The 288,358-nt window shown below is 44.4% G+C and overlaps 1 protein-coding gene and 1 long non-coding RNA gene across 2 annotated transcripts; one reads left to right on the top strand and one right to left on the bottom strand.

Moving 5' to 3' along the window:
- The first annotated feature begins 2,951 nt into the window (after nt 1-2,951).
- C9H3orf18 (chromosome 9 C3orf18 homolog) lies at nt 2,952-39,369 on the top strand. Its single transcript, XM_085625149.1, has 5 exons — nt 2,952-3,353; nt 12,469-12,853; nt 18,181-18,206; nt 25,175-25,310; nt 37,955-39,369. Exons 2-5 carry the CDS (start codon nt 12,641-12,643, stop codon nt 38,033-38,035), a joined length of 456 nt encoding a protein of 151 aa, XP_085481275.1. The 5' UTR covers nt 2,952-3,353; nt 12,469-12,640; the 3' UTR covers nt 38,036-39,369.
- An 8,311-nt stretch (nt 39,370-47,680) lies between these two features.
- LOC146797937 (uncharacterized) lies at nt 47,681-142,275 on the bottom strand. The gene is made up of 5 exons (XR_014968563.1): nt 142,191-142,275; nt 137,587-137,814; nt 91,452-91,535; nt 90,924-90,971; nt 47,681-50,387 (listed from the first exon to the last, which is right to left on the bottom strand). It is a non-coding gene; the product is annotated as an uncharacterized LOC146797937 (long non-coding RNA).
- Nucleotides 142,276-288,358: the final 146,083 nt, after the last annotated feature.

The raw sequence follows: 288,358 nt of genomic DNA on the forward strand, positions 1-288,358 counted from the left end.
AAAAAAATTAATCTTGTGCCAAATTACATTACAGAAGTGAGTAGTTTACCTAGACTCAACCCTGAGCCAATAATATAAAGAATGGCTATTTAACTGTATTGACACATTGGCTTGATCAAGTAACGCTGAAGTTTCACTTCTTTATATAGCATAGTCAGTGCATTATCAATTTTCACTACCTCTAACCAGGGGTTTAAGTGGTATGAAAAAACTAGAGGGTCTCTCAAAGGGGTGTGGTCGATATAATTAAGGGCGTGGCTTAAAAACACGTAAAATAACCATCTGTGCTTAGCATAGTGTGCCTCTAACTGGTATTTTGCAGCTTCTGTCATTGCATCCAGATATATAATACAACAGGTAACATTACAGTTACAACAAGCCAGGATTATTGGCTTTGTCAATGGTTGTCAGTTGCATAAGATATACAAGCAACAACTATGGCTTCGTTGTATATAATATGGAGCAAGCTTCAGCTCTGAAATGAGGAGAATGCAAGAACTATAATGAGTCTCTTTGAAGTTACATTACATGCAGTGAAGGGTGGTACTTTTGCTGAGTTAAGATTAATTTTGTTCACCCTGATGGTGAGGACAAAAAGGGAGAGCTCAATATAGACCCGTCTCAGCACCTGCCTTTTAGAACTGCCGGCGCTGAGCACCGGCAGGACCCGGTCCACTTAAAGCCCTGCCTCTAGAGCACTTATGTCATTATCAAAACTTGAATTAAGTATTATCCTCATAATCAGAGCTGTCTTGTTTGGTCTGAATAGCCTATTTCACAACAAACAGAAGGCCTTGTGTTTCTTCATAATTTCAGACAAATTCATTTTTTGGGGCTGCTCTGTACAATACCTGTGGCTTTATGCCATAATAAAATGGCTAAAGTGCCTGGAATTCCATGCTTTGAATATAAGGAAAGGGGCAGGGTAGATCAATCAGGCTGCAGCTACACTGCAGCTCAGCCAGGTTCTCCTTGGACAAGAGCTTGTGGAACTGCCTGAACATATACACATAGGGGCATCTTTACAAGCCCCTTGCGCTGCTGGTGCCCCACTGTTTTCCTATGTTAAAAGTGACACACTGGCCACGCAAGGGGCTTGTAAATAAGCCCATAGATTCAACACATACAAAGTCAGTGGGTTACTATTGTTGTTGTGGGGTCACTTGCACGATGCTCGGGCCCTCATTATGAGCGGACTGTAAAATTGACTGGTATTCCCACACCCACTGAGGTACCAATAATGTAGGTACTAATAATTCCAGGGGTGGGAAAGATCCATCCCATTATGAGTTGGACCCTGAAAGTTCAATAAGAAATTCGGAATTATATAGGAATCAGCAATTCCAAGTGAAATGTTCTGGTATTTCAACCTTTTCCCACTGGACTTTCACAGGGCAATTTCATTGATTAAAATCTCGGAGTTAGACAGATTTTTGATGTTCTGTAGATACGGTAATCCTGGTGGGTTTGGTAACAACTGTTCCTGGCCACATTGGAACTAAAAGGCCCCTCGTAACGAGGGTCTAGGTGGCGCAAAGTGATGAAAATGACAGCACTGTTCAAATTTGCAGTGCAAATGATACTTTACATGAAAAAGTTGAGGAGAATGCAGCATAAAATAGCTTTGTGTTGTGGAGTCCCGATTGCGGCTGTTATCTATGCAAATGAAGCCGTATTGAGTGGGAGCAGCATAAACATCTATATGTTTTCACATAACGTCTGACCTACGAAAATCGCACTACCTGGTTTTGTGTGAAATCCTAGTGAAACTGGGTGCAAGTCGAATATCATGTGATATTTCTGCCCATACGATATGTAATTCCTGTGACATTATACGTTTTACACAATTTACTCTTTGGATTGTAATTGTAATTGCATTTCTATAGCGCTTACTACCCGTGACGAGGCGTCAAAGTGCTTTATCGGCGAGTAGCACGCTACTTCGAAACCCAAACAGGATTAGTGGTGAATAGATGTAAGAAAACACGAAATTAATTTGAGCTGTGGACATGTTAGTCTGTTATTTGGATTGAAAAGGATAGTGGAGGGATAGAAGAGGAAAGGTTTTGCATTTATATAGCTCTTGCTACCCCTGATGAGGTGTTGAAGCGCTTTACATCAGGTTGCACGCTACTCCGGAACCATGCGTTGAAAATGGTACTGGAAGGTGTACCTGGAGTATAAATCTCCCACAAGGCATCACTGGGTCTCATAGCATTACAACGCAACATTTAGCGCAACTCTAAAAAGGCTGTTTTAGCACAAGCACGATCGATTACATCATGGGTGCATGACTCTTACTAAATATGGCACTGCACAACTTTTTCCCATTTACTGTTGAGTTGCTTGTAGTGATGCACTGAGAATGGTTTGACAAATCTGGGCCTAATAGGTAAAGCAATGAATAACACACCACAAAACTGAAGTTGTTATTTACTGTCCTATAGTTAAAAGACACACAAAGCATAACAAAGTCTAATTTATTTGAAAAATACCATACAATTAATGGTATCGTATCGATAGACCTCCAAAGAGAGGTTGAAATATTTTTTTGTACTTTACTAACCATGCATTACAAAACAAAAATGCTAATGCAAACCCTGGCATCATCTGACGGACAGCCCCTGCCCCCATGGAGGGTGCACAAATTGTTATGTTTGGAAATGTGTAAACAATGGGCCCGGGGTGCACTGAAGAAGGAGGGGGCTACTGTTTCACCAGTCAAACCCTTCCCCCTTTTATTCCATGATAACCTCACTGCTCCTTACCCCTCCTCTGACAGATGGAGCGGCAGCAGCAGGCTTGTAATTGCCAGCTCCAGCCGGCTGACCCCAGAGGCACTTGGAGAACGACAGGCCACGTGACCAACCGGTAGCCGGAACCTGTGCCCTTCTTAGCCAATGGCAGGGTGAGAGAAATCAGAAGCAATCGAGGGTAGCCTGCCTGGGGGCGGGCCTCTCGGAGCATCCTGGAAAATACAATGGAGGCACACACACAATGACAGCAGCAGAGGCGGCACCTCCCACCCAGGCAGCAGCCTCCAGTGCGCTGTCCCGGGCTGTTTTTTCACGGCAGCCCGCTCCCCTGGGATAAACCACCTTCACGGGCGGGGGGGCCGGCATCGATCCTGGGGCCGGCATCGATCCTGAGGCCCACGCAGGGAGGGGGCGTCCCGGGAAGAGGCTGGCAGCCGAAGCGCCAGAGGCAGCGTAATCCTGGGAGCTGTCAGGATGCGGTTCCTCTGCGGATTCCTCACGCCCTAGGAAGCTTCTCGGGCGCCGCCTACTTCATCCTTTCGCACATCAGAGGTTGGGGTCAGACAAGGGGATCCCCGGTGACGCATGCAGGAGGAGGTAAGGGATGTCCTCGCGGACGGCAGCACTGGTGTGGCCGCTGCACCTGTTGGCAGGGTGGGGGCTTCAGGGTACGTAGGCTGGAAAGAGGCGTGTTAGTCGACACGGTGCCAAGAAACTGGAATCTGTTTATTTAGATAAAGATGCTCACACTCTTGTCCAGCGAATAGAACCACTGTGGCATGGTAATGTGCAGTGTTAGAAATATTCGAGCTCCTCGTGAAAACACGGGAGAGCACACATTTATGTTGCTCAAAGCTGACTCGCTCCTGATAGCTGGTAATGTTAATTCATATCATTTAAATAGAATACACTGATAAACTTGCTTCCCCACTCCCAACTGCCATTGCGACTAAAGCCCCAAGAAAATATACCTCACCAGCTATTGAACCACCACACTGAGCAAAACACCCGTGGAATTTACCCCAAGAGCTGCCAGCTCCGATCTCCACCTCGCACCTTACAGTAGATACTAGAAGACCCGTGCAGTCTGCCTCGCCCACCCATACAAGGAGCAAAGGGCAGCCTAACATGTGTCGAGCAGCTCCACAATACGGAGCACCAATAGCTGCCATCCGGCTCAGCGAGCGTGGCTTCAGCCAGTCATGAACTCAAGAACGCTAAGCATGCTTGGAACTATATGCTAATACTGCTTTAAATGGGAAAAAGTAAGTGCAGGTATTCATTTGAATGGAGGTGTGGCAAGTGGGCGGGGATAGGGATGGGGCTGAGGGCAAGATATGATCATACATAATGACTTCTGTACCAGTTGCAGCACATATCAAAACACACGAGAAATGTGTTGAAGTCAATAAAACAGATTAACTCATTACATATATTGAAAGCCATGATGGCACTTTCACCCGAATGGTCGCTGTGCACCTGATTCACAGTTCAGGGTCTGTCTCGAGAGCCTGTCCTGTTAATCACAGCGTGACACAAGCCGTCTCACTCCCCTGCAGTTTAAGGACATTCAAATGGGCGCTGCTGGAATCTTCACCAGCAACTCTGCAAAAGGATACTTCACGGCTCGGATAATTACATGCTCCTCGGAAGCAGAGTGGAATCTGTCCTGCACTGGAGGAGAAACCTAACCTGCGTCTGCCGTGCTGTGGGTCAGGGTACCGGTACTCTCCCTGGCTACACAGAAGTGCCGGCACTGACTAAAAATATTAGTTAGAGCCGGTACTTAAAACCGGTGAGTAGCGACCTATTTAAAGCACTGTAAAGCAGTACTTATCACCGTAAGATGGGGGAAAAAAAACTGCTTCAAATTTGCCCTCATGACGTGAGTTCCGTTTACAGCTATGGTCTCATTACCCCCTGCACAAGTCTAGAGCAGGCCTGGGCATGAAATTCCGCTCTACTCATGGACTTTGCAGTGTTTTTCTGAACATTTTTCCCCAAAAACTCCACTCTGCATAGAGGAGTTTTTTCCTTGCTTGCTCTTGCTTACTAACGTTGGTGAGCGCAAGCAAAGAAAGTCGTACTCCAGACCACCTCTTGGCAAGATTTCTCAACACGGGCGGTTGCGGATGGTCGCTACTGTTTGCATTGAGGAAGCCGCCGCTCGAGGAGAACTTCTTCTCGAGCTGCAGGCAGAAGCAGCGCCCTCTTGTGCTGCTCATGGTGCTGTTTGCAGTGATTTTCCAGTGGGGGGGCAAACAGCTGGAACTAAAAATGAGCGCAAACAACGTAACCTAACACACTTCGCCGCTTGCGGAACTCCTCGTAGCGCAGTGCAGGTTTTTGGTCACTTCGTGGAGTTCTGCGGAGTGGAACTCCACCTAGGCCTAGTCTAGAGATCTGGTCACCCCTGGTATTTATCTCCTCATCCCCTGCACAAATACAGCGAACACAGCCCCTTAAACATCTGTGCTCCTACACTTCAAGAGAGAACAAAGCATCCCATAAATATACCTCTTTAGCCCGGTCTAATACAGAGAATTGAGAAGGCATACATTTTACCTCATCTGCCCTTGGCTTAAATCAATATGGAACTACGTCATACTCCACCTATGGAGAATATCTCACTAGATCATATGCTACAACAAAGACTAGAGTACACCTGAAGTATACCTCAAAAACAGCGGTGGCATTATAGAGAACAGAGTAACTAAGAGATGTCTCATCAGCTGGTGATGCATTTTAAGGAAGCAAACACCCATTTTTCCACCAGAGTAGATTCTGACTGAATACCGGTAACAGGCAGTTCTGCATTTGTAGAAGAGGAAGTGCAATGGCCCGAAGTTTTTTCGGAAGCCAGTACTATTGTATATCTTGTTGCCAAATACAATTTCTGTGTAGTCTTGATTCCACCTCACACCGCTGAAATCCACCACTAGACACTACCTGTCCACTTTAACTCACTCCTGCAGGTTCCTGCTTTCTCCAGTTGTCACATTTGTTTCACGGTTTCTCACTTTCCTTCTGTCACCCTTGTGTGCTTTTCACTCTCTTGCACTGGGTCAAAGTTTGATGAGGAAAAATAAGTGCTGGTGCCCAAAACTGTGTGCTGGCGGGTCTAATCTGCACACTGTATCAAATTAAGCACTGGAAAAGGGCAGGCTGGAACTTACTTTGGCCGCCCCTATGCCATTTTAGGCAACAAAGCAGCAGTTGCAGGTGATATGTGAAAGTGATGGGTTATAAATACCTGGCTCAAGTTGCACCAAGCTAGTCCAACTTCCAGCTAACCTGCTTCGGTAGGATTTTATCCCGTGAAAATCTTAAAAAATTGGTCTAAAGAATTCTTTTTAAATCACATATTCCACATCAATTAGCTGAAAGTCATAGGTTTTAAAAGGCCACTACTGAAATATTTCAGTAATTTCATCGAGTGTTAACCAAGCCTTACCCTCTTCAGGAGTGTTCGGGAATCACCATTTACAAGCAAATTTTGAGAAAATGGTGGCATCATACATCAAGCATCAGATGCCTACACAGCCAACATCATATGGCTACACATCCAAGTTTAAACACCTCCCCTCCCTATCTCATGCACACACACACAGACCGACACACAGACACACACACCCACACACCCACATACAGATGTCCAAAAGCCTACCATCATGCCTGCCTACTATCATACACCCACATACCCAACATCAGGCACCAACACACCCTCCACCATTCACCCCCCCCCCCTACAGCCATCTTATTTCTATACTTCCACCATCCTATACCAACCAACCATCAAGCAATTAGAATCACTATAAAGGAAAGTATGCTGGACTCAACCCCAGAAAAATGCCCTATCCTATCATACTGCAAAGGCCACATACCGCAAACCATTAATATGTTACCCCAGAATAATTTATTCAAAACAGCAGAGACCCGGATAGGGAAATTATTAATACATTTGCAAGCAATTTCCTGACCCACACACGATGTCCCCTCAATCTGACCATGAAAGCCATGACTCATTACTGCATAAATCCGAAACTATAACCTAGCACACTTCCCTTTCTTTCTTATTGTAAAGGGAAACTAAAACCTTGTCTCTCAATATTGAGAAAGCCAAGTTTTTTGATAGATCCTAAACCCCTAGTCCACAACACAGCAGACAATCTCACCTCTCATTCTTTTTATAAAAAACGATTAAGGTTTAACAAATCACTACAATGACCTTTCATCAGCAGCCCTTGCTAAAATAGCACCAATTGTACTCAATAGTAGAAAAGAAAAAAAACAAACATCATGGTTCATATACCTTTGCTCATTTGTGAGCAAACGCCCACCATGCAATGTCCACACACTTACCACCACACATCAATACATACTCACCACCAACATACGCCCAAACGCACACTATCATAGGCCAATACACTGCTACCATATTTCCACACAACCAACATAATACGCCCGCAAACCTACCTTTCACACATCCACAAACCCACCATCATATACGGCCACACACCACATCATAATGCCGCACAGCTACACATCCATCGTCATAGGACCATAAACTGAGCATCAAACAGCAACACAGTCTCTATCATACGCCTTCATCATCCTGGCCACAAAGCCATTATTAGCTAACACACCCGCTATCATACACCAACGCAGGCAATGTCATACACATCGTACGCCTGCATAGCCAACACAGCCACCATTGCATGCCCATATAGTTTATATGCAGATCCACTGTTCAAGTACCTTGTAAAACTGGAAGGGGTTTTAAGTCCCATACCTTTCAGGGCTGTCATTCAGGAGCTGACTGGCCAGTATGCCTGGAATTACACTTGCTGCCTCAATTTAGGATTGTTTACAGCAAGAGTCACCCATGGTATGCCACAGTTCTGCCTTAAATCTTTATATTTTCTACAATTTTATGAAATAATCTTCAGAGGAAATTTCTTTTCAAAGACCATCTCTTAATTCATCTGCATTCTATTCTAAGGGCAGACCCCTTTATCTTATTTATGGGAATTGGAAGGGAAGACCAATTTCTCCTGCTGTCTTGTGTTCTCACTGCAGGTAGCAACCTCACCTCTTCTGCAGGGGCATGGGCAAAGGGCTCATCTAGGGAGGTAAACGGGTCCAGTTATAAACTACTGGCAATTCTGTCCTGCTCAGGCCCTCTGGCAAGGCTGATGGTCAAACCCCTGTAAGATCCCCACCCCTGAGTCCTTCTTTACACCCCACTGGGTCTACTGAAAAAGATGCAAAAGCTTACACGCCTCCAATCTGAAATGAAGCAGTAGCTGATGGACGGACAAAGGTAAAGGGGCAGGTATTTTAGATGTAGGATGGGTTGGAGTGGCAGACTGGTCAATGGCCTCTCATGTTAGAGAGCTTGAGCGATGGCAGTTGTCACTCCAGCACAATGGTAGTAAACCGTAGAGACCTCAGAGGCACAACATCCGAGCCGCAGGACTTCTCCAAATCAAGCCCCCCTCAGATGAGCCCATAGCCCTATCAGCTGGTTGCTGATAGGTCCTCACATCTACAGGGTGACTGCAAGGTCTGTTGAGCCAGAAATGGAGGGGGAAGTAGACCTCCCACCAATAGACGTCATAGTCTCTCTAAAGTGGTCCACAACCCCTTGTGGTGACCATCTAACGCCATGTCATTAGACACACAGGTTCTAGTCATGGGCTTGTGTGTGCAGCATATTGAATTCTGGGCACTGTAGTCTTAGTTTGCTTCCACTGAATTGATTAGACTAAAACAGCTGACACCAATGATTTGTAGGTGAAAAGTTCAAGACTGGAAACGCTGTCTGCGATGGCATGGAGTGAAGTGGTCACCCTACATCCCTTCCTAGATTGTCACCTACAATATCTGACTCGGGAGTAATAGGTTAGTGTCTATTTTCTTTCTGTATATGTGAATTGGACCTGGGGTTACAAGTTACACCAAATGATTACTTCATACCTACCTCTGGCTCAAGTTGACCTTAGTCATGGACTAACTTATTGTGGCGGTCAGCCCATCAGCCTGCACTGGCGGTCTGCAGGGTTCCTTCTTCCCCCGGGCAGTTAAACTTCAACCTGGCATTTGCTGAATAAACACCACTATAAGGAGGTTTATCCCCTAGCCCTCCATGGCTTTGACCAGACCGTGGGAGGGGTACCTTACCTGCGCTGGGTTTGTCTGGGGACACAGACCCCGAAGGTAGCAAGCTTACTTCTTCTCTGTCCAGTCCTTGAATCCCTTAGATCAGTGATACTCAAAGTATGGCTTGGGCCGCATGCGGCCCTCCTGATCTTACATGCGCCCCCCCAGGGCCGTTTCTAGGTGTTTTGCCGCCCTAGGCAAGAATTGAAAAATGCCGCCCCCTCCCTTTTACTACCATCACTCTCTCCCCCTGTCATCCAGGCTAGAAGAAATTAATGCATTAGATATTCCCAAACTCATGTTTTTTGCCGCTCTCCCCTTTTTGCCGCCCTAGGCCGCCGCCTAGTCTTGCCTAATGGTAGGAGCGGCCCTGCGCCCCCCCTCGTTCAAAGAATCACTGGGATTCTGTTTACTCGACTCCACTAAACTTATAAAAGATGTTAAACAAACGGTCAAGCATTTCTTTAAATGTTAATTGAATCTTGCAGCAAACGTGTAAAATTTGATAATGTAAATTCAAAAAGTGTATTTCATTAACTTTCAGAACCGTTTCACCTTAGTACGTCAGGTTATATCGTGCCTTGAGAAGTATTTTTGAAAAGTGATAGTTTTCAAACATGAATTTAGAAACATTCATGCTTCACCCACTCTGACAACAATGCCAGTAGTGAACTAAGAGGCAAGTCAGTCATGTGACCCTTTGGGCAGCCTGGGCTGCTATTATACAGAAGCAATATTATAGTCTATTAAATCAAACACAGAAGGTTTTGTACAGCGCAAATCCTGAAGTCTTCTATTTGGAGTTCCTCTTATATGTTATAATGCAGTAAAAGGAGGGAAAATGAAAACAATTGCCTATGATAACACAGTTTGATAAGGTGGGGAAGCCGGGGCTGATCCGGTTTTTCATTGAGCAATTCAGCCACTAGATGTACGTGCTTCGCCTCCACTACATCCACCTTATCTCTTCTGCTCCCTCGGCAGCGACACTTCTGGATTCAATGCAGCCCTCGGACACATCACAGACCAAACTTTTTGGCCCCTGGAAAAATTTCTGTGAGTATCCATGCCTTGGAGTTTCGTCCTATCTCTCAAGAAGGACCTTGTTGGTCAGCATCCACCAGAAGGAATTTCAACTCTCGTTCTCTCTCCCCCTCCCAACCCCCCCTCCCCCCCCCAAACCCGCAATAGGGCAGGGATAAAGTTAAGGCAATAGAGTTTGCCCTAGACAGCAGCTTTGCTAATGTCCTTCCGTATTCTTACCCAGTTTCTGGATTTGTTTTTACAGTAGTCCTACATTAAGCTCACCACATCCTCTCCTGCCAGCATGCACACAAACCCCACTCCTGCAAACGTTATTAGCCATGCTCGGCTCTGTACATGCATAATGCAGATTCTCCTTGTTTCTCCATGAGGCAAAAATGTCACTTCCTTTTATGGCACATAAATTATGGAAGGCAGGGCTTGCAGAACATTACATTCTCATAGGCATACCCAGACTAGAGACCATGGCTCAACTTACACTCAGCTATTCTATTTTAGTGAATAGGTTCCTACAAAAGTTACACGTTTTACGGACAATTTTGCAAAGAAACTTAATTATTCCAATGTTTCAGGATCCTGTACAAAACAAGCCAACTGTATTTCTCCAGTGCAGCATGGCTTGGATGTAGCTGTAAGAAATGTGTGTAGTGGGCTGTAGGTGTTCAAGAGGCCCCAACTGAGTGAAAGCCGTCATGTGATTTGGTACCTCCACTGTACGCGGTGCTTGAATGCACTTACTAATCAAAACATTTAGTAAACCAATTATATTATTTTGAATGAAAATGAGTCTATAAGAAAATTGCGCGCTGCTCCTTTAGCCCTGCTTCTGGTCATGGAATAGTAGACGATCCCTGATGCTAAACAACCCTGAAAAAAGCCACATGTCTTCTTGAAACTTTCTAGTTGTCCTCTGTGGCTAGAACGACTGCAGAGCAACTTTTACATTTCTACATGTGTCAATGCCTCCACCGCTTTGTTAAGAGGTGGAATAGAATAATAGAATAATTCTTTATTGTTCGATTATTTAAAATCATTACAATAAAACCAATAGTTCATTCATACACATCCGCTACATAATGTAATTTACTGAGCCCATGGAGATCTGAGCCCTGGGCAGGGGGTAAAAGCTATTGTGATTTGTAGAACAATATAATCAAAATTGATCAATATGCCTAAAAATACATGTATCTAAAATTCGTGCCTTAAAGTGCAACTAAAGTGCGATTGTTGCCCCTTGATGGATTGTGGGCATACCCCAATGCCCCCCCCTCTAATAAGGCTTAAAGACGCACCGGTTAAAATACAATTGATAAAATGTTATTCAAAAGCTTGTCTTCAAACTAAAACAAGAGTCTTCCAGGGGTGTCGCCTCATGAGATTTCATGAGGTGGATTGATGCTGCAGAATATGCATGGCTGCATTACTGATCCAAAGAGCCCTTTGAAGGAGGTGTGGGAAGAGTTCCCAGGAGGGGCTTCTTAAATAGAAGTCGCCCAACTGAACCATTGTAAGAATGTATACAAAATAATGGTATGCACCTTGAACATCAAACCCATAATATTGGTGGCACAGAATATCTAGGAAAAAATATGGAAGAAAACAAAATATCAACGTGTAAGTCTAGATTTTCAGTACCTAACTCCTCATATATGTACCTGCGCGATACATGCAAGGTACCTAGATGTGAAGTTAGAAATAGAAAATCTGTACTTCCTACGTGCACTTACCTTTCAATATTTTATCTCCACATTCTGTCCTCGATATTCTTAAATCTCGATATTGTTGGTGTTGATATTCAGTAGTACAATAGAAAAAAAGTAATACAGAATGTGTAGCTCCACAAAAGGGTTCATACAATACTAATCCCATCAAGAAGCTTGTGAAGGCTCCCAACAACCAGACATGGACCATAAATTACAAGCAAACCTCAAATGGGACCGAGGGTGATTGGGTCCAGGGATGATACCTTAACTGGTTGTATCTTCCTATCATTCTCCATCACTCACTGGGAAGCAATTGATTTGTACGCTGCAATGAGAAATTTCTTGACTGTCTCAATCCAATATATTTCTCTCCCATCCAGTATTTTGAAAATACCCGTTTAGCTTAATCTAAATGATTGCTTTTGATTATTGGGGACAGCTGATGTTAATTACGTTTGGATTGCAAATGTTGGACCTTCTTTATCTGTCTTTTGCTGCTTTCAGTTGTGCTGTTTATTTCATAGTGGCATTTACACAAGGTAGAGAAGAGGTGCCCTAATATTGTTGCACTACTAAACCATTGATCTGAATTTACATTTTCCTTTGGTTCAGTCAGATATTGTGGGGCAGCTAACCTAGTCTTGTTAACCTTGCTGTAGGTTAGACCTCCAATTTTCTTAAGGCTCTCAAAAACACCACCTCCACTTTCCCAAGCTTCCTCTCTGGTACACTTGAGCAGTGTGTGTCTTGGAAGAAGGATTTTGTCTTTGTCACTCATTTCCTGTTTTTTGTCTGTCTTTCAGGAGCGATAACTTGACAACACTTTGCACCATTACCAATCGTGACAAGAATTGTGCTAAGGAAGAACCAAGATCGAGAAGATCATCTAACACATGTAGGTGGCCAGATCCACTGGTGACGCCTTCCAACAGAACAAAGAACTGATGCTAGGGCCAACAGCCGCATGCGTGAAGGATGAGTTCCAATACCACCTCCTCGGTGACGGATCTCAGCCGGAGTGCCAGCCCTTGGACTTCCACGGACAGGCCTGTGGGCACCACAGTGATGACCGACACAAACAATCATAACGCGACTAGCACTCCAGGCCCTGAAGGTGCTGGGCCGAGTATGGGGTCAGTGCTGCTGTCCGTTGGTAGCATCGCCCTGATTGTACTGGCAGTTGCTATGGTAAAAATGGGATTGCGTGAAAGATTTGGGTTTTTCAGATATATTAACTGCATAAAGCTTCACTCCTGCAACAAAGGGAGCAGACATCTAACTAGACTTGAGCTTACTCTATAGCAGGAACGGAGAACTAGCCAACACAATTCACAAACACTAAGCCAGCCTTGGGTCCAGGCACATAAAGCAAAGGGTACATTTACCATAAAACAATCACTCATTTTCCTATCATACTCGAGTTATTAATTTTCTCTCATTTTTTTTGACACGTTCTGATTTCAAAAACAGATATTTCTTTCCTTCTACCTCTACCTCTCTTTACCTTCATCACATACATTTTGCTAAATATTCTGTCTTCACCTCCAGTTCTCATGATCACCATCACAAAGACCTTAGATATTTCAATTTTATTTTTGTGTCTCTCTGTTTCAGCACCAGGGTCCTCTGTCTATACTTCTCGTGCTTTCATTATCCACATTACTCCCATCATACTTCTTTTCTTTTCTTTATCTAGATAGCATTTCTTTCACTTCTCTTCTTCCTGGTTTGGCTGTCTTGTAGTTCCTACATAATAGTTTTTAAAAAACACTATCAATGTAAATAGAGGGTAAATGCCGATTAAAACTTAAATAGTGGCATTTTGAAAGAGACTATTTATTGGTCCTTACTGGCACAACTATTTCATTGTGTGAAATTAAAAATAACTAAAATCAATAGTGGCAACAGGAACATTAAGAAGAATTATAATAATAATGTATGCTCCAGCTGTTGCATAGTGTGCGTGTGTGCTCCTTCCGTATTGTCTCGCTGAAGCTAGGTATTCCTTTCCCTTCATCTCCTACTCTCTCACACGTGTTTAAGCTAATTATTGCTTTTTCCCTCTTCTCTTTGTTTGCTTTCCAGACAGCATGTATGTAACCTGTTCTCTGTATACCAAAGAGACACAATGTTCCATCCCCTTTTCAAGCTATCTCTATGAGACTTGTCTCTCAAAAAGACACAGGGGGCCTGAATCACAAAGGGCGTCCACACTTGTGGCCTGGGCCCTGCAGTTGTGGCGGGAGCTCGGCATTGCAGATTCTCATTGCAGAGGTCCTGCTGTGAGCGCAGGCCCTACTCCATGTCTTCAGGGCCTCTGCCACTAGTGTGGGCCGTATGCCACATCTCCGGGGCCTCCACCATTAGTGTGGGCCCTATGCCACGACTCCCGGGCCTCCGCCACGAGTGCGGAGGCCCTTTGTGAATCAAGGCCTGGGTATCTCTCTCTATCCCTTTCCTCCTGTTTGTATTTCCATCCAAAGCAAAAAGGCCTTTCATTCCTAAATTCTTTTTCTATGTTCCTCATATTGGGCATAGACATACACAGTCTTTTTTCTATGTTTATTGGTGCAGCTCCCTGTGGGCCTCCGTGCCGGTTCTGGGCCGGCGCGGGGACTGTAAAACAGAGTGACCGCTCCACTCTCTGTTTTGTGGCATTTCAAGCAGCCTAAATGGTTGACGATTTGGTCTTTGGGTAAACATATGATAGAAAAGAGTTCCAGTGTATATGGTACCTGAGAATATAATGGCAATGACAAGCATGTGCCAGGGTAGATTGGTCTATCACATTGACATGCACGACTTTACTAAAAATTAAAGAATGGTATGGTATTTGTGGACAATATATGCACCTGCTTAAAACGGGAGCCAATATTTGTGAACAAATAGCTGATTTGTCAGAAAACCGGAGGCTAAATGTTTGTGTCAAATTGCTGTACTTGAAAGTAAGAAGGAGGTATTTGAGTGCCAAATCGAGTGTACGTAAGAAAAGCTAGCACTTGGGGGACAAAGGTGCATTTTTGGAAATGAGCAAGTAGAAGTTTTGACTGGAGCCAAAGTTAGTTTATTTAATGATGCCATGATATATATTTTTAGATAAATTTAGTGCATTTAAAGCACTTATCAAGATGATTGTTGAGTGATAACTGATGCTGATTTTGGCACACATTTGTTAAGTTACAGCTTTATTATATGGCTGCAGAGGGCATGTACTAACTGCTGGAGTTGTTATTTAAAGACACACATGGAAGCGTTTCATAGTTTTTAATAATATTTGTATGACCTTATTGCTATTGTCTCAGCCATGACCCTATATTATCAGAGAAACCTGGGGGGCAGTGCTGCTTTCAAAGCACTGAGATTGTGGAATCTGTATCATTTTTCATGGTTCTGTGTTTCACCTGAAAAGTAGAAGCCATATTATGTGAGTGACTAGTAATTAGATGTGCTTGGAAGAAGTGGGATTTAAAACCACTGACATTTTAGACAGTTTATTTGGGAAACTTGCTGTGAAGTTCACAATCTAGTCACTTTTCTCTGGGAGATAACTGTGCCAAACTCTATCTGGTTTGACTAAGTTTGCTTTACAAAATATCTAGTAACTAAATAACTTGTTGCCTCTGTTTGAGGGTTGGTGCCTTGCCTGCTAGTTCTCAGCAGTTTAAGCAAGGTATTTATGTCCCCCATGTTTACAAATGTACCAGCTATGGCTGTAGATTTTAGATGTGATGCAGCGCAAAATCCAGATTCACGGAGATGTACATAGCCTTTGTTAAGGTGGACATGCCAGAAAATGTACAGTCATCGGCAAGCTGAATCCGTATTTGGCATTGCCTCAAGTGCCAAAACACGAGCCGGGCAATCCGAAGGGAAACAGTGTTTACAACACAGACCAAACTACGCAGTGCCATTACAGCGCAGGCACTACAGCGAAGGCATCATTACCACTCGTTCCATTACAACACACGTCATTACAACGACTTGCTTTAGGGAACGCATTGGTGGATTTTAAATCCAACACCTTCCCTACTGTTGCACAGACTGGAGTTGGAATAGTAAATATGCTATTCCAAAGTCCAGCACTTCCCTAAGGCAAGTCGTTGTGCCGAACTCTGCAACATTTAAGGAGTTATAAGGAAACTCAGATATTCAGTTCTCTTTTTCATTAAAATTAAGTCCTGCTGACTGACCAGGAAGCTTTTGTGGCAATTGTGTTTTATGTTACACAGATAGATATCTGCATTCGGTTGCTATTATCTGTCTGCACTATCACAGTGCATATTTGGAACTGCATTTAAATTGGTTACTTTTGCTGTGGAGATTGCACATTTAGTCTGAAAACCTGGAACCAGAAACACTCCTTCACCAGAATTAGCAAATGCCACAGATTTGTGAGATATATAAGGGGAGGGGGATGTGACATCTATGTATTATAAGGAATAAAATACATCCTGACGTTCAATAAATTGATACTGCAAGTTACCTTTGAAATACATGACCTTAAAAAGGAACACAGCCTCTAGCCTCATTCTTCTATAGGACATTTTGCTGTTACTTGCAATATCCTACTAATATAAAAGGGAAGTTACTCTGTCCCATTTATCATAATAGGGGCAAAACAATAGTTTAATAAACTATTTATGATTGAGGGTTTTACTATATAGTGCATATTCTGAACTGAATGATTCTAGATGCTCCTACATATGGCAAATATGACACAGCTAAATGAAATGAATTGCTCAAAATCACACATTTTGGTTAGTTTGACCACGAGTGGAAGCTCAGATCTAGGCCAACATTCCGCAGGAACGTTGTCTACAATTCAGACTCCTAATGATTTTCCTTAACCCTATCACAATATAAGATTTGTTTTCTTGAAACAAATTAGGCAAGACAAGCGTAATTCAATACCAAAGGGGACAAGGGAAGAAAAGAAAATTAACATTTACAAAATGATTAAATTAGTGACCTTTAAAATTACCTGGATTAAAAATACACAAGTGTTGTTCTTCAGGAAATGTGTGGCAAGCGGAGAACTCTAGGTATATGCTAATGTCACTGACTCCTCTGACATGACATAAATATAAGTATTTCCTCACAAGTTCTAGACCTCAAGCCTCAAGGGAGCCAATACACCAGATTAACAAACAGGTTTGGCCATGGAGGTGGTCCAGTTAAGCCAGCTTTCCAGTTTCGGGCTGTCAGTGGGGCAGGTTTGTTAAGTTCAACTTGACTGCATCCATTAGAAATACAACTTATATTTTTTCATTCAAACTGCAACTCTTTAATTTATCATGAGTGCTTGTCTTGTTTTCTGCCCCAGACTGTAAAACTGATGGGGCGGAGGAGGTACAACTCTGGTTGGTTATGGCCTGTCTTTGAAAGGGGTTAGTCTGAGGTTGTGCCAGACACCTGGCTATAACCAGACCCAAGAGCTTAGATCAGATCAAGCCTCTTAGCTTTGTTTCCCGACAAATGTTGGACCAGTGTTGTTTTGTTTGAACATCATCCTTGCTATGCTTAAGTGTTTGGTTTTCTAACCTCTCCACTTTGATGCTGGTGGTAGTGGAGGTGAGAAAGTATCGCGTTTGTACAAAGGTGATGATACATAGAGACCACTGGAGACAAGAGACTTATAGTACCACAAGTTAGTACAGGAGCACATAATTTTGCACCAAATGGGTTCAAAGTGGCTCTGTTGCTGTGGAATGTGTGCAAACAGATGACAAACTGCCATTGTTTCCTTGCACAAAAATATGAATTTGGGGCAAATCCCAAATTCTGAAGTCCCTGGTATTGGGTCCACACTCCTACACATATATGGGACTGAATAGACCTCCAAGTTCCATGAGCCTGCCTCCATTTCCGAGCAAGGTTATTGATTGGTTGTAAATTCTGATATAGTCATGGACTCCATTTTGTATTCCCCTCACACAGGCAGCAGGTATTATGCCTTCTGTTTTCTATCCTCTTTTCTACACTACTCACAAACTCTCTATTTCTCTTCTATTTACCCTCCGGACAGGCACACCTAAGGGATTTTTCATCTTCTCTTCTTTCATCATCCAGACCCACATAAAAATACAGGGCATGTCTTTATTCCCCCCCCCTCTCCTCTGCCCTCCTACTTACCCCAAGGTTATGCTTTCTGCTTAATGCATTTACACATAGCAATTGCTGCATGGGCGTTGTCATCACTAGATCTACCTTATCAGAACTTTGTACTGCAAGAATAAACTGTAGGGTTACCTACTATTTGTAGGGGGGGGGGGGCAGAAAAAGCAGCGTATCCTCTCTCCATACAGTTTTCGTAGAGTACAGGCAATGCACGCTTCCCTTGAAATACAGCAGGTACAGGCAGGGTAGTATAAGCTCCCCACATTCACACAGCGCGTTCACTGGATACCCATTTCTGCCCTTTTGGTCATCCACCTGCAAAAAAGCTTTTTTTCTGTTTATAGAGGTGTCCAGGGATTTAACGCTTTCTTAACTTTTGTTTTTTCTTTCTTCACCAGGTACTTTACATCAGGAAGAGAAAGCGGTAAGTACTCGGTAGGATGTTCCTGAGTGGGTAAACATGTTTTGATTCTGGGGCACACTGACAGCAGACTTGCTGCTTCATGCTTACAGCTCTAGCTGAGCAGATTGTGGTGCCGCTTGGGTCTGTTCATGCTGTGATGGGGCTGCGGCAGTGATCGCTGCGAGGGCTAGAGGCCTCCATGATGTCAGACGGAGTTATTGTATTTCATCGTCCGATTTTGCTGAAGAGGAAGCAATTTCAGAAGGTGTAACCAATGAACCACATGACCCCTACAGTTACTTTGATCGGAGCATATATTTCGTATCTTGGTAGCCTGCTGCCCTCAAGTGGACAGAGTAGGAAACAGCGCCACCCTGGAATCAAGCTTTCGGGCTGCTTTGTATATTTTGAGATTTTTTTCTACCTTCCTCCTGCTGTTTAGGTTTCCACAAAAGCTGTAGCCTTTGTCATTTCATAAAGAGTCTAATGAGAACTGAAAAGAGGATGTGGGGTTTGGCTAGCCCCATTTCAGCCTTTGGTTTTCTTGTGCTTTTCGTGGTTTGCCTTTGCTTCCATGGGCTGTCCATGGCATTTCATAGAAGCTTAAATTGTCCCCTTCCTATTCATTCCCTGTTTTGATGACGTGCTTCAAGTAGTCCTGCACTTTTTCTTGTCTCCCATGCTTCTCATCCCTTCCTCCTACTGCAATCTCTCCCCACTGTATTGCTGACCCATGTTCTGTTCCACTGCCCTCTGTCTACCTTCCTCACTCCCCGGTCCCGACCCTGTGCTTCATGTGCACAAGAATGAGTACCAGGGCCCAGAGGTTTTCTCAGGAGCCCACAAAATAAGGTGTCTGTAGTTCAGTCATTGACTCATTTTGATTCCACTCATTCCTTTTTCATCCATTTCCTTACACTCTTTGCCCCCTTTTCTCATCCTAGCAGGGTTTCAACCTTTCTTTCTCCCTTTGTTAATTGTTAATACAGCTTACTATAGCGCACAAACCACCTCTGAAGAGGTATCTCAGGGCTAGCGTTAAAAGTCCACAGGCAAAAACCAAACACGTGATATTAAAATTATTGATTTACGCAATTTTCTGAATTTGATGTAATAAGGGCAGATGCAGGAATAATAAGGCAAACCATTCAATTGTATGGGGCCAAGTAAGAGAAAGACCTGCCCCGACATCGAGTCCGTCGGACACGAGGGATGGTAAGCATGGCCTTGTCTTTCGAGCACAGATCCTTATCTGGCTTTGTCCTTCTTTGTGCCTTTTCTGCCCTTCTCTCACTTGGACTGGGGTCAAAGTGTGATGATAAAAACTTGTCCCGGTCCACAAAAGTCAGTGCTATTCCTCCTCGCCCCTGCTACCACTGGCTCAAATTAAGCACTATCTCACCTCTTCTTCTCTGCCTCCATCGGTCACCACCGCCTCCACTTTTTCTCGCTTCCTCTCTTGCATCACATCATCCCCACCTCCCTCCCTCTCTCCCTGTCCCCACTTGCTCTCCCGTATATTTCTCCCCATCCGTCCTCACTTGCTCCAGCATCCGAAATGCTTTAAACATTCCACTGATGATTGGTCTACATACTACTATCAGCTCGGCTTGTATATGCCTTGCACGACTTTGTTTTGTAAAAAAAGATGTTTTTAGGATATTTGAAAGGCCTTTTACAGAATACCTAGAGTGGAGTACAACAACCTTGCCATATCAGAGCACGCGAGCAATTGACAGACGGCTGTACATCTAGATTAAAGCAGTCAGCCAGTCAAGGAAATGTTTATTTAGACCATAGGTCTTTAAAGAGCATACCAATTGCAGATATAATCCCATTATAAATATACATTCACATATCTACATACATCATTTAATTTGTTTAAAAAGTTCACCCCGTGCAATCCAGTTAAAACCGAAACATCTTAGAATATCCCCTGTTATATTAGCACCTAAACCTTATTACTGAGTATTAGCTCATGATCATAAATTACCTAAAACACTAATCTTATTTACACATAAATGACCTTTTTTACACATAAATGACCTTTTTAATTGGGATCATAAACGTTCCTATAGCACAGGCTATATCCAAAAAGCAATTTTCAACATGTGCAACTTTGAACAAGATCTATTTTTCATGCTACCATTTTGGAATTAAATCTGGAATTTATATATAGAAAATCAGAAAACAACCAAGTGATTCTAGGTGGAAATTGAACTATTTTAGTCAGAAACAATCATGACAATTATTAGCCACATTCACAAAAGTAAATTTGGCCATGAACACAAGTTTATGACTGAAATTACCTTTTTAAAAGCTACCATGAATTTAAAAAGGTACTCCTGACAGGCGTAAACCCATCAGTGGCAAAGCTAGACCTACTGCCACCCGGGGCAGACCCTAAGTTATCCACCCGGTGCAGGTAAACAGGGGTGGTGGGGGTGGCGGCCGACAGATGACTTGTCTGGGAGGGGAGATAGTCAACAGACACAACTTGCTCACTTCCGCTGCCCCAAAAACAGTGTCACCTAGGGCGGACCACTCCCCCCCCCCCCCCCCCAGCTACACCACTGAAACCCATTAATGGATGCAGAAATCTTTGTCACAAGTTGGGTGAGCTCCGCAGCCATAATTCCCACTGAATTGGTAGGAAAGTAGGTGTTAAAGCCTGGTTTGTAAACTCTCACCAAAACATGCCAGTTTCTTGGCATTCCTAGTCAGATTCTAACTTTAGCTGATGACGGTGCAACTCCTTTTCCAGGGTGTGAGAGAAAAAGGGTCCCACACAGATTTGGGGCGGGGGTTTAGTGGAAGGGGAAAACATTTTGCCTTCTAAGAAAAAAGTGTGCTTTTGCATAGGAGATCCACTTCCCTTTCTGTGATGTGCTTTTGTCCAGAGAGCCTCTCCCAGTGGGAACAGGATCCTGCTGTGAATGTCACAATTCTTCTCAGGACTATGTCTGGAAGCCTGTGCCTGACAGAGCTTTTCATGCATATGGCCTGAGAATGTTTGTGAATTCCAGAAAGTAGAAATCTGCAAGCATGTATGTGTGCGTGGGCCTGATTCGCAAAGGTAAATTTACATTTTCGTGTAAGTTTACGATTGTTTGCTGTTCCTATAGGGATGTACGAGTAGTATCTTCAAAAGGGCGGGCTCTCCGCACATAAAAAGATAGAAAAATGACCACTGATAATTTCATTTGTGAATAGCAAACAATCGTAATCTTACAGGAAAATGTAAGCTTATCTTTGTGAATCATGCACTATAGCTGTGGGTTCAGATTTATTACATTCTTTGGGAATCCGATTCATAACACCTACCTCCAAAAAGGAACATCTTTATTTAGGCCTATACAATAGACAATCCTCCAAATTGAGTAGATAGAGAAAGGAAAGCACAGAAATGTAAATCAATTCACCCCTGGTGGCCATGTGTGCATAGAGTTTATCTATATCCACTCTTCTCTCATGGAACCCTCCCTGCACTCCTGAGAACAGGGGCTGTTTTATGGTAAATGCGCATTTTCATTGTTTGCGCCGGGAACACCTGTAAAAAAGTGCGCCGGGCGCAAACAGTGAAAATGCACCCTATTACCAAGAATGCCCTGCCCACGGGGCAGCCGCAGACTCATGCTGCCCCGGGGGAAGCGTATTCCTGTGGAAACAGAGCGGCTGCTTTACAGCCGCTCTGTGTTTTCACAGTGCAGGCGGCAACCTGCCTGCACTTTTGAAGGGGATTAGTGATCCCCTTGTAGGCGAGTGTAGTCAGTGACTGCACCTACCTCCAAAGGGGTGTCTGGGTGCGTCCATGGGATCCCCTTTCCCTCCTCCAGAGGGCTGCCATCGGGGGGCGCACTGACAGTGCACCACCTTTTAGATGGCACACACTCAGTGTGCACCCACTTCTGTAATCCGACGCGGGCGCGGAGGCAAAGGAATTCTCTCATTTGCATGGGTCGCGCATTATGTGCGCCAGCGCTATCTGTATTCTAGAAGGGGCCACACAAGTGTCTGCAGCCTCTTCTGTAATACCAAAGTGCCCCAGGGATGCGCAAACGCCTGTTGCGCCCAGGGCCCTTTATGCAATACGTCCCCTGAATGACAGAAAAGACATACATTATGGTTGTTTAACAAATGCTCCTCCTACATGCTTTATGTGAAAAAGCAGCATGTTTCTTGCAAGACGTACGTTTTTTCCCACAGTTAATGATTTTCCAAGTCAGTAAGTTTTGATCCATACATAGGCTTGTGTCCTGATACAACAGTATACATCATATGACAAATGGGTCAGATCTTTAAGTCTTTCAAAAAAATATTCCCTCAGTTGTCAAAGGTTCTGTGCTTGCATGTTGACAGTTTCAAAAAAAGGTAAATCACAGTTTCCTCCCCTGCACAACCATCTCCTGGACACCTCGGTAACCGGATCAGATCACAAGATTTTGAAAACAACATGCAGGCTAATAGGCATAAATAGACATTCATGCTACATGTCGATGTTTGTGAGCCAAACTTCTGTCTCCCACCTTCTCCCATAACGCTACAGATTTTTCATCTGAAAAAGTGCCCAAAATTACCAGCTGCTCATAAGAAAACATTTTGTCTTTCGTTTTTTTGGACACTCTCGCAGAGTCCCTTTTTGCATCAGTTGCCATGGTGATAACAACAAGGCAAGAATAGAACTGCAGTGGTACCTGTGGCGAGGCCGCTTGGGGTTAGGTGAAGTGGTGGGGTGGGGGGAGTGTACGTGGAGAATCCCACAGTATGAATTTCCATAACATGTGCACAGCAAAGTATTAAGTGTAACAAGCATTAACAGACAGATAATCGCCTAAATATTTTACAGTACGATTCAGCAATTTGGACGAGAATGTCAGTGTGGCATAGAGTAGTCGCTGTTTTACCATTCTCTACACAAAGAACTCTTTAATTTCACCTCTTAGAGTTCTACAAACTACTGAAAAGTAGCTTCTGAAATCACTTTAGTGTGGGAAGTGTATGTAGGAGGAGTACAAAAGCCAAGAATGAATATGCACGTTGCAACAAATGCGATACGACACATTCCATTACAACGCGGTCGTTACAACGACCGCTTTGTTCCATCGCATACCATTACAACGCAAGTCGTAGGTTGCTGTAGGGGGCGCTGGATGTTGGAATAGAATAATTTATTTTCCCAACTATAGTCTGTGCAACAGGAGGGAAGGTGTTGGATTATAAATCCAACACCTTCTGCCCCCTACAGAAAGTCGTTGTAACGACTCCTACAGCAAGTTGTTGTAACGACTTGCGTTGTATGGGTTTGTGATGTAACAACGCGGTCGTTGTAATGACCGTGTTGTAATGGAATGCGTTGTATCGCATTCATTGTAAACGACGTCTCCCCCAAGGATAGCAAAATCATAGAACAGCTTTTATTATAGTTGCCATCCCTTCTAAGCGCAACTCTTGTTGTCAACATTGTTTGCAATTTTTTTCAAACTTTACCGTACTCTTCATTTCGGTACTTGTTCTCAAAACAATACTTTCAAAACTTTGGTGGAATCTTCTGTAATTTGTAGCGGGAGATTTTAAGTTGTCCTAGCTACCATTTTTTGACAAATACATCTGTTAAAAATTCTGTTCCAACCCAGGCGCAATCTGAAACAAGCTTGCTAGCAAAAGGACCGAGACAAGATTAGCTCACAGCATCTAAACGTCATCCATATACAAGGCTGTTTTAGCCTGCTTGGGAATTTTATGTGGTTTTACGACCCCGCCCAAAAAATTACCCCCATTCTATGGAGTGTCGTTCTAATTGAACGGATCTGGTGCCAACTGACCACACGGTCCATTAGTGTGCTACTTGGAGTCAGGGCCATAGTGTTAATCTAGAAGTAGGCGTAGCATGGCCCTTGAGAGGCAGTGTAAGTGAGAAACAGGCAAAATGTGAGCTGAGTGCTTTCAGATATAGAGGTCTAATCACAGCATTCCTGCAAAGTGACGATTAAAGAGCATCTGCTTTCATGATTTATTTATTGTTTAAAATATGTCTTCAGTCCTTAGGAACAGTTAAACCTCACAGACCCCAGGGATGGTAATTTTCTAAGATAAGTAGAGCGCCAGACTGGCAGCTTGAATATGGCTCTGGCCTTATTGGGAAGGCATTGTAGGCAGTGCTTAATTTGTGCAGGGTGTTTCCGGTGCTTGGCACTTAGCTGTCAACACCGGCACTTAGGGCTGTCTGCCACATGGAGGCGCTGTGTGTCTGATTTAGAGATGGGCACAGCAACAGTTGTTTATTAATTCAAAATACATTACAAACAATGAATACCTTGTGTCCAAGCTATTCTCATAGCTTTGGGGCCTGAAAGAGTCTGAACTGTCTCTCTTATACGAGTGTGATTGTTAGAAGTTGTGTTGGTACTGATGTTGACAGCACTGGCCGGGGCAATAGGTTGTGTGAGCTGCGGTTGCCTCCTGACGAGGGCCCTGGCACTTATTGTTTTACAAACTATGCACTGATTGTAGGGAGCTCAAGACTGGGATGATATAGTGGTCTAGGTGATGGCTTGTTCTATGCTAGAGCTCCGCTGTGTGACTTATAAATGATGTTCATGGATACATCTTTTAGGCTCTGTGAGGCCTGCTGTAGAGATGCTATTCATGGTTTATGCTTCTAAATTGCGACAGGACCAAGGATAACTTCTTTAATATGGGAACTTTTCATGGTAGGCTAGGCATCTTTATCTGCAAACTCTTGCCTAATCTTCTGCTTATCCCCGAAATAACTGAAAAAATGAACCTCATATCTGCATCTCAGCACCCCAATATATTCCAAGCATGTACCTCACTTGGCCCAGTTGCTGGTAATGGTATTGGTAGTCAAGTCTTAAAATGCACTGTTTTATCTTCCCTTAAATGAATTTTTCTTTTCCTTCTGAATGCTGGTCTCTTCTAGAGGATAAGTAACTTCCTCTTATGATTCTGTTCTTGTGTTTTCTGCTTAGGCTGGAGAAGCTCCGTCACCAGCTGATGCCCATGTATAACTTTGACCCCGCAGAAGAACAAGATGAGCTGGAGCAGGAACTCCTTGAGCATGGCCGGGATGCTGCGTCAGCTTCATCCCAGGCTTCTCAGAATACGGTAAGAGACAACAAGGAGTTACACATACATAGGCATCGTTTATATGTCTGCTTTTTTAGGTCTCGCCTGACCCAGCGCATGCGCTGGTCTGGCGAGACTTATTGAGAGGGCTCCAAAAAGTGCTACCAGGCCAGCCTAGAGCTACAGTGCATGTGCGTGGGCGCGCGCGCCGCGCTTGACCGCGATTACTTTCATTTTCGCGGCCGCAAGGCCACTTGGCATAGCCAATAGGTCTCGCTTTTGGGACCTTATAAATATTTGGTTATGCAACTGTTGCATGGCTAAACCCTTAGAAGGTCCTAAAGGCGAGACCTATTGGCTATGCCAATGCTTGTTTCATATGCCTTCCAGCAACCATATTTGCAGGCCAGCCCAGGCCAGGCCAGCTGGATGATGGTAAGAAACTGATGAGAGTATATGATTTGGGATAAAACTGGATTATAACAGGAAATTGGCTTGGAAAATGAGACCATCTTAAAAGGAGACACTCTTTGGTTGAGGCGAGCATGGAAGCATTGAAGGATAAAACCTGTAAGGATGAAAATATGATACCTAGATAAGAGACAAGCTGGTGGAAAAGACAGCCTTTGGCCCTGAGGGTATGGCAGTAGAAAAGCGTGGCGAAAAGGCAGGCTGGACAAGGAAACAAAAAGAGCAAGTTCAGATAAACAAGCTTGAAAGAGCACGTATGCTAGGCACTATGGCAACCATTGTGTGGAGCCAACCTGTTATGGGTGAAAAAAGATATGTTGTGAAATTGCTTGTGGCATGGAACACCATCTCTCGTGTCCTGTGTACTCTGTCTCTCCAGGCACAGCCTGTTTCTACCAACTTGTCTCTTCAGAATTGTCATCCATCTTGCCACTGAATTGTCTCCTTTTCAGTAACCTTCATGTGCCTTCACTGTTGAAGACGGCACAAAAGACACATTTCCACCAACATGTGTTGGGTAAGTTTTAGGGTTGGCAAAAACAGTTCTACCATGTCAAAAAGGTTATTATTGGGTTGGGCAGAAGCTGTTCTGCCCTGTCAAACCCTGTCAACAATTTCTATCTGGAAATCATTGGTTAGAGTTGCAAAGATACTTACAAAATTCATGAGTAGTGCAGCCATAGGCTATGGTACGCTATCGTAATAATCCTACTTGGTGTGGGCCTTAGTGGGCGACAACAGGGTTAAATTTGAGGTGTTTTGGGTGTGGTTCTTAGGCGCTGCATCCCTATTTCAGGTAGTTGGATGAGTAAATCCATTCTGAGCTATTAGGACTCGAATCACTGGCATATGGAAGGGAACACATGTTGGGAATAAGTTGCCTGTAGTGAATTAAACCTAATGACTTTTATACAAGTTTATAAACGTGCAGAAAAGTATATTATTCAAGAACACAAACCGGGCAATGCGTGGAGTAATAAAGAAATAATTAAAGGATATCTGCACCAATGTACTAGGAGATTTGGCGGAGTGAAAGTGGACATCCCTTAGGATGCTTGGATATTTCAGAAGAGCTGAGATGCGCATGGATAGCACAATTTACCATCTACTAAATTTCAGGGACTGCTGTTCAAATGAACACCTAAAAAAAACTCTACTTGTGCAGAGTGATGGAAGACTTTGTGAAGAATTGAATAGCAAATAGCATTGCAGTACCGTGTGGATGGATGAACTTTGGAGATGGATATGTGGCTGACAGAACAGGGTTGCTAAGACAAAATAATCTCAAATACAGGGCTTTATTTATTTGTTTTATTTAGCTCTAAAATGTCTACTTCAAATTCTTCAAAATAATGTATTTAGCTTGGAAGCCTTTTAAAAAGATAAACACATTGGAATATGTATCTTGGTTGCGAGGTCCCTACCCAGACGTCTAATGATGTAGGTCCACTGCCACTTAATGTTTGTTAAAGGCGTGTGAGAGCCGTAAGTTTCAAGTTTATTTTTATTTATGTTACGGAACTCTGAAGAGGTCCCCATAAAGTCTTAAAATAGATGTATACACTAAAATACAGATAGAATTATACAATATCCCAGTATACTACAAAGTAGTGCATTTAATGCTATTGCACTTAATGGCCAGTTGTGCAGAATACGAAAGAATTATAAAATAAATACATTATATAAAAAACACAATAGCAAGAGCAGAAAGAGGAATATTTATGAATAAGAACAAAATATTACCCTTTAAAGTTTGTGCTGTGGGCGCAAAATATGCAAACACTATATGGTGACTACATTATGTGAAATACATTAGAAGCTGCAAGAGCAGTATATAGATGTCTAAAAGAGGCAAAAACTAAAATAAAAAATTGTTGACAAGCACAATCTCCTTCAGAATAAAACCTCATTAATACAGCTTTAAAATCTTGGAATCCTTTCAAAAAGATAAAAACTTTAGGATAGTGGCTCTTGGTTGTGAGGTCCCTACCCAGATGTCTTGTGATGCAGGTCCATTGTAAGTAAGGGCTGATTAGGATGCAGTCGAAAACGGCTCCGACTGTCAGTTGGAGCCGTTCCAACCGCATCCTAATCAGGCGGTTGGATTCCTTTTCAATCGACCCATTAGGATGGAGTCAGTCGCAAAGGAATGCAACCAGACATTCCGACTGGCTCGTAGACCCCGTCCGCCAGTCGAAATGTTTATAGTAATCCCAAGAGTGGATTTTTCCGCCCCAGGGATTACGTTTTCAGATTCCGACAGCCTTTCTGTGCCAGCCTTTTCGACACAGAAAGGCTATCGGAAGTCGACTTTGCCCTTAGCAAGGCACCCATGGGTGAAAGGCCTCCGGATGGCTGCCGAGGGGGCACCTATGGTGCACCCCTGTTGATACCTGCACCCCAGACTGGCACCTTAATGTGCCTGCCACGGGGTGCAGGGATGAACTGCCCCTCGCATTTTTACAATGAGAGCATGCATTCCAGCTGGAATGCATGCTCCCATTGTAAAGTATAGAAGTGCGACCGAACAGTGTTCGGTCGCATCCTAATTACTGGTTTGGGGCCGCCGACAGGAAGTCGGTTGGTCCCAGAACCGAATTGATGTCAGATGGACTCCGGTCCGTCCAACATCGAAATCGGCCCCTTAATGTTTGTTAAAGGCATGCACGAACCATAACATTTTCAAAGGTATAGAATTCAGGTATGATGTAAAAAATGTGTGCATGGATGTGGGCATTCACTCCAATCTTCTGTCTCCTTTTATCTTTCGACTTTGTCATATTGTCAGTGATTGTCAGTGTGTTGCACAACCTCAGGTTCTAGTTTGATATATGGTGGACACCAGTTTCTGTAACAGTCCTTCAATGCTAATCCAGACGGCCTTTTACACTGTGTATAATATTCCAAACTTCATATTCAGCTGTAATTGGGACCAGTGGAGTGCTAAACTGAGGGTGTGCAATGATCATGTTTTAAAATGTTGAGGCAGAATCTTGCCATCTGTTTTTACCCTGTTTGAATCCTGTTGAAGACTGTTTTGGGATTTCTAGATAGATTAAAACCCAGTAGTGCAGGCATTCCTTAGGAATCTTGCTAGGACAGAGTTATGACAGGTTGACACCATGGCGAACGTAAATCTAAAAATTCTCAATAAATAATACGTTTCGATGTAAAGCCTCTATGGTGATTTATTTCACGGTTACCATAGCAAAAGAAGTTTGAAAAATGTATTTTAGTTATTGGGACAAACAACTAAACATTTAAAAAGAAGTCGCATGGGTTCTAAAAAGGTTAGGGGAAGAGTCAATTCCAGATAGTTAGCAGAAGTTTTAGGAAGTGCCCAACACCGTGACAGCCAACACAGTACTTTGTGTGTTTTATATGCATTTGCCCAGAATCATCTCTTGAAACACTTGTGGCGAACTGATTTAAACTTCTATCTTTTAGTACCCCTTTGCATGCCCCTGTTCTTCAGCTTCTCATGGGCAAGAAGGCAAGGCCTCCCTCCTTATGAAGGACAGCCTTGTGCTCACAGCTCTCAGTCACCAACCTAGGTGAATTTAAAGTGCGCATGTGTGGATGGGCGACAGTACTGCTTGCCCTGGTGTGGCCATTTGCACTTTAACTCCAACTTTAATTCCAGTTTTTCAATCTGTGCTCTGTTTGAAAGTTGGACACCAGGCCTCTGACGGAGTATAGCATCGCAACACAAAGAGGCCAGACAGCCAATTCCAAGGATTCTCCTATGTAAAGAGCTGTATTGGTATTGGTTGGCCCTGACATACAGGTTGCTCAGCATGGTTGTTTGAAAGAATATCAACCAAAAATAGTGTGATACAATAATATTGCGGAAATAATATCAAGGAACAAAATATCTACTGTGCACACTTATAATGTAAAGTGCATGTGTATTGACTATAAGAGTACCTTGGACTTAAGTATTTACATTGCTAGGTAAATATGTATTTAACATTATTGTAACTTTAAACAAAGTTAAATGACTTTGAAAAGAAAGTAATATGTATATTACATGTTCAAATCATGTGAACATTTATTTAATACCCTTAAAAAAATTACATTCATACAAATGCATGTAAATGTAAAATAATTTTAAAATTATTCAAGTATTAATTAAACTTAAGTTATTTATTAAAACACACGTATTAAGTATATGTTGCTTAAATAAATGTGCTAAAAAGAATTATTTATATTATATAGTAGAAAGCAAAAATTATAATGATTATTTCTTAATAAAAATGAACTATATAATTAGTAAACCACAAACATTTTTAAAAGGTTTAAAAATAAAACAATAAAAAAAAGAATAGTGGGGTCATAATTACTATTCTCACTCCAATCTAATAATCGCTGGGGGGGGCAGACTTGGTGGCAGATGTTCTAAGAGTTTGAGCTGATGCAAAGTCATGCAAACTTATGCAAAGTAGCACAATCTCTTGCAAGGGTGTTTGCTTTCCAACCAAAAGCTATTTTAAGCAGGAAAGGTGCCATTTTCTCAGCACAAATTGGGCATTCTGCTGCCTTGCTCCAATTTATGTCAAAGGGGCATTACATCGATGTAATTTGGGTGAATCAGCACAAGCACTCATACTTTTTTATAGGAATCCAAATTACTAAAATAGCCAGACTGGACTTTGTGTAAAAAAATAACAATCCTCGAAGCAGGGACAATGAAGGAGAAATGTTTTAATTTCTCCAAACGTTCCACCCATAGTATATGTGCTGAACTGTATAGCACTGATACAATCTATGGAATGGTTAGGAATTTGTAGAGGTCTAGAATTTTTGTACAGGAAGTGTATTCTTCCAACACACACACGCACACACACACCCTCTCTCTCTGCAGTACAGTCCAAAGTTTATGCATGGCGCGTGGTAGCCTTTACAGTGTGCAAGAGCACAGGGGATGAGAGTAGCAGCAGGCCATGTTCAATAAATATGGGTCTGTGCTGCTTTCTCCCCCTTGTGCAACACTGAACAGAGCAGCAACATTGGCTTAACAAAAATATGCTTCTGAAAATAGATTTGCCTTATCTTGTCAGATTGTAGATTTCATGTACATCTTCCTGTGAATGGTGACTTTCCTGATCTTGCAATGCCACCTTATTAATCACATCAGCCTCAGCACTGAACTACCTCTCAGGACAGCTCAGGTGTGAACTATTTTATATTAATTAAAAGTAAGAAGTCCCAGTGGAGTTTCTGTAACCTCTTGCTCTCTGCATCACTGTCTCTCCTGTCTCTCTTCTGTTACCGGCTAATTGCTCTCTTGTCAGGCATTGCTCTGACAACCAGTCAACCCAACAAAGAGTCTACATTTTGAAGAATCTATTCCCAGCATTCCTTGGCCTTGAAGCCTCAACCTGACTAGTTTCAGTGTTGATCCATTGGAACTAATGGATTTGAAACCTATGCCCTCAATTATTCATGTTGATCATACTTTTCAAATAATAATTACTCCTCAATTACTGTAGTATTCGTAATTGCACTCCAGTACTCATGTTCAGCAAGAAATACAGATTATATATAAAAAAAAACATTTTCAATCATTTAAAACATATAAAGTTGAAAAATGTTTTTAAATATAATCAACTACTGTACTGCCACAGTAGCTCACTTCATGATTTCTGGAATAAAACTGGTATAGTAAATAATTTTTTAAAGGCCTAGTGTACAGGTCATAAATATTTAGCCACAGACTACCCAAGGGAATGAGATTATCATGAAGTATTAAAAAAAGAGACTGCCTTTATTCTATCTAATTGTGTTGTAATCTCCTTCAGCGCATGACCCATTGCACTCAAAATGACATCAACTTTTCATTTCGCAAGGCAGATGCCTTCCTAGTTGAACTGCACCACGTCAGTACATTTGTTCTCACATGTGGACAATATGGGAAGAGAATGACAGTTTGTGTCTTACAGAAAAAGGGTACTCAACATACAGCCTCAATATAAAGACACTGTTTTGATTGCGACGTTTTGGTCCCCCTCACGTGATACATGGTGTGTTTAAAAAAAATATATATATATACCTTATTTTCTTCAGTCTCCAGAGTTAGCCCAGGGCGAGAAAGCGGCCAGCATAGTCCTGGTTAGTTTGAGACCTGCAACAGGGATGCCAAAGGCTTATCCCTGTTTGTTCTTTGCCATAATCAGACCTCAGGCTTCTTCAGCTTGTCTGATCGTTTTGGGGAGGCTGGGTCCACTAAATGCTGCTTCCTGGCAGATCGCTGGTAGAGGCTGATGACAGAATAGGTCCTCCCGTCGAATGTATGTCGATACTTTGCATACCATTACCTCGCATGCTTTTAGTGCAATGTTTTTACTTAGCATAAACCATTACTGCGCATGTATTTATAGCGCAAATGGTTATAAATGTACTATGGTTTATGCTAATTAAAAACATCACACTAAAATCATGCTTACACTAAACTACCTTACACTACTTAAACACCACTACAGTACCCTAAACCCTCATACACTACCCCCTACATGACATTCCCCCTTCCCGGACCTACATAACATTACACTTCACGACCCCCCCCGACACTACACTTAACCCTAAAACACTACCCTACACTACACAAACACCACACCACTGCCCTAAACCCTAAAACACTCCCCCCAACACGACCCTGCCCCTACCCCCCCAGGCCGGTCCCTACACTAAAACAGTACCCTACACTACACAAACACCACAACACTACCCTAAACCGATAAACACTACCCTACACTACACCAATTCCACATCACTACCCTAAAACCTAATACAATACCCTCTACACGACCTTCCCGCTTCCCCCTGCCTGGACCCTACACTCTAACACTACACTTCACGACCCTCCGACACTACCCTAAAACACTACACTACACAAACACCACAACACTGCCCTAAACCCTAAAACACTACCCCCAGCACGACCATGCCTCTACACCCAAGCCGGTCCCTACACTAAAACTCTACCCTACACTACACAAACACCACAACACTACCCTAAACCCTAAAACACTACCCTACACTGCACTAACACCACATCACTACATTAAAACCTAATACACAACCCCCTACACAACCTTCCCCCTTCCTGGACCCTACACTCTAACACTACACTTCATGACCCCCCCAACACTACTCTAAACCACTACCCTACACTACTCAAACACCACAGCACTACCCTAAAACACTACCCCCAGCACGACCCTGCCCCTACCCCAGTCCTGTCCCTACTCCCACCCACCCACCCGATACTACCCTAAACAAAAATACACTACTCTACACTACAAAAACAAAACTACACTATCCTAAAACCAAAAAGACTACCCTCTGCACGACCCTCCCCCTACCCGTAACCCTTAAATACTACACAGCCGCTCTTAGCTCTCCTTCCTCGGTTCCTCTCTTCTCCTTCAGCCGTGGTTCCTCTTCTCCGGGCTTCCAGCGTCAGTGGTGCACGTCGTTGTGTGGAAACGGAAGTGCATCCGTTTCCACACAACGATGTTGATAGCCTTTGCTTCGCAAGCGTTACAATGCATGCGATGTTACAACTTGCGTAGTAAAGGCTACGCGTTGTAACATCGCATGCGTTGTAATGCATGCGAAGTAATGGTATGCAGACTAACATCCGCGTACTAATGGCTGTTTACCCCTCCCGTCATAGGTGCTACCATAGAACCTTAGAAACCATAGAACAGGCTTCTCCAAAGAGAAGGTCATTAGCTACAGGTAGCTGTCCCGCACCCTGTAAGTAGCTCTCCTGTTTGCATCCCATCCTACTTAGTTAGAAGCCATTGCTTGGTTGAACTAATGTATTCATCCCAAAGTTGAAATACGTGTATTCAAGACAAAAATGTGTGTTTTTTCAACACTCATAGGCTGATGTTTAGAAGAAAATGGTTCGATTTCCAAAATATATTTAAAGTTGATATGCGAGTGATAATTTAAAAGAAGTTGGGGATGCTTATTCTCATGATTATTAACTTGCTGTCAGAGTCTTTGCAGTTGTAGCTGTCATGTAAATACAAAGTTGAGAAATTCCAAATTGATAGAGCCTTTTTCACAAAAATGCTGGCAACCCCATCTGATGAACTGAGGTGATCACTGATGGTAATCTTGCATGGAGAGATCATCTTTTCTGATGATGTCACTGTCTCCACACTGATATTATTAGTAGCTCAATATGATTTTCATTGAACATAAGTAGCTCTCATTACAGATAAGGTTGGAGACCCCTGCCATAGAAGCAGCAGGGCACGTGCTTCCTCATGAGGGTGGGAAATAGGTATCGGTATATGACTGCACAAGAAACACTTGTTGTCTTCAAATGGGGCTACTTTAAAAATATTCCTCTGCTAGATTTTCTTGTTGCACTGTCAAAGTTAATGATCCTGCCTCTGAAATCAAGATTTCCTGCTAAATCCATGAAGCGCATGTACCTGCGGTGCTAGATGCACAAACAATAATTACTAGAATAACAGGCCTTGACAAATAATAATATTTGACAGTACAGTACCTTCAAGTTCAAGTGGTACCACAAGAGCTAATATTCTAATTGCAACAACGGCGGACCTCTCTTGCCGCACCTCACACCAGTTCCAATAATAGTAATGGTCGTGCAATCAACCCCAAACGCCAGCCCTTGAAAGATGTCCCTGTGTTCCAGATCAACAAAGATTATGAATAGATGGGGGTGCACAGTTCAGAAAGTCCAAGAGGCAGGTAGTTATAAATAAATAACTTCTTTATTTCAACTTTAAAGAGTTCATCTGGTATAAAAGGTTCAGCCAACGCGTTTCATTCCCCCAAAGGGAACTTCATCAGGGTAAAGTGTATTGCACTTGCACCCATAATTCCCGTATTGCAGTCCAAGAGAACCTCGCTATAGCGGGTCTTGCCTCGACCCGCTATAGCGAGGTTCTCTTGGACTGCAATACGGGAATTATGGGTGCAAGTGCAATACACTTTACCCTATGAATGATTTGAAATTATACAAACAGAATATTGGGAAATATAAGCCCTGATGAAGTTCCATTTGGGGGAATGAACTGTGCACCCCCATCTATTCATAATCTTTTTTGATGTGGTACCACAAGAGTTGAAATTGATAGAAATCACTAAACAATTGTACCAGGGCAAGATGATATTTTCAGAGGGCCACCCAATCTTTTCTGTCAACAAGTTGTCATAGTTGCCTTCAATAACCCAGAAGAGATTTGCTAGTCTAACTTGTCAGTACTCAACAAAGGTGTTAATAAATTGATTTGCTTGCAAACATAGCCTGGTTTAAAATGTGACATGGATTTGCTTTCACTTGATAGAGTAAATCCTTTAGTGACGCCTATACAAGTGTGAGGATGTTTCACACAGACTCTTAACAATTGCCTTTTAAATGATAGTTGTAGCCAATTACTGTCAGAAAATGTGATGTATAATGTAATGATTTGCACCCTATTTTTAAAAATGATCTTATATTTTCGGGGGGAGGACTCCCATCTTTGACCCCCTTCTTAGAAAAGTTAAGCTCTCTTTCTTCCCTCACTAACTTGTGCTAATTCAGGCACTAGTGTTATGCTCCTCCGCTTTCAAATTTCAACAACTGTCACTGCGTGAAAGTATACAAAATATCATTCTCAGATGGCTGGCAACCACCATTGGTTGCAAACATCTGAGAAAGGCTTTTCACAAAGCCACAATAAGCTTTGTGAAAGGTGTCGTAGGTTAACAAGCACTGGTAAAGTCCACAGCGGCAAATAAAAAGTACTAACAAAAAGGAGACCGGTTGGCTTTGCGATGGCTTGTTAAACTCAGCGTTGAATTATCAGCTGAGACAGCAGATAAAGTAGCAGAGTGAGTGGAGAGCTCAAGCACTGTTAAAAAAAAATGCTATTTGAGCTCAGTGTGGGGCTGGGAAATATAGTTGCCATACAGAGATAAAAAAAAAAATACTTTTGGGATTGGTACTCATTAGGGACCTGACCCTGGCAGTTGTGGCCACAGATAATATTGTCACGACATTTTCAACCATTTGATAAGAATGTGGATTATTTAGAATGCATTTTCATTTTGTTTCAGGCATGCACTGGCGGTGGATTTGACTGTAACTGAAGAGGTTGCAGAGTTCAGCCCGCTAGAGTTGAAAGTTACGATATATCTCCTCTTACACAATAGATCTCGCGTATATATAAAACACTGTTGATCCACGCACCTGTTACAATTCAATTTCTTAGAATAAATTAGGTGGCCGCTATAGTCCCAATAGATGACACAGACTGACAAACAGCGCTGTCGGCCCCAAGAGAAATAGTGATTTTTATATGCTATTGCCTTATTCAGTTACCCTCATTATAGGTATTACACCAGAAAAAAGTTCTGGAGGATGGGTAGGGAGTCCTCACTTGCATGTCTAAAGAGCCCAAAGGGATCAGAGTGATTTTCTACTTTTGTTATGGGGATGGCAGACCCTACAGAAGGGTTCTCCAGAGTCGATCCTGGAGACCTGGATCCATGCCAGATTTTTAAGATAATTAAATTTATCTAAATGGGGATATGCAAAATATCTGGCATAGATACGGCCCTCCTAGACTGACTTTGGAGAACCCTGCCCTACAGGATTACTGGGGTAGGGTGATCAAAACCCATTCACGGATGATCCATATTAATATTGGTGTTACGGCTCTTATTGCCTTGCTGAACATCCTCGATCATCTATATACTGACAGATACACAAAACTCTTTGGGCCATATGTAGGTAGCCTAATACCGGTCGGTAACGGACGATTTTCGGTAAAAATCCCGTTACCGACCGGTATTTAGGCTTTTGCTATGTAGGGGGAACATTTCAGGATTCGGTAATTTACCGAATCGGTAAAATTACCGAATCGGTAATTTTACCGATTCGGTAAATACCGAATCCTGAAATGAGATGTAGGTGACACTCAAATGAGTGATGTGTAGGGAAAATAATTCTGTATTTAGCACCAAATATATGTTGGTGCTAAATACCGAATTCATTGCAAAAAGCAATATTTTGCTGGACTAACAGTGCCATGTGGCAGACATGCATGCCCTTAGGGCATGTATGTGTGCCACATGTGCACACATGCAGGAATCAGGGGTGCAACAGGGTGTCAATGTGACACCCTGCCACCCTTGAATGTGCTCCCCCCATTACCGAATCGGTATTTACCGATTCGGTAATGAGGCATACCTTCCCATTGATTCCTATGGGCCTCCAGGCCCATAGGAATCAATGGGAAGGTATGCCTCATTACCGAATCGGTAAATACCGATTCGGTAATTACCGAATTTCTCCGATTCGGTAATATTTACCAAATGATTACCTACATACGAGTTACCACTTCTTAAATACCGAATCGGTAAAGTTCGGTATTTAAGAAGTGGTAACTTGTATGCTACCTACATATGGCCCATAGTGAGGATGGCCTTGTTAATTACTGAAAAGGACATTTCACAGACCTGGAGAGTAGTAACAAGTCCCCCTGTGGATGGCCGGACGAGACAGTTGCCGTGTATTTGAAAAGCAGATTTATATGAGCCATTCCAAAAAGCATAATCAAGTTTGGTGCAGGGGGATAGGACATTGTGAGTCCAAAGGGTGCTCACCTCCTCAGAAAGGAACGAACAAACTGTTATTTACTGTTGAAATTAAGATGATGATGTTGTTGCTAATACCCAATGCATGTATATGAAACGTAGTGAGCTGCCCAGTTATTGTGTTTTACTGCATTTTTTAAATGCAAAAAAATTATCCATCCAACATGCAGTTTTTTGAAGAATGCTCATTTTAGTATAGTGGACATTTCTACAAGTAGTGGCATTTTGGCCGGACAGTTAGATCAGATTTGTAATTCATTGATGTATTTGCTTAAACTGTCAAGGTTTTTGTGGCAGTGAATGACTCATTTACCTGGCTGCATTTGAACGTGTGTTACTAAGGTATGCAGGAGACCAGGTATCTTTAGGCCTTTCTCAAGGAGCATGTCAGCTGTGGACTTGTAGATGAGCATTGTAGCTTGATGCTGTGCCTGTTTTCGTTGGTATGTGTTGCAACAGGTGTGATCACAAAAGTGAGGCTTCCTGAGGATGCACACACTTTGAGGACTTGAGCCTTCAGTCGATTTAATTTGATTAATTATTTATATGCATTCTCATGCTCTCAATTTACCTTTTTACAGATCCTGCTTACAAGCCAGGGGCCGCTACAGAGGCCCAGCCGCCTTGTCTTCACCGACGTTGCAAATGCCATCAATGCTTGAACAGATCTCCAGCCTTCATACTAAGACACTTTGCCCACCTACTGGAATTTTCAAAGTTCAATATTAGTAAGGAGACATCATTCCATAAAGAGTAGACTTACGTTATGATGTCTTGTTCAGAAATAGAGGTATGTGTACTGATAGCCGCGCAAGAGCCCATCACTCTGTCAGCACTACCAAGTTACTTTGAATTACACACATGCAACTATCACTGCGTCAACAACCAGTCTGATTCAATCATCGCAACATGGGCTTGTCATCGGGAGGCATCTGGCTGGAACTGTTTCTTGGATTGTGGACATGCCTTAGGGCTGATCTCTGTTTTGTTTGGCTGTAAACTAATTTCATGTAGGATAATGCAACCCATGTGTTCATGAATGGGTGCTCACAACACTCAATGACGGAACACTGCAGTGGTAATACCTCTGCCTGAAGATTTTCTTATACTCATACACTACTCCTCCTCAGTCTCAATTACATGCTTTGCTGTTGGTTTTGGTGAAAATTAAAGTTATTGTAATAGGTGGAAATCATATTCCAAGTTATAAACGTGGAAGTCAATTACACTCATATTTGCAGAGATATATCCTACGCTTTTCATAGTCATATATGCGACAGAGAATGACAAAATAGGCAAATGAGAACTTATGAACTATGCTTGACAAAAACAGAAAAATCATGATTTAGTGATTGCTAGAGAAATCACAATAAGAAAGATTTTTGTTGTGCTCATCAATGTGTAGTAAATTCAGACTTCCAACAGTGTCTCCTGGTAGGCAGTGGAATTTTCTAATGAATGGCAGCATCACCTCTTTATCCATGGACCTATCTCCAGACCAACAACAGCAGGGCTTCACCTCCAGGCACTTTTCTTGACACACAATGGCATCTCCTGGCATAATATAGTATTTCCTGACCAACAGCTACACCTCTTGATCTGTGTCAGACTTTACCATCTGCAGCTGCATCTTCTGAGTTACAGCAGCTTACCCCACCCATGACTGTATCTCCTGACAGAGGACACACAATAATAGATGTCTGCATCTCTTAAATACTAAAGCAACATTCCTAAATCTACAAGAGGTCACAGACAGATACAATGCAGCAGTATTTTGTTGGTCATTTTATTTGATGTCAGTCAATTGTGTTTTTCTATGTTTTACCTGTGCTTGTAAGCTCCCCTGCCATCTCATGAATCCAGATTTTTCTTGTCTGAAAATTGGTCACGAAGCCAGTGCTATACCTTTTGCTGTGCTTGTATCTGTTATTGCATACACCTGTGCTAATGTCACAAATTGCCATTTAACATTAACTTGCCAACCTTGGCCTCCTTCCAGGATGTTTCCCCGTGTACAATCAATCAATCAATCACTCAGGATTTCTAAAGTGTGGCTAATCAACTGATAGGGTATTCAGGTGCTTGTAGGTCTCGGAGGCTCATTCGAACAGCCAGGTCTTCAGGGCCATTCGTACATGGGGAGGGTTTTCCAGGTCTTTGCTGTGATGTGGGAGAAGGAGCGTCCTCCACTTCTGCTTCGGTAGATAGGGGGGAGTATGGGCTCGTGAAAGGGAGGCAGAGTGTAGTTTTCTAAACGGTTGGTGGAAGTTCAGGCGATGATTAATGTATGCGGGTCCTTGGTTGTGTAGAGCCTTGTGTGCATGGGTCAGCAGCTTGAATTGACATCTCTTCTGTACAGGGATCCAGTGGAGTTGCCTGAGGTGGGGTGTGATGTGGGTTAATTGGGGAATTCTGAATATGAGTCTGGCTGCGGTGTACTGTATGATCTGCAGTCTCTGTAGGAGGTGTGTGGTGATTCCTATGCAGAGGGTGTTGCCGTAGTCCAGTCGGCTGGTGATGAGGGCCTGTATCATGGGTACATCTCGTGTGTAGGGGTAGCCACTTCAAGATCTTATGTAGCATGCACAGAATGAGAAAGCAGGCAGAGGAGACGGCGTTGATCTGTGATCTCATGGTGAGCTTATTGTTCATGATGATTCTGAGGTTTCCAGTGTGGTCAGAAGGAGTGGGTATAAGTCCTAGGTCTGATGGCCACCAAGAGTCATTCCATGTGTTGCTGCTGTTGCCAAAGATCAGTACTTCCTATTATCTGTGTTCAGCTGCAGACAGTTGTTCTTCTTCCAGTATGCAACGTTTGTCATGCATCTGTGGAAGTTGGTTCTGGTGGTGATGGGGTCGTCGGTGAGTGAGAGGATCAGTTGGGTGTCGTCTGCGTAGGAAATTATGTTAAGACAATGGAATCTGACAATGTTGGCCAGCGGGGTCATATATGCGTTGAAGAGCCTGGAGCTGAGGGATGAGCCCTGGGGGACACCGCAGGTGAGGTCCTTGGGTTTAGGGGTGAAAAGTGGGAGGTAGGTCCTCTGGGTTCTTCTGGTGAGGAAGGAGGTGATCCATCTGAGCGTGTCCCCTTGGATGCCGATGTGATGTAGTTTTTCGATCAGGTGGTGGTGTGATATGGTGTCAAAGGCTGCTTAGAGTTTGAAGAGGATCAAAGCTGTTTCTCTTCAGTCAAGGAGGGTTTGGATGTCATCAATGGCTGCAATCAGGGAAGTTTCAGCGCTGTGCTTGCTGCGGAAGCCGGATTGGGAGGTGTCAAGTAACCGGTTCTGCTCAAGGTGTGTCAGGATTTGATAGTCTTTTCCAGTACTTTAGCAGGGAATGGAAGCAGGAGATGGTCTGGTAGTTTTTTTAGTTCACTGGGGTCTGCAGAGGGTTCTTTGAGTAGTGGTCTGACTTTGGTGTGTTTCCAAGCATCGGGAAATGTTTTGATGGTGATAGAGGTGCTGAGTAGGGTGGTGAGTTCCTAGTCGATTCTTTAATTTCCGAGGTTGAAGATTTGGTGCTGGCATGGGTCTTTGGTAGTTCCAGAGTGGATGGATTTCATGGTGGAGTTGGTGCCCTGGGCGGAGAGGATGTTCCAGGTGGCCATAGTGTGGGTCGTGTCAGTTATGGAAATCCGTAGGTGTGGGTTGGGGTTCGAAGCTTCAGTATATGGTTGCGATCTTGTTGTGGAAGAAGTGAGTGAGCTTGTCGCACAGGTCCTGTGAGGGTATTATGTTGTTTTCACTGGCAGTTAAGTTGGAGAATTCCTTAATGATGTTGAAAAGTTCCTTGGTGTTGTTGGTTACTGATTTCTAGGCGTGTGCCAAGGGCTGTATCATTTGTTACCCTCAGCAAGTGGTGGTAGAAGTTGAGGGAGGTCTTGAAGGCTGCCCTGTCGGAGGTGTCCTTGCTAGCATGCCATCTCCTCTCCAACTGTTTGCTGTCCCGTTCCGCTCTTCTGAGTTCTTGAGTGTACCAGCTGGCCTTTTTGGGGGATTTTCTCTGGATGTTGCTCTTGATAGGAATGATGCTTTCTGCACAATTGGTGATCCAGGCGTTGAAGTTTTTCACTCCCTGTTTGAGGTTGGTGGCAGCAGCAAGGTTTTTTGCACCTCGGGGGCAGGTAGGGGGCATTGGTAATCTTGTGTGTGGAGGTGCGAGGGCTGGAGATGCTGAAGTGGGTGATGGAGTGATCGGTCCATGTGGGTTCTGTGACATGGCTGTATTTAACGAAATTGCTGGAGGTCATCGATGAAGTAATTTAGGTAATCGAGGAAGATGTAGACCTTGAAGCCTAAGGCTAGGGGCGCAATGAAGTCTGCAATGGTTTACAGAAGCTGGAGCGAGCGCCTGGAGGGTGGGAATGCGAGGGTGCCTCTGATGGTTATCTTGTCATCTGTGCAGAGCTTAAAGTTGAGATGTTCCACGGGGGTGGTGGTGTTGTCGTTGGTGATGGTACATTGTATGGTCTCTTTGTGGACGATTGCTGTTCCTCCTCCCGGCATGTTGGTGCGGTCCTGATGAGTGATTTTAAATCCATTCAGGAATCACTGTGGTAATGTCTGGGGCAGACAGGTTGAGCCAGGTCACAGTGAGGAAGACCTTAGCAGCTGCTACTGGATGGGGGTGGTTGGGGGTGAAATTCTTTCTTTTTTTTAAAGGACTTAACTGGAACGGCCAGCCGCCTCTCCCCCGTCCTCTTCTTCCTGTCTCCAGTCCCAGCCGGCAGAAGGAAGCACCCGGGCACACAGGCTCCTCTGAGCCGATCACAAACCTGCAATGCAGAGTTGTGATTAGTCTGAGCACCGTGAGTTGGCACTCAGACGGGGACAGGGAGCCTGTGCATGCTCCTCACCAGGCTGTGCAATACAGTCTTGTGGGAAACGTGCAAAGTGTGCATGATTGTTTGGCTTTCCCAAGAGGGCTGGCCAAACACTCATGGGCACTTAGAGAGTATACACCACTCCTCCTCCTGTTCTGACCAGCTCCGCCCCACCACTGACTGCAATAGGAAAAATTAAATGATAAGAACAATACGTTATTATTATTTAATTTTTCCTTTTGAGAAGTGAGCTGCCACAGAGGAAGACCATGTCGGTAATGAGGTCCCATAATTCAGTGGCATGCTTGCATAGTCAGCGTGTGTTGAAAAGGGCGCATGCGAAATCAAGTAGTGTCTCTGGTGTGTTGGGTTTGGGCTGGTCAGTGGGATGGTATGTGGGATTTCATTTAGGCATTGTCGATTAGGCTGTTTGATTAATTTTAAAAGAACTCAGTCAGCTTTAAATTTGACCAAGAAAGTCTCAAGAAGGCTATCCTCTGCTCAACTACGAACTAGTTAGCATGTGGGTATCACTTTCTTAAGGGTATCAATGATGGCCATGTGTGGCAGTGTAGCAGTCTACAATGTAAGAACAGCTCCACAGTAGTCGAAAGGGTTATTTTTCTCCAATTTTCTTCCATGATGTAGGCATAGCTGGCTTTATATCTCAAGAGATGTGCATGCTTAATAATAGTGATACTTCCTCAATGGTACTCATTTTATTATCATGAGAAGAAGGAAGGGCTGTGATGGTCTTGCTATCTTTAAGTCTGTGTCAAAAATTCCCACAACAGGATTTGTTGCCACTCAACTATTTCACCACCCTACCATGGATGCAATCATGTGACCCTTTCCCACCTGTATCTACCCAAAGAAAGCTTGCACATGCATCAAAACTGCTACATAATTTTCATGCTATGGAAAGAAACAACAGTCTGTGACCTCTGCCTTTTGTTCTCAGCTGCAATCTATCACAAAAATATGCTATTTGAGCAGTCTAGCTTCAGGGCTCTTGAACACTGATTGTAGTGTACTTGCACCAAGGTGTGGATGGGTCACAATGAAAGTATCAATGACTGGGTTCACAAAGGTACTAGAAGTTCAAAACACAAAAAGTGAAAGAGTCGCAACACACATGCAGGTGCAGGAACAGAAACACTAGGAATGTGCAGTCACATTCAAGAGTCAGTAAGCAGCCAAACAGAAGTAATCAGATAGTACTGACACACAGGAACTCAGTGCTGCCACACACCTATTTATTTATGTATTTATTTATTTTATTTATATATCGCTTTACACCAAAGTACTGTATCTGTATAGAGATTAACAACAAAGTGTACGAAAAAATAGATAACATTAATCCGATGGAAGGAAGTTATGAATGAAGAATGTCATTATTTATTATGAAAGAGTGAAGAAAGACAATACCGTATTTAGAGTGAATAAATTACGTTATTTCTTGGAACTATGTAAAGCATTTTATAGTTTAAATTTATTTAGAGAAAGCTGGTAAATAGAATAATGCCTCCTAGGAAGGATGGATATAGTCAAAGAAGGGTTTGTGAGGATGACTGTGGTGTACACCATTGAAATATGATGCAATGAGAGAAGATCAAGACCATAGATGCATCTGGGTATCCCACTGAGAACACAAAAACTAAATAATGCAGAGAAAAATACATGAACTGCATGTCTTGTATATCCAGATATGGAGAAATGTCGTGTTATGTCAGGTTTTTGTAAAGCACCTGGTTACTCCATTCAGAGTGCCCCCGCACTGGATTCCAACTTACAGAGCCTCAATGAAATGAAAGGGATACACATGAATGGAATGTGCCTGGAAAATGACTTAAAATATGTTTTGCAGATTTCAGAATACTTTGTTAAGGTAGATAAAACAGATAAGAAGACTAATGAAAAGATAAGAATAAAATAAATGAAGCAAACTATAAGAGTTTGAGTAAGTGTCCAAAATATTATGATGGTTTGGATGTTTCAAATTTTGAGCGGCCAATGAGATTTGATTACAGAAAGGAATTAAAGGCAAAACCTAAATTGCAACCTGAATAGGTGCTAATAGTAAAAGTAGGGGAAAAGTGACAGAACGTAGGAAAGTTTATTTATTTTTTATTTTTTTAAACATAGTTTATTGAGGACCTTGACATCACATCCAATGCAAAGATTAATACAGAAGGTCTTTTGTTCTTGGGACAGTTTCTACAGAAGCATTGCATGAATCTACTATACAGTGATCGAATATCACTACGGAAAATGAACTACATATACTTCCGAATAATAGCTATGAGTTCTGCTAATCGTGAAATAGTGTCACATAAATATCAATAACATAAATCATATATATATATATTTTCAATTAACTAAACAAACCTAACTATGTCTTATCCCTCCCCATCCCACCCACCCCGTACTCCTGGTCTGTCTATGCTAATTATAATAGTAGCCGAAGGGGATTATTAGAGTATTTCTGGGGGGCCTACATTACCCATGGATTGTAGTAAATGCCCCAGGGTTTGGGAGGTTCGAGTCATTTGGTCCCAAAGCCGTATCGCGATTCATGGTGGTGGGGTACATTGTGGGGGTATTAAATCAAGTAGTTCAAAATCATGTAACATAATATCCCATTCCATTGAGATGGGTTGTTTTCGCAACCCTTTCTCTTTCTCCCTCCGAAGGGCTGCGCCTTCAGCCTTTCCCCATTTTTTCATGTCATCCTGCCAGCTGGGTAACGTCGGGCACCTGGGGGATTTCCACCACATGGTAAGGGCTCTTATTGCCGGAATGAGGGCCAAATCTAAGAATCTCAGTGGCACTTTCTGTGCACTTGTACGTCTACGAAGGCCCATGAGGCAATCCAGGACGCCATCTGAAACAGAAATGCGTGTAACCTCGCCTAGGGACAGACAAACGCCTCTCCAGTAGTCCTGGAGGCGGGGGCAGGACCATAGCATATGAAGGAAATCTACATCGTTCCCTTTACAACCGGGGCAGCAATGGTATACCTCAGGGGAACGTGTCGAAGGTAAAGGATTGTACGAGGGTGAATAGCAAAAAGATGGAGAATTCCCATTTTAGTCAGAAAAGAGTGAGAAAGCACCACAGGTGAAGATAACTCCAGCAAGCAGGCTTCTGTTCTTGAACAAATTGAACAGTTTTGGAAATATAGATTTGGCAACTTATCTACATAGGTCTGGGACTAGATTACCAAAATTGCAATTCCAGATGCCAAGGGCATGTTTATTTAGATTTAGGAAAAGAAGAGAACAATGGATAGTTACCCACGAGTGCAAAGCTAACAAGGCAGAGAAGAATAGTCTTCCAAAGATCTAGAATGCGAGACTTTGGATATGGGGTGGTGAAACAAGTAAGTTCAGTATTGGAGTTTGGGGTAGATTAGTGAACAGCGTGATGTAAGGTGGACAATGTCAGAAGCAGGTGATAGATCAAGTAGACCAAGAATTGAATATAGCTTAATGCTAATGTTGTGTCCCATGGAGACAAAATAAGGCACCCAAAAGATGATGGGAGGAATGCTCACAAATAATCTAACCACTGGCAAACAATTGAATTAGTATTCCATCCCGTCGTTTTTTTTGCCCACTATGCCACCTCAGATTATGCCCAGCTATATGCAAATCACCTTTGGTCCTGCTCCAATGGGAGCATTCCAGCCTGAACTGCCAAGCCAGGTCCTCTCTAAACTGGAACACAAATGACCCAAGGCCAGGTTCGACCTCCATGGGCCTCTTCAGTCTGATGCAGCTTGCACAGTGAACAATGGACCAACATCTGGACATAACCTTATTTGAAATGCTACTCAAGCGATTGCCCATGGTTAAACAACTTGCAAGAATTCCTCCCATCACTTTATGTGTGTTTGAGACAAAATTTGAAACATGAAGAAGACAGTCTTAGTCATATGGCTAAGAAAGAAAAACAACTGGTTAGCAGACATAAAAGAGCAGCATTCAAGATAACGAATAAGACAAAGTCACGTCATAAGCAAAGAGAAGACAACTTGTAAAAAAAATGCTAACGGGCACTCAGAAAATAGACACAATTATACTCTTGAAATAGACAAAAGAGGATCCATCAAAAACACACAAAATCACACAGCAACAACACGCAAATGATAATAACTCAGTGATCTAATAAAGTAATGTATGTTAGTAGTGTGGCATCTTATGAACTTATGAACAATAAATGAAGACTCTCAGTAAGCGTGGGGTGTTTTCTGAAAGGAAATGGCAGGTTTCCTACGGATCAGTCGGCTACCTATTGAACCAATCAAATAATCTTTATTTGGTCGAAAATACCATAAAAGCACAGGTTAAAACAAGTTACAAACAGATCTCACACGATAAAATAAGTAGATAAGGCTACCTATTATTTCCTTCTCCCTTCCCTTCTGCCCTCAGTTCATGATGGAATCGATGACTTGAGAGTCACTTCAGCTTCTTGGCACCTAATGTTCTGGTTGTCTGGAAGACACATCGATCTTCTGCTTAAGCGCCTTCGAAATCACAGCTACATTACATGTTGCTACCCAAGAATTTCCATTGCCCTCTTATGAATAGACGGTGTTTGGGTCCACATAAACACATCTGATAATACAATTTAAAAAAAACTATTAGATAATTGATAGTGACTCGATTGCCAAGACACCTGTATAGTCTTTCCTTAAACTGTGTCCCCTGTAAAGGACACTACCGTATCTGTACATGAGCTTGAGTCAGCTTAGGTCATACTCAATTTGTTGAGTAAGGAATCTATTGTTGATACCCATTTATTGCATTGTGTGGGAGGTAAATGCCTTATCACAGGTGACTTCATTCCATGGCTCTCATTCACTACGATTTTCCAAAGGTCATTTCACACTAAAGCGTTCTCAAAGGCCATTTTGCTACAAAGGTTAATTCTCATATTGTACAGAAACTCGCATACATTCAGCATTCAGGAAGAAAATACAATGCAAATGTGGCGAGTACTCACATTCATACATGGTGGGTATTCACAAACATTTGCAAAGCCTTTCCAAAACGTCTTTGTACTTTGCAGTTAACTGGCTGTGTTATTTTCAAGTGGGACAGAAGTGAGTAAAAGACCACAGAATACTCTAAAGAGTGTGTGTAGAAAAGAAACAAGACAGATGGAAAGATGTTCTAGACTTTAAGAAAAAAGAAAAAACACCCTTTCTGTGAAATTTCAGATAATTATTAATGCACAGCCAGTTTTTTCGAATGCAGAAACTCCAGATATCCTAAGTTAAAGAAAGAGACCTAAGCTGGGAACATTGTGAATATCTTAAACATATTTTACATTCACGTAGAACTATGCGAATTGGTGCAAAGTTGGAGGATTCCAGCAACGGGCGCAATACTTTTTTACCAAGAATCAGGACCCAATTTTTAAACCTGAATCCTTAATATATAGACTACATTTAAATAATCAGGGAACATTATTTTGCCACCATAGCCTTTATTGAATTTATTAGTGGTTAAGGTAATTTATTCACAAAACTCTATACTTTATTGGGAGATATAATCTGGGTGATGAGAATAAGTCTTCTTTGAGAAATAACCCTTCTTTCCTGAACAGAAACTACATGAGAAGAAAGCCATATATCGCTAGAGATGGATGAAAGCCCTTTATCACTGAGTCATTGTGCCATAGTACAAATTCCAAAATGTATGTAACAATGCCATGTCACAATAATATTTTCACACAGAGGTTTTATCAGTTTCCACAGATCTCATAAACCCGATGGGGCTATTAACTGCTGTTACTGGGCCCATCAGAATTAAGAGGCCACATATAAGGAGCACCCTGTGTTTCCACATATATTTGTTTTGCCTTTGTCTGTGATGCTACAGGTCCCGCTTGCTGCAAAATGGGCCCCATCTGTGGGAGGATGGTGCTCAAAATTTAGGGATCCTTAGTTCCTGGGCTATGTGTGGGGGGTTGCCTGTGACCAAAACCAAACATGAATTTTGTGGAATGGACTGATGCAAGAAAAGACCAGGAAAGAGGGTCACACTACAACAGTGTAATATCACCAGGGCATCATTAGTTTGAGTACCCATAGGTGGAGCTCAGAGCAAGGTTTGTAGCCAAGCTAGCGTGTGATGTGATGGCTAACAGGGAAATGAAGTCACGGATGTTTTTGGCATTGAGCCAAACACACCATTAGATGCTTTTTGAAGAAAGGTGGAGGCGGCACCAGGAATGAAGTCACAAATCCATAAATGTGATCTTATTCAAAACAATCCTTTATTCATCTTCATATAAAAATAGGAACACACAGGACAACAGCCAACGCGTTTCGTTCCTTTTAATGGAACTTCATCAGGGCTTGGGTTGTACGGTGCACATGACATTTCCAGACAACAAAAAAGCTTGAAGGCATGGCATAATTTGTGTTAACGTAAGAAGGGTGGTCCTTCTGATGCCATATCCACCAGGGTTCACGGTAACAAAGGAGTTTACCAACAGAATAGACAGTTGCAGTTCTGCCACTGGGAAAGTCAACATCCTTTGATATCCAAATGGGATGATGCAAGGGGATAAAACAAGTGGAAAGGCAGGGCATCCAGACATTTATGGCTGATGCCTCTTTAACACTCACCTCTAATTGTACCCAACAGCACTTTAACATCCTAGTTGTAGTGCTGTTTTAGGAGTGCCTGATGTTCATCAGGTTGTAACCTGTGTCAGGGGTGCATCTCGGCATGTAGTTGTACTGTGAAATACTTTGAAGGTCAAGGTACAGTCAACACTATCTGTGTGGACACTACATTAAGGGATCTTTATTGCATACCAGTGATGAAGGCTTCAATCTGGCTGTCAACATGGTCAGGACATGAGGCCCTGTCTGTAAAGAATGGTAGATAATCAACATCAGCTTTATCACATTTTATGACTGAAACAGGCATTCCTGGAGTTGAGAACATCAACTGTGTGATGAGGACAATATTTATAGAAAGAAATTCTGGCTTTTGAGCTCTTTCTATGGTTCGAGCCTGTAAAAGTGAGGCCCACGACAGGCTCCCAGGTGAGAAGACTGGCTGAAATGTCTGGCCATTGTATATAGAACTTATATGAAATATCTTTTGCTCAAATATGGACATCTTCTAAAATGATCTATGAGGAGAATTCTAACAATGTTAAGAGATAACAGATATGTCAGATATAATGCAACTAACTAATCAAGTGATACATACACAAGGGTAGTATTCATACTCTGTTTTCCGTTCATAGAAAAAGTGACCAGATGTTTAGAACATGATAGTTGGAAAGGATAAATGGATTAGGTGGGACGGAAGTATGACAGCTGCAATAGATCTCTTTTCTTACCTGGCCTTCCTTTTTGGTGTAAAGGACTTGGTTTCAGAAGCAACAAAGTTGTGTTAGCCAGTAAATTATGTATGTTTGTGTCCAACTGTTAACTGAACATCAGCAATGCCAAGTTGCATTATGAAATACTACTTATGCTTAAATCGTCGTGTGAGCAGAGAACAGTTTTACAAATCATGTGTTGATTTATGAAGTCAATAGACAATAATGCTGGATAATTCCAACACAAAATAAAGACAACTAGATATGGTTTCTGCCATTTATTTAAGCATAAAATTTGTCTTCTTGGCACATAAAAGCTTTCCGGTTTATTGAAAAGCTTATAGTGTGTTCAAGAATAAATTTTCTCTTCCAAGATGGCTGTAATATTGATATTGATATATGAGCTGAAGAGGTTTTGTGAACCTTATCCACCTTATATTTCTATGATATGGTCAATGACACTTAGGGCTAGGTAAATGTTAAACAGAGGAATGAAAGAGGTACCAATGAAGGGACAGAGCGCTCCTCATTACTTGGATGGTTGTCTTCCAATAACTACCGCTGTTGATTGCCCAAAGAAAGATGGTCTCTAAATGCCTTGCTTGGCCAAAAGAAAGTTGCATCCACTGTTGTGATAACATTAATTGAGGACAATTATTAAACAAACAGAATAGAAGGCTTGTTTCTTTCCATCTTTCTCTTGTTCATTGTTGGGTTGATGTTGCCAGCATTACTTGATGATGTGAGTCAGTGGAGGAGTACATAACATGGTGTCTCTAGTTTTCTCTCGAAGTCCCCTCTTCTGATTTATCACTAGGACCCTCTTGCTTTGCCTGATGAATTACAAAAATGAAGCAAGTATTAGAAATTCTGAGTTTTGGGGTAGATTTCAGTAAATGACACAGTGAGAGGACTGAACAGGTAACCTTGTTTCTGATGAACATAACTACAAGAAAATACTGAGATATATTAAAAGATTAAAATGTACACAATGAAGCATGCAAGTTGGCTGTTTACAAGGAAGCAATGGCATAAAGTGAAGCATAGATACAAATTTATGAGTAAAGCCATGTAAACCTACACCAAGAAATACTACTGTTAGAGATATATAGGCCTATACTGAGCAGGAAAGACTTAACCTTTTTCTTAGAAATGCTGATTTTTAAAAGACACAGACCTATATGTATAAAAATAATAGCTGAAAGTTTGCAATATCATCACAGAGAAACAACTGAATAGATACAGACCTATAATATTCATTTTTTTGCTCCTTAAAATGGTACCCGTCAAAGCATTTTTTTAAACGGATCCAATATTTATAAATATCTGGGCATCAGTGAGCATCATTCACCCCAGTAAACACCAAAATATAGGTTTATCAAGCATTAGTCTCTGGTAGCAATAACTACTGACTGCATCAAGACATTTGTCACCACAATTCAAGAAGATCTTTGATTATAAACATAGATAGTCGTACACTTAGGTTTGCACCTCAGCTGAACTACAAATGCCTTGGCCAATCACATATGACCAGGTCACTGGGACAGTGCACCCATCTCTCCTATATTCCAGCCCTATTTTCCAGGGGATCTAATAATATTAAACTGGGGTCTTTTCAAGATCACCCACATAAACTGTCAATATAATTGGTGCAATGACAAAACGTTACCAAATCCCATCTTTCACATGTGACCTCACATGAATAATGACAGTCCTTTCACATTCACTTTCTCATCCCATTGTACTGTACAGATCAGAAAAAAATATTTAGCAGCCACAGTGGTGCACTCAATTGCTGCTTTATCCAAAAGCACGGTCAGTTCACTACGTCCAAAGATCTGAAGAAGTCCACAAATGCACACAGTAGCGGGAACCTCACACCCTCCGTAGACAAAGCTACTGAGGACACCACCGCCACCACATCGAACATACTCAAGACAACTTGTGTGATTGCTTTTGTTATTGTCCTGTCTATCCAATTATCCAGATGTTCATGTAATTTCCTGGCAACATTATTTACAGGGTGAGAGCAGAGCTAATAACCTGTAATCCTGCAGATATGGGTCAGCTCTATGACTGAGTAAGCAGGCTCCTTTCCAGTCTGGGACTATCCTTTCCTCCAGTGAAGCAGGGACTATCTCACTAAACACCATGGTCCACCGTGAAGAATATTATTGGAAGGCTGCAGTACCATGATTAGAAGGGCTAATTCCTGTAGATTTCTTATTACAGGAGTGCCTCCTTCCATTGTATGTTAGAATATATTATCTAATATTAACATCATATCCTAAATATAATTCACAAAAATATTCCACCGTTGGGTGCAGCTTTTCGTTATTTTGTAAAAGATATTTAGGCAAAAATATGTATGCAAAATATATTCTGAGAGATATATTCTATATTTTACATAATCCTCAGCCACTTGTGTCCTCCTTCTAGTTGAAGGTAATACAATTGTGGATTCCTGAAGCTGAGTCATAGATAACAACTGTCTAACTGATCTCACACCCACCACCATCATTTTCATAATAGTCACCCGAACTGACATATTAATTGATGGCAAAGTTATAAAAACATAAGACATATGCCATGCTTCTCATGTGCTAGGGTGAATTCTTACTTATCTATCAATATTTTATTTGAATTGTAATTTGCATGTGTAGAATTTATTCAGCTTGACTTTAATGACTAAACCTCACCCAGGCTGTCTCTTCCTATGCCTTCCGGTAGTTTTCACTTGAAGCTTTACAGACTCAAACTACACCCGAGTGTCTTCCCAGAAGAGCACTCTATGGAAAAGCTTTAGACAGCCTAATACACCAGGGTCTTGAATATTCTTACTGAAACTGTAGGAAATGGGTTCCACCCATTTATTCCCCCTGGAGTTTGCACTTTTTGACTAACTGGTGTTGGACTTTTAGTGTGAGTGAGTCTCACCAACTGAGTCTCACTCACTGCTAAATTCTGTGGCTATGGAATGACAAGGCTAACAGCCAGTGTTCATCATTTAAGATAAGGAGCTCCTGCACAGCTAGAACAAGAATCTTTAGGCGAGTTACATGCATGTGCACACATGTGCGAGCTGACCGTGTGAGACTACCATCTCCTGCAGCCTGGTACTGGTACACAGGTAGCCTGTCGCAAAAGGGGCCCCCGTGAAAGTGAACTTTCTCTCCGTATGATCTGTACGTATTGTATTTCTCTAGTTAAACATCTGTCCCTCTTGGAGTACCTCTACTTGTGACTCTGTCTCTCTACCCAATGCCATCTGAAGGATTTATGGGGTCCCATGCAAGACATATTTTTGTGGTTTTTGTGTGACCCTGATGTATTGTTTGACTGTTTGTGGTTAAGACTGTAAGGCGGATGTGTGCTGAGACCTTCATGCACAACCCCTTAGTATCCAACCCTGGTCCATGAACCTCTCCTCTCCTCCCTGCATCTTCAACTTACCGCTGCACCGCAACCCTCATCTGTCCTTTTCAATTATCCTCTGCTGCTCTCCACTCTCTCTACATGCCTTCCAATTCCCATTTCCTTTTAAGAGCCTACTGCACTGCTGCTCACTATAGTTCCCTATCTCCCCAAGTCTCATTTGTACCTCATGAGGTAAATATTTGCTCTTTCTTCCCTTATCTCTGGTAAACCCTCCCCTGAGCCTCTCCTTTGTGGTTCACCTCTCCTTTACACCTCTCCCTTTTTTTGTTGTTGCAGATTTATATAGCGTGAACTCGACCCGAGGATATTGGAGCGCTTTACACGAGCACTGGTTATGTTACTCAAGAACACATTCAAATATATATATATTTTTTGCAGATTTATATAGCGTGAACTCGACCCGAGGGTATTGGAGCGCTTTACACAAGCACCGGTTATGTTACTCAAGGACACATTCAATTTTTTTTTTTTTTTGGTAGGCACGGGGAGATTAAGTGATTTGCCCACAATCACAGAATGTGGACGCCACCCGAGGCTCGAAGCTTGGTTTCCAGCACCAGAGTCGGCAGTCTAGCCGACGGACGACATCCTCTCCCTTGTAGCTCTACTATTCATTTCTCTAGTACACCCTGCCCTTCTACCTTTTCCCTTTACCCTTTAGCACCTTCTCTGCACAAGCTCTGCACCAGCAGGAAGTTGCATCATTTTGTTGTAAATACTTATGACCTTGACACCCTACGAGTTTCCCAGGGTGTGGAAGTCACACACTTTTTCTGTTAGGGACAGCCAGCCTTCCAATGCTGTCTGGAACAGACAAAAAATACATCAGACCCTAAGTAGGGCGGATGGTCTAATGTACTAACAACGATGCCCCCAATTTCATTGAGCCATTGGTGTAGGGTCTCCACGGCAGAACCAGTGGGGGAAACATGAAGGACTGCCCACCCCTAAATAGAGCAAGTGAACCATCAGTTTGGCGGGAAAGGTACTTCGCAACGCTTACAGCAGAGTACCCTGTCCACCAAATTCTAAGTTGGACCTAGAAGTTTTTAAATAAATATTTATAAAACACAAATAGTTTGAGCTTCTAAAAGTCAGCCTGAGAATCAAGCAGATGTGGAGCGACATGTCAAATTCAGAAACAGGGACTTAAAGATGACACGCTTTCACCAGAAAGCACTGGGGACCGATTCCTGTCACTGTTATCACTATGACAGTCATTATGAGTCTGCTCACCCTGTTTCTACATACTGGCTTTCAGGTTTCAGGTTTTGACACAAATTCAGTCACGAAAAGTTTAGTTTGGACGAGAAACTGAGTGGAAAAAAAGTTACATTTGATGTCAAAGAGAAACCACAAATGACCAAGCTGAAGTCTGAGATAAAGCACTCGACGTGAGCAGAAGTGAGAGAAGAGATATGCGGCGAATGACGCCCACAGGATGCAGGCCTCCTTAAGGGAGGAAGGTGCGTGCACTAGGAACCACCGCAGGGAGCCGTTGGGGATCCAACTTTAAAGAAACATTGTGCCATGTGATTATCCACTGACATTGCGGCCTCACATGAAGCACACATCACAGAACTACACGTGTGATCTATTACAATGTTAGAATAAGTGGATACACGTACAAGGCCCTTTAGCCTTGTTTGCACATTTAATGTCCAAATCCAATAGACCTGCTTGGATTTTGTTAAATTTATTGCAGAATTGTTAAGGCAACCAAAGGCTTGGGCTGTTAGAAAAGTGACATACCCCACTGAAACCTCTGTAGGGAAGTCCATCTACAAAATAGAGAATGAGGGGCTGATTCACAGAAGTAATCTGAGACAAAATCCTAAACGTACTACTTTTGGTATTCACAGAAAGCATTTAGCAGTAGTAAAGTTAGGATTTTGTCTTAAGTTTGATTTAAGACAGACTTAAGACAGACTTAAGACAGACTTAAGACAAACTTAAGACAGACTTAAGACAAAATCCTAACTTTACTACTACTAAATGCCTTCTGTGAATACCGAAAGTAGTAAGTTTAGGATTTTGTCTCAGATTACTTCTGTGATTTGGGCGTTGTGTGAATAAAATACACCACCTACGGCAGCCTTACTGTGCTTGGATCCATTTAGTGCATTTTTTCAGGTGTGGTACATTTTCTCTCAGCACTTAGGGAGAAATTAAAGAAAAGATAGCACCAGTGTAGTAGTGTAGCATTGTTAGGTCAGTTTCCAATGGAAAGGTATTTTTTGTTTTCTTAACTTTGGCACCATTAGTCAAATGTGCACAAAACTTTTTTTTTTTTTTAAAGTACATCCATGGTGGATGATCAAATTATGCAGCATGGGCGACTAGATTATGTGGCAAGAAAAGGCAAATTATGTGGCGCAATGCAGCACATTTTGTCATAGTGTTACTTCAATAGTTTGTCATTTTTACACTTGTTAATACTGCATGCGCATAGGTTTCACCTCGTTAGTGCCAGCTTTAAACCCAAAGATGGCAATAAGCATCTGAAATGTGACAAGTCAACCATTGTGAACAAGATGTGTTTCTACATTATTAATAACTTTTTTTTTATACATTTGACTTGGAAAATCTGCAGCTAGGTATATAGCAGATGGTGGATCATGTTAAAACGGAGCACATTCATAATTATGGGAGAGATAGCTGCAGCTGCAAAATTGCATCATTCCAGTGGCCCTTGCCAAGGGGGATGTGATCATCATACACCCATCAATGAGCGAGACTGTCGGGAGCCTGCCTGCATTAAGGAATGTGTGGTCATCATGCAGTTTCCAATTAAAAGGCCTATCAGGAGCCATCATGCACTATGATGAAGCTGGTCATCATGCACCCATCAATGAACAGCTTAATTAGGAGCATGCATGCACTAGAATAGATCTGCTCATCACGCTTTCCTCAATGACCCTGCATGCACCAAGGTGGATTCAATTATCATGAACCCCTATTAAGGAACTGGGTTTTCAGAAGCCAATGGGGAATGCATGGGGAGCCCAACACTCAGTGCAGAGGGATTTATTAGGAGCTCCTGTACTAACTGAGTCTACTAGAGACCTACAGCAACTAAATGCTGATTAAAACACAATGGACCTGATCCACAATGGGCCTCTGCACTCGTGACTGAGGCCCCTCTAGTGCTTAATTTGAGCCAGTGCTTTCCGGTGCTCAGCACCGACACTTAATTGGTTTCCGGTGCTCGGCATCTAATTGTTAACACCATACTTAGAGCAGTCTACCACATGGTGGCGCTGCTCATCTAATTTGGAGATGAGCAGAACAACAGTGGTTTATGAATAAAATATACATTAAAATAATGCTAATCCCTAGAGAGGATAGACGTTATCCACACTGCAACTTGTCCCACCGCTCCAACCTGACTAACTTACTCGATGCACCACACAATTGACACCACCATTATTTTATTTTATTTGTTGAAGGGGGGAGGGAGAGGGCTTTCTTTGTCTAGAGGTAGGTTACCCTCCACGTTGGAAGGGCTCAATTTGATACTGGTCACACGCGGAGAGGTGGATTGAGTCTTTAAGCTTACTCTATATGCTACACACTGTGCCTTTATACTATTTGAAACTATGCCTATACTATTACACTTCAAACAGGGAAAGGTGCTGAGTGTCGTGCTATAGGGCAATTCCACCTCATCTACGCCTTGTCGGATATACTCTGTCACTGTGTGAATCAACAAATGTTCTGTTGAAATGTTAAGGAGTGTGCTCTGAATACGCACATTATTCAATGTGACAAAGACCATGTACAGGTTTGCAGATAATACAAGAAGGTTGATTGTTACGAAGAAGATGATGGATTTCTTGAAAGACTGTAATCAATAACTAGCCACCTGTAAGCGATATCCGAAGGTCTCTGGAAAATGTATTATCATGCTTGTTTTTATTACTGTGCAAAAAAATCAATAAACACAAGTTTGACAAAAAAACATAATAATGCTAATATCTGCCTCCCCAGCCATTCATTTAGCTTTAGGGACCTGGAATAATCTGATCTGTCGCATTTACATGCGAGAGAGATGGTTAGTAGTTGTTTTGGCAGCGATGACAAGGGCGATGGGTGGTGCAAGCTGCAGTGGCCTCCTGGTCAGAGCCCTGGCACTTGATATTTTACAAATTAAGCACTGGGCCCCGCAGTCATGGGGGAGTCTCCATACTCTGGGAGGAATCTCCGCAGTGAGAATTCTCATTACGGAGATTCCGCCCTGAGTGCGAAGACTCCCCCACGACTGCAGGGCACTCGCCATGAGTGCGGAGGCCCTCTGTGAATCAGGCCCAATATATGGAGCAATGCGTACATATACTACAGGGAGATCTGATCAAAATGCACCAATCAAAAATATCTATTATGTATAAAGAAGGCATTACATATCAGTGATAGAGTCTTATCAGCATTCTATGAGAACTGGGGAGTGCTAAGCCCCGAGTATAGATCAATGAACATGTCTTATCAGGGATCCTCAGATAGCATGCAGGATATGATAATCCTGTATAGATGAATGAGCAGGCCTCATGATATGATTACAGGATCAAATTAAAGATTCAAATTAAGGATCCAATCACCCAGTATTGCTCAAAGATATGCCTTATCAAGGACACACTGACATTCAGGCGATCAAGCCTCCCTTTACAGGCAATTAATAGGGCTGGTATGATGGCCCGCAAGAACTTAGGTTAACTTAATATGGGATTTTGGGGCTGAAGATCTAAACATTCTGTTGAACCAATGGTAGCTTTTTGAAGATAACAAAAATCTAAATATTTCAGGTTTTGTACCCTCGATTGGACTAAATATAAATAAAATACCATGGCCAAAGTCACCCAGATCTGTCATTCAAATTACATTTAGTCATCTCGCAAGGTCTCTTCATAGCTGAAAAAAGAGATGCATCTCTTTCTGACACACCTAGATTATTTCTATCTGAATCAAAAATAGTTGAGAGGCACGCCATAAGTCAAACATGCACTCAGTTTTTAATTTGAAAATAAATGAGTGCCGGAGCCAAAAGCTCTGATCAGAAGCCCACAGCCGGTGCAACTAAATGCCAGCCCATAGAATACCAAATCTGCGTAGTCTTCCAGTCACCTTAGGCCTCTTTAATCCACTCCCTAGGCATTCCCTGACCCTTTCTCTCGTTCTTGCAGGTTCTTGCTTTCTCCCTTTCTTACTGTTTTCTCATCTGTCTCTCATCCGTATTTCTGCAGTGTTTGCTTTCCCCTTTCCTGTTGATGTCTGATGCAGTAGAATAAGTTAGTCCCTAAAATTACGTGCTGGTGGCCTCTACTATCAACCTCCGACTCAAATTGAGCACTGTTTGAATTCTTCTGAGTTTCAGTGTGTCTTCAAAATATTGCATTATTTTTAATGATCAGCCCTTCTAAGCTTTCCAGGTCCACGCTTAACTAGCTGCTCCTGCAGGTTTGCCTTTACATCCTAGGACTTGTAGTTTTGTCTTTTCAATTGCATAACCAGAACCACAAGTCACACAAAAACCTGATGTGAAGCAGCTGGTCATGCAAGGACCGTAAATCTTGGCAGCTATGGATAATGGCCCGAATATTTGCACATTCCATCCATTATTTACAATTATATGTGCAAGATTGCATTTTACTGACTATCAGCTTTGGCCATGGCAAGTTGCATGCAGATCCATCAAGCAAGGGCAAAACAAATGGGTTGCCCCAAAAGTGCCCTTTCCAGTTTGATTTCCTGTAGGGTTATTTGATCCTCAAGATGGAAACAATGCAGCTGAATGGGCATTAAAAAGTACATGACCTATGCAAACTTTTTCCTGGGTATATCTTTTTGCATCTTATCCAAATTTCCAAATATAAAATGAGTCAACAAGCCCACTGGTATGCAAAAATAGTTTAGTCATGAAAGCAAACTTTACTCAAGGAAGTCCCTTTGCTTGCTGTTGTGTAAATGCCTACTGTCATTTTCGAGAAATTAGCATTTATAAGGGTGCTTGGGTTGGGTATGAAACGATTACATTTTTTAGATATCTGGGCCGTTAATTATCAGAACCTCCATGGATTCACCAATCTACGGATGAATCATGACTGCATTTAAAAAACAGAAAGCCACCCTTTTGGGCTAGGGTTCATTTTCTCTAATTGTCCATCGCAGATTCACGTCTGCTACCATTATATATTTTATTTCTTCTTGGTTAAACTAATGCCAGTGTTTCCAGGACTAAGAAGAGAGCTTGCATGGCTGTTTCTTCACGCATTACTTTTCTGTGCGCCTTGAAACCACGTGCAGCAACTGACTTTGCTATGTTCCCGCTGTACCAGGAAAGCTGCACCTCTTTGATGTGAGTGTGAGTTTTAAAGTACGTCAGCACGCGCACGTTTTGCGCACGATAGAAAAAAGCTATCCTACCACAATATTTACGGTAACCTTGCCAGTAAATGCAAATAGTGGCCATTCCCCAGCTTTTTGGACAGACCACAGAACTCACAAGCTGAAAGTAGGAAATGTCCCCGGTGGTTTCTGGACACGCGGCGGCCTGGCTCGCGCTTGAAGGCTTGGCGGGAAGCCAGCGCAGTGTCAGACGGGGCCACTGCGGTCGGCCGTGTGTCATCAAACACTCGGTGGCAGGAAGTGAGATAAAGACACCGCGGAGGAGTGGGGCCGTCCGATGACTGCAGACATATCGGCATCAATCGGGTGAGCCTCCCGTTCCTGACTCGGGGTCTCTCGAGGAAACCGCATCTCGGTTTGGCAGTCCGACCACACGGCACTTCCTTCCCAAATCATGCCAAAATACTAACGGTATTTTGAGGAAAGGAGCACATCTGTTCCAACATAAGAGACTGCAAATAAAGGGATTTCAGTCAAACTGATGCTTCTGTACGACCCCCCAGGTGATGCTGTTTTAGGCTACCAGGTCTGCGAAGAAAGCCAAAACTCCTTTTACAGATCGAAATTGTAACTGCATTCATAATAATAATCCACATTTGTAAAGCGCGAACAATCACCCAAAAGTGTCTCTAGGCGCTGGGGGTCATTGGGAAGATTAAGCAAGCTATTGCCAGAGTCACATGGTGCTGGGCTAATCTGCCGCCGGTGCCAGGGATCGAACCGTGATCCCCTGATTCCGGAGTCAGTTGAAGCGCTTTACGCTGGGCAGCAGCTTCAGAACCCAACGTTAGTGATTAGTAGAGTGTTAAGATTGATTACAGGTTGCTAATATTTAGTATCTGAGTGTGCTAAGGGCAGGGCCACTGGAATTATGCGGCAGGGGAGGACCAAATTATGTGGCTGGTTTGCCCACATTATGCGGTAAGAAAAAACAATTTGTATGGCATAACGCAGCAGATTTTGTGATAGTATTTCTTCATTAGTTTGTCTTCTTTTTACACTTGTTAACACTTTCTGGGCATAGGTTTCAACTCATTACTACCAGTTTAACACCCAAAGATAGCAAAAAGCAAAAGAAATGTGACCAGTGAACCTTTGCGAAGGGCCTGCCACTGTGTGGCAAGACATGTTGCTGGACTTTTAGTAACTATTGATCTGTTAGATCTAGAAACTATTTTTTTTGTAAAAGTCTGCAGGTTTTGCAGCAGATGATGGAGTATGTGGACAATGCGTAAAATCCACAATTCTTTTGAAAACATAGCGGCAGCAAAATTTTATATTTCCAGTGGGCCTGGCTAAGGGGGATCCGATCCTCATGCATGCATCAATGAGTGGGTCTGTCGGGAGCCTGCATGCATTAAGTAATGTGTGATCATCACGCACCTTCCAATTAACAGGCCTGTCAGGAACCAGCATTCACTATGGTGGATCTGGTCAACATGCACCAATCAGTGAGTGGGTCTATCACGAACATGCATGTGTCAGGTGGACTTATTCATCATGAACCTATCAAGGAGCAAACCAATCTGAAGCCAATAGAGAATTAGCGGGGATCCAAGTTCCCAGTACAGAGGGAATTATTAGGCGCACATGTACTGAGGGAGGCTATGGTCACCAATTGTCAATCAATGACAGGGCCTATTAGATTTCCACTAGCTCTAAGGGGTTGAGCCTAGATGGCACTACAGATCAGTGCACAGGTTTACCGGGAACCAACGGTGACTAAATAAAGATCTAAACACGCTATGCAACCCCCACAGAGCAGCCACGGTCGCTACCCTCCCGACCTCCACACTGACAAGTCCCCCCACTTCTCCAAAAACACTTGTTTCCAACCAAACAAAGGTCCTGATGAGAGACCCATCAAATCATGGGTCTTGAAACGCGTAGACCTCTTTAAAAGACCACAAGAACGGCAAAAAATCTACGAATAAGAATTATTTATAGACTAATGTCTTGTTGAATTTTCTTTTCTCTGTGGTCCCAACAGAAAAGAGTGTAAAATACGTTTTTTTACGTGTTCATTTATTTTTGGATTGAACAGCCTGTGTGAATGTATGAGCTGGTAAGAATGTATGGTATGCGAGATTAGCATGAGAGTTGTGAGTGAATAATCGGTGTGGTGTGATTACTACGAACTTTTTCGTTTTTTGTGATAATCTGTTTTACAAAAATTGCTTCACTAATAGGAAGGTCTCAATTTCTAAAGAAACACTATTAAATATTGATTAATTCAAGTAAAAGAAAAATCTCTGACACTTTTTGTTTCATTTTCAAAATGTGTTCTCCTAAATAATATGGAGTCTAGTAGAGATGAAGGAGCAGGCCTCATGAGGAGAGCGCAGGATCAAATTAAAGATTTGAATTAAAGATCCAGTCATCCAACTTTGCTCAAATAATGCTTCTTATCAAGGGCACTCTGACATTCAGGCGATCCAGACGTCTTTTAAAGACAAATAAAAGGGCTATTATGCAGACGCGGCCGTCATGACTCGCGGATGGGTGGGCGGGGGTGTGATCGCATAGGGAGGGGGGGTCGCGCATGGGGGGGTTTAATTAAATAATAAAAAAAATTAAACGTACCTTCCTGCCGGCTGGGTCCCGGAACAGGAAGCACCCCTAAGCCAATCACAACATTGCAAGAAGCGTAGTGATTGGTCGGGATGCCACCCAGCCAGGGGCTAATGGCCCGGCCATGTTCTCCATGTAGGCTGCATTGCAGCCTGCATGGACAAGGGCAGAGTGCGCACACCACTCCTCCCCTGCCCTGCTCGCAGAGCAGCCCCGCCCACCCGCCCGCCCGCTATTAAAGCCCCTCTGCTTTCTCGCAGTGCGAGAAGCAGAAACATCAAATGGTAGTTATTACCATTTGATGTTTCTGCTTCTCGCACTGCGAGAAAGCTGTGCGCCGACGCTCCTTCGCCCCAGTGAATGAGCTGCCCCTGGTAATATGAGGACCCACAAAACCTTAGGTAGAACTAATATGAGACTCAGAGGGTGGAGATCTACACACTGTATTTGAACTAAACGTTGTTTTGTTTAACCAGGAACATCCATGAAGTGAGTAAATAATCCAAATGCTTCTTGGTTTGTACCCTTGATTGAACTAAATGAACATAAAATACCATGACCAAACTCACCAGATCTCTCATTCAGATTACATACAATGGTCTTTCAGGGTCTTTTAGCAACTGAATAAAAGAGCATCTTTCATTCACTGCTAAAATCTTTCCATCTGAACCAGTTATAATTGAGAGGCATGCCATAAACCTAAAAGTGCTAAACATGCAGTCTTCCATGAGATTCAATGTGTCTCTAAAATATATTGCATTATTTAAAAAAATCAGCCCTTCTAAGTTTTTCCAAACCTGGGCTTGACTAGCTGCTGCAAGGCAGGTTTTCTTTCTTTGCATTTTGGGACTTGTTGTTTTTTTCCAATTGCATAACCAGGACTACAATTCACAGAAAAAACTTGCTCTGGATTAGCTTGTTACGCCTGGACTTGTAAAAGTTAGCAACTATGAATAATGTCCTAAATATTTGCATATTCGACTCATTATCTGCAATTATGTGTGCTAGATTACATTTTGCCGTCTATCAGCCAAGGGAGCTATCGGTGGTTTGGAAGCGCTCAGTTTGTTTCTGGCTGGAAGCAGCTGTGTGGTCCCAGACTGTTGAGCATATTGGATAGTGAGCATTTCTGGGGTATCTTGCACGTTGCTCTAGATCTGACACAAAGAACACCTTCTTTCTCATACTTCTAATTTTACTTGAATACATTTTGTTGGACCTGTCAGCCCTAGGGTGGTCTCCCCCTACATTTTTCGCCCTTGTGCCTACCATTTTTACCGTACCTTTTTGTTGGACTTAGGCCTCTGGGTGCCTCACCACTGCTAAACAGTGCTGAGGTGCAGGTGCTCTCCCCTAAAACATTGTGACACTGGCATATCTGCCACAAGCCCCTGCTACTGCAGTGAGGCTTAACCCTCCATAGGCTATCATTGGGAACCCCCCTTCTGGGATAATTTCTGACTGGGTCCTCATAAGTCTGTCATGTTTGGTCTTGTTAGAATCGGGGTGGGGAACCTTTTCCAATGATATATGGGGTTTGGGCACTACTATTCTAGAATTCTCCCTTTTAGTAAGTAGATATTTCTGTGTCTACACTTAGTCTGGGCACTGCAGACTCCCCCCTCCCATCTGCATACCGATAGCCTGCCTGGGCTGTGAGGTGGGAGTGGCGATTCACACCTCCCCTTGAATGGGCTGTGACTGGCTGCCCACTGTAGCCTTAACGGCCCTGCCTTTTGTCACTGTGGCAGCCAGGTCAGGGAAGGCAGGGAACATCCCATAACTCCCTGGACTCTTCCAGAAACCCCTGCCCCCAGACCCTTCCAGAGACTTCTGCTCCCTTCTAGTAACTAGACTGCAGGGTATAAAAGGGAGGGTCCTGGCCACACTTCTTTGTTACACTGCTGGACCAGGAAGAATCTCTGCTGGAGTGAAGACTGCTGCACCAGAAGGATTGCCACACTGCTGAGGCTAACTGCTCCTAGGACCTGCTGCCCCAACTTGCTGAGCTGCCCGACTGCCTGCTGATCTTGCCCTGCCAGGGAGACTGAAGAAATTCCTCCAGAGTGTCTCCATAATCTGCTACTGACTGTCCCCCTGCCTGGTGGGGGATTCCTAAGGACAACGTTTTACTAACTGCCTCTTGGAACCACAACGCTTCCAGGACTTGCCTCTTGGAACCACAACGCTTCCAGGACTTGCCCTGTAGCGCTACATCTGCACCGCAGGCACAGTGATCTTCAGGACTGTCTGTTTTAAAGGGACTCTTTGGGGCCCACTCGTTCACCACGCGGCGTGCCTGGGGCTGCACTCAATGTGGGACTCACACTGTGACCAAAACTGCCCCTAGATCACCGCTGCCGCCCGGGACCTGACTTTACTGCGTAGCACTGTGGAGGAGAGAAAGCGCTGTGTGCCCTAGAATCTCCGTGCCACCACTAGCACTGGTACAAGCCTTTCTTTTCTGTTGAACTGCCCCCAAAATTACCGCCGCCGTCCCGGGCACTTAAACTGCTTTGGGTCTAGTGCACGCTGCCAAAGGATGCGCTGTTTGCTCCACCCCCGGGATCACCACCGCTGGCCGCGAGTCTGCAGCAGGACAGAATTTGGAATCCCAGGCGCGTCATCGGGAGAGCCGCGCTGGGATTGGTGCTGGCGTCGGGGGTTGCCCCGCAACAAGGGAGCATCCTAACGGGAGCCGCGCCAGGATTGGTGCGACGGGAAGCATCATCGGGGAAGCCGCCCGGAGACTGACGTGGCCGTACGGAAGGCAGGGGACGCCCATAGGGATGCCAGCGTCACTCCAGGAAGAAAGGCGGCGTTCAAGGCCGAAAAAGCCCCCGGGTTCCCTGTGAAGCACCGGGGACCGAAGGGACCTCGCACCGACACCACTGCACCTCCCCAGGTAACCCTAAGCAACGTATGCTCCACTGCTGCGGGTGGTGCTGCCTTGGGGGGGGGGGGTACAGGCTGCGGGTCACTGGGGCTAAATAACCGGACAGCGGGATCTTCCCCCTCCATCTTGGGACGTTCCCAAACCACACATGCCGCACTAGGACCTTGCCCTGACCGCGGGAGAACCTAACGAGCGCCTAAACAGCCCTTCCTGTGAGCGGGGGACCTCACATGCATAAGCGCTTGCCTGGGCATATCTCTCCACATTACGGGGCCCCCGCTGGTGACAGAGTCAGCGTTTTCTCTGACGAAACAACCAGAGACCCCCCCACAGGACAATTTAGTCTTAAAACACAGCGTATGAAGTTCTGTGTGCAGAAGACAGCCCCTGCACACGTTTCTTTTGTGCTCTGCTTGCCTGAGACTGAACTAGTGCCCATAAAGTGGGCCTAAAAGACTGAACTGGTGACTTTCTGAATATTACCCCACAAGACTCCCAGAACCTGTACGGCTAGTCCATGGTTATCTCGCAAGAGGAATACCCTTGGTATATGTGAATTGTTTTTATTATTGCCTCTTTCTAAGAACACTACAAACAGACTCATTGCCCCTGCAAGATTGCACCCCAAAGACACTGCCAGCAAAATAGTGCCAGTTCAGAGATCATGATTCCTGTGGAATGTTTTTTTTATTGTTGATTTTGCCTGAAATATAGATAAAGATTTTTATATTTTTTTATAAACACTGGTGTAGTGTCTATTTGTGGTGGTTTACTGTGTTACGGTGGGTGGGTGTTGCACAAATACTTTACACAGTGCCTCCTGAGCTAAGCCTACCTGCTCCGCGCCAAGCTACCAGAGGGTGATCTAGGGTACTTTGAGACCCACCCTGACGGAACCGGTGGTTCCTACTTGGACTAGGGTACATACCCCTGCCAACTAGAGACCCCGTTTCTTACACATTTTGTCTAAAATTCATTTAATAAATGTGTTCCTTTAGCTTTATCTCTTTTAATTAATACCAAAAAAAATGTTGAAAATGGAGACATCAATTTTCTTTTACTGAGAGTAGATATAGTCTTGTCACTAAGTTGGTACTGTTGAATAAAGGATCCTTATCTTCATCCCTGCTTTACCACCCCAGTTAAAGGGATGCAGCTTGTGGTGTTCGCGTGTCAATGTCAAAGCTGTCACCGACTCCATCATCAGAGTCACCTTTTCAGCTGATCTGGTGCTGATGAAAATGGTGATGGAGTGCCTACCCAATTAAGGCAATCAATCCAGTGTCATTTCTGCCAATCTTTGTAAATGTCCAAGCGTGCACAGGAAACACTGCCCAGCAAATGGATCCCAAGTCCATGACTTTATTAATATAAACATTAGTTAAGCGCAACTGCAACCCCACGAGCATCCGGGCACTGTGGGACACAAGCCAGACCATCTAGAGTGGAGACTACTGCCTATAGATCCACGTTTTCGGGAATTTCCTTAATGATAAATGGTCCTGATCGATCAAACGTGTTGGTACACTATTCCACTGTTTGGGTCCCTGAACTGAATAGGCTCTACCTCCCTGTCTTTTTTTTTTGGACCTAGGAATCTAGAGTTTAGGCACAGAGAGTGAGGAGGTTAATCTACCAGGTTGGTATGGAGTAAGCCTATCTGCCAGGATGAATGGTTCCTGCTGGTAGACGTCTTGTGCATCAATCACACTACTTTACAATAAATTCTCTTTTTCACTTGCAACCAGTGCAAGAAATCAAGGGCTGTAGAGGTGGAGGAACTCCATTTCTGTCCAGGTGCCAGTTTGACAGCTTCAGTTTGGATTCGTGAGAGACACTTTATTGTCTTCTCAAGTGCACGGATAAAAAGAGCATTACAATAATTCACTTATAATGATACTATGGACAATGCGGGAGCGCAAGCTGGTTGGAATAAATTGGAGCGTTTTTCTTTAAAGCTGTCATAAGATCAAACCATGTATTTGATGTCTTCTTTGCGTGGTCTATTAACAATAGGGTGGAGTCTAGTTGTTCCCCCAAATCTCGTACGGCGTCTGCCCATACAGAAATTGACCCATCCCCTGCCGGCCAGAAATCATTTAGATGACTGGCACCTGTTCTCCCCACCTGGCAGAGCATGGTCTTCGTCTTACTAGTATTAGACTGCAGAGAGTTGCTTCTAAGCCAGTTGGCTATTCCCATAATACACAGGTAAAAGTGTCTAAGGAACCCGAAGAACCTGGGTTGAATGAGACCGTCAATGGCGTGTCGTCTTCATAATTAATGCAGTTAAATCTCATCCCACGTATGAGTTTAATGAGAGTCTGGATGTATTAATTAAACATGGTAAGACTGAGAGAGGAGCCCTGCGGAATACCCCGCTTTACTGTAACGAAGCTTGAGTGAAAAGGAAAGTGTTGTACTGCCTGTTTGTGGTCAGATAGATACGGGTCACACCAGTTCAAGGCATTTCCTGCTGTACCAGATTCCTCCGATCTCTTGAGCAGGATGGAGGCATCCACAGTATCGAATGCTTTGGACAGGTCCAGACATTCCAGAATCCCTTGCTGACCCCTGTCCATAGCCATTCAGATATCTTCAGTGACCACAACTAGAGCTGTCTCAGTCCCTTGACAATACCTACGTTGGTCCATGTCGAGCCAGTTACTGGCCTCAATGTGGGTAGATATAATTTTCATTGATTTAACTTTCCAATACTTTTATCAGAAAAGGCAGCACAGAAATGGGCCTAAAATTAGCAAAGCCTTTATGGGTTGCGGATGGTTTCTTTAGTAAGGACGTTTCTTAAGGAAGTCTTTGTCCATTTTTGGAGGGATGATTTCCTTTCCACCCTTTTACATGGAAGCTTAGATATTGGTATTATGAAACATCAAATGCAGAGAATGACCCAGCCTATGTGTTGGACCCTGTACATGCTGATTAAGCCCTATTACTTCCATGAAGGTAAGTAATTCAGTCGCCTTTTTTTTGTCATCATTGTCTACTCTGAAATTAAAGTCTCCAAGCATGATCAAATTGGAACGTGTGTTAAGAAGAAGGCTGAGAAAGTTCACTAAGTTGTGATCAAAATTGGAATCAGGATCAGGGGGCTGATAGCATAATATCACTAGGATATTTTTATTAGCAGACAGCTGAATATTAAGGGCCATTAATTCACAGTTTGGCGGGAGAGGGACCATAAGAGGTGTTGCTTTTATAGTATGCCTGAAGGTCGCCGCTACCCCGGGTCCACCCTTTCCTTTCAGGGTACCTGTATGATGGTATATCCTTCAAGGCTAGCCTCTCCAAATTCTGTATTTGGATTAGGTGAGGCCAATGTTTCTGTTTTTAATATAATTTCTGTCCCTGTGTCCTCCAATAAAAAAGGAACTTCTTTGGTGTGTTTACGGAGGGATCTGGCGTTAATGAGCCTACAATGGAGGACACCCTTCCCTTTAACTATTGGCGCTCTCCCTGTTCTGTGGGGTGACCTCATGTGAGACCAGTTCCACCATGCTGTACTTACAAGATGCATCTGTTGCTTCAGTTTATGATTCCCATGAAGGAACCATCTCTGTGCATATGGCTGCCATTTGCGCATGCAAAAACCATCGTACATCTGGCCCCAAGTCTAGTAAGAGCTTAAATCTTATCCCAAATCAAGGCGCTTTATAGGAGCGTTATATTTACACTAAATGCAACATTTCGCCACTACCGAAAGTATCTCTAAGGTCTAGTCCAGAAATGAAGAATAAAGCAAAATACTGAAAATGGATTACCTACATATTATGTGAGAGGACAGTCAAGAGAAGGCCATCGTTAACAAACATTGTCAAAGTCAAAAGGTCTTGAGATTTTTAAAGCACAATCATTTACGTTTCCATGCTCTTCAAAAGTTCAAATTGGCACTTCCCTGCAGCAGACAGCAGCATTATAGGTTGTTACTAGAAGTCCATCAAGTTAAACGAAACAGTTTTCTGCAAAAGGCTGCAGTACCGTAAACCATTGGTAGAGATTCCATAAGCAGAACTTGCACCTTTTTAGGTTCGAGCATTCAAGACCTCTTGTATATACTTTAGTATATACTTATATGTGTATGTACTTTGTGGGCTCTGGAGATCAGCCCTATGACTTGTCTGCTTCCGCTTAGGGACTTTTTTTTCTGTTTAACTTCCTCTATTTTACTGTCTTAATAGAAAACGACCAGCAGAGGTCAGTAAAATACCATAATTAATTTCTGCTTAGGGACTTTCTTTTTTTAATTTTTCTGGCACCTGCCTCTATTTAACTTTCTTGATAGAATATGACCAGCAGAGGTCAGTAAAATACCAGAATCACTTTAGCATCCTCTAGATTCCAGTTCATAGATATTGTCTTCCATGAGCACCCGTAGACAATAATATTTTATTCAAATCTTGTATTTTCAGTGATATGACCACCGAAGACTCCGATTTTATATTAAAAACAGAGCTTTGGGCTATACCATTTCCCGCTGAAAGACAATATTTCTCTCCATGTGTTCCCATACCTGGCGTGTCACACAGTTTGGTACTTATTTTTCCTCTATGTTAAAAAACAGTAGATGTTTCAGCACCCTGGCTAATGTGCTGCATAGCTAAATACATATAAGGTCCCAAAGGCGAGACTGAATGCATTGCAAATGCTTGTTTCACAAAGGTGCCACCCCAGGGCAAGAGTGAGAGCAGAATTGGAGGTTGGTTATGTATGGTAGGTAAGGTATGGTTTCTATGGTAGCTTAGTTATAGTGGGTAGGTTAGTTTTGCAAAGTTTGTTGGGTATGCTAGAATAGGTATAAAGGTAAGTATGGTGGACAGTACGGAAGCTAAGTAAAGTAGGTGAGGTATGCTTTGTTAGGTATGGTATGTAAGTTATAATAATACGTTGGGTAGGGTATGTAAGTTATAGTAGGTGAGGTATTGTAGGTCTGATACTGAGTTAGGTAGGTATAGTAATTATGTGAGGTAGGTATGGTAGGTAGGTATAGTATTAGTAAGTTAGGTACTGTAGGCAAGTAAGTATGATATGCAGGGTTCATAAGTATGGTAGGTGGGAATGTTAGGTATGTATGGCTGGTTTGGTATGTTATGTCAGGCATGGTGAGTAGGTTAGCTATAGAAGTTTTGAAAGGTATTGCACGCTAGTTTTAGCAGGTGTCGTTGGTTACTTACTATAGGTTAAGTAAGGTAAGTAACTCTGGCAGGTAGATATGGTAGGTCAGATATTGTAGATAGATATGGTAGACAGGTGTGATAAACAAGTAGGTATGATAGATAAATAACTAAGGTAGATAGGCCTGGCAGGTCTGGAAAGAAATAATGAAAAGTTGGGTTAGGAATGGTAGGTTGGTTTGGTATAATAGGTTAGGTGACATACATTCAGAAGATATGGTAGTCTTTTTATGATAGATACAGTAGGTTAGGTTAAGAAGCTTTAGTATCGTAGGTCAGGTAGGTAGGTAACGTTGGTAGGTTCTGCAGGTATGGTAGGTAGGTATGATAGTGTAGGAATGGTAGTACAATATGGTAGATCGATTCTGTACTGTAGGATGGTGTGAGATGTTGGCATGGTAAATTAGATATGGTAGGTAGGAAGGTTTGATATAGTAGTTTACCTAAGGTAGGCAGTTACACTAGGTAAGCAAAGTAAGTAAGATATGGCAGATAACAGGAATAGGTATTATAGGGTGTGTATGGGGGTTAGATATAGTAGGTTAGGTATCATAGGACATAATATCATGTTTTAAGTTGAACTAGAACGTGGCAGGGCCACTTGCACAAACTTACTAAATTCCCCCACCGTAAATATCTATAATCACTACCTTTGATGCTCCTAGGGAGAGGACGGCCACTAACGCACCCGCGTAAGCTGAGAAAACCCAGTCTTGTACAGTTAAAAGATTGTCCCAAGCTACCAATTAATATATGAAAAAAAGTGTGTCCAAATCTTCTTGCTTTCAGGTCGATTTATTTTCATCAACACTTCAGAAGCCACAGCCTTTCACCAACATTCTTCAATAGCCACAACCAACACGTGTTTCGTCAGTTCGATGTGTATTCATCACTGACTTCATCAGGGCTTCTTGTCAAGTTTCATCATATTTCATCCGTCAAATTGTCATATCTCACAATTTCTCTTACTCTTCTTATCAATGTCCACTACTGTTCGTGCCAGTTCAGGTTCACCTGCAGTGCGTAGAGTGCTCCTCGGTCTATCCAATTCGGCGTGGTCATTGATAAGAAGAGTAAGAGAAATTGTGAGATATGAAACTTGATGAAAATAAATTGGAAATAAATCGACCTGAAAGCAAGAAGATTTGGACACACTTTTTTAAAATATATTTGTTGGTAGCTCGGGACAATCTTTTAATAATATCATGTTTGTCTGATATTTAAAAGTTAAAAGTTTCCAGATCCTAATCATAGCACTGTTTAAGATAAGCACAAACATACTGATTTTATAAACCACACATTTTACTTATAGGTGAGGGGTTTATATGTATAGGTGCTTTCCCTGAAAGTTATTATTATTAATGTAAGTCCTACTGTTATTATTATTATTATTATTATTAGTAGTAGTAGTAGTAGTAGTAGTATTGATAATTGATGGTGATGGTGATGATGATGATGATGATGATAATAGTAATAATAATAATAATGATAATACATTGATGATGATAGTGGAGATGGTGGTGATAATGATTGTTATTATTATTAATATAAGTCCTACTGTTATTATTATTATTATTAGTAGTAGTAGTAGTGGTATTGATAATGATGGCGATGATGATGATAATAGTAATAATAATAATGATAATACATTGATGATGATAGTGGAGATGGTGGTGATAATGATGATGATGATGATTGTTATTATTATTAATATAAGTCCTACTGTTATTATTAGTATTATTATTATTATTAGTAGTAGTAGTATTGATAATGATGGTGATGATGATGATGATGATGATAATAATAATAATAATGATAATATGTTGATGATGATATTGGAGATGGTGGTGATAATGATGATGATGATGATGATGATTGTTATTATTATTAATATAAGTCCTACTGTTATTATTATTCACTGAAAAAACCATAGGTTTCAGACATGTTATAGTTAGCAGAAATTTTACTGATAAAAAACCAATGAAATTCCCCCGTTATAGTTAGTGCAGGCAACTATAACTCACGCGACCGCAATCCTCTGCTGATGCTAATACTGTATTTAGACACTTATTTGCCCATGTCTTCTTCCATAAATTTTTAGCTATACATATATTAGAATTTTTTTTTTTTCATAAAGACACATATGTCATCAGCAGAAGATTGCGGTCGCGTGAGTTATAGTTGCCTGCACTAACTATAACGGGGGAATTTCATTGGTTTTTTATCAGTAAAATTTCCGCTAACTATAACATGTCTGAAACCTATGGTTTTTTCAGTGAATTTGCAAGGTTTTTTAAATGCTAATTCCTAACTATCACGTGTGTGAAACCTATGGTTTTTTCAGTGAATTTGTACGTTTTTTTAAATGCTAAGTTACTTTACGCCATTCGTGGCGTGCACGCCCACTTAACGCAGTTCGTTCCGTGCGCGCACGGTGCGCTTCACGCACCGTGCGCGCACGGTGAGCACGCGGTGCGCTTCGCGCACCGCGCGCCCACTTTACGCAGTTAGTGCCGTACACGCAAGGTGGGCACGCAGTGCGCTACGCGCACCGCGTGCCCACGTTACGCACCGTGCGCACATGGAGGACATATTATGCGCTTCCTTGTGATAGGTAATCTGTTAAATTTAATTTGTAAGTGATGACAATAATATGCCATGCACAGAGAGTTTTTTTTTTTTTATTAAAATTTTTAGCGTAAGCGCACCGTACGCGTACGGTAAGCGTAATCGGCGAAATTTTCAAAAAATAAAAATTTACCGTTTTTGGCCTTTGAGGACTCAACTAACATGGCTATGTGCATGGGCGCTGTCTAAACAGCCCCTTTATATGTTTTTTGCCTTTATTTACTGCCCCCCCCTCAGAGTGCGAGAGAGAAAATGGCGGCCGCCGCTTCCTGGTTTCGACCGATTCGAATGTTTACTTAGATGTAACAGCCAATCAGAATCGCGCTCGCGCACGCCACCGTACGCGTACGGTAAGCTTACGGTAAGCGTACCGTAAGCTGGCTCAGATATATATATTGATTTAAAGGCTATTTTCTCAGAATCTACTGAACAGATTTACACCAAACCTACAAAAGGCACTTCCTTGACCTGAGGACTACCTCTCTGCCAAATTTCTAGTAATTCTGTTCAGCCGTTCGGGCTGTAGCCCTGTCTAAAGGTCCTATAGAAAAATGCATGGGAAAAACGCGTTTTGGGACCCCCCTTTTATCTCAGCCCCCGCTTGACGAATCCCCCCGAGACTTTCAGGGTAGGAGCGGAGCGTAGCGCCCCACCTATTTTGAGAAATTCGCGAGGATTCGTCGACCGGCGCCAAAGTTATTCAAAATAGAATGTTGCGGATTTCCTATGGAAAAGGGGTCCTAACTATAACTACCTACTGGCGACCGCCAGTAGGTAATTATTATTAGTAGTAGTAGTATTGATAATGATGGCGATGATGATGATGATGATAATAGTAATAATAATAATAATGATAATACGTTGATGATGATAGTGGAGATGGTGGTGATAATGATGATGATGATGATTGTTATTATTATTATGTAAAAGGCTCCTTTCCTGAACAGATTGCAATAACAGAGTTTCACTCCACTCTCGCAGAACAGTGTCATGAAATTGAGACAGAAGATTAAGTTTGCGTTGGTTGTCATTGGGGCACTTAGAAGACACGAATAGAAAGAAATTGCATAGTAAATATTTTTGATAAATGGCTGGACACCTTTGTATTGTGAACAAAAAATATGTAAATCCAACATTTTGTCATGACAGCAAACTAAAATGACCACATAAGGGCAATTAGCGAATGGCACTGTGACTTTAGGCATCCAAAGAGCAGGGAGTACAGTCATAGATCAGCAGCTAAAACACAACTATGCCAGCAAAATGAATACCTCAAAGAAGACAGCAGGGGTAAAGCTAAACGCCATTTTGAATCTGCAATTTAACGAAAAGATTACACGATCTCATCATCAATATCTAATGGAAACAAAATGGAACAATTCAGCCTTCCTGAAAATGGCTTGGCCTCCCCCGCTCTGCCCATGGAAAGCCCATCCAGGCAAAGATAAACCATGAGAAACATATGAAAGCCAATGGCTAAAGATGGCCGACCCAAACTCACTCTTTCTCGGTACTTGCAATGCAGAGGGAGAAGATGTTTGCATTTGAAACATTTAATGTTGCAAGTGACACCAACCCCAAGGCCCTCATCTGATGATGTTCTGGGTTCTGACGGATGCGTTCATTATGTAAGAACCAACACAGAGTTTCAAGCCTCTCAAAACTGTAATACAGGTTTGAACTGGTCCATCCTTCTGCCTCTTCAACTCCAGACTCTCTTAAATGTCACCGTCAGGTGTGACATAGGATAATTTCCCCCAACTTTATCACTTCTCTATGTGCCTTTTCCCATGGATCCAGTCCAACAAATAAAAAGCATGTAGGAAATATGAAACACCTACACAATTTACACACAGATGTATGCATGCCCACACAAATGCTTAAACACAATCTAGTCTGTGTCTCCACAGGGGCAAATACAGGTTGTTATGAGTGGGGAGAAACGTCATTACCCAGATTTTAAGAAGGTATCTACCAGCGTGTCCCCCAAAACAATGCATACCATGGCTAAAAATTATTTTAGTATCCGGCATCACAAAACAGGACTATTTCACAGGTTACAGCTATCAAGCTATGGAGATAGCAAGCTGTAGAGATATCTCTCAGGCAGCAGAACTTACAGGCTGAGGTATCACACAGCCAAAAGGTTCCCTATCTGACCAAAAATTACTTTTTCACGCTTCAGATCCATTCAAAGGTTACACCAATTTTACATTGATTTGTTATTAAACACCAGAGCTTATATCATAGGTTTCGTTAAACATGCAAACTCAGGTTTCAGACAAGAGAGCTGTTGTTCAAATGACACAAACTTACCTCATTTGGATATAGACAGAATGAATGTCTATAAAGTTACACAGGTCTTAAAGTTGGCTTATAAACAGTCCCAGGTAAAGTTAAATTATAAAGGCATAATGTGCGTGATTTGGGGGAATTAAGCATTATGTGAAGTTCACGAAATTAAGCCTTAATGGAAGTCATGTAATTACGCAGCCGTTCACAATTAAATATTGGACATAGCAGTGCAGGCACAACACAAACGAGAACAAGAGTGGGCGGTTGTTGGCACCAATTGTGTTTTTCACACCTTTTTTAGTGCTAAATAACAGATGTGCATTTCACATAATTCTGCGTAATTTTGCATCATTTCCCGGCTATTTCATGAAATTAAACAAAAGCAAATTTGGCAAAATTTTCACACCTCTATTTTTAAGCACAAGAGCTATACCTTAGGCACTCTGCAACTGTTGCTTTCATCTCTCTTTTTTTTGTTGCTCTTTTTCACAGGTTTTGTTTTCTGTCACCCTAACTCTCTCTCTCATTGACTCCTTCTCAGTACCTCCTAGCTCCTGACGCCGTGATCACGCTCCCGTTGGTTGCAGGCTGTCCTCCTGAGTTAGGATCTGGATTATAGTTCCCCATGGGCAAGCGCAAGGCAACGGCAATGGAGAAGACTTCGCTGCCATAAAGCCCACAAGCATAGACACCATGCTTAGGGCCATAGGCGTAGTTTCTACCATGGAGGCAGGGAGAAGCATAGGGGGGCCACAGGAAAGCTGTGGGCAGGTACCGGCCTGTCGTAGCATGATGGAGGGCATTCTCCCTAAGATGGAGGTGGACTGTCCAGCAAGAGATATTGACGGGGCCGTTTCCCTTAGTTCTCCAGGAGCTGCAAACAAGGTTACTGTGGTAGGATTAATCCCTGCATTTGCTTGCCATCCCAGAGTCCAAACATTACCAATTTTTCCCTGGAACCCGCTGCCAAACATAAAAGGTCTAATGTTAAAGCGCCCCGACCAGCCCAACAGCTGAAACCAAGAGCTAGCAATAAGAAGACCAGGGCGGGGCTTTAAACCGTGATGGCATTTTTGGGAGATTTGCTGAAATTTTCCAAGAGCGTCTTGCCCCAATTAAGGAAAGCTTGGCTGCCGTGGAAGCCCAAATATTTAAACATGTTAGAGACCGAATGTGAGCAGAGTGCATTGCACTTTGTGGGTTAGCTGTGACAGAGTCAGGTGTGGTAGCCACCGTGCCAAAAAATGGAGAGGACAACTCCTGACACCCAGACAGGAAGGATAATTGGCAAAGGTGAGAGAGCTGTTGAGGTAGCACAGGGGGAGGGGTCCATGCCACAGGAAATTAGGCCTCGTTACAGTCTACAACAGGTACTTGGAGGAAGGTGGACACAGCGGTGAGAGTGATCGATGATGACGATGCAGCTCCCAGCACTACAACATTTGTCCCCCCCTCTCCCCATGCATGCCCATATGTGCTGGTTTTGGCGGGAGTCTCACTATTAAAGTCCACCAATCCAGAGTCGGGGGATCAGGCCCACAGTAAAGTCACACATTGCTAGGGGGTGCAAAAAAACTTTTACCCAGCAGAGATAATGAGATCCTAACTGTACGCGGGGTTGGCTGGATTGGTCCCTCACCAAAAACTATCCAAGGAGATTTCCTGGTAGTGAACTTTCGTCATCCATCAACCGTGAGAAGGCTGCTAAGGAATCATGATAAGAGGTTGTTAATCCCTACTAACATTTTTGCCCTGCCTCTGGGATATTTTTACAAGTCTCCCACACAACCTCCGGTTGCTTACCTCCCTCACTTCGGTCATAAGCTAAGAAAGTATATACCAGTCAATAACAGATTTGCACCTCTTTCTGGCATCAATGAAATTGATTGACTGTGTGTATCTAGGCCCCTGAGTGAGTAAATGCCCTGCAGCTGACAGGGAGGCTGACCCAGCTTAACCTAATTCTCACAAGGAGTCTGTTAAGTAGGTTAACATACCTATCCCAATGGTCTATCCAACCCTGCGGTCCTCAATTCTTGACAACGTAATGTATCGATCATGCCTACTGGTCTAGAAATTGCTGCTCATCCCGGCCCATCAGTGGCCCTTATTGGTCATGATATCAGGGGAGAATGTCCATTGGTGTCCTGGAATGTGTATTGGGCTTCGAAGTAAACTGAACTCCCCAGACTGGTGTCATATTACCCTAGATTATGATGTAATCTCTATCCAGGAAACTTGGTGCGTGCAACCCATACACCTTGAAGGGTTTAAATCTTTTTTACTGGGAGCTATACCATCTTTCACTGGGCGAGCCAAAGGGGGGTTGCAGAACCTAGTCTCCAACCTATCACCACCAGGAGGGTTGCAACTGTTCTATCCTATGCACAACTACTTTGGTTATTGTTTAAAAGCAGGACTGATTTGTTAGGGATTCATTTTTATGATAACATTTTTGATTCATCCTCAGTTGTGCATGCCCTAGATGCAGACCTGTAGGAGTTCCTGCGGATGAGCCACACTAAGTATACAATCCTTTGGCTGGGTGATTTTAATATTCAGAAATACTGCCTACCGGCAAGACGGGTTTGCTGCAAAATTAATGCCCTGGGGGCTGGAACCCCTCACTTTTACCACAGTGACTATCAGAAAGGTTACGATTTCCTGATGATTAAGCTTTACCTCATGTTGCTGGAAAGCAGTTTTGTGTGTACCAGTGTAACGATTCCTTCATTTATTAGCACAGGCTCTCATACCACCATTGATCACATATTGATATTCGCTATTGATCAGGATGTGATTCGCTCTATCAATATATCCAAAACACAGCACAACCCCCTAATAATTTCACTCTCAATCATGGCCCACTATACCAAAAGCAATGTGATTATTACCATTGTTATTCCGGTTAGGCCTAATGGAGTCCAGATTAAAGGGGTAGGGATCGACCCAAGTAAATTACTTTGAGAATTGTTAACCCTGAACTCAGATGGATTTAGTTATTGATTAAGAGAAGAGGTAGATCATGTTGGGGTATTGAATGCCTTTGGAAAGATCACTGGGATGTCAAAGTCATTGCTGACAAGACCAATTAAATGTGGTTGGGCAGGAAAATTATTCACGCACAGAGGCCTTGAATCTCCTTAGAGAGGCACTGCATGGATCTGCCATTAGAATCCTACACTAGAACTACAAGCAGGTTCTTGCAGCCAGGAAGAGAGTTCTGCAAGAGGAGGCCTAAATTAGTTTGGCCCCGGTCTCCGAAACTAAGGATTCAGCTTTATTTTGGCGCACAATTAATGCCCTTTTTTTAAAAGCATACACTTTGCCTGAATTGACCTCACTGGTATCTTGTCATATATGGGTGACCCACCTTATGGGCCTTTTTAATTCGCATTTGATAGATAACTCACAGATTGAGGACAAGAGACCACCAAACAAGTCTTAGGTCCCTCTGCACATTACTTTGGAGGAGGTTCTTCTTGCGTAAGTACGAGTGCCAGGGTGAAAACGCCTGGGTCGGAGGGGGTTCTAGTAGATGCTTTTAAAGCTGAGGGCTAACTATGGGGTCCCATTTTTACTAGGGTACACAATATAGCTGTAGAGGACCCGATTCCTCCCTCTTGGGCTATTTCAATGATAATTTCCTTTTTTTAAAAGGGTAATAAATATTACCCAAAATGTTATCAGCCTATTTCCCTCCTAGATTCTTCAGCCAAACTTATGGGTAAGATCCTCCTTCAAAGGCTAGAGACCTGGGCTGAAGATAATTCAATTATATCTGAAAAACAATACGGGTCCAGGAGAGGGCAGGGGACTGTAGAGCAATGTCTAAATCTCAAATAATTACCAGGAAAGTACACCAAAGCCAAAACAAGGTCTCTCTACTTTTGTTTTGCTGACCTAAGCAGCGCCTTTGAATTAGTGGACCATTCAATACTGTTGTCTACTCTGATTTCCCTAGGAGCCCTGTGGAACATTATTAGTTTCCTAGCTGTATGAAAATCTACTGATTATGGTGCAGTATGGCCCCAATGAGAAATGTTCTCCTCTTTTTAAGATCAAGAGTGGCATCAAATGGGTGCATACAGGCGCCATTCTTGTTTTCACTCTTTATGAATGGGGTGGACGACACCCTACAGTCTTTGCAGGTCGATGCACCCACTGTTAAGGGCCGTTCGGTGCCAATATTATTGTACTCCAAAGATGCCGTCCTGTTAATCCAGGACGCCGGTAAGTCTACAAAAATTAATGGACAACTTTGGGCATTTCATGGCATCTAGGAGAAAAAATAAACACAGAAAAAACATTCACGATGGCCTGTGGGAAAAAGGTGCACAAGTACAGATCCTTTTACATAGAAGGTTCACTGATTGCTAGTGTAAACTCCTTTTGTTATCTAGAGATCTTAATTTCTAACACTAGAGCATGGGTGCAACAAGATTCAAATACTCAGTTGACATTGAGTCGAATATACAAAGGAGTATTTAGGTTCTCACATAAAGTCGGTTGTCATTCGATTAAGGCGATGGTCAAAATATACAAAGTGAGAGGTGTATCAACTGATTCCTATGGGGTGGTCTGTGGAGTCACATCCCCAGTAAATCCCTCCACATACAAGAGACTCGTTTTCTCAAATGTTTGTTGTGTGTAACTAGATCTGCATCATCTTTTATAGTTCACAAGGAAACTGGCCTGTGTTACCTAGGGGGCATTTTAGCTTTAAAACCTTTACTTTTATGGTAGTCTATCTGGGCAAAATCTGAAACCAGTTTTACTTAGTCTGTTAGACTACCATGCCTTAGACTATGCTCTTAAGATTCGTGGTTGTCCTATATAAATGACTCTTTTTTTATTGTTTGATCGACCTGTTCTGAGTGACCTCGAAAGTAGTCTCTCCATTGAGAAGAGTGTAATGAAGGCCTCTTTATTGAATTATAGACTGGAGCGCAGGATGCCAGAAGAATTCAGGAAGCAAACAGTTATTGCATATTTATCGAGTTATCTGCCAGACGGGTGCCAATCATATCTTTTCTGGGTAACCAATGGGCAACACCGTTTTGTCCTAACCAGATTACGGTTGGGCTCTGTTCAGCACCTGGTTGCCTTTCCTGATATGAATAAATGTCCTTCGAGTATGACCCCCTGTCCCTGTGATGGTGTATCGACACAAAGCACGCAGCACTTTATCTTACTCTGGGTTTTTTTATGTAGGTTTGAGGAATCGTTACTTAACACCAATCTTTGAAGCACAAAATATCAGGGGTTTTAAAACTGCGGCACATCATATATTTGCACTTGAGTATCCTCTTGTATGTTTTAGTACAAAAATGTATATTTGGCGCGCTATACCACTTAGGAAAAGTATTCTATTGTAACATATATTTTTAGGAATGATTTGTCTTTTAATTTCCATTGCTTTGACATGTTATATTTATTGGTAGTATATTTTATGATTTTTTTTTTATGGTATCAGTATTTGTGCCAAATAAAGAATTTTGATGATGATGACTCCATCTCACAAATCCCAAAAATATACTGTGAAAGGGACATCTCATGCAACTAGACTCCTTTCCTTCTCCCTGGCCGTACACGCAGGTGGGCAGTGTTCTAAGACACGCCAGAGAAGGAAAGCAGAAGAACCTAATACGGATTTTCCAGCCTCTGGTGGTACCGCTGCTTGACCGTGGGTAGATGTTCTAATGTTCTGTAGTAAACTGGGGCATGGATATGGAAACAACAAGACGAACTACTGCTTCCTTCCTTGTCTTTCAAACCTGCCTGAAAAAGAGTGCCATTTGTGTGCCTTTTCTACTATTCCTGCCCGCTGCCTTTTTATTTTGTTTTGTTTTTTTGCTGCATATTTATATAGCGCGAACTCGACCCGAAGGTATTGGAGCGCTTTACATGAGCACCGTATTTACATTACACATTCAGGCACTGGGAGATTAAGTGATTTGCCCAGAATCACAGGATGTGGACGCGACCTCGAGGCTCGAACCCTGTTTTCCTGTCCCAAAGTTGGCAGTTTAAGCCGACGGACCACATCCTTTCTCCCACTGACCCTCGGCCCCGTCTAGTGAATTGTCTCCCAGTCAGGGACCACTGCAATGGGGCCCCAGGCCCTTCAGGGGCTTCTCAGCCCCTTGAGGGGGGCTCCCACTCAGACCAAGGCCAATGAATACAAGTGACATATCGGAGGCTCATGGGCCCCTCTTCACATTCTGCAGAGAGGCATCAATATTTTCCATTACGTCACAGCCCTCAGGCTGCAATGCTTTTTCACTTGCCCAGAATTCCTACAGTCTTTGGCGTAACTCACACATCTGCATTATCAATAATTTAAAGTTTCAGCTCCCAGCAACGCCGTCTCGAGCACTTGAAAGTTCCGTGTTATGTAATCGGAAAAATCATGGGTGGCGCTCTTTATATGAAAACATGTTATTTATGAATGAGTCTTATAGCTACGCAGGTCACCATGGGATTGATAGTACACGCCTCTTCTATTACAGTCTCAGCCTTGGCTGTGGTTAATGCATATTTCACTCAAAACCCTCGCCTAAGAAACAGGTCGGGCTTCCTCCTTCAGATTCCGTTTTGGTTTTAGAAGGCCAGAAATGTTTGCATTCTAATTAACCGGAGACTAAGCACTTTTAAAGGCAAGAGCTACTGATTACGTATCTTTTCCTCATGTGTAAAACATGAACTCGCGAGATGCGTTTTTGGTAGGTAGGTTGCAAAATAAACCATTTCCCAGGCAGGGTGCCTGAGTGAGATAAGTGCTTGCTGCTAACCTCTGTGTGCCACCCAGGTCATGATTTCGAATCCTTGCAGAACCAGCTGAGCCTTTCCTTCTACACATGTGGATAAATCGTTAAACTTGATACTAGTAATATGTTATTTACATGCTGCTGCTGAGCCTTACATAGCCTGATGTACCTCGGATGAGGATCCCGTGAGAGTGCCTTGCTTTAACGTTACATATTCATGGACGTCATTTGCAGGCAGTCAGGGGTCAGAGCTGTGACCTCTAGCTTGCTCCCTGCTACTCCTGGCGCTTCCTTTGCGACTCCTGGCCTCAGATGTTCCTTTGCAACCCCTGGCTGCAGATGTTCCTTTGTGACCCCTGGCCTCAGATGCTCCTTTGTGACCCCTGGCCTCAGATGCTCCTTTGTGACCCCTGGCCTCAGATGTTCCTTTGCGACCCCTGGCCTCAGATGTTCCTTTGCGACCCCTGGTCTCAGATGTTCCTTTGCGACCCCTGGCCGCAGATGTTCCTTTGTGACCCCTGGCCTCAAATGTTTCTTTGTGACCCCTGGCCTCAGAGGTTTCTTTGCGACTCCTGGCCTCAGATGTTCCTTTGCGACCCCTGGCCTCAGATGTTCATTTGTGACCCCTGGCCTCAGATGTTCCTTGCGACCCTTGGCCTCAGATGTTCCTTTGCTACCCCTGGCCTCAGATGTTCCTTTGCGACCCCTGGTCTCAGATGTTCCTTTGCGACCCCTGGCCGCAGATGTTCCTTTGTGACCCCTGGCCTCAGATGTTTCTTTGTGACCCCTGGCCTCAGAGGTTTCTTTGCGACCCCTGGCCTCAGATGTTCCTTTGCGACCCCTGGCCGCAGATGTTCATTTGTGACCCCTGGCCTCAGATGTTCCATGCGACCCTTGGCCTCAGATGTTCCTTTGTGATCCCTGGCCTCTGAGGGGGCAAAACCTTTTCCTCCTCTGAGGCCAGGGGTCGCAAAGGAAGTGGCAGGAGTAGCAGGGAGAAAGGTAGAGGTCACCTTGCCTCCTCTGACTACCTTCAGATGACGTCCATGTACATATTCGGTGTGTAACTGAACGTTGCACCTTCTGCTGGTTGGGTTTGTTGCACCAGTTCTGTGTGTTTGTTGGGAAGTTTGCACTGCTGATGAGCATACCCAATCCGTCCTCTGTTGTTAGTGACACTTGTGAGAAGCATCTTTCACAAGGCAAATACCAAAAGGTTTGGCTTTGACAATGCTTGTTGTAACGGTGTGTCCCCCTGCCCAAGACGTTGTTCGTCTCCATCCTTCCTGCAATACTGAACCAGCTCATATTTTCTCACAATCAATATGTAAAAAGACAAAAGTTGAGAACGCTTATTGCAAGGGCCATCATGGCGAGCTACTGTCCATTCCAAGAAATGGAGTTAAATCTGACTTTTCAATTTCTTATTCTAAATATGTGTAAATATTCTATATGGGGTTTCACAGGGTGTACCTTTTATTTTCTCACAATAAATCCAGTATGTGAAATTGAAAACATAGTGGGAGAGAACAGAGAGTGACATTTAATACACAGGTCGACTGGTGAAGCAGTGTCTTTCTAAACAGCTTTCTTACACACATTTGGTAGAACAGAAATATTTTTGCTGAGCCCAGAATATAGACTGCTTAATTTGCCACAGGAATAATGATGAAATTGAACGAAACATTTCTGCAAAAACAAGCATTGACAAAGCCAATGATTATGTTTTTTTGAAGTGTATGCTACTGCCTGGATGACTGGCTAAGTAGCACCGGCTAGTGGATGAATGAATGACGGAATAGGTAGATGAATGAGTAGTTTAAGTTTAGGGCTGAGTGAGTGCATTGATGGATGAATAGGTGAGTGACAGGATGATGGTGTGCATGAAAAGTTGACTTAGTTCGTAGAAGTTTGAATAGGTGGACGGCTAAGAAGATGAGAGAGTGGATAGATGCATATCTAGATGGTCATGTGCTATGATGGTTAAATGGTTGGAAAAGGTTTCTAGTGCGGATGGTGAGTGTTTTAAAGGTGCCTCAACATGCCACAGAACACAGTATGGCTTCTCTATTCTTTATAGTCTCAGCTCCCTACCCAAAATCCCTAGCGCAGGCTGCCCTTAACTGATAGGCGACATTAGCCTATCCAGCACTAGGGCTTGCTCAAGGGCAGCAAACACCCCCTTCAGTTGTTGGTCACAATGCATGGAAGATGGCGAAGTGCAGGCTATGGTCTGTCAAGTGTCATAGGTTTCCCTTCCTTTGCTGCCCCCCTACTCAGAGCCTGTCATGCTCCTATTGAAATGATCACAGCAGCACATATCAGCAGCTCATAAGCTGGTCTAAGCCAGACAAGTATCATCTTTTCCACAACACTGTGCTGCATCCTAGCCTCTCTACCACACTGCTGCTTAGCCCCTGAATGGGGTTGACATGGTATCTATGACATTGACCTATAGGCATCCTTGTGTTGCCTCCTGGCAGCTTACAGGCTGCTGGAGAGGCACCTGTTGTGCCCCAGTCAAACCAAAGCACATCCTCTCACTAGTTCATAGTTTGCTGCAGGCAGACTCTGGCCTCTACACCATTTGGCAGAGTGACTGACACCGCCTTGCAGCTCTCGTGTTGTTGTAGATGCACTCTTTACCCTCGTTGGGGAGAGGCTCGATCTGCCCCCCGCACCTCATGGAGTAGAGAATACCAGAATATCAGGTGTGGCTGTAGCGATGCGTTTCAGAAGATGACCATCTTTGCTGAGACCAAACCCTGCCTCCCCAAGCAGCCCTTTCATCACAGGTGGCACTGAGAAAAAGCAGTGGCGACCAGGGGAAGACCCTTAGGCCCAAGCCTTGAACCCACAGACAGAGTAGTGGCGGCTCCTCCGCTAAGGCGGAGAAACGTCGCCCCATTACTGCTGTGCAGCAGTAACGGAAAGGAAAAATTAAATGATAATAATGCGATGTTATTATCATTTCATTCTTCCCTGCTGCAGCAGCATGAAGGTGAGGATGCTCTGCTGACAGTGCAGGGGAGGAGTGGAGGACACATTAAAGTGTGCAGGATGCTTTGACCGGCTGGCTGCTTCCTGTTTGGTGGAGGACAGACGACGTGGGACAGAGCGGCGAATGAGGTAAGTGATTATTTTTTTTTTACATTTATGCCTCCTTATCCCCTCGCCCCCTGCTTCACCACTTCAGATCTGTGCTGGCCGCCACTGAGACAGAGATCGGCCTTTGCAATGAAACACAGGAAAAAGGGATATAGCCCGCCAAAAGTGATCAACTTTTCATGTGATTCCTGGCCAATGATGTGAAAAATTACAAATCTCTTACAAAATGTAGAAAAATATAATCCTTTAAAACATCTCCTCTCTTGTAATGTATGAGAATTCTGGCATCACCCAGAAGGTTTTCTCCTACGTATTAATTTTAAGGCCTGATTCAGTCGCCCAGAGGTAGGCACCACTGAGCTGCAAAACCATTAGTAAGTGAAGGCTGGACCGTATGACGCTTCACCTCTTCCGAAGTTGGTCTTTTATATGCAAAGTATTTAATGGAGACTCAAACTACAGCCACAAACAAATCAACGGTAGCCACACTGCAGTTTTCAAAGTTAAGTAAACTAGAACTGAAATTAAGTTACCTTGTGGTAAATGTACAGAGACTAAACAGATGCACATAGGGAAAAAAACTATTGCTGATACATGAAACATTCAAGTCGCAAGCTCTAAACATCAGACACTGCATTGTCATGTGGATAAATGAACATTTTAATCTTATATATGTAAAATGTATATTAACAGCAAAAGTATCACATAATGATAAAGAGCATCAGCTAACTAGTGCTTCTCCAACCAATCCAAAATCTTCATGCTTTCCCACCGCAGATAGAATGTTTCGTCCTATGTGATTGGTTGTGGATATCTTGGTCACACAAGCCTTGTCCCTACTATCTATACTTACAAAGATGAATGTTGGTCTCACATGGGGAACTGTCAAGGGAAATTGTGGACAGGTAGTAAGCTCACAATGTATTCCCAAGGAAAAAAAGCTGCTGCACTAATGAAACAGCCATATCTGGATGCTAATCAGTGGAACGCAAAAACTCTATGTGTAATGAATGCTAGTGAAAATGACTAATGCAAAAACAACAATTGATGGACAGAATGCAGAACAATGTCATACATTCTCCCCAGTACAAAGATCTGGGCCTAAATCCATCGTTTTTTTGCTCACCATGCCATTTCAGTTTGGACACAGCCATATGCAAATCAGTCTTGACTCTGTGCCTCAATGGGAACAGTCCAGCCCGATCTGCCAGGTCAGGTCCTCCGGAGACTGGAACCAAGCATCCTGGACCGATTTCGGGCTTTCAGCCCTCATCAGCCAGGATAGCTTGACTTCAGTGACATGGAGAGCACGGGACCCATGTCTGGGTATACCCATCCCACTCGGGGTGACAAATGCAAAAACAACAATTGATGGACAGAATGCAGAACAATGTCATACATTCACCCCAGTACAAAGATCTGGGCCGAAATCCATCGTTTTTTTGCTCAGCATGCCATTCCAGTTTGGACCCAGCCCTGTGCAAATCAGTCTTGACCCTTCGTCCAATGGGAACAGTCCAGGCCGAACTGCCAGGCCAGGTGCTCCCTTGACTGGAAACAAGCATCCTAGGACCGGTTTCGGGCTTTCAGTCCTCATCAGCCAGGATAGCTTGACTTCAGTGGCATGGAGAGCACGAGACCCACGTCTGGGCATACTCGTCCCACTCGGGATGACAAATGCAAAAAGAACAATTGATGGACAGAATGCAGAACAATGTCATATATTCACCCCAGTACAGAGACCTAGGAGTAAATCCATCGTTTTTTTGCTCACCATGCCATTTCAGTTTGGACCCAGCCATATGCAAATCAGTCTTGACCCTGCGCCCAATGGGAACAGTCCAGGCCGAACTGCCAGGCCAGGTCCTCCCTGGACTGGAAACAAGCATCCTAGGACCGGTTTAGGGCTTTCAGCCCTCATCAGCCAGGATAGCTTGACTCCAGTGGCATGGAGAGCACTGGACCCACATCTGGGCATACCCGTCCCACTCGGGGTGACAAATGCAAAAACAACAATTGATGGACAGAATGCAGAACAATGTCACACATTCACCCCAGTACAGAGATCTCGGCCTAAATCCATTGTTTTTTTGCTCACCATGCCATTCCAGTTTGGACCCAGCCATATGCAAAATAATGTCTAAAACTGAATGTGTGTCAGGATAGAAAATATTTTTCAAGAAACTACGAAGTTGTTTGTAAAAGAAAACTCAGTAGAAGTAAAGAGGAAACAATTTACCACTTTACAAACTAGGAGAGCGGTGGCAAACAACAACCATATCAAATCATGAAATGATGGCCCCCATTGACGTGAGGGAGGGAGGAGTCCAACAGAGACAAGGGCAGAAAATAGTCCCTGTAAAGCACTGCAATTCAAGGTCTGATGTCATCAGTAGGTGGACACCTCATCCTATCATAATGCTTTGAGGCCTAATTGCTCTCAGGTGGGACGAAAACACAAGGAGTGAGGAAAGTCATTGAGTCAGGAACAGCCAAGGTAGAGACAACAAAGCCATATAATCAAGAGCGAAGGGATGAAGAAAAGCCAACTCTAAGTGAATGTAATGTTTTGGAAACAATACGTCTGGCCACCAGCAGCTAAAGCTGTGTGCAGACGAGACCTTAAAACATAGGTAAATAATACAAGTTACCCAAGAAGGGCAGAGAAACTGTCAGAGATGCACTGCATCAGAAACTGTGGTGCGGGTTCGACACACTTGGAACCCAGTGTTACTATTGTGTGTAATCTCTCCCCAGCGAAAATTACATTAGCATCTGAAAACAGGTTTTTTTTGCACGAAAACTATCAAATTGACATTAAAATATGAGGAGTAAGGTGCTCCAAGGTTTTTTTGCCCATTTTGTGTGCCAACACACATTTGTTTACCGTTTCTGATGTCAGTAACCTTTGCATTAAAGGTGATGGTTAGTCCTGTTGCTAATGCATGCAAGCACAACTTGAACTTTATGATAGGTACTAGTGAAAAAACAAAAAACAGGCACACAAACTGTTTACTTTTGATCTACTGCTTGGGTCTGGAAGACCGTCCATATTTGTTTTAAATATAATTGCAGTCACTTATCACCACTTTTAGTTGTCTTTGCCAACAGACACAAATGCACACACATGCATTGAGTCTCTCTCCAAGGTGTATGCACAACACTTTTGATCAAGACCCGCTCTGCTCCAAAACCTCTTCTCTAGAATACCTTTTGGACATGGGAGTGGAAGTGTCTCACAATTCGCAGGCTTCCTTCCCATGCCAGCTCTCCCCAGCCCACTGCTGTCGGTTTAACCACAAGGCTGTCTGTGTCAGCAGGTGCCTCACTTGGCTCTACATCTGCCAAGGATCCGGTTATGGCATGCTTTGTGGTAAGCTGCCCCTACTGCCCCACTCCTCCTGCTTCCTCCTTTCACCCATGATTGTCAGGACATGGATGGTGTCTCCTACCACAGGAAGTTGTGCAGAGAGGCTCTGTGGTTCTTCACCCAGTGTTTACAGTTGAGTATGACTCTAACTTTAGAGAAATCTCTAATAGAACAACATGGGGCCTTAACACATAAAATGAGCAGAGGAGGGCTCAGTTAAGGTCCATTCTCCACCTCAGTTTTAGACTGCCTGGTGTCCTAAATAGTTAAAGAGCTGGGGGGTGCTTTCTTATCACCATAGACAGTGGTAAATGTTTGCTTGTCACTGGAACCTTACAGGCATGTGGTGCTTTTGGCTGGAAATATATTAGCATATTTTGCCACATGTAAAGTAAGCAACAGCGCATACCACTATGTTATACACAAATCAACATAATAGCACAATTACAACATAACATAGCTATCACTAAAATAGATCAAAACACAACAACCACAGCACAGTACAATATGCCATTGTGATAATGCAGGTCAAACACACAGCAGCTCAAAAAACAACAGCATATGTCACAACCATAACAATAGACTACACAACAAATGTGCACAAATGTTCTTCTCAAATACTACCTCCTCTAAAATCCAGTTGTTATAATGAGACAGTAAAACCTGATTGGAGTGAGAACTACCGTAGCTTACCATGAAGGACATGAAATAGGGCCAGTCATAAATGTTTTTCCAGATCTGAACCGAGATGTCACACAATGACTGATATGATCATTGAGGCCAGTAAATGTAACTGGGGCAAGACTTCCTAGCCAGAGAAGGCCTCAAGATATCTGAATATGACACACAATATCAGAGTTCTGGCTGAGAGGAATGATGAAAGTGTGATAACTATGGAACGATTAGCTCTAGTATGGGGTGTGTAACAGCGGCAGTGTATGGAATTAACTTACAGTACTTGATATGGCAAGAAATTGATAAGTATTGAACTGGTGTAAGAATGATTGTAAAAAAGCAACAGGCCCTTATCCTGGCTACTTATTTTTTACACTATGTCTGAACAATATCAGGCAAAGCATTTGATCACACTACAATGTCACACAATTTTTGAATCAATGAACACTCTTCAGAACAGGAGTTTACTAATTGTAGGGGATGATAACAATAAGATCCCGAAAACCTCTATGTAGGGCAATGTTATTGCAAAAATAGTGGCCTTGCATACGTTTAGGCTGGCATCAAGTCCTGAATTAATGTTGAGTTTCTTGCGTGAGTGTATGTATGGCAATTAGATTAAGTAAGAGACCCAAACAGATAGGTGGGACTTCTTACCCCCAACGCTGTCTCCCAAGAGGTTGAGTTACGATTTATATTGTAGCTTGGCTGCTTTAAGGCCACTACAATAATATAATGTCACTGCGATCTACTCGCCCTTGACATGGGTTATCTTCCCTCTTCAATATGCAGAGACCCTTACCACCTCTCCAGCAACCTCACCTCTCATCCAGAGGCATGGTGGTGAGGGAAAATATATATGCTTTGACCAATACGCAGAGGTCCAAATAGAATCTTTTGACATGATCTGCCTTCTTAATTCCTATCTTCAGCAAATCTCGCCTTCTGAATATTAGGGAATGTTGCTCTGATTGTGAGTTTATCAGGTAATTGCTTGGGATGTATCTCATTAGTACCTCCCTGTGTCCAGGTTGGGAGTTTTTTTGTTTTTCTAGAGGATGTGACTGGTCCACGAGGCCACATAGAAAAATTATTCTTTGCAAAGTTACTTGTCACCCTCTAGTCTTTCATGTTCGAGCAGCAACTGTGTGAATGATAGTGAGAGGGATTCTTGGGGCAGCCCCAGACTTCCAGAGAAGGGATAACTTACACGTAGGTGTTAAGAATTAGCTTTGGTTACACCAAGGGAAGTTTTACTTTAGAATTTAATGTTTTGCCTTAGCCAGAGTTCTTTGGGATAGATTGAAAGGGGATTTATTGCAGCAACAGCTGTGAACAAACATTGGAATGTTAGTACTCAGGGCTTCTATCGGCCATTAGAAGCCTGGAGCACTCCATTGTCTTCAATGGAGCTCCCAACATTCCAATGTTCTAATATAGCCTTAGCGGGTGATACCGGCCACTAAAGACCCGCTTTAACAAATAAAACAAAGGCCTCACAGAGCCCGAGGGGATTGAAATCCCCTTGGGCTCTGAGAGGCCTTTGTTCACAGCAGCAGCTGTGAATGAAAAAAAAAAACATTAGAATGTTTCTCTGCGGGCTTCTACCAGCCCGTAGAAGCCCAGAGCACTCCATTGTCTTCAATAGAGTGCTCATAATTCTAATGCTTCTTAATCTTATTCCTCAATTTTCTGTCCAATGCCTCCAAGTCTACACACTTCGCTCCTTACTCCTTCTCATCAAACTTAGAGCTAGAAAGACAAACAATGCAATCCTGCAATGGACTGCTCACAAACCATATGAGTGCGCCATCATTTATATGCCTCACTTATCACTGGAGGGGAAAGAGTGTGGAGCAGTGAGGAGTGTGAAGGAGAGGACTGTGGAGATAATGTCAGTAGCGTGAATGAGTAATGGTGCCTTTTAAAACTGCCGTCTGTATCATACATTTTAGTGTATCATCTTTGATCATCATTCATCACTCGACTAGACGTGAGGAGGAGGGGGACTGACCAGCAATGTAACTCACCCATTTCCGGGGCCTTCCTCTTGGCCTCTTCTGGGCTGGTGCATCTACCTGTTGAAGAAAAATTGAGTTTAAAACCTCTTCTGTTTCTGTACATCATGCTTAGTAGGGCCGGGTAAAAATTAAATCACGGCAGCGTAATTTGCATATTTTGGGGAAATTTCCTGACATTCCTGAAATTATAGCATTATTCCACATTGGGCAATTACACAGCCGTTCTTGGCAAATGTATAGGTCAGGAGCGTGGGAACAACGCGAACAACCAGAACAAGAGCCACTGCTGTTCATGGCAATGGCATTTTTCGAGCCTTTATTTTTAGCGCAAAATGCGTCATAGCATCAAAAATAGATGTGAGGGCACATTTCAAGCTAAAATATAGTGCTAAATGATAGATTTGCATTTCATGTAATTTAAAAGAAACCTGTACATACATTTCTTGTGCCCAGGTTAGTCCCAACAACCTATGTTGCTCACCACCCTCTCCCTTTGTTTACTGATGGAGTGAACACAAACAAACTGCTGACTCTTACCTCTGGTTTCTGTGAGTGGCTTTTCTTTGTACTGCCCTTGGGTCTGCCTCTGGGTCTCTTCTGAGTGGGAGGACTGGCAGGCTCCTGATTTAAAAAAAATAAAAGGGGGTATTCTTGTCAAATTGGCAATCATCAGTGCGACAGCAAATGAGGACCTGTTCCTGTTGGCAGTAAACTAGAGGAAAGTATGATGTCATGAGACATGCTTGGCCATGACATAACCACCGAAGGTGAACTCTATCTTCATCTATGTATCTCCAGCCATAGCTAGCATAGTCTTGCTTACGGTATAGTCAGAACTACTGTGCCAGGAGAAGACCAGTTGGAAGAAGAGCTCCTACAAAAGTAGCACGTAGAAGCCTTGATACTTGGAGCCAGAGGGCAGAGTCATATATGGAACAAGGTTTGTGGGTGTCTGGCGAGTCATTTGAGATTCTTTCAACCTCACTACAACGTCTAATAAAATACTCCCTCTTTTATTTTTTCCCCAGCTCTCTTCTTTCACTTTATTTCTATAATTTTATTAAGTCACATGTATGTTTTACTGCCTATTCTCAAGTGTTTCATTTTTCTGTCTTGATTCCATCCACTATACATACACGTTTCCATAAAATGCATCATTTCTTTTCTTAAAAGTAGTTAATTCGGATTGATTAAATCAAAAAGGGTTACAGGAAACTTCTAAAAGACAAGGTGCAGTTTCATTGATGCAGGTAGTCAGTAGACCTCGGCCTAATAAAGTGTGTCAGGTATCTACATCAACGACTTAAAGATATTGAGTGAGACACTGCAATAAAAGTGGTTGAGTGTCACCTACGGTCAGAGGAATGGTGAAGGAAAGACATAAGATTAGATAGCTGATGTAACAGTAGGATTTCCTGCACTACTTCATTGCGGTGTGTTTACCATGCTCAACATGCTGCAGAACTGCAGGTTTAGAGCTCCAGATGTTACAAACATGATAAAGGATGACAGACGATTAGTTTGTGATCCAGGAACTGTGTCTGTTTAGGCGCCTCATTCCACATACCTGTGAAGATGGTGAAGTTGAGTGTCGAGAGTGCCAGTTTGCATGCCCTGATTTAGGCTTTGATTCGATTGTTTGCATCACCGCTCAGTTCAACACCAATCGTATGGAACATGGGATAAGAAGATAAGCAGCTAATTCCAACAGACATTAAGGTACATTTGCTACCTGGAAGGATGCACTCAGAAGGGTTACTTACCCACAAACACACACAAATAGCACTTTGAGTGATTGGCAGCCTGTGAGTGTCATTGAACCCTTCTAGAGCCTACCTCTACTCTGCAGCCTTCCACAATTTTTGCCTGTGTGGTGATGTAAGTGCCTACCTGCCACTGCCAGGTGCAGGAGGTTGGAAGCCTCTTATGTCCCTGAGACTTCAGATCAGGAGGCCAGCCAACTAGCTCTTGGAGTTACTCTGGGTTCTGGGTTCAAGAGATGCAGGTCCAGTCTTTCTCACTCAGGGCAGCAGGTCATCACAGCAAAACAGGAGTCCAGCAGAGTACAGTCCTGTAGAGTGACAGTCCATCAGCAGCACAGCAGTCCTTCTTCCTGGCAGAGTATCCACAGGTCCAGAGATGTACTGAAGTGGTGATGTCTGATGTCCTTCTTTTATACACAGTTGGCCTTTGAAGTGGGAAAATGCTTCTGGAGGCATGTCTTTGAAGTGCACAGATGCCCTGCCTTCCCTGCCCTGGCTCCGGATTAATTAGAGGGGGTATGCAGCCATTTGTGTGGGGACAGGACACAACCTATTCAGGTGTAAGCGAGGCTGGGCCCAACTCCTCCCTCCCATCCTGCCAGTGATGGCCTGCTCAGTCACACCGAAGCTCCCATTGTGTTTGACTGTCTAGGAGGAATACATAAATCACAACTGACATCTGCACCCTGTCATGTGACCAGAGACAGACTGCAAGCACCAAATGGTTAAGGCAAGAAAATGCCAACTTACAAAAAGTCCTAGGATGCTTGTTTCCAGTCCAGGAAGGACCTAGCTTGGCAGTTCTGGCTGGACTGTTCCCATGAGGCACAGGGTCAAGAGTGATTTGAATATGGCTGGGTTCAAACTGGAAAGGCATGGTGAGCAAAAAACAATGGATGTAGGCCCAGATCTCTGTACTGGGGTGAATGTATGACATTGTTCTGCATTCTGTCCATCAACTGTTGTTTCTGCAACTTACAAAAAGTGGCATTTTCAGAATTAGAACTTAAAATCCAACATCACCATTAGTTAGGATTTTAAATTAGGAATCCAGAGACCCCAAACTTGAACAAGTTATATCCTCCCATATGGAAATTACACTTATAAAATGTAATAAGGTAACCCAATGTTTTCCTATGGGAGTGATAGACCTTGCAGTAGTGAAAAACGAATTTGTTCACTACCAGGGCACATAAAACTGAGAAGTACATGTCCTCCTTTTAAAATACATTGCACCCTGCCCTGTATGCAAATGCTGACTTATATGTACTGAAAAGCACAGTTTGGGCCTGACAAAAGGTTTAATTTGCCAAGTCGGAATGGCAGTTTAAACTGCACACACAGGCTCTGCAATGGCAGGCCTGAGACTACTGCAATGCTTTATATCTTAACATCTAGCAACAACATCTAAGTAAGCTGCAGGTTCTACAAAATGCTGCTGCCAAAATATTAACTGGGATTCCCAAACATCTATCGTTGACTTATGCCATCAAATGAAACACCAACATTCGTAAAGTGCACAGCTACCTCCGGAGAGGTGTCCCGGCGATGGGGGCCGTCGGGAAGATTAAGCGAGCTATTGCCCAGAGTCACATGGTGCTGGGCTAACCTGCTGCCGGCGCTGGGGATCGAAGCGTGTACCCCGTGGTCTGGAGTCAGGCACCCTGGCCGCTGCGCCACACCTCTTCTACAGACCAAATGTCTTCATTGGTTGCCTGTCGGGCAGCGCATTCAATTCAAAGCTCTCTGCCTTGCACACAAAGCCCTGCGAGGACTCGGGCCAGAGTTTTTCAAACATGCATCCAATGGTATGTTCCAAAAAGATGCACGAGATCTTCGGGGCACTCAAAAACTTGTTAATAGATTCAAAAGAACTAATCGGGGAGGCCGAGGCTTTGTTAACTCCACTGCCAAAGAATGGAACTCACTCCCTCTTTCCATTAGATCAATCCCAAATCTCCTTCTTTTAATTTTTTTTAAAACTTGGTTGTTCCCTATGTGACCCATCCTGCTATCGAGCTCTTACTTGGACTAGCGCCTTGATACCTTTGGGTACTTGTTCGCTCAACAAATCCCTCTAACATAACATAACATAACATAACATAACATCAAATAACACAACATATTTTAACATAACATAACATGTTCAAACGGCTACTTAATTGGGTGGTACAATCAGTGCTGCATGCCCACTGGTTGCATTTAATTTACAGGCCCTGGGCACTTATAGTACCACTTTACTAAGTACGTATAAGTAAATTAAGTATGCCAATTGGGTATGAGCCAATATTATCATGTTTAGAGGAGAGAGCACATGCATGTTAGCACTGGTTAGTAGTGGTAAAGTGCTGAACGTCCTCAGGCCAACAAAAACGAATTCAGCAAAAAGTAGGAGGAGGAGGGCAAAATGTTTGGGAGGTGACACTGTAGAAAGGGCCGGCTCCAACAGCTACTAATATTAAATTGCATGTTTAACATGGGACTATGCCGTGGAAAGAGGGCTTGTTCACTCATCAACCAAAAGCGTATTAAACAACTAAAGGTTCCTAAGAAGGAATACGGTGAAGCTTCTCTTCTGAATCAAAAAAGTAGGTTTTTCAAGAACAGGCATTAAACAGTTGTGTTGTACGTGCCTGCAGATACAAAATGTAAAGCACATGCTACAGAGATAAAAATGTAGGGAAGGCGCCAGACTAGGGGGCAGATTTACTAAAGTATCACCCAACGCAGCACAGCAGCCAAAAATGCTGTACTGCGCTGCTTTGCGTGACAGAGAGGGATCGGGAGAATACAATTTCTACAGAGATATGGCTCCCTACTCCCCTCTACCTAGCGCCGGCACAGAATCTTGCTGCCGTGTGCCATGCGCACAGCTTCGTACCATAGTGCAAGGGTGTGTGTGAGAGTCAAGCATAGATTTTGTAGTTGCATGGGAACGCCCATGTGACGTCCCCTTGATGCTAAGCAGTGCACAGCAGCGCTTTGCGTTGTTTTGCGTTACTTTTAGTTAATATCCAGCGCAAAACAAGTTTTGCTTTGGAAAGTAAAGTGAAAAAAACATTTTGTGCTTCTTTGTGTCACTTTTAAGATGCAGAGCTAGTGAAAAATATAAGTAAATCACCCCCTAAGGGACTTATTTTTTAAATAATGAACTAAATAAGGTATAAGTCAAACTACTGGAATTTACACATTTCAAAAAGGCTGTTAAATTAGGGAGGGTCAAACCTTTAAAGTAGCGGGGCAACCTTTGTGTCACTGGAAGCAGAAAAAGCCTTCAAAAAGCGAAATGGGACTAACATGATGGGGATCATGCGATATAAATCAGACATCTGTAATTGGGATTTATGAAGTTATCACAATTCCTCTGGCAAGAAAGTTGTCATTTAGCTTCTCAAACATTTCATGCCTTAATATAAACTTCAGCATATCTTGGGGAGAGGAGGTGGCCTAACAGCTGGGGCAGTCGACCTCGAATCTGGGGAACTGGGTTTGAGTCTCGGCAATGACGCTGAACATCCTGTGATACTGGGCAAATCACTTAATCTCCCCTTGCCTAACAAAAATAAAAGTGTCCTCATGTAATGCAACTGGTGCTATGTAAAGCACTCTGATACCCGATACCTTCAGGTCAAGTTCGCGCTATATAAAACTCTGTAAAAAACAATAATAAAAAATATATCTGAAACAGGAAATCAATGCATACTTATGTAAGTCTAACATTCCTCATTCCTTGTTGTTGGCATATTAAGTACATATATATTTGGGAGTAAATATTACTGATGATCAAACCAAGCTATATAAAATGAGCTAGCCTTTGTAATTTAAAAGTATTAGAAATTACCGAGTTCGATGACCAAACTTGACTTTGTAATTATTGGGTAGGTATAATGTGGCTAAAACTCTTTTGTGACTATAGACTTCACAGGCTGCCCAATGGTAGTCACTGAAGGTGATTGTTCAAACATGTTTGTAAGATTTACAAAATACAATTAAGCCTCTAAACCAGGAGTCTGCAACCTTTTCTGTGAAAAGAGCTATTAATGTGTCAAATGAAAATGATACCGAGCTACTAATGTGCTAGTAGTGAGCACGCCAGACAAGATTACATTAGTGGCCACCCCATGCAAGACTGACATCAGTAGTTACCTCAGTGCATCAGGCAAGGTTGTCATCAGTAATGTGAAAATGGCATTATCAATTTGGTATGCAAATATAGGGTTAATACATGACAGCTGTAGATTCATAGCCTCTCTCACCAAGGGAATAATTTTAGTTACATCTCCCCGAAGCCTCATGATTTATCACTCAAAAATCTGTTTTAGGTATAATTTTAAAAAATCATGCCGCTTGTCCCCAAGCATCAGCTAAGCAAATAAGTTCTAAAAATACACGCTTTTCAATTTTGGGATACACATATTAATTCAAACAAGCATTAGCTCCTACTTTAGTAGGCTGGGCTGCACACTGGTGAGTAGTTCACGAGCTACTGGTTGGAGAAGCCTGCTCTAAACTAAAAGGCAAGAATCTTAGCCATTCAAATTAGAGGGAAGTGTGTAAATGCCCATATGGTTCTTTTTACAGTAAGTCCACACAGTTCTAGATTCTCAATGAATAGTGTCCGAAGAGCTCACTGAAAGAATGTGGATAGGACACTTGTAGGTGGGTCTTTGATCAATTTAAATGCATTGAAAACATAGGATTTTGTTTGGCATGACAAACTCAATCACTTTTTCATATACAGCAATCCATACTTTCCACCAGCGATGTTGATATACATATTCTGAATTTTGAGGAAAACGACATGTCAAACTTGTTTGACTGTGATATCAGACAAACATTCGACAACTATTAGAGAGATCTAAGAGAAAGTTTGCAACGACGGAATGGAATACATTAGAAAGGTGCCATTAGACCACCAACACCATTCAAAAGAAGACTTTCAAGGGTGCCTTGGTTTACAAATTCTCATATGATCTCTGCACTATTTGTATTCGTAGAGGGGATAAAGTGATGCACAACAGATTGATGAAAATGTATTGGGAGGGAGCATTATGCAAGGCATATATATAATTTTAAATTAAAAGGCAAATTCATCTCAAATTGCTGTAGTGCTAGTATCTGACCCCGGTTTGGTTAACCTGCACTGATAGAAGTAGAGCTTGCACTACTGGAAAGAATATAGTAACATGGGAAGAGGCCTACATACAAATATAGTGGGACAGTTCCATTATTAGGGTGTTAATGGTGAGAAATACTATTAAGTTTAAAACAATGATCTGATTTAAACTCCGATTGGATCAGTGCATTGTGTTGTTAGACAGCTCAAGGTCTAGCTAGGGTACCAAAGTAAGGCTAAACTAATGATACCGCCATTATGGAGAGAATGGATCAGCCAGCCATTGATACTATCTAGTATAGCATACTTTGCCAATGGAGCTTCTAACTGCAAATATTGATGATCAATGTAAAGTAAAGCTTATCTTCCACTGAGTTACCTGTTTGTTTAGTTCAGTTCCATTGAGACATTTCTTTATTGAGGCAGTTGTTCATTAAACATAAAACAATAAATAGCACCGCATCACTAATTATACTGGGGCTGAGTCACAGAACTAATCTGAGACAAAATCCTAAACTTACTACTTATGGTATTCACAGAATGCACTTACGACTTCACTTACGACTACTAACTTTACGTCCGCACTCGGGCCGGAATTTCCACTCCCGGAGTGGAATTTCTGCACCTAGAGCGGAAATCCCGCACTTGTGCCAGAATCTTTGCTCCCGGGCCAGAATACCCGCATTCTGGCCGGTTGAGTATTTTCCTCAATGCTAATCACCAGTCCAAGTGCCTTCCATCCCCACCATGCATCAGATATAGTTAATTAACACCAAATTGTGGGTATACCGGCCTAGAAGCAGAGATTACGGCCCGAGTGTGGAAATTCCTGCACAATTGCGGTATTTCTACTCCGGGTGCGGAAATTCCAGCCCGAGTGCGGAAATTCCAGCCCGAGTGCAGCAGTAAAGTTAGTAGTCGTAAGTGCATTCTGTGAATACCATAAGTAGTAAGTTTAGGATTTTGTCTCAGATTAGTTCTGTGAATCGGCCCCACTGTTATTGCTGAATAAAATAATCTATATAATAGCACAATTCATAACCGCTAATAAAAAACATCCTATGGCATGAGCAGCATCTAAAACCTGCATTGAAAATAAAAAATGTATTTCTTTCAAGCGATTAGTCACTCCATGTTTCAATATGATCCATTTGAAAAACCTCTGCCTTTCCATCTCTAAAAATAAATATTCAAATAAGATATGAATATTAGAGCATTTCATTCTAATTCCACATTTATTTTCCACCTCCCCAGCCACTTTCATTTAACCACCTTGCGATCTCACGTCTGCATAAAATGTTTTAAAACTAATTTTAAATTATAAAATTGTATGCCCTATTTCAGAGTTTGGTAAAACTGAAATATAAGGAAAGACCATTTCACTCCTCCCTGAATCCACAACGGTATTGTAGACTGCTTCAATAATAAGTAAAAAAAATTCCTTTCTCTTGAAACTTCCTCAGTCCTTATTTCTAATTCTGTTTTAGAAAGCCTTTCTGGAGATGTTAAAATGGGAGAGTTTTGAGAGAGTTGTTCTACAACTATATCTAATTGCTTTCTTAACCTTGCAGCCTTTTTTAACTCTTCGGACTTCTTTTCTACAGTAGCATTGCAATGTTATTTTCTCCTGGGGATTATAGCTTATACCAGAATGCTAAAGTTGACCTCATGGAAATTCGATACCAATGTGTCAAACCTGTCTCTGAATGCTAAAGTTGACCTCATGGAAATTCGATACCAATGTGTCAAACCTGTCTCTCTGGTGCAGGGGACAAACCTGTCCCCTGCACCAGGTTTGGGCAAATTCAATACAGTTTTCAAAAACTGACTCTATACCTTCCCAATTCTGCATTCTAATCATAAATAAAATATCTGCCCAATTAGCAATTTTGTATGAACCATTGATTTAGATGCATTGTTATGTTATTAATTGCTTGGAAAGCTCTATAAAATATTTAGAACTAGAATGTATTCATAGATTGCAAATCCTCTAGGTAAAGTGCTTAGTTTGTAAAATATTAAGTGCCAGGGCTCTGACGAGGAGGCCACTGCAGCTTGCACCACCCATCGTCCCTGTCATCGCTGCCAAAACAACTACTAACCCTCTCTCTCGCATGTAAATGTGACAGTTCAGATTATTCCAGGTCCCCAAAGTTAAAGGAATGGCTGGGGAGGCAGGTATTCGTCACTGTTATACTGCTTATCTCCAAATTACACGAGCAGCGCCACCTTGTGGCAGACTGCTCTAAGTGTGGTGTTGACAATTAGGTGCCGGTGCCGAGCACCGGAAACAAATTAAGTGCCAGTGCTCAGCACCGGAAAGCTCCGGCTCAAATTAAGCTTATTGAAGTTAATTTTTATCGTGAGGTCTGTCAATTCAACCTAGAAGTTTGGGTTTGGTCGGTGTGCAAAGTAGATTGTGTAATAGATGATGTTGACGATGGACATATTTGTAGAGCAATAAACAACAATTCTGTTAGTGAGTTTTAAGGAGTCGGTTGTCCAAGTGTTTTTGTAATTTATAGAGATACAATCTGCTGATTTACCTACTTTTGTATCCACTCTATGCTAATAGGTTAAAGATAAGGGCAGAGAGTCAAATTTCCGTGATGAAAAATAATTTGATATTCTGGCTGCAGATATGACTTGCTTTTCTAAATGATTTATGCTTGCTGATCTGGTATTGACTAAGATACATTTTATTTTAGTGACTTTCGGAATTTCCTTACTGTATCTGGGATTTAAGAATTTTATGTGTCTTTATATAAATGTGTAGCATCCTCTGACCATGACTGTGCCATGCTTGCCACTGCTGTATTATAGGATCTGATGTAGAGGTAGGAGTTAATAAGAACTTGTGCCAACAATGGCATAAGTTCCCCTCACTCACCTTTGCATTTCCCTTACTTATTCCCGAGGCTAGAGAAGGTGTGGCGTAATGGCAAGAAATGTGTTAGAGTCTCGGCAGGAATGCTCAATATCCTGTGATTCTGGGCAGATCACTTAATCGCCCCGTGCCAAACAAAAAAAAAATGTGTCCATCTGTAACGCAACTGGTGCTCATGGAAAGCGCTCTGAAACCTTTGGGTCGAGTTTGCGCTATATAAAACAAAAACAAAAAACAGAAAAAAAGAAGGTGATCTTCCTGGCGCACAGCTACTGTCCTGTCAGGGTGCTTTCAGAAACTCTATACAGTGATTGTTGCATCCTGTATTATGTAAGCTTCTCTGTTTTGCTATGTAATCTGGGCTCACTGGAATATGGAACACAGTGTCTGCGTGGTACGGTTTGTGTTCCATGTTCCAGGGGTCGACAGTTGGTGTATTACCAGTAGCTTGATGTGCTGTGTCTCTTTTATTCTACATAAAAAAACGATCTTTATAACTACCTTGTTTCCTGGAGTTTGGATTTTACAATTGGCGACGAGGATGGGATGTTATGTATGTTGGATGGAGCATGTGTATTTTCCACTCTTGACCTTCGGTCAGCCTATCATCAAATTGAACTCACAGAGGATTCTAGACATTACACTGCATTCATAACACCACATGGTCTTTTTCAGTTCAAAAGAATGCCTTTTGGCCTGGCTTCGGCCGCTTCTGTTTTCCAGAGAGCTATGTATCACATTTTCAGAGACTTGTCTACTTTTGTGAAATGTTTTCAGGATGATATTTTGATTTTTTCAAAAAATGATGATGAGCATTATCTACATATTAAAGAAGTCTGTTCTAGGTTAAGTGAATATGGGCTAACACTCAAAGCCAGTAAATGCAAATTTTTCTGTAAATCTGTGGAATATCTTGGACACACACTTTCTGGGGAAGGTGTGGTACCGAAAAAGGTTTTGGTAGATGCTATCATTAATTCACCAGCTCCTGATAATAAGGATAAATTGTTGTCATTTGCTGGGTTATGTGAATACTATAGTAAGTTTATACGAAATTTTGCAACCAAAATGGAACCTCTCAGAGAGTTGATGAGAAAATCGTCTGAGTTTGTATGGACAGACAAACAGGATGCAGCGTTCAAGTGTATCAAAGAGGAGATTGTTAATGCCCCTACTTTAAGGTCGTTTTGTGTCAACAAAAGATGCATTATCACTGTTGATGCTAGTCTTTATGGACTAGGTGGGGTTCTTAGCCAATGTGCTGGTAAAGATGAATGGTGTGTAGCATTTGCTTCAAAGACCTTGTCTGAAACGGAAAGAAGATATGCTGTTATTGAGAGGGAACTTTTGGCATGTGTCTGGGCGATTGAGCATTTTCGCAACTATATTTGGGGAAGCAGATTCACACTGAGAACCGATCATAAACCCCTGGTTGGTATTTTGTCTCCTGGGGGTGGTTGGAACTCCACTGCCCGCATAGCTCGTCTTACATCCCGTTTACAGGAGTATGATTTTGAAGTTGCTTATGTTCCGGGTAGAAACAATGTAACTGCAGATTTTTTGTCTAGGTTACCGTGTGGTGATAGTTGTGTTTCTTCGATTGAACAGGATCTAGATATAGTTGCAACATTGAAAGACTTTGTATCTCAGGATTTTGTAAAATTGTCAGAAAGTGAATGGACATTAGAAATGGGTAAAGACCCGTTGTACCAGGAAATTTTGTGTTGTGTGAAAAATGGGTGGCCTAAGGAAAAGGAGGTTTCTGCTGATCTTGCTCCTTTTTGTCAGGTATCTGCTGACATTGAGGAAAGTGATGGTTTAATTTTCAAAGGGGGTAAGATCGTTCCTCCGAATGCCATGCAAAAGAGAATTTTATGCATTTCACACCAAACTCATTTGGGTATGTCTTCGATGAAGCGTTTGATTAGGGCTAACTTTTGGTGGCCGGGCCTTGACAAAATGGTGGATAGAACTGTTAGGGAGTGTCCAGAATGCATTAATAGCGATAGGATGCTTCACACTTCTTCTGCTCCGCTTAAGCCGGTGGTGTGGCCAGTGTTCCCTTGGCAGAAGGTGGCTTTTGACATTTCTGGTCCATTTAGCAATCTGCCTCCCAGAGCTCGCTTTGCTTTAGTCATGATCGACTACCATTCCAAATGGCCTGAGGTTAAGTTTGTGGCTAATATTTCAACTCAGACTATTGTGACTTTCTTTAGGGAGGTATTTGCTCGTGAAGGGTATCCTGAGATAATTGTAACGGATAATGGGGTACAACTTACATCTCATGAGATGCAGGAGTTTTTAGATATGTGTAACATCAAACATGTGACTACGTCTCTATATGAACCAAGGGAGAATGGTCAAGTGGAGCGGTTTAACAGAGTTCTCAAGGACAGTGTTCAGGTGGCACAAAGGTCAAGTGAACCTTGGTTAGACGTAGTCAGGAAGAAGCTGTGGATTTACCGGATCACTCCGCATTCAGTGACGGGCATTAGTCCTTTCAGGTTATTGAAAGGGAGGGAGCCTTCGTCTGAGATTTGTCCCTGGTGGATTAAAAAGTACAATAAAACAGATGATACAACTGATATTGATGATGTTGCTAGACAGGTAAAAAGTAAACAGGAGGTGATGAAAAGAAGGTTTGATGATAAAATGAACGTCAAGATTCCTGACTTTGTTGTTGGAGATTGGGTCAGGATCAGGAAGCCTGGGTTTTTGGTTAAAGGATATTCTAGATTTTACCATCCCATTAAGGTGGTGAAAGTTTGTAAGAACAGTGTGATTACTCAGGATGGGAGAGTCTGGAATGTAAGAAGGGTGGCAAGGTATAAAATGCCTGCGGTTGTTGAATCTTGTGCATCACATAATTTGTCTGACTTTTCAAAAAATGTTCCTCCTTCCACATCTTCTGTGGCATGTAGAGTTAAGAACAATCTTCGCGAAAGAAGGTTACCTGTACGGTTTTTAGATTAACATTTTTCTTTTGTTAAGGAGGGAAATGTGTTGCATCCTGTATTATGTAAGCTTCTCTGTTTTGCTATGTAATCTGGGCTCACTGGAATATGGAACACAGTGTCTGCGTGGTACGGTTTGTGTTCCATGTTCCAGGGGTCGACAGTTGGTGTATTACCAGTAGCTTGATGTGCTGTGTCTCTTTTATTCTACATAAAAAAACGATCTTTATAACTACCTTGTTTCCTGGAGTTTGGATTTTACAGTGATCCTAATAGATCTGGAAATAGCATCACGGATGCTGCCCAATTTAGGCATCCCTCTCCACACCCTTTTTTAGATGCACCATCTCCAACCAAGATCACTTTGTAAATCATACAGTTAAACAAAGTACCACCAAAAATGTCCTAGAGCTGCAGGGAGAAAATTGATCCTCAGCTCACCATGGGCATATGTGGATAATTCAGATGCAACACCAATTTGTAGATACATTCTCAAGACTAACAGTTGCTGGCCCTGCTGGGTGCAGTGAATCATGGACACTTTCTACAGAAAAATCACCTCAAGTATTTTCCATCTGTCGTGTTGGCAATTGGTTGGTGTCCAACTCACAGTCTTTTTCATGGAACATTCAGTCAAGGACTACAACGTACATCTGGATCTGCCAGCCTCAGGCAGGCATACACTGATAACTTGTGAATGCACCAATGTGCTCATGGATCTTCCAGCATCACCACCACAATAAAATGCCACACAACAAATGTTTACAGACATTCTTTTCACATATTACCACCTCCGAAATCTGCTTTTATAATACCGTGGCAAAAGGTGTTTGCACCACGCACTACCTAAACTGGCCTGATTGATTGATTGTTTAGGGCAGTGGTCCCCAACGTGTAACTTATGAGCAACATGTTGCTCACCAGATGATCCTTACAACTATGTTTTTTTGCCAGTGCTACACTAGGCAAACATTTTATTTATTTTAATTGTGGTACTGTAGAGGCTGTGCTGATTGTTTCTCTTCTCTCCGGCTAATCTGTTGACACTTATACCCTTGGAGATTGTCTTGAAAAAGCACAGAGGTTTTAAGATCCCAGAGTCTGAGGATAATCCTTAATGATGGGTTGCCGTCTCTAAAAGAAAACTATAAGGTGCATAAGTACAAGGACTGGCAAAAACTACCCCTAACGATAGTTAGCAGTAGTTTTCCTACCACTGAAAACAATCGCCTTGTTAGCGACGTATGTACAAGATGTCGCTACATGGCGATAGCTTCAGGGATCAGTGGTGAAAACTGCTGCTAACATTAGCGTGATGGTGATAGGAATTCCCGCGTTAGCGGGCGAAATCCAACGAAAGGCCCATTAGCGGAAAAAAAGCACGTTAGTCAGCCCAACGTGAGTTTTTTTTTGAATAAATAGCCTATCAGTCGACCTCCAATAGAAAATAGGCACAAAAACAATGAAATGCAGAATGGAGCAGCCAGGGCAAAGTGCAGCACACATCAACAACCCCCTCAAGCCACCCAACATCCAGGATGACCAGGATGAGAGCCTGGCTGCCTCGCTGGACCTGCACCTGGAGCATGGATGCCTCACTGGACCTGCGCCTGGAGCCTGGATGCCTCGCTGGACCTGCGCCTGGAGCCTCGATGCCTCGCTGTGCCTGCGTCTGGAGCCTGGATGCCTCGCTGGACCTGCGCCTGGAGCCTAGATGCCTCGCTGGACCTGCGTCTGGAGACTGGATGCCTCACTGGAGCTACGGCTGGAGCCTGGATGCCTTGCTGGACCTGCGTCTGGAGCCTGGATGTTTTGCTGTACCTGCGTCTGGAGCCAGGAGTGGGGTGCAGAGGAGCTGTGGAGTCGATGAGCCGTGGCAATAGACATTGAGGCGCCGCAATCGCCCGTACTCGGTGCTGAAGTCTGGCCGGTCGCATGGAGACACGTTGCTGACCGTGTGAGAAGACCGCCTTGCGTCCCTTGGATTTGTGAATGGTAGAGGTGCTCCTGCACACCAACGTAGGGAGGTCTGCATCACATACTACGATCCACCACTACACAGGGGAGCACAGAGAGGATTACCAACAGTGGGCGGCACCTCTCCTCATCACAGGCCAGATGAGGTTGTGCTGGACGGATTCTGTGGAGGTTGAGGCCCCTGAGCTGCGCCAAATTTGTGTTGCGGGAGCGCTGCAAGTTCACACCTAAGGGGGCCCTGCTGCACCAACTGCATCGGGAGGTTCACCAGTGGACTTGGCGGGGTTCATGCTGTAGCCACACTTGTGAAATCCCACCTGGCGGAGGCTCTTGCTGGCTGAGTCACAGATTTGAAGAGAGTTTAGCGGATTGCACCACGGTTTCAATGTCCAGGTAAGGAGTAGGTGGGACACGTAGCAGAGGAGGCCCGGGGGTCGAGTTGCCCAAGCCTAGCACTTGTAGATGACGCACCCCCAGTGTCGGCTCATCCAATATGGCGAAAGAGCGGCGCCCCACTGCTTCCAAGCAGTGCAAGTAGAGGAACAATCATCACATGATGATAACTTCCTCATGTTATCGTGCCATGTTTCCTTTGTGGATGGGAGGGTGGGTAGGGTTGCTCCTCTCACGGAGCAGGGCAGGGGTGGAGTGGCATGCCCACTCAAGGGCACAGTGACTGGTTTGTTGGCTCACTCAGGCTGCACAAAGCAGTCATGCGCACTGTCCTGTTCGCAATGCAGGCTGCATTACAGCCTGCATGGAGAACATGCCCACACCTCCAGCCCCTGACTGAATGCCTCATCCCGGCGCCAATGACCAATCCCAACGCCACATTGCAGCGTTGTGATTGGCTTAGGGGAGTGAGCCTGGCTGCCTACTTCCTGTTCCTGGAAGCAGACTCAGGAGAGCAGGAGCAACGAAGACACGGGACCCGACCTCGAGGTAAGATTTCTCTCATCTAAATATTTACAACACCCGCTCACACACACACCCCGCATCCACGCCCCATCCAGTTTTCTTTCCGGAGTTTCCCAGCTGCCCAGTCCCCCCTGCAGCACTCCTCAATGGCGGCCATGTGCAGCGGGCTTACCACTGGTGTGCCAAAGGTATATATGGAGTTATGACGCATAACATTATATCGCATTCCATTGCAATGCATACTAATACTAGGCATATTGCATCAGTGTTGGATAGCGGAGATGTAAACATTACTATTCCCACTTCAGTGAGTGCAACACTAAGACTAACCCTTGCACTCCAAAGCAAACCCTGAAGCTTAAAATTTATCTTTGAGCCCCCAAAACACACCCTAAAAATCATATTTGACCCAAATGCACACCCCAAATTTCATGATTGACCCCAAAACACACCCCAAATTTCTAATTTTACCCCATAATACACCCCACATTTCATCCCCGACACCCGAAACACATACCCACCCTAAAAATTAAAAATACCCCATTACTGACCTCACCATGCATTATAATGGAATGTGATGTAAAGGCACCTGCGTTGTTGGATTTGCGTTCTAAAAGCATTACGATGTAATGCCTGTGTTGTAATGGACGTCTCCGGTGCCAAAGGCAAGCCATGGGCAAGCCCGTCTGCGTCCGTCTGCCCCTGGACCGTGCTCAGCACCAAGGACCCTTCCTCTCGGATACTCCACCCCTATGGCGCCAGCCCCCTCCTCGCCATCAACCATGGACGCCACTTCCCCTCCTAGGACCAACATCTGCTACAGACTGGACATCACCATCGCCATCACTGATGGCTACTAAATCACCCACTGGGACCACCCCGAGCGTCCAGGAGGAGGCATTGCCATCACCTACAGAAGCACACTCTGACTGACCACGCACTCTCATGACCCACCGGTGACCATGGAACACCTCAACTTCCAGATCTGGATTAACCACAACCCCATCCTCTGCGGCACCCTTATCTGCAGGCCCCCCGGGCCATGGACCTTCATTCTCCGATACCATTGTAGACCTCATTGCACACCAGGCTCTCCCATCCACCGATGACATCCTACTCGGCATACTCAAGTTCCACCTGGACAACCCCAGTGACCAGAACACTACCCCCTCCTGGGGTAGCTCCCCAACATCAGACTCAAGCAAATAGTCACCGCAGCAAGCCACATAGCAGGACACACGGTCAAGCACATCTCCTCCACCATCAGGACCTTCAACTACAGCCACACTACCAGACTCTCCTGGACCAACCATCATTGTATACATCACGTCTTCACCATGCCCACCATACACAATCGCCATCATCGCCCCCCTCTAAGCTGGATCAAGGCCACCGAAGTACGTCTCGACAACTCCCTCACCACCACCACTCTGCCAACGCTTACAGACGGTGACACCGCAGCGCACAACCGCCACTGATGGGTCTTCAACTGCGCCGACACCCGGGCAACCCTCAAGAACGGCGCTGCATCAGTACCTTACGCCTGCATGATGGCAGGCGTAAGGGTGATGCAGTACCACAGGTATAGGCTGGCCCCATTCGTTGCTGGAGTTGCGTCATGGTTGTGACACGACTGCTGCAAAGGGTGACTTTAGCGCAGACAGATACGTCAGGATTCCAGGTGCATCTGTCAATACTTGTGTCATGGAGCGCTGTCCAGTAAATACAGCGCATCTGTGGTGTCGCAAGAAGGGGGTAGTGAAAAAGTGTTGCAACGCTATCTTGTCGCCGCGCTGCAACACTTTTCATGAGTGAGGCCCAGGAATACGCACTATCTTATTGATGGTGTGCAGTCCTGCCCTGCAGTTTTGTCAGAAGTGGCGATCTTCATAATGGACGTTTTCGCCGGAAAACTGCAGCTAACAGAGGTTAGCGGCAGCTCGTACATAAGGCGATTAAAATCTTGCCGCAAAACTGTCGGAAAAGTGCTGCTAATGCAGCGTTAACTCCTTGTGCATATGCCCCTAAGTTTTCTGCCGAAGTTCCCACTGAAGTCAAGAGTAGAAGCCATCAAGTGGATTCTCACGAGCACATCATCTTAGGAGAGGTTAGAACCAAGAAAGACAGAGCAAAAATGTTTCTGTTCCTCCTGCCTTCCAGGTTTTAGCATTGGACCTGCCATGTCTTCTCTGTTCTGCCAGTGCTGATGTCATCTCCTTTATGAGCAAGACCAGTCAGTGGAATGGAAGGTTGGATACACACCACAGCAAGTCTGACCTCAGTGAAATGACTGCACCTAGAGAGGCACAGTCCAGTATGCCTGAGGGTGAAAAGGGCTATGCTCTGTGCCTACAAAATCAGAAAGGTTTCTGAAGTGTGTATACTAGCAGCTTTATATGAAACAGTTAAATGTACTGGCTGCAGCACTATAAAATAATTTAACCCTGTAATTACTGGGATATTATGGAATTGCAGATTGTAACTACTGATGGCATTATGAAAGATTACAAAGTGAACTGACAGCAGGATTATGGAAAAATGTAAAGCGATAGCTTTGATTTTTTTTTTGATAGAAAAGAGTGCTAGAAGGGCATTGCCAAAAAAGACAATGTACTAGCTGGACAATTAGCGAAACTACAAGGTGTCCTAAATGGAGCATAATAGATGCCCTTAACTGAAACAGTGGGAAAATCCTATGGCATATTAATTATTTCCCTGTTTATTTTTTAATTTTGCACTTCGAGATTTCTCTCCTCTGCTGTGGGTGAAGGCCTGCTAAAAGAGCTCTGTCACGTGTGATCTTGTATAATGGAATGTCTTTATTCCCCAATAACAAACCTGCTTTTTTGGGATTGGCCTGTCCATCTGTGTGGGTCCTAGATGGTCACTAGGGAATAATTTCATATTAATATGTGGCCAATTTTAAGGTAACAGGGAAGTACAGCTCACCCTGCCCCTTTTATCTGAGTGAGTTATAGAATTGTGGAGCTAGATATTTCTCACTATAATCCAAGAGAAATGTCAGCTATTTTATGTTCCAATGTTCCTACCCAGAGGCAACCCTAAGATTGTTATTAAAAAATGGTCACACCCTATCAACATCCCTTTCTAAGTCGTAAATACAATCACGACATTTGATCTTTTTTCCTCAGCCATGAACAACCTCCTGTCTCTTCCACAAAATCTACTAAATCCAGAAACTAGTCACATTATGCATGCAAGAGCTATTTACAACTTGTAAAGAAGGCACATTGTTGGGCTGAGTCTAAATGGAGAAACATCAGCACCCGGCACAGTAACTACTCTACTGCTCACTTCTCAAACAACGCACAATTGTCATGATACTTATTGTGACTATAAACAATTGTATTGGTTTAAAGAAATTATGAGGGTAGAACATGATTCTAAAACATTAATCAACATCTTCATCTCTGCTACCCCCTCACCATCACTCTTTCTCTGTGACAGCCCATTTTACTCCGTTTTGTGACAACCTACACCAACTATTTATGAACTAAATCTGGGATTGGTCACAGCTGTTCAATGGCCATTCACAAGTTGTCAATGATTCTCACATCAGAGCTCTGCCTTCTCATTGCCCTCTAGCTCAGTCCTGCTGGTTCTCATCACTACCAACACAGCCAGGGACTCAGCTTCTACCTGGCTCCCTGGGAAACACGCCTTCCTGTTCACCTTATGTGTCTTCCAGATTAGGATCACCTCTTTCACTGAGGCCATAGTCTCAGTCTATCTAAAACAGACCTACTTTACTACCACTAAAATAAAAAACCAATCTGAATCCTACAAATTTTAGGATAGTCACCAATCTCTGTCTTAGATATGATAGCGATGTCATGGAGACAGTGGTTGTTTCACAACTCCAATTGCATGTAGGCATGTAACTGCCTATCACTCATGCAATTTAGTTTTTGTCAGAACCAGGACCAAAATCGCTCTCCTAGGTTTTTGCATGATGCCCTCAGACATGCAGATGATGGAGTTGACTGTTTACGGTTGGTTTTGGACGTGTTTGTAGTAGCTGACATTGTGGACCACTTCATTCTCTTTAACCAACAGCCGACTGTGGCAAATACTGATTCCAATGCCGTTTAATGACTCAGCTAATGTCTCATGGTGTCAAAAGGCTCCTAATACTGATTCTAATGCCATGAAATGGTTCAGCTCTTTACTATGTCAGCGTATCAAAAGGTTCTTCTTTTCATCCTAAGGAGTTGCACCTTCTTGCGGGTTTTCCAGGGCTCTCCATTGTCACCATTCCTCTTTAACATCTAACTTATCCCTCTATATTCCATTTTCTTTTTTTTTTTTTTTTTTTTTTTTTAAAAACCTTTATTTGTGCATAGTAAAAGAACAAATACGGGCCTACAACCATCAGGCCGGCCACAATACGGTTGAGCACAGAGACAAACGATACATCCCCTGTGCGTCAAGGTCAAGATTAGCAACGATTCAGGATTCATACACTGGAGGGAGCCTTGACACCGGGGGAAGGAGAAGTGAAGGTTAATTTTAAGGTTTTCAAAAAAAATTTTTTCGGGAAAAAAGTCAGTAAAGGATAGAAACAAGGAGATTCGAGTCCGCAAGTCGGCTTCATACACTGGAGAGCAGCAGCATCATTAAAACAGCCATAGAAAATCTCATACAGTAAGGCGATGCAATTAGATAACAGGATCATCACAGTAGTAAATACGCACCCCCTAAAAGCCGCCCCCACTCAATCCACCCCACACCCGGACCCCGAATCGAAACAAGTATAGCGCAGAGACATGAAAGAAAGAGGCCCATAGAACTAAAAAAGAAACAGTAAATTACCCCCCCACCCTACACCAATGCGGAGGCTATGGCCTACCCCCCCCCCAGCATAGTGCCTGTCGCCCAATGAACCCGAAATATAGACGAGAGAGAAAGTAGGAATAGAGTAAAGAAACTAAGAGAAGAAAGAAGAAAGGAGGCGGGGAGGAGCCCACGTATCCTCAGGAGCGCCCGACACCACCGGCCAACCAAGCCTCCACACACTGAAACCCCACTACACCCAAAGGCGGTCGTGGGAAGATAGCATGTAACACCACGGAAATGAAGGCAGACAGATCGCGACGAGTGCGCACAACATAAGTAGACAATTCCAGTCCCAGTCCAGCCCGGCCGTGAAGCCATGATGATAGAAAGTAATCTAGCCCTGGCCCGATCGCGGGCGTACGATTAGACCCGCCCCCTCGTGAATGCCCCGCATCCCGAACAGACAAAGACAATATGGCCACTTGGGAGAAGATGGAGAAGTAGAGTCACAAAATGGCCGCCGATCATCTAATGAGGTCCCCTTGCACACCATATAAAATCCAGACCTGGCTTGTAAAGTACATGAGTTCCACATAAAAGGAGTCGTAGGCCACCGTGAACAGTTCCTCGAGGTCGCCAGGTGTAGTTCAGCTGGAAACTCCTGCGGGCACGGTGAGGCAGGCAACAACAAAGCAGGCGGCAATGACCGGGGAAACAAAGTATCTGCCATTGAGCAGGAGAGCGATTGATCCTGAGCGCCGGGAAAGCCAAATGCAGACACCAGTGTAGCACCGTTATACCCAGTCGTTGCTTCCCCGCAGGAGGACCACAGCACTGGCAGACTCACGTCTTGTTGATCACAAACGGGGCGCTCACGGCCCGCAGCAGACAGTGTAGAGTCGAACCGCTCACTCAGCGTTTGCAAGCCGACACACAATTGCAGACGAAAGTCCCGCAGGGCAGCCAGAACGGAGCCGTATGTCAGCGGAAGCTGCGTCCCCCCAACGGCAGCAATCCGGGACGGCACTGGGGAGCTGGAGTCTGGTAGAGGGAGGGCGAAGCGGGCAGCGGGCGAGACCGGAGCATCACCCCCCAGCAGCGAGCAGGCAATCAGCGCCATGTTTTACCGTTGAACGGTACCGTGGCCAGGGGGGGGATCGTGACAAGGAGGCAATTCCCAACAGGTCTGCGCCGCAACAGGTGAAAGCCAGCAGTCTCTTCCCCTCCCTCAGGCTCTCTTTGCAGCCGACTAGACCATAGAAGAAGGGGGTCTGCAGCCTTCTACAGCGTGGTCCACAGAGCGGGGTAGGAGACCCGCCACACCGGGGCTTACCCTCTGGCTCCAGCCCATCAGATGCAGGGTACAGGAGGTGTCCGGGCGTCTCTCTCCCGGCTCTTCTGGCGACCGTGCGTGGCGTGAGGCGGGATCGGGACCTCGGGCTCAGATTTGCACCAGCGGGTCCGGTGACTGCAACGATTCCAGGGGGTCGGCCGAGGCCACAGTAGAGCAAGGGTCCAGGGCGGGGAACAAAGGCACCAAAAACTCCGGCATCCGGGCGGGCTAAGACTTCGGGAAAGCGGCGGCGCAGTCAGCGCGTCGTCGCACGCGTTGCACCTCGAAAATCGGCAAGGATAGGAATCAGGATGATAGTCCGAGGCCAAGGGCCGACGGAGCCGGGCGCTCAAGCGACTGCTCCGGTCGCCATCTTGGCTCCTCCCCCTATATTCCATTTTCAACAATATTCAGATTGGGGTGCAGCTGTAGGCAGATAAAACCCAAGCTTATATAAGGTTTTCGTATCACACCTCCCCTGTAGAGGAATTGCCAAATTATACCCACCTAAACAGCTCCAAAACTGAGGTCATTCTCAGGGCTAAAATAAGATCCAGCCTATTGGCTCTCCCCACTGCTGTTATCCTAGACCAAAATGTCAGGCTATGCCAAGTGTTAAGAAAATTAAGAGTAAACTTTGATTGACATGGTCATGAGCACCAAGGTAAGAACAGCAGTAGGCAGTTCTTTTGGCCAGTTGGCCATAATAAGGCCCTTCTTCCCCTTTTATCCTCCACACACTGACTATAGTGTTTAGTGCTGCTAACAACTCCAGATTAGATTATTGCAACTACCTGTTTGCTGGCTTACCAGCCAATCAGATTCACCTATTCAGAGAGCTCAAAATGCTGTAGTTAGGCTTAGTCGAAGCAGGAACCATTTGCCGCATGGCAGAACATCCCTGGGCCTGGTTGCCAGTTAGCGACAGAATCATTTTCAATGTAGGCTGTTGGATCTACACATTTTTCTACAATCTAGGCACTCAGTACCTGAGCACCTGCAGCTCTTTATACCTACTAATGGCATTGCGCCACTGTGAAAACAACAAACTCCTGTGCCACCCCTGAGTAAGATCTACATCTAAGGGTGGCAGAGGTTTTTCATTCCAAGGCCAAGATTCATGAAACTGCCTGTTAGAACACTTGATAGATGCAAGTCCAATTACATTGTGTTTAGGAACTCTCTTAAGCACCTGTATATTCTATTAAGAATAGTGCTAACTAGACCTTGAGTAGTGCATGTTGTATACCTTACAAAGGCGAGGGTGATGAATACACACATTTGTGATGGGAAATCCACCTTGTTATCCAGTGAAACTGCAGTCATGTTATTTTGCCGTGGTGGTGGCTCATGCCAGGCTGGTGAAACAGGAACAGAGGGAAAAACCCTCTGCCATGGAAGCTAATGGCAAATGTAGCAAATCTTCATAAACCTGCTAAAGTGTTTATTATACTACACCACACCGGCTACCAGGCAATACAGGCACCAGTCCCTACAGAAGACTTTCAGCCTGGACTGGTTCATTATGGTTTTGATATGGATTGGGGATAGATATGTTTCTGCAGGACAATCTTAGTCAACAATGCCTTGTATTTTTTAATGCACTAGAAAATCTCACCAGCCTCAAGCTTGCAGCAGTGGACTGTGTAACAATGGCAAGCTCATTCAAACACTTCAACTGCTCAGTACACTATCTGCTTGCAGGACATTGCAATGGAATTGTGCTTCATTTGAGTATTGGTGTTAGGATTGATGTGACAGCCTCCCATTGGTTCTTTTGAGAAAAAATCCACCCATGCGATAGATGGTATAACTTAGTGGCTGTTTCCTTCATAAAAAGATTTGAAGATTTACCTTTGCGTGTGATTGCTGAGAATATGGTCTAAATGTTCTGATACGATGAATAGTTTCCTTTCACAAATGGAAGAAAAACTTAATGCCAAAAGTGCATTTTGAAAAAAGTCTGTATATGTTTCATGGGGTCTTGTCTCAGCACTGCCTCCACATTGGTATTTTTCATAGGCCTCAGCATTAAAATTCCACTCCGCTTGTGGAGTTTGAGAAGTTTTTCCCACTCCGTCCTCCATGTAGAGTGTGGAGTTCTGAAAAACTCTGCTCCATTCACGTTGAGGAATCTGCCCCTCGAGAAAAAAGCAGCATCCTCTTGCGCTGCACATGGTGCCATTTGCTCTGATTTTCCAGTGCGGTACAAACACCCAGCGCTAAAAGTCAGCATGAATGGCATGACCCAATGCACTCCGCTGCTTGTGGAACTCTGCATAGCGTGGTAGCGGTTTTTGGTCACTTGGCAGAGTTCAGTGTAGCAGAACTCCGCGAAGTCCGGTCAGGCCTAATTTTTCACTCCTCGGGTAATAGGTCTTCTGTTATCAGAGCAACATCCTAGACATACTGGCATATGCCTCATTATAAAGACACAGGGTGACAAAGCTGAAAACCCTTTGGATGGTGAATCTCAAACCATAGCTGTATATAATAGTCTTTCTATATGAGGGAGAGGAGTTGAGTTATGTTCTCCATATTTAGTCCCGGAATCAATAACCCTTTCTATAGCATTATTTCAAACACTGATTCTGTACATCCGCCTTACTACTTTATTTGTCACAAATAACAATAGGTTCTGTTGGGTAAGACAATTCCTTTATAATTCATGATATTTATGAAAATTAATGAACCTGAAGACGACGCTAGAACACATATAGAGTGAAAACTTTTTTTGGTTAACACCACAAAACTTCAGAAGGTCTCACAGCTTTCAAATCATTAAGCTATCAATTCTTGACCCAGAGATACTTGTATTATATAGTTAAATTTGGACTTACCCTCAAATATCCTCCCCTATGTAAATGTATTACCAATGTATTTTTTCACTTACATGTATAATACACGTATTCTGTCACTTGGGCACTTTTTATTCACTATAAATAACTGTCACTTGCGACGTTTTATTCAATGAATTACTAGGCAGACTGTTTCATCTGGAGTTTTGTGGTGTTAACCAAAAAAGGTTTTCCAAAAAATCATTTAAAGAAAAAAGTAAAAACTCTTTTGGTACCACGAATCACATTGTCACTCTATATGTGTTCTAGCGTCGTCTTCAGATTTATTAATTTTCATAAGTGTCATGAATTATAAAGAAATTGTCTTACCCGACAGAACCTATTGTTATTTATGATATATATGCCCAGGTTCTGAGGGATACTGGGTTACGCCTTTGCTTTGTGTATTACTACTTTATTTGGGCATAACATTGGAACCCACTACACATAAATGAAAACATCACATAGATAATGTGAACAAGACAGCTGATGTATTTATTGCACATGATCACACATGAATCATCCTTCAGAGTATGTTAGAAAAGTACATGGGGTATGCTGGAAATCAGATCAAAAGAAACAGTAACCCAGAACTATATGAATATATCAGCAACTAGCCTTGCAGACATCACATTTGTAAGTAATTTGGAGGGGTAAATCAGTCCAGTTGCACTTAGAGAAATAGACTATGAAACAGGATAAATCAGTGTCTTAGTACCAATGATTATCTTTCTCTGTTCACAGGTCTAAGAGGCCTCCATTGAGCATCTTTGGTTTCCTCAACTACACATTTCCAAACACACTTGGAAGTCTGTGAATTTAATCATCTCATCAGTCTATTAGAAACCTACTCCTTTTCTTTTTGCTTTTTTTTACCGCCTGTAAATATCCTGGAAACAATCATTTACCTTCTGCTTGGAATGGATTATGCCTTGAATACTGTAACTTTTTCTTCTGCTGTTCAATAAAAAAAGTCTAACCTCCCCTTTCTTTCTAGTCTGAGCCTTTCCAAGTATTTCCACTGCAGGAGCAATCATACAACACCAGAAGTAGTATGATACAAGTGGGTGTTGCATTCTCTATTCGCCTTCCAAGTCTGCGTTGATCCAAGTTCTTGAAGACCCTCCTTCCCAGCATAGAGGATTTTATTCTGCAGTATACCATGGATCCACAAATAACTGATATTCCTGCAGTCTTTAATGGTGGCTCCTCCATTCCACCATTTACATATAAGAATACGAGATGAGCAGAGGCAAACCCATATAGCAAACAGATTAAAATACAAATCAGGTGAACACAACTATGAAAGATACAAATCATGCATCTGTATTAGTTAAAACATAATATTTAATGCAAAATATATGGAAACACTGACATACTGATAAACCCTATATTGCCAGATATACCCTCACATAAATAAGCCTATTATTTATTATAACATTCTGCCATAAATATGCAGATGTAAATAAATAATTTAGCATGGTGAATATAAGGTTTTGTTCAAGCAACCCTGCCTCTACTTCAGTATCAGATAAAACCAGTTTCTACGCTAACTTCTGTAAAGGTCACACCCAAGTGATGTTGTTTTCACATTTAAACCTAGAAAACATGTAGTTTATGCTAAAATCTTCGACTCCTTAACTTTTGCAGTAAGTTGAACGTGTCTCTTGGGACAGTGGGTGTTCTCTATATATAATTTTGGTTTAAATCATTAGATCTGCAATATACAGTTTCAAAGTGCAATAGGATAGGCACCGTGGGTTTTTAATGTATTAAAAAATAAGAATGACTGCCTTTTATTGGAGAAAATAAATGTTTTCCAGACTAATAAAATTACAGCTAGCTTTCAAACAAAAGAAATAGAAAAATAAAACAAAGTTTACTTTATTATCTGTATGTCGCAATATTTTCAGTGACTTCAGTTTAACATTTGCTTTAGCAGTTTTGCAGTTCGATCAGCATAGCTGCTCACAAAAACATCTTCCAGCTATTTAAGTAATGTTCTGGGACAGTAGATTATGAGCAGAAACTATCAATTTTCTTCTACAAGTAATTAGCATGGGGATGGATATGTATTTTGTGGAAGCAAAGAACTGTAGAATAATATTGGTGTAGGTTAATAGGGCAGGTGCTATTTGAGCTGTCAAGCCAGACTTAAAAATCCACGTAGGTTAAAGACTGCCCTCCTTTCATATGCTCTGCTACCAGAGAAAAACACCATAAATTGTCTAGTTATGGAAGACCTGTTAATAGCATTACAATGTCACATGTGTGCCCCTCAAAGTTCAAGCTCAAGCAGCTGGATAAATAAAATGATCACAGCTGTGTGGAGGGCAAGGAACTTTTTTCGTGGAAGCGCACAACTTCTGCCTGCCCAATCGAAGCATGTACTTCCAACGTGTGGGCGGAGCCAAAGACCCTCTTTAGTGATGCTGTTGAAAACTAAAACGGCGATATGATTAAGCATTTACTAAAGACATGAATTCTCCTTCCTTAGAACATGTCTCTTGTCTTATGTTGACTAATGTCTGGACTCCATTTTGTATTGTCATGTCTTCACGTGCCTTGCACGAGAAGAGTCCTTCCTTCTTGTTAGTTGCTCTTGTAATCTGCCTAGTAACAGTCTATAAATAGCTCCTTTGTCCGTCTGGCGCATGCCCAGACCTGACCACATCTGTTATCAGTTAGTCCTTGCTTGACCATGTTTTCGCGGGCTCAGAAAATTGCTGCCTCCGCCCACATATTGATTCTGTATCGAAAATGTCCATAAAAGGTAAAGAACCTTGCCTCATGTTGTATCCACCCACTTATGAGCCCCTCTGTTGTGTATAAAAGGGGACCGTGTACGCAAGTTCTTTGTGCTACTCTATGCAATACTGAAGAGTGTTGTATAGGTTGTAGGACCACCCTTAAGGGTTAATAAACTTTGTCTTTGTATTTGCAGTTTCCGTGCCAACTTCCTTCTAGTTTTCGTTACAGGAGAGTGAACCCTTGTATTCTGCGGGCCTAGCTGGGGCCTGTATTCTTCAATTGGCGCCCGTCAGGTGGGGCTCATCGGCGACTCGGATGCTCGAAGGACTGGTCGTGACGAAGGTGAGGAATTTGGCCGGGGATGTGATCACTGCCAGCGGCGTTTTTAGTCCTGGCATCCCGAGGTTTCTTCCTTCCCTTCCGAACTGACCTTCTGGGTGGCGCCGGTCCTCGACTGAGACCTCTTCTGTCGGTTTGCCGCGACAGCCGTTTGGGCGAATTTTGGAACTTGGCAGTTGGAATCTGGACACTCTTGATTGGTAAGAACCGTTGTACGGTACTTGCTCCGAGTTTTGAAGCCTGGGTTGGCTATTTAAGTTTGATTTGTGATGACCGGTCATATTTTGTATTGATTACTGTGAGAATATATGCGTTGCAACACATATAGGCAGGTAATGTGGAGATATTTCTCCGGAGTTGTGTAAATTTGAACAGCGCAAAGTTTAAGTGCCATTTTTGATAATACTGCATATTTTGCATTATTTTTGAGCATGCCTGCTTTTAGCGCACTCCGTAAGTGGTGCTGCTGTTTTGGAAACCGGTTAAATCTCGAGGAATCTGCTCCAGCCCTCCCAGAGGGGACTCCTAATAGGGATATGTATGTGAAGCATGGTCTTTCCTCTATAATGTACAGCACAGTGTGGAGGAAATACACCAAAAAGGATCCTGAGTTACGATGGCCTTTGTATGGATCGTTTGATATGCGTAAGATTGAGTATGTGGAACAGTGTATGTGTAAACGGCGTGCTCGGCAAGACATGTTTGAATGTGTACGGTTATGGGTGAAGGAAGTGCGTGAGCGAGAGAAACGTGAGAAAGCGCTGTTTGATAAAGAGCAACGGAAAAATTATCATGTGAGAGCTCAGGAAGCGAAGCGTCGGGAAGAAAGAGAACTGGCGGAGAGACAAGAGAAAGAGCGTAGGTTGCAAGTCTCGGGTCAATATGCTGTCCGCCAGCCACTTTATCCTGTCTTTACTAATCTTGAAGATGATTTTTATTTATTAGATCGCTCTCCGCCCCCTTATGTTGGCGCGTCCGCCCCGAGATCATAGGATTCTGGATCGGTATCGGATAAGGTAGACACGCGGTCCATGTTATCAGTTGAGCGTATGGGTGAGCTTCGGAAAATTTCTTTGCGTGCGCTTAAAGGCAAGCTACCCCTTGCTGAATTGTTGGAATCTTTGGGAAGTTGGCAGGATAGAGAGAAGCTGTATTTTGCGGCAGCTTTTTCTGATGAAGTGATTACTGCCTTTCGGAAATATTCTGATGTTTTCGAGCCTGATGCTGTAGTTTTAGATGCTAAAGCATTACGTAACGGTGTTTTTTCTCCCTCTAAGGTCCCCGATGCGGTCCGACGGCTGTTTGCATTGCGGGACGCGGCGTTTGAACTTAAAGAGAAAGCGCACCTAAAGGCAGGGGAGAAGGAGCAATCGAATTCACGTACCGGCGGCGACCAATCATCTACCTCCCATTCAGATAAGAGTGAACTAGTGCATGCTAAACCGATGCGAGAGGCGGCACCTTTGTATGTTCCTCCTAAAGGAGCAGGAAATAGTTCAGATATATCTTCCCCCGATGCTAGGGGATATTTTGTATATGATTGGGTTTATACTCCCTGGCACAGGGCTGATGTTATGGCATTAAAGAATGCATTGCCTGACCCCCGCAAGAATCCAGCGGCCTTTTACGAAGAGGTCGAAGGGGCTTTGAATTCTTGTACTATGACTTTAGCAGATATAGATTTGTTCTTTGGGCTTATTTTACCACCGGATATGTGGCGATCTGTGCGGAAGGTGGATGATCAAGCCGCTTTTAAGGCCAAATGGTCTGAAATTGAGGATGTGGATAGGGAGAGAAAACCCGCGCAAAAACCACCCCAGCTTATTTTAGATCTTCCCACTGCTATTTTGACTAAATTGAAAACAATTATCCCCCCTAAAAAGATTGATTGGAATATGTTAGCCTCGTGTAAACAGAAGGTTGATGAATCAGTTTCAGACTTCTTTACACGTTTTGAGGATACATTTCATGATTTCAGTGGTCAGTCACTTACGGATGATACGGGTCGACATCTTTTTGTCGATAAATATGTGGCGAATTTATTACCGGGAATAGCAGCTTGTTTAAAAGCGAGTGAAAGTTCTTGGTCTACCTCATCTCCAGCATCCCTCCTGACTATGGCTCAGTATTATGAGCGTCAGGAACAAGAAGCGAAGGGGCATGAGGAGAAGAAATCGAAAGATTTGAAAACTAAGGTGATGTTAGCACAAGTGTATGGTCCGCCTAGTCGGGGTGTCGACAGAGGTGGAGGAGGATTCTATGGTCCCCCTTCCGGTCGGTCAGATGTTAATAGAAACCAATGTGCGTATTGTAAACAGTCGGGTCATTGGGCTAGAGATTGTCCGGTATTATATGCATCTCGTCAGGGACGTGGTCAGGGACCACCGAGAGGTAGAGGGGGCTTTTCGAATTCCAGAGGGAATTCCAATGATCGTGCTCGCTTTGAGCCTAACGCGCAGCAACGAGATAGACCTAATGTATTTGATTGGCAAAATCAGTATCAAATGTCTGGGAATGATCGCCCTGGGTATCATGATTCGCAGCATGCATAGGATTGCGTTGGATGGGGGTTGGAATCAGTTGAAGTACCGATTGATCAGAGGGGTCCTTATGTTTCAGCAAATGTTTTGGGTTCTACTGATCGGTTCCTAGTTGATACAGGAGCTACTCGCAGTGCACTGTCCAAACAATTGGTTCCGAGGGCTCCCCCATCTGGCTTAATGGTTACATCGGTAGGGTTTGATGGTACACTCTCTCGAAGCCCTCTTTCCCGACCCCTCACATTTCATGTTGATCGTTTTTCTGTACCCTGTCCGTTTTTGCTAGCTCCGAACACGCCCGATAACATTATGGGTCTTGATCTGCTTAAGCATTTCAGAGCTACGATCCGCTGCTCCCCTGCTGGAGTACGTGTGATCTTAAACGATAATCACCCCCTGACAGACCGGATGTGTGTGGTTACGGAGGATACTGCATTAGCTTCCCTCCCTCATTCTTTGTGGGCCACTTCGGATACTGATGTGGGACGGATGGTGATTCCGCCTGTCCACATTAGTGTCCAGGAGGGTGCGGTGTTACCTTGCCTCCCTCAGTATCGTATTTCCCAGGAGGGGGAGGAGGCACTCATACAGATTGTGCAGGATTTGATTAAGGTGGGAGTAGTGGAGGAAGTTCCCTACAATGTTTGCAACAGCCCTATTTTACCCATTTTGAAAAAAGATACCGATACCAGGGTTTACCGTTTTATCATTGACTTAAGGGAAGTGAATAAGATAGTGATACCTCAGTATCCAGTGGTTTCTGATATCACGACGTTACTCACTTTGGTCCCGCCAACGGCGACCACGTTTTCAGTTATTGATTTGAAAAATGCTTTCTTTTCGATTCCTATTCATCCTGATAGTCGATACCTTTTCGGTTTTACTCTGAACAATAGGTCTTATAGATTTTGTAGAGTCCCTCAGGGTTATACAGAGAGCCCTAGTATTTACAGTCAAGCATTGAAAAGGCAATTGGATTCCTTTGTTCTGCCTGAGGGTGTCACCCTCATACAATATGTCGATGACATCTTGTTGGCGGCTGACACTCCTGAGCTGTGTGAGAAGACTACGTTATCTTTGCTTTCCTTTTTGGCATATCACAATCACAAAGTGTCGAGGAAGAAATTGCAATTCTGTAGACCAAAGGTGACTTACTTGGGTCACCTTTTGTCTAAGGAGGGGCGTGCACTCACACCAGATCGTATTCAAGCAATTTTGGACACGCCAGTACCTTCCACACAGAAGGATGTGCGTGCATTTTTGGGTCTTGCTTCTTTCTGTAGGCAATGGATATTGGGGTTTTCACACATAGCTAAGCCATTGTTAGCACTCTTGACAAAAGACACTCCGATTCCTCTTCCCTGGTCAAATGAGTGTGAAATTGCTTTCCAGCAACTACGACAAGCCCTTTGTTCAGCACCAGTGTTAGGTACCCCTGATTATACGAAGCCCTTTTCACTGTATGTGCATGAGAAAGATGGATGTGCATTATCAGTTTTAGATTTGGGAAAAAGGGGGTGGTGATGGACAGAGTTTCTGATTGATGCAGAATACTCTTACCAAGTCAAGAGATCATGGTTTTAATCCATCACCGTTTTTTAGTTCACTGCACCATCCCAGCTCAGAACCTGGCTACATGCAAATTAGTCTGTACCTGTCCCAGTGCATGATGGGAACAGGGCAAACCAAACTACCAAGCCAATTCTTATACTTGGAAGGAAACAAGCTTCCGGGGACCGGTTTCTGGCATCACAGCCTTCGTCGGCCCGGCTTGCCTGAATCCTGATGGTGCAATGAGCAAGGGACTCACGTCTGAGCATACCCTCCCACACTGAGTGTGGATAAAATCGATTTGGGAAAAAGGGGGTGGTGATGGACAGAGTTTCTGATTGATGCAGAATACTCTTACCAAGTCAAGAGATCATGGTTTTAATCCATCACCGTTTTTTAGCTCACTGCACCATCCCAGCTCAGAACCTGGCTACATGCAAATTAGTCTGTAACTGTCCCAGTGCATGATGGGAACAGGGCAAACCAAACTACCAAGCCAATTCTTATACTGGGAAGGAAACAAGCTTCCGGGGACCGGTTTCTGGCATCACAGCCTTCGTCGGCCCGGCTTGCCTGAATCCTGATGGTGCAATGAGCAAGGGACTCACGTCTGAGCATACCCTCCCACACTGAGTGTGCATAAAATCGATTTGGGAAAAAGGGGGTGGTGATGGACAGAGTTTCTGATTGATGCAGAATACTCTTACCAAGTCAAGAGATCATGGTTTTAATCCATCACCGTTTTTTAGCTCACTGCACCATCCCAGCTCAGAACCTGGCTACATGCAAATTAGTCTGTACCTGTCCCAGTGCATGATGGGAACAGGGCAAACCAAACTACCAAGCCAATTCTTATACTGGGAAGGAAACAAGCTTCCGGGGACCGGTTTCTGGCATCACAGCCTTCGTCGGCCCGGCTTGCCTGAATCCTGATGGTGCAATGAGCAAGGGACTCACGTCTGAGCATACCCTCCCACACTGAGTGTGGATAAAATCGATTTGGGAAAAAGGGGGTGGTGATGGACAGAGTTTCTGATTGATGCAGAATACTCTTACCAAGTCAAGAGATCATGGTTTTAATCCATCACCGTTTTTTAGCTCACTGCACCATCCCAGCTCAGAACCTGGCTACATGCAAATTAGTCTGTACCTGTCCCAGTGCATGATGGGAACAGGGAAAACCAAACTACCAAGCCAATTTTTATACTGGGAAGGAAACAAGCTTCCGGGGACCGGTTTCTGGCATCACAGCCTTCGTCGGCCCGGCTTGCCTGAATCCTGATGGTGCAATGAGCAAGGGACTCACGTCTGAGCATACCCTCCCACACTGAGTGTGGATAAAATCGATTTGGGAAAAAGGGGGTGGTGATGGACAGAGTTTCTGATTGATGCAGAATACTCTTACCAAGTCAAGAGATCATGGTTTTAATCCATCACCGTTTTTTAGCTCACTGCACCATCCCAGCTCAGAACCTGGCTACATGCAAATTAGTCTGTACCTGTCCCAGTGCATGATGGGAACAGGGAAAACCAAACTACCAAGCCAATTCTTATACTGGGAAGAAAACAAGGTTCCGGGGACCGGTTTCTGGCATCACAGCCTTCGTCGGCCCGGCTTGCCTGAATCCTGATGGTGCAATGAGCAAGGGACTCACGTCTGAGCATACCCTCCCACACTGAGTGTGGATAAAATCGATTTGGGAAAAAGGGGGTGGTGATGGACAGAGTTTCTGATTGATGCAGAATACTCTTACCAAGTCAAGAGATCATGGTTTTAATCCATCACCGTTTTTTAGCTCACTGCACCATCCCAGCTCAGAACCTGGCTACATGCAAATTAGTCTGTACCTGTCCCAGTGCATGATGGGAACAGGGCAAACCAAACTACCAAGCCAATTCTTATACTGGGAAGGAAACAAGCTTCCGGGGACCGGTTTCTGGCATCACAGCCTTCGTCGGCCCGGCTTGCCTGAATCCTGATGGTGCAATGAGCAAGGGACTCACGTCTGAGCATACCCTCCCACACTGAGTGTGGATAAAATCGATTTGGGAAAAAGGGGGTGGTGATGGACAGAGTTTCTGATTGATGCAGAATACTCTTACCAAGTCAAGAGATCATGGTTTTAATCCATCACCGTTTTTTAGCTCACTGCACCATCCCAGCTCAGAACCTGGCTACATGCAAATTAGTCTGTACCTGTCCCAGTGCATGATGGGAACAGGGCAAACCAAACTACCAAGCCAATTCTTATACTGGGAAGGAAACAAGCTTCCGGGGACCGGTTTCTGGCATCACAGCCTTCGTCGGCCCGGCTTGCCTGAATCCTGATGGTGCAATGAGCAAGGGACTCATGTCCGAGCATACCCTCCCACACTGAGTGTGGATAAAATCGATTTGGGAAAAAGGGGGTGGTGATGGACAGAGTTTCTGATTGATGCAGAATACTCTTACCAAGTCAAGAGATCATGGTTTTAATCCATCACCGTTTTTTAGCTCACTGCACCATCCCAGCTCAGAACCTGGCTACATGCAAATTAGTCTGTACCTGTCCCAGTGCATGATGGGAACAGGGCAAACCAAACTACCAAGCCAATTCTTATAACGGGAAGGAAACAAGCTTCCGGGGACCGGTTTCTGGCATCACAGCCTTCGTCGGCCCGGCTTGCCTGAATCCTGATGGTGCAATGAGCAAGGGACTCACGTCTGAGCATACCCTCCCACACTGAGTGTGGATAAAATCGATTTGGAAAAAGGGGGTGGTGATGGACAGAGTTTCTGATTGATGCAGAATACTCTTACCAAGTCAAGAGATCTTGGTTTTAATCCATCACGGTTTTTTGGCTCACTGCACCATCCCAGCTCAGAACCTGGCTACATGCAAATTAGTCTGTACCTGTCCCAGTGCATGATGGGAACAGGGCAAACCAAACTACCAAGCCAATTCTTATACTGGGAAGGAAACAAGCTTCCGGGGACTGGTTTCTGGCATCACAGCCTTCGTCGGCCCGGCTTGCCTGAATCCTGATGGTGCAATGAGCAAGGGACTCACGTCTGAGCATACCCTCCCACACTGAGTGTGGATAAAATCGATTTGGGAAAAAGGGGGTGGTGATGGACAGAGTTTCTGATTGATGCAGAATACTCTTACCAAGTCAAGAGATCATGGTTTTAATCCATCACCGTTTTTTAGCTCACTGCACCATCCCAGCTCAGAACCTGGCTACATGCAAATTAGTCTGTACCTGTCCCAGTGCATGATGGGAACAGGGCAAACCAAACTACCAAGCCAATTCTTATACTGGGAAGGAAACAAGCTTCCGGGGACCGGTTTCTGGCATCACAGCCTTCGTCGGCCCGGCTTGCCTGAATCCTGATGGTGCAATGAGCAAGGGACTCACGTCTGAGCATACCCTCCCACACTGAGTGTGGATAAAATCGATTTGGGAAAAAGGGGGTGGTGATGGACAGAGTTTCTGATTGATGCAGAATACTCTTACCAAGTCAAGAGATCATGGTTTTAATCCATCACCGTTTTTTAGCTCACTGCACCATCCCAGCTCAGAACCTGGCTACATGCAAATTAGTCTGTACCTGTCCCAGTGCATGATGGGAACAGGGCAAACCAAACTACCAAGACAATTCTTATACTGGGAAGGAAACAAGCTTCCGGGGACCGGTTTCTGGCATCACAGCCTTCGTCGGCCCGGCTTGCCTGAATCCTGATGGTGCAATGAGCAAGGGACTCACGTATGAGCATACCCTCCCACACTGAATGTGGATAAAATCGATTTGGGAAAAAGGGGGTGGTGATGGACAGAGTTTCTGATTGATGCAGAATACTCTTACCAAGTCAAGAGATCATGGTTTTAATCCATCACCGTTTTTTAGCTCACTGCACCATCCCAGCTCAGAACCTGGCTACATGCAAATTAGTCTGTACCTGTCCCAGTGCATGATGGGAACAGGGCAAACCAAACTACCAAGCCAATTCTTATACTGGGAAGGAAACAAGCTTCCGGGGACCCGTTTCTGGCATCACAGCCTTCGTCGGCCCGGCTTGCCTGAATCCTGATGGTGCAATGAGCAAGGGACTCACGTCTGAGCATACCCTCCCACACTGAGTGTGGATAAAATCGATTTGGGAAAAAGGGGGTGGTGATGGACAGAGTTTCTGATTGATGCAGAATACTCTTACCAAGTCAAGAGATCATGGTTTTAATCCATCGCCGTTTTTTAGCTCACTGCACCATCCCAGCTCAGAACCTGGCTACATGCAAATTAGTCTGTACCTGTCCCAGTGCATGATGGGAACAGGGCAAACCAAACTACCAAGCCAATTCTTATACTGGGAAGGAAACAAGCTTCCGGGGACCGGTTTCTGGCATCACAGCCTTCGTCGGCCCGGCTTGCCTGAATCCTGATGGTGCAATGAGCAAGGGACTCACGTCTGAGCATACCCTCCCACACTGAGTGTGGATAAAATCGATTTGGGAAAAAGGGGGTGGTGATGGACAGAGTTTCTGATTGATGCAGAATACTCTTACCAAGTCAAGAGATCATGGTTTTAATCCATCACCGTTTTTTAGCTCACTGCACCATCCCAGCTCAGAACCTGGCTACATGCAAATTAGTCTGTACCTGTCCCAGTGCATGATGGGAACAGGGAAAACCAAACTACCAAGCCAATTCTTATACTGGGAAGGAAACAAGCTTCCGGGGACCGGTTTCTGGCATCACAGCCTTCGTCGGCCCGGCTTGCCTGAATCCTGATGGTGCAATGAGCAAGGGACTCACGTCTGAGCATACCCTCCCACACTGAGTGTGGATAAAATCGATTTGGGAAAAAGGGGGTGGTGATGGACAGAGTTTCTGATTGATGCAGAATACTCTTACCAAGTCAAGAGATCATGGTTTTAATCCATCACCGTTTTTTAGCTCACTGCACCATCCCAGCTCAGAACCTGGCTACATGCAAATTAGTCTGTACCTGTCCCAGTGCATGATGGGAACAGGGCAAACCAAACTACCAAGCCAATTCTTATACTGGGAAGGAAACAAGGTTCCCGGGACCGGTTTCTGGCATCACAGCCTTCGTCGGCCCGGCTTGCCTGAATCCTGATGGTGCAATGAGCAAGGGACTCACGTCTGAGCATACCCTTCCACACTGAGTGTGGATAAAATCGATTTGGGAAAAAGGGGGTGGTGATGGACAGAGTTTCTGATTGATGCAGAATATTCTTACCAAGTCAAGAGATCATGGTTTTAATCCATCACCGTTTTTTAGCTCACTGCACCATCCCAGCTCAGAACCTGGCTACATGCAAATTAGTCTGTACCTGTCCCAGTGCATGATGGGAACAGGGCAAACCAAACTACCAAGCCAATTCTTATACTGGGAAGGAAACAAGCTTCCGGGGACCGGTTTCTGGCATCACAGCCTTCGTCAGCCCGGCTTGCCTGAATCCTGATGGTGCAATGAGCAAGGGACTCACGTCTGAGCATACCCTCCCACACTGAGTGTGGATAAAATCGATTTGGGAAAAAGGGGGTGGTGATGGACAGAGTTTCTGATTGATGCAGAATACTCTTACCAAGTCAAGAGATCATGGTTTTAATCCATCACCGTTTTTTAGCTCACTGCACCATCCCAGCTCAGAACCTGGCTACATGCAAATTAGTCTGTACCTGTCCCAGTGCATGATGGGAACAGGGCAAACCAAACTACCAAGCCAATTCTTATACTGGGAAGGAAACAAGCTTCCGGGGACCGGTTTCTGGCATCACAGCCTTCGTCGGCCCGGCTTGCCTGAATCCTGATGGTGCAATGAGCAAGGGACTCATGTCTGAGCATACCCTCCCACACTGAGTGTGGATAAAATCGATTTGGGAAAAAGGGGGTGGTGATGGACAGAGTTTCTGATTGATGCAGAATACTCTTACCAAGTCAAGAGATCATGGTTTTAATCCATCACCGTTTTTTAGCTCACTGCACCATCCCAGCTCAGAACCTGGCTACATGCAAATTAGTCTGTACCTGTCCCAGTGCATGATGGGAACAGGGCAAACCAAACTACCAAGCCAATTCTTATACTGGGAAGGAAACAAGCTTCCGGGGACCGGTTTCTGGCATCACAGCCTTCGTCGGCCCGGCTTGCCTGAATCCTGATGGTGCAATGAGCAAGGGACTCACGTCTGAGCATACCCTCCCACACTGAGTGTGGATAAAATCGATTTGGGAAAAAGGGGGTGGTGATGGACAGAGTTTCTGATTGATGCAGAATACTCTTACCAAGTCAAGAGATCATGGTTTTAATCCATCACCGTTTTTTAGCTCACTGCACCATCCCAGCTCAGAACCTGGCTACATGCAAATTAGTCTGTACCTGTCCCAGTGCATGATGGGAACAGGGCAAACCAAACTACCAAGCCAATTCTTATACTGGGAAGGAAACAAGCTTCCGGGGACCGGTTTCTGGCATCACAGCCTTCGTCGGCCCGGCTTGCCTGAATCCTGATGGTGCAATGAGCAAGGGACTCATGTCTGAGCATACCCTCCCACACTGAGTGTGGATAAAATCGATTTGGGAAAAAGGGGGTGGTGATGGACAGAGTTTCTGATTGATGCAGAATACTCTTACCAAGTCAAGAGATCATGGTTTTAATCCATCACGGTTTTTTGGCTCACTGCACCATCCCAGCTCAGAACCTGGCTACATGCAAATTAGTCTGTACCTGTCCCAGTGCATGATGGGAACAGGGCAAACCAAACTACCAAGCCAATTCTTATACTGGGAAGGAAACAAGCTTCCGGGGACCGGTTTCTGGCATCACAGCCTTCGTCGGCCCGGCTTGCCTGAATCCTGATGGTGCAATGAGCAAGGGACTCACGTCTGAGCATACCCTCCCACACTGAGTGTGGATAAAATCGATTTGGGAAAAAGGGGGTGGTGATGGACAGAGTTTCTGATTGATGCAGAATACTCTTACCAAGTCAAGAGATCATGGTTTTAATCCATCACGGTTTTTTAGCTCACTGCACCACCCCAGCTCAGAACCTGGCTACATGCAAATTAGTCTGTACCTGTCCCAGTGCATGATGGGAACAGGGCAAACCAAACTACAAGCCAATTCTTATACTGGGAAGGAAACAAGCTTCCGGGGACCGGTTTCTGGCATCACAGCCTTCGTCGGCCCGGCTTGCCTGAATCCTGATGGTGCAATGAGCAAGGGACTCACGTCTGAGCATACCCTCCCACACTGAGTGTGGATAAAATCGATTTGGGAAAAAGGGGGTGGTGATGGACAGAGTTTCTGATTGATGCAGAATACTCTTACCAAGTCAAGAGATCATGGTTTTAATCCATCACCGTTTTTTAGCTCACTGCACCATCCCAGCTCAGAACCTGGCTACATGCAAATTAGTCTGTACCTGTCCCAGTGCATGATGGGAACAGCGCAAACCAAACTACCAAGCCAATTCTTATACTGGGAAAGAAACAAGCTTCCGGGGACCGGTTTCTGGCATCACAGCCTTCGTCAGCCCGGCTTGCCTGAATCCTGATGGTGCAATGAGCAAGGGACTCACGTCTGAGCATACCCTCCCACACTGAGTGTGGATAAAATCGATTTGGGAAAAAGGGGGTGGTGATGGACAGAGTTTCTGATTGATGCAGAATACTCTTACCAAGTCAAGAGATCATGGTTTTAATCCATCACCGTTTTTTAGCTCACTGCACCATCCCAGCTCAGAACCTGGCTACATGCAAATTAGTCTGTACCTGTCCCAGTGCATGATGGGAACAGGGCAAACCAAACTACCAAGCCAATTCTTTTACTGGGAAGGAAACAAGCTTCCGGGGACCGGTTTCTGGCATCACAGCCTTCATCGGCCCGGCTTGCCTGAATCCTGATGGTGCAATGAGCAAGGGACTCACGTCTGAGCATACCCTCCCACACTGAGTGTGGATAAAATCGATTTGGGAAAAAGGGGGTGGTGATGGACAGAGTTTCTGATTGATGCAGAATACTCTTACCAAGTCAAGAGATCATGGTTTTAATCCATCACCGTTTTTTAGCTCACTGCACCATCCCAGCTCAGAACCTGGCTACATGCAAATTAGTCTGTACCTGTCCCAGTGCATGATGGGAACAGGGCAAACCAAACTACCAAGCCAATTCTTATACTGGGAAGGAAACAAGCTTCCGGGGACCGGTTTCTGGCAACACAGCCTTCGTCGGACCGGCTTGCCTGAATCCTGATGGTGCAATGAGCAAGGGACTCACGTCTGAGCATACCCTCCCACACTATCAGTTTTAGTGCAGATGCACGGCGACAAGCAGCGCCCTTGTGCATATTTTTCGGCTGTACTTGATCCTGTTGCCCGAGCATTACCAGGGTGTTTTCGCTCGGTTGCGGCGACAGCTGTGTCAATACGCCAAAGCGAGGGAATCGTGTTATCTCACAAACTGTTGGAATTAGTTCCCCATGCTGTGGATGCCCTGCTTAATCAGACAAAGACGCAGCATTTGACCAGTGCTCGTTTAACGGGATATGAGTTGACGCTTCTGGCTCCTCATATTACGTTAAAGAGGTGTGCAACGTTAAATCCAGCCACATTGTTGCCGTTCCCGGAAACTCAGTCTGAAGCACGGAAAACACATGACTGTATTCTTGTGACTGAGGAACAGACAAAGGGTCGTATTGATCTCCAGGATACGCCCTTTACAGATGTAGATGGAGAACTATGGGTGGACGGATCATGCCTGAAGCTACCAGATGGTACGACTTCAGCAGCGTATGCAATTACCACATTACAAACAATAGTGGAGACAGCACGCATACCGCAGAAATCAGCTCAAGCAGCGGAACTGATAGCATTAACACGAGCATGTGAGCTCAGTGCAGGATTGTGTGTGAATGTTTATACAGATAGCCGCTATGCCTTCGGAGTAGCGCACGATTTCGGCCTACTCTGGAAGGAGAGAGGGTTTCTAACGTCACATGGAGCACAGATAATGTATGGAGAGTTAGTTCACAACCTTTTGACTGCACTAACATATCCAAAGAAGATTGCTATAGTTAAATGTAGTGCCCATAAGAGGTGGTTGATAAAGTTGGAGAAGGGAATGCTTTAGCAGACCGGGTGGCGCGAGAGACTGCGATGCAGCCTGGTGCTACTGCAATGTATGTTGTGAAATCGCAGACAGAAAGATGGCACGATGCCAGGAGAGAAGTGTTGAAGATACAGAGGACCGCTTCCGATAAGGAACGGGAGCAATGGTCCAATGATGGAGAATTAGATGATGAAGGGTGTTGGAGAAGTAAGCAGATGGATAAATGGAAGTTACCCACAACCTTCGTACAACCTATGGTTCAGATGGCACATGGACTAGCGCATGTCGGAGCTTCCGCAATTGTCAAATTACTCACACGAGTTTGGGAGCATCCGGAGATCGCTAGTACGGCAAAGAGGGTAGTGCAGACCTGCATGATTTGCCTGAGGTACAACCCAGGAAAGGGTACACGAACTCCAGCAGGAGGATTTGCAACACCTACTGCCCCCTTTGAGGTTTTGCAGATGGATTACATTCAGCTTGAGTGCTGTAACAATCTGAAGAATGTTCTAGTAGTGGTTTGTGCCTTCAGTAAATGGGTTGAGGCATACCCTACGAAAGACAATACTGCAATGACTACAGCCAAGATGCTATTGAAGGAGTTTTTCCCTCGATATGGTGTTTGCAGATTGTTGTGGAGTGATAACGGACCTCATTTTATAGCAGACGTTATCAAGTATGTCCTGAAAGGCCTAGGCATTACTCAGAAGTTCCATGCAGTGTTTCACCCACAGTCTGCGGGATTGGTTGAGAAATATAACGGTACTTTGAAGCTTAAGATCGCGAAGATCCAAGCTTCAACTTCTTTGACTTGGCCAGATGCTTTACCGCTGGCATTATTGTCAATTAGGTCGATACCACATTCTCGGACCGGTCTCACACCTTACGAGATTGTGTTCGGACGCCCAATGAATATTTGGGGTCCACCAAAACCGCAGTTAGTGTATGATGTACCTTGTGTAATGATGAGTGATTATCTGGCACAGTTAACGGATAATTTGGTTTCTATTCATCAACAGGTTCGAGAAGCGCTCCCTGATCGGTCCACAGGTGAAGGTCATAACCTCCGACCTGGCGATCAGGTTATGATCAAGGTGTTCGAAAGGACGAACAGTCTGGAGCCGAGATGGGTTGGTCCTGAGCAAGTCTTGCTCGCAACGAGGACAGCTGTGCGAGTTTCCAATCGGAAGAACTGGATCCACTCCTTGCACTGTCGTAAAGTGCCGCCTGGATTGGTGGAGCCTGCTGTGTTGACCGACCATCGAGAAATCCTGACTGCGGAGAAAGGCCGTGCTGTGGAACCGAACGACACTGAGGAGCTCTTCCCGGACCAAGCGATCCCTGGAGGAGGAAGATATCGTCTTCGACCGAGGAAGTGATTTTTTTTTTCCCTGTACCCAGATACGTTGTCAGAACGGCCCTTAGGTTAGTGAAACGGAGAGCCAATGAGGCAAGGGGGGGGGGGGATCAGCCCTGCATTAGTGTAGTGACACCCGTCTTGGCCCGCTGGTGAAGAAATCAACGGCTGCCTAAGGGGAAGAGTTCTGACAACCTTTTAGTTTCAGGAAGATATTGACTTTTTACTACAAGATGGAAAAGAAGAAGATTCTTTGTGCGACAAGCTTTATTATCATTGTAGCTATTGTTGGTATAACCACATGGTTTGTTGAGGATGTGACTCCTGCCCGTGAGTTGCTTGTTTTGACCACTCCAGTGCCTGAGGAGCATTACTTTTATACCCTTCCGTATCAAGAATTGAAGCATCGTCAGTCTTATTTGAATAACACTTTCATCCAGATGTTGCATCATACCCATGTTGCTACGAATGCTACGAACTGTTGGATATGTGGTATGATGCCAGCTCATCAGAAGAAAGGAGGAACGCCGTTCATACCTCTTCCTTTCTCTCATAATGGCTCTTGTAGAGCATGGTATACTTTGCTTTTCGCCACACGGAAACCCACAGTGGGACGATTACTTTTCAGACTTAATAGGGAATGTCATCAAGATAAAGATGGCTACCCACAAGCGAATGGGACAATATGGGAATGGGAAGAATATCGAACAGACAATGAATCGATCCCCTACATTTTCACCAATACCAGAGACACTGTAGGGAAGGAACGATTCATGATTCAAGTGGCACAAGCTCAAGCGGACCTGTGTGTCCAAAGTGTGGGTTATATTCCTGTTGGTGTTAGTGACTGCATTATTGTACTGAACATCGATGGATTAAATAATAGTACTTTCTTAGCCTTCCATAACACTTACTTCGTATGTGGGAATAAGGGCTATTATCGCTTACCAGCTGGCTGGTCCGGAGTATGTTATGTAGCGTTTTTATTACCTCCTGTATTCTTAGCACCCGCATCCTATCATAAAGATTTGAAGTTGTTGAATAATGTGACTGTAAATAGGTATAAACGTACTCTATCCATTGATGATGTTGATCAAACTGATACTAGCTTACAGCAGTATATTGATTTTAACTTAGGATTGTTTTTCTTTGTTGGAGCTGCCCTAAATAGTAGGAAGGTTCGAAGGTTAACGAGAGTTGTAGAGGCTGTGACGAATCAGACCGCTGCTGCTCTTGGGAATCTTACGGAAGAATTACAAATTACTAGAATTGTTGCATTACAGAATCGTATGGTATTAGATGTTATGTTAGCTGATAGAGGTGGAGCATGTAAAATTATCGGAAGTAGTTGTTGTGTGTTCATTCCTGACCATACGCCATCAGTTTACAACGCTATTAATAAATTGCATAAAATCGCAGCTGAGATTCATACAGAAAATGGCACTTGGACCTTTTCTGGATGGTTTTGGGCATTGATCACTACATGGGGATGGAAGGTTTTAACTGGTCTCTGCATTATTGTAGCAGTTCTGTTTTCCTGTTGCATCTGTGTCCAGTGTGGTCCTTTACTCTGTTCTCTATGTGTGTCATTCTGTATTCCTGGTAAAAAGGCTATTGCCAATGTCACCTATCAGAAACATTTGAACAAAGAGGTGGAAGAGATGATGAAAATTGACATATATGATGATTATCCTAATAAGCCGAATGTCTTCAGTAAATGCTGAAAGGGTCGTCTGTTGAAAACTAAAACGGCGATATGATTAAGCATTTACTAAAGACATGAATTCTCCTTCCTTAGAACATGTCTCTTGTCTTATGTTGACTAATGTCTGGACTCCATTTTGTATTGTCATGTCTTCACGTGCCTTGCACGAGAAGAGTCCTTCCTTCTTGTTAGTTGCTCTTGTAATCTGCCTAGTAACAGTCTATAAATAGCTCCTTTGTCCGTCTGGCGCATGCCCAGACTTGACCACATCTGTTATCAGTTAGTCCTTGCTTGACCATGTTTTCGCGGGCTCAGGAAATTGCTGCCTCCGCCCACATATTGATTCTGTATCGAAAATGTCCATAAAAGGTAAAGAACCTTGCCTCATGTTGTATCCACCCACTTATGAGCCCCTCTGTTGTGTATAAAAGGGGACCGTGTACGCAAGTTCTTTGTGCTACTCTATGCAATACTGAAGAGTGTTGTATAGGTTGTAGGACCACCCTTAAGGGTTAATAAACTTTGTCTTTGTATTTGCAGTTTCCGTGCCAACTTCCTTCTAGTTTTCGTTACAGGAGAGCGAACCCTTGTATTCTGCGGGCCTAGCTGGGGCCTGTATTCTTCAATGCTAACATAATTGTCTGGTGACAGCTGTGCTGTCAAGCCAAATGATAAAAAGGGTGGCCGCACCTAGAAGAAATATGCAAGGCATTAAAGTACTCTCTTGCAGCTGCGTAAAGGCATAACATTACTGTCTTCCAGTTCTTCACAATTTCTTGTGGTAAGACACAATGCATGCACTCCAAAGTGGCCAAAGATGCTTAAATAATCCTGCATTCTCTTTTGATGCTCTGCTAGATCAGGAGAGGTTCTTGATATTCACTTTGTCTAACCTTTGTCCAAACAGTTCTCTTGGGCACTCTTGACATGTTTCAAAAGGCATGCTCAGGAACGCTCAATCAATCTTGATTTTAAAAAGTATACCCAGCTCAAAGGCCAATATGGAATTGAAGAGTCCGATGTAGTTTGGGAGATACACAATTAAAAGGAGAGATAGACTACCTTGAATGCTGGCTGATGGGAGTTGTTACATTTCCAATGGGATTATATATAATAGCATCTTTGTTAAAGGCCATAGATTGCCTCTATCTGCTTGACGGGATTCTTTGAAGGAACTTTTTGCTTGTTGTTCTGCACTGTTGTATGATAATATGCTTGGGAGAGAAGAGACTACAAAATAATCTAAAGTACTTGTCTATGATTGCGTGCATGCAGAGAGGTGTGGTGTCCCCATCCCCAGCATGTTGATGATGATATGCCTCAGTGGAACTTGCTGCTTGTGATCCTCGATCGCATGGCAGGCATGTCAATTGACCATTAAATTGATAGTCACACATTACAGATCTAAAAATTACAATATGTGGAGCACTGACACACACTATGCCAATCCACTGTCACGGACAGTTTGGCTTATCCCTAATTTGGACCAACAGTGTAATTTATGAAGTCTGTGGCAGCATGCTTTAAAATTTGTTATGTCAGCCATGAGACAGTGCTAGTTAGCTGTTTCTTACTCACCCACCCAGGCACATCTGGAAAAAATAATTTAGGTCCCATATTTACTATACATCAAAATAGTATGGAGAGAGGCGCAGGCTGTTGTACTTGTGAGTTTGCTTATTTATTGATGTCTTCTTATTTTTGAGGCCCTTTGCAACAATTAGCCACATTGAGACACGGGCCTGATTTTCGAAGGGCCTCCGCTGTCATGGCGGAGGCCCCACAGAACTGGCGGGGGCGTCATTCATGGCCGGACATCTGCAATAGGTAATTGCAGAACAGAGCTCCTACCATACCTACAGAGTGCGGAGGCCCACAGTGTTTTGATTGAAATTCACCTTCTTCTGGAGCAAGAAGGTGAATGAATGGCAGGATGGAACACAGCATCTGTTCTATCTAAACAAATTAATTTTGGGAACAGGCGGATGATTGAAACCCTGGATTAGCTATATTTTGATGAGTCTGTGCTTAATTTGTAAAAAAAATAGGGGTGGGTGATAAATTATGCTCTGCCAGCAGAATTTGTGGAGTTTTGCCGACTTCCCATTACACTTCTAATGCAGAGTTCCGGCAAACCTCCACAACTGCTGCATGGCAGAGCTTTATCTTGCACGCGGCTTACCAACGTTAAGTTGACAAGCGAGAATTGGTGTTCCCTAGCATGCTTTTCATGCGCTACGATGGCACCCAGTGATATTTTCTCAATGATGGCAGTTGCAACCGTTGAGAAAGCTATGGCTCGTCTAGAAAATCGACTTGAGCATCAGTAGAGAAGCAGCGCCCTCTGGGGTGCCACATGGTGCCGTTCACACTTATTTTGCACTGCGGAATCAGTGCAATATACTGATTACGCCTGCATCCAGAAATCCGCAGAGTGAAACACAATGAGTTCCACCCACCCATAGAAGAAACCGCTTCCTAGCGATCCATCCCTTGCATTTCCATTCTGCGAACGGACTTACTCCTGCCATTGACCCAAGAAAATCTAAGACTGTTTCAAGGATGAAAATGGACATAGGCAATGCTTGTGAACATCTGCAAACTCACAAGCATGTGGGTGTGTACAAACGTCTCTAGGCCTCTTCAGCATAGAAATCCTATTGCTAACCCTCACTCACTCACTGTACACTCACATATTGAAACAATATTAGGTTTAGGATTTTTGTACTCACCTGGGGTTGCTTCCTAGGTCTTCCTCTTCCCCTCTTCTGGGGCTCAGGTGGTGGAGAGACTCTCTCATTGTTGTTGCTCATGCCTGTCTCCCCTTGATGGCAGGTGATGGTCCACAAAATTGATTTAGGGAGATGTTTGTTTCCAGAGTCCCAGCGGCAGAAGTACAGTCGGCTCCACTTTCCCAAAACAAGGAAACTCCAACCTACGTGATTCAGGCAGATGTGAGGCTAATCCAATAAAAAGAAATACCTATTATTCTTGTGTGTGAGTTGGTCCTATCAGAACTCTATTGCACATCACTAACAGAGGTGATGTTCTTATCTCTATTTAAGATGCATCTCTTGGTTGCATTATGTGACTTATGCACTTATACATGGTGCCCGGATGAATGGTTGTTAATTCTTCACCCACAACATTCTGACTCCATCACATTTGTGTGTGTGTGTGTGCATGCATGTATGCGTGAAAGCGTGTGTGTGTGTGATTAACAGAGTTTACAGGATAAACATTGAGAACCCCCTTGGTAATGCAGAATAATCTGGAAAGTATGTAATTTTGGGTCCAATTCCCCTGAATGGTCCTCATACTCCACTGTTGTTCCCCCAGTTTTTGGCTGATTTAAGCAGATTGAATTTTAGGAGGAAACATGAGAGGTCTGCTTTAACTCCATGGCCTTCATAATTCCCTATGGTGCCAGTTATAGGTTTTCCAGTCCCAATGGGATTTACAGGCCTTTCGCAATTTGAGCCATAGAGATCGAGGGCCTGATTTATAGGTTAGCAAGCAGGATACTCTGTTGCAAATGGAATGGAGTACCCTGCCCACCAAACTCTCAGTGCGGTAAACAACCTTTACAACGCAACTTTTACGACGCGATGCCATTACATCGCGGTTTTTACAACGCAAGTCGTTACAACGACTTGCGCTAGATGGCGCTCTAGGACAAGGAATAGTATAATTTACTATCCAACACCTTCCCTACTGTACGTAGACTGGAGTTGGAATAGTAAATTATACTACTCCTAAGTCCAGCGCCCTCCAACGCAAGTCGTTGTAATGACTTGCGTTGTAAAAACCGCGATGTAATGTACCGCGATGTAAATGTATGCGTTGTAACGTCATACATCCTCTCAGTGCACCTGCCTTATTTAGCGATGGGCAGACCATAACATTTCCATCGACGAAACCCTCATTGGCTTCATTAATGGAAAGTAGTATACTGCCCACCCTATTTAAAGTGGACAATGTAATGTCTTTTATTCCCCCATTACCACCAGGAAAATCCCAACGGCGAGAAACAAAAAAATATTAAAATAGACCTACACGCCCTGTGGTGAAATTTCCCGCTTTGGGATTTTCTTTCAAAATAATATAAAATTAAAAGTATTTGGTGAGTGGCCCTCAAAATCAATGACATACTTCCACAAAAAGTTTCATACATTGAAAGGAACCATGGAAAGGGAAAATTGAATGGTGCACCCATAAAAAGCCAGAACCACAAATTTTCAATTCTGTTCGTCATAGAAATTCTTGCTTTATTCAAATCCAATGGTAAAATTATGAAATCCAAAAACTGAAACATCCAGCCAACACGTTTCGTTCAAGTTCCATTGAACTTCATCAGGGCTTATCCTTATGACTTATTCCACATCAATCTATAATATCCCTATATAGGCGATCGTAACTCATATTTGATCATTCAATCTGATATAGCTTTCCGCATCCAGTAAAACAACCTCTTGTGTAAGTTTCCAATCGGTGTAGGGGTATCAGTTTCCCCTATCCAATACCAGAATCTGTATTGTAAAAACAGCATCTAATCACACATATAGACACACACACACACACACACACATGTATTCAATTGTAATAATAAACTTGCATTCACATATTTATCACTACACTGCAACGGTCAAGTACTAGTTTATTACCACATTACCACATGACAGCAAAAATTAAAAAAGTTAAAAACTTTTTTTATTGCTGCACAGATTTCATGTAACAATTACTTTATATTCGGAAACAACATTCCAAAAAGTCAGATATCGCTTGAGTGTGATTTTACCTTGTTCACATTTAACCCCTTGCATTTCGTTTTTAGTTCAATGCATTTGTTAAGACAAAACACAAGAAAAAATCCCATGGCAGAAACCATATACGCAGATGTGCAGAGTGTAATATGCTTTTTATTAGCATTGCTGAGAGAGTGGAGGAGCATCATGTCTCACTCAAGGCACAGCCTCCTGTGAGCCATGGCCCCTCCCCACACACAACCTCCATAATAAATAGCATATTACCAGTGCTTAATTTGAGCCAGTGGTTGCAGGAGGAGTTCACCGGCACTCTTTTTTGGGGATCGCTACTTATTTCTCCACTTCAGCTATAGACCTGAGCAAGAGAGAGGAGAGCACACAAATGAGAGAGCAGGGGGAAGAGAAAGACGGGGAAACCGGTACAGAGGGAGAAAGCAGGACGTTGCAAGTGTGAGATAAAGGGGCAGGGAGTATCTGATAGTGGATTAAAGAGGCATGAGCATACCTGCCAACTCACGCGGTGCCACCGTGGGACACACAGTATCGATTTCCATCACACAGTCACCCGGTGAGGAGCCAACATCACACAGGGGCAGGAAAATAAGCTGAAAACCACTGTAAATGGTGGTTTTCCAGCTAGTTTTCCGAGGCTTTGAACTGTCGATGTCCATTATTGGGGGTGATAACACCCAAGGACATCAGCACCTGCCTCAGCGACCATTTTTTTTTTTTTGGAGGAGGGGGCTATGGGCGGGGTGGGGTTCAAAAGTGCCTTTAGGTACTTGCCGGCACAAAGCCCTGGCCCCTTCAAGGCCCGACCTCTCCTCACACGGTGAGATTGTTCTTCAAGTTGACAGCTATGCATGAGGTGGATTCAGCACCACACAACCTTGGTGTTCGGCTTCATAGCGCTGCGGAAGCAGAGCTTTGGACACCTGCCCTCACTCTCTTACAAATTAAGTACTGCGTCCATTACTTACTGATAATGGCATTACTCCTAGTCCACCTCCCTCGCCTTCCTTCTTAACCTGTCACCTGGAATGAAGACGAGGGAGGGACGGGAGGTAATGCACATTAAATACATTTAGCGCTGGCACACGCACACACACACACACACCATTTATGTATTAACACCTCGCTGTATGATTCTGCTAAAACATCGTGGGTTTGTCGGGATTTGTTAATGTTTTAAGTTAACGTGTTGAATACTACATGTTTTGCATCTCTCAGAAATGTTCATAAGTATTTGACAATGAACGTCGCAATGGAGAAATTGAAAAGTTGTTAATAATACTGCATTTCACAGAAAAACAGTTAGGGAAAAACTTAGAAGCACCCATATGAGAATGAAAAAATACAGCAGAAACGACAAGAATGTACGTTATGAGGTAAGTCGGTATATGAAAAGACGCCTTGCTAAACTGAGAGGAAAGTGTGACGGGGGAATAAATAGAAGGCTTTATAAAGCTAGTAACTCTTTAATCGCAGTATTTCTTGCCATGGAAGGAAAGTAAAAGTATGCATAGATATTCCGGCAAGGAGAAACACACACAGGGAGAAACAGAGAAGGGAGAAAATGAGAGAAGGAAGGGGTCCGACGTTAGACAGGTGCAAGGGATGGGGAAAAAGACGAAAAAGTAGAGCTATTTTGGAGAAGAGATGTGAAGCAGAGAGGAAAGAGACAAAGATGTATAAATCAGAACGGGAGATCAGAGGAGCGAGAGAGCAAAATAGAAGAAAAAGAGAAGCAAAAAGTACAGAGCAATAAAAGAGAGTGCACACTCCAGAGAGCTAAGAGACTGTGATAGAAATTGACTACAGGAAGACACTCAAAGTAGGAAAGTGGATGAAAAGAAGAAATAGACCTATGGCTAATTTGAAAAAATGTAAGTGTCGGCCCAAACTTTTTCTTATGCTTGCGGCTGGCGCTACCGAATTCCGGGGTGGTGGATACCATGCTGATGAGCCTGGTTCTCCTTCCAGGTCAAGCCTAGTTCTGATTCCAGGTCAAGCCTCGTTCATCCACCACCTTACTCGCCCTGCCCCTTCGTCTCACTCTTACAGGTTCTTTTTCATCCTTGCGTTCTCGCTTTGCCACCGTTTGCCTGTCTTTCTCTTCCTCCTTCTTTCCCCCTGTTCTGCCTTTGCCCCTCTTATTCTGGGTCAATGTCTGTTGATGAAAAATAAAGCCTGGTGGCAAAAAAAAAAGAATGCCGGTGCGCCACCCGAAACCACCGGCTCAAATTAAGCACTGGAAAAAGACCAAGGGAACGGACGGTGGAGTGCAGAAGAGAGAAAGACCAGAAACTGACGTACAGAGAAAAGAGGGTGACAGGAACGAAAAGATGGACAGGCAAATGTAGGAGGGAGGCGAGAGTGAAAGGAAAATCAAGACAAAGGTAAGTGGGAGAGAGATTCCACAAGAGCAGAACAGGTGGATGTGAGTCGAGCAGAATGTGACACCAACCCTGCTCCGCCGGAGGGTGAAGAGACTGAAGGAGGGACGGAAGAGCTCTGAGGTGTGAGGAGGCAGCAGAGAGGAGCGGGGAAAGGGCAGTGACACTTCTCACCTTGGACAGGAGACGCGCTGGCACTCTGGCTGAGCGCACACTCACGAGGCGCGGGTTTTTTAAAGAGCTCCCCAGTGATAATGAAAGTGCTTTCTCTGAGTAAGATGGGGGGAGGCCGGAAAGGAAGGAGGGGTGCGGGAAACAGAGAGGGTGGAGGGCCGGGCTGCAGAGAAAGTGAGAGAAGGCATGAAGTAGGGGAGATGCAAGGATGGGCTGAGTAAGAGTATGCAGGGAAGGGAAAGTAAAAGCCTGGGGAAGGAGCAAACGAGAGGAAAGATCAGATATCTGAAGGGGAAAGATTGCTGAGAGGGTTGAGCACCTGCTGCAACGATCTAGCTGTAACCCACAGATCGCTCGCACGATTCACAGTGACGTCCACCACTTTAATCATTCCAAGATCGATCCCGAATATAATTTGAGTGTCAAATTGGAGTTGGGTTAGTGGTGTGGGTTGTGTAAATGTCCCACAATAATGCTAGCACGGGTGAGGAGGATGCAATAAAGAGCAGGAGAAGATAAAGAAGTGGAGAACATGAGACATGAGGGAAGGATTCGAAGGGCAGCGTAAAAGAAGGGACGAAACAGATAGAAATGTGTAGAATGAGGAGGCAGAGAATGAGGAGATGCCAGAGGAAAAGGAGGAGCGGGTGATGAGGGAAAGCAGAAATTTGGAAGGAGTTGAGGGTTCAAACAAGAGGATTTGGCACTGCAGGCTGCTAAAGGTCTCTGCACTTGCTGGGCCTGATTAACCCACTGCCTGTTTGTTGTAACTTGCACTTTTGAATATGTTTACTAATTTTCAGTATTCACAAACTGTCCTTTTGTAGTAATTTACACTTTTGTGGTAACTTACACATTGAAGTTAGTCCCTGTCTCCATTGTTTTCTATGGGAGGGTGTTGCAATACCAGTGGCTGGCCATGTGAGGAGCTGGACTTACAACAAAAGTGCAGTTTGTGAATATCGAAAAGGTGTAAACGAATTCAAAAGTGTAAACGTACTCAAAAGAGTGTAAGTTACCTCTGTAAATCAAGCACATAGTGTAATGCGCACAGTTACTTGCTGTCCAACGCTTTAGTGTTATGCTATGCGATGTTACCACTTGTGTGTAGTGGTTTGGAAGTAAAATCAATAACTACGTCTGAAACTACGCCCTGAATTCTTGAGCTTACTGGTCCTTCAAGCTCTCGAAGGAACTATGCTGGTGTGTTATAAACACATCATAGCTTGGAATGGGCAGTGCTTTAACTGGGTCGGTACTATCCTTCAGAGTACCAGCACTTTTTTTATTTTGAGAGGGAGTGTACTGGCACTTCTCAAGAGAAATTTGGGGGCATATTATCAAGGACGGCGTTCAAATTATCACCGCTTTAGCGGCAGAAAACTGCCGCTAAAGCGGCGATAATGGGCTTGATAATATGCCGCAGAGAATTCCAAAAGAAGGCTATGTTCACACCAGAACATGGGCTTCTATGGGAATTCTCAAGGGCATATTATCAAGCCCATTATCGCCGCTTTAGCAGCATGCAGCTATAGATCTTATTTGTGGGTCTTTCTGGCTCTGCTATTACACCCCACGCTCCAGCAACGCGTTACTAGAGCAAAGGAGGAACAAACAGTACACGTTCGTAGGCGGAAAGAAAACACTGAAACGTCAGAGCAGGTGAAGTGAAGTAAACAAGCACCGCAGCTGGTGAGGTCTGTGCCACCGGAAATGCGTTGCCCTCTGTCTGAATGTCACACACTGTCTTTTTACCGCTGACAGCACCTAGCGAGCACTGTTTATTTACATCAACATATTTGACTTCAACCTGTGGCGTAGCAATGTTGCCATGGACCCTAATGCAAGCAAATAAGTTCCCACAGGCCCCCCTTCGCTGAGGAGGGACACATGACTCGATGTACAAAATCATTTTGTGGTCACAAGCCCAGAGATTCACAAATTGCAGTGCTTGTCATCACATCATAGTGCTATGAAATGTACAGAAACAGTATGGTGATTTGGAAGAGAGAGTCTGACTCGAAAAAGAGGTTCAGCAAGTCAAAACAAATTGCTGTTAGGAGGGGCATAAAAGGGTGTCCTCTGTTAAATGTATACGACTATAACAGCGAATATATATATTCACTTAAAAAAACAAAGGTTAATGGGACATTATAGAAAGCTTTAACCCCTTCGCCGCGGCACGAATTCCGCCGCGGCGCTGGGGGGGTTCGGGGTCAGCGCGGCGCCGCCATGCTCGTGAAGGAACCCCTCCGTCATGAGCCACGGGCGCGCTGTGCTCATGACGGAGTGGTTCCATCACGACTCCGCCCACTCGCATTATTCGCCCGCACAGGCGGGGAATCAGCGCCGCGTGGGTGGAGCGGCCGCAACGGCCGCAGCATGACGGAACCACTCCGTCATGAGCACACGGCACCCGTGGCTCATGACGGAGTGGTTCCGTCATGAGCACGCAAGGGGTTAAACGAACAAAACCTCGGAAATTCATCAGTTATAGTTATTTCAGGTAACTGCAGCTCAGCTCTAAAGGAACTATAACGTGCGCTGCTGCCATACACAGTGTTGTCATCAATTATGTAATTCCAGATGTTGCAGTGATGTTATCAATGATGTCATAGAACATGTCATGAGTGATGTAATATGCAAAGTAATTAGTAGTGCATGGCAAGGGATTGAGCTAAAGTTACTTTAGGGGACAAGTTATAGTTACTTGAGATAACCATAACTGGTGAATTTCAGTGGTTTTATTTGTTTAAAACTAACTATAGCATTCCTTTGACCTTTGTTTTTTTCAGTGAATTTCTGAGGTGTTTTTTTCTAATTTAAAGTAAGATATAATTACAGTTCCTAACTATGTCACTTTAATCTTTGTCTTTTTTATTGATTTTCAAGGTTTTTTTGAATGCCTACCTATAACTCTCAGTTCAACCTATATTTTTTCAGTGAATTTCTATAATTTTTGTTACTGTAAGTTACTATCAATATACAAAAGGCAAGCCTACTGGTTTTGTAAATAAACAATGAAGCATTAACAGTAAAAAAGCATTGAACACATGTCAGTTTTTTTTCACTCTTTTCAGGCCACTTGTTGCACCCATAGAACCAATTACAAGGAGTCTCTGCATTCCCAAACTGAAGAGCAAAAGCTCCAACTCTGGGACTGCCTAAAATGCTAATAAACTTTTCCGCAGTTGTATTCTATAGACCTCCAGGTTCATGTTTTTTAAGGATTGGTAGGGGACTGCTGCACTGAGTGCAGCCTTCCACAATGCTTAAAAAACATGCTAATGATGCCCCTGCCCAGATTGGTGTCACCACCAACAACAAAATAAATATATGTACATTTGTCCGTGAAGGGCATTATTATTGGGCAGCCCTTGCTAGGAGTAGTGAATAATAATAATGAGCTGCCCTGGTTGCCAATTTATTATGCACTTCTTGATGTTTTTATTTATTTTTGTGGGTGTCTTGGTCCCACCTGGCACACCCACAAACATATCTACGTTGGTAGGAGTGGGTGAGCCCCTGTGGCTCTGCTAGCTACTTGAAGCAGACCCATTGCACCAGACCACACAGGAACAGGCAAACACAATTATTTTATATATATTTAAATCTGGGGTTCCCCGGTGCCCACCGGGGTACACCATACCATTTTGTTTTTGATGTTGAGGGCTGCGATGGGAAGCCCAAGGCCCATGCGGACCTGCTGGCTCCCTACTCGATCAGAGCTGGCAAAACATAGTTTCTTTTTAAAGTGGGGTACCCCTCGGGCACCACACAGCATTTTTTTATGTTGGAGGCTCAGAGAGAGCCCGAAGGCCCCCTTAGTCCTGCCGGCTCTCCAGCCTGCACCTATCCTGGGTGTGCCAAAAGCTGGCATTGTGCTCACCCCTGGTGATCGCAATGCCAGCATTGAGAGCAGTTTTAATTTGCTATTGCCAGGCGGGAGCAATTCTGTGTTTTTCCCTCCCCACAAGAGTGCAAACAAGGAGAGACTTTTGTGATCCAACCCGGCAGGAGCAGCTTCCATTTCGTTGTTTGTTTTAAAGCCGTTTATGATCTCTCTGGGACCTCCCCACCAGGCCTAGTGGGGCATGGTATCACTACCCTGCCCCCTATATTTAGTTTACCTTATTTTCAGGACAGGGGACTAAGTCCCAGGTCCTAAAATGGCTGTCATCTCATTTTTGTTGCTGTGGTGGCAGCCAAGCAGATCATATCTTTTGATCTGTCAGCTCTATGGATCCTCCACAGTGTTAAATATACAAAGTTTGTGTATTTACATAAAACAAGAGGTGCACCACAGATAATTGGTAGACAAGGAAGTCCTTTGTCAATGATTAATTTTCTTCAACGGTCATACCTTATAAACATTTTATTTTTCAAATTAAATAATAATTTCAAAAGACATGAGCAGACAGTTCGTATGACTTTACAAAACAGACCAGCCGACGCGTTTCGTCCTGAAACAGGACTTCTTCAGGGCTGTCGAACAATAAACAGAAAAATATGTACATATAAATAACATACATGTAAAAGACATATACATATTATAAAAATACTTATACACAAATATAAACATCATAAATATAGACACCATAAAATCAATGACAAGACAGAACGACATTATTTCCTAATAGTTAGAAACACTGATTTCAATTACGAGGTACATTTAAACCTGATAATCATTTTGTTTCCACCTACAGACTTAACTTTAGGCATTTCAAATAATGTATCACATTACAGTCTAATCAAAGTACTGCCACATTTACAGGACCAGACCAAAGAGATATGCCTATTTTTGAACTAACAAACTTAAGACAGATAAAGAACAAACACAAGTAGGTGACAAAGATACCAATAGACATAGACCAAAAAGGAGGAACAAAGTGAGGGAAAACTAACCTACCACTAGAATCGTATCGTCAGATATAGAGGGACGAGTCCTCATGAATTTCTTCTAGTTCTTGAGTTGAGTATTGTTGGGAGCAAATTGTCATTTAATAAAATCTAAGATAGAAAAGAGAAAAAAAGGGGGGGGGCAAAGAAATGAAGTAGAACACCTAAGGTCAATCACGATGCTTAGGAAAGTAGAAAAAATCAAAACAGCAGTTAGCTCAGTCACTGGTATATACCATAGAAAAATGTAACTCACAAGAAAGCGCCAAAAAAGTCAGGTCAAATCCTCGTTTATTTTTTCAATCCTTAAGTAGAGTTTATTAAAAAGGCAATGTAGCATTCAGTTGACTCTAAAGGAAAGAGGGACAGAGAAATAGGGCACCTAAGGTAAATCATGAACCTTTGGGAATGATATTCATGACAAAAACTTATATAATGGTAAGTGTATTCTCAACAAAGTAAGAGATGACTTACAATTGGGCGCAAGGACAGCGTCAATAATGTAATCGCCAGAATTCAATAACTTGTAGTCCACAATCAATGTAACCATATGAGCTCTAGACGACGGGGATGTTTGTATATAACATCGTCCCAGAAGTCTAAAAGAAAAATGAAAAAGAATACAATTATAAAAAATATATATGCGAGGTTCTGAAATGAATCAATAGAAGGGGAGCATTATGTGCTTCACATAAATAGGGCTAATCCACGCGTGCCTAGTAATGCGTGGATATAGGAATTTATAAAACGAAAAAACAATACGTGTGTGCAAGAGCACCAAAAAAGAAAACGAAACTGATTAAGGTGCAACAAGAAAATTTCAAGCGGGCAGAGCGTGTTAGAGTTTCCGAATCTCGCCACAATACAATAATTACAGACTATCAGAGCACCGAGCAGTCTCCAACGGACAATGAGAGAACCAATGTACAAGTGAGTAGCCTGGCCCATTAGCACGTAGTTTTTAAATAGTGTATCAAGGTGCGGAAAAACGAACCACGTAGGTAGTGGTCATGGTGACAAAAGGACGCCATATGATAGGCGTAAACTCCAGCGGCCGTATTGCATTGGTCTATTAAACTGGTCTATGCTCTCATTAAAGGGCCTGAAATAGACGTAAACTACGGCGGCCATATTAAATTGGTCTATTGAACTCGTCTCTGCTCTCATTGAGGAGCCTGAAAAGACCAATAAGCCTTAAGTCTCGAAAACTCACGCTCCCCTTCTATTGATTCATTTCAGAACCTCGCATATATATTTTTTATAATTGTATTCTTTTTCATTTTTCTTTTAGACTTCTGGGACGATGTTATATACAAACATCCCCGTCGTCTAGAGCTCATATGGTTACATTGATTGTGGACTACAAGTTATTGAATTCTGGCGATTACATTATTGACGCTGTCCTTGCGCCCAATTGTAAGTCATCTCTTACTTTGTTGAGAATACACTTACCATTATATAAGTTTTTGTCATGAATGTCATTCCCAAAGGTTCATGATTTACCTTAGGTGCCCTATTTCTCTGTCCCTCTTTCCTTTAGAGTCAACTGAATGCTACATTGCCTTTTTAATAAACTCTACTTAAGGATTGAAAAAATAAACGAGGATTTGACCTGACTTTTTTGGCGCTTTCTTGTGAGTTACATTTTTCTATGGTATATACCAGTGACTGAGCTAACTGCTGTTTTGATTTTTTCTACTTTCCTAAGCATCGTGATTGACCTTAGGTGTTCTACTTCATTTCTTTGCCCCCCCCCTTTTTTTCTCTTTTTTTCTATCTTAGATTTTATTAAATGACAATTTGCTCCCAACAATACTCAACTCAAGAACTAGAAGAAATTCATGAGGACTCGTCCCTCTATATCTGACGATACGATTCTAGTGGTAGGTTAGTTTTCCCTCACTTTGTTCCTCCTTTTTGGTCTATGTCTATTGGTATCTTTGTCACCTACTTGTGTTTGTTCTTTATCTGTCTTAAGTTTGTTAGTTCAAAAATAGGCATATCTCTTTGGTCTGGTCCTGTAAATGTGGCAGTACTTTGATTAGACTGTAATGTGATACATTATTTGAAATGCCTAAAGTTAAGTCTGTAGGTGGAAACAAAATGATTATCAGGTTTAAATGTACCTCGTAATTGAAATCAGTGTTTCTAACTATTAGGAAATAATGTCGTTCTGTCTTGTCATTGATTTTATGGTGTCTATATTTATGATGTTTATATTTGTGTATAAGTATTTTTATAATATGTATATGTCTTTTACATGTATGTTATTTATATGTACATATTTTTCTGTTTATTGTTCGACAGCCCTGAAGAAGTCCTGTTTCAGGACGAAACGCGTCGGCTGGTCTGTTTTGTAAAGTCATACGAACTGTCTGCTCATGTCTTTTGAAATTATTATTTAATTTGAAAAATAAAATGTTTATAAGGTATGACCGTTGAAGAAAATTAATCATTGACAAAGGACTTCCTTGTCTACCAATTATCTGTGGTGCACCTCTTGTTTTATGTAAATACACTTGGATTCCTAAGGGAATAGGCATTTCAACAGTGGGTGCCACTGAGTGTGCACACGTTTCTCCCTTACATACAAGGTCATTACAGACAGAGTGATAGAAGGTTAGGTGCTGGTCAAGTGAAGGTTCCACTGTTAGTACTTTTTTCTCATATACAAAGTTTGTGTGCCTGAATTTCTCAAAAACTACTGAAAAGATTTACACCAAAGCAAGATATAGCTTTCTGCCAAATTTAGTGTAATTCAGTTGATCCATTTGGTTTGTAGCTACGTCTAATTTTCCTATGGAAAAATGAATGTCAAAGACGGTGTTTTGGGACCCACCTTTTTCTCCGCTCCCACCTTATGAATCACTCAATAACATTCCATGAAGGAGCTGAGGTGAAAGAACATTTTTGGGGAATTTTTTTTGAAGATTCGTCAAATTGCGCCAAAGTTATAAGAAAACCCCCAAAAATGCTTTTCCTATAGAAACATGGCTCTTCCTAGAAATACCCATTGGTGAGAAAAACATTTCTTGGCTATAACTTTGGCATCGTTTGACCAATCTTCATGACATTTTTGAAACAAAGAGTCATGGTAGGTTCTGTGTGTCATAGAAAGTTTGGGGGTGATCCGTGCAGTTGGGACTGAGAAATTGGAGTGCAAAATAAGGGTGCATGTATAATGTTAATTCCCATAGAAACCTTTCGCCACACCACACCTACAGCCCGAACCGTTGAACGGACTTACACCAAATTTGGCACGGAGGTAGATGTTGGTTCAAGGAAGTGCCTTTTGCTTATTTGGTCTAAATACATTCAGTAGTTGTTGAGAAATGTAAATTGAAAATAATAGTGAAATCTCTGATCGCGAACCCTTCTTGAAAAAAGGCAAGCTCATGCAGGGAAATGCACCACTGTGATAGGCTGACAACATCTCAACCAGGAAGTGTTGGTAGCCATCTTGGGACTCTGCTTCACCGAGTCCCCCCCCAAAAAAGTGAAAATAAAGAAAAAGGGGCAGGTTAGGAATACCTTGACCCCCAAGCTATGATTTTGGGGTCCCCCTGGAGCCCTGCCATGGCATAAAAGCATGTAAAAAAAACCTATTTGCTCCAAAATTGCGAAATTCCCAAATTTGTGGCAATATTTTTTTTAAAAGCACGCTGGGGCTCCCCCGCTTCCTTTACAATAATCCAGGTAGCCCCATGTCAGCAGCTCCCTGGATCTCAAAGCTATGACGGCTCCCGCAGGAGGCAGAAAGGAGGAAGCTGGCAGGGACCGCAGAGGGTATTCAGGCTCCCCCGCTGTCCCTAATGAAGTGGCCTGGCCCTGGGATGGGATCCCCAGGGTGAAATCGTCCTGGGGAGTGGGGTTGCATGGCTCCACTCCCCTTTTTAAAAAAATGTAAGGGCCTGGCCCCGGGAATGGGGTGAATGGGGCCAAAAATGTTCCAGGGAAGGGGGTCCATGTGTTCCCCCCTTCCTAATTTTTTTTGTTTCATTGTCAACATATCGCCGGAGACCCCACCCCCTTTCTCCACTACTTTGCAAACGCACCTCCTGGTGCGCTCCTCGTTGGGGGATGAAGTCCCCTTGGCTGCTGAGGGTCCTTAGGGTCCAACAAGACCTCCTGTTACCTCCAGTATGTCCCACACAGTGGGATTGCTGAGGTGGTCGGAGGCCATGCCCCATTTCTCCACTGCTCTGCAAATGTGCCTCTTGGCGTGCTGCGCGGGGGGGTGAGATCCCCTTTGCCTCCTGAGAGCCTCAGGACTAAAGTGGACTTCATCCCCAAAGCAGTCGTGCATCAGGAGCCACATTTGCAGAGTGGTGAAGTAAGGGAGCGTAGCCTTTCACGACCTCTCAGCGATGCAACTGCGTGGGTCGGACAGGATCCTCAAGAGCCCCTTCATCCCACAGCTAGTAGTGCACCAGGAGGCACGTTTGCAGAGTGTTGGAGAGAGGGGGTGTGGCCACCGAAAACCTCTCAGCAAACCTACTGTGTGGGACTTACCGGAGAAAACAGGAGGACTTGTTGGCCCCAATGGCCCTCTGGAGCCAAGGGAACTTCATCCCCCAACTAGTAGTGCACCAGGAGGCGTGTTTGCAGAGTTTTGGAGAAAGGGGGTGTGGCCTCTGATAACTTCTCAGCAATACTGCATTGTGGGACTTACTGGAGGTAACAGGAGAGGTAGTTGGCCCCCAAGGACATCCTTGGAGGCCAACAACCCCTCCTATTACCTCCTTTAAGTCCCACACAGTGGGATTACTAAGAGGACTTGTGAAGTCATGCCCCCTTTCTTCACCACTCTGCAAACGCAACTTTCAGTGCATTACTGGTTGGGGGATGAAGTCCACTTTACTCCTGAGGGACCTTGTGGTGAAGAAGCCCTCCTAGTACCTCCTGTAAGTCCAACACAGCAGAGTTCCTGAGAGCTGGTCAGAGGCCCCACCCCCTTTCTCTACCACTCTATAAATGTGACTATTACTTTACAAACCTTAGAAATTCACTGAATAAACCCAAGGTTAAAGGGATGTAATAGCTAGGAAATAGAATCTCAAAAAACCTTAGGAATAAACTGAGAAAACCAAAGGTTACAGGGACGTTATAGTTAGGCTGACATTTCACTACATTTCAAAACCATAGAAATTCAGCAGTTATTGTTAGTGGAGCTAACTATAATTCGGGCTCAGCAATGTGCTGCTTATGACCTCACATATTACATCACTCATGACATGGTCAGTGACATCACTCATGACCTCTCAAATGACACCACTGATGACATCACTGATGACATCATCCATAGAATCTCTGATGCAAGCACTCACAACCCAATATTATCTTTCATACACCCACTCCAACTTCCACAGTTCCATTCTCCAAATCATTGACCCACCCATACCAATACTCACACATCCACTCACTGATTCAAAGGTCTACAGACACATCCACTGAGTCACCCATACAGACACTCATACACCAACCCACTCACTAATACAGCCAACAATATATCCACTCATACACCCAAAAGGCCATTCACATACTGTCAGTCACTCATAGAGCTACTCACACACCTACTCACTCACCTATAGAGTTAATCACACAACCACTTACTCACCTATTGAATTATACACACACACACTCACTTATTCATACAGATACTACCACATACTCATTCACCGACCCAGCTATACACATGCTTAGTCACCTAACCAGCCCCTCACGTACGCAATCACTAACCCATTCAGCCACTGACTCACCCACTCACTCATCCATGCAGGCAGTCACACACCCTCTCACATACCCACACACACACTCATACACCCATACAGACAACTCAGACAACCAATCACCCATACAGTCACTCATTTACCCACTCACCAACCCACACAGCCACTTAGACACCAACAGCCACTTAGACACCAACTGACAGACTGATAAAGACATTCTTCAAAAGCTAGTCACTCACCCATGTATTCATTGACACACTTAATCACTCACTTAAACAGTCAGTCATGCCCCCACTGAATCATCCACGCAGGTACTCATACACCCACTGATTCACCAATACACCTTGGTGTATGTGTTTATATATATATATATATATTATCTACTGGCGGTCGCCAGTAGATAGTTATAGTTAGGACCGTGTTTCCATAGGAAATCCGCAACATTCTATTTGGAATAACTTTGGCGCAGATTGACGAATCCTCGCGAAATTTTCAAAATAGGTGGGGCGCTCCGCTCCGCTTGTACCCTGAAGGTCTCGGGGGGGTTCGTCAAGCGGGGGCTGAGAAAAAAGGGGGGTCCCAAAACGCGTTTTTCCCATGCAATTTTCCATAGGGACCTTTAGTCCAAGGTACAGCCCAAACGGCTGAACAGAATTACTTTAAATTTGGCAAAGAGGTAGTCCTCAGGTCAGGGATGTGCCTTTTGCATATCTGGTGTCAATCCGTGCAGTAGTTCCTGAGAAAATCAAAGGTAAAAGCATATATATATCTGGGCGGAGCCTAACCACACATCTCATCGTGAGATCTGATTGGCTGTCAGCACTTCATCCAAGAAGTGTTGGCAGCCATCTTGGGACCAATATACATGATAGCACCTCATTAAACAGCCTTGCAGTTAATAGAAGATTGTAAGACTTTAGTTACATTATAAATCATTTGTTGATGGTACCATACTCATTTTAGGAATTGTGGTGTGTTCTAAGGTGATTTTACCATGTGAAAAAGCCTTCTGCTGTGATATCATGAATCATGTTTGAGAGAAAACTATTTTCTCATGCTTTTCCCACAGAGGTTTGGAAGGTGATCAATAAGCTAAACTGAGAGCATATTTTCTGTAAATTCACATTATCTTTCTCAGTCATGGGAGAATGAAGTCTGACATTCTCAGTAAAACATGTACATCCAACAAGGGCAGAGACTGTCAGTTGATTCCTTTGTGTTCTACTGCAGCTTCCCAGAGTGTTCTAAAGAACAACTAGAGCGCTAACAGTCCTACTTATGACAAAAGTATGGCACACCTGAAGCCATCTTGGTTGGAATAAAGTGGTAACTCTTAAAACATTTAATTTAAAAAGGAACAAAATGAGGGGGTTCATTTTGCCATAGAAAGTATGATTAGTGCTGCAGAAAGAAAGGTTAGGGCACATTTTGAGTGACTTCTCAAATCCTCTTTTATTTCATTAAAACATTCTGACATGCAGACTGAAACATGCACTTTCAATACCAGCAACAGACTTCCCTGGTGAGCAGTAGCTTTACTACAGTTATCTAATAAGCAACTAGAGTGCTAACATTCTGAATTTATGGCAAATGTGTGACACATGTGAATGCCTTCTTGATGGAATCAAAGTAAAAAACTGAAAGTTTTTCCTACTGAGGAGACTGTAGTAAATGAGGAAATTAGGAAACATCATAACAAATAAGTCTCCCAAAATGGCCACCAGAGACAAAACGCCACCAGGAGTAGCTGCAGCCTCCACTCTGTGCATCAGGGAGACCACGTGAAGAGGGGGCAGCACAAGCACCGCGAACGAAGGATCGTGTGTGCGGCCGCCACCACAGTGCCACGGGGTATGGACACCCTTGTCACCAAATGTTATGTTTAATGCTGCACTCGGAGTCGATTGCAGAGTGCACTGTAATGATTATCGGCCGGTGAGGGAATTACAGGAAATGTAGCCCAAATATCACGAGATGTAGCCCAAGTATAGCCCAATGACAGAATGTCCCAGAGTGTTCTAACGAACAACTAGAGCGCTAACAGTCTTACTTATGACAAAAGTATGGCACACCTGAAGCCATCTTGATTGGAATAAAGTGGTAACAGTTAAAACATTTAATTTACAAAGGAACAAACTGAGGGGGTTCATTTTGCCACAGCAATTATGATTAGTGGTGCAGAAAGAAAAATTAGGGCACATTTTGACTTCTCAAATCCTCTTCTAATTCATAAAAAAATTCTGACATGCAGATTGAAATATGCACTTTGAATACCAGCAGCAGACTTCCCTGGTGAGCAGTAGCTTTACTACAGTGATCTAATGAGCAACTAGAGTGCTAACATTCAGAATTTATGGGAAATGTGTGACACATCTGAATGCCTTCTTGATGGAACCAAACTAAAAAACTGAAAGTATTTCCTACTGAGGAGACTGCAGTAAATGAGGAAATTTGTAAACTTCATAACAAATAAATCTCCCAAGATGGCCACCAGAGACAAAAGAGCCCAAATGTAGCCCAAATATCACCGAGATGTAGCCCAAGTATAGCCCAATGACAGAATGTCCCAGAGTGTTCTAACGAACAACTAGAGCGCTAACAGTCTTACTTATGACAAAAGTATGGCACACCTGAAGCCATCTTGATTGGAATAAAGTGGTAACAGTTAAAACATTTAATTTACAAAGGAACAAACTGAGGGGGTTCATTTTGCCACAGCAATTATGATTAGTGGTGCAGAAAGAAAAATTAGGGCACATTTTGACTTCTCAAATCCTCTTCTATTGCATAAAAATTTTTTTGACATGCAGATTGAAACATGCACTTTGAAGACCAGCAGCAGACTTCCCTGGTGAGCAGTAGCTTTACTACAGTGATCTAATGAGCAACTAGAGTGCTAACATTCAGAATTTATGGCAAATGTGTGACACATCTGAATGCCTTCTTGATGGAACCAAAATAAAAAACTGAAAGTATTTCCTACTGAGGAGACTGCAGTAAATGAGGAAATTTGTAAACTTCATAACAAATAAATCTCCCAAGATGGCCACCAGAGACAAAAGAGCCCAAATGTAGCCCAAATATCACCGAGATGTAGCCCAAGTATAGCCCAATGACAGAATGTCCCAGAGTGTTCTAACGAACAACTAGAGCGCTAACAGTCTTACTTATGACAAAAGTATGGCACACCTAAAGCCATCTTGATTGGAATAAAGTGGTAACACTTAAAACATTTAATTTACAATGGAACAAAATGAGGGGGTTCATTTTCCCATAGAAATTATGAATAGTTCTGCAGAAAGAAAAATTAGGGAACATTTTGACTTCTCAAATTCTCTTCTATTTCATAAAAATATTCTGACATGCAGACTGAAACATACACTTTTAATACCAGCAGCAGACTTCAGTGGTGAGCAGTAGCTTTACTGCAGTGATCTAATGAGCAACTGGAGTGCTAACATTCAGAGTTTATGGCAAATGTGTGACATATCTGAATACCTTCTTGATGGAATCAAAGTAAAAAACTGAAAGCATTTCCTACTGAGGAGACTGCAGTAAATGAGGAAATTAGGAAACTTCATAACAAATAAATCTCCCAAGATGGCCACCAGAGACAAAAGAGCCCAAATGCAGCACAAATATCACCCAGATGTAGCCAACATGTAGCCCAATGACAGAAGTGTGCAAAACACTTATTGTTTGTGTATTTGCAGTTTTATATAGTGCAGACTTGTCAGGTATTGGAGTGCTTTACATGAGCATTGGTTACATCACACAAGATCAAATTCATTCTGGTTGTAGACATGGGGAGATTAAGTGATTTGACCAGAATCACAGAATGTTGAGCTGAAGCGGAAACTCCAACCTGGTTCCCCAGTTGCAAAGTCTGCAGCTCTGGAAGTAACACCACATCCTCTCCCCTAGGTGCAACATTTAATCAAGTGGTCAACTGGATAAAAAAACATAAAGATTACAAATAATTTAAAAGTTCTTTGTCGCTATTTGAAAACTCAGAAAATATGTCCTCATTTTAGTTTTTTAGAGCACTAACCATAATTTTGATGCAAATAAGACCCTCTCATATATGTAATTTCTAAAGGAAATACTCTAGGTATTACAGTTTTGATAACATCAAGATGACGTCAGGCGTTCCACACTTTTGTAATAAATATAGAATGTTAGCAACCTAGTTGTTCATTGGGATACTGTTGAGAGGCAGAGGCCAGGGGCACGGACTCTGAAAATTGAAGGCAGGTAGGAGAGTGCAGAGGCAACAATTTGACCACACTGGGCAGGCAGGAAGGGCAGTGGCAGCACAACAGACTATGCAGGGCAGTGGAAAGGGGGGCAGGGGCAACAAACCAACAATACAGGACTGGCAAGAGAGGCTGTGGCAATATAATAGACCATTGTGGGCAGAAGGAAGAGGCAGTGGTAGTACAACCATACATGCCAACAGACCTGTTTCAGCCAGGAAACGTCCAATGTTTTTAAGCTCAAATGGGCTTTACTTGATCTGTCTCCTGTCTACAATCTCCTCTTTTTTAATGTAACTCAAAGGGGAAAATCAATACCCCAGTTTGTTTTCAAAATCTCCCTCTTACCAAGTTCAAAATGTTTGCAAGTATGGTACATTGGATCATGGTAGGCAGGAGGAATTGGGGTAGGGACATGGACTCGGATAACAGAGGACAGGAGGGACATGGAGAGGTGCACCAAACTGACCCTACAGGGCAGGCATCAGGGAGTGCAGCACAACAATCCATGGAAAGAAATAGGGAGGGACAGGACCATGCACATGGACAACAGAGAACAGAGGGGAAAGAGGCAATGGTAGCTAGCTGACCATAATGGACAGACAGGAGAGAAAGCTGCAGCATAACAGACCATAAAGGGCAGGAGGGACGGATCAGGGGCATTACAATGGAACAGGCAAGCCAGGAGGGAGGGAATAGGGGTCTGCACAAGGAAAAAGAGGGCTGGGGCAAGGGGGCAGGGCAGGAGCAGCAAGATGACCATGGAGGTCAGGCAGTATGGAAACTAGAAACAAGACACACCATGGAGAGCAACAATGAGACTATGATGTCATACACACAGACCATGGAGGGAAGGTGGGAGGGGGCAGGGGCAGCTAGCTGACCACACAGGGAAGGTAGGAGGGGCCATGGCAGCACAGAAGACCATGCATGGCAAGCAGGAGGGTTAGTGGCAGCACAATGGCTATGATGGGCAAGAAGGAGGGTGCAGGGGCATGCACAAAGGACCATGGAGGATAGAAGGGAGGGTCAGGACCTGGGCACAGACAAGAGAGTTCAGGGGAAGGGGCCTCACAACAGACCGCACGGGGCAGGCAGGAGGAGCAGTTGCAGCACAACAGACCAGGGAGGGCAGAAGGGTGTGGCAGTAAAATGGACCATGGAGGAGAGGAGGAAGGGGATAGGGGCATGGCATGTGGACAGGCAGGGTGGAGGTGGCAGGGACAGGTTACAGTCATCTGACAATGCTAGGCAGGTGGGAGGGAAGTGGCAGCTCAACAGAACATGCAGAGTAGATAGGAGTGGCAGGTCCATGGGATGGAGCAGGGGCATGCACAAAGACATCGGATGGCAGGGGGAAGGAGAATAGGGGCAGCAAGCTAAGCACAGAGGCTAAGCAGGAGGTCAATGATGGACCATAGAATTGGGCAATGGAGGGCAGGAGGAGTGGACTGGCACATCATGCTAAATGGAGGGCAGTGGCAGCACATCAGACCATGCATGGCAGGAGGGAGGAGGCTAGTCCATGGATTCAGACAGCAGATGATAGGGAGGAGGTGGATGGGGCAGCAAGCTAACTGTTCAGAGAAGGTGGGTACTAGGAACTTTATTGTTTTTAAAATGTGTGTCTGTGCGAACTACTTAAAATATGAACAAGTATGCAGCATAATCTCACTTTTATTCAGGAAGAAGAGGACGTTTGTGACTGTGACTCCGGGCTCACTTGGCAGAAACACCCCCTGACCCTCCACCCCCCATCGCAAAATGTAATGTCCGTGAAAAGGGTAGGTGGACGCAGTGTTATATAGAACATAGTCCTGAGAGCACGATTGTAAATGAAAACTAGATATAGTATATGGTATAAACTATGCACCAATAAGTGTGATATAAGATGAACCGGGGCGTGAAATATAATATGGAATACAATGTGCGCAATGACAGATTCATTGGAGAGCGCGAGATAGCACAGGCACTAGCTCGTGCTATGCGATATGCGCCTTGGAGTGTAATATGTACAGGGCAGTGTTGTCAGGGCAGGGGTAGGTCTATGAGCATACGCGTCAACCGACGCAGGACCCACGTTGGAGTCCTTTTTACCCGCCGGTCACTGCTGCAAGATTGCCTTGTCAGTAGCATAGGTTACTTCTGAGCACCTGTTAGGTATGTAGAATCCACACACCTTTGCTGTAGATAGTTCGTATCTTTGATCCTGAGGAATTGCCGTGACCATTTCTTGGCTACTTAGGCATGAAACATGTTGATCTTCTTGAGCGTAGGGCATACACAACTAGCTACATAACCACTAGTGGCTATACCCACCTCAATTTCCATTTGTTTTAATTAGGCTGTTCACCACTCTAATAAATATTCATCCGTGGACCAACAGTACCTATTTTAAATACTTCCACTACATCTACACACTCTAGGGCCCCTCACCCCCACAGCACCCTTCGGCAGGAACAAAAGATCCCCGCCAAAGAGCCCCATCATTGGGAGCCCGTCAGGAATTGCAGCGCCGACCTGACGAGGGGCAGGCTCAAATGATGAAGCATGACACCTAGCTTGCTGGGTGTGTGAGAGCCCTAGTTCCAACAAGGGTTTTCCCCCCTCCGTGACACATGACAGTTCTACTAGGAAACCCCCCCCCCCCCCTTATGTTTTTCTTCCACTAGAGGAACTTTGTACCCTTTTTTGTATTACTAGTTGTTAGGGTATGTACACTGGACCTCTTTAAACTTACCCTCCTGTCCCCTATTTTGTTGACGTGACCCGTCAATAGCTACCCATGTTTGTATAAATAAACGACAAGGGTGTCTACTTGGAGAGTACCCACCGGCGGGGGCGCCGGGATTAGGCACGGTAGGGCGTCAGACACGTCAGAGCTTCACTAGCAGTGTAAATACATTCCATGTGGATTCATTCTATGCATAGTTGCCTTTTAATGATTATCACGCAAATCGTCATGGTGATAGGTACATACGGTTTGTCCAGCATGTCCTAAGTGTTTCTATAAATATATATTTTTTTAAAATAATAAAAAACAAAGGCCGGCCCTGGGGGATGGGGTCCCCGGGGCCATAAGTGGCCTGAGGAGGGGGGCAACGCAGCCCCCTCCTAAAGAATAAAAAAAAAAAAGGCCTTGACCCGGGGGTTGGGGTCCCCGGGGCCGATTAAGGCCTTGGGAGGGCCAAATTATTTTTTTAAACAAAAAAATTAGGGTGCAGGCCCTGGGGGATGGGGTCCCCAGGTCCAGTAAATTAGAAAAAGAAGGGGGGCCACACAGCCCTCCTTCTTAAAAAAATAAATAAAAGACCGGCATCGCGCCGGAGGCCACGCCCCCTCCTAGAAGCACTCTGCAAATGCACCCCCTGGCCAGTTGTAAGTTGGGGAATTAATTCCCCTTCAATACTGAGGGTCCCTGAGGGCCAACTAGCCCAACAGGTATCTCCAGTATGCGCCAGGGAGCTGCGTGGCAGACAGGTGTTCTGAGGCCACGCCCCTTTTTACACCTCTATGCAACGCAGCTCTGTGGCGCTTACTGGAGGTACTTAGTGGGCTAGTTTGACCCTAGGGACCCTTAGGATTCAAGGGGACTTAATCTCTCAACTTAGAACGGCCACAGGGCGCGTTTACACAGTGGTGAAGGGAGGGGACGGGGCGTGAGGTGACATGTGCAAACACGCCCTGTGGCACGTTTTAAGTTGGGGAAATAATTTCCTTTCAGTCCTGAGGGACCCTGGGGGCCAACTAGCCCACCAGGGGCTTCCAGTAAGCGCCACTGCTCTGCGTTGCAGAGAGGTGGTGCAGGCCGTGCCCCTTTTTACACCTCTCTGCAATGCAGCTCTGTGGCGCTTACTGGAGGTACCTAGTTGTCTAGTTGGACCCTAGGGACCCTCAGGATTCAAGGGGACTTAATCTCCCAACTTAAAACGGCCACAGGGTGTGTTTACACAGTGGGGAAGTGAGGGGACGGGGCCTGAGATGACGTGTGCAAACACGCCCTGTGGTGCGTTTTAAGAGGTCGTTTTAATCACCTGCCCTATTATATACTAGGGGCTTACAGAGAGGTCATGCTGATCACAGGGGGACACCAACGCATAGTGTTACCTAGTGTATGTAGGTGTTTTCACTGTATTCTGAGTGTCTTTTAACATAGCACTGGCTCTAGGACTGGTTAGTCAGACTCAGTTAACACCAGTATCCGTCTGAAAAAGTTGAGGGTACAGGATGATTTTGCAACAAGGCTTCTTTCTGTTCTTCTGTTTGTTCTTTCTGCACGTTATCCTTCTTCTTTGAGGACTTCTGTTGCTTCTTTCTTCATTACTTTTTTTTCTTTCTGTGCGTTTTTTCTTCTTTCTTCACATGTCCTATCTCTGTAGCCATAGTTAGAAATTAGCATTTAAAAAACCTTTGAAATTCACTGAAAAAACCATAGGTTTCAGGCACGTTATAGTTAGGAATTAGCATTTAAAAAACCTTAGAAATTCACTGAAAAAACCATAGGTTTCAGGGGCGTTATAGTTAGCTGGACTTTTCACTCATACAAAACCATTGAAATTCCCCCGTTATAGTTAGTTCACCTAACTATAACTTGTGCGCCCGCAATGCACTGCTGATGACGTCACATATTACATCACTCATGACATGGTCAGTGACATCACTCATGACATCACTGATGACATCACTGATGACATCATCCAGTGAATGTGTGTTTTTCTGAAAATTACATATGTTTTATATATGTATATCTCAAGGTCGATGGAAGAATAAATGGGTATATAAGTGTCTAAATGGATGATTTGTTTTTGAAAAATAGATTGTATAACTGACTGATTAAGTGTATCTTAGTGAATACATGGCTTAGTGAGTAATGTTTAAATATGTAAATATCTGTATCAGTCTCTCACTTTGTGTATAAGTGGCTGCATGGGTTGGTGAGTAGCTACATGAGTGTCTATATAGGTTATTAGTTGGTTTTTTGAGTATCAGAATGAGTGTCTGAGTGTCTGTATGGTTCGGTGGGGGTATTACGTAGTGCATAAGTGCATGAATGAGTGATTCACTGTTTGTATGTGTTGAAGACAGCATGTGTGCAGGACTGTATTGGTGGATGAGTGTGTGCATGGGTGTGTTAGTGAGTGAATGACTGTCTCAATGGTGTCTTTATGAATAACTACATATGTTCTAAACTAGTATATGTGACTATTGGTGTATATAAGTGAGTATATGTGAGAGTGAGAGATTGAAAACGTTCCTGTATGAATAAGTATGTGTTTATATAAGTGATTGTTTAATAGACTAAGTATGTGTAAGTTTCTGTAGAAGTACGTGTGGTGGTGTGTGTATAACTGTATATGCAAGTAAATGGATGTTTGATTCTTTATTAGCATGAGTGACTATGTGTGTGAGTAACTCTATGGATGAGTGGCATTGTGTAACAGGATGTATAGGTGTATGAGTACATATGATGAGTGAGTACATGTATGAGTGACTGTATAGGACTGTTGGTGAATGAGTGGATGTGTATGTGGATCTTAGAATTACTGAATGGTTGTTGTAACTGATATTGGTATGTCCATTGTTTTGAAAATTTTAGTTTCTATTTTTGAATGTGTGTATCAAAGATTATATTAGGGGGAGAGGAGGTCTGCCACTCTATCACAAAGATGATGTCATCAGTGATGTCATTTGAGATGTCATCAGTGATGTCATGAGTGATGTCACTGACCATGTCATGAGTGATGTAATATGTGACGTCATCAGCAGTGCATTGCGGGCCCGCGAGTTATAGTTAGCTGAACTAACTATAACGGGGGAATTTCAATGGTTTTGTACGAGTGAAAAGTCCAGCTAACTATAACGCTCCTAAAACCTATGGTTTTTTCAGTGAATATTTATATATATATATATTTATATATATATATATATATATATATATATACCCCCGGGACACTGCTGTTTGCTATGACAGGGTGGGAGCCGTGTGGCTCCCGCCCTGTCATAGCAAACACTGGTTTGGATTTTAAAAGCGGGAGCAGGTTTCCTGCTCTCGCTTCCAAAATCCAAAGCAGATTGCTTTTCCACAGGGGGAGCTGCATGTTAGCAGCTCCCCTTGTGGAAAAGCAATGCCGGCTCCTGCAGGAGGCGGGGAGCTGGCGAGACCGTGGGGGAATTGGGGCTCCGCCCACAGTCCCCAACTGAGAGGCCAAGCCCTGGGGGATGGGGTCCCCGGGGCCAGAAGTGGCCTGGGAGGGTGGCACGCGGCACCCCTCACCAATATTAAATTTAAAAAAAGGAAAGGCCGGCCCCGGGGGATGGTCTGTTAAAAAAAAGCGTGGGGGGTCCCAGTCTCCCCCACTCTAAGCTGGGGACTGCCACCTCCCTGGGGCTCTTTTAATAATTAAAACCTGTGTGGGGGGGCATGAGCCCCCCACACACCCCGGGGACCACCACCTCCCTGGGCTTTGTAATGGTAGGGAGGGGGGTCACGCAGCCCCTGTCCTGGTGCCCCTCATGGCCCTGGGGACAGCCACCCCCCAGGGCCGGCTCCTGCAGTGTCCCAGGGTGCCCACCCCAGGACACTGCTGTTTGCTATGGCAGGGCGGGAGCCGTGTGGCTCCTGAAATGTCATAGGAAACACTGGTTTGGATTTTGGAAGCCAGAGCAGGATAGCTTCCAAAATCCAAAGCAGATTGCTTTTCCACAAGGGGAGCTGCATGTTAGCAGCGCCCCTTGTGGAAAAGCAATGCCAGCTCCTGCAGGAGGTGGGGAGGCGGTGGGATTGTGGTGGAAGTTGGGTTCCCCCTTGGTCTCCAACGGAGAGGCCAGGCCCTGGGGGATGGGGTTCCCAGGGCCAGAAGTGGCCTGGGGTGAGGGCCATGTGGCCCCCCTCCCCTGAGAAAATGTTTTTTAAAAAAAGGAAATGCCGGCCCCGGGGTATGGGGTCCCCAGGGCCATAATTGGCCTAAGGAGGGGGGCCATGAGGCCCCCTCCAAATAAAAAAAAGGAAATTCTGGCCATGCCCCTGGGGATGGGGTCCCCGGAGCCATAATTGGCCTTGGGAGGAGGGCCACGCAGCCCCCCTCCCTTTTTTTTTTTTTAAAAAAAGGGGTCAGGCCCTGGGGGATGGGGACTCAAGGGCCCTAAAAACAGTAAAAGAAGGGGGGCCAAACAGCCCCCTTCTGAAAAAAAAAAGAAGCTGGCATTGCGCCAGAGGCCCCGCCCCCTCCCTGCAGCACACTGCAAACGCACTCCCTGGCAAGTTGTAGATTGGGGAATTAATTCCCCTTGAATGCTGAGGGTCCCTGGGGGCCAAATAGCCCAACAAGTACCTCCAGTATGCGCCAGGGGGCTGTGTTGCAGAGAGGTGTTCCAAGGCCATGCCCCCTTTTTACACCACTCTGCAACGTAGCTCTGTGGTGCTTACCGAGGTACCTGGTGGGCTAGTTGGCCCTCAGGGACCCACAGGATTCAAGGGGACTTAATCCCTCAACTTAGAACGTGCCAGGGGGTGCGTTTGCACATTGGTGTATGGAGGGGGCAGGGCCTGATATATCAAGTGTGCAAACACAACCCCTGGCACATTGTAAATTGGGGGATTAAGTCCCCTTGAATCCTGAGGGTCCCTGGGGGCCAACTAGCCCACCAGGTACCTCCAGTAAGCACCACAGAGCTGTGTTGCAGCGAGATGGTCTTAAGCCTTGCCCCTTTTACACCTCTGTGCAATGCAGCTCAGTGGCGTTTAATGGAGGTACCTGGTGGCCTAGGTGGACCCCAGGGACCATCAGGATTCAAGGGGACCTAATCCTCCAACTTAGAACGTGCCAGGGGGCTTGTTTTCAGAGTGCTGCGGGGAGGGGGTGGGGCCTGATATAACAAGTTAGCAGTCCTGCTGTGTGAGACTTACTGGAGGTAATAAAAGGGGTAGTTGGCCCCCAAGGTTGACACTGGGGGTTAACAATCCCTCCTGTTACTTCCGCTAAATCCCACACAGTGGGATCGTTAAAATGTGTATGAAGGCCACGCTCACCTTTCTCCACCACTCTGCAAACGGGACTGCTATGTTATAGGTAGAAATTAGCATTTAAAAAACCTTTGAAATTCACAGAACAAACAATAGGTTTCAGGGACGTTATAGTTAAAAATTAGCATTCAAAAAAACATTGAAATTCACTCAAAAAACTATAGGTTTCAGGCATGTTATAGTTAGAAATTAGCATTTATAAAACCTTAGGAATTCACTGAAAAAACTATAGGTTTCAGTGACATTATAGTTAGTTGGACATTGCTCTCATACAAAACCATAGAAATTCCCCCGTTATAGTTAGTTCAGCTAACTATAACTCATGCACGCTCAATGCACTTCTGATGATGTCACATATTACATCATTTATGACATCCTCAGTGACATCACTGATGACATCATCCACGTGAAAATCTGATGCACTTCCTCACACTCTAATATAAGCTTTGATACACCCACTGTAAAATACAGACTACCATTTTCGAAACCATCGACACACCAATACCAGTTACTACATACGCACCCACTGATTCCTGGGTCTACACACACATCCACTTATTCACCCATACAATCACTCATACGTGCAGTCACTCATCAATACAACACTATCATAAGCACTCATACATCTATACAGACACTCACACACCACCACTCATCCATGGAGTTACTCACACACCTAGTCAGTCATGCAAAGAATCAATCACACTTCCATTTACTGACCTATACAGTTATACACACACCACATCACTTATTCAAACAGAAACAAATGCATTCTTACTCTCTTATACAATCACTGATACAAGTACACACTCATCCATACAGCCACTCTCACAATCACTGACTCACGTATCGTCATTTATTTACTTCAACTCTCACATACACTGCCTTTTACATATGTAGTTACTTGGACATGCACCACTGAGAAATCCATTCTCTCACCAACACACCCATTCACACACTCACCCACCCATACAGCTGTTTGCATATGCACTCTTGAACCCATACACCCAGTGAATCAACCACTCACACATCTATGCACAGAGTCACACATCTCCCACCCACCCACACACACACTCAGGCACCCATCAATCAATAGCCCATATAGACACTCATGTAGCTACTGACCAACCCATGCAGCAGCTTACACAACAACAGACAGACTGTTACAGACATTTGCACAGTTTAGTCACTAACTCATGCATTCAGTAAGACACGTTTAATCACTCACTTATACAATCTGTTACACACCTACAAAATCCTCCATCCACACACTTATACACCCACTCATTCATCAATACACCTTGGCATATAATTATAAAACATATTTAAACTTTACAGAAACACAGTCACTCAATGATGTCATCAGTGATGTCATCAGTGATGTCATTTGAGATGTCATCAGTGATGTCATCAGTGATGTCACTGACCATGTCATGAATGATGTAATATGTGACGTCATCCGAAGTGCATTGCGGGTGCGTGAGTTATAGTTAGCTGAACTAACGATAATGGGGGAATTTCTATGGTTTTGTACGAGAGAAATGTCGAACTAAGTATCTGTGATACTGGCGGTCGCCAGTAGGTAGTTATAGTTAGGACCAACTTTCCATAGGAAGAGCATTTTTTGTTTTGCTTATAACTTTGGCATCCTTTGATGAGTCTTCATGAAATTTCTATGTTGAAAGTTTGGGGGTGATTCGTCAAGTGGGGGCCGAGAAAAAAGGGGGGACCCAAAACATGTTTTCTCCATGCAATTTCCATAGGAAACTTTAGACAAGGCTACAGGTCGAACGGGTGAACGGAATTACCACATATTTGGCAGGGAGAAGGGTCTTGGTCTAGAAAGCACGCTTTTGTTTATTTGGTGTAAATCCGTTCAGTAGTTTTGGAGAAATATCGAGATTAACAGATATCGATATTTGGGAATTCTGCCATCTGATTGGCACAAGCTTGCTGCTTATTGGCTGCGAGCGGTACGAGCGGTTGCAAGTAGTAAGTGTTGGCAGCCATTTTGTGCTTCTGTCCAAGCAAGTAAGGGGAAAAAAGGGTGAAAAAGTAGGAAAGAGGAGGGTAGGAACACTGTAACCTTGTGGGGTGTTTAGGGTGTGCTATACAGGGGTGTGAAGCGAACTACTCATCCCTACCGGTCTGAAAGTGCTGGGCTACGGAAATTAAGTGAGGTATTGCCTAGAGTCTGATGCTGCTAAGGTGAGCTGCTGAGGGACTCGGGGATTAAAGTGTGAGCCCAAACTGTGTGTCATATGCTGTGAAGTCATGTGTTCTGGCCGCTGTGCCACATCTGTGTAAGTAGTGTCAGCATGTAGTTATACCTACTCAGAGGAACTTTTGTTTTGAACATTGTAACTTGTGTATGGTGCTTAGGTGGTGTTATACAGGGAGTGCAAAGGTAAATTCACACGTATCAAATCAATTTGGTATTTGTAAAGTGCAAACTACGCACTCGTACGGGTCTGATGGTGCTGGGTGTGTAAGCTAAGGTGTTGCCGGACTCGGGGATAAAGTCGCTGAACTACTGACCCCTACCGGTCTGAAAGTGCAGGGTACAGAAATTAAGTGAGGTATTGCCTAGAGTTTCATGCTGCTAAATTGAGCTGCTGCTGAACTCGGGGATGAAATCGTGAGCCCAAACTGTGTGTCCTATGCTGTGAAGTCATGTGCTCTGGGCACTGTGCCACACCTGTCCAAGTAGCGTCAGCAATATTTTATACGTAGTAGGAGGAAGTTTTGTTTGGAACACGGTAACTTGTATATGGTGCTGGTAAGTGATCCGCAGCACTGCCAAAGGCAGTGCACCCAGGACATGCAGCGAACGTGCAAGGTATAGGTGGACATGAATGGAGTCGACCATGTGTTTGGGCTTCCCTGCTATGCGTCAGTGGCTCTGCTTGTAGCTGCACTAGCTTGCTGTGTGCCAGTCTTGTGGATGAAATGGCACAGCTTGGTACAATGAGCCGGGTCTGTGTGCAATGGGTGCAAGGCAGGGTTGTGGTGGGAGAACGTATGAAGGCCATTTCACGGATGCTAACTACGATGAAGGACTTTTGAGTGTGGGATGTTCACTCGTTCTCAAATCGGGCAGTGCGTAGTGTGGGAGATGGATGCAAATATTATCGTATCTGTCAGTGGGGCTGGCCACTTGCAAGTTCCTGCTTGGAGCAGCAGATGTGTTAGCGCAAGATAGCTCAGACAAAGAACCTTTGATCCTTACAGTAACTTCTCCAGCTGCATTCATACAGGATGTGTGCAAAGGCTGGTCGTGGGTGTTGTGGGATGTCTGCGACCCTGGTCATCATGGATGAGATGCCAGCACGTGGCACATGGGTGGGTTCACTGTGTGTTACATTGCCAAACAGCTGCTCCACCCTCCCACGAGCCCCCACACTTTTGTGCGCTTCACTGTTGTATCCCATGCACTCCTACGGCACACCTTTGTAATGGCTATTCACGCATGTCCTGCGGGATTCCAATCACACCGTGACACTGCTGTTTGGAGGTGGTGCATGCCACTTTACAACATCGACTGCTGCGGCCCTTGTGGCGGCCACACCAGAACACAGAGACACACTTACCGCACTTCTTGCACACGGACATGTGTGAGACACCCCGTTCCCTTTGCCGCTTGTGCATGCAGGATGATGCATGCGTAGCTACATCTCCAGGCACACTGCCAATGCTGAGGTGACATGGTAACGTCTGCTGAAGACAGCACACTGATGTTGCAGGGCCCGTGCCTATCATGCTAACACAATGACCGCATGGACATACTTGCTCAGATGCGGGTTCGGGGGGTGTTGGCAGTCCTGGGGTTGTTGCGATGAGTGTTATGGCCCTCATGGGTATCCGTGTATCATGCTCATTGACTCTATGGCACCTGTGGGTGTTCAGGTGTGGCTCTTGGCTGTGTTCCCTTTCATGCTGCAGGTAGTGGTCCTGCTTAACACCAGCAGAAAGCAGGTGTAAAATCTCTGGTGCTAACTTGGCTGATCACCAGAATTTGTTTCACATCACAGTTTTTGCCTTTCGTTGTGAAAGTTGTGATGTGGTTTTTTTCATGTACTGAAAAATAAATGAACTGGGCAGTGTATCCCTTCAAGATCCAACACCTGACCCACTATTCACAATCAATATAAATACAATGAGATTTCTTCATTGAATTTGTGTGTACACTGTAAATGCACCCACTAGCACAGTGCAATTCAATACAGGATTTTAGTATTTAGAATAAATCGCAAAGGTGCACCTCGTGTGTTTTTGCACAGCAACGCCTACTCTGCATCTCATTATCAGCACTTTAATGCAACTACAGTTGAGATAAATCTAACACACTATTCAGAATCTGGTGCAAACTGCAGACATCACCAGTATTCCGGCGATAACTGCCCCAAAATTTAACACCATGGTGGACACCACCAAATAACAGTAATAAGAACGAGAAAGAGTCACACAGCAGTTAAGTAACAACACAAAACAACAAGGCGGAAGAGAAACGGAGCTAGAGAAAGAGAAGAGAAGGAAAGGAAGGAAGGGAGTGAGAGAGAGAGTGAAGAGAGGTAAGTGTGAGAGAGAGAGAGAGAGAGAGAGAGAGAGAGAGAGAGAGAGAGAGAGAGATACTGCCGCCCCTGCGCATCCATGACCAAATAATTACCTGCTGCCACCGGAGTGTGTACCAGTGGGCACTCCACGTGCCCATCAAAGCTCCACGGCCTGGAAGATCTCACAGATATCACTGAGTCCTGAGTCATGAATGGCGGAGACCACATCAGCTTCTCCGGGGCCCGGCAGATCCCACACATGTCGCTGAGTCCTGAGTCATCAATGGCGGAGACCACATCAGCTTTGGGTGCCGCTAACCCTGTGCAATGCAAGTTGGTGCCACGTGGTGGTAGGCCGCTGACGGCCATACAACTTAGGGTGTGACTAACCCTGTGTAACTCAAGAACGCACCACGTGGTGGTAGGCCCCTGACGGCCACATCAGTTTCGGGTGGCACTAATCCTGTGCAAGTCAAGTCTGCTCCACGTGGTAGTAGGCCCCTGACAGCCATACAGCTCAGGGTGCGACTAACCCTCTGAGCAACTTTTCATGGGCTCTTTATGATTGAGACCCGTGGAGCGTCCGCCATCCAGTCACCACCGGCAATAAAGGATGTGACATTGTCGATGCATTATATTTGCGTGGTCACATGGCCTGTGACGTATGTGCCGGATGGGTGTGGTGTGTGTGCAAACCTGCCCTCAGGGAGTGGCCGTGACATGTTGACAACTAGAGCACTGACCTGCACACCAACAGCGAGTACGCCTGCGTCAGGTAGCTATGTGGGGGGGTGAAAAAGTGTTTTCTCAATGGATTTTCCATAGGAAACTTTAGACAAGGCCAAGGTCAAACTGCTGAACGGAATTACGCCAAGTTTGGTAGGGAGAAAGGTTATGGTCCAGAAAGTGCGCTTTCTTGCATCGAGCAAAAATATAAAAGAAAGGTCCCGGGGGCAATTTAATATACCGGAGCTCTGTCTGTGCGAGATAATCCTTTCATGCTCCCTCTTCCCAACATCACCACTTCGCAGCTATAGCGTTAGAAGCCAGTCCGTCGGGTCGCAGCTCTCTACCTTTGCGAGCTAGTACGCTGCTGTGCCTGTACCTCCGCGAGCTACTATGCTGCTGTTCCTTTGGGAGCGGACGGCTCGTAGTACTGCGTCTGTGAGTCGACCGGACGGGCCACAGTTGTCCCTCTGCAAGCCTGGGTGCAAACTGTTCATAAGTCACACTACAAAAGCATTGAAAAGCCATTTTGTGATTCAGTCCGTCAGCTGGCATCTGTCCGAGGCATTTCTGAAAACATACCGGAGTTCTTTCTGTGAGAGATACCCCTTTCATGCTGCCTCTCCCCACATCAGCAGGTAACGCACCCTCTTCCCACATTACCAACATACCCCCAACAACCTTCTTGGGCCCAGAATTATCCCTTTGCAGTTGGACAAACAAGAATCTTAGTCATGTATAGATTTACATATAAAAAAATTTATTTCAACAAAACAACAACAAATAAAACTGAAGGGAGTCTGGTGCTGTGGTAGCTGCCACGAAATTGGGGTTACTGTCATTCAGGACTCAGGACACAGTTCCACATGTGGGATCGGCTTGTATTGAACAGGGTTAGTGGCACCACGTGTCACGCCTTGTGTTGTACAGGGTTAGTGGTACCACGTGTCGCCAGCCTTGCATATGGAAATATGCCTGACTGATCAAAGGGAGTCTGGTGCTGTGGTCGCTGCCACGAAGTTGGGGTCACTGCCATTCAGGACTAAGGACACAGTTCCACATGTGGGATCGGCTTGTGTTGAACAGGGTTAGTGGCACCACGTGTCGTGGCTTGTGTTGAACAGGGTTAGTGGCACCACGTGTCAAAAATTCGAATTGCGAGCTCTATTGCCCAAAGTGTAGACTGTTATTGAGTGTTTGTTGGCTGTTGATTGTACTAAAGCTATAACTGATATAAAAAAAGTTCTTGAAGCAAGGATACTAAAAGGAGATTATGTAGGTTTTAGGCCTGTGATAGTTACTTGCCTAGTGGACACTGTAATTAATGAATCAAGATTTTATTTTGATTGTGAGCCCTACTGACTGCAGTGTAGGCGTATCATGAAAAGATGAACTATGTATAGAATACACTGTCGAAGTGTATGAGCCTGTGATGCTGCTTGGTGCGGATGGGCCGCAGTGGGAGCTATGTCTGTTGCCTACTGCGTCATCTGCAATCGTGACTGTATCTGAATTGTGATCCCTGCTGACCGCAGTGAAGGCCAGAGGTATCGGTGAGCAAGGGCCCACAGCCACATGCATAGGTTGGTGGCCCCACCGGCCTACGTAGTTTAGGTTCAGTGGCACCACGTGTCGCCGGCCTTCCATATGCAAATATGCATCACTAATCGAAGGGAGTCTGGTGTTGTGGTCGCTGCCACGAAATTGGGGTCACTGCCATTCAGGACTCAGGTCACAGTTCCACATGTGGGCTAGGCTTGTGTTAAACAGGGTTAGTGGCACCATGTGTCGCCGGCCTTGCATATGGAAATATGCCTAACTAATCAAAGGGAGTATGCTGCTGTTGTCGCTGCCACGGACTTGGGGTCACTGCCATTCAGGACTCAGGACACAGTTCCACATGTGGGATTGGCTTGTGTTGAACAGGGTTAGTGGCACCACGCGTCGCCGGCCTTGCATATGGAAATATGCCTAACTGATCAAAGGGAGTCTGGAGCTGTGGTCGCTGCCACAGATTTGGGGTCACTGCCGTTCAGGACTCAGGACACAGTTCCAAAAGGGATCGTTCGGCTTGTGTTGAACAGGATTAGTGGCCCCACATTGCCGGCCTTGCATATGGAAATATGCCTAACTGATCAAAGGGAGTATGCTGCTGTGGTCGCTGCCATGGACTTGGGGTCACTGCCATTCAGGACTCAGGACACAGTTCCACATGTGAGATCGGCTTGTGTTGAACAGGGTTAGTGGCACCATGTGTCGCACCTTGTGTTATACAGGGTTAGTGGCACCACGTGTTGCCAGCCTTGCATATGGAAATATGCCTAACTGATGAAAGGGAGTCTTGTGCTGTGGTCGCTGCCACGGACTTTGGGTCACTGCCATTCAGGACTCAGGACACAGTTCCACATGTGGGATCGTTCAGCTTGTGTTGAACAGGGTTAGTGGCACCATGTGTTGCTGGCTTCTGTTGAACAGGGTTAGTGGCACCATGTGTTGCGGCTTGCGTTGGATTCTGCCTCAATAAGTCCACGTGGCGAGGACTTGTGGTGCAGTGAGTTAGTGGCACCTGAAGCACTCAGCGTGTGTGCACCCTGCGATGATGCGTGGTCCGGACGGGCCTCACTGGTAGTAATGTCTTTAAATGCTTTGAAAGACTCTTCATAGCAGTCAAAATCTCCAAGTAATTCCATTTCAGTCCCCCAAGGTTTGAAGAGTTGCAGAAGAGCTAAATAGAAAAACTCTCTCTTATCTGGAGTATCACAACTTAATTTCCTGTGATTAATCAAATTTCCTTTCGCGTTCTTTAGGGAAACATCCATCAGATCCAATTACAGCATATTTCCCTTCATTTATTTTTTCTGTAACATTTTTTCTAAAACTATAATGTTGCAGTATTTCATATAGACATATGTTTTCCAGGTATGGACTTCTATTTGGATAGTATGCGAGGAACAGTAATTGAGTTATCTGCAACATATTGTGTGTCCATATTTGCATTCCACATATTCCACATCTTCAAAATGACTGGATTGTAATCATTAATGTACTTCAATTCTTGTGTTCTTTTTATATTATAAGTATTTTTGGGTGATTTTCGAGTGATAGTATGCCTCACTTCTGTCATAAAACTGTTCACTCTTCCTTGCAATGACTTATGGTGCACTGAGTTAGTAGTACCTTTGGCGCTCAGCGAGTACGTACCCTGCGATGATGCGTGGTCCGGGAGGGCCGCACACGGATCAATGTCTTTTGTCTATTGAATACTGCCTCAATAAGGCCACGTGGCGATGACTTATGGTGAACTGAGTTAGTAGTACCTTTGGCGCTCAGCGTGTAAGTACCCTGCGATAATGCATGGTCCGGGGGGGCCGCACTCGGACCAATGTCTTTTGTCTATTAGATTCTGGCTCAATAAGGCCACGTGGCGATGACTTATGGTGCACTGAGTTAGTAGTACCTTTGGCGCTCAGCGTGTACGTATCCTGCGATGATGCGTGGTCCGTGAGGGCCGCACTCGGATCAATGTCTTTTGTCTATTCAATTCTGCCTCAATAAGAGCACGTGGCGATGACTTATGGTGCACTGAGTTAGTAGTACCTTTGGCGCTCAGTGTGTACGTACCCTGCGATGATGCGTGGTCCGGGGGGCCGCACTCGGAGCAATGTCTTTTGTCTATTGAATTCTGCCTCAGTAAGGCCACGTGTCGATGACTTATGGTGCACTGAGTTAGTGGTACCTTTGGCGCTCAGCATGTGCGCACCCTGGCATGATGCATGGTCAGAGAGGGCCGTACTGGGAGGAATGTATCTTCCATACTGGACTGCGTCATCTGCAATCGCTACTCCATATGAATTGTGATGCCTGCTGTCCGCAGTGTAGATCAAAGGCAGTAGTCTGTACTGACATAAGTCTGTGGTGCTGTGCCGCTGGGTTCCCAGGGGGCCTGTGTCGAGGAGACCCACGGTCATGGAGGCAGCCTTGTGGCAGGGTGAGGCCCGCTGCTCTTGCACAGTCGTTGGTCTTCACAGTTCACAAGTGAACCACACCCAGAACCCCGGCCTATTTATTCACACTCCTACGCTGAAGTGGCGTACGTCGGACCAGCCCACTCCAGTTACACTTATGCTTACAGGGGGGGACGATACAGCTACATCACTGAGATCGTCCCTAGTGTTTGACGTAACATGGTTGGGTCCACTGTCCACAACACTACAAGCACCAGTAGTATTTGTACACATGGAGAGGTGTGTGTTCTGCATACTGAGATGTGTACAGCACAACACCGCTACACTTTGCATTGTGTGCATTGTTATTCATGGGTGAACTGCTTCCTTCACATATAGTTTGTTCACACCTGTCTCAATATTCAGCTATTGTTTGGCTGAGGGGCCATGCCGTTTTCGGAATGTTCGCTGTCTTGTTCTGCGTTGCCTTGGTGGTGGTGGGGGGGGGGTCCTGGGGGTGGTGGTGGGTGTTGTGGCGTTCTTGGGTGTCGGAGCTGCTTGATCAGTAGGTCTATGACATGTGTTGGTCTTCAGATGTGGCTCAGGGCTGGGCTCCCTTTCATACTGTATGTAGTTGTTTAATATTTAAAAAACAAGAAGACACTAAATAATAAATAAGAAAAATACAAAAAAAATGTTTAGGATAATAAAGTTACAAAATATCTTTTTTTTTTCAAAATTACTGAGAAAAACAGGTTTTATGAACATTATAATTAGAAATTAGTATTTAAGTAACCTTTGAAATTCACAAAAAAACATAGGTCTCAAGAAGATTAAAGTTAGAAATTAGTATTAAAAGCAAATTCAAATTTACTGAACAAATGATTGCCACATTTCCCAACATTGAGCTATTATATTACATCACTCATGACATGGTCAGTGACATCACTCATGACATCACTCATGACATCATCCACGTAATAGTCTGACACACCTCCTCACACTCTAATATAACCTTTGATACACGTACTCTAAAATACAGACTACCATTTTCGAAACCATGGACACACCAATACCAGATACTAGATACCCATTCACTGATTCCTATCTATATATTGTGAGCTAGACATACACTCATACAGTCACTCATACATGCTGTCACTCATCATTACATCAGTATAATATACACTCATACACTTATACATACATTCACACAGTGCTACTGATCCATAGAGTTACTCACACATCTACTCAGTCATGCTAAAAATCAATCACACCCATGTACTCACCTATGCAGATATATACACACCACCTGACTTATTTATATACACACCACCTCCCTTATTTATATAGATGCTAACACATACTTACTCTCTTATACAATCACTAATACAAGTACACATTCATGTATGTAGATACTCTTGCAATCACTGTCTCTCACATATAGTCAATTATACACCCCAACACTCACATATACTGTCTAAAAACATATATAGTTACTCACATATATACAACTGAGAAATCAATTCACTAATCAATACACCTGTACACACAGTCAGCTACCCATACAGCCCTTCTGAGATGCATTTTTTTAATCTATACAACCAGTAAATCAGCCATTCAGACATGTATGCACAGTCAGACACTCCCCACCCACCTACATAGACACTCAGACACCCATACAGATACTCATACAATCAATCAATAACCCATATAGACACTGATGTAGCTTCTCACCAACCCATGCACCTGCTTACACACCACCTGAGAGACTATTATGGACATTCACACAGTTTAGTCACTAACCCATGCATTCAGTAACATACGTTCAATCAGTGACTTATACAGTCAATCATGCATCTACTAAATAATCCATTCAGGCACTTCTACATCCACTCATTCTTCAATAGACCTTGGCATAGATATATGTGAAAAATATTTAAACTTTACAGAAACACACATTCACTGGATGATGTCATGAGTGATGTCATCAGTGATGTCATTTGAGATGTCATCAGTGATGTCATGAGTGATGTCACTGACCATGTCATGAGTGATGTAATATGTGACATCATCACCAGTTCATTGCAGACGCGCAAGTTATAGTTAGCTTAACTAACTATAACGGGCGAATTTCTCTGGTTTTATATGAGTCAAATGTCCAAGTAACTATAACGTCCCTGAAACCTATGGTTTTTTTCAGTGAATATATATATATATATATATATATATATTAACTACTGGCTGTCGCCAGTAGGTAGTTATAGTTAGGACCCTGTTTCCATAGGAAAACCGCAACATTCTATTTGGAATAACTTTGGCGCCGGTCGACGAATCCTCGCGAAATTTTCAAAACTAATGGGGCGCTCCGCTCCGCTCCTACCCTGAAACTCTCGGGGGGATTCGTCAAGCAGGGGCTGAGAAAAAAGGGGGGTCCCAAAACGCGTTTTTCCCATGCATTTTTCCATAGGACCTTTAGACACAGCTACAGCCCGAACGGCTGAACAGAGTTACTTGAAATTTGGCAGAGAGGTAGTCTACAGGTCAAGGAAGTGCCTTTTTTTAGGTCTGGTGTAAATCTGTTCAGTAGTTCCTGAGAAAATAGCATTTAAATCAATATATATATCTGTGGCAGCTTACGGTGCGCTTACCGTGCGCTTACGGTAAGCTTACCGTACGCGTACGGTGCCGTGCGCGAGCGCGATTCTGATTGGCTGTTAGATCTTAGTAAACATTCGAATCGGTCGAAACCAGGAAGCGGCGGCCGCCATTTTCTCTCTCGCACTCTGAGGGGGGGAGGAAAAACAAAGGTTGAAAACATGTAAAGGGGCATGTTAGACAGCTCATAACCACCTAGTCTTGATTAAGGTGTCCCAAAAGAACCCCCAAGGCCAAAAATTCAATTTTAAATTTTTTCAAAAAAACGCCGATTACGCTTACCGTACGCGTACGGTAAAAATGTAATATAAAAAAAAAATTATCCACACATTCCCCCCCCGTGTGCAAAACGTGCCCGCATGGCACCTTTTGTGCATGGCATACTTAGTAATCGAACAATTAATAGATTACCTTTCACAACGAAGTGCATAATATGTCCTCCGTGTGCGGATGGTGCGCGAAGCGCATCGTGTGTACATGGCCCATCCAGTGTAACGTGGGCACGCGGTGCGCTACGCGCACCGCGTGCCCACCGTGCGTGCACGGCACTAACTGCGTAAAGTGTGCGCGCGGTGCGCGAAGCGCACCGTGCGCACATGGAACGAACTGCGTTAAGTGGGCGCGCACGCCACGAACGGCGTAAAGTAACTTAGCATTTAAAAAACCGTACAAATTCACTGAAAAAACCATAGGTTTCACACACGTTATAGTTAGGAATTAGCATTTAAAAAACCTTGCAAATTCACTGAAAAAAACATAAGTTTCACACATGTTAGAGTTAGCTGGACATTTTACTCGTAAAAAACCATTGAAATTCCCCCGTTATAGTTAGTGCAGGCAACTATAACTCACGCGACCGCAATCCTCTGCTGATGACATATGTGTCTTTATGAAAAAAAAATATTTGTAATATATGTATAGCTAAAATTTAATGGAAGAAGACATGGGCAAATAAGTGTCTAAATACAGTATTAGCATCAGCAGAGGATTGCGGTCGCGTGAGTTATAGTTGCCTGCACTAACTATAACGGGGGAATTTCAATGGTTTTTTACGAGTAAAATGTCCAGCTAACTCTAACATGTGTGAAACCTATGGTTTTTTCAGTGAATTTGCAAGGTTTTTGAAATGCTAATTCCTAACTATAACGTGTGTGAAACCTATGGTTTTTTCAGTGATATATATATATATATATATATATATATATATATATATATATATATATATATATATATAAGGCTCCAAACTCTCCCAAACTGTAAGGCTGAAAGCCTTTATTAAGGTATGAACAGCATGCAGTCCGTTGATTCCATTTGACAGCTGTTCCGCTGAATCTCGCCTAAGGCATTTCAGAGAGTTTCCTTCTTCTTCTGAGGCCTGCGGACGGAAAGGATTGCGTGCAAGCTGGTAGTCGTCCCTCTTAAATGATGCATAATGCCACGCCCCCAGATGGGCTTCTCAAATGAGTGCCATGTGGGGCATTATGGGTACTGAAGTCCCGGAAATTAATTGCTATCAATAGCTGCACTAATTCCTGTCGAATTTCAAACTTACAAACCCACAGAAGGGCCTCAACGGACAGAGGCTGTCCTACATCCTATGCAGGTGCTTCCAACAGTCCGGTTTGGTGAATATCAAACCAGGTGGCCCCCTGGTTTAAGGGGTGGTGCATGCTCAGCGGCGGGGACAGCCACCTAAAATGTCACGCTCCAAACTCTCCCAAGCTGTAAGCAGCACTCCAGCACCTGCCTGAGGCTGAATCCTTTATTAAGGTATGAACAGCATGCAGTCCGTCGATTCCATTTGACAGCTGTTCCGCCGAATCTCACCTAACGCGTTTCAAAAGGTTTCCTTCTTCTTCAGAGACCTGCGGACGGAAAGGATTGCGTGCAAGCCGGTCTTCATCCCTCTTAAAAGATGCATAATGCCACACCCCCAGATGGGCTCCTCAAATGAGTGTCACGTGGGGCATTATGGGTACTGAAGTCCCGGAAATTAATCGCTATCAATAGCTGCACTAATTCCTGTCGGATTTCAAACTTACGAGCCCACAGATGGGCCTCAACGGACAGAGGCTGTCCTCCATCTTTTGCAGGTGCTTCCAATAGTCTGGTTTGGTGAATATTAAACCAGGTGGCCCCCTGGTTCAAGGGGTGGTGTATGCTTGGCGGCGGGGACATATGTATAGGGCACTTGTTGCTCAAAACGCGTCATTAGAGGAGTGAGGAGGAATAAAGAAAACTTGCCACTATATCCCTGGGTGTCCGTTACTCTCTTTTTGTTTAGAGGAAGTTCTGAGAGTGTTGTGGATCGTAATATATATACACACCAATATCAATACGCCTTGGTGTATATATATATATATATAAATATATATATGTATATAAGTATATATATATAAACATATACCAAGGTGTATTGGCGAATCAGTGGGTGTATGAGTGCCTGTATAGATGACTCAGTGGGTCATCCACTGATTCACCAATTCATCTTGGTAGATATATATATATATATATATATATATATATATATTCACTGAAAAAACCATAGGTTTTACACATGTTATAGTTAGCTGGACATTTTACTGATAAAAAACCATTGAAATTCCCCCGTTATAGTTAGTGCAGGCAACTATAACTCACGAGACCGCAATCCTCTGCTGATGACATATGTGTCTTTATGAAAAAAAAATATTTGCAATATATGTATAGCTAAAATTTAATGGAAGAAGACATGGGCAAATAAGTGTCTAAATACAGTATTAGCATCAGCAGAGGATTGCGGTCGTGTGAGTTATAGTTGCCTGCACTAACTATAACGGGGAAATTTCAATGGTTTTTTATCAGTAAAATGTCCAGCTAACTATAACATGTGTAAAACCTATGGTTTTTTCAGTGAATTTGCAAGGTTTTTTAAATGCTAATTCCTAACTATAACGTGTGTGAAACCTATGGTTTTTTCAGTGAATTTGTACGTTTTTTTAAATGCTAAGTTACTTTACGCCGTTCGTGGCGTGTGCGCCCACTTAACGCAGTTCGTTCCGTTCGCGCACCGTGCGCGCACAGTGAGCACGCGGTGCGCTTCGCGCACCGCGCGCACACTTTACGCAGTTAGTGCCGTGCACGCACGGTGGGCACGCGGTGCGCTACGCGCACCGCGTGCCCACGTTACGCTTGATGGGCCATGTACGCACGATGGAGGACATATTATGCGCTTCGTTGCGAAAGGTAATAATTTAAATGTTTCTTTGCAGCTAATATGCCACGAACAAAAAGTGCCCTTCGGGCACCTTTTGCACACGGGGTGGGGAAAGTGTGGTTAGTTTTTTTTTTTTAAATTAATTTTTACCGTACGCGTACGGTAAGCGTAATCGGCGTTTTGTCGAAAAAATATATAATTGAATTTTTTACATTGGGGGTTCTTTTGGGAACCCTTAATCGAGGCTATGTGGTTAAGAGCTGTATAAACAGCCCCTTTACATGTTTTTGGCCTTTGTTTTTCCTCTCCCCCTCAGAGTGCGAGAGAGAAAATGGCGGCCGCCACTTCCTGGTTTCGACCGATTCGAATGTTTACTAAGATCTAACAGCCAATCAGAATCGCGCTCGCGCACGGCACCGTACGCGTACGGTAAGCTTACCGTAAGCGCACGGTAAGCGCACCGTAAGCTGGCTCAGATATATATATTGATTTAAATGCTATTTTCTCAGGATCTACTGAACAGATTTACACCAGACCTACAAAAGGCACTTCCTTGACCTGTAGACTACCTCTCTGCCAAATTTCAAGTAACTCTGTTCGGCCGTTCGGGCTGTAGCTGTGTCTAAAGGTCCTATGGAAAAATGCATGGGAAAAACGCGTTTTGGGACCCCCCTTTTTTCTCAGCCCCTGCTTGACGAATCCCCCCGAGACTTTCAGGGTAGGAGCGGAGCGTAGCGCCCCACCTATTTTGAAAATTTCGCGAGGATTCGTCGACCGGCGCCAAAGTTATTCCAAATAGAATGTTGCGGATTTCCTATGGAAACAGGGTCCTAACTATAACTACCTACTGGCGACCGCCAGTAGGTAATATATATATATGTGTTCAGTGACCAAGGCGGCGAGTCCGTCGAAATGCGTTTGGCCATTTTGCTGTAAATAAATATTTTTCTTTGACGAATTTCCCACGGAGTCAGCGCCTCTTCATAAACAGTTTGAACTGGATTGTCGAATATATATATATATATATATATATATATATATATATATATATATATATATATATATATATATTTATAAAAATATATATAAAAATATATATATATAAAAAAAAAATATATATATATATATATATGTATATATATATATATATGTATATATAAATATATGTGACATATAGGAATGCCTGTATGGATGATTCAGTGGGTGCAAATATATATATATTTTTAACACTGATGAACCTTTTAAAAAGACTCACAGTCACTGGATGATGTCAAAAGTGATGTCATCAGTAATTTCATGAGCGATTTCACTGACCATGTCATGGGTGATGTAATATGTGAGATCATAAGCAGTGCATTGCAGGGGCGCAAGTTATAGTTAGCTCAGCTTACTATAACTGCTGAATCTCTCTGGGTTTGTAAGAGTGAAATGTTAGCCTAACTACAATGTCCCTGTAACCTTAGTTTTTTCAGTGAAAAAAACAGAACTTATGTATATATATATATATATATATATATATACACACATATATATATATATATATCCAAATTTTTTATATATTATATATATATTATTTATAGATATTTATATATCCAACTCACCGCGCAACAATTTGCAACGTGCACGCCTTCCACGGAAATAAAGGCACACTTCCAATGTGCTTGGGATCAGTTTATTAACGGTACCAAGCCAGCTTTCAACTTGTTGCGCGGTGAGTTGGAATGAAGACAGGGTTTCCTCGGACCCTGATATATATATAGAAGGCTGTAAACGGAGCAGCAGGTATCCTGTATCATGAAAAGTGACTTTGTTTTATTTTATCTGCAGGGTAAAAATGTCATGCTGAGAAATCATGTGGACTGCATATCCCAGAAATACATGCAGCTAACACACCTGAGCTGTATTAGACATAAAAGAGGGGATGTTTCCTGCAATAGCTGTTTGTATCCCAGCGTGCCTGTGACAAACGGCGCAAAGCCCGAAACATGTCGGCACTGAATTCCTGCAAAAATCGATGAAATGGAATAAAGCGCTTTTTTAAAGGATTCTCCCTGCTGTGTGTGCGCTTCGCCTAGGGGCAACATTTTTCCTTCATATAATACGGCCGGCCTGGTCGTGAAGAGCACCACTGCAAAAAGTAAAGCGGGTCCATGGCTCACTCACTTGAGAGGGCTGTAAACGAACCAGCAGGTATCCTGTATCATGAAGAGTGACTTTGTTTTATTTTATCTGCAGGGTAACAACGTCATGCTGAGAAATCATGTGGACTGCATATCTCAGAAATACATGCGGCTAACTCACCTGAGCTGTATTAGACATAAAAGAGGGGATGTTTCCTGCAGTAGCTGTTTGTATCCCAGTGTGCCTGTGACAAAGGGTGCAAAGCCTGAAACGCATTGGCACTGAATTGCTGCACAGATCGATGAAATGGAATAAAGCGCTTTTTTAAAAGATTCACCCTGCTGTGTGCGCGCTTCGCCTAGGGGCAACCTTTTCCTTCACACACACACACACACACATATATATATATATATTTTTGTTTATTACTAACCTTGTCACCATCTGCCATACCCTGATGTTATACTCCTTTAGGCTACAGTGATGACTGAGATTGTTCAAAGATGTCTGCCGTTTTCATTTGACACGAGTTACAGTGGTTCTCTGTTTATGTTTATGTTCATTGCCCACCAGTACTTATTCAGTTTTCATTTGAGCACCCATATTCACGTGATCAAGACTCTTGCAGTTGAAACGTGTTGTGAATAAACACCCGTTTACCGCTGTTTCCTTGTGGATTCATTGTCACTGAGAGCGCACGATATTGGAACTTTGTGGACGATATATATATATATATATATATATATATATATTTACACACATATATATATATATGTATATATATATAGATAGATAGATAGATAGATAGATAGATAGATAGATAGATAGATAGATAGATAGATAGATAGATAGATAGATAGATAGATAGATAGATAGATAGATAGATAGATAGATAGATAGACACATACATATATCCAATGTCTGGCTCGTGAGCACAGAAAAATAGGGAGCGAAGTCTTGAGCAAGTTTTGTTTTTTACTTTATTAGCATTGTGAGTACACAAATATTCACCCCAACTCGTTTTGGTCTAACCTCAGACCTTGATCACAGGTTTTTTTTACCTTTGTTAACACCAAGATTTTTATTTCCTGTTGTGAAACATGTCAAAATTTACTGTTACTTCAAAGCATTCTGGTTATGGTAGTCCGCTTTGATCTGAGAACAGTGTAAATATAAAGTTCAACCGTGCTCACTTGCAAAATAAGCTCTTAATGTGCAAAATTGTGACTGTGCACATACGCTTGTAATAAAACGGATATACATAGTTTCTTTACAATATATATATATCTATATCTCCTACTGGTAATAGCCAGTAGGTAGTTATAGTTAGGACCAACTTTTCCTATAGACGAAGCATTTTTTGTTTTGCTAATTACATTAGCGTCATGTGGCAAATCTTCATAAAATGTTGTCTAGTTGTGCATGAAAAGTTTGAGGGTGATTTGTAAAGGCAGAGAAAAAGGGGGGTCCAAAAGCAATTTTTCTTCATGCAATGTCAATGGGGATATCGCAATTTGTAGACACTGCTACAGGCCGAACCACTGAACGGATTTACACCAAAGTTGGCAAAAAGCTAGCTCTTGGCCCTTAAAGAGCTGTTTTTGTAATTTTGTGTAAATCTGTTCAGTAGTATTGGAGTTATTAAAGAAATAAAACTTTGTATATCAGATGCGGATCCGCGGGTATCCGCGGATCCAATTATATATAACTTTACATTAAAAACACATACAAATTCACTGTAAAAACCAAAGGTTACATGCATGTTATAGTTAGATTCATGTTTTACCCACACAAAACCGGCATTCACAAAAGGGATTTAGTAGTAGTAAAGTTAGGATTCTTAACTTTACTACTACTAAATGTCTTTTGTGGAAACCAAAAGTCGCAAAGTTAGGATTTTGTCTCAGTTTAGTAGTAGTAAAGTTAGGAATCCTAACTTTACTACTACTAAATCTGTTTTGTGAATACCAAAAGTTGTAAGTTTAGGATTTTGTCTCAGATTACTTTTGTGAATCGGGCCCAGTGATCTCACTCTAAGTGATGGCCACCAAATGCCGAGGATTATCCCAGGTTCCAGATATGACCACCATATGAACAATAGGGGTACTATTTGACAGTGATATCAACCATATTTAGAGATTTTCCACCACAGGTGCAGGTATGATGATTTTGGCACATATACTCGAGTACGTAAACACAGATACACACAAGATATACACAGGTGTACACGAGGTCCCACATTACCAGACAAACCCTTTTTGTGCTCCCTCAAGGTGTGTAAGCTAATACAAGTTTGAGGCTGGGGTGGCCCTAATATCTGGGTTGGCTCATGGGACTGTCAAGCTGCTTCAGAGCTGAGCCCTGCCTGCCCAGCAGCCTGGACTCTGCCCACGCTCTCACTTCCCTAGAAAGTTTCAGAAAGAAAAAAAAATCGGTCCTAAACTGAAAGGAGGGAAGCTTGCAAGTATGTGAGCATGTATATAAACCTATACACACGTCAAGCAGGTAAAGCATATCAACAAGATTAAAGCTGTTTTTTTAGCACAGTTTTTCCGTTGCAAGATTGTAACCTTTGACCTCATTGTTTTTATTTTGCTGTTTAATTTACTTGTCTTTGTTATTGTTTTGGACTTTCCCTGAAATTATTTGTTTAACTCTGGGATGGAGATTAATGATAATATACAAGTAGACGCTCTGCCTGCTTGCAGTTAACTTTGTTTCATTGCAAACACAGATGGCTTTTCAATTTGTGTAGTTTGCTTTTTTACTGTGCACTTTCCCACTTTGAGACTGAATAGTAGTCAATTTAGCTAATTTCCATCTGGAAGAACATCTGACTGATTTAGTATGTGCTGTATCTAAGTTGCAAATCGGATTTAATACACACAACATACCGATTTAGGGGCATATCAGCAACGAGACGATAAAAAATTATCGCTGCTTTTGCGTCTGTTTTCGGGCGAAAAGCGGCGATGATTTTATCGCCTAATCAGCAAGGTCATGCTATCTCGTGAAACCTTGCATTAGCGCCTGAATTCTGAACGCCCAGCTTTGCATCTCTAATGAGATGCAAAAGTGGGCATTCCTGCCCTGACATGACTGGAGAAATGTCGCTAAGCGACATTTCTCCTATCATCAAGCCCCACGCTATGAAGCATAGCGGCAAGAAAAGTAGCGATAACCCCTGTTATCGCTACTTTCCTTACGCCTGCTTCAGGACTGACTTAGCCATGATATCCTATGGAAGGTGGATATCATGGCTAAGTTTACCTTGCCCAATCAACAAGCTAATGGCAACCTTCAAGAGATTATCGCTGGGTTTCCAGCGATAATCTCACGTTTGGCAGTTAGCGCTAGGATTTTTATCACTTTTGAGATAAGCGTTGCTAATAGCACGCTATCTCAGCGATAAAAATCCACGTTAGCCGGCGATAATTATCCTAGCGCTAAGTGCGCTTAGCGATAATTATCGCCGGTCCTTGATGATATGCCCCTTAGTTCTTTAAAGACAGTTATCCAATAACTTACATTTTGACTTGTGATCGCCAAACATTAGCTGAAATCCTAGTTGCCCAATTCAACAATGTCATTTTAGGAAATTCTGTTTCTTTCACTGCTCCATTTTCCTTTACTTCAAACATTGGGTGAACCCAGAAGAACATGGAATAAACACAACAACAAAAATCCCCACTCCTCTACTATAATGCCAATTCATATTTATATTAATATTGCCAAATTATATAGTGCACATCTCAACTAACATTTTATTTTTTCATTCATGGCATTGTCGTCATAATCTTCAGGATGTGATATTATTTGTTTAATCTTTTAAAGCTTTTATTAATAAATCTCACAACGAAGAAATTTTATCTAATGTACTAAACTGAAACATGTATAAATGTTAAAGAAATAGATTGTTACGCTACTTACATGACATTTCTTCCAGTGTCTAATTTGAGCCAGTGGTTTCCCGGACTAGGCACTAGCACTTAATTGTCAACTTCCATGCCTGTGACAGTCTGCCTCAAGGTTGCGCTGCCTGACTAATTTAGAGATGACCACAACAACAGCTAATTATTAATTCAATATACATTTAAAATGACTAGTTTTGGATTGTACTGTGACAGCACCGCCAGCAGCACCGGCAGCAAGGGGACTCCAGTACCCGTAGCGCATAGCCCCCGGAAGTGCCTACGTATCATTCTCACGCCGGGAGGCGCATAAAGGTTGTCGCGGGACCCCGCAATGCGGGAGCCCATTTTGGATTGTACTGTGACAGCACCGCCAGCAGCACCAGCAGCAAGGGGACTCCAGTACCCATAGTGCATAGCGCCCAGAGGCGCCAACGTATCATTCTCGCACTGGGAGGCGCATAAAGGTTGCCGCGGGCCCCCGCAGCGTGGGACGCGCACGGGTGGGCCCCGCTGTGCGGGACACGGGCGGGCCAGTCAGAGCCCGGAGGAGGCTGGGCTGGGCCCACCCTCTTTCATCTGAACCTGTCTGAGGTATTGTCGACTTCATTTATTTTCCTGCAGCACGCATTGCAAAAGTAAAGGGAATAAAAGAGAAGTTTGGAGGGGGGGGGGGGGGGTTGGGGCTACTCTTGACTCCTTCTTAGTAAGAGCAGCCAGCGTTCTCTCGCATGACATTGAGCTGACTGAAAGACGTCTTTCTATGGAACCGACCTCTTTAACAGATGGTCCGTCCTCAGGCCTTCTGATTGATATCCTTCCAGATATACAAGCGCCACTGCCCTTAATCTCATCAGTCTATGCACAAGATCAATGCGGGCCTTCCCTCCCCAATCCGAATACAGGGATCACAGCAAGAAGGGGTGCAGATCACTCCCCCTTGAATGTTACATCACTGGACCCTTCACCTATCCCACCGGCTAAGCGAACCAGAGCAGGGGATGTTGTTAATGGTGCAAAACCAAAACAAACTAAAAGAACTCGTGTCCCCAAAACTAAAACCTCCCAAACAAAGGTGCACACTACGAACCTTAAAACATCAGTATGTTCAGTGTCCCTTAATACTCCACCGCTTCAGGTACTGGAAGCCGATTCCTTTTGGACAGAAGTCTCTACAAGGTTAAACGATACAAGGCTCCCAGTTTATCCAAATTGTCTCGAATAGAAAATCGGGTGGCGAAGTTAGAATCGCAGAATCATACATTACTTGTCCGTATGCCCCCGCCGAACGATCCTTCTACGATAACACCTACAAACACAGAATAAGTACCACTGATAGAAGCGCGAGGGCCACTTTCTTCCTCGATAATGACACTGCCAACATCCATACTCCCGGGCGGTTCCACCAATGCTGTAGTACAGCTCTCAAATGTTTTTTCCAATACTAACGCAATAAGGGCTACTCAGATCCGCCAAGGGCTGAATGAAGGGGACTCAACTTGCCAGCCATTATTACCCAGGATGGAAACAAGAGGAGCTAAGCACCAGGTAGTAGTGCTACCTGAGAATCCCATTGAAGTGTATGAGTATCAGCCGCAACAAACTCTCCACCTTCCTTCTGCCGCTGCCCCACAATCCTGGCTCTGGCAAATGGCCCCCCCCTTCGAGAAGATCAAAGCGAATCTACAAGACAATTAATGGACAAATGTCTTCATTGGTTATTAAGTAACGTTCATATAACCGAGAGGGGGAGGAGGCAACAGGCCAACGAAATTATCATGGTCAGGAGAGTGGGACGGGTGGGGGGCTCAAGAAAATCGTATGGTGGTGATTGTGTGGTAATTAATTTTAACAATGCTTATACGAGTGCTTCTCTCCTAGCCAATCTCCATAGTTTCTCTCTAAGGAACTCGCAGATAATACCTTTACCCTTGGAGTTCTTTTACACTGGCCAGGGTGTTACCATGGGAAGGGAGTACAGGGGCAGAAAATTGATACCACTCACTGGTCTGAATGAGGGTCCCCTCTTAAATTCTGGGATTAGTTTACGTAATAGATTTGCTGCCCTGTCGAACTTGGAGGCATGTGACTGACTAATTCTCTCATCTCCCAAATTACCAACTAGGGCAACTACTGCGGCCCTTGCAGAGACTAGTCCATTGGGGATCCCACCTATTATACTATCCTCTGAGAAGGCCCCTGCAGTCGTAAATCTAGCACCCAGTGTTCAGGAACATGTGCAGACCTCGCCAACTTGTATGAATGACATCGAGGGACCTAATATGTTATCGTGGAACGTGGCAGGTTTAGCTTCCAAAATAGGTAACCCCCACTGGATAAATAAGTGGCAATCTATGGGGGTAGTATTATTTCAGGAGACTTGGGCTAAAGACCCAATCTTTTTTCCTGGGTTTCGCACCTTCCATTCCCCCCCAATTCCATCAGTCTCTGGAAGGGCGAAGGGGGACTTACTTACCTTAATCCCAAACACTATACCTCTCCAAATCAGGCAGGTTGGTCCCACACATACTCATTTTCAGATCTTCGAGATGGGCAGTAGGAAACAGGCCATTTGGACAATTGTTAACTTTTATAATAACGAGTTTGGGAGGAATTGGAGGCTAGTGGTAGACGCACTAGCACTGGAGATGGAGAAATTGTACAAGGGAAAAAAGGGGGGTATTGTAAACCTTTTATGGGTGGGGGATTTTAATGTTCACCTTTGCAAGTTTAATGGGACCAGGGTATGTGGAGTAGAAGACTCTTATAGTAATCTCCTCTCACACTTTATACACAACGAGTATGGTGAAATTCTGAATAGTTTGTTATATAAGTGGAATTTGTGCTTAATAAATGAAGTGAAAGAGGGAGGGCAAGGGACCACTTTCAGAAGGGGCACCCAAGAGTCTACTATAGACTTCATTTTCGCCTCGGCACATCTACATGGGAAAGTGGCCCATACGAGCGCCCGATTTTCCTCCCACAGCGACCACGCCATCTATTCACTTAAACATCCTATCCAAACCTAAAGAGCACAACAAGGTTGTAGAAGGTGTCAACTTGTCTAGGAAAAACGGTTATCAACTGAAGTGGTCACAGACACAAGAATTAAATGTAGGCCCCGAAATCCTAGTCCAAATAAAGGAGGAAATATTAGCCTGCCTGGCAGAGAACTCACCGCCTTTATTCCTGGTTACCCAGTTTATTGCCCATTTGGCGAAAGTAAAAGTAGCACTTACTTGGGTCAAGTTACCAAATGCTACCACTAATACTGGGTGGTTTGATACAACCTACGCCACAGCAAAAAAAAGCCCTTGTAAACGCCCCAAAAATCCATCCTAGAGACTCCTCTTTGATCCGTGAGTCATGCAAAGATTACAAACTAGCTAGGAGGGCGAGAGAGAAAGATCTTAGGGCGCAGGCATGAGCAGATCTCGAGCAAGCAGCTATCTCAGGCAGTATCAGATACTTCTGGAAAATTGTGAATGCCCCACATTTTAAAGACACCAGTGATCCTACATTAGACGTGCATGTAGATGAAGAGGCATGGGTGAGACATTTTGAAGGAATATTTGGTCTATCAACCTCCCCAGATCCAGAGACTTTACCTCGGGGAGGGCTAACTTTCTCTGTATCAGAAATCAGAATGGCGTTGGAATCCTGTACCCCTGGTAAGGTGCCGAGGCCAGATAGAGTCCCAATTGACCATTTTCAGCAGAATTACGATATGTGGGTCCATTTACTTACAAATATTTTTAATAGCATTCAGATAGTAGGCCCGCCTTTCTCTTGGAACCAGAGTTTAATCGTGCCTATTTATAAAAAAGGGGAGAGGGGGTCTCCAAAGAATTATCGCCCCATATCTTTCCTCGTCCAAAATTATGGGACGGGTTCTTTTGGCCAGATTGGAGGGTTGGGCCAAATCCCATAATATTTTTATGAAGGCGCAATATGGGTTCCGTAGAGGAATGGAGATGGTCGACCAGTGCTTAAACCTCTCGCTAACCATAGGGAAATATACTAAGGCAAAAGGTGGGAAGCTCTATATGGCCTTCATGGACCTAACTTCAGCCTTCGATTGTGTGTCGATTGTGTGTCACACTCGAGGCTGTGGTCCATGATGGAGGGTATGGGTATCGATCCGCCGATAATTGGATTTATTCATCAGCTGTACGCCAATGCCACTGCTTGTGTAAGGTATGGCAGGAAAGGGGAGTGCACTCGCCTCTGTAAAATCGAACAGGGAGTACGACAGGGGTGTGTGCTTGCCCCGTTCCTTTTTTCCATCTATGCAAACGGGGTAGAGTCCTCCCTGTCTGCTCTACCGGTGGATGTGCTTAAATACGATCATACCCCCCTTCCGATTTTGGCGTACGCCGATGATGCGGTATTGATGGCCAAATCGGGGTTAGCCCTACAAACGCTAATCACAGCCTACTCCGCCTTCATGGCCTCCCTTGATCTAAAAGTGAATTAATCCAAATCATTCATAATTGTGGCTGGAGTCGCAAGAGGTGAGAAACATCCACATTTCCAGTTGTCAGGAAAGAAAGTCGAGGTGGTTGACTCCTTTTCATATCTTGGAGTGCTTTTTGATATAGATCATTTATGGTGTAATTTAGTGGCGTCAAGAGCCCAGGGTATGCAAGGAGAGTCAACGCTGTTAAAAGATTTACAAGGAAGTTGGGAGGAAGCCCACTGGATGTAATCAAAAATATATATTCAGCCAAAACAAAGTCTGCTGCAACATATGGGGCAGGAGTTTGGGGTATGGCTAACGTTGCCCCGTTACAACAAATAGAAGACTCCTTTTTTAAAAATCGTGTGTCCTTACGTAATCAGCCCCAAACTATATCTTACATCTTGAATTGGGGCTCCCCTACCTGAGCGATAGCATAAGATTGGCTCCAGTCTTGCTGTGGCTCTCAATATGGCAGACGTCTACCATGGACTTGACCAAAACCATCATTAAGGAATGCTGCAAATTAGATTACTATAAAAGGACTTATTTTGATCATAGCAAACTATTTTAATTCTTATTTTCATTCTGTATATATGTTTATATATGGCGTCGAAACTTTAAGATGATTTGTGCTTTTATGATCCGTTTTAAAAAGATCGAATAAAGCTGTGTGACTTGACCTGACTATTACCTGCCGCGCAAGCCATTCTTATAGTTTTGGTGGCCTGGAATAGTGCGATTTGTTCCACTTATAGGAGTGTGATGGTTAGTAGTTGTGTTGTTACTATCATTGGCAGCATGGCAGGAGCAATGTGTGGTGCAAGCTGCAGTACCATCTGTCGAGAGTCCTGGCACTTATTGTTTTACAAATTAAGCACTGATTTCTTCTGAGGGCTGACTGGTATTTTGTCTGTGAGAGCCAAACAAAAATTTTGGCTCAGCTGATGCTTGGCTTGCTGACTTCTAAGGCTTCCACTTTCAATCCTATGCTTACCTGATTCACCAGTGGTTTATGTGGTCTTTGGGCTCTGGTCTTATGAAAACAAAGCTGTGGTCCTTAGGCCTCGTGATTGAGGATTGCTTGTGGTAAGAGTCACAAAGGACAAGATCAGATGGCAAGGTTTGGTGTCAGGAACTCCAACTCTGGAGGCCTCAGCCCAACTTCTCAGGAGCTCCAGCTCAGGTGGCCTAGGCCCAACCTTTCAGGGTCTTCAGCTCTGGAGGGACGGGCCCAGGCTCTCAGAAGCCTGGCCTCTGGAGGTCTGGCACCAACCAGCCTTTCAGGAGCTCGAACTTCTCAAGAGCTCCAGCTCTGGAGGGCTGGGCCCAGCCTCTCAGGAGCTCCAGCTCTGGAGGGCTGGGCCCAGCATCTCAGGAGCTCCAGCTCTGGAGGGCTGGGCCCAGCCTCTCAGGAGCCCGGCCTCTGGAGGTCTGGCACCAACCAGCCTTTCAGTAGCTCGAAATCTGAAGGTCCCAAGAGCCTGGTGGAGCCTGGTTGCAAGCACTGAAGCCAGACCTGACCTCAACTAATCAGAGAAATCTAGTAGATAGGAAGTCTTTGTCCTAGTGACAGTGACAAAGGTAGGCAGAGGCAAGCAGTATATGTGACCCTTCACCTCACTGGCCCAGTGGATATGTAACCCATGTCTGAGACCCACCCCCAGCTGGTTCCATCAATAGATGGGGGTGATATTGTCAGGAGGTCAGTTTGAGGCAAGTGGGCTGAGTTGGGGCAGGCTAAATAGGCAAGTGACTCCACCTCCACCTCCAAAGAACTGTGCTTTACTCAGATCTTATCTCTTCCCATTCCCCTGTTGCTTTTCCCTTTTTCCCCCCAGTACCATCTAAGCTATCTTAAAATGGATCCCAAACTTCCTCCTCAGATTTGCAGGCTAGGAAGAGGAAGTGAAGTCAGAGATAGCTCATGCCACCCCCAACTCACAGTAGAAAGCCATGGATTTTTGCTAGTCATTAAGCACAAGATTCAACCATGACAACCCCTAAGAAGAAGGACACTTAACCCCAATATCTTCCATCTGACACATAAGAACTGGAGATTTCTGACCCAGGAGAAAAACTGGGAATTCAGACCACTGGATTGACCAGCAAAATCAAGAGTTTTAAGGGTTTTTGAATGCCAAAGAGAGACATAATTTCACACACATGATCCAGCAGTTTGTGGATTACTGCTCCTTAATTATAAGCACATTTACTAACTCTAGTACCCTATCTCTGTACCACCCGGACTGTCTGGCATCCTGTTTTTCAGATGGCGCCCTGGAACACTCAAATTTGGAAACCCAAATGTACAATGCTTGAATTCTAACAAGTTTTGCTCATTCCTTTATCCACGACCACCTGTGAGGTACCACACCAACACTCTGTATAAGCCTCAGAAGTCATTTCTGTGTGTGGTGTTAACTATATGAATGGTAACTATAAGCAATGAATTGGGTGGGAAGGATGCGCAACTGAAAAATCATCCAGCCAAGATTCCGGGGGACAGCATGAATAGCTCCAGGATAGCTGATGAACCCTTTTTATACCCAGTGAGACTGCTTCATCGATAAATAACCTTCATTTGAGCTTTCTACTTAATTTACTATGTTGTTATATATTTAATGTACTTGGTCAAACGGTCAGAAATTCCTTATGAATAAAGAACCGGACACTCTTAATCTCATAGAAATGACTTTTACAAAGCAGTAGCCCAGAGTCACAAACCCACTACCATAAACAGGAATTCACATAGCAACTTGCAAGCAAACATTCATGGTCTGCAGAAGCACTGCTTATCACAAACACTAGTATCGTTAAGCACTTCCCCAGTCAAATGCACTGTCACAAAATGAGTAAGTATTGGTTATCCATAGGCAACCCCGACCATTGATAACTGTTGGATAACCAGTTTTTGCCCTTGCACATAAAACAGGGTATACAGCAATGGAGGAAGGTCAACTCTTTAAGTCAAAGGAGTAACCCAAAAAAAAACGCCTCTTGGAAGCATATCCTCCATGGCATAGATGATTAATCAAACCTAATATACCTTCCCTACCATAAACCTATTCAGAGGTCTTGGGGAGGGGACTGTCTCCCATGGAAAATTTGAGAAAATTGGTTCAAACGCATTTTTTTTAAGCACAATTTTCAAATAATTGTCTGACATAGTAATAATTTACAATGAAATAATAAAATATGTATTGCCAGCCTATTCACTTTACCAATGTCTATTTTTATATTTGTTTCTAAATTTTTATAACACAAAATAAAAAATTACCGCACATAGTAGAGCAAGTGTAGGCATGCAGAGTCAGACATTGTTGAAGGTTTCTGTAATAAAGATTTAATTAATGCCATCCAGGTGAGTGCACACTATGCCAGGGGAACTTTGAGGACCTTAAAAACTGAAAAAATGCACACAAATCAAAAAATTCAAATGTAAAACTTATAAAACAAGCATTGACCCTGATGCTCCTGGTACAGAAGCAGTGCTTAATTTGTAAAAAGGTAAGTGCCAGGGCCCTTCTCAGGAGGCCACTGCAGCCTACACCACCAATTGCCCCTACCAGTGCTGCCAATGACAGTACCAACACAACTACTAACCACTTCACTCCTATAAGTGATGCAATTCAGACTATTCTTATGTATTTTGGCTTATTAAACAAACTTGTTGTGCTCAACTCATAATTAAAAAGACAGCATCACTATGTGGTGGACTGTCACTAGAGCCGGTGCTGACAATTAAGTGCTGGTGCTGAGCACCGGAAACCACTGGCTCAAATTAAGCACTGTACAAAAGGGAACTATATTTTTAAGCCGTGTGCACAGTGTTCGCATGCATAGTTCCATAATTCAGAATGATTTAGGTAATGGCTGATATAGAGCCGTTGCTGTATGCAGTGTGGGTGGAAGAAAAGCATGATTGGCACAACAACAGAGCAATGGAAGCAGGTCACCGGCTGAAAGCCCTTAAAACTAACTATATTATCCATTAAAAAAAATCATAAAATCTAAATGTGCTGACGAACTCTACATCTAAAAATGAAGGACTGCATACTGAGGCTCACTCACTCACTAGTATTGACAAACCATTCTACCAATAAAATTGTGAAGGTTTTGTGGCAAATTGTGCATTTACATTACGGTTTTCAAATAAACTGACAAATAAAATCAGTCAGTAATGAACAGGTATTTCTGAAATATTCTTATTCCTTTATGATGTGCCTGACAAAACTGATCCTTCCCAGAGGCATTGGTGGGTTCACCCCACAAGAAAGCTGGGTAAGGAATTGTGGAAAAAATACACTTTTTTTCATGGCAAATTTCTCTGGTTCGCAGGTTCCACCAGTCTTACCAATAGTTTACATAGTTTTGGTGCTCATTTTGATGTGGCCTCTACCATGATGTATATACCGTCTTTCTGCACTTTTACGTTCCATTTCCATTCATAGTCCCATTCTGTCCAGAATTGTTTTTTTTTTTTTACTGAAAACCTATTTAGAGAGGATAAGGTGGGGAAAAGAAAAATTAGATAGTTGTCATACTGTCAGAATCTGCTACCTTGCTAAATGTCAGTTCTTTCTTAATGTAGTCCACCAGCATGTCAAGCAAATCCGATGGCAAATTTCAAAATGACGCACATGTGCGTCTCACTTTAACATTACAGCAGATCCAAATATCTGGTGATATATCTTTTAGAAGACATTTAGGGGCATATGTGCAAGGGGATTGCGCCACCACAACATCATTTTTTTCGATCTTCCGGTGTCATAGTGCCCTGCACCATATTTGCATGGCTTAACGCTGCTTTGTGAATATGTAACCCTTTCACGTGGGTATCAGTGAGAAAGGTGAGTGCAATGGATGTTGCTGTGGGCGTTCCACCTCAACACTCATTGCTTTTTGATGCTGGTACAGATTTACAAGGATCTGTAAAGCTGACGCAGCGCCAAAATCTAACGCCACTGAAAAGCAGGTGCTAGTTTAGGGCAACATAGAAAGAGCAAAACACCATTGATTATTATTTTTGAGCAGGAAGGTACACCTTCCTGCACAAGAACAATCATGCCTGCAATGCAGGTACCCTTGCACTATGGCTCTAGGGTGTCTGTGTTGGCACTAGGCAGCTCTTTGTAGCACCAGGGAAAACACAGGGGTGCACCGTATTCTTATAAATATGGCACATTCCTGCATTTTGGAAACAACACAATGCAGCTGCAAGATTTGCTGCAGAGTCACGCTGCTCCATGCCCTTGTACAAATGCCCCAAGTTTTTCTTTCCTCTTATAGTTCTTCATTTACTGTCTCCTCACATGCATCACAGTTTAAATGGAAAAGACAATACATCTAGAGCTGACAATCCAATCCCTATAAACTCATAGGGGCAGATTTACAATAAACTAATGCAGCGCAGTGCAGCAAGTCATTTTGCTGCGCCGCGCAGCGTTTGTTTGGAAGCACAGGGATGCAACATATTTACATCAGTATGTCGCATCTCTTTGCTTCCCCCTGCGCTGGCGCACAAACTGCTGCCATGCGCCAACGCAGGCACCCTTGCACCATGGTGCAAGGATGCCTGCATCACGGGGATGATTGTTCATGTGCAGGAAGGGTTCCCTTCCTCACATAAACAATCAGAAATGGCGTTTTCCAAATTCTATGTGTGCTGCATTAGCACACATAGAACTGGTGAAACGTCATTTATTTAAAGGATTGTTTATGTGCAGGAAGGGACACCTTCCTGTACATAAACAATCATTAGAGGTTATTTCCACGTTCTATGTGTGCTGCAGAATACAGCACGCATAGAAAGAGGAAAACAATGAAGAGAAATTAATACATTTCTCCTCGTTGTGCCTCCCCTGGGGAGATGTAGCATTCAGGCGCATTTTGAGATTCATATTTCTTGTAAATCTGGAAATGTGTCAGGTTCCATGGGTGTTGCGTGGGAACAACCAAAGCAACACCCATTGAACGCCCCTTACACGCAAAGTGCTGCATGTAATGGGCCGTATTTACAAGGACAGGAAAAGCCACACAGGGTGTATTTTCCTGTCCTTGTAAATGTGGTACAGAAAAATGCCCATAAATGCCCATTATGGATTTTTTGTCCGCAATCCTGCATGATTGCAGCAAAATCCAGCAATTTTCTTTATTATTTTTGTCTCTGACCCCTTATATCATTTTTTCTTTTACTTCAGAACAGGGGATAAAGTGCCTCCTCCAATATATAATTATTTTTTAACGTCAAGACAGGGGACTATGGGCCACATGTATTAACATTTGTAATAGAGATTACATAATTGCGATTGTCTGAGAATCGCAATTAGGTAATCGCTATTACAAATGTATGAAACTCCAAGAGTGTCATATAGCGATTCGTTGGTGGGACCACTGCCTGCTCTTAAAAAAAGTTTTTGCATACATTTAAAAAGGGGAAGGGGTCCCTTGGTACCTCTTTCCATTTGCGAATGGGTTACCACCTACTTGAAGTAGGTGGTAAAATGCAAAGGTTTTGCGACTACATTTGATACAAAATATTTCTTCATACCGATGCGATTCGGTATTAGGAAGGGACGCCCTAAACACGCCCCTTTGTAATAGCAAATCGGTAACCCACTTCGCGATTCAGCAATAGGTTACTGAATCGCAAAGTGGGGTTTGGTACATTGGGAAAGCCTTTTTCCGATGCGACCTTAAAAAAGGTACATATATGTGGCCCTATGTACTTGAATCTTGTAACGGCTGCCAATAACATTTTTCTCACTGGAGCAAGTTGGCCCAAGGGATTAAAAGCTCCCTGGGCCAATTAGAACACTCATTTTAAATTGGCGCTCTCACGAGACTCCTGTGGGAGTCCCTCAGACCCAATGGTCCAGATATACAAATAATTTTGTACTTCTATTTTTCAAAAACGACTGAACGGATTCTCACCAAATCACAAAAAGCAAATCTGCCAACCAAGATCTAGCTTCCTGCCAAATTTGGAGTAGTTCATTTCCGCAGTTTTTGTTGTAGCCCCGCCTAAAGAAGTCAATGGTAAATGCATTGGGAAATTTGTTTTTTTTTACTCCTTTTTTTTCTGCCCCACTTAACGGATCAGCCTGAAACTTTCCAGGAAGGAGCTGAAGTGAATTTGCTTTTTTTGTGGAAAGTTTCATGAAAATTCGCCAAACGGTGCAAAAGTTGTTAGCAAAACAAGAAATACCTTGTCTATGGAAAAGCTAACATAGCAATAGCCACACACGCACACATACATATAAACTTTGCATTGCACCAACAGTTTTACCTGTGGTCCAATGAGCGCCACCCCTAAAAATCACTTCTAGAGACGCTACTGGGAAAGATGACTTTATTTGAGCAATTTAATCAGTAACTCTTCTAACCCAAGCTACCGCTCGAAAGTTGTCCCCATGAAGACGAATAGCACAGAGATAAACAACTCATACGCACGCGTGCGAGAAATGAAAGAAAAGCAAAGAGTTTAGAAAGGGGAATTCCTGCCGAGGTTCGTAGACTCGTGGCGTGTCTGCCTGCACGGCGAGAGATGAGGGTTTTCTCACTGCTAAGAACGAGAGGGCAGACTCGCCGACAGTCACCTCACAGTTACGGCTTCCTTCTCACACGAGAGTAACGGCATCTCGGACACGCGCTGACTAACTGAACTCCTGATGCATCTTTTCTTAGTTTCTCGATTTAATTAAAAAAAAGTTAAACATTCCAGGAATATTCTAATATCATTTAAAAAAGCCAGACCATCGAAAAATTCTGTTACTCCGGCAATGAGTCACGTTCGAATTTTTGGTATTTCTTCAGAAACTAAAAACTTTTTTTACAGTGCGTGCTCGTTCGCAGCGTCTCGAAATTGCGAAAATATTTCGCTCATGTTTTTAGCTTGGTGCTCGTATTCTTGCACATCTGTAAAAGATGCAAACTCAGAAGATCGTATCTGCCTGTAGTCATGCCGATAATGCGCAGTGAGGGCTTAGCCTGGTGAAAGGGGTGATTTATTTAATCGGTGTTCGACGCACAGGTCCACGTCTGAACGTAACCTAAACGTGAGGTCATGTGAATGCGTCATGCTGAAAGGTCTCATCTCATCACCGCCACACACAGACCTTTGAAGGGGCTAGGGCTGAGGGTTTTTTTGGGTGACGGACAAGGGAGAGGAAGAGTGTGAGGAATGCCTTGTGACTCAGTGGCCTTGTCACCAAGTATATTTAGGCGTTCTAGGGATCCACTGGATAAATACTGGAACCTGAAGGGCATGCTCCCAGTGTGGCCTTCACAGCCCATCCCAAAATATTCCATTCGTTTATAAACAAGGCTCCCCGTTTTACTATTTTCTTCACAGTTTTACTGATTTTAAATCAGCATTTATTTTTAATTTTTAAAAACAGAAAAATACATACTTCTCACTTCTTTCTAATGACTCACCATGGTATCATTCAAGACTTTCAGGCTAATACCTGTGCAGATTAATAAGATAGAGATGTTATAATTAGTGATGCTAAACAACTTGAGAGCTCACAAATAAATATGTATCCCCTCTGGAACCAAGATAGCTCCTTTAGAAACAGCGAAAGATGGGGAATCCTCTGTACGCCAGGTAGCAGCACACCCACTATTGTGGGTGCGAAGGGAAATAAACTTTTCTTTATACAACCCTCCCTCACTCTAATAGTGGCATGCTTCATCATCGAGTTCACCCCAACTTCTAAAGGTGGGCTCAACCGTATTCCAGGGAGCACTTATGAAGTTTGGGTGTATGGGGGCATAACTTTAAAGATAAAATTCCTCACCCACTCCAAAGGTATCCTCTACTAGTTGGGTGGGAGGGAAGGTTAAAACATGTATAAAGGGCTAAAAGGATGTAATGGTCCTATGACCCTAAATCACCAACATGTTTCAGCCCTGTTCTATCTGCCTGTGCATGGTCCTCGGCTTTCGTCAGGGTGGGTAGCGAATAAGTCACTCCCCCGAAGACGTGATTGACGTGCGCATGCCATTTGCATGTGAGAAAATTAAAGAAAGGCATATACTTGCCGCAGCATTATTAGGGAATTACCCAGTTTCAAGGGGGGCATGAGCTCCCACATGGGCATGATAGGGAGTCCTTGTAGTCACAGCTTCGCCAAAGGTCCCATCCCTGCACAGAACCTAGTATCAGCTGCTTGCCCTATTTCATTCAGTACTTTCCACACTAGACCATACTAGGGCATTATATATCAATTTTGAGAAGCCACAGTGGAACTAAAAGCATCCAGTGCCATGGTATCACGCTGATGTTACTTCGTTCAATTAGATGTACCACTCAATCTAACACTGGGTCACCTCGGAGGTGCTAGGTGCAGGACACCCTCGAAAAGGTAGGTAACAAGAATTTATAATCTCATCTTCCCACCTCTAATGTTACAAACATGCTGTTATATACAGACTTAGCTGCCAAAAGCACAGCATTGACAGTGGGACCAGTGTCCAGGCATGTGAAGGTCTCTGTACCCATGGCTATTTATGTTGCTTAGGGATGCAATCAACAGCACTAAAGGGCAGGCAGTCAGACATCTGCATAACCAAAAGAGTAACGCTAATTTATGGTCTTCTATACTCAGCAGTAACCCCCACTGACCTCACGTTCTGTTTTCTTTACAAAATCTTAAAACGTTTGGTAATATTGTAGTTTGATACTTTGTTGTATTTTGGAGAGTTCCAAACAGGTATGTTCATAGAGATCGAGGCGGGGTCACTATCTTTTGACTCTGATACAATTCAACTCCAAGTTTTACAATATTTAATATATGTAGTTCTTCTTGCTCAGTTTATTAGGACATTCAGATTTACTTTTATGTCTTTTGTAGATAACACACATCTGGTGTTTCACCTGAAAGATACAAAAGGGCTTACTAAGGAGAGGTTTCAAGTATTTGACAATGCACTGAAGCTTAAATCAGATAAACCAGAAATCTTCATTGTAGGTGGAATGTCTCTGAGATTTGGACTTTTGACTAGTGGCCTTCACAACTTGGAAAATTACTTATGCTTATTAAGGAGGTGAACAACCTGGCAGTTATGTAGCTAATCAGTTTATATTAAATTTAATGACAATAGAGTCACTTCAACTTGCTTTTACTATCTGAGGCTGTGCCCTAAAATGTGTACACTCTTATTAGTAGCCTGTCTACACATTTCGAAACAGATGACCATTCTTGCAAGACTGGAATATTGAAATGCATTTTTTCTTGGACCCCCTAAGTTGTTGCCAAAATTACAGTTTCTACAAAAGTTTGTGGCATTGACTATTCCACCCTTGCCCAGAGGGACTCACATGTTCCTGGTTTTGAGGGAGCTACATTGGCTCCCTATCAACAAATGTATCAACTAATCTTCAAAAGCTTATGCATTATGCATAGAACTTGAATGCCTTTTCTGTCCAGCAAAAAGCTTTCACTTTTCTACTGCACACTTAGCCAGAATTTCCAGTTTAAAAAAGTACCGGGAATGAGGCCTATCTTTCCTCGTCCTTGAAGCAAAGATTGGAAAGGTAAAAAACTGAGGACTCTGGTGAGTCACTTCCAGAACCAGGAAAAAAAACACAGAAAAAGTAGTGGAGACCACTATGGTTAAAGCTTAACATAGATAAATGCGATGTTGCAGCACTTGTCTATGGTGAACTTAAGGATGCTGTGCTAATCCTTTAGTAATTATCAACACTTCCAGTGTTGCTTGGTATGGACAGTGGTGAAGGCTTTCCCGTTACAGAGACACATGGGTGGATATAGAGATAAAGATGTCTCAGTTGAACTGTCAAAGAACCTATACAGATTGCAGGCAAGCTTTAGTAATTATGGCACATGATACACCAAATAAGTGTCGGGGAGCGGGCTGCAGCCCCCCTCCTCCTAATATATATGTTTTTCCCCCAGGGGGTCCCTGGGGCTGGAGGCCAACCCTACGCTCCGCACACCAAAGACTGTGCAGTGTGTGGGGTTGGCAGGCTGCTGGGGGTTTATCCACAGGGCCTGGTGGCAAGTCTAGCCCTGTGGTCAATCCCCCACTGCGCCCGCTCAAAGGCTGTGTGCAGCGTGGGATTGGCTGCCTGTGGGGAGTTGGAAGCAGGGTTTGGCTACAAGACTGACCCTGCAGCTAACCCCCCACCAAGCATAACCAAAGACTGTGCACGGCTTGGGGTTGGCTGCCTACAGGTGATGCCTGTGCGGAGTTGGATGAAGGCCCTATGGCCAACCCACACTGTACATGATGAGCGCCCGTGCGCAATGTGGGGTTGCCTGCCTCTAGGGGTTGGCTGCCTCAGGGTGGGTTGTCCTGTTGCCACCCCCTTGCCTTGCACAGTCAAAGGTAGTGAACAGCATGGGATTGACAGCCAATGGGGGGATTTCCGCAGGGCCTGGCAGTGGCCTTGCACAGCAGAGGGTTGGCTTATGTATGGTAATAAAATATTACTTACGTAAAAAAGAACTAGTAATTCACTGAAAAAAACAAAGGTTAAAGTAACGTTGCAGTTATGTGTGATAAAAAGATCTGTTTAAAAAAAAGCCTTAGAAATTCACTGAAAAAAAACAAAGGTTAAAGTAACGTTATAGTTAGGTGAATATGTCAGTGACAACATTAACATTTTGAACCAAAAAATTCACAGAAATTCACCAGTCATAGTTAGCAAAGCTAACTATAACTTGCACCCTGCCTTGCACTGCTTATGACATCACATATAACATCACTCATGACATGTTCTATGACATTATTTATGACATCACTGATGACATCACAAATGTCATCACCGATGACATAATTCAAGCTTCTTTTGTACACATTACTCCATAAACTAATATGGCATTGGAGGCCAGAAAGTAAGTGCAAAATAGCTCAGAATAATACGAAGCATCATTAATGCCATCACAGATACAACTCCCTTAGGTTGACCAAGCATGTATTATCTGCAACATCGACCCTATACCATACAGTTCCCGGGTAGCCTAGTTCACATTAACAGTTAACCACAGATATGTGGGAAACCCTCATTGCACATGGTGTACAATATGTATACAACTGTTCAGAGAAAGCCAAGTTCCTCAAGATACTCAATGTCTGTTCCCAAATTAATGTCCTACTATGGACAGCATTTATCTGTATCAAACCCCTCACAGTCACCGACCCTACATTGAGAAATGAAGTTGATATGAGTTGAAACGTGAGTACTGTAAACAGTGTTTACTCTACGGAGAGAGTTTACTCTGTACCACACTATTTGCAGAGGGTGAAACTCTGTAGTAGTCTTTCTAAAGCATGTATTCTTTACTGTCTATTAATCTGTTCACTACAGTTTATGATGTCACTGTCATGGTGATAGAATGTGATGGTTTGAATACAAAGGGGCAGTTGTTAGTTGTCCCTGGAAGCTGTGGAGATGGACAGTCATTAAGCTATGTGTTCTCACACTTACCTGTCTCTCTGTGATCACTACAAACTTTCATTAAAAATACACAGCGAAAAAATAATATGGTAGCTACCCACCACTATGTAAACTATAAAACAAACTAACCTGCTCATCATCAGTTGTCATCGGTGATGTCATTTGAGATGTCGTCAGTGTAGGAAGGTGGAGTTTAATGTATTGGTGCTGGTTAGGCTTCAATATGCAATACTCTCAAAATACTCCAAAGATGGTCCTTGGATTAACAATATTAAATCTTAGCTCAGTCCTGGTAGAGTGGCAAAGAGCAGTCAAACTCTACTAGAGGGGCATGTGTTAAGTGTTTCAGCGTACCAACATGGACGATAAGTAATTGAAATGACTTGAAAGAAATCTGACATTAATTTATAAAAATAAAGCAGATTTTTATGTAAATTTAGGTAGCAAAACGAAGTCAATCAGATTAGTGTAACTGAAGTTATGGATTTTATAAGCAAAATGAACTCAGTGCAAATCAATACTGCAAAACGTTATCATTGCATCAATGGTAAAAAGCACTAGTGACAATCGGTCACTTACAGTTCGAGTTGCGTGGAACCCAAGGAGGGCTTTAACATATTTTTTTCATATAGGTTTGTAAGGACATATATCACATTGGCATGTAAATGTCGTTGCAGTTGCTCTTAGTCATGTGGCGTCATACAATTATTCAAAAATAGTTCCCCAACAACCCCACTCCACCTCCTTCTGATCTTGACAGTGATCACAAATGAAAATCAGACATTATATTCTCTAGCGTGCGGCCCCATCACAGCCCTAGTCCTCGTCCCCCTTCCACGTTAATTTCCTGTTGGTGTCTAGTGAGTGGGCGGTCCTCTCCAGGTGTGGATGGTGAGCTTTAGTTGGGCCCAAACCATCCAAGTTGACCCCACTGCCCTGTAGACTGGCAGCCACACTTGCACTGCTTCTGTACTCTTTACGACTGCCTTGCATTCAGAGCTTCCCTCAGATCAGCCAGCATGGCTGCCCACGCCTTCAAGTCATTGCCAGCTTTTTTGTCCCTTGTGACGTGCCTCCCCTGCCACTGCTAACTCAGACATGTCCCTGAGCCACTCCCCATTGCTCAGGAGCTCCGCCGGCAACCACTTTATAGCTATGTGGTGTATCGCCAACAGCAGGTCGAGTACTATACATTTCTTTCTTATTTTCCAGAGAGGGGAGCAGGCACAGCAGACCCTTCTTAAGTGAGAGCTGGACTGCCCATCTAGTGGCCCCATTGAGTTGCTCTATCACCTCCCACCAGTAGGGCGCCAGTGAAAGACAATACCAGATAGCGAGTAGGAAGTTTGCCTCTGGTTACCTACATCGGGTGCAGCAAGCCACCCGGGTGCCGTATATAGTGTGCAGTGTTTTTGGGGACCAAAGAAAGGTTAAAGTGATGTGGGTTCCAGGGCCAAGCCTCAACAGTCAGTTTTATTTTACTTGGCTCAAGAAGCCCTTTTGCAGAGTTGTTCTGGCTGTGCAACGTGCTGAAGCTAGAGTTGCTGAGGAGCTGGTTGGACCGCTTACACGGTGCTGGAGGAAACTGGTGTGAAAAAATGACAACGGAGCCATTGCTGACATTGGATGAAAGGTTTGCGGAGTTCCCTTGAGGCGCAGCGTTGCGTAAAGAAGGTGGTTACTGGACTGTTGACTAACAAGCCTTGGCAGCGGTAAGCTTAGCAGAAAGTTATTTTGACGTCCTGAGGTCTGAGGAAAAAGGTTAGCCACCTGAAATTTGGTTGAGGTCAGGACTACATTTCACACAATGCACTGGACCATCTACTTTTGGGTAATCACTCGGAGGGCCTGATGGCCAGCAATTCTTTGGTTCCAGTATGCTGTTTTTACCTGCAGTGTGCATGGTCTAGTGCCACTAGTCCAGGGGAGTCTAGAGATGCCATTGCCTCCCAAAGGGGGTCCCTCTGTTTCAGAGAAGCGGTCTTTGGTGCAGGATCAGTTGCAGCCGTGCAGTTCCGAAAAGGTTGCCAGAGGTGCCAAGTAAAACGCCTTTGCATTGTGCAGGTCCTGTTGTCACAGACATGGAGCTCTTCTTTGTCCTTTTGCAAGTCAGATTTGAACTGAGGTTCTGGTGTTAGGGGTAGCCCTTATATCCTAGATTGAGCGGTGTTAGGAGTGTGGGTGCAAGTGGCCAATGGGGTCCAAGCCCCAGCGGCTAATCCGCCACTGAGGTGAGCAAATCCAGGGTTGTGTGTCACCCAGAACCCTCTTTTTTACCACTTTAAAAAAATGGCAGGCACCTTCCTTAGCTGCATAGACTAAAGGTGTGGCTAGCCTTCTAGAGGTGTACAGATCTTGACTACCTAAATTTTCAAACTGCCCGGGTGCAATGTGCCTGGGGGCAGGGGTATGTCTGTTTCTTCTGTTGGGAGGCACCTTGGATGCATATGAGAGGCGATGAAAGCTTTGAAGCACACTGCTTTGATTTGCCACTTCAGTAGCCATCCTACCAGGGAGGGAGATGTGACCTCCTTCTGTCCAGGCCATTGTTAATGACTTCTGGGAGAGTTCACACCTGGCATGTTGTCAGAATCCTGTCTTAGTGGCAGAAACTGCGGACTGCCAGTCAGAGCACAGGAACGGCTGGAGCAATCCAGGTGGGCAACCTCTAAGTTAGCCAGCTGGGCGAATACCACTTCGCCCCCGACACAAGAATCCTGTCAGGGGTGATGAGGCACGTTGTTTGATACCAAATATGACATATTTCAGCAGTACCATAATGGAGCTGGCAAACTCGAGTTTATGTTATCCGGCCTATGCTATCCTATGGACCGCTGGCCACTTATAGTAGCCTTTAATTGAAAAGACCACTATAGCGACAACTATATGCCCACACCTTCAATATAATGCACCTTGCCTCCTGGGATCAGGAGGCTTTCCTTAGGGGTGACTGATATATTTTAAAAAACTGTGCTGTGACCTTGCCACTAATTACAGGGCAAAGTTGAATTTAGAGCAGTTTGTACTGCCCCTGCAGTCTGCAATGCTTTAGGCGCTGGTGATCTGTTGAACACCGCTGCGTACTAATGGAACCCAGGGCATCGGGGACCACAAACTCCCTGGGACTTTATTTAAATAATGAAGGAGGGGGACACACGGGGTCCCCCTCCTCAGGTTCTATTAGCCCCGGGGACCACCACCTGCCCACAGCAAGCAAACACTGTTGGGTGAGCCATGCGGAACCCCAATCCCCAGGGACCACCACCTCTCTGGGGCTAATTAGCACCAAATTGGGGTCTGTGGACCCCTGGGCCCTGGGGACCACCACCAACATGGGGCCAAATATGTTTTTAAAGAATGGGAAAGGGGTCATGTGGCCCATTTCCCAGGCCATTCTCGGCCTCTGGGACCACCACCTCCCCAGGCTGGCCCATGCACAAGAAAGAAGGGGGGCAGTGCTGTCCACCTCCTGGAGCCATACATGGCCCTGGGGACTGCCACCCCCCAGGACTGGCTCCTGCTATGTCCAGGGGTGCTGAACCCTTGGGACATAGCTGTTTGCCTTTCCTTGGCGGGAGCTTTGACAGTTCCCACCAAGCAAAAGCAAACACTCCGGTTCCAGACGGCTGGAGCTACCAAGGTCCTCGTGCCTGCTAGGAGTGGAGCTTTCATCCCTTTCTCTTGCACCAAAGTAGCTGTCTTTGCAGCAGCTCCCTTCGTGGAGCAGCAATGCAGGCTCCCACAGGAGGTGGGGAGCCGGCTCAGACGGCGGGGGCTTTGAGGCTCCCGCCTCGGTCTCGGGGAAAAAGAAAGAAAAGAAAGAGGCAAAATTAAGGTCAGAAATGAACAGAAAGAGGCAGAATAAAGGTCAGAAATGAGAAGAAAGATGCAGAATAATGGTCAGCAAAGAGCAGAAAGAGGCAAGATAAAGGTGAGAACTGAGCAGAAAGAGGCAGAATAAAAGTCAGTAGTGTGCAGAAAGAGGCAAAATAAAGGCCAGCAACAAGCAGAAAGAGGCAAAATACAGGTGAGCAATGAGTAGAAAGAGCAAATTAAAAGTGAGAAATTAGCAGAAAGAGGCAGAATAAAGGTCAGCAACAAGCAGAAAGAGGGAAAATAAAGGTGAGAAATGAGCAAAAAGAGGCAAAATAACGATCAGCAGCGAGCAGAGAGAGACAAAATAAAGGTGAGAAATGAGCAGAAAGAGGCAAAATAAAGGTGAGAAATGAGCAGAAAGTGGCAGAATAAAGGCCAGCAACGAGCAGAAAGAGGAAAAAGGATTGGTGAGAAACAAGCAGAAACAGGCAGAATAAACAAGCAGCAAGAGGCAAAATAAAGGTGAGAAATGAGCAGAAAGAGGCAAAACAGTGGTCAGAAACTAGGAGCAACAGGCAACATAAACATGAGAAACTAGCAGAAAGAGACACGCTAAAGGTAAGCTAGGAGCAAAAATAGGCAAAATAAAGGTGAGAAACTAGCAGAAAAAGGCACAAAAAAGTTAGCATTGTACAGAAAGAGGCAAAATAGAGATCTGCAATGAGCAGAAAGAGGCAACATATAGGTCAGAAATAAGAAGAAAGATGCAAAATAAAGGCTAGCATCGAGCAGAAAGAGGCAACATAGAGATCAAAATCAGGAGCTAGAGGCAAAATAAAGGTGGGAAATGAGCTGCAAGAGGCAAAATAAAGGCTATAAACAAGAAGAAAGAGGCAAAATAAAGGTCAGCAACAAGCAGAAAGAGGCAGAATAAAGGTCAGAAACGAGCAGAAAGAGGCAAAGAATTGTAAGAAGAGAGCAAAGAGGGGCAGAATTATGATCAGAAACAAGCAGAAAGAGGGAAAATAAAGGTGTGAAACTACCAGAAAAAGGCAGAATAATGGGCAGGAAATACAAAATAGCAGTCAAAAAAGGTAAAACAGAGCAGGAAAGGGCAAAACAGAGAACACCCAGACACTCACACACCCACTCACAGACCTACACAGACACTTTCAAACCGACTCACAGACCTATTCAGAAATTCTTACACCCACTCACAGACTTACTGAGACACTCATGCACTCACTCGCAAACTCGCTTTCAAAGGTTAGTGGTTAGGAAATAAAATTTTAAAAAACCTTAGAAATTCACTTAAAAAGCCAAAGGTTTAAAAGGTCTTTATATGTATAACTTTTTTGAAAATAATCACACTCACTGGATGATATCATCAGTGATGTCATTTGAGATGTCATCAGTGATGTCACTGGCGATGTCATGAGTGATGTAATATGTGAGGTCATAAACAGTGCATTGCAGGGGCATAAGTTATAGTTAGCTCAGGTACCTATAACTGCTGAATTTCACTGATTTTGTACGAGTGAAATCTGAATCTAACTATAACGTCCCTGTAACCTTTGTTTTTTTCAGTGAATTTCAAAGGTTTTTGTAATGCTATATCCTAACTATAATGTCTCTGTTTTTAAATTCTATATCCTAATTATAACTGCTCTGTGACCTTTGTTTTATTAGTGAATTTCTAAGGTTTTCTTTTAATTTTATTTGCTAATTGTAACCTGTGATCTTTGAGAGTATGTGTGTGAGTGGCTGTATAGGTCAATTATTGTGTGTGTGTGAGTGGGTGTGTGAGTAGTCATATGGCTCTGTAAGTGGGTGTGTAAGTGGTTTTGTGGGTGTGTGAGTGGTATATGGATCGGTCAGTGGATGTTAGTGACTGTATGGATCTGTGAGTGGATGTGAGAGTGGAAGACTGCATGTGTGAGAGGATGCGTAAGTGTCTGTGTCGGAATGTCAGTAGCTGTTTACTGTGTCAGAACGGAATCTCACCTGCCTCTTTATGCTACAAGAGAACATAGGACCTAATTTCCAATGAGGCTGTGACTCCAGAGCATCACTTTTTGTGACGCTTCGGTTACTGAGACGTCTGCTCCATATTTACCAGGCAGCACTAAGCAACTTTGAATGGCGTAATATAGCCTTGTAAATATTGTTCCCTTTAATGCAGTTTTCTGTTTTAAAGGGGCGTGCAATGGGTGTTGCTGTGGGTGTTCCCAGCAATATCCATGGCTTTTTGACACTGCCCCAGACTTACGAGGAACAGTAACGCTGAGGCTGCACCAAAAACATACGCCTCCGCAGGGGAGGCGCAACGCGGAGAAATATGTTTATTTCTCCTCATTTTTCTTTTTTCTATATGTGCTGAAGAAAGCCTCTTGTGATTGTTTTTGTGCAGGAAGGTTTCCTTTCCTGCACAAAAACAATCATCCCTGCAACGCAGGCACCATTGCACCATGGTGCAAAGGGACCTGCGTTGGCGCATGGCAGCTCAGTTTGTGCCAGTGCAGTGGAGATGGACAGTAATGCACCGTATCTGATAGATATGTCGCATTCCTGCCATTTTCTTTTGATATTCAGCAGCACAGCAGAAAGGTCTGTGTCCCTGTCCTACTGCAAAATCTTGTAAATAAGGCCCCCAGTTTAAAAAAAAATATCTATGATACTGGAGTACTTTCTTCTGATTAATTAGTAAGAAATTCCTCATTGGCTAAATATCCAGTGCAAATTATACATTACATCTTCGTAATGGACCACAAGCAAATGTCTCCAGTGACCTTCTGTGCATTTTGGCAATGTTATTGTTCATTGTGCATCTTTGTCCATATTTCTATGATAATATGAATTCTCCTATAGAGAAGAGAACAGCACTACAAAGAGGTAAATCTCCTCCAAACGAGGATACTTTCTCTTAACTATATGAAGTAGGTGTTTCTTTTTTTGGTTAAGATGTCCTCATATGCCACAGCATTAAGAATGCGCATCACCAGCACCCTGTTGGTTTTCACCTGCTGTCTTGTGAGGCCGTCCATCTCCTCTTTTATCGACCGCCCCTTGCCCCCGCGTAAGTGTCTCTCTCAGGTTAGTTTGACATGATGCGGTATGCGACGGAGCCTACTCGTGTGTACGTAAGTATATTGCAAAACAAATTTGCACGGTGCTACAGGTAGGGGGATAACCCTAAACCCCCAATACAGACCGAAGTCTACGATTTAAGCAATACAGATGACCTGTGCACACATGAGAATATTAACAGTATAAATTGCTGTCAGTAGACAAGGACACAATTATAACAGCAGTCAGATGGCGATTTCTTTCTTTTGTGGTTTTTAATTGGTGATCAATTGCCCAGCCAACACGTGTTTCGTCGGGGTTTTAGCCCACGACTTCTTCAGGGCTAATGGAAAGATTGCCAGAAAGAGTAAAATTCTCTCCGCCGGTTGTAATTCCGTCCCGGCTGACAATGTTAGTGTAGTGAGAAACTACGTCTAGTGTGGCAAGGATAATGTCATCTCGCCAGGTAAGGTCAGTTAAGAGGCTTAGAATGTGCTTGTTGTCCCTGATGTAAGTTGGAAGGTTCTGTACAATCGGTTGTAGGAACATATCCACGTATTCTGCAATTCTCTCAGTGGGTCCCCCTATTCTAGATACGATGGGTCTGCCAGGGGGGAAGGGAAGGTTGCTATGTATTTTAGGTAAAGTGTACAGTGCCGGGTATCTGGGTCTCTCTACCCTAAGGTACAGGAATTCTTCTTCGCTGAGGAAACCCTCTTCCCGCCATGACTTGAGGTGTTTATTGATAAGGATAGTAAGTGTACCTGTAGGATTATTGGTTAGTGTTTCATAACAGGTGTTGTCATTAAGCTGCCTCAAAATCTCCATATTGTAATCCTGCCAGTTGAAATCTAAATCCCTCAATCACCATTAGAGAGGCTGACAAGGGTGGCAACATTGTGTGGACCCATCGTATCTAGCATCGGGGGACCCACTGAGAGAATTGCAGAATACGTGGATATGTTCCTACAACCGATTGTACAGAACCTTCCCGCTTACATCAGGGACACCAAGCACATTCTAAGCCTCTTAACTGACCTTACCTGGCGAGATGACATTATCCTTGCCACACTAGACGTAGTTTCTCTCTACACTAACATTGTCAGCCGGGACGGAATTACAACCGGCGGAGAGAATTTTACTCTTTCTGACAGTCTGTCCATTAGCCCTGAAGAAGTCGTGGGTTAAAACCCAGACGAAACACGTGTTGGCTGGGCAATCGATCACCAATTAAAAACCACAAAAGAAAGAAAACGCCATGTGACTGCTGTTATAATTGTGTTCTTGTCTACTGACAGCAATTTATACTGTTAATATTCTCATGTGTGCACAGGTCATCTGTATGTCTCTCTCAGGTTACTTGCAGACCTGCACTATTGTGAGGACTGAGGGTATTATGGAGGGATCATGAGGAAGGTCCCCAGATTTCAACAGGGTATTGTACATGAGGTGCACTTTGTCTGCACAATTTCTTATCCCACCTCTCCTGGAATAGCCTTCCAGGAGAAGGAACAGGGTCAATAAGTTGAGGTGACACTTTGATGAACTGGCACATGTGGCATCCCTGGTCCACATTACATGAGAACTCACGGTCTGTCCTCTACTGAGCTTCCCAGATCAGAAGAGTACCTATAAGTAACTGTGGTGTAAATAAATATCAGAGAAATTGGACATCTGCCGCTAAAGCTTCAATTTTCCATTAATAGCTCTTAAATTTGTGGCCTCCTCTTCTGATTGACAGTGGATTACAGATGTGCTTTTAGCTCTGGAGTGATGGCTTCAACCCCTTGGGCTCCGTTCAGCATTCGCACCTCCTGGCACGTATCCTGGTGGGACAAGGGGTCCCCAAAAACAGGTGATGTCAAAAGGGGCTACTGACCCAATGTCCATGCAGTGATTTGTCACGCATGGCAGGATAGCAGAGGCGCTTTTAGCACTGAGGTGATGGCTTGCTCCCTTGTGCTCCATTCTGAAGTTGCTTATCCTGGTGGGAAATAGGGTCCCCAGACACAGGTGAGGTCAAAAAGGGCTAGCAACGGCAAGCCCAGGCAGTGTATTGTCCCATAAGGTGGGATAGCAGAGGCGCTTTTGGCACTGGGGTGACAGTCCTGCCCTCTTGAGCTTCGTTCTGCAGTTGCCCCTCCTGGCACATATTCTGGTGGAAAATGGGTTACCCAGGCACAGGTGAGATCATAAGGGGCTAGTGACCCTAAGTCCAGTTGATGTATTGTCACAGCGGGATGGCAGAGGCGCTTTGGGTGCAGGGGTAGTGGCCTGCTCCCTTGGACTCCTTTCTGCAGTCCCGCCTCATGACACATATTCTGGAGGGAAATGGAGACCCATAGCACAGATAAGGGCCAAAAGGGGCTTGTGACGCCAAGTCCAGAGAGTGTATTTTCCCGCACGGTTGGATAGCAGAGGCGATGTTAGCGCTGGGTTGATAGCTCCGCACCCTTGGGCTTCGTTTCAAAAGCAGTTTCAAATTGACTAGCGAGAATTGGAGGCTCTTCATGGATCCGTCTTTTAAAAATCGTACAAGTAGTAGTCAGGTTATCATCTGGAGGTGCAGGCACGCCCCTGGGTCCTGGCCCACCCGGGACCCATGTTTAAACTATGCCTGGGCGGTAAATTTTGTTCCGCTCGCCGAATTTGCGATATTTTTACATTTTCGCGTTCCGCGGAGAGCGCGAAAATGTCAAAACTTTCGCAACCTGCCGCGAAACGGAAGTATTTTTCTTGTTCGCGCTTTAAAAATGCATTTTCATGCGCAAGGTCGTGACTTACCGAGTCCCTGCGTTCGCCGATGAGTTTTCCTATCCGTTCGCGCGCCACAAGATGTTGGATTGTTGGTAGCCGATCGCGCTATCCCGCGAGAGTTTGCGATCGCGAACACGTCATTGCGATCGCGAACAGGAAATAAGCATCGCAAGCCAGATGGCCGCGCCCATTAGCGACCGCATGGGCAAGTTGGAGATATATTTCCCCGCAAGCACGCAAAAACAGATCGCGAACGAGCGGGAAAAACACTCTCCGCATCTTCGCAAAAGTTTCGCATGCTCGCGGAGATTTTGCGCAATTTCGCGATAATTTGCGAAAGTCAATTTCGCAAATTCCGCCCACCCTTAGTTTAAACAAGTGCAGGAGACTGCTCTTGTTTTATTTTTAAAAATGTTTGCTGTAAATTTGCAAATCTGTCACAATTGTCACCGCAAGTATTTTAAAAAGTGCCCCAGGACAAGGGTTGTATGGTCAGGATACTCCTCCTACCTTGCCCATTTTCTTTTTTCAACTTTTTTTGGAACCAATCTGAAGCAGAGTCAAAAGATGGTGGTTGACACTTCCTGGTTGAAGTGTTGGAAGCAGATCAGAGCTCTGCAGATCTCAGCATGAGGTCATTAATATTAATGAATTAGCCGCAATTGTAAATGTACAAATTTGGATTTCCTTTAATTTCTCAAAAACTACTGAAAGAATTTACACTAAATAACTGAAAACATGATCTGCGTAACCAAAGCTACCTTTCTATAAATGTTTGTGTAATTCCGTCCAGCGGTTCAGGCTGTAGTTGTGTTTAAATACCTATTAGAATTAACATGGAAATCACACTTTTTTTTTTACCTCCTCTTTTTCTCGGCCCCCACTTGACGGATCACCCCGAAGAAATAACATTCACAACAAGACTCACAATGACACTTAAAAAATAAATTGTGAAGATTCATCAAGCTCCGCTAAAGATATAGACAGGCCAAAAAAACCTTTTTCTACAGAAATATGGTCCTAACTGTAACTAGGGTGGGCGAAGTTTGTGGATTCCTACTACGCAGTCGCAAAAAAACTCCACCGCGCTATGAGGATTTTGCCGGTACACCTGTTTGCATTGCGTTAGAAATGTGGAGTGCGTCCACATGCTCCAAAATTGCACGGGAATGGCACTATGCGGTCCTGAAGTGTGCTCGCATTTTAAATCACTTGCGAACAGCACCAGGCGGTCCGCATGGGCACGGCCATCTTGTTTTTCTGCTCTCTGTTATGGTGCTGGGCCTAAATTTTAATCTCTTCTTAATCTTTGCTATCGTCTTTCTTTATGACTTTTCTACCCCGCGTTGTAATTTTTTTAAATAGTGTTTATCTTTGTGTTTGTGTATTTTATGTTATTCTGTAAATTGTAAATTGTTTTGTGTTTTTGTTACTTTTTTAACTAAGTTTATTTCTCCATCTTTCCTTATTTCTTTCTTCTGTACTTTCCTTTCCCTTCTAAGTTTATTATTTCCCCATCCAGCGCCATGGCACAGGGGCGACTTCCATACGAGCGGCGCCGCCGCCCAGGTGTGCAGCCCTGGGTGATCTTTGGAGAGAAGGAGGTGGTAGCACTAGTTTTTCCAGTGCAGCACCACCTCCCCTCTATGCTGGCAGCAGGTGGCAGGCCTGGTAGCAGCTACTCCCTGAAGGAGCATCAGCTGCGCTGGGGGACGGTGCGCCAGTGCATTCGGCCAGCAGGAATCTGCGCACTGCCGAGCAGCTGAGGCACTGCTGGGCTGACATTCTCAACCGGGAACAGGACCTGAGGCACTGCTGGGCTGAAATTCTCAACCGGGAACAGGACCTGCTTGACCTGCTAGGCGTCGAGATTCCGGGGCTCCCTGAGCATTCATAATTTGTTGTGTTTGTGTTCTACAATGCAAAATCAGAATAGCATGCTGTTCACACTGAGAGGTAAGTTATGTTTAGTAAAGTTTACACTGGTATATTATTGTATGATCCAGTTTCTATATTCTGCTAGGCAGGTGCCGCAACCTAATTGCATTCTTCAGGCGCTTGTTTTGGCTGATTAATTAAGAAGCCATTGCAGACTGTTTCTTCTGTCATTATAGTGATTCACTGAGCTGAGTAGCGTGTTCTCTCAGTGACTTTGTTTATGTAGCTCATACTGTTCCAGGGTATTTAATTGAATTCACAGTGATGATGTGAAGTATGCATCTATGAATTTCAAAAAAGGGAGACTGAGTTAGCTTATCAGGGGTGTTGAGAAATATGAATAGAATAAAATCATAGATCATTCACTGCAATTCATTAGTTCCAAATGTAGTTTTTGCTAAGGAGATTTGGAATATGGATTTAACAACAATCGATAGAATTGAGTCGAAACTGGTAGTACTATAGGTGATCTGCTTTAGCGACTGCATTTGCCTTTCATAAAATATTTGGTGCAGATTATTAACAGAATCACTAATCTATTTTTATTTTTATTCTTAATTTCTTTGGAGGGTCGGCGGCAAGCTGGTCAGCTGGCGCCGACCACCAGCGCCGCTGCCGAGGGCTCTGCTGATCCCAGTAAGTTCTTTTATGATTGTTTTGGACTTCTTAGGGTAGAACCATAGAATCTTGGGGTAGTAATTGGTCTACTGAAATGTTGGTGCTATCTATCATGATTTGTGACGATTCAGATAGCAGGCCTAAGTAAGCTTGTATTTTAAATAAAAATCACCATGTATGTTTGCCCAGAAGGCTTTCCTTTTCCTACTTCTGCGTAACTCTAACAGAGTTCAGTTCATGAGACAGTGGCCATGGTCATCATGGACCCCCCATGTGGTGTACTGCAGACCAGTTCATTTATAGGTACAGTATTCCAGCAGTTTTCAATGACAGTGCAGCAAGGCTGGAAAAAAGTATGAACTCCCACTCCCATTGCATTTGCCACCCAACACAATATGTTTTTCATTGACCATTATTCCACGCCTGGCTTGTCTAACTTTGTGAACCAACCAACAATATGCCCAGAGGGATATTTGGAAAATAGTGACATGCTAACTGAGCTGTAGTGCTGCATTGCTGCTGTATTTGGGTTTCGTATCTGGGATCTAAATTATGTGTAATGTTTTATTCTAGCCAGACAAACATCGGTGATGCCGGCTTCAGTGCTTCTGCAGGAGGAGACTGCGACAGGTTCGTTGCAAGGGGAGAAGCGGCAGCAGGGAGGGGCACTGGTAAGTCACATATTTCTTCCAATTATTATGCTTACTATCTACTACCATGGCTTTGCTTGTTGTCATAAAAAATTACTGTAAGGTGAACCTCCTCCCCCAGCTTTACCAACCACAGCAGTGGTTGAGTTATTAGCATGGACTCTTCTATCTTCAATGCAGCAAAATCTCACATATTGAGCTTTGATGACTTGAGGGAGACATGAAAGATCTGAAGGTAACTTAAAAAGAAAGGAAATGGTATATGAGTGAAAGGGTGTATGGGCCATTCTTGGCATGTGTCGCATTTAATCATGTGATACCCATGTGAAGTGATTCCAGAACATATATCATGGTTTCCCATAACAGATTAATTTACACTTGTTCAGATGTTTCCCTTTTTAATCTAATTGTCACTGAATAAACCAAAGATGATAAATCGATGATCAGTGTTTGGCTCCTCTATTAATATACAAAACTCAACCCTACCTGTCTAATCCCTCTACCCTATCCCCTGCAGTAAAATCAATTTTCCTTTCCTTGGTTACTGCCCAGCAAATGAATTTGCTGGAAATACGTGGTGGCGGGTGGGGCAACAGAGTAAATTGGGAGTGTCAGGTCTGCCGGGCAAGTGGGAGCCTAAAAACTACAAAAATGGCTGACTCCCGCATTTGATGCATGCGCGGGAGTCAGCCAGGAAAATAAAGACGTCCCGATCCCGGCCGCTGATGCTTCGCGTTCCAGCTTGGAATCAGGATACGTTGCTTCGCGTCACTCACCTGATACTTCCTGATTCTCCTCGCTGTGTCGGTGTAGGCTTTCCTCGTGTTTGTGGCGTCTTCATCGTCGGATCCTAATCCCTGAGTTCTCTCGCTCCTCTTTGGTCCTCATCATCGCTTTCCTGTTCTGCACGGCTAGATCTCCTGTAAAAACTATTAAGAAGGCAAGCAAAAGGTATGTTACTGTGACTTAAGTTAACAGCGCTGGAGCACTGTAAATTCGAATATTATATTGTTAAGAATGAATATACTTATCTGATTGGTGTCCTGCGTTGTGGAGATCGGCTCTCTCTTTTATTTTGATTTCTTCCTGAAATTAAGGAAAACACATGTTACTTTTGATTGTTAAGAAGATTATCTTTCCTGGAGACAATTACAAGGAAAAGACTATTCTGGGCACCAGATAAGTTAGGTGAGTTCTCTCATTGGTTCCATCAATCCTGATTTAGACTGGGGTTCGATGTGGGACCCTCTCCATTCCTTGTTTCCCTCCCTTCTTCCCCAAGTTGCTATTGATACATTGACATTGTTGGGTGAGATACGCACATTGGGGAAGTAGTGGACCATTCTTCATTACGTGACGTCCCTGCAGAAATGTGAGTACACAAGAGTTACTGTTAACCTTGACATAACGCGAAACCCAAAATATAAAATTGATTTCTGCCCGGACATTACAGAAATGAGTCAAGTAACACTTGCAGACCTAGCTCACATGGTGGGGAATTTACAAAAAGAAACCCAAGCCCTCTCAGCACGGGAGGACACTCTCCAAAGGGGCATGGGAACCGAATCTAGTTTGGGTAATAGGACAGGTACGCAGTATCCCACTTCTCAGCCTTCTAGTGCTAACGTTCCAGTCATGCAAGTAACAACAACACCACAGTCAATTCCCCTGGCTCCCTTTGAGCGTTTTATGGGGGATCCTACTAAGTTTGCGACATTCATTAGTCAATGTCAGCTTCACTTTATGTGTAAAGCTGCATGTTTCCCAACCGACCAAGCCAAAGTAGCTTTTGTCCTGTCCTATTTAGGGGGACCTGCAGCCACCTGGTCCATACCCCTCATAGAAAGGGATGACCCACTGCTGCGTAATTATATAGCTTTCAAAGGAGAACTCAAGAAGATGTTTGCTAGACATTCTTTTATGCAGTCTGTAGACTCTGAGCTATGAAATCTTAAACAGGGTACAAAGGACCTTCCAACCTATATCTCTACTTTTAACAGGCTAGTAGCAAAGGCTGGTTGGCCTTGAAAAAAATGTAGTGCCCTTTTTTATAGAGGATTGAAAGACGAGTTAAAAGATCTCCTTGCGCAAGTAGTTGATCCCCCTGAGTCTTGTACAGCCATTATAGATCTGGTAGTTAAGTTGGACCACAGAATTAGTGAGAGAATAAGAGAAAGGGGAAGGACAGAGGGACGTGCGTTTGTTTATAGAGAGAGAAAGCGAGAAGTTGAGAAACAACCAGAAGAACCAGAACCTATGCAAATAGGGAGCGTTAGAGGACCCCTTAGTGGAGAGGAAAGGCAGAGAAGGCGCGATAAAAGGTTGTGTTTATATTGTGGACATCCAGGTTATTTCTTAAGAGATTGTCCTGTTAGGCCAAAACAAAAGAGAATCTCAGAAAACTAACAAGCCCGGGGTCTCTTGAGACAAAGACTTCGGGTAGTTCAGGTTTCATTGTCTAACAAACTGAGCCTGTAATGTCATCTTCAAATCACTTCCTCCTCTGCTCTTGTCTTATATGGGGTGAACAGGTTGTAGATGCCCAAATAATGGTGGATTCTGGTGCCTCGGGTAACTTTATGGACCTTCAATGGGAGCATAGTAAGAAGATTCCTCTAGTGCCTAAGACCTCTTGGGAGGAGGTCACAACCATAGATGGTAGTAGCCTTAAATCTGGTCCTGTTACTCACGCTACCGTTGATTTGCTTCTGGTTATTGAAGAAAGACATCAAGAACGTATTGCATTTGATCTCATTCAATTCCCTCAATTCCCAGCAATAGTAGTGTTACCCTGGCTACGTCAACATAATCCCACTATAAATTGGACCGAAACGAGACTGGTCTTCAATCCTGAGTTCTGTCAGGAACATATTTTCTATAAGTTAAATGATTCAGAGAAAGTAGGAGCTCTCTCTAGACTTGATGTATCCGATTTACCTGTCCTATATCATGACTTGAAAGAGGTGTTTGATGAGGAAAAGGCAACTAGCCTTCCACCTCACAGACCTTATGATTGCAGAATTGACCTTTTGCGAGGTGCCCGCATTCCTTGTAGTAGGATATATGCTTTTACCGAAAAAGAGAACATCTATTTACGAGAGTATTTGGATGAGATGCTTAGAATTGGATTTATTCGCCCTTCTAGATCACCAGCCTCCTCAACTCTCTTCTTCATTCCTAAACGAGAAGGTGGATTAAGATGTTGTATAGACTATAGAATGCTTAATGATGTTACTATTAAGAACAGATACCTTCTTCCATTGATGCTAACATTTTTACCAAATTGGATTTACGGGGAGCCTATCATTTGGTGAGAATTGAAGAAGGCAATGAATGGAAAACGGCTTTTGGTACAAAGTTTGGGTTGTATGAATATTTGGTCATGCCATTCGTACTATGTAACCCCCCCTCAGCCTTTCAGTTTTTTATTAACAAAGTTCTAAGAGATATTCTGGACCTCTTTGTTATTGCTTATATTGACGATCTATTGATTTACTCTTCGTCCTTACAGGAACATGAAATTCATGTGAGGAAAGTTCTTGAGAGGTTAAAGAACAATCATTTGTTTTGCAAATTAGTAAAATGTCAATTCCATACCTTCCAAGTAGCCTTTCTTGGGTATATCGTGTCCCCTCAAGGAATCAGTATGGATCCACAGAAGGTAGAAGCTATCACCCGTTGGCAAGCGCCAAAAACTGTTAGAGATGTTCAGAGCTTTCTTGGCTTTGCCAATTTTTACAGACGTTTTATTGCTAACTTTTCCGAAATGGCCTCTCCCATCACCAAACTCCTTAAGAAGGGAGTTACATTCGTATGGACCCCCGCGGCTGAAGAAGCTTTTTGTAAATTAAAGGAAGCATTTACACAAGCACCCATTTTAAGACATCCTGACCCTTCCCGACCTTTTGTAGTTGAGTCCGATGCCTCTCAGTCAGCGGTAGGAGGAGTTCTTTCTCTGGCAGATCCAAACACAGGATCTCTTCACCCTGTAGCATATTATTCACGTAAATTGTTACCAGCTGAGATTAACTATGCTGTTGGGGACAAGGAACTGTTAGCTATAAAAAAGGCTTTTCAGGAGTGGAGGCAGTATCTTTTATCACAAGATAACTGTTCTCACAGACCATCGCATTTTCCATTTTCATAAATCTGCAAGGGCCTTATCTATGAGGCAGCTACGTTGGACACAGTTCTTTAGTGATTACGACTTCATTATACAATTTCAAGCTGGAAAGAAAAATGGGAAGGCGGATGCCCTATCTCAACTGGGTTATGAAATAGAAGAATTCCAAACCCCACCCATAATACAACAAGAGCGCATGATAGGAGTTCTTTGATCTGAGGAGGAATTCCTCAAAACAGTTAAGGAAGCACAAGAGTCTGTAGATCTTGAAAGGTTAGTGGGCCCAAATGAGCTTGTTAAAAAACAGGATTTCTTTTTTGTCCAAGGGGGTTTAGTTCTTCCTACACATAACTTGCAGTAGCAAGCGTTAGAGTGGAGCCACACCCATCCTCTCTCTGGACACCCAGGATATAAAAAAACTATGGAAATCCTGAAGAGACACTTTTGGTGGCCTGGCATGGGGAGGGACATCAACCACTACATTCACACATGTCAAGCGTCTGCACAGGGAAAAGCATCCCATCAGGCCCCTGCAGGGTTATTAGTACCATTACCCACTCCACCCAGCCCTTGGCACACAATTTCTCTTGACTTCATTGTTGAAGTACCAATGGCTGCTCATGGGAACACCACACTCCTTGTGTTGGTCGACTTATTAACTAAAATGGCCCACTTTATTCCGTTGAAAAGGTTACCCACTTCCAAAGTTTTGGCTTCCCTGTTCATACAACACATAATACGACTACATGGGCTCCCCTCTGTTCTAGTGTCTGATAGGGATGCTCAATTTGTATCCAAGTTCTGGAGCAAGGTGTGTGATTTATTACAGATTGATGTAAGACTATCCTCCAGCCACCACCCTCAAACTGATGGCCAAACTGAGAGGGTTAACCAATGTTTTCAACAATACATACAGTGTCAGTGTTTACATTCTTCCTCAGATTGGGACGAAATTTATGTGGATCGCTGAATTTTCCTACAATAACAGTTGTCATTCCTCTACGGCTTACTCTCCTTTCTATTGTTCTTACGGTCTTCACCCACGAACCATGTTAACACCTCTTTCTTCTTCCTGTCCTGTCCCCGCAGCATTAGATTTTGTAAAACACCTGCAGGGTATTCATGAAACAGCTAAGAGGAATCTGGACAAAGCTAAGGCAGGGTACAAAGAAAGAGCTGATCACCATAGACGCCAGAACCTAAGTATACGCAAGGAGATGAAGTGTGGCTGTCCACCAAAAACCTCACATTGAAAGGGTTTTGTAAATTCAAGCCTCGCTATATAGGTCCTTACAAGTTTTGTAAGATTATAAACCCTGTCGTTATGAAATTAAGCTTTACGGCTGCTCTAAAAGTACATCCAGTTTTCCATGTCTCTCTCTTAAAACCTGTTGTACCAGGTACACGTGTTACAGATACCCCAGCTCCATTGTTGATTAACGATGAACCAGAATATGAAGTTGAAGCTATCGTTGACTCACGGAGAGTCAGGCGCAAACTTCAATATTTAGTGCAATGGAAAGGCTATGGTATTGAGGAACGTACGTGGGAACCTGCTGGTCATATACACACTCCTCGTCTGTTGAGATCGTTCCGTCATCGGTATCCCAATAAACCTAGACTGATGGGAGGGCTTCTAGGGGGGTGTACTGTCAGGTCTGCCGGGCACGCGGGAGCATAAAAACGACAAAAATATCTGACTCCCGCATTTGACGCATGCACGGGAGTCAGCCAGGAAAATAAAGACGTCCCGATCCCGGCCGCTGACGCTTCGCGTTCCAGCTTGGAATCAGGCTCTGTTGCTTCGTGTCACTCACCTGATACTTCCGGATTCTCCACGCTGTGTCGGTGTCGACTTTCCTAGTGTTTGCGGCGTCTTCATTGTCGGATCCTAATCCCTGAGTTCTCTCGCTCCTCTTCGGTCCTCGTCATCGCTCTCCTGTTCTGCACGGCTAGCTCTCCTGTAAAAACTATTAAGAAGGCAAGCAAAAGCTATGTTACTGTGACTTGAGTTAACAGCGCTGGAGCGCTGTATATTTGAATATTATAGTGTTAAGAATGAATATACTTATCTGATTGGTGTCCTGCATTGTGGAGATCGGCTCTCTTTTATTTTGATTTCTTCCTGAAATTAAGGAAAACACATGTTACTTTTGATTGTTAAGAAGATTATCTTTCCTGGAGACAAATACAAGGAAAAGATATTTATAAGTTAGGTAAGTTCTCACATTACATTTATTTACACCACTGCTGCATTTCCCCACCACTGCTGCATTTCCCCAAGGCACACAGTTACTTACCTTACTGTTATTTCTCTCTAGATATTTACACTCTCTTCTTCACCCCAGTGAACATCGTACATGGAAGAAGGGAATTAACCAGGTAGACATACATGTCAAGGGAAAGAAATAGTGTTTCACAGAAGGAAGATATATACTCACCTCTCCTTTTATTTCTTTTTAACAGACTTTCGTTTCGATCCACCATCTCTGGTTCCATCAATCCTGATTTAGACTGGGGTGCGACGTGGGACCCTCTCCATTCCTTGTTTTCTTTCCCTTCTTCCCCTTCTTCCGTAAGTTGCTATTGATACTTTGACATTTTTGGGTGAGATACGCACATTGGGGAAGTAGTGGACCATTCTTCATTACGTGACGTCCCTGCAGAAATGTGAGTACACGAGAGTTACTGTTAACCTTGACAGGGAGTGAGTGCATGATTTGATTCAAGTTTGGCATATGGGATACATAGTGATGAATGTGCTAAATCATATCTATATATTCCATTCCTTTACCTGTAGTGTAAATGTCGGCTTCTGCTAGGGAGTGCTAGCAAGCCCCCTGACCTCCTTGTCAGAGACCCGTTCTCCCCCGCAGCTCTACTGTCAAGTGCCACCCTCCGGTATTGTGCTCTGGGCGCTGCTGCCCAGGTAGGTGTTGAGGCCCTCCTCCATCCACAGGCTCCTGACTGGTCCTCATCCATCGTGGTCCAGTGGGAGAGCCTTGCTCTTCTGCTGGCCGCTGTTCTCTCTGTTTGTCTTTGTGCCACTTTTCTGTTTTATTTCTCTGTTCCCCTGTCTGTCTTTGTGCCACTTTGCCGTTTTATTGTGTTTTTTCTGTCTCTCTTGCGCTTGTGTCTGTCTTTGTGCCCCTTTCTGTTTTTTCTGTCTCTCTTGTGCCTGTGGGTGCCTTGTGCCTTTTCCTGTTCTTCTGTCTCCCTTGTGCCCGTTTGCTGCCCCTGTGCCCCCTCCCCCCCTGCCGGTTCCCGCTTCCCGCTTCCCACCTCCCAGCTGTGCTTCCTTCCCTCCTCCCCTACTTAATCGTGCTGCCAGTGCGCCAAAGGCAAGCCTGTCTGGACCCGTCCGGGACCCGACCGCGGCCAGCGCCAGGAACCCTGGATCTACGACCCCTCACCACTACAACTCTGCCGTCCTCCTTGCACTCAACTCCGGAAGAAACAACAACGGCCAGTGATCGATGCTGAACACCACACACGGCCAGTTCTCCTGCCTACACTGCCGACAATCCTTGACCATCAACAGCCCCCTCATGAGCGCTGAACCAACACCGGACTCCCGCACCACTGAAGCCGTGACGTGCATCCTCCTCAACGTGCGCTCCTTCCACAGACACACCACGGAGATCTGGGACCTGCTCAACACCCTCTCGCCAGACGTCGCCTTCTTCACGGAAACATGGACCAACGCCACCAACGCCCCCAACATCACCACTGCCATCCCCGACGGATACAAGATCCAAAGAAAGGACCGCCCCCACTGCCCAGGAGGAAGACTCACCATCGGACACAAGAGCTCCCTCTGACTCTCCACCTCCAGCACGAACAACGCCCTCTCCAACACAGAGCACCTCCACTTCCAGATCCAAACCAGCCCCAGATCCAGGCTGTGTGGAACCCTCATCTACAGATCCCCCCAGCCCTCACGTCTCTTCTTCCACCACCATCGCCGACCTCTTCGTACCCCACGCCATCCGCCTCCACAGACTACATTCTCATTGGAGACTTGAACTTCCACCTCGACAAGCACAGCAACCCCGACTCCACCACCCTCCTTGACAACCTTGCCAACCTCGGACTGAAGCAGCTCGTCACCACCCCTACCCACAGAGCCGGACACATGCTTAACCCCATCTTCACAGGAGAGACTAACATACACTTCAGCCACACCACGCAGCCCCTCTGGCCAGAACACCACTGCATACACTTCACCTTCACCACCACCACCGAACCCAAATCCGCCCACGATCACCACAAAGGAACTGGAGCAAGATCACAGAGGAACACCTCAACACCACCCTCCTCCACGACCCCCCTCCGCCACAACCAACGCCAACTCCACAGCCAAAGAACTTCACCGCTGGATCTCCTGCTGTGCTGACAAGCTTGCACCCCTCCACCACTCCATCAAACAACGCACCATGAAGGCCACCTGGTTCACCAACGGCCTTCAAGAAGCCAGGCGCTCCTGCAGACGCCTCGAGAAACTCTGGCAGAACAGGAAAACCACCGAAGACCAGAACAACTACAGGAACACCATGAATGAATGCCACCAGTACATAAGAGCCACCAAGAGGACCTTTATCAAGAACAAAATCCACCCAACGCAAGTAATGCAAAAGAACTCTTCAGCGTCATACAGCAGTTCACCAAACCCCCCATCTCAGGACCTCTGCAACAAGCTCTGCTCCTACTTCCACCTGAAAATCAAGGCCCTCTATGACAACTTCAGCGAACAGACTCTGGACATCAACCCCCTCTCCACCACCGACAACCAGCCGACCATCACCACATGGAAACCTGCCACCACTGAAGACACTGCCACGACCATGAAGAATACCCACTCAGGAGCCCCCACTGACCTCTGCCCACCGCACATCTACCACAGAGCCGCCGCCGCCATAGCACCTGAACTAGGCTGGACCATCAACGCCTCCCTCAAATCCAGCATCTTGCCTGATGACTGGAAGCTGGCAGAGGTCAAGCCCCTCCTCAAGAAACCTTAGGCTGACCCGATGGACCTAAGAAACTACCGGCCCATTTGTCTCCCACCCTTCGCAGTCAAAGTCACCCCGAGAAATTCATCAACGCCCAGCTGACCACCTTCATCAAAGAAAATGCCATTCTTGACTCCTCCCAGTCGGGATTTTGCAGCAACCACAGCACCGAAACCGCCCTCCTCGCCGCCACCAATGACATCCGCATGCTACTCGACCGGAGTGTTCAACACCATCTCACTCCGCACTCTCGCAGCCAGACTTCATGATGCTGGCATACGAGGAACAGCCCTCGACTGAATCCGTTGCTTTCTCTCCGGCAGAACCCAAAGAATCAGACTCCCACCCTTCCTCTCCGAGCCTACAGAACTCTGGAGTACCCCAAGAATCCTCGCCCAGCCCCACGCTCTTCAACAACTACATGGCACCCCTCGCGCCATCGTCAGACAGCATGGGCTCAGAATAGTAGCTTATGTCGACGATTCCCAGGTCATCCTCTCTCTCACGAAGAACCCTGAAGACACCAGACTCAGCTTCCAAGAAGGAATGAAAAACGTTGCAGCCGGGATGAGCAACAGCTGCCTAAAACTGACCTCAGAGAAGACAGAGGTCCTCATCCTTGGTCCCTCCCCCAGGAGGGACCAAGGTGGCAAGGTGGCTCCTGGTGGCCCCCTGCCCTCGGAAACCCACCCACCCTGACAGACTACGCCCGGACCCTCGGTATCATTCTAGACTCCTCTCTCACCTTGACCTACCAGATCAACACCATTGCCTTCACCTGCTTCAACTCCCTTCGTATCCTCTGCAAGATCTTCAAGTGGATCCCCCCGAATGCAGAAAGAATGTCACTCACGCACTCATAACCAGCAGATTGGACTACGGCAATCCCCTCTACACCAGAATCAGCAAAACTCTGCTACACAAGCTCCAAACCATTCAGAACACCTCAGCCAGACTCATCCCTGAAACCCCCATGACACGAGTCCATGACACAGCACCTATGAGACCTCCACTTGCTCCCCATCGAGAAGAGAGTATCCTTCAAGCTACTCACCCATGCCTACAAATCCCTCCACAACATCAGACCCAAATACCTCAATGAAAGAGTCTACTTTCACTTACCCAAAAAGAACGTCTGCTCCACCGACCTCCCCCTGGAAGAGACCCCATGCATCCGCAGACCCAGAGCAGGTGGAAGAGCCTTCTCCTATGTCGCAGCAAAGACCTGGAACGAGCTCCAAGCCAACATCAGACGTTCCCCCACTCTGCACACGTTCAGGAAGAGCCTCAAGACCTGGCTCTTTGACTGATCCGGAGCTGCACCGCACCCCCAGCGCCATGAGACCCTCAAAGGTGAGTAGCGCGCTTTATAAACCCCTGATTGATTGATTGATTGAGTGCAGTCCATTAGATTGATTTTCCTCAACGTCCACTTACGACAGACAGGATAATATATTAATATCTGCATTTCATACATGAGGTGTGTAACTGACGTGCTATCTTCTTTATTATTCATAAACCTCTTTGGAGACAGGGTAGAAAGAGAAATCTATTTGGCGAAGAGCAGGGACATTGGAATTAAAAATAGATAATTGTCAACTTCAGCTGCAGACAGTAGCAAACTAGCAGAGGCTCTTGATAGCAATGAGTATGGCTTTATTATTTTAGCACCGCACACAACTTATGTTTCATAATAGTGCATAATGCTCTACTCATCAATGAGAAGTCATTTATTATTCAACTCAAAGTGTCTGACTCTGTTGATAGTTATTTGAAAAGCCTTTAGAAAGAAAAATTATTCAATGACTGTTTTATAATCCTGTGATGATATTCTCTGCCTGTTACTTTTTCTGCCACAAAGTCAGTGTTTTTTTATGTTTGGCAACATGTGTAGGTAAAAGAAAACATAAATTTGCGTTGTGATCCTCCTAATCATAATCCCATCAAATACATTCCGATGGCCCTAGGGGACCAGCAATGTACTGCTACTGTACCGCCCAGTTATTTAAAACAACTGTTTGCAGAGAGCATCATTTACAATTTGTCTATTTTTTTGTCTCAATATAGCTTCTCCTGCTGGTCCATTTGGACCACCCTACATACAGGAGAGAGCAGGCCACTTGCAGCAGCAGAGGCTGGAGCTTTTCCAGCAAGAATACTGCTTGCTGGTGGTCCTGGAAGAGGAGGAGGAAGAAATAAACACACAGCTGCCTGGCTTCAGTGCAGCCGGTCCCCCTTCAGCCTCGTGGCCAGCCCATCGCTGCGCTGCTGCCAGCCAATTGCTGCCAACCCCCACCAGAATGGCTACAGGCGATTGCTGAACCTCATCTTGCAGCGGCTGGACACTATCGAGGGCCGGCTCACCTCGACGAAGCAGAGCATGTCACCAGCTCCTGATCGTTGTCCATAATGCCATCTTTTAGCCCTTTTAAAAAATGTTTTTTTGGTGGGAGGAATTTATTTGTTGGGGCTGGGTGGAGAGGATGAAAAGGGAAGGGAGTTGGGAGTGGGACTGGAGAGACTTTCTTGAACATTTTGAGTTTTGGGGCTTGTGCCAATATTGTTTGGGAGAGGGGTGGGCATGTTGTTAGGGTGGAGAGGGTGGGTTGCTTTGTAAATAAAAAAAGGGGCAAACTATTTTTTATAATCTAAAGTTTACTTTGCACTGCTGCCTGCAAGTATTTTTATGCAGCCTGTTTATGTTCTTGTAACTTAAGAGAGCGTAGCACTTAGTTATAGAGTCTAGGCTGATACTTCTCTAACTAACTTGACCATTATAGGGAATGCTGCCATGATGAGATGACCTATATTGTGTCGCAGTTCTACTTAATTTATTTATAACTAAGTTAAATTACATCCATACTAATTGTCTTACATGAATATACGTGCAGCAGAAACAGGGTAGGCATCACATCTTCAGAAGTGAGGCCCCACTTCCAGTTCCACCCAGGTGAGCTCCAACTGTAGGATTCATCTGAATGATTGATTGATTATCCATAGGAGGCAACTAAATGGAAGTAGAAAGACTAAGGAAATGGGTTATATATTTATCAAAGAATTGACACCACCTGAGTAGTACTAAGTGATGACACAATGAGATTGTCTGATTGCACTAAAATAGAAAAAATAGCAATACTGGTAAGTTTTGGCTAATGTGGAGCTAGCAGTATTATTTGTGAAATCCTCAAGTTATCAAAAATGGACTCAAAGTCTGGAGTCGACAAGCTTAGGTTAAGCATTTACGGTTAGGCAACACAAAGCCTGAATGATGATGATGCTGACGACTGACCAGATCTCTTGACTGGGGGAGAATGTCTGCATTGTCAGCATTCCGTCCATCATTTGTTTGTTGTAACGCTTTTCGCCCTAAGTGGGATGGGTATTCCCAGACGTGGGACCCGTGCTCACTACGCCACTGGAGTCAAGCTATCCTGGCTGATGACGGCTGATAGCCAGAAACCGGTCCTAGGATGCTTGATTCCGGTCCAGGGAAGACATGGCTTGGCAGTTCGGGCTGGACTGTTCCCATGAGGCACAGGGTCAAGACTGATTTGCATATGGCCATGTCTAAACTGGGGTGGCGTAGTGGGCAAAAGAACGATGGATTTAACCCAGATCTCTTGACTGGGGGAGAATGTCTGCATTGTCAGCATTCCGTCCATCATTTGTTTGTTGTAACGCTTTTCGCCCTAAGTGGGATGGGTATTCCCAGACGTGGGACCCGTGCTCACTACGCCACTGGAGTCAAGCTATCCTGGCTGATGACGGCTGATAGCCAGAAACCAGTCCTAGGATGCTTGATTCCGGTCCAGGGAAGACATGGCTTGGCAGTTCGGGCTGGACTGTTCCCATGAGGCACAGGGTCAAGACTGATTTGCATATGGCCATGTCTAAACTGGGGTGGCGTAGTGGGCAAAAGAACGATGGATTTAACCCAGATCTCTTGACTGGGGGAGAATGTCTGCATTGTCAGCATTCCGTCCATCATTTGTTTGTTGTAACGCTTTTTGCCCTAAGTGGGATGGGTATTCCCAGACGTGGGACCCGTGCTCACTACGCCACTGGAGTCAAGCTATCCTGGCTGATGACGGCTGATAGCCAGAAACCGGTCCTAGGATGCTTGATTCCGGTCCAGGGAAGACATGGCTTGGCAGTTCGGGCTGGACTGTTCCCATGAGGCACAGGGTCAAGACTGATTTGCATATGGCCATGTCTAAACTGGGGTGGCGTAGTGGGCAAAAGAACGATGGATTTAACCCAGATCTCTTGACTGGGGGAGAATGTCTGCATTGTCAGCATTCCGTCCATCATTTGTTTTTGTAACGCTTTTCGCCCTAAGTGGGATGGGTATTCCCAGACGTGGGACCCGTGCTCACTACGCCACTGGAGTCAAGCTATCCTGTCTGATGACGGCTGATAGCCAGAAACCGGTCCTAGGATGCTTGATTCCGGTCCAGGGAAGACATGGCTTGGCAGTTCGGGCTGGACTGTTCCCATGAGGCACAGGGTCAAGACTGATTTGCATATGGCCATGTCTAAACTGGGGTGGCGTAGTGGGCAAAAGAACGATGGATTTAACCCAGATCTCTTGACTGGGGGAGAATGTCTGCATTGTCAGCGTTCCGTCCATCATTTGTTTGTTGTAACGCTTTTCGCCCTAAGTGGGATGGGTATTCCCAGACGTGGGACCCGTGCTCACTACGCCACTGGAGTCAAGCTATCCTGGCTGATGACGGCTGATAGCCAGAAACCGGTCCTAGGATGCTTGATTCCGGTCCAGGGAAGACATGGCTTGGCAGTTCGGGCTGGACTGTTCCCATGAGGCACAGGGTCAAGACTGATTTGCATATGGCCATGTCTAAACTGGGGTGGCGTAGTGGGCAAAAGAACGATGGATTTAACCCAGATCTCTTGACTGGGGGAGAATGTCTGCATTGTCAGCATTCCGTCCATCATTTGTTTGTTGTAACGCTTTTCGCCCTAAGTGGGATGGGTATTCCCAGACGTGGGACCCGTGCTCACTACGCCGCTGGAGTCAAGCTATCCTGGCTGATGACGGCTGATAGCCAGAAACCGGTCCTAGGATGCTTGATTCCGGTCCAGGGAAGACATGGCTTGGCAGTTCGGGCTGGACTGTTCCCATGAGGCACAGGGTCAAGACTGATTTGCATATGGCCATGTCTAAACTGGGGTGGCGTAGTGGGCAAAAGAACGATGGATTTAACCCAGATCTCTTGACTGGGGGAGAATGTCTGCATTGTCAGCATTCCGTCCATCATTTGTTTGTTGTAACGCTTTTCGCCCTAAGTGGGATGGGTATTCCCAGACGTGGGACCCGTGCTCACTACACCACTGGAGTCAAGCTATCCTGGCTGATGACGGCTGATAGCCAGAAACCGGTCCTAGGATGCTTGATTCCGGTCCAGGGAAGACATGGCTTGGCAGTTCGGGCTGGACTGTTCCCATGAGGCACAGGGTCAAGACTGATTTGCATATGGCCATGTCTAAACTGGGGTGGCGTAGTGGGCAAAAGAACGATGGATTTAACCCAGATCTCTTGACTGGCAGAGAATGTCTGCATTGTCAGCATTCCGTCCATCATTTGTTTGTTGTAACGCTTTTCGCCCTAAGTCGGATGGGTATTCCCAGACGTGGGACCCGTGCTCACTACGCCACTGGAGTCAAGCTATCCTGGCTGATGACGGCTGATAGCCAGAAACCGGTCCTAGGATGCTTGATTCCGGTCCAGGGAAGACATGGCTTGGCAGTTCGGGCTGGACTGTTCCCATGAGGCACAGGGTCAAGACTGATTTGCATATGGCCATGTCTAAACTGGGGTGGCGTAGTGGGCAAAAGAACGATGGATTTAACCCAGATCTCTTGACTGGGGGAGAATGTCTGCATTGTCAGCATTCCGTCCATCATTTGTTTGTTGTAACGCTTTTTGCCCTAAGTGGGATGGGTATTCCCAGACGTGGGAACCGTGCTCACTACGCCACTGGAGTCAAGCTATCCTGGCTGATGACGGCTGATAGCCAGAAACCGGTCCTAGGATGCTTGATTCCGGTCCAGGGAAGACATGGCTTGGCAGTTCGGGCTGGACTGTTCCCATGAGGCACAGGGTCAAGACTGATTTGCATATGGCCATGTCTAAACTGGGGTGGCGTAGTGGGCAAAAGAACGATGGATTTAACCCAGATCTCTTGACTGGGGGAGAATGTCTGCATTGTCAGCATTCCGTCCATCATTTGTTTGTTGTAACGCTTTTCGCCCTAAGTGGGATGGGTATTCCCAGACGTGGGACCCGTGCTCACTACGCCACTGGAGTCAAGCTATCCTGGCTGATGACGGCTGATAGCCAGAAACCGGTCCTAGGATGCTTGATTCCGGTCCAGGGAAGACATGGCTTGGCAGTTCGGGCTGGACTGTTCCCATGAGGCACAGGGTCAAGACTGATTTGCATATGGCCATGTCTAAACTGGGGTGGCGTAGTGGGCAAAAGAACGATGGATTTAACCCAGATCTCTTGACTGGGGAGAATGTCTGCATTGTCAGCATTCCGTCCATCATTTGTTTGTTGTAACGCTTTTTGCCCTAAGTGGGATGGGTATTCCCAGACGTGGGACCCGTGCTCACTACGCCACTGGAGTCAAGCTATCCTGGCTGATGACGGCTGATAGCCAGAAACCGGTCCTAGGATGCTTGATTCCGGTCCAGGGAAGACATGGCTTGGCAGTTCGGGCTGGACTGTTCCCATGAGGCACAGGGTCAAGACTGATTTGCAGATGGCCATGTCTAAACTGGGGTGGCGTAGTGGGCAAAAGAACGATGGATTTAACCCAGATCTCTTGACTGGGGGAGAATGTCTGCATTGTCAGCATTCCGTCCATCATTTGTTTGTTGTAACGCTTTTCGCCCTAAGTGGGATGGGTATTCCCAGACGTGGGACCCGTGCTCACTACGCCACTGGAGTCAAGCTATCCTGGCTGATGACGGCTGATAGCCAGAAACCGGTCCTAGGATGCTTGATTCCGGTCCAGGGAAGACATGGCTTGGCAGTTCGGGCTGGACTGTTCCCATGAGGCACAGGGTCAAGACTGATTTGCATATGGCCATGTCTAAACTGGGGTGGCGTAGTGGGCAAAAGAACGATGGATTTAACCCAGATCTCTTGACTGGGGGAGAATGTCTGCATTGTCAGCATTCCGTCCATCATTTGTTTGTTGTAACGCTTTTCGCCCTATGTCGGATGGGTATTCCCAGACGTGGGACCCGTGCTCACTACGCCACTGGAGTCAAGCTATCCTGGCTGATGACGGCTGATAGCCAGAAACCGGTCCTAGGATGCTTGATTCCGGTCCAGGGAAGACATGGCTTGGCAGTTCGGGCTGGACTGTTCCCATGAGGCACAGGGTCAAGACTGATTTGCATATGGCCATGTCTAAACTGGGGTGGCGTAGTGGGCAAAAGAACGATGGATTTAACCCAGATCTCTTGACTGGGGGAGAATGTCTGCATTGTCAGCATTCCGTCCATCATTTGTTTGTTGTAACGCTTTTCGCCCTAAGTGGGATGGGTATTCCCAGACGTGGGAACCGTGCTCACTACGCCACTGGAGTCAAGCTATCCTGGCTGATGACGGCTGATAGCCAGAAACCGGTCCTAGGATGCTTGATTCCGGTCCAGGGAAGACATGGCTTGGCAGTTCGGGCTGGACTGTTCCCATGAGGCACAGGGTCAAGACTGATTTGCATATGGCCATGTCTAAACTGGGGTGGCCTAGTGGGCAAAAGAACAATGGATTTAACCCAGATCTCTTGACTGGGGGAGAATGTCTGCATTGTCAGCATTCCGTCCATCATTTGTTTGTTGTAACGCTTTTCGCCCTAAGTGGGATGTGTATTCACAGACGTGGGACCCGTGCTCACTACGCCACTGGAGTCAACCTATCCTGGCTGATGACGGCTGATAGCCAGAAACCGGTCCTAGGATGCTTGATTCCGGTCCAGGGAAGACATGGCTTGGCAGTTCGGGCTGGACTGTTCCCATGAGGCACAGGGTCAAGACTGATTTGCATATGGCCATGTCTAAACTGGGGTGGCGTAGTGGGCAAAAGAACGATGGATTTAACCCAGATCTCTTGACTGGGGGAGAATGTCTGCATTGTCAGCATTCCGTCCATCATTTGTTTGTTGTAACGCTTTTCGCCCTAAGTGGGATGGGTATTCCCAGACGTGGGACCCGTGCTCACTACGCCACTGGAGTCAAGCTATCCTGGCTGATGACGGCTGATAGCCAGAAACCGGTCCTAGGATGCTTGATTCCGGTCCAGGGAAGACATGGCTTGGCAGTTCGGGCTGGACTGTTCCCATGAGGCACAGGGTCAAGACTGATTTGCATATGGCCATGTCTAAACTGGGGTGGCGTAGTGGGCAAAAGAACGATGGATTTAACCCAGATCTCTTGACTGGGGGAGAATGTCTGCATTGTCAGCATTCCGTCCATCATTTGTTTGTTGTAATGCTTTTCGCCCTAAGTGGGATGGGTATTCCCAGACGTGGGACCCGTGCTCACTACGCCACGGGAGTCAAGCTATCCTGGCTGATGACGGCTGATAGCCAGAAACCGGTCCTAGGATGCTTGATTCCGGTCCAGGGAAGACATGGCTTGGCAGTTCGGGCTGGACTGTTCCCATGAGGCACAGGGTCAAGACTGATTTGCATATGGCCATGTCTAAACTGGGGTGGCGTAGTGGGCAAAAGAACGATGGATTTAACCCAGATCTCTTGACTGGGGGAGAATGTCTGCATTGTCAGCATTCCGTCCATCATTTGTTTGTTGTAACGCTTTTCGCCCTAAGTGGGATGGGTATTCCCAGACGTGGGACCCGTGCTCACTACGCCACTGGAGTCAAGCTGTCCTGGCTGATGACGGCTGATAGCCAGAAACCGGTCCTAGGATGCTTGATTCCGGTCCAGGGAAGACATGGCTTGGCAGTTCGGGCTGGACTGTTCCCATGAGGCACAGGGTCAAGACTGATTTGCATAAGGCCATGTCTAAACTGGGGTGGCGTAGTGGGCAAAAGAACGATGGATTTAACCCAGATCTCTTGACTGGGGGAGAATGTCTGCATTGTCAGCATTCCGTCCATCATTTGTTTGTTGTAACGCTTTTCGCCCTAAGTGGGATGGGTATTCCCAGACGTGGGACCCGTGCTCACTACGCCACTGGAGTCAAGCTATCCTGGCTGATGACAGCTGATAGCCAGAAACCGGTCCTAGGATGCTTGATTCCGGTCCAGGGAAGACATGGCTTGGCAGTTCGGGCTGGACTGTTCCCATGAGGCACAGGGTCAAGACTGATTTGCATATGGCCATGTCTAAACTGGGGTGGCGTAGTGGGCAAAAGAATGATGGATTTAACCCAGATCTCTTGACTGGGGGTGAATGTCTGCATTGTCAGCATTCCGTCCATCATTTGTTTGTTGTAACGCTTTTCCCCCTAAGTGGGATGGGTATTCCCAGACGTGGGACCCGTGCTCAATACGCCACTGGAGTCAAGCTATCCTGGCTGATGACGGCTGATAGCCAGAAACCGGTCCTAGGATGCTTGATTCCGGTCCAGGGAAGACATGGCTTGGCAGTTCGGGCTGGACTGTTCCCATGAGGCACAGGGTCAAGACTGATTTGCATATGGCCATGTCTAAACTGGGGTGGCGTAGTGGGCAAAAGAACGATGGATTTAACCCAGATCTCTTGACTGGGGGAGAATGTCTGCATTGTCAGCATTCCGTCCATCATTTGTTTGTTGTAACGCTTTTCGCCCTAAGTGGGATGGGTATTCCCAGACGTGGGACCCGTGCTCACTACTCCACTGGAGTCAAGCTATCCTGGCTGATGACGGCTGATAGCCAGAAACCGGTCCTAGGATGCTTGATTCTGGTCCAGGGAAGACATGGCTTGGCAGTTCGGGCTGGACTGTTCCCATGAGGCACAGCGTCAAGACTGATTTGCATATGGCCATGTCTAAACTGGGGTGGCGTAGTGGGCAAAAGAACGATGGATTTAACCCAGATCTCTTGACTGGGGGAGAATGTCTGCATTGTCAGCATTCCGTCCATCATTTGTTTGTTGTAACGCTTTTCGCCCTAAGTGGGATGGGTATTCCCAGACGTGGGACCCGTGCTCACTACGCCACTGGAGTCAAGCTGTCCTGGCTGATGACGGCTGATAGCCAGAAACCGGTCCTAGGATGCTTGATTCCGGTCCAGGGAAGACATGGCTTGGCAGTTCGGGCTGGACTGTTCCCATGAGGCACAGGGTCAAGACTGATTTGCATATGGCCATGTCTAAACTGGGGTGGCGTAGTGGGCAAAAGAACGATGGATTTAACCCAGATCTCTTGACTGGGGGAGAATGTCTGCATTGTCAGCATTCCGTCCATCATTTGTTTGTTGTAACGCTTTTCGCCCTAAGTGGGATGGGTATTCCCAGACGTGGGACCCGTGCTCACTACGCCACTGGAGTCAAGCTATCCTGGCTGATGACGGCTGATAGCCAGAAACCGGTCCTAGGATGCTTGATTCCGGTCCAGGGAAGACATGGCTTGGCAGTTCGGGCTGAACTGTTCCCATGAGGCACAGGGTCAAGACTGATTTGCATATGGCCATGTCTAAACTGGGGTGGCGTAGTGGGCAAAAGAACGATGGATTTAACCCAGATCTCTTGACTGGGGGAGAATGTCTGCATTGTCAGCATTCCGTCCATCATTTGTTTGTTGTAACGCTTTTCGCCCTAAGTGGGATGGGTATTCCCAGACGTGGGACCCGTGCTCACTACGCCACTGGAGTCAAGCTATCCTGGCTGATGACGGCTGATAGCCAGAAACCGGTCCTAGGATGCTTGATTCCGGTCCAGGGAAGACATGGCTTGGCAGTTCGGGCTGGACTGTTCCCATGAGGCACAGGGTCAAGACTGATTTGCATATGGCCATGTCTAAACTGGGGTGGCGTAGTGGGCAAAAGAACGATGGATTTAACCCAGATCTCTTGACTGGGGGAGAATGTCTGCATTGTCAGCATTCCGTCCATCATTTGTTTGTTGTAACGCTTTTCGCCCTAAGTGGGATGGGTATTCCCAGACGTGGGACCCGTGCTCACTACGCCACTGGAGTCAAGCTGTCCTGGCTGATGACGGCTGATAGCCAGAAACCGGTCCTAGGATGCTTGATTCCGGTCCAGGGAAGACATGGCTTGGCAGTTCGGGCTGGACTGTTCCCATGAGGCACAGGGTCAAGACTGATTTGCATATGGCCATGTCTAAACTGGGGTGGCGTAGTGGGCAAAAGAACGATGGATTTAACCCAGATCTCTTGACTGGGGGAGAATGTCTGCATTGTCAGCATTCCGTCCATCATTTGTTTGTTGTAACGCTTTTCGCCCTAAGTGGGATTGGTATTCCCAGACGTGGGACCCGTGCTCACTACGCCACTGGAGTCAAGCTATCCTGGCTGATGACGGCTGATAGCCAGAAACCGGTCCTAGGATGCTTGATTCCGGTCCAGGGAAGACATGGCTTGGCAGTTCGGGCTGGACTGTTCCCATGAGGCACAGGGTCAAGACTGATTTGCATATGGCCATGTCTAAACTGGGGTGGCGTAGTGGGCAAAAGAATGATGGATTTAACCCAGATCTCTTGACTGGGGGTGAATGTCTGCATTGTCAGCATTCCGTCCATCATTTGTTTGTTGTAACGCTTTTCGCCCTAAGTGGGATGGGTATTCCCAGACGTGGGACCCGTGCTCACTACGCCACTGGAGTCAAGCTATCCTGGCTGATGACGGCTGATAGCCAGAAACCGGTCCTAGGATGCTTGATTCCGGTCCAGGGAAGACATGGCTTGGCAGTTCGGGCTGGACTGTTCCCATGAGGCACAGGGTCAAGACTGATTTGCATATGGCCATGTCTAAACTGGGGTGGCGTAGTGGGCAAAAGAACGATGGATTTAACCCAGATCTCTTGACTGGGGGAGAATGTCTGCATTGTCAGCATTCCGTCCATCATTTGTTTGTTGTAACGCTTTTCGCCCTAAGTGGGATGGGTATTCCCAGACGTGGGACCCGTGCTCACTACGCCACTGGAGTCAAGCTATCCTGGCTGATGACGGCTGATAGCCAGAAACCGGTCCTAGGATGCTTGATTCCGGTCCAGGGAAGACATGGCTTGGCAGTTCGGGCTGGACTGTTCCCATGAGGCACAGGGTCAAGACTGATTTGCATATGGCCATGTCTAAACTGGGGTGGCGTAGTGGGCAAAAGAACGATGGATTTAACCCAGATCTCTTGACTGGGGGAGAATGTCTGCATTGTCAGCATTCCGTCCATCATTTGTTTGTTGTAACGCTTTTCGCCCTAAGTGGGATGGGTATTCCCAGACGTGGGACCCGTGCTCACTACGCCACTGGAGTCAAGCTGTCCTGGCTGATGACGGCTGATAGCCAGAAACCGGTCCTAGGATGCTTGATTCCGGTCCAGGGAAGACATGGCTTGGCAGTTCGGGCTGGACTGTTCCCATGAGGCACAGGGTCAAGACTGATTTGCATATGGCCATGTCTAAACTGGGGTGGCGTAGTGGGCAAAAGAACGATGGATTTAACCCAGATCTCTTGACTGGGGGAGAATGTCTGCATTGTCAGCATTCCGTCCATCATTTGTTTGTTGTAACGCTTTTCGCCCTAAGTGGGATGGGTATTCCCAGACGTGGGACCCGTGCTCACTACGCCACTGGAGTCAAGCTATCCTGGCTGATGACGGCTGATAGCCAGAAACCGGTCCTAGGATGCTTGATTCCGGTCCAGGGAAGACATGGCTTGGCAGTTCGGGCTGGACTGTTCCCATGAGGCACAGGGTCAAGACTGATTTGCATATGGCCATGTCTAAACTGGGGTGGCGTAGTGGGCAAAAGAACGATGGATTTAACCCAGATCTCTTGACTGGGGGAGAATGTCTGCATTGTCAGCATTCCGTCCATCATTTGTTTGTTGTAACGCTTTTCGCCCTAAGTGGGATGGGTATTCCCAGACGTGGGACCCGTGCTCACTACGCCACTGGAGTCAAGCTATCCTGGCTGATGACGGCTGATAGCCAGAAACTGGTCCTAGGATGCTTGATTCCGGTCCAGGGAAGACATGGCTTGGCAGTTCGGGCTGGACTGTTCCCATGAGGCACAGCGTCAAGACTGATTTGCATATGGCCATGTCTAAACTGGGGTGGCGTAGTGGGCAAAAGAACGATGGATTTAACCCAGATCTCTTGACTGGGGGAGAATGTCTGCATTGTCAGCATTCCGTCCATCATTTGTTTGTTGTAACGCTTTTCGCCCTAAGTGGGATGGGTATTCCCAGACGTGGGACCCGTGCTCACTACGCCACTGGAGTCAAGCTATCCTGGCTGATGACGGCTGATAGCCAGAAACCGGTCCTAGGATGCTTGATTCCGGTCCAGGGAAGACATGGCTTGGCAGTTCGGGCTGGACTGTTCCCATGAGGCACAGGGTCAAGACTGATTTGCATATGGCCATGTCTGAACTGGGGTGGCGTGGTGGGCAAAAGAACGATGGATTTAACCCAGATCTCTTGACTGGGGGAGAATGTCTGCATTGTCAGCATTCCGTCCATCATTTGTTTGTTGTAACGCTTTTCGCCCTAAGTGGGATGGGTATTCCCAGACGTGGGACCCGTGCTCACTACGCCACTGGAGTCAAGCTATCCTGGCTGATGACGGCTGATAGCCAGAAACCGGTCCTAGGATGCTTGATTCCGGTCCAGGGAAGACATGGCTTGGCAGTTTGGGCTGAACTGTTCCCATGAGGCACAGGGTCAAGACTGATTTGCATATGGCCATGTCTAAACTGGGGTGGCGTAGTGGGCAAAAGAACGATGGATTTAACCCAGATCTCTTGACTGGGGGAGAATGTCTGCATTGTCAGCATTCCGTCCATCATTTGTTTGTTGTAACGCTTTTCGCCCTAAGTGGGATGGGTATTCCCAGACGTGGGACCCGTGCTCACTACGCCACTGGAGTCAAGCTATCCTGGCTGATGACGGCTGATAGCCAGAAACTGGTCCTAGGATGCTTGATTCCGGTCCAGGGAAGACATGGCTTGGCAGTTCGGGCTGGACTGTTCCCATGAGGCACAGGGTCAAGACTGATTTGCATATGGCCATGTCTAAACTGGGGTGGCGTAGTGGGCAAAAGAACGATGGATTTAACCCAGATCTCTTGACTGGGGGAGAATGTCTGCATTGTCAGCATTCCGTCCATCATTTGTTTGTTGTAACGCTTTTCGCCCTAAGTGGGATGGGTATTCCCAGACGTGGGACCCGTGCTCACTACGCCACTGGAGTCAAGCTGTCCTGGCTGATGACGGCTGATAGCCAGAAACCGGTCCTAGGATGCTTGATTCCGGTCCAGGGAAGACATGGCTTGGCAGTTCGGGCTGGACTGTTCCCATGAGGCACAGGGTCAAGACTGATTTGCATATGGCCATGTCTAAACTGGGGTGGCGTAGTGGGCAAAAGAACGATGGATTTAACCCAGATCTCTTGACTGGGGGAGAATGTCTGCATTGTCAGCATTCCGTCCATCATTTGTTTGTTGTAACGCTTTTCGCCCTAAGTGGGATGGGTATTCCCAGACGTGGGACCCGTGCTCACTACGCCACTGGAGTCAAGCTATCCTGGCTGATGACGGCTGATAGCCAGAAACCGGTCCTAGGATGCTTGATTCCGGTCCAGGGAAGACATGGCTTGGCAGTTCGGGCTGGACTGTTCCCATGAGGCACAGGGTCAAGACTGATTTGCATATGGCCATGTCTAAACTGGGGTGGCGTAGTGGGCAAAAGAACGATGGATTTAACCCAGATCTCTTGACTGGGGGAGAATGTCTGCATTGTCAGCATTCCGTCCATCATTTGTTTGTTGTAACGCTTTTCGCCCTAAGTGGGATGGGTATTCCCAGACGTGGGACCCGTGCTCACTACGCCACTGGAGTCAAGCTATCCTGGCTGATGACGGCTGATAGCCAGAAACCGGTCCTAGGATGCTTGATTCCGGTCCAGGGAAGACATGGCTTGGCAGTTCGGGCTGGACTGTTCCCATGAGGCACAGGGTCAAGACTGATTTGCATATGGCCATGTCTAAACTGGGGTGGCGTAGTGGGCAAAAGAATGATGGATTTAACCCAGATCTCTTGACTGGGGGTGAATGTCTGCATTGTCAGCATTCCGCCCATCATTTGTTTGTTGCAACGCTTTTCGCCCTAAGTGGGATGGGTATTCCCAGACGTGGGACCCGTGCTCACTACGCCACTGGAGTCAAGCTATCCTGGCTGATGACGGCTGATAGCCAGAAACCGGTCCTAGGATTCTTGATTCCGGTCCAGGGAAGACATGGCTTGGCAGTTCGGGCTGGACTGTTCCCATGAGGCACAGGGTCAAGACTGATTTGCATATGGCCATGTCTAAACTGGGGTGGCGTAGTGGGCAAAAGAACGATGGATTTAACCCAGATCTCTTGACTGGGGGAGAATGTCTGCATTGTCAGCATTCCGTCCATCATTTGTTTGTTGTAACGCTTTTTGCCCTAAGTGGGATGGGTATTCCCAGACGTGGGACCTGTGCTCACTACGCCACTGGAGTCAAGCTATCCTGGCTGATGACGGCTGATAGCCAGAAACCGGTCCTAGGATGCTTGATTCCGGTCCAGGGAAGACATGGCTTGGCAGTTCGGGCTGGACTGTTCCCATGAGGCACAGCGTCAAGACTGATTTGCATATGGCCATGTCTAAACTGGGGTGGCGTAGTGGGCAAAAGAACGATGGATTTAACCCAGATCTCTTGACTGGGGGAGAATGTCTGCATTGTCAGCATTCCGTCCATCATTTGTTTGTTGTAACGCTTCATTTTACATCCAAACAAATATGGATAATTTGTAAGGCGCAGGTTGGTAATGGGCTGGTGTGGGCTGCTGCTTAGAAAATTGTACAGTAAGTTGGTGTTGCTTTCACCACATATACCCCAGCAAGTGTGTGATCCATAGAGGGTGTGATTTAAGCCACATCTCTGTAAATCACACAGCTCAGGGGTAGAGGGTTAGGGGTTTGATGAATGGAGGTGTAAGGGGATTTGGGGAAAGGTTTGACAAAGACAAACACTACAACACAAGGCAATCATTAATCTGGGCAATAAGCAGCAGCACATCATTAACCATCAATCTGTTGTTAGAAAGAAATAAAGGAATTAGTGTGACAGAGTGCAGATATATGCATTGCAAACAGTCCTTCTGCGCCCTAGACTTAATTTACAGTATAACTAAATGTTCTTACTTCTAGGTTAGGGAGTGAACCCACCCACTTCTCTTAGTTAATATGTTAAAAGAAAAATGATACTGTATTGCTAAATTGGGGGTGGTGTGTCTGCATTCTCTTTGGTAATATCTACTCTTTGGGACCTGTCTTCACTGGTCCGGTAGCTAAGCAGGAGTTTTGTTGAGTTCAGCTAGCTTTCACCTTTCATTCGTGAAGGAAACTAGAAGAAGGCCTGCAGATTGTAAAAGAGAAACTGCATTTAGAGTCAAGGAGAAGGACAGAAGGAAGGTAAGCTTCATGAGGAGTATATCAAGAAGACTCAGAGGCAACACCCAATAAACAAAAGTAGGACTCAGAGCATCCCTTTTGCCACAAGTCCAACACACACACACACACACACACACACACAGAGCAGCATTTCACAAACACACCCCTCTCTCTTCTATACATTTGAGTACTATGCCTCAGACTCCTGGTTTACCTTTGAACTCAAGTCGATAATATACTCAATAACGTCTTGCTTCTAGCTATTGATGAGGTAGTTTTGCAGCAACCAGTCCCGCCCTGTCTTCTTCCATGATACTCCTCCAGACCTGACTCTGAGTAACCCTGTCCCAGACCAGTCATCATCATCATCATCATGAATCACGATTACCCTAGCAATATAGGCGTGGATTGCAGTGCACTGCTGTTGAAAAACAAGTAGAGAATTAAACAGATTTGCAGTATTTTTTTGCATAGTTTTTGTTTGATAACGAAAGGGACTGTTCTGGTGTCTGATGAACAAGAAAAAAGGAGAACACCCCTGCAATTAATTAAATCTGGCTAGGTGTGAAAGAGCTGCTCATCACCCAAAGGGAAAACAATGAGCCTATATCACTCAAGCCCCAAACAATGCAAATCAATAATCATCTCAAGAAAATTCCCAAATTACAGTTCAGCACACACCCTCCCTCAGTGTCTGCCACCACATGAATCATCAATCAACTGAATTCATCAGTCATGCAATCAGTCACTCATACTTGAAGTTACCTCATCCAATCCAAGCACGGATAGTTCAGATAGGTATTCAATCATCTTTGATGCAGGTAACACATTGGAATTTGGGCGTGTCAGGAAGTTTTGTAGGATAATAAATAATTGTATGGGGCAGTGCTTTTAGTGCTAAGGGATGCAAAAAGGAAATGCCATTTGGCAATAGGCATGTGAAGAACAAATGTCATAAAGGAATAGTGGAGGCTTCTTCAATGCACACGGGTCCAACTGCAAACAGGCAATATATATCTGTCTGATAAAAAAGATGGCACAACATAAATTTGACACAAAAATAATAATGTTCCTCTAGACCTTTTTATTTTTTTTTTGCAAAGAAAGAACTAAGTTCAATGAGAAAAATGTAAAAGTTTTATGGGGCACTGGCATACTTAGTCCGGGAAGTAGAGTTTGTCCTCAAACTCAGGTGGTTCACCCAGAAGTTGGTCAGCTAACACATCTGATTACATTTTGGACCAGCCACCCTCTTCCTCCTCCTGTACTGCTGTTTCAGGAACTGTGTAACTATGTTTTATAAAATGTTAGTTCGTTTTCATCATAGTCAATCTCTCCACAGTTTTAGGCGAGTGACTGGTCCCTTTCATTGTGACAACTGCACCAGCTGCACTGAATACACGTTTAGCAGACACACTGGAGAGAGGACAAGCCAGATACTTTATTGCCTGCCTTCTGAGCAATGGCCATTGGCTCATCTTCCCCTATCAATACATTAGTAGCTACTGACCACATAGTCCTCTTTTGGATCATCCATATACTCCTGGAACATCCTGTGGATGGTCATTGGTGCTGCCACTTGCTCTACCGGTTTTGCCATCACCTCTGCACTGGACTTGAGCTCTGCCAATTGAAACCAATACAATGCGGAGGTTGGTACCGGTCCTTCTTTTGCTGTTGTTGCTGGTATTCTGGTTGATGGTGTTGATTGTTGATGGCTGCTGTGAGACAAGACTGCCCTCTCTGAAAGTTGAAGGCTGCACCGGAGAACTGCGGGTTGGGACTTGAAGTTCCAGCCATTCTTCTTCCAAGTCTCCAGCTTGCTCTACAATCCACTTCTTGCATTTTAAAACATACCCTTCAGAAAAAGGGATGCCAGTGGGCAGAATTGTTTTGTACTGTGGATCAAGTAGTGTGGCACATATGTACTCTTTGGACTCAATGATGTCATGTTGTGGGAGCGTGGCCTGCTGAGCTGCAGAATGGCCGTTCTGTGAGTGAGCTCTGCCGGCTGAGAAGTAATCCAGCTGTTATCCTTACATTGGGGGAGCTAATTCCGAGTAATACATCCACCCACTAAAAGCAGAATACTTGAGGAATCGATCGCTGCGACTCACGTCTCTGTGCTTTGCTCCGGAGCCGAGTTGTGAGCTTCGAGGGAAGAGGGCCGGTGACGTGCGCACATCCTGCCGCTGCACAGGCGGGCAGACCTCAAAATCGAGCCCTTTTTTGATATGTACATTTCTCTGGATTTCAGTGACCTATGGATTTGCTGAGTAAGAGAAGTGGTGAGCGGTGTGAAACAGGAAAAGATCAGATAGGTAAACAAGAGAAGTGAAGGAAAGGGACAAGGGAATAAAGATGAGGTAGAGAGGTAGGCAAGGTAATGAAATATGTAAGTAAGGAGAGAAAAGTGAGGTAACCTAAATAAAGGTACAGAAGGGGGAAAAGAGGTAAGTAGAGGTAGGAAAGGTAGAGAGATAGGTAGGGTTTTATCAATCAATCAATCAATCAATCAATCAATCAATCAATCAATCAATCAATCATAATTTATAAAGCATGGCAAATCACCTGTGAGGGTCCCAAGGTGCTGGAGTTGCAAGCTGCTTCACAGTGCTCTGTTCATTCGAAAAACCATGTCTTGAGTCCATTTCTGAATTCCTGGAGAGATGTGGCATTCCTGAGGTGCAGGGGAGGTCTTTCCAGGCTTTGCCCACCAGATGAGAGAAGGAGCATCCACCGTTGTGGATCAGTGGATCCGGGTGGTATTTGCAGTGTAAAGAGAGGCGGAGCACAGGTTTCTGGTTGGTTGGAGGAAGTTCATTTGTTTGTTGATATTTGCTGGATCAATAGAGTTGAGCATGTGTCCTGCGATGTGGATGGAGTCTGTGAGAAGTTGTTGCTGATGTTTTTCAAGAGGTCGGTTGTGTTGGTGTCATCAGGGTCATCGAGGTGGGAGTTAAGGTCCCCTAGGAAGATGTATTGCTCAGAGTTGATGGCAATCGGGGCAATGAGGTCAGGGATGGCATTGAAGAAGCGGGGATGTGGGCAAGGTGGTCCGTATGCAAGGATGCCTCTGATAGTGCTGAAATTAAGATGCTCCATTGTCTGGGTTGGGTCATTTGAGGAGGTTGTGCAGTGGATAATGCCCTTGTAGATGATGGCAATTCCACCTCCGTCTTTGTTCATTCGTTCCCGGTGTGTTATCATGTAGCATTCAGGTGTAGTGATGGTGATGTATGGCGCAGAGGCGGGGTTCAGCCAGGTCTCTCTGAGGAAGATGATGTCTGGGTTGAGGAATACGATCGTATTCCAGATCTCCATGGCATGTTTGCTGAGCAATCGTTCATTGAATAGAATGCACTGGAGTTGTGCCATGGAGGTCTCGGTCGGCGTGGTGGGCTCAGTCATGCTGCGGTGTCTCCAGTGTTGTTCGTTGCTTCTGTGTTGCATGTGAAGTGGCTCTGGCAGGAGAACTGTCCTCTGGTGGTGTGTGAAGATGTGTGGCGGCAGTTGTTGTCTATGTGCCTGGGGTCAAGGGCTCAGAAGTCTGCGGCGGTGTAGCTGCACAGGGTGGTAGAACAAGGGTTCCAGGTGCTCGGCGCGTTCCAGGCACGAACAGGCACAGATGGGCTTGCCTTTTGCGCGACGGACCTAGAGTGAGATAGAAGGAAATATATAGATACGGAAATGAGGGAATACAATCAGGGGTGAGGTACAGAAAGGGAGAAACAAGGTAGAAAAATAGGTCTTTTAAAAAAAGTTACAGACAGAGAAAGGTAGAGGAAGACTGATTGAGAGGTCAGGTAGTGATTGAATGATTAAAAGAACAGTGAGCTAGAGCACGGGGAAACACCATACCGATACCTGGTGATTTGAAAACATCCTTTCGTAATAATTCTGACCTATTATGGCCATTTGTCCTTGTTAAATATCTCGGGACCCTCACACCAGGTTCCCTTAGTAAGCAACTTCCTTTTTTTTTGCACCTTGGATGATTTTTATTGATGTAAACTACGTGCAAGTTTGAAGGCTACATAATAAGGTGTCTCTATAATTGTTGGTCCTGATGAGACCCTATTTCCATAACAGGGTCGAAATGTCATTGACATTTAACACACAAACAAACCAACTTTGAAGCCTTAATTTAAAAAACATGCAAAAAGAACAATCCATGAACAGAATGCTGAACAATGTCAAACATTCACCGTTAGTCAGAGATATAGGCCTAAAGGCATCGTTTTTTTGCTCACTTTGTCAAACGAGTTTGGACCCAGCCACATGCAAATTGGTCCTACCCTGCAACCCATAGAAACAATCAAATCCGAAATATCATGCCAGGTCCTGCCTGGACCGGAAACAAGCATCTTAGGACTGGTTTCCAGGTATTACTGAACAATGTCAAATACTCAGCCCAAGTCAGCGATCTGGGCTTAAATCCATTGTTTTTTGCTCAGCACCCCAAACCAGTTTGGTCCTACCTTGACCGGAAACAAGCATCCTAGGACTGGTTTCGGGGTATCACCCCCTCATCAGCCAGCATAACTTGAATCCAGTAGCATGGTGAGCACAAGACTAGGTTTGGGCATACACATCCCACTGGGAAGACAAAGGCAAAAATAACTTTTGATGAACGGAATGCTGAACAATGTCAAACACTCACCCCCGGTCAGGGATCTGGGCCTAAATCCATTGGTTTTTTTCTCACCTCGCCAAACCAGTTTGGACCCAGCCATATGCAAATCAGACTTGACCCTGCTCCCTATGGAAACAACCTAGCCCGAACTGTCGGGTCAGATCCTCCCTGCACCAGAAACAAGCATTCTAGGACCAATTTTGGGGTATCACCCCTCATCAGCCAGGATAACTTGAATCCAGTAGCATGGCGAGCATGGGACCTGCATTTGGGCATATGCGTCCCACTCGGGGAGATAAATGCAAAAAGAACGATTAATGGACGAAATGCTAAACAATGTCGAACACTCATTCTCAGTCAGAGATCAATGCCTAAATCCATCGGTCATTTGCTCACCACACCAAACCAGTTTGGACCCAGATATATGCAATTCGGTCTTGACCCTGCTCCCCGTGGGAAGAGTCCAGACTTAGCGGCCAGGTCCTCCTTGAACCGCAGTGTATTCTAAAACACCACCTTACCTTTTGACTCCTGAGATAGGTGCAGGAATAACGCCTGCAATAGAAGATATGTTACAAAAAGGAATCTTGTGGGAGTTAATTGGAAGTCCATGTAATTCTCCACTTATAGGTTTACAGAAACCAAATGGAAATTATAGGATAGGGCAGGACCTTAGAACAATCAATGAAACCGTGGTCCCTTGTCCTGTGGTACCGAATCAAGCCACAATATTGTTTCAAGTTCCATGTATTGCAGAATGATTTATGTTGATTGACTTATGCCCGGCTTTCTTTTCTGTGCCATTGTATGAAGAAAGTCAGTTTCTATCTTTTTTTGTATTCCAGCAGAAAATATTAGCATGGTGTCATGTTCCACAAGGGTATTCAGAAAGTGTTTCCATTTTCAACAAAATTCTGAAAAGAAATTTGGAATCATACATAGATCATTTACTGGTGGCATCAGAGATACGAGAAGCTTGTAAGCAGGACACCATTGCCTTATTGAATCACCTGGCTGAGAAAGAACATAAAGTGTGTACAGGTAAACTGCAGCATTGCCAAAAAGAAGTTCAATATCTGGGACACATAATTGAGAAAGGAGCAAGGAAGGTGTCACCAGAGAGAGTGCAAGGCATTCTTCAAATGACCTTGCCTCTTTGGCCTCTCTAGTTGAACAATGGGGTGTAAAGGTTGTCTCCTATGCTGATGACACCCAGCTGGTGTTTTCTTTTATGGAACACACGGAGGCAGCCTTTTCTAATTTCAGGCAGTGTCTGCTCAATATTTCATCTTGTATGACAGACAGTTGAATGGAATTGAACACCGAAAAAACCGAGGTGCTATTTTTCAATCAGGAGCATCCCCCTAAGGGAGAACTCTGGTGGCCTATAAAGCTTAATCCCCCCTGTACCTGTAGAGTCTGCAAGAAACCTAGGTTTTAAATTTGACTCTGCACTTTCCGGTAAAGCTCAGGTCAGTCATGTCTCCTTCCAGTGTTTCTGGAAACTATAAACCCTACGTAGGTTTCTCCATTTTCTCCCGATGGACTGTAGGAAAATGGTGGTGCATGCACTGGCCACATCACAACTGGATTATGCCAATAGTTTGTATTTAGGCCTCCCCGCATATCTGATCAGAAAACTGCAGATCATCCAAAATTCGGCTGCAAGGTTGATCAAGAATGTTCTACTCCGTCACCATATCTCCCCCCATTTACGTAGTTTGCACTGGCTACCAGTAAGCAAAAGGATAGAATTCAAAGCTCTGACCCTAGTATATAGGGCATTGATGGAGAAAGGTCCAAAATATCTGAAAAAAAAGAATACAGAAATACTCCCAGACTAGGGTCCTAAGATCCAACCTTCAGGAACTGCTAGTAACCCCACGATTCAAAAAATCCAGAATCGGCGGATGCTTGTTCTCAGTAAAAATGGCTGCAATATGGAATATCATGCCGGTACACGTTAGGAAAGCCAAGACAGAAAGACTATTTAGGAAAACATTGAAAACGTGGATGTTTAGCCTTCCCTGAACCTCATATATGGCGTAATTCCTGCTGTTGTTGCTGTTACTAGTGCCAGGACACCCCCGTCGGAGGTAGCAGCGCGCTCTATAAATGGTAATAATAATAATAATAATAATAACCCACCTCGAGTCAAGATGTTTTTGGGAATGGTTGGCTACTGTAGACAGTGGATATCAAATTTTTTCACAGTGCCAAAGCCTTCACTGAGGCTGACATAGACTTGTGTCTGATCTGATTCCATGGGACATTGATTGTATGAGAGTCTTCCTAGAGCTGAAAGAAAAAGTGTGTCATGCCCCAGCACTAGGAATGCCAGATTATACAAAGGAGTTTTCTTTATTTTGCAGTGAGAGAGAGGTATTAGCTCTCTAAGTGCTGACTCAGATGCACGGTGATGCCAGAAAGCCAGTAGCTTATTTCTCTACCACCCTTGACCCTGTAGCAGCAGGTCTTCTCTGTTGCCTTAAAGCGGTTGCAGCAGTGAGCATCAGTTTGAAAAAGAGTGAGAACATAGTGATGGGGTACCCTTTAACTGTTATGGTCCCACACTCAGTAGACCTTCTATTGGCAAGAACAAAAGCACAATGCATGACTAATAATCGATTGAAAAGGTACGAACAGACCATAATGTTGTCAGATAATGTTTTTTAAAAAAGGCATCAGATGGGGGCGGAGCTTGCTAACGACCAAGATGGCCGCTTGAGCGTGAAGCTCCGTAAGCCTAACTGACTATCCGCCTCCTATCCGGCATCTAAGGCAAGCTTTCGGCCTTTCCAGGGCCGACATCGCTGCGGGCAGACCTATGGAGGGGAATGGGGAGTCCTTGATGACTTGAATCGCCTGGACGAAGTGGTGAGAGGCATTGATAGCAGTGAAAGGGGTGGGCCCTAATCCTCGGGCTGCCGTGCAGAGCTGAGGCGCCCTGGTCCTCTTGAGCGCGGTCGCGACCTAGGCTGCGATCCCAGCGGTGGAGCGCAGCTTGCCTTGGGAGTGCGGCGTGTTCAGCGCGGCTGCCCCTATGCACATAAAGTACGGCTGCTCCCGCGGATGCCATTGCGGGTGCAAAAGACGCAGCAAATAGTCTTGAGGAAATACAGCCTGCGCCGAGCCCTGCAACGCACCTGGAAATAGCAAAAGCAGCCTGGTGCTATACCTATTTGCTGTGTGCAACATTGGACGCGGATGACAAGGTGAGGCGCGCCTGTCATCTGAACCTGCAGGGGTGCTACATAGTCTTGCTGGGCGATTGGTCGACTGAGGCTGAGACAGGAACTGCAGCGATGTGGTGGATTGTGGGCCCCCGACGCCTCCGATTGGGCCTAAGGGCCCCAGGAATTGGGGACTTCGACTGGGTGCTTTGAATGCAGAAGGCGTACCTGCAGTGCATGGGATCCCTTTATGGTGCTGGGTGCTCCTGATAGGGCCTGGTGCCCGGTTCGGCTTGTGTCTTTGACCAGCGGAGGGTGCGACGCAGTTGACCCTGAACCTGTGTCGAGCTTCAAGCGTGGAGTGCTAAGCCCAAGGAAGTTGTGCGCAGTGAACGGTGCCTGCCTGCCATCGGAGGTCTCCAATCCTCCTACTGCGTTACTGGTGCGGTGGTAGTCCTGATCGGCAGTGCCGGGGATGTTGTTCAGCCATAATACCTTCTCGTCACCTTAGCAGCTGCTACTTGCGGAGAGCGACGCGTAACTGGAGTGAGGCCCGAGTTGGCGGTTTCATAGGCCTGGCTGAGCAGTAAAGCCACGTTGAAGATGGGCAAGGATGACCGTACGCAACCAAAACTCTTGTTTGAACAAAGAAAATCTAAGGGACGTGATGCTGCTACAGAAGAGGGTGACCACACTCCTGAATCACCTCCGGAGGATGCTGAAGGTGACATACGCTCTATGCTTGCCGCGATGGAGAAGGGTCTGCAAAGTAGCCTTGCAGTGCTTGGCTCTAAGATGGATTCTCTCTCCTATCGTATGGATAGGATGTCTGAGAGGTTAGATAAGCATGCACAGCGCTTAGATATGACGGAACGTTGAGTCACTGAAGTCGAAGAGGCACAGACATCGTTTGACATTGGTAACAAACAACTGGGGAAGGTAATGCAAGTCTTGCAGGATAAAATGGAGTACTTGGAAGCGCGCTCTCGGCGCTGTAATCTCAGGATCGTGGGCCTTCCGGAAGCGACACCGACTGGCAATATGGAACTATTCGTAGAAAAACTGCTGGTCGTGCTCCTTGGTAATGAGACCTTCTCGCACATGTTTGTTGTGGAAAGGGCGCATCACTCCCTGGGCCGGCGCCCGGCGCCGGGCACTCCACCGCGATCTATCATAGCGAGATTGATTAACTATCGGGACAGAGACTCAGCACTGAAGGTCGCAAGAGACAAGCAACCACTGCAATACGAGGGGTCAACTATATTACTGTTCCCGGATTTCACTATGAAGGTGCAAGAGGCACGACGTCAGTTTGCTCCTTTTAGAAAACAGCTCAGGGACAACAATATTGACTACTCCATGCTATACCCAGCTAGACTTCGGGTCAATCGTCAAGGTCAATCTCGCATCTTCACAGACCTGAAGGTCTTGCAAAAGGCCATGAAAGAATGGTCTAAAGACAAGCAGCCCAGAGAGATCTTCATCGGAAGGAGCAGAGGGTGGCAGACTGGATGAACAAGATTGATACTTGAACCACCCTTTCTGCAGATAAGACTTTCATTATTTTCTAGTTTGTTGATGTTCTACTTATTCCTCCATGGAAACCATACGCTTTGCATCGTCCTTTCTATGCACGATATTTTATGGTGATGTTCTGATTGTTTACTGTTGGTACAATATATCGATATTGTTGTTGTTGGGAGGGAATGGTTGCTCGGATCCACAGGACTGCTGTACATGGATGTTCTGATACATGCTATTGGAATGTACATTTGTGATTCCCTTTTAGCTTTAGATGCTGCATATTCTGTGGAAGAGTTGCGGGCGGAGGCCTGTCTTGAAATTTGTTGCAGGCTTTTAAGCGTAGAGCGTGCTACCTCTGCCCAAGCGTGTTGCGCACATTTGGGGGTTTGTGTATTGAGGGGGGAGGAGGGCTGGGATCACATTTTGACTTGATTGAGCCACACACGCTCGCTGTTGAGTTATATATATGTTGGTTCTGGAGGTCTCACCCCGTAATATACCCCGACAAGTTAGATTACCCTAGAGGTTTCCAATACATAGTGTTGGGAAGTGTGAAAGTTCATTTGTCCCTAGGATAAATTGTGTTTGAGACATCAATATTGACTTTCCATTGCTGTGTTAAGTGGTTGGCTAGTTATATAATTGTGATACGTTGTATTAATTGAATATGGTATTGTGCTACTCTGTAATGTACTCCTGTCAGTATTTTGTGTTTTGCTTTTTGCAACTACAATGCCATCTGTATGGGAAAGTGTCCTTTGTGTATTGTGTTGATATGGCACGCTGGTTTGAAACGAAAAATAAAGAAATAAAAAGAAAAAAAAGCATTAGGTACTCAATCCATCAACTTTATTACCTGTAGATGATGTTATTTGTGATTAAACGGCACCGTTAGATGTAACAGATTATGCACCAAACCAAGACCTTATATTTAGGCTGAACCCTTGATTGAGCCCGACCATGTCCTTTTTGTAGACGGCTCATGTCTAAGACGTAATGAGGGTACATTAAGATCAGCATATGCCAGGTGCACCATTAATGATGTTGCTGAAGCTACCTGGCTACAAAGCGTTACCGAAGCACATGTTGCGTAGATAACTGCTCTTGCAAGAGCATGCTGTTTGACTGATCCCATAAGTGTGACTATTTTTGGAGACAGGCAGTATGGCTTTGGTGTTTTCCATGATTTTGGGCAATTATGGATGCAAAGAGGGGTCTTAAATTCATAGGGTACGCCAATCAGGAAAGGGATGCAAGTCAGAAACTTGCTGGGAGCGTTATAGTTGCCCGAGGTGATTGCAGTAGTTAAGTGTGTGGCCCATCAAATTGGTAATAGCTACATTGCCATGGTAAATATATATGTGGATTCAGTTGCACACGGTATTGTTCTTTTGTTGACCTGTACATTTAGTAGAAATTTCACATGTGAATTGGAGGAGGAAACTTCTTCACCTTATTGATGAAGGTGACTGATACTAAGGATGAATTAAAGAGAGTGTAGGAAAATGTTTCAGAAGCAGAACAGAGCAGGTGGATTAGGGCAGGTTGTGCGAAAAACATCAATGACATTAGATGTCAGTTGATGGGAGACCTGTGTTACCAGATAGTTTGTTGTTCCCAATGACATGGTATTATCATGGATACTCACACTTAGGTAGGGACTTCATGGTCAGACTTTTTCGCCAGACTTGGTGTTATCACAGATTTCGGATGTGTTATATATAGGGGTTGGTGGAATTTGCGTAGTCGCGTTACGCAAAGTTCCGGGAACGGTAAAAAATCTCTGCGAGCTACGCAGAATTCCACGAGCACGCGGAATTGCTTGTTCTGCCCGTTCGCGATGCGTTTTTCCTGTTCGGGGATGCTGTTTGCATGCTCGGGGGGAAACATCTCGCGAACTTGCCCATGCGGTCGCCAATTGGGGTGGCCATCTTGTTTCGCTTGTTCCGCTCACTCACGATGCGTGTTTCCTATTAGCAAACGCAGATGTCCAATGGCGCGTCCGAATGACGTGTTCGCGATCGCACACTCTTGCGGGCTCGCGCGGCCAGCTACCGAAACCTCGTGGCACACGCAAACAGATAGGAAAACTCGTCGGTGAATGTAGGGATCCCAGTAAGTCGCTCCCGCACGCGCGAGCACGCATTTTGAAAACACGAACAAGGAAAAAAACTCCGCTACGCTGCGGATTGCGGACATTTCTGCAATTCCGTGTTCTCCACGGAACGCGGAATTGCCAAAATTCTGCAAATTCCACGAGCGGAGTGGAATTTACCGCTCAGGCCTAGTTATATATCAACAAATGTATGCAGTAAAGAAAACGCTTTACACTAAATCACTTAGGAAGAGCAAATGAACCATTCAACAGAATGCAGATGTATTTTATCAAGATGCCTGCTTACAACATGCTGAGATATGTTGTGGTCATAATATGTATCTTCTCGACATGGGTGGAAACCTACCAAACCAGCATAAATGACAGCTTCACTGCAGCAAAACTGTTATTTCGAGAACTGATACCAAGGTACGGAATGCCAGTTTCTGTGGAGCCAGACAGGGGAACCCATTTCAGTAATGAGGTTCTGAAGATGATTTACACAGCACTACAAATTGAACAAATTATTACATTGCAGTTACAGACCTGAATCTTCCGGAACTGTAGAACATGTCAACGGAACAATTTAGTCTTGGTTAGCAAAAGTTTGCTCTATGACATCACTGAAATGGCCAGATACATTGCCTTTGGTATTGATGAGTATTAGAAATACCCCAGATAGAAAGACTGGCTTATTAGCCCATGAAATAATAATGGGCTGAGCACTGAGCCTTCCTGCTGTACCTGCAAATACATTTTTGAACATCACAGATGGTAAGATACTCAAATACTACAAAGAATTGGCTAGTGTGACCTGTTCGGTCTCTTTCCAAGTTACAACTGCCTCAAGAGATCTTTACCAAGAACAGTGCCAGGACCTCAATCCAGGTGATTGGGTCATGATCAAGAAGCTCATTTGAAATGTCCCAGGCCTGAACGTATCCTCAGGGTCGAACCGATGCTCCTAGGGATCCACCTCTCAACAGCCCCAAGTCTGGCTATGAGTACACGCAGACTTTAGGATGGTTAAGTGGGGGAAGGGAAGCATGGGGACTGCGGGGAGGAAGACCTGTGAACACAAAAGGAAATATTATAATACGCGTTCATCCAGATGAGATGACTATCACCACTCCCTCAAATACTATATGTACCCAACCTTCAACTAACCTGTAAAGAAAGAAAATGCTTCCTTGCGGAAACAGGTGGTGAGCAGGTGACCTCAATTCCTTACACCGTGTACTGCAAGGAACAAGACAGAAGAATCCATAAACTTTCTATATTCTATCTCACCTAAAGAGCCCTGTAGTGTGTGAGGTAGCTAACCCTGGGTTTCGACACCTACCCTTGATATCAGTGCAAGATGGCCGGAAACAGAAAAAGAAAGAAAAACCTGCATCTAACCACCCTGGTTGATAGGTAAACACAAGACGTAGAATATAGTGAATCAATGTTCTTTGTAGAAAGATTTATTCATACATTAGGCAAGCAATGAAGTCATAAATAATCATTGTACAGTTCAGAGCATATTAGTTATACTGTACATCTCAAATGAAGCAACAAACAAAAATGATGAGAGTTTGAAACTACTCTCTGTGTGGATCGAAAACATGATCTCTAAATGAGGCCAAAAGAACCCTTCCTGCATAAGTCACGGCAACGGACTCGCCAACAGGGAAGGAATGACGAATTCCCCCCAACAGGTTAATGAGTAGTTGACCTGAGCAAAGGTCTAAGCACAAGAACAAACAATTATATTCCCTCACATGAGTCCATAAAGGAAAAGGACTTGCCAACGCAGGGAAAAATGCAAATGTGAGCCGGAACGACCAGCCACTCCGAGAGAGTTTGAACTGTGCACTCCTCGGATACTAAGATCAAAAGAAAATAAGCGGTGCCTTACCTGACCAGGATATCTAAGGTCTGCCAAGAATAAAGAGCACGAACGTCAGGAATCCAATAATAATCAGCAGTGTCTCCTGCTGGTTCTCCTCTTTTCCATGGTTCCGGACGTCACGCACGATGGCATGTCTGACGTCAGACGTCCGCTTCTGCCACTGGGAGATGTAGTTCTCCAGTGCGCCGGATCTCACCCGATGCCTGGCAGTGGATGTCTCCTGTGATCCCTAACATGAAAGACCTGTTTGGAACCAAGATGGAAAGGTCCCTTTCAAATTATTCCGGAGACAGACACTGATGTTAAGTGTGCCAGAGTTCCAAATTGGTTTCCTGTTTCTCACACCAAGAAAGTGAGAAACCCAGAAGAGGCAATTGTGTTCTTTGATCTTCACTGAGCATTGGTGACTGTCCAGTTCCTGAAAGACCACCAAGACCATTGACCCCATTATCACTACAGCAGCAAGAAGAAGAGAGCGGTGAAGATTTCCAAACTGAAAAGCAAGTTCAAGTGCCTCAAGTTACACAAAGTGGTTCGAAGTATCTAATGAAAAAGAAGCAGAGACTAATCTTCAAAATGAAAACACCACTGATAAGTTGTCAGTGCAACTAGAAGACCCAGGTGAAGGAACAAGTACTGGGGTAAGGAGAGTCACCGACAGAGCTGAATGGCCACATATCTATGAACAAGCAGATTCAGAAGAAGCACTTCAATTGCTTGAATACCAGAAACTATAAGAGACTGAATCAAGTCATGAAAGTGGTATAGAACAAAACAAACAATTTCTAAGAAGTTGTTTAAAAATGGCGAGAGTGCCTTGTCAAAGAAATTCAGCACCTGAGTGGTCATATTTTATGGATAAAAAGTTGAACATCACATTAGATGAATTGTGTGATGTGAGAACTGAATTGTTTGAACCTCCCTGATAAGAAATTCTAAAAGAATATTGGTAAAGCTGACTTTGAAAATTGAGAAAGAGCTTGGTGTCTGAAAAAGAGAAACAACAACCAATTGATAAACACGTATTATGCTGTTAGACCTTTATTATTTATGGGCCAGATGTAGGTAATTTCGAAATTCCGAGTCCTTAATAGTGAATTTTACCGATTCGCTATTAAGAAGTCGGTATTTCCGATGTAGGTAATACATCGCTAAAAATTACCGAATCGGTAAAAATCGGTAATATTTAGCGATTACGTAAAAACCGCTAAAAGAAAATACCGATTCCCCATTACCGAATCGGTATCACCAATTCCTTAATACAGATTCGGTAATTAGCGATTCAGTGTTTTTGAAAATGTTGAATCAGCCAATCCTGTGCTTCCTCATTACCTCAACCAGGAAGTGACCACACCCATGCACCTGCACTGATCCTGAAGCTGTGGGAGAGGCAGGGAGCACAGCAAACAACCCAGGAGCTACTCTTCCAAGTTACTGCTGACATCACAGCCAAGATATGGACAAACAGGAGAGGGAAAAGGAGGCAGATGCATGCAAGAGGAAACACAAATTTAGTGAGAGGGAGCTGGAGGTCCTTATTGAGGAGCTAACTAAGGACCATGACAAACTGTTTGGAAAGAACTCCCTGCACGTGCCTGAATCTCAGAAGAGACAGATACGGCTGGTCATCCAGGAAAGGATCAATGCCATCGGAGTAACCCAGCGCTCCATTGAAGAACTTAAAAAACGCTGGTATGACCTCAGGAAGCGTGCAAAGGAAAGGCTGGCAGAGAGAAGGAAGCAAGCCAATCAGACAGGTGGAGGGAGAAACACAGCATCTGCACCAACTGCACTGGATCTCCTGGTGGAGTCCACCCTCCAGCCGGAGAGTGTGAGTAGAACTGGGGATGCAGACAGCTCAGCCAGAGCTGGCAACAGGCAGATAAGATGCATGCACAGCATGGTGTTCCCCCAACTCCCTAACCCCAATCCCCAATGAGGCAGTATGAATCCCACTCCAGTACATGTTTTACTACAAACCTGCAATGCATTATGGGAGATGTAGTCAGAAGTAACACATATCATAACAGTCAGTCCACTGAACCCAAAGGCATGTGACACACATCAGCAATTAGCAAGCAGAGGACAGTCAGTTTGATTGGCAGACATGAAATTTATTAATACGCAAATGCTGCCAGACAAGTGAGCAAATGTACATTCTGTCTCCACAGGTGAGCCATCATGCAGGGCTGCAGCAGGGGACATGGGAAAGGCACCCAGGAGAGAGAGAACACAGGAGGAGGAGGTCTTGTCGCCTGCAGAACACACCACACCACCACCACCACCATCACCACCACCACCACCATCTCCAACACCACCATCACCAGCATCACCACCGCCACCATCACCGCCACCACCACCGAGAGCCAGGAGGCAAACTGTGGATAGCCTCCAGCAGATGGAGGTGCCCGAGGATGACAGCATGGGAGGCCAACAGTCCACGGTGGCTGAGGATGCCAACAGTGCAGGCACACAGTCCCCCACCGAGCACGCCCACACAGGGGCCAGACGCCGCAGAGCAAGGGCAGCCAGTCCAGTTTCACTGGGCAATGAAAAAAGTGTATTTGCCGGTCTTGAGCGGAACATGCTCAAGGTGCAGCGCCTGCAAGGCAAAGCAATAAGATCAGTCCAACGTCAGATGGTACATATGAATAGACACATGCTGCAAATCGAGAAGGGCATCAGCAGCATGTACAATACTGTGGCTGAGGGCATGAGGGACATGTCCGAGGCAGTGAGGCTGCTGTGCAGCAAAATGGATGAGGACCTTTTGGCGAGGCGCAGGAAGAGGCAGAAACTTGACAACTACACTAAGGTGGTGAACCGCCTCTCCACTGCCACCTCTCTGCTCTGCAGGTGCTCGGTGGCCATGCAGGAGGAGATGGCCCACTGCAGCCGTGACGTGGCAAGGGGGCTGGTCACAATGACCAGTGCACTGGAAGTGCTACAGACAAACCAGATAGCCACTACAGGTGCAGGTGATGGGGGGGATAGTGAAGAGGCTACTAGCCGCAGTAGCAGCACACCACCTATAACTGAGTCCAGGTGCGCAGCAAATGGCACAGCGCTGCCACAGGACAGACTGCCAGTGAGGACAGTGTGCCCAGGGAACGCAGCAGTGCTGCACGTGGGCGCAGGAAGTAATGCCAGCCATCACATGGTATAGCGAAATGGGTGATGTAACCCATTTCGCCTTTGTAATCTGCATTGCATATTGGCCTGGCATGTTAAGCCCTTCATGTTGTGGCAGTGTGCTATGCTAATAAAACACCATCACACAATTACAGTAACTGGCTGTGTCTCCTTACTTACTTAGAAATAGTTGCGTGTGATCTCAGCTCGTCTGTGTCTCCCATCTGGTGCTGCTGCCACACCTGCTGTACTGTGCTCTGGCTGTGGACAATCCTCACCCTCGTCCTCCCAGTCCGTTAGTTCCACTGCTGTTCCTTTCTTTGTGGCAAGGTTATGCAGCATGGCACATGTTGCTATTATTTTACAGCAGATGATGGGGCGGTGCTGACGTGCACCTCCACTTTTGTGGAGGCAGCGGAACCTGCTTTTTAAGAGTCCAAATGTGCGCTCCACAACGTTGCGTGTTGTTCTATGTTCCACATTGTATCTTCTCTCACTTGGGGTGGATGGGTTGAGGTATGGAGTCAGGATAAATTGCCTCACGGCATATGCGCTATCACCTGAATGAGAAAGAAAGTGCCATTAATAACAGTCACCAATACATTCATCCAAGGTATACATCAGGGTGTGTTACATTTATTTACCTAGCAGGTATCCTTCTCCAAATTCTCCCCCAGCCAGACGTGTGTAGATCCCACTGTTCCTGAATATGTAGGAGTCATGGGTACTCCCTGGAAATTTGGCTACTATGTCAGTGATGTGGTCCGAATCGCATATTACCTGCACGTTGATGGAATGTGTAGATTTGCGGTTCCGATATATGTACTCTGTAGCTGCAGGTGGGCAGATTGGTATGTGTGTCCCATCAATGCACCCTATTACATGTGGGAACTGTGCCTTTTGGTAAAAATCCATCTTTTTTTTCTGCAGTTCCGTCTGTGTGCTGGGGAAGCGTATGTAGTGATGCATTCTTTGCATCATGGCATCCAGGAAAGTGTTGAAGAAACGGGACAGGCAACTCTGTGACACACCACCTGCCACAGCTATCACCCCCTGGTAACTACCTGATGCAAGTAGGTGCAGGCTACAGAGCACCTGAACATGTGTTGGTATAGCGTGCGCCCTTGGTGTCTGATGCTCCAGGAGTGGGTGCAGGTCCCGTATCAGGTCTAGGATGGTTTGGGGTCTAGCCTGTACCTCTCATGGATTTCAGCCTCAGTCAGTTGGAACAGTGTAACGCGCAGTCTGTACACGCACTCCTCCCATCTCCAGATCCTCAGTCCTGCTGCTTGCATACGTAGCCGCCTTACAATGACATAGAGGGCCGCCATTGTGTTCACACTGTTGTATTTTGTGGCTGTTTAAATGCAGTGCAGCTGATTACCACCTGCTTTGAGTCAGTGGTAATTAGCGACTCCTAAATACCGAAAAATTGACAAATCTGTATTACCGATTTTTGGTACATCGATTTGCGAGTTTTTAAGGATTTCTTATTTAGCGAATCGGTATTTGGGGGTTTCGGTGTCTGCTAATCACAAATTAAGGAATCAGTAACTGGTTTCCCTTATTTTTACTGATTCCTTATTTGCGATGACGTTTGGTGTTACCTACATTGTACAAGGCTAAATACCGGTCGGTAACGCAGAAATTCAGAGATTTTCTGCGTTACCGACCGGTATTTAACCACCTACATCTGGCCCTAAGTTACTTATTTTACTGAAGACCAACCTAGGCCCAAGCCTGCTGTAGAAGAGAAGGGACACCATTTTAAAAGACCACAGAGTAGGGTTAAGGATTGTCTAATTAGAAACTTGAATTGCTAAAACTGTCTTGGGAAAGCTACCTACGGAAAATCTGCATCTCAACTGCTGAGTTTAGTTATGCCTAGTCTGACTTGGGAGAAATGTGTTGCATTACAAATAAGTGTAAATACGTTATGTGTTCAATACCTGTGATAAAAATCATAATAATCATTATAGTACTAATAGGATTTTACTTAACACCAGAAATAGAGCCTAAACAAAGAATACAACTAAAATGCATTAATTAATGACGAAGATCAATTGAAAGTTTCTTTTTTTGTTTTGTTTTTTTAAATAATTTATTTATTGGCATTTTTAACAATACACATAGAGCTTCATATTATCAAATTTGAAAAGCATGAATACAATGTTATCCCAGAAGAGTGGGTAAACAAGCAAACAAAAAACAAAAAAGGACCATTGATTAAAACGAACAAGAGATTACCTCATAGCACCCAACACCATTATGCAAACAATGGAGAGCAAGCCGGATTTCACGAAGAACAAAACTCAATAAGTGCCCAAACACCTCACCTCCCAGATCCCACCACAGGCCGCCCGCAGGCAGCAAATCACACTATCCAACTAAAAGATTTGGGCTAATCTGAGTTCACCTCTACATGTGCTTCTATTACCAGCGAAGTGTCAGCTTCTACTCGGTCTGGAGGTGGCAGGCATCAGCCCCCAGAATATCAACAGCTGGGTATGGCTAAAAGTGAGGTCCTGTATCCAGGCCTTCAGCGTGGGCGCTCTCTTTTCCCCCGATGGATCGACACCCTATGTTTAGCCATTAAGAGTAGCAGGGCACGTAGCTTATGGTGCTTGGCCTTAAGTGTCCTTAACGTAACCCAGGAGTCCTATGATCAGTTGTGTTTCAGTGGGCGTCCCTAGTATTGCTTGAATTGTGCTGAATATGGCAGTTCAGAAGGAGGCTATGAGTGGACAATGCCAAGCCATATGTAAAAGGTGGCAGGAAGTATCCACATCTCCAACATCTAGAATCTGATCTCAATCCCATGCGGTGTAGCTGGCTAGGTGTTCTATAGAACCTATGTAAGTATTTAAAGTGTATGAAACTCAGTTTGTAATTGGGCGAAAGTAATTGGAGTTAGCCGCAACAGAAAACCATTTTTCGTCTGTCACCTGATCGTTCAGCTCTTCATTCCATTCTCGCTGGGCTTTAGGTATGATCAAAGGTGCCGTGGTTTGCACAGAGCAGTACATCCTTGTTATTAGTATACGGGAACCTGCTGAGTTTATCAACTGCTCAAGCACTGGTAATTGTTCAGGGGGATTAGGAAATGTAGTGTGTAGTTGCCTACAAGTGGCCCTGATCTTAAACTAAAGAAAAAGCGCAGAAATTTCTTTGGGGTCTCTGTAATAAATTCCGGTGGGGTGCAGAACGTGTCATTAGGGTACAGGTCTGCGAACACTTCAAGCCCCATGGATTTGGCCAATGCCACATTGCCATCGTCAGTCATGGCCGGATAGTGTGGATTGTGAGGTAAGGGAGCGGATGGGGCATACAGTATCTCCAAGCTAGCTCTGAGACGTAACCTTTCCCATGCCCACCACAGAGTTTCGACTGTATCTATCCCATCTCTGGGTCTGCAATATTTTTTATAAATGGCCACCTGGAGGGGAATGGGGTCTGCCATGTCATCCTCTTCAGCCACATGGAGCTGAAATAGGACAGGGTGTACCCAGAAGTGTAAGAACTGAGCCAGGGCACAGTACGTGTATAGCGGCATGTCTGGAGCCCCCAGCTCCCCTGCATAAGGGGAAGAGTGAGTATCTCCCAATTGATGCAAGCTTGCTTCTCCGCCCAGACCAGGGAAATCATGAGAGACTGGAGGGTGTTAAAAAATGCCTGGGTCAGCGGAATTGGTATATTAAGAAATAAATATAAAAATTTTGGTAATACAACCATTTTCGCGATGGCTATTCTGCCAGCAAGAGAGAGCGACAATTTGGTCCAGACATTTATTTTCCCTTCAAGCGGTTTAATCAAATCCCTAAATACTTTACCGGTCCATCCGCCCACTTCAGCGGGTAGTCCTGTTCAAAGGGCTTAATGGCCGGTGTGAGGGAAAATAGGGTCGACTTGGACCAGTTTATAAATATGCCTGAGAGGCCACCAAATTTTGTGAGCCATCTAAGCAGTGGCGCTAGATTTACCTCCCGGTCATTTACGTAAAACGTCATGTCGTCTGCATATAACGAGATCAGTAGCCCTCTGGTACTAAATCCCAATCCCCTGGCAGCGTGATGTTGTCAAATTCTGGTCACTACCGGCTCCATTGCTATAGCAAATAATAGCAGGGACAAGGGGCACCCCTGTCGTGTCCCTCGAGAGAAGGCAAAGGGGTCCGAGATCATACCATTCATACGTAGGCGTGCCGACGGCGTGGTGTACAACAGTCTGATTAAAGCAATGAAGTTTGGACTGAAGCCCATCCTTCCCAATACAGTGAAAAAATAGGGCCATTCCAACGCGCCGAATGCTTTCGTAGCGTCCAGAAATGCCACGAGTGCCTTGGTGTCAGGGTTTAGGTAATACAGCACTGTCAAGAAGGTGCGAAGATTGTGGGCTGTGGATCTGCCAGGAATGAACCCGGATTGATCGGGTCTTGTGATCAGGGGAAGTAGAGGCTGCAGTCTATTGGCCAATAATTTGGCATATATTTTAGCATCTATATTGATTAAAGATAGCTGCCTATAAGAATCCATTTCCTGGCAGGGCTTCCCTGGCTTTAGCAGCGTTAATATTATCGCCTCGCACATTGACGGGGGAGCTCACCAGTATCCTGAGCTTCCTGAAATACCACCTGCAAATGCGGCGCAAGTAACTCCGCGTATGCTTTATAGAATTCAGTGGTTAACCCATCCGACCCAGGGGCTTTGTCCGCATGCAGGCTACCAATCACCTGTAGGACATCATGAATAGAAAAGGGCTCATCCATATATTCCATATATGCCCTGCCTAGCCAGAGCAACTCCAGAGAGTCAAGGAACGGTTGAAGCCCCGTTGGTTGCGTGGCAGTGTAGAGCTTGGTGTAGTATGTTGAAAATTCCCCTAGAACATCCCTGGGGCCCCTACTGATAGCAGATTTGTGACCTACAATTTCAGAAATATATGTGGCTGTATATGGAGTCCGCAACATGTTAGCTAGGTAGCCTGTCTCCCTCCACGTATCGCCTGGCCTGTGTGTGCTTACCCATAAATGCTACCACTTGCTGAGCTTCTTCCTCAAACTCTTATATGAGCTCACGTATAACAAGCAATGTTGTAGAGTCTTCTGTATCAAAATAGTGTGTTTATAGTTCTCTGACACAAGATTCCAGAGTGAATAGCCTGCCTCTGATAGCCTTGAGCACCCCTGCATGTCGTGATATACACTTTTCCCTCACCACCACTTAAATGCCTCCCACAGTGTGGCGTATGTGGATACGGAACCTGTATTCTGTTCAAAATATTCGTTAATGTCCTTATGTATCTCCTCCCAAGGCTCGTCAGCGCCTTGTTACCCAGCTAGGAATTTCTTGTTATGCAGCTCTGTGCGGTAGTATGTTTATACTGCTATGGTTGATGTTGTCATGTCTCTTTGTGATACTATCAGCCTTTTAACCTGGCAATCTGGTACCCAGAATGATGACAGTTTGCAATATTACCCAGGGTGTCCACATGCAGTAGTATCCCAAAAATCCTGTTCGGTAGGGGGGGTCAGGGGCCCAGCAGGAGCCCTCCCGATGCGCTCAGTGGGGGCTCACCAAGAGGGTAGGCCCATGCCAAGCCCAGGACACAAAGCAAGCCAGGTTTGTCCTCACACCTCCTCGGTTCCCCCCGCTACCTCTTCACTGCGTCTTCGGCGTTGGAAACTCCGGGGCCTGCCGAGCTACACCGGAGGCTCCCGATGTGTGACCCTCCGTCTCACCTCACTCCTCGGGGGCGAATACCGCCGCCGCTGCTAGTGCGCTGGTGTCTACTGCCGCAGCACTCTGAGTCAGCAGCCACACTTCACTCAAGGACTCCGTCAGTGATGTTGCACCCAGATCCAAGGTATGGTCTCCGCTACAGGACGCTGCGGTTCTGCCGGAGTTCTCACGCCTGCATCACGCCGCCGAGGGCGACCATGGGTACAGCGACCAGGTCACGGGCTGAGGTGGACACCAATACAGTGCAGAAGGCCTCGCTCCAAGATGGTGGCTTCAGTGTCCGCGGCTGTCTCAGCCGTCCCGCTGCATACAGGTCGTCGGTGCTTTTCTTGGCGCATGCAGCAGCGAGCTGCACCCAGATACCCTCTCCGCTTCACCGGATGGCTGCACTGATATCAGCCGAGGCGAACTCCAATGCAAATGCCCTCACCGCCCGCGGTGCACCAGTCACAGCACCAAGCCTTCCTCAGCTGCTCAATGAACGCCTCAAATATTGTATGCTGTGCCCTCAAAGCGGTATCAAACTTTACACCGCAGTGTCAGGGACTCGATTCTTGATGCTGTAGGTGCCGCTGGTGGGACCTTACAGGATACTGTCTCGGCTGGCAGAGCGCACTCAAGGAGCAGCCATCTTTCTGCTAGGCGAGCCCACACCCCCCAAAAGTTTATTTTGTTAGTTACAACAAAGATGATTTAGCTACTAACGTTTACTCTAGATTAGTACAAGAATACACTCATATTGATGTAAGTAATGGTATTTCTACAATGCTTGAAAGGCAACTACAGGTAAGCCCAGAGTTGGTTTTCTTTGGGGTACCAGTATGGCATTAATCTATATCTAATGACAGCAAAAAGCTGATGTTCTATTTCATTTTACTGGCCCGAAGGGAAATATGTAAAAATTGGATAAAATTGCCCCCCAACTGTAAGAGACTCAGTTAACACTGTGAAATATGTAATTAATTTGGACAAGGTATCATCAAAAAAGAAGAGAGATTTTTGGTTACCGTGTGTAAGTTGGTTGGAATCTGTGGTCCTATGATTATGCCTCTACACTAAGATACTTCACCGCTCCGGTTACCGGTAGGTCAGTTCCAAGGGAGAACCGATTCTAAGGAGAGGTTCTATGTAAAGTTCAATACCTTTGGAACAGAGTTGTCTGGTCGGTGCCGATTAAGTAGGGGGGCCACAGAGCTTCAATTATCTTTGTTTATTATCAAAGGCGAATGAGGACTAAAAAAAACAAAACAAAAAAAAAGAATACACTCATGGTGTAGGCGCAAAGGACTGCTATGTTTGTTCGCACTTACCGACATCTCCATCAGAAGAAGTCACTTATTATTCCATATCAAAACAAATAGAGGACACTGTTCCAAAGGTTGGATGTAAGTGTTCATCCATATACCTTCAAGAATAGAGGAAGACACTGAAGTTCTAGGTGGGGTGGTCCCATCAACCAAGGGAAAGAACATATCTTGCCTCTTGTTGCCCTCACACACCCCTAGGGGTGTCATGCTTCATCATCGGGCGATTGCTCCTCGTTGGGACCGGCGCTGCAATACCCAACGGGTCCCCCGAAGGGTCGCTTTATCGGAGATCTTTTGAGGCATGCCGGATGGTGCATGAGGGTGTGTGGGGTGTGTGGGTCCTATATAGGGGTAATATGAATTGTGAGTGCATAGTGATCTAAAACTGGCAAGGGGTGACCTAAAAAAGGTCAGAACAGGTAATTTCCCCCTTTGACAGAGTAAAAGACTCTGAAATAGAGTATAATCCCAAAAGGGCATAATTATGCCTTGTTGTCACAAAACGGTCAACATGTTTCGCGCCTCTGTTGCCGCAAAAGGTCAATGGCGCTTCTTCAGGACCAGGATTATGGAATAGTTGTGAAGTGCACGGGACAGTGATTAAAAAGTAATAAATACCCAAATTGCATGTCAGGGCGGGTCAATGTGCTGCTCCTGATCATAACCTAGAACAGAAAAGAAAAGACACAAATACAGGATGTGCATTAGACTAGCTTAATGCTACATAGCGTGCCACAATCGTGTGCACAACAGACCTGTGTAAAAGGCAAGTGAAAAGACACGAGACCAAATGGAAATAAGAACTCCCCTTAATAGACTACGGACATATAACGTTACCGGAAATCAGAGTGTTGGTCAGAGTAATCAGAAAGCCCAGATTCACAACATCCTGCTTCCATAGTCATCATGCTCTACATAGTCGCGGATGACAGAACCCCTAAACACAATGGTCCCCACAATCTCATGGTCTCTCACATCACATCTGTGGGTAGGGCTCTATCGAGAGAAATCTTACCTCCCGACTAACCGAGAGTTGTTCCAATTGCTGAGAGCGTGAGACGCCCGCACCTTGCTGGGCTACTAGGAGAAATGTGATGAAAAACAGCATCGGTAAACATGTCCCAGAGTACAATCAAACACTCGGAAACAAGTGGCTGAGTGGCTTCCTAGCCTAGTCCCCAATAATCTAAACTGTTCTCACCATTGTCAAAAGATGCCTGGGCCTTTGCACCTAACGCGCCCCTCCGCCAGCCGGTACGATACTCGTGGCAGCGGGGCGGTAGCTCTTAAATAGTAATGCATCTCCGTTCCCGGGTCGACCTTCCTTCCGGGGCGTTCCATAATGTTAAAGAAGAATGCGCATGCGTGCAAATTAGTCCGCAATGCGCATGCGTGAGCGGGGAAGACTGATCCCCGACGCGTGTCCGCCCCCCTATGAGGCTAGTTTAGTGACAATCTGTGAGAAATAGCATAGCCACTCCCCCGAGTCCGTGTGACGGACAATAATCGGGAAAAACGTGTGCTAATTAGTGAAGAGGAAGCTCTCTTTAATTAAGTCAAGCCACGTCATAGCCAAAAGGAGTAATGTGTATAGTTATGGTGATATACCAATGCCTGATGTACATATGTGCGTAAATCACTCCATTCTGTTATTTTCACATAAAGTTAGTGAACCAAGAGGGTAGGGGAGTTAAAAAAGAAGAAGGGGGGGAGTTTAAAGGGTGGGGGGCCATCACCTCATATGAACCACGGGTGTATCCCAGAGATGGATTCCTGTAAGCCTCCCCACCCGGTCATTTCCAGGGCTGGTGTATATGAAATAATTAGAGAAACAGTGAGGATAGAAAAGACAGTAGGTCCCTCGGCTCATCAGCCGTGCAACTACTCAATCAAAAAGAAGAAGGGGGGGACCAGAGAGCCATTAATGGTCCAGTGTCCGTGCTCCCTAAAATCATATCAAAACAAATAGAGGACACTGTTCCAAAGGTTGGATGTAAGTGTTCATCCATATACCTTCAAGAATAGAGGAAGACACTGAAGTTCTAGGTGGGGTGGTCCCATCAACCAAGGGAAAGAACATATCTTGCCTCTTGTTGCCCTCACACACCCCTAGGGGTGTCATGCTTCATCATCGGGCGATTGCTCCTCGTTGGGACCGGCGCTGCAATACCCAACGGGTCCCCCGAAGGGTCGCTTTATCGGAGATCTTTTGAGGCATGCCGGATGGTGCATGAGGGTGTGTGGGGTGTGTGGGTCCTATATAGGGGTAATATGAATTGTGCGTGCATAGTGATCTAAAACTGGCAAGGGGTGACCTAAAAAAGGTCAGAACAGGTAATTTCCCCCTTTGACAGAGTAAAAGACTCTGAAATAGAGTATAATCCCAAAAGGGCATAATTATGCCTTGTTGTCACAAAACGGTCAACATGTTTCGCGCCTCTGTTGCCGCAAAAGGTCAATGGCGCTTCTTCAGGACCAGGATTATGGAATAGTTGTGAAGTGCACGGGACAGTGATTAAAAAGTAATAAATACCCAAATTGCATGTCAGGGCGGGTCAATGTGCTGCTCCTGATCATAACCTAGAACTGAAAAGAAAAGACACAAATACAGGATGTGCATTAGACTAGCTTAGCCACAGAACCCCTAAACGCTATGACGTGGCTTGACTTAATTAAAGAGAGCTTCCTCTTCACTAATTAGCACACGTTTTTCCCGATTATTGTCCGTCACACGGACTCGGGGGAGTGGCTATGCTATTTCTCACAGATTGTCACTAAACTAGCCTCATAGGGGGGCGGACACGCGTCGGGGATCAGTCTTCCCCGCTCACGCATGCGCATTGCGGACTAATTTGCACGCATGCGCATTCTTCTTTAACATTATGGAACGCCCCGGAAGGAAGGTCGACCCGGGAACGGAGATGCATTACTATTTAAGAGCTACCGCCCCGCTGCCACGAGTATCGCACCGGCTGGCGGAGGGGCGCGTTAGGTGCAAAGGCCCAGGCATCTTTTGACAATGGTGAGAACAGTTTAGATTATTGGGGACTAGGCTAGGAAGCCACTCAGCCACTTGTTTCCGAGTGTTTGATTGTACTCTGGGACATGTTTACCGATGCTGTTTTTCATCACATTTCTCCTAGTAGCCCAGCAAGGTGCGGGCGTCTCACGCTCTCAGCAATTGGAACAACTCTCGGTTAGTCGGGAGGTAAGATTTCTCTCGATAGAGCCCTACCCACAGATGTGATGTGAGAGACCATGAGATTGTGGGGACCATTGTGTTTAGGGGTTCTGTCATCCGCGACTATGTAGAGCATGATGACTATGGAAGCAGGATGTTGTGAATCTGGGCTTTCTGATTACTCTGACCAACACTCTGATTTCCGGTAACGTTATATGTCCGTAGTCTATTAAGGGGAGTTCTTATTTCCATTTGGTCTCGTGTCTTTTCACTTGCCTTTTACACAGGTCTGTTGTGCACACGATTGTGGCACGCTATGTAGCATTAAGCTAGTCTAATGCACATCCTGTATTTGTGTCTTTTCTTTTCTGTTCTAGGTTATGATCAGGAGCAGCACATTGACCCGCCCTGACATGCAATTTGGGTATTTATTACTTTTTAATCACTGTCCCGTGCACTTCGCAACTATTCCATAATCCTGGTCCTGAAGAAGCGCCATTGACCTTTTGCGGCAACAGAGGCGCGAAACATGTTGACCGTTTTGTGACAACAAGGCATAATTATGCCCTTTTGGGATTATACTCTATTTCAGAGTCTTTTACTCTGTCAAAGGGGGAAATTACCTGTTCTGACCTTTTTTAGGTCACCCCTTGCCAGTTTTAGATCACTATGCACGCACAATTCATATTACCCCTATATAGGACCCACACACCCCACACACCCTCATGCACCATCCGGCATGCCTCAAAAGATCTCCGATAAAGCGACCCTTCGGGGGACCCGTTGGGTATTGCAGCGCCGGTCCCAACGAGGAGCAATCGCCCGATGATGAAGCATGACACCCCTAGGGGTGTGTGAGGGCAACAAGAGGCAAGATATGTTCTTTCCCTTGGTTGATGGGACCACCCCACCTAGAACTTCAGTGTCTTCCTCTATTCTTGAAGGTATATGGATGAACACTTACATCCAACCTTTGGAACAGTGTCCTCTATTTGTTTTGATATGATTTTAGGGAGCACGGACACTGGACCATTAATGGCTCTCTGGTCCCCCCCTTCTTCTTTTTGATTGAGTAGTTGCACGGCTGATGAGCCGAGGGACCTACTGTCTTTTCTATCCTCACTGTTTCTCTAATTATTTCATATACACCAGCCCTGGAAATGACCGGGTGGGGAGGCTTACAGGAATCCATCTCTGGGATACACCCGTGGTTCATATGAGGTGATGGCCCCCCACCCTTTAAACTCCCCCCCTTCTTCTTTTTTAACTCCCCTACCCTCTTGGTTCACTAACTTTATGTGAAAATAACAGAATGGAGTGATTTACGCACATATGTACATCAGGCATTGGTATATCACCATAACTATACACATTACTCCTTTTGGCTATGACGTGGCTTGACTTAATTAAAGAGAGCTTCCTCTTCACTAATTAGCACACGTTTTTCCCGATTATTGTCCGTCACACGGACTCGGGGGAGTGGCTATGCTATTTCTCACAGATTGTCACTAAACTAGCCTCATAGGGGGGCGGACACGCGTCGGGGATCAGTCTTCCCCGCTCACGCATGCGCATTGCGGACTAATTTGCACGCATGCGCATTCTTCTTTAACATTATGGAACGCCCCGGAAGGAAGGTCGACCCGGGAACGGAGATGCATTACTATTTAAGAGCTACCGCCCCGCTGCCACGAGTATCGTACCGGCTGGCGGAGGGGCGCGTTAGGTGCAAAGGCCCAGGCATCTTTTGACAATGGTGAGAACAGTTTAGATTATTGGGGACTAGGCTAGGAAGCCACTCAGCCACTTGTTTCCGAGTGTTTGATTGTACTCTGGGACATGTTTACCGATGCTGTTTTTCATCACATTTCTCCTAGTAGCCCAGCAAGGTGCGGGCGTCTCACGCTCTCAGCAATTGGAACAACTCTCGGTTAGTCGGGAGGTAAGATTTCTCTCGATAGAGCCCTACCCACAGATGTGATGTGAGAGACCATGAGATTGTGGGGACCATTGTGTTTAGGGGTTCTGTCATCCGCGACTATGTAGAGCATGATGACTATGGAAGCAGGATGTTGTGAATCTGGGCTTTCTGATTACTCTGACCAACACTCTGATTTCCGGTAACGTTATATGTCCGTAGTCTATTAAGGGGAGTTCTTATTTCCATTTGGTCTCGTGTCTTTTCACTTGCCTTTTACACAGGTCTGTTGTGCACACGATTGTGGCACGCTATGTAGCATTAAGCTAGTCTAATGCACATCCTGTATTTGTGTCTTTTCTTTTCTGTTCTAGGTTATGATCAGGAGCAGCACATTGACCCGCCCTGACATGCAATTTGGGTATTTATTACTTTTTAATCACTGTCCCGTGCACTTCACAACTATTCCATAATCCTGGTCCTGAAGAAGCGCCATTGACCTTTTGCGGCAACAGAGGCGCGAAACATGTTGACCGTTTTGTGACAACAAGGCATAATTATGCCCTTTTGGGATTATACTCTATTTCAGAGTCTTTTACTCTGTCAAAGGGGGAAATTACCTGTTCTGACCTTTTTTAGGTCACCCCTTGCCAGTTTTAGATCACTATGCACGCACAATTCATATTACCCCTATATAGGACCCACACACCCCACACACCCTCATGCACCATCCGGCATGCCTCAAAAGATCTCCGATAAAGCGACCCTTCGGGGGACCCGTTGGGTATTGCAGCGCCGGTCCCAACGAGGAGCAATCGCCCGATGATGAAGCATGACACCCCTAGGGGTGTGTGAGGGCAACAAGAGGCAAGATATGTTCTTTCCCTTGGTTGATGGGACCACCCCACCTAGAACTTCAGTGTCTTCCTCTATTCTTGAAGGTATATGGATGAACACTTACATCCAACCTTTGGAACAGTGTCCTCTATTTGTTTTGATATGATTTTAGGGAGCACGGACACTGGACCATTAATGGCTCTCTGGTCCCCCCCTTCTTCTTTTTGATTGAGTAGTTGCACGGCTGATGAGCCGAGGGACCTACTGTCTTTTCTATCCTCACTGTTTCTCTAAATATTTCATATACACCAGCCCTGGAAATGACCGGGTGGGGAGGCTTACAGGAATCCATCTCTGGGATACACCCGTGGTTCATATGAGGTGATGGCCCCCCACCCTTTAAACTCCCCCCCTTCTTCTTTTTTAACTCCCCTACCCTCTTGGTTCACTAACTTTATGTGAAAATAACAGAATGGAGTGATTTACGCACATATGTACATCAGGCATTGGTATATCACCATAACTATACACATTACTCCTTTTGGCTATGACGTGGCTTGACTTAATTAAAGAGAGCTTCCTCTTCACTAATTAGCACACGTTTTTCCCGATTATTGTCCGTCACACGGACTCGGGGGAGTGGCTATGCTATTTCTCACAGATTGTCACTAAACTAGCCTCATAGGGGGGCGGACATGCGTCGGGGATCAGTCTTCCCCGCTCACGCATGCGCATTGCGGACTAATTTGCATGCATGCGCATTCTTCTTTAACATTATGGAACGCCCCGGAAGGAAGGTCGACCCGGGAACGGAGATGCATTACTATTTAAGAGCTACCGCCCCGCTGCCACGAGTATCGTACCGGCTGGCGGAGGGGCGCGTTAGGTGCAAAGGCCCAGGCATCTTTTGACAATGGTGAGAACAGTTTAGATTATTGGGGACTAGGCTAGGAAGCCACTCAGCCACTTCTTTCCGAGTGTTTGATTGTACTCTGGGACATGTTTACCGATGCTGTTTTTCATCACATTTCTCCTAGTAGCCCAGCAAGGTGCGGGCGTCTCACGCTCTCAGCAATTGGAACAACTCTCGGTTAGTCGGGAGGTAAGATTTCTCTCGATAGAGCCCTACCCACAGATGTGATGTGAGAGACCATGAGATTGTGGGGACCATTGTGTTTAGGGGTTCTGTCATCCGCGACTATGTAGAGCATGATGACTATGGAAGCAGGATGTTGTGAATCTGGGCTTTCTGATTACTCTGACCAACACTCTGATTTCCGGTAACGTTATATGTCCGTAGTCTATTAAGGGGAGTTCTTATTTCCATTTGGTCTCGTGTCTTTTCACTTGCCTTTTACACAGGTCTGTTGTGCACACGATTGTGGCACGCTATGTAGCATTAAGCTAGTCTAATGCACATCCTGTATTTGTGTCTTTTCTTTTCTGTTCTAGGTTATGATCAGGAGCAGCACATTGACCCGCCCTGACATGCAATTTGGGTATTTATTACTTTTTAATCACTGTCCCGTGCACTTCACAACTATTCCATAATCCTGGTCCTGAAGAAGCGCCATTGACCTTTTGCGGCAACAGAGGCGCGAAACATGTTGACCGTTTTGTGACAACAAGGCATAATTATGCCCTTTTGGGATTATACTCTATTTCAGAGTCTTTTACTCTGTCAAAGGGGGAAATTACCTGTTCTGACCTTTTTTAGGTCACCCCTTGCCAGTTTTAGATCACTATGCACGCACAATTCATATTACCCCTATATAGGACCCACACACCCCACACACCCTCATGCACCATCCGGCATGCCTCAAAAGATCTCCGATAAAGCGACCCTTCGGGGGACCCGTTGGGTATTGCAGCGCCGGTCCCAACGAGGAGCAATCGCCCGATGATGAAGCATGACACCCCTAGGGGTGTGTGAGGGCAACAAGAGGCAAGATATGTTCTTTCCCTTGGTTGATGGGACCACCCCACCTAGAACTTCAGTGTCTTCCTCTATTCTTGAAGGTATATGGATGAACACTTACATCCAACCTTTGGAACAGTGTCCTCTATTTGTTTTGATATGATTTTAGGGAGCACGGACACTGGACCATTAATGGCTCTCTGGTCCCCCCCTTCTTCTTTTTGATTGACTTATTATTCCATGCCATTATCATATGCTATATCTTGTGGTATTTTGCTTTCACTTGTTTATAGGTGTGGACATTTTGAATATTTATATTCTAAGTATGATCTAATACTCTTGAGAGTACCTTTAGTAGAAAGCATGAATTTACAACCGTAAGCAAAAGAATTGAACACCGCTTGGTATTACTTCTTTCCCCACAGACCTATAGATAGTTTTAAGGCTTATAAAAACAACTTAACCTGCTTAATGAGACTTCAGAGAAAACTTGCATAATGGCATTAGAAGAAAGATACAAAACCATAGCATGTACTAAAGATAAACATAGTGATGTTCTGAAAAATGTTTAGAAGAAAGAAGAAGATGAATCTAGAAAGAAAACGGTTCACGCCAAGCTAAGAGTAGACAGTCAACATAAGGGAAGATTTTGCATTTCCAGAAGAAAAACATATAAACTAACTAAACATGTAGGATTTAGTAGCAGTGAACACACATTTCAATTAACATGGGGAGCATGGCCAATTTTACAAGGAGAGGAATCAGCAATTCCCGTAGTTTATTTTATCTGTGGACAAAATGCTTATTTTCTGTTACTTGCTGATTGGAAGAGTATTTGTTATTTAGGTGTACTAATTCCCAAGTCGTACCATGTACAAAGCATAGATGCATTAACAATGCCATCAGCATCAGCTCACAGACACAAATGTAGTACAGAAACTGGATCTGAATTACTGGGAACTATATTCAATACACTCATTCCACCTGTAGGCATCATACTAAAAGATGAAAAGATTAGAAAGCTGGCTGCTGTTGTTGACAAGATGGCAACAAGCACTTCTGGAGCTTTGCTTGTAGTAAATACTGAGGTAATTGCTATACGTTCCATGGTTTTGCAAGACCGTCTTGCATTAGATGTTTTTCTCTCAGAAAAAGGCAGAGTTTGCAAAATGCTTAAATTAACTCACTGCTCCTCATACATACCTGATGAAAGCAAAGAAATAGAAGGGTTTGCAAAGAACAATTCAGATCTAGAACCTGAGTTACAAGAGTAGGAAACAACTAGTGTCTTTGAAAATTTTAGAAAGCTAATTCGTACAATTGGAAATTGGTTTACAACCCCAGGAAGAGGTATTTTAAAAGCTGTTCTCATGCCAATATTAATTATAGGACTTTGTCTGTTATTTCTTTATGCTTCATTTCTGAGCTGTAAATTAATTTCACGTAAAAGAAGAGAAAGAGAACCAAACAAAATAATTGCAAAAGAATTGGAATTATGTGGATTCATGACTGATGATTACATGAAGTAATTGAAATATTGAAGTAAGAAAAGAAAAAGACAAGACTCAACAGATGATGTAAGTGCCCTCTGAATGAACTCTTTGAAATGAATTCAGTGTGATGGTTAAGATAGCCATCAGCTGGGGGTATTGATAGAACAGATAAATGTAGCCTAGAAATGAATCCCAAAGCTGATAATTTGCCTTAGATATTAACGTAAAAACACACACAAAAATGACTCATTGAAAAATATGCTAACTGAACCAGGCAGCCATATTCACTGGTATAACGATGTTAGCTGTTTTTCCTTAGCCTTTAGAAATTGCTGACCCATGCACAAGTGTATTTGATAGATTGACTTTAATGTGACTTGCCTATAAACACTTTCACAACTGCAGACATTTTCGACTTACAAAGTACTATTCTTTAAATTACATATTCTTGCTATCTCTTGTTCACACAATGGTGAACACAGACTTGTTTATTTCAGTTCCAGTTCAAATAGCCTTATTCTACAACATGTATCATAAAAGCATCATTTGACATCAATACAATAAAAGAGTATCTGTTCAGTGATAAAAAAGATCTTACAATACAGAAGGTCGTTTAAAAGTATCTTGGCGTAAAATTAGTGGTAGCGTATTTGAATAAAAAACATAAAACAAATTTCATAAAAGACTTAAGTCTAGGACACTATATACATGTCGCTATCTACAGGTTACTTCCATCCCAGGTACACAATAATTTTAACAGTATTGCAAAAAAAAAAAAGGGTAAAAGGGCATAATCCATCACGGTTCTCAATGTATAAAGTGCAAGTGCTATCTCCGTCATAAGCAGTGTTCAGAAGTTATAGAGCAGGCCTATATAATATATGGTCTAATCACATATAATGAGTCGTGAATTTCTACATTGAGGTCACACCTCGTAGGGCTCTGATTCTAATTAACCATGCTTGGCCTAAAAACTTGGTCACTCCACATGAAAACAGAACACTGGGATCAGATTTTAAAATGCGCAGAGCAGACCGGTAATCACGGGTGGCCATATCACTGCATATTGGTTTTAGCCATTTGCTCCTAGCTTTATTATAAGCAGGGCAAGCAAACAGGACAGGAGCAACACACTCCACCGGAGCTCCACAGCACGGGCAACTCTCTGTCATGTTCTAGGCTGTATGCCACTTTGCCATTCGGTTATTAACAGGGAGCGTGCCAAGCCTAAACTGAATATACAGAGTCCGATCTCGTGGAACCGGGGTCACATCTAAGTAGGGCTCCAAGCTTCTAGTTTGCTTAAACGAGAAGAACTCCTCTGTCAATCTACCCAACATTGGCTTACAGAGTTCTTGCCTGTCAACAATAACATGCACTTGCATGAAATACAGAAGGCATTACCTAACTAGAGATTTGCCAGTAAATGTTTCTGTCTTTAGTTTAGCTCATTGTAATGCAGTGGAACACAGAATAAATGATAGAATAGACTGAAGCTTCTCTGGGAACCAAGGACAAATGTTTTCAGTTATACAAATGTTTGATAGTAAACTGTCAATTTTGTGCGTTTAACGTGGGGAGAGTAGAAAAAGTGTCAGGCCTGTAAAATAGAGCTCCTCAGGACTGGAACGATGTGTTCTACCTCCTGGCCTCCCTAACTCCATTGATGTAAAAATACACAGAGTAGTGAAGCGGTCAAGCGAGGGATAGGGGATAGGAAAGGTAATGCAGGGAATAGAATATGTGGAGAAACAAGGAAAACAATAGAAATAAAGTACAAGCACATTCGACTCTCAGTATGTCTCGCTAAGAATCCATAGATACCTTGGACATATAGCACGATTCCTCTAAACGACAGAATTCGTGTGATAAACCATCTGTGTATTGCTAACTGCATATACCTATATATATATAAAACAAGAAAAAAGAGTATTAAACATTTTGGAAAACGTTATATGATTGAGCCTTAGTAATCTTCCAACATATTGTACACCTCACTACTAGATAAGGAACATGAATTCGGACAGAGGAGGTGAGAGATTCAAGATTCAAGTTTGTGCTTCTTGCTCGTCTTCACGTTCACAATGAACGCTAATCCACCATGAGGTATAGTTTAGTCATACCATGAACTTGTTAGCCACTTTAATGAAACAAAACAAAACAAAACAAAACAACAGAACACCAAAGGAAACCTATCCCGGTGTAGAAAATAGGCCTCAGCTAGGCCTACCAGTGCAAGGGGTTCGCCCTTCTCTGCACAGAGTCCTCAGACTATTGGAAAGAAGTTGGCACAGAAACTGAAATAGAAAATACAGAGTTTAATAAACCTCATGAGGTGGAACTACATTCAGACAGCACCCTTCGGTATTGAATGAAGTAGCACACTGAACAGCAGGGCCAAGGTCCTTTTATACCCACACAGGGGCTAAAAGAAGACGGTACAAGTATACTTGAGAGGAGTTATGCACACATATGGTCATACAGAAACTGCAGAGTCGACAAGTGGGAGGAGTTAACAGTTTGCTAACACTGGTAAACATATCCTGACAGTTACATGATACTAGCAGCTGCAAACTCAACTGGGCATGTGCGGAAGTAGAAGATACTAAATATAGTTGTTTCTCGGTAGATTACAAGAGCAGTCAACACTAAGGGAGGACAAAGCACATGGTGAGCACATGGCAAACAAGATGGCTGCCAGAAATACAAAATGGATTCTACAACATGGACAAGATAGCCTCTAAATACCAGATGGATTCCGCTAATGCTAATCCAATCGCTGCCAATTTACAACAGACAACCCTTTTAGCATTAGCTGAAGACATCTGTTCCTCTAGGGTAATCTAAGTATGTATCCCTTACATCTATTAACATTATTTCGGCCACTTCTTTATTCAACATTTGTTGGGCCTTGGTCTCTACAATATTCCTTTTAACAGGTATACAAGCAGAAATGCAAATGGAGCAGAGCATTGGACCACATTGAATACATACGCAGCATGTAAATAAAACAGTAATAGTTATACACAAGATAGTTAGTAGCTTCCAGCCCCAAGCAGAAACGAGAGTCCAGAACCATTCAGCTAGAGTCCAAGTACCAGTCTCTGGGTGAATTTCTGCAGCAATCTTATGCAGTTTTGATATTGCGTCATACACTGAAGGCGAGTGATCCGGTATAAATACACAACAACTGCTACTGATGATGCGACATGCACCACCTCGATCAGCCAGAACAACATCTAGAACCATTCAATTCTGGAGAGCTACAATCCTTGCAATTTGCAGCTCCTCTGTAATATTCCCAAGTGCCAGGGATGTCTGATTGGTAACAGCTTCCACAACTCTAGTCAATCGTCTAATTTTCCTACTATTTAATGCAGCTCCCACAAAGAAGAACAAACCCAGATTAAAATCAACATACTGCTGTAGAGTAGTATCTGTTTGGTCTACTTCGTCAACACTTATTGTCCTTTTATATCTGTTCTTAGAGATATCGGTAAATAACTTAAAGTCTCGGTGGTAGGATGCAGGTGCCAGAAACACAGGGGGCAATAGAAAAGATACATAGCATACGCCTGACCATCCAACAGGTAGGTGATAATATCCGTGGCTACCACAGATAAAGTAAGTATTGGGTGAGGCTATGAAAGTGCTATTATTTGTACCCTCAATAGGCAGAATCACAGTACATAATATAACAAACAAAAGTAACCTTGGTCAATCAATCAGAGCCTATTGCTGTACAGACATGTTGTAAGAGAGAAAGCACATGTGAGTGATACCATCAATATTGAATCCCATCAGCCACTGTGAATAGCGGTTATCATCATATGGAATTCGTCCACACACAATGCTCTCAGATTAGAGATAAGTGTAGTGTGTGAAACCAGGGACAAACAAACAGGTTCAAAGAGTTATTTTGCCCTGGTGTGTTGTGATGTCGCTACTCAAAAGTTGACAGTGGCTATAGATTTAGAAGCAGTGCAGAAACAAACAAAAATATGTGCCAATGTTAAAAACAACTACTGAGTCAGTCCCACAATTTTATTCATGACTGACCGAGTGATGTGGTTAAAAAACAGTGCAAGGAGCAGTTCGAAAAAATAACTGCTATTGTCCAACAGGTGGTCGACATGTTTCAGCCATAGTGATTGGATGTCAATCTGGCTTTCATCAGGACCGATTTAATATGCTACTGCTCAAGTAATCCATACAGTGAAAAGGAAGAAGGAAAAGATACAACCTACTTGCGTGGTGGTATTGAAACACTCCCGACTATGCATGGAGTGGATTGCAAATCCTAAAAACAAAAAGGATTATCAATTCTCAGAAATTTACTGGGAAAACAACAGTGAGAATCAACAACGTGGTGCACAGGCTTATGCTCAAACTCAATATGTAAATGCTGTTGCATAGTTCAGGCTCTCGTGGTCAGTTAAACTAACTGTGGTTTAAGAGACATTCAAAACAACTTAATAGTCAAGATGGGAAACACCAATTTATATAAGCAATCGGTGTTCCTGCTTACCCCTCAGTGTAGGGGGTCACGCCTCACCCCACCTGGCATCCGCTCAAGTGAACGAGGCCCCGCTCTGTATTGAAACAAACGGTTGCTGTGATATTTGTATCTAGCAAGAGTTGCTGGTTTAAAAATATATAATGTTATCTCTATGTTTATGTCCAAACGATAGGAACATGGCTAAAAACAAAACCGACTGGTAAAGGACTGCAGTTGTCTGAACTATAACAATAAACAATAAAACTCAGTAGCGGCGGCGTTTATGTAAACATCTAGGCATGTTGAAGTGCCAGTGGATGTGTCTCGGAAGAAACCTGAGACGATTTGTCACAAACGGGTCAGCGTGCTGAGACATTGTTTTGGTGTCATGTTTAAGATATTAGCTTAATAGCTATGCAAACGAGTATAGAAACAAGTTTAGAAAAAGAGAAAGACGACGCGTCTATAGAGCACTTACCTTTCCGTCGGTACCTCCGGCTAAACAGAGCTGGACGGGGAGGCACCGATGTGTGTGTATGGCGCTCATGAATAGTAGCGCGTCTTGATGACGTACTAGTCAGTATCTGCAAAGGCTCCTGGTATTTGAAGTTTCGTGTCAGTTATAAGTATTTTGTTAGTCTCCACTCGGATGGCGGGTCATCCGTGGTAATAAACAAGTGCGAGCGCTCCCTGCTGTGTTGGTTATAGCTTGGAAACTGCAATATGGGTGGTGATCTCTGAATATTCGTAATCGCATCTCAATACCAATGTGCATGAAGAGATGTGAGTGGCTTTATTACCGCAGATAGACAGAGTTATTATATGAGCAGGTCAGTATGGCCATATGTCGTTGCACTTAGTTTGACTCCTGTGACTGGGATGAATATTGTCGTGAGGTGTTTGTGGAATGTACGTATTCCCCAGGGGGGGGGGAACCTAAAAAGGGGTACATTCAATGTTATTCACAACCTCATCCCCAGTGAAAAAGGGAACTACCAGATATTAAAGGCTAGTCCACGGTATATCATCGTTGAGCCCTTGTTCATCACTGCGAAGTGAATAGATCCATTTTTGTTCTTTCCTAAAAAGGAAACGGGCGATGTCACTGACATGTGGAGGAATAAACGGCTGCTCTAACACCGTCCACTTAAGTTCTTCTGGTTTGTGTTTAAGAGTGAGAAAGTGTTGAGTCAATTTAGTCGCTTGTTTATGACACCTAATGGTGCTCTTGTGCTCATTTATGCGAAGTTTGATTTTGCGAGTCGTCATTCCTACATACCTCAAGGAACAGGGGCAAGTGATCATGTAAATGACTCGTTCAGAGTTACAGTTGGTATGTTTGGTTAGAACCCAAGGTCTCTGTGTCCCAATATCAATTTCTTTAGTTGGGGCCGTCTGGGGACATGCAGTGCAGTTACCGCAGGGAAAATGTCCTTGTACCTTCGGTAAGTCCCAGAGAGTGTTGGTCCTGCCAGACTGGATGGTTTTGGGTCGAGTGTGTACGAGAGTATCTCGTAAGTTGGTTCCTCTCTTGTAGGAGAAAAGGGGACTAGGAAGAGTTCCTTTTCCTATATTGAGAATGGGCCAATGTCTGCGTATAGTTCTTTGTATATGGTTCGTCTGGGTACTGAAAGTATGTACGAACGTGAGCCTTTGTAGAGGTGTCTTAATTACAGCAGGCTCTAGTAATGCATCTCGATTATTGTTGAGTGCTCTCTTCATAGCCTTCTTCACAAGATGTGAGGGATACTGACGTTGTTGTAATTGGATAGATAAATTTTGGGCATGTTTTCGGAAGTTGTCTGTATCTGAACAGTTTATGCGTAGTCGCAAAAACTGTCCTACAGGTAAATTTTCCCGTAGTGCTCTGGGATGGAAACTCTGGAAGGTGAGCAATGAGTTACGAGCCATGGGTTTCGTGTATAATTCACACTCTAATCCACCCTCTTTAGGGTAGATTTGGATATCCAAGAAAGATAGTTTTTCTTTGCTGTATTCTATGGTGAACTTGAGAAATGGATTTTGGTTGTTCAACCAGTCAAAGAATTCTGAGACCTGTAGGGTGGTGCCTCTAAAGATGACAAAAATGTCATCAATATAGCGTTTGCACACTCTAATTTGATCTCGAAAGGGATTTGTGGAATTGAGAATGTGATCCTCTTCAAACATGTGCACATAGAGATTGGCTAGCGAAGGGGCAAAAATACTCCCCATCGAAGTTCCTGACACTTGGAGGTATATTTTGTCTTCGAACTTGAAATTTTTTTCGGTCATTGCCAATCTCGCACATTCCATGACAAAGGGTATTGGTGTCATGATGTCTGAATCCTGAACACTTGTTTCTAGTAATGTACGTATGGCTTCAAGTGTATTTCGTTGGATAATCTCATGGTTGGATCCAACCATGAGATTATCCAACGAAATTCAACATTTGGTTGAAGAGGCGAAAGCCGAAGGTTGGATCACTGCCAATGAAGCAGATTTTTTGACAACTAAATTTCCGATTGTGCCCTACTTTTATACCGTGCCAAAAATTCACAAAACACAAAGACCCCCACCAGGACGCCCTATAATATCAGGAATAGGCTCCCTGTTGGAACCTCTGTCTACCTTCGTAGACTTTTTCTTAAAACCATTAGTCAAGAAGATGCCTACCTATCTTCAAGACACAAAAGACGTCTTGAGACTGCTAACAGTAACAACATTCGATGTAGACCAAGATTACCTTGTGTCTTTTGACATAGAGTCGCTGTATACAGCTATCCCCCAACTGGAAACACTTGAAGCCATACGTACATTACTAGAAACAAGTGTTCAGGATTCAGACATCATGACACCAATACCCTTTGTCATGGAATGTGCGAGATTGGCAATGACCGAAAAAAATTTCAAGTTCGAAGACAAAATATACCTCCAAGTGTCAGGAACTTCGATGGGGAGTATTTTTGCCCCTTCGCTAGCCAATCTCTATGTGCACATGTTTGAAGAGGATCACATTCTCAATTCCACAAATCCCTTTCGAGATCAAATTAGAGTGTGCAAACGCTATATTGATGACATTTTTGTCATCTTTAGAGGCACCACCCTACAGGTCTCAGAATTCTTTGACTGGTTGAACAACCAAAATCCATTTCTCAAGTTCACCATAGAATACAGCAAAAAAAACCTATTTTTCTTGGATATCCAAATCTACCCTAAAGAGGGTGGATTAGAGTGTGAATTATACACGAAACCCATGGCTCGTAACTCATTGCTCACCTTCCAGAGTTTCCATCCCAGAGCACTACGGGAAAATTTACCTGTAGGACAGTTTTTGCGACTACGCAGAAACTGTTCAGATACAGACAACTTCCGAAAACATGCCCAAAATGTATCTATCCAATTACAACAACGTCAGTATCCCTCACATCTTGTGAAGAAGGCTATGAAGAGAGCACTCAACAATAATCGAGATGCATTACTAGAGCCTGCTGTAATTAAGACACCTCTACAAAGGCTCACGTTCGTACATACTTTCAGTACCCAGACGAACCATATACAAAGAACTATACGCAGACATTGGCCCATTCTCAATATAGGAAAAGGAACTCTTCCTAGTCCCCTTTTCTCCTACAAGAGAGGAACCAACTTACGAGATACTCTCGTACACACTCGACCCAAAACCATCCAGTCTGGCAGGACCAACACTCTCTGGGACTTACCGAAGGTACAAGGACATTTTCCCTGCGGAAACTGCACTGCATGTCCCCAGACGGCCCCAACTAAAGAAATTGATATTGGGACACAGAGACCTTGGGTTCTAACCAAACATACCAACTGTAACTCTGAACGAGTCATTTACATGATCACTTGCCCCTGTTCCTTGAGGTATGTAGGAATGACGACTCGCAAAATCAAACTTCGCATAAATGAGCACAAGAGCACCATTAGGTGTCATAAACAAGCGACTAAATTGACTCAACACTTTCTCACTCTTAAACACAAACCAGAAGAACTTAAGTGGACGGTGTTAGAGCAGCCGTTTATTCCTCCACATGTCAGTGACATCGCCCGTTTCCTTTTTAGGAAAGAACAAAAATGGATCTATTCACTTCGCAGTGATGAACAAGGGCTCAACGATGATATACCGTGGACTAGCCTTTAATATCTGGTAGTTCCCTTTTTCACTGGGGATGAGGTTGTGAATAACATTGAATGTACCCCTTTTTAGGTTTCCCCCCCCCCTGGGGAATACGTACATTCCACAAACACCTCACGACAATATTCATCCCAGTCACAGGAGTCAAACTAAGTGCAACGACATATGGCCATACTGACCTGCTCATATAATAACTCTGTCTATCTGCGGTAATAAAACCACTCACATCTCTTCATGCACATTGGTATTGAGATGCGATTACGAATATTCAGAGATCACCACCCATATTGCAGTTTCCAAGCTATAACCAACACAGCAGGGAGCGCTCGCACTTGTTTATTACCACGGATGACCCGCCATCCGAGTGGAGACTAACAAAATACTTATAACTGACACGAAACTTCAAATACCAGGAGCCTTTGCAGATACTGACTAGTACGTCATCAAGACGCGCTACTATTCATGAGCGCCATACACACACATCGGTGCCTCCCCGTCCAGCTCAGTTTAGCCGGAGGTACCGACGGAAAGGTAAGCGCTCTATAGACGCGTAGTCTTTCTCTTTTTCTAAACTTGTTTCTATACTCGTTTGCATAGCTATTAAGCTAATATCTTAAACATGACACCAAAACAATGTCTCAGCACGCTGACCCGTTTGTGACAAATCGTCTCAGGTTTCTTCCGAGACACATCCACTGGCACTTCAACATGCCTAGATGTTTACATAAACGCCGCCGCTACTGAGTTTTATTGTTTATTGTTATAGTTCAGACAACTGCAGTCCTTTACCAGTCGGTTTTGTTTTTAGCCATGTTCCTATCGTTTGGACATAAACATAGAGATAACATTATATATTTTTAAACCAGCAACTCTTGCTAGATACAAATATCACAGCAACCGTTTGTTTCAATACAGAGCGGGGCCTCGTTCACTTGAGCGGATGCCAGGTGGGGTGAGGCGTGACCCCCTACACTGAGGGGTAAGCAGGAACACCGATTGCTTATATAAATTGGTGTTTCCCATCTTGACTATTAAGCTGTTTTGAATGTCTCTTAAACCACAGTTAGTTTAACTGACCACGAGAGCCTGAACTATGCAAACAGCATTTACATATTGAGTTTGAGCATAAGCCTGTGCACCACGTTGTTGATTCTCACTGTTGTTTTCCCAGTAAATTTCTGAGAATTGATAATCCTTTTTGTTTTTAGGATTTGCAATCCACTCCATGCATAGTCGGGAGTGTTTCAATACCACCACGCAAGTAGGTTGTATCTTTTCCTTCTTCCTTTTCACTGTATGGATTACTTGAGCAGTAGCATATTAAATCGGTCCTGACGAAAGCCAGATTGACATCCAATCACTATGGCTGAAACATGTCGACCACCTGTTGGACAATAGCAGTTATTTTTTCGAACTGCTCCTTGCACTGTTTTTTAACCACATCACTCGGTCAGTCATGAATAAAATTGTGGGACTGACTCAGTAGTTGTTTTTAACATTGGCACATATTTTTGTTTGTTTCTGCACTGCTTCTAAATCTATAGCCACTGTCAACTTTTGAGTGGCGACATCACAACACACCAGGGCAAAATAACTCTTTGAACCTGTTTGTTTGTCCCTGGTTTCACACACTACACTTATCTCTAATCTGAGAGCATTGTGTGTGGACGAATTCCATATGATGATAACCGCTATTCACAGTGGCTGATGGGATTCAATATTGATGGTATCACTCACATGTGCTTTCTCTCTTACAACATGTCTGTACAGCAATAGGCTCTGATTGATTGACCAAGGTTACTTTTGTTTGTTATATTATGTAAGGTTTAGGGATTAGTAACCTGAGGGTCATTAAAAATATTTCTCTTCAGCCCTCCCTTCACAGTTTATTATTACCGGAATCACAGTACATTCACTTTTCCCCACTGGAATTCTTCCAACACTGCTTACGCATAAATCTGCTTTAGCTCTAGTAACAGAAATCACAAATTGTTTATTACTAGGAAAAGTTCTCATATTTGTGAAGATATATGGCGTTGAAATATTGTCCGGTTGATACTCTTCCCATTCCCATTTAGTCCCGTTGGCTTGAGGATATCCATCCTTGTCTTGGTAGCATACTTTATTGAGGCGAAAAAGAAGCCCGCCTACTGTACGTTTCCCAGATGCAAACAAAAGCGCATACCAAGCTTGACAAGAACCATTATGAGAAAAGGGAAGAGGAATAAAAGGTGTTCCTCCTTTCTTCTGATGTGCAGGTATCATCCCACACACCCAACAGTTGGTAGTATTCGTGGCATTGTGAGTATGATGCAACATCTGAATGAAGGTATTATTTAAGTAGGATTGTCGATGCTTCCGCTCATGATAGGGAAGCGTGAAGTAGTGGTGTTCAACTGGTACCGGAGTAGTGGCAATCAAAAGTTCTCGAGCAGGAGCCACCTTCTCAATGAACCAAGTTGTTACTGCTACAGCCACCATAGCAATAACAAACCCTATAGTACAAATGATCTTCTTCTTAGAAACAGTGGATCTCATTGTGGACATGATCAGCTTATTTGTCAAAGCAACCGTTGGAGCTCTTATCCCTGGGCAGCCGTTGATTTCTTCACCGAGGGTCAAGACGGGTGTCGCTACACTACACAGAACTGATCCCCCCCCCTTGCCACATCGGCATCCCGTTTCACTAACCCAGGGAGGTTGCTCAACCAGTCTCTTTTGACGATGCAGGCTCTTTCCGTGGTCTCAGTTGGTATCGGGATACTCCAGGAATCGTGTGGTCCGGTAAGACTTCCTCAGGTTCGTCAGGTGATATGGCCTGGCCTTTCTCTGTATCCAAGATGTCCCGATGGTCGATCAAAGCAACAGGATCCACCAAGGTAGACAGCACTTTCTTGCAGTGGGTGGAGTGCACCCAATTCCTCCTATTCGTTACTCGAACCGCAGTTCTCGTCGATAGGAGCACCTGCTCCGGGCCGCGCCACCTCGGTTCCAAGCTGCTCGACCTCTGGAACGATCGGATCATCACCTGATCTCCAGGCCGAAGTCCATGGCCTTCACCTGCAGACCTGTTCGGAAGAGCTTCTCGAACCTGTTGATGAATAGAGATCAAACTGTCAGTCAATTGTGCTAAATAGTCACTCATCAATACACACGGTACGTTGGTAGGGGACGTGGCTTAGGAATTCCCCAAATGTTCATAGGCCTGCCGAACACCACCTCATAGGGAGTAAGGCCAGACCGCTAATGTGGCACTGATCTAATGGACAACAGTGCCAAAGGTAACGCGTCTGGCCATTTCAGGGATGTGGAGGCTAGTATTTTCGCCAATTTTAATTTAAGTGTGGCGTTATACCTCTCCACTAACCCTGCTGATTGTGGATGAAAAGCGGCGTGGAACTTTTGTTTTATTCCTAACCCCTTCAAGACATATTCGACAACTTGCCCAATAAAATGGGGACCGTTATCACTCCATAAAAATGTACAAACACCAAATCTAGGAAAGAATTCCTTCAAAAGCACCTTTGCAGTGGTGAGAGCTGTATTGTCCTTCGTAGGGTATGCCTCAATCCACTTACTGAAGGCGCATACCACTACTAGGACATACTTTAAGTTATTACAGCGCTCAAGCTGGATGTAATCCATTTGCAAGACTTCAAAAGGTGCAGTTGGTGTAGCAAACCCTCCTGTTGGAGTTTGTGTCCCTTTTCCAGAGTTATGCTGAAGACAAGTCAGACAGGACTGTACCATCTTTTAGCTGTGCCGGCAATTTCTGGATGCTCCCAAACTTGCGTAAGCAATTTCGTTATCGAGGAGGCTCCAACATGTGCCGGCCCATGTGCCATATGAATCATAGGTCGTAAATAAGCTGTCGGCAATCTCCACTTACTCATCTCTTTATTTCTCCAACAGCCCTCATCATCCAACTTACAACTTACAACTTAAGTTTATTATGTTTTTGGCTCTCAAATGAGGGCCACATAAAATAAACACACAATTATACAACATTAATTACAATAAAATCACAAAAAAGACAGAAAAAAGGTAATACTTCATATTCACTGGTCGAACAGTCGTCTAACATTTCTCTATGTATCATTAATAAATATCTAAAAACCCTTTAAAAAAGTTAAAAATTCTGAAACAGAACATTTCATTTGGCGGACAATAAAGTGCATGGAAAAAAGTTTTTACATTTAAAATTCCTAATTGTAGACAAATAGGTTTTAACCATTTATAGCGCAATGAGCGTAGTGCGGGACAAATAAACAAGACATGATTACGATCCTGTACAGTATTATAACAAAGATTACATATTGGAGATACACCATACCATTTTGCAAAAAGGAGATTTAGTGGGAGCAAATCTTGTCTTAAAAGGTACCATAATCTACGGACTCTGTGGGGGATATTCCAGGTAAGGTATTGTTGTGCCAGCTTTGGTGTGTATGTGTTTAGGAGTAATTGCCTTTCTTTTTTTCCTTGTTGGGCAATCATATCCAATTTATAACTGAGTTCCCAAGATGCACTTTTTAATTTAGACTTTAGTTCAGAGGGAGTAAGTAAAAACAAAGTGCTTACATCCAACTCTAACAAAGTTACTGCTTTTCTAAAGTTTTTTACTAACAGGGAAAACTCGTTAAAATTGCCCAGGAGCTCATTTTTAATGGCTTCCCGTAAGGAATCCGATTTACCTCTAGCTAAGCAAGCTACCCACCTTACGAGGGCAATCAACCCCTGTACCCAACAACTTCGGAGTCCGAATTCCAGCCTGCATGAAGATACAGTGCAAGCTGTGTTAAAAGAAGAAATTCTTCTTAGTACCTTTCCTTCCATTTTATGCAAGAATCCCCAGTGTTTTAACTCCACTAATTCTAATCCGTACAGTAGAGTTGCAGGGATCTTTGCTCTAAATACATCCAAAAATAGTGTGAAATGTCTCTTCCCTCTAGCATTGTACAAGGAACATAACCCCATACCATGAGCCGATGCTTTACGCGAATTATGCTCAATGTGGGGTTTCTCACTTAGGTTTGCTGAAATTATTTTACCTAAGAAGATGTAGGTTTTAACCACCTCTAGTTTCTGTCCTCCTATGGCCCATCTATAGTTTTCAGACCTACATTTTTTCTTTCCAAAAATGCACATAATTTTACTTTTCGAAGCGTTAATCTT

The sequence above is a fragment of the Triturus cristatus genome, chromosome 9 (assembly GCF_964204655.1).
Source record: "Triturus cristatus chromosome 9, aTriCri1.1, whole genome shotgun sequence".
Lineage (NCBI taxonomy): Eukaryota > Metazoa > Chordata > Amphibia > Caudata > Salamandridae > Triturus > Triturus cristatus.

Bases quoted from the DNA above. Each gene is read 5' to 3' on its own strand.
- C9H3orf18 (XM_085625149.1), top strand. From the start codon at position 12,641: ATGAGTTCCAATACCACCTCCTCGGTGACGGATCTCAGCCGGAGTGCC. The intron at 18,207-25,174 runs GTAAGTACTCGG...TTTTCTGCTTAG, and splicing joins TACATCAGGAAGAGAAAGCG to GCTGGAGAAGCTCCGTCACC. The intron at 25,311-37,954 runs GTAAGAGACAAC...ACCTTTTTACAG, and splicing joins CCCAGGCTTCTCAGAATACG to ATCCTGCTTACAAGCCAGGG.